General features: G+C 39.4%; 1 protein-coding gene and 3 long non-coding RNA genes across 13 annotated transcripts; 2 read left to right on the plus strand and 2 right to left on the minus strand.

Moving 5' to 3' along the window:
• The first annotated feature begins 2,115 nt into the window (after positions 1-2,115).
• LOC121665566 lies at positions 2,116-30,747 on the plus strand. 2 transcript variants are annotated; one of them, XR_006016400.1, is made up of 9 exons: positions 2,116-2,189; positions 4,414-4,721; positions 5,262-5,402; positions 11,613-11,707; positions 15,916-15,973; positions 16,518-16,572; positions 18,257-18,490; positions 25,846-25,933; positions 28,338-30,747. It is a non-coding gene; the product is annotated as an uncharacterized LOC121665566 (long non-coding RNA). The 2 variants fall into 2 exon arrangements; XR_006016399.1 differs by lacking the exon at positions 28,338-30,747 and having other exon boundaries at positions 25,846-28,084.
• A 4,123-nt stretch (positions 30,748-34,870) lies between these two features.
• LOC121665568 lies at positions 34,871-120,911 on the minus strand. Of its 6 annotated transcripts, none has more exons than XR_006016401.1 (10): positions 120,786-120,911; positions 80,902-80,985; positions 64,490-64,616; positions 62,969-63,278; positions 57,672-57,803; positions 50,331-50,425; positions 45,900-45,971; positions 45,330-45,403; positions 44,116-44,204; positions 34,871-37,764 (listed from the first exon to the last, which is right to left on the minus strand). It is a non-coding gene; the product is annotated as an uncharacterized LOC121665568 (long non-coding RNA). The 6 variants fall into 6 exon arrangements; XR_006016402.1 differs by lacking the exon at positions 120,786-120,911 and adding an exon at positions 82,202-82,288; XR_006016404.1 differs by lacking the exon at positions 50,331-50,425.
• A 12,381-nt stretch (positions 120,912-133,292) lies between these two features.
• NR5A2 (nuclear receptor subfamily 5 group A member 2) lies at positions 133,293-220,830 on the plus strand. Of its 4 annotated transcripts, none has more exons than XM_042029932.1 (8): positions 133,293-133,573; positions 143,242-143,379; positions 145,785-145,903; positions 147,150-147,291; positions 150,017-150,663; positions 182,217-182,336; positions 193,279-193,426; positions 217,610-220,830. In XM_042029932.1, the coding sequence occupies exons 1-8, from the start codon at positions 133,510-133,512 to the stop codon at positions 217,855-217,857; spliced, it is 1,626 nt and encodes a 541-aa protein (XP_041885866.1). In that variant the 5' UTR covers positions 133,293-133,509; the 3' UTR covers positions 217,858-220,830. The 4 variants fall into 4 exon arrangements, with proteins under 4 accessions (XP_041885866.1, XP_041885869.1, XP_041885868.1 ...); XM_042029934.1 differs by lacking the exon at positions 133,293-133,573 and adding an exon at positions 142,749-142,767; XM_042029935.1 differs by lacking the exon at positions 143,242-143,379.
• Positions 174,140-175,176, minus strand: LOC121665571. Its single transcript, XR_006016407.1, has 3 exons — positions 175,026-175,176; positions 174,471-174,615; positions 174,140-174,210 (listed from the first exon to the last, which is right to left on the minus strand). It is a non-coding gene; the product is annotated as an uncharacterized LOC121665571 (long non-coding RNA).
• Positions 220,831-288,358: the final 67,528 nt, after the last annotated feature.

The following is a 288,358-nucleotide window of genomic DNA, read 5'->3' on the forward strand; positions in this document are numbered from 1 at the left end:
ACCCCCAAAATTTTAAAGACAAATCTGGCTGCTAAATTTTTATATTCTTTGAAATGTTACTTAATTTTCTGAGGTTCATTCTCTTTATTTTCACAGATTTTTCATATTATATTTCTAGGCATGGGCCCACTACTCCACCTGTATTCCTTAGTGGCAGAGAAAAGATCTGTTTTAGAATTAGTACCACAAGTATGTAGTAAAAAGAGGGAAGGTTGAATTTTTACATAATGCATAGAAGGTATTATTCTTCCAATTAATGAAAGACATTACATCAATGGAAATGGAGTCAAATAGAATCCTTACTGTTGATCTTCTACCTAAATTTGCTACAGATTTCTTAAGCTCTGTTCCTGCACTGTGTCCCTTTTGTAAAGGTTCTGTTTTAGCAGTTTTACTGCAGGAAGGACAGATTTTGCAGAAGTGGATTCTTTCCATTTTAAGTTTAAAAGTAATTCTTGGAAATCTCTTAGAAGCCTCCATTGCTTTAGAGACTGTTTATACAAAAGTCTGAATTCTTGACTTTCTTTGAGGTGAGAATTGTACCTATAATGTGAGAACATAAAAGTAATGCAATTTTTTTTAATGTTTGCAAACATTTTTTTCCCTTATTTCCTACGAGAAAGTTTGAAACAAGTTATAATTTGTTGGTTACATTTTGTAATGAGGTATCCCTATCTAATTTCTCTGTTATTAATTAAACAAGTAGGCATATCTTTCAGCTGGGCATTAGAAAGCTGGGCATTATTTTGATATATTCAAAATTTGCTCATAATTATTGGGATGTTAGGAGTTGCTGCAGAAAAGATCCAAACAACTTGGCTCATAACACCAATCCTTTTACTATCATGAAGAGTCTTAAGAGATGTTATATTAAATAATTGGGACAATTAACAAATTTCTACAGATAATACCTTTCTTTTGACATCTTATGGTCAAAGTTGTATCCAAAATAAATTATTGATGAAGGACTACTCCTTCACTTTTCATTTTCAAGGGTACATTTTTTGATATATTTAATTATTTAGAGATTGGAACACCTCAGTTGTAGACCTAAGTATTTTAGATCTCTGACTATATCTCTGTAATAAGAGATGACATTACAAGGAATGGAATATGTACTGAGTTAAAAATATATTAAATGTGAACAGAGACTTTTTTCTTTCTGACTGAGGCGATTTTCTGTTGACAGCAAAATGACCTTTGCTTCATATGTTTATTTGCCTCATTTTCCCTTCTCTCAATACGCAAAGATTTCAACATGGAACCAATGTAATTTTCTGTAATTTAATTTTAAATAATATATAAATAGATTTATGTTTACGTTGTAAATTAGACTTATAATATTGGCAGCAAAAATTAAGGAGCTGACTGATGGAAAGAAAAAAACAACGTCTTCCTTTCCTTGTTTTGTCCTAGTTCCTTCCTTCCTCTGCCAACAATCACAACTCTTTCTTCAAAGGGAACACACAGCCAAAGCCTGACTTTTCAGTTTTTCTTTTGCACTGAGCAAGCTGAAGCATAAGTCCAGACCCTTGTTTGCTAGACTCCAATGACACGTGCCAATAGGGTTCCTTAAATTACATCTCCACTGGTCTAAGTAAAAGAGAAAACATTAAACAAAAAAGTCTCTTTCCTGACAGTTTAAAACACAAATACCAAAATATTTAGCTTCCCTTTTGCAAAACCCAAGGACAGTGTGGCCCAAATGAACAGGAATCACGGCCTGGGAAGTGTCAGACTTCTGGCCCTCAGGTCTGTTTTGGAATATGGAGTGGATCTACCTTTTGGTGGGCTGCCAAACACTGAAATGACCAGAAATTGACAGGTAATAGGGTGATGACGCTAAAATATGGCAGGACTGAGATGTCTGTCTAATTTGCAATCAAAGGCAATGTTTCAAATTTTCTATTTGCAATCAAAGGCAATGTTTCAAATTTTCTTCTTCCCATTAGAGATGGGTTCCCATGACATGGGTTTGGTCCTCATGGACACCTCCCACAGGCATAAAGCACCAAAGGGTTTTTAGGATTGGGGCAATGGAATGTTTTCTCTAGGGCACTGTGCCACATCATAGCGCTTTGCTGTTGATTAAAATCAGTCTTATTCCCTATTCCCAGAGCTGTTGGGCTCTTAACTCCAGACATCACCTTTGACTCCGTGTTGCCAACTAAATTAAGAAGACAAGAAAGGTGAGAAGTGTCTGTAGTATTTGCAAATGTGAATAAGTGATTGTAACGATATTTTTCTCCCTGTACGTGGCTTTTATTTGTTACGTTTTATTGATTTCTGCTTTTTGAGTATCTGAATGCAGGCAATATTCAGTACTACAGATTCATAAGGCAGCCAAATAATCACTGGTTAAAATATGCCCACAAAATTCCTCTTCAGTCCAAATAATTTTCTCTCCAAACATTTATCCCTTTCATTTGACAGAGCAAATCTTTTATTCTGCTGCATTTGGTCACGAGGAGCGTAAGAAGAAAACAATTAAATTGTGAGTTGCGTTAGCTAGCAAATGTCTTCCTTTTCTGTTTTTCATATAAACACAAACTTGTGACTGTCAATTTGGATCATAAGGGAAATGGAAATTGGAACTCTACTGGAAGTATGGAATGGCACATCCTAAAAATAGAAGTGCAACAGGTATTCCCATCAGCTGATCATGGTCTTACCCATTCCCTTACCTGAGTGAAATGATCTGGCAATGTTACTTTGCAAGAGATATTTAGAGAAAGACAAAGCAGAGAAGGAAAAAACACAGTAGAAATGTATGGGATGAGCAGGAGGAAGTAAATGGAAATGCTGATTTTTAGATTTTCTAGTTCTCTGACTCTGTTTGCACCCAAAAGTGGACAACTTGCCAGGAAAATATGATTGCTAGCTCTAATTATTCAAATATTTGTGAGGAATGCTGATTATATAACCACCCTAAGAGTCTGAAAGAGCACATTTCTTTGAACTGTGCAGCTGAGATGCACTGGTTAAACAATAATAGTAATTAATATAATTTGCTAAAAAAAAAAGACATTCATCCCCAGTGTATTTTACATTAGCAAAGGAAAATTTGCAATATCCTACAATCACAGGATACTAAATAAACAGTAAACAACTGTATTCCAGTTTTCACAAGCTGGAAAGTCAAAGCACAAAAATGTGAAGCTGGCCACACTTTGAAGGCAGTTCCAGGAAAAAAAAAATAAATCAGGATCACTTTGTTATTTTTGTCTTGTGGTAACACTCAGAAGTTCTTTTTCTGAGACAGCACCCCCATCAAGAATACATTAGAAATATGCATAACTTCACATGATGCACAGGATAAGTAAATAGTTCTCAGCACACCTAAATAAACATCTTTGAAAATTTCAGTCTGAGAGGTCAACTAATGGTAGGAAGCTATTTTTCTTCTCAATCTTTCTTTATTTTATTCCCACCTAACAGGATACTATAGCTTATGACATATGGTCCCTTAAATTAGGCACTCCAAACCTTGTTCGTTCATCTCTGTGTGTGGAGCCAAGTTGTCTATTAATAGGAAAATCCTTGCCCTGGAAAAATGTGTATGCACCAGTCTCTGCATGGGGGAAATGAAGGATATGCTACAATAGGGAATAAAATTAATTTATTATGTATTACGGAAAGAACCACTCTAATGTAACACTGCCAAACAAAGTGGAGAAGTGCTGTTAAACCTTTATGTTTCAGAGGTATGGCACATTTAGCAACTTGATGTCTGTGTTATCCCACATGCTGACTTTCCAGAGTCATCTCCAAGTTGTAACGGATAACCTCTCTTTGGCTACCAGAGCCCAGAGAGGCATAAACTGAGACCACCAGCTAAGACATTATGTAATTGCTGTGCATATGAGCACTGAATGACCTCAGGTGCTGTGTTTCAATGAAAAGATTTAGCCAAAACCAAGAAGAGTTACATGTAAAAAGGATTTGCTAGTATGTCATTTTTTCTTTTATAAAACTAGAAATTTTAAAGGAACACTACAATGAAAGTGCTGACACAAAACACTATTATTAGAAATATCCAATAAAATTCCCACCTTCCCATGCAACATGCTTAGTGTAAGTTTAAAAAAAAATCATTAAAAATAATTGTCTTGTGGAAGTGAGTTATAGAACTTACTGTGGAAATGAGTTATAGAACTTAGTGATTATTACTGTGCAAGAATTAATAGATATGTACGTAATCACCAAGCTCTCTTGATTATTTCAATAGCCATTCCTCTGCTTTTGAAAAATGCAATTTTGCAGCATGATTCTATACATCATAGCACTGCAGAGATCATTTGCCTAGCCCATCACTTTGGCTGTCAAATGTAACACTCTTTTTCTATCAGATATAAGCAGCTTGTCTTCACCTTCAAAGCCTGCACCTCATCCTACCTATCATCTCTCATGCAGGATGAAGAAATCACTTCTTTCACTGATTAGCCCATGATGCCAGCCTCCTTCATTGACTTCTTAGATTTTCAGTCACTCAGTTTGAAGCTTTATCCCACGCCATTCCTTACATTTGGAAAGTGCTTCTTCAGACATCTGTAAAGCTACCTCTTTATCTTCCTTCTAATCCTGTCTGTGAGGTTCCCCTGCTATTATGCCTTCAAAAGAAGTTTCAGAGTTTGGACTGAATTTTCCTAGTTATAATGAGCTGTTCCCAAAAAAAGGATTTCTGGATCAGCTTCAAATGGAGCACTCCCAAAGATCTGAAGGTTGGTATTTCCTACTCAGATGCTGCACTGTCAATTCTGTATGGTTACCAGTGCCACATTTTTCAGAGGATGTTGCTTTGCTGTTTTTGGGCACCAATACATTTCCATTTGAAAACACAGGATGAATATAAGGGTGATCTGTCTGGATTGTAGGAGTGACATGTCTGAAACAAGGGATAACCTAGAGGGCGTCTTGGTCTTTTCCTTCATATGGCAAGTATAAGATACTATTTATATTGATTAAATGAAATAGTCTTCCTGCTGCTGGACACAGGCATAGGAAATTGTGCTGTAGAATTATGTGGAAGGACTGATGGACATTTTTAGTTTTGGTGACCAGTTTGGGGGCAGTTGGGGGCAGGATATTGCCTATGGCTTGTTCAAATTTCTGTTGTGGGAAGAACAAGTAGTCATGGGAAGCAGTGTATTGCACTGGGTCACCATCTCAGAAGAGAACATTTTGCTTTGAAGCAATAACATTTGCAGCCTGTGGCCTTGAACATGTTTGCTGTTGTGTTGTGTTTGTATTCCCATCTCCAGTAGCAGTGACTCAGGACCAAGTCATCCCTTTATGGGAATTATCTATGAAGGAAACTGGAAACTCCATGGCATCTCTCTGTCATCTTTCCCTCCAGATGGTGCCTCCAAATCCCTTCTGAAGGCAATTGTGTAAACCAGCATGTAAGTAAGTTCTGTTGGTTTTGATCTAAGTATCTCTAGTTATGGTGAAGATTTTGTTTCAGGATGCTGGAAAGGTGCCTTCCTCCTCCTCTCCCTCACCTGTGGCTCCTAGCACTCAGCCCCAGCCACCAGAGCACTCCCATGTCTCCTGAAAAGGCAGGAGGTGACAGTCTACCCAAACTCCCCAATTCAGGTTTTCTTGAGCCTCCTTTCTACAAGGTTTTCATCCCCCAGTCCATCAGCATTTCCCACTGCTGCAGGACCAGCAGGCTCCTCCATTACTCTGCATGCAGACACTCAGAGAAACCTTGAGAGCCCTCCATCACTGCAGAGCAGTTGGACTCACGTCTCAGGCTGGCTAAAATCTTCTGAAAAGTACTGTAGTGCTCAGGTGATTAAACTATCTTCCAAAGAAGCACGGACTAGATCCAATTTGAAAATCTTTAACATATGAGATAATCATTTTTAAAACACCCTTTTAGATTGTCTTTCTAAAATTTGTCAGGAGTGGATCTGCGCTTTTAGAAAGTCAGGCACCAATGGGATGTAGATAGCAAGGCATAGTCTTGGTCAGAATTTCAGACTGAAAACACCCACAGAGTTGTGCAGATTTTTCAGAAACTGAAATCGCTTCCAGACTGAGCTTTTTAAAATAAGTTTCAGCATAAAACTATTTTTGTAGCCAAACTATAAACCTCTGAAAATAAGAGTTTATGTGGAAAGGCTGAAGCTTTACTTACAGCACTGGTAATGTCTATAGCACTTGATGATTTGATGTTGAAGGCTATTAATTCCAAAAACAACTTTCATGGAAGAAGCTGAACTTTGGAGGTCAATGAGATCTCAGAGGAAGCTGGACTGAAAACTGAGAAAAGCTGATTTTGTCCATGTAAATCAATTGTTACTGTTTCCTGTCTGAGAAAAAATTTAATGCAAATACTAAGGATTTATGAACAGGAAAAGGGAGAACCTCTAAAGGTCTTGTAAGAAGTGATTAATAACAATGTTATTTTTTTAGATAATGCTATTTTAAAACTATGTTCAAAAGCCGTGCTGATGGTTTAAGCAAAGAATAAACTATGTTCACTTATGTGCCCTGGTTTAAAGTTTGTGGTCAATGTTAAGTTGTGATACTGTAATTGCAAAACACTGTTCTTCTTTCAGCAGAAATTAGGACAATTAACAGAGAATACACAAAAATTTTCAGTAAGACAGCCCAGAAGACTTGAAAAAAAATTTTTGAATTGTATTTTGAGGCAAAAATATGTCTGGCAGATCTATTTTGAGGGGAGCTGCAAGATCATGAGGCTGCATTAGGCAGAAGTCTTCCAGTGTAGCGTGAGAAGCTCGCTCCTTAGTTTCTACCAGGGATAACCAGAACCCCTAATGCTATTAAGCCCATGTGACTTAATTCCCTAGGAAGTCATCACATTATAGTTCCCCAAATGGTCAAGACTCTGACATAGGGCTTGAATGGCTTCCTCTCATTGGAACTGAAGAATGCTTGAAAACAAAGCAATAAATCCTCTCCCTTGCTACAGACAAGTAAATGAGAGCAACTCTTTTGGGAGGCTGAAAGCAAAATGTAGGCAAGGAAGGCTATTTTGTGCATTGACTAAAGGTTTTTGGTTAGGCTTCAGGTTCCTTACCAATCTAAGTAACAGGATCCTACTTTGTCTCTTATCAGTTTAAGAAATGTTTTTTGGAGCAATTACAACAGACAAATTCATCTGTCAATTAAAATAATAGTGATTGAGGTATTTTGAAATTTGTCTGCTTCTACTGAATTCATGCAAGTAAATTACTAGCAATTGAAGCTATGTGTGTGGGTGATCCTACTAATTAATCACAGCCAGCAACTAGTGTGTCTCATTTAATGCATTTTCTTAATCTTGTATTGTTATTTTGATTATTCCAGAAAAACTGAGAATTAAAAAAAAATACAAAATGTTTCTATGCAGAAAAAACCAAATCCTATTTAAATGGCAGCATGAACAAACTAGTACTTATGCAAGGTTGTACAGGGGCACTATCCAGCCAGTCTCATGGGATGTTCTACACAGCATTCCCAATGTCATGTGTTCCAAAGCCCGTCCCATACAAAATGGTGCACATGGCAGAGGAAGCACAGTACATCTATTCTTTCCCTCCTTCATGAAATGTGGATGGGACAATAACTGAGTAAAATGAACTGTGAATATTGAGCACAAGGAGGAAGATATTAATCCAAGATATTAATCCTGAAAGTGATTGGTAAATATTTTGGAGATGTCTCAGTAACCTATGAAGAGAACACAGGTGATTCTGCTCCTGTAGACGTTCTCTCTGAGCTGCTAAAAGTGCCACTTGTACAATGTGGTCAGTGGTACCACTTGTCTTAGTGCCACTAGTACAAAGTCAAGCCTTACTTTCCCATGTTACTGCTTTTTAAAAAATAACAGCATTAAAGTAAAGAAATGTTTATGCGAATCCAAAAGGAAAGTTAATTTTGTGAGACTGTTAGAGCTACAAATTATATCAGGGCACCACAAATTATGCACTTTCACAAAGCATAACACTGTTTGAACAATGGAATTAATCCTTTTGGTTACTTTAACTCAAATGTTTAGGATACACTTTTGTTATTTTAAATTTTGAAGTTTAAGACTTTTTCTTCAGTGAAAGAAAAGAGATTTCAGTGTGTCAGAAGAAATCCCCTCTGAATGAAAACATAGCTTCCAAACCAGTTCCCCTCTTGGACAATATTCCTGCTCTCCTAATCCTCTGAATGGCAGACTGAAAGTAGAGTAACATGAATCTTGGCAAACCAGTATTTCCCCAGATGGATTCTGAGCCATTATGGACAGATATATAATTTTTACATTCCACTAAAGCCAATAAACAAAACTGTCAGGATGGCTTATCTTCTAGCAGTCTTACAAGCAAAGAAAAATTTTCCATCATCAAAATCATTGTAGCAGTGCAAACTTTCCAGATTGTGCTACAGCAGCTGTGGCAGTGCAAAGATCTGCCTCGCACCTTGAACTTCTTCAGCCACCTGTGAGCAAAGCTTCCTTTCAATAAAACGGGGATAATCTGTCTGTCTCTTTCAAAAGGGCTATGGCATTGGGCCCTGGTGCTGCACAGAGTATTTTGAGAAGTACAGGTCTGTATTGATGATCCCTTTTTAGTTTCTGAAATCTGGAATCTCAGTCAACCAGGTTGCAGTGATGGAGAGAGCATAAGTACCATGCACACTGGTGACCACAAAATGGATGTATCTATTCTTGATGTATATTTGACACATAAGTTTGGAACTGTATTTTTTAGTAACTAGTAATAGGGAAAACAATAGAAGAGCGAATATCAGAATGCTTAATCATGTATAGTAAATTTAAATAACTGATTATACCCAAATTAGGACTAAAATGGTGTGCAAATAGCATCTATCTCAATGCTGATACTGGCACACATCTAAGTACACCATTTGGGATTCTATCACCACTACTTTTCCTAACATACCTGATACCTAACAAGACAAAACAATTAAACATTTGGAATAAGAATGGAAGCACAATAGAGAAGAGTTATTTATAAGCAAGTGAGATTGGGGCAGTATTCTGTGGCATCTGTTGTACTTTTGGTTAATGTAAAGGAAATGAGGGTATGTTCAAATTATATGCTCACTGCTATAGAACTTTTCAAAGACCTTTTTTGTTTTGTTAACTCTGTTGTACACCCATGGTTAGTATGAATTTAGTGTTTGGATACCATAGTGTGCTCAGTGTCTCAGACTGGCTTCTGTACGAATTCCTGCCAAGCAACAATTTCATAGCTTTTTTTTTTTTCCTATGCCACAAAACTGTTCATTTTGTGCCATTCCTTTGTTTTTAGTACATAACATCACTCAGAGTACATATCTTTCAGCACTTTATGATGACAGTGCTCAGGCAACTCATGGAAAAACAAAAGAAAAATCAGAAAACATTTCAGGACTTGAAAACATAGCTGGAGATACCCAGAGACGGATGTATCTAAGAACCAGAAAATAAATGTGACATATGCAAATGAAAAAGTTTAAGCTGTTCCTCTGCAACTGTTTGACTTGCACTTTGTTACTTGTTATTATTTTCTACAAAACATTCACTTGAAAGAATTTTAGAAAAAGTATTGATGCTTAATAAGCTAGTTCACAATAATCACACGACTAAGGTTGCATATAGAAGGTGCAGGAAACACCCATCCTGTAAAGACAGATGTAATTTACTCATCCAAATTAGTGCTTCACTAGTAATGTCATGAAGAGATGAAAATTTCTGAGACTACATTTAATCTTTTATTCATCAGGAATGTTTTGGGTCAGCTTAAACAGGAAAGACTTTCTGGAAAGATAATAAATGAATTTGAATTAAAATTTTATAAATAAAACCTTGTTTTACAGAACAAATACAAGAGATTCTGTCAGAAGCCTTCTCTACAGAAAGATGGACTTCTGTCTCATGGCTGTTAAATAAGAGAAAAATTATTGTTAATGCCATAGGTTCTCAGCGCTAAAATAATGCCTAATACTCTTTTCTAGTGATAATTTTTTTAAATCAGAAGAAGCACCTTTTTGGCATTTTCTGTTTGCAATCAAATTCTCTGTGGTAGTCTTTATGGTGACCTTTGCACTAGAGAAGAGATGCTAAAATCATTAAAACTGATATTGCCACATAAGAGAATACAACTGTTCAATAGGAACCCATTTGAATATGTTTCTTGTGATTTTTTTCTCCCCTCAGAGTAAAGCAATAGCATAATACCCAGCTGCATGATAATATTGGCAAGCAAGGCCATGAATTTCAACTGCAAACCCTAAACACTGAATGTGCTGTGCTTTTTAAAGAAATCCCCTTTTGTATGAGATATGTAATACCCTTTTGTCCTGGAGCAGTTGGCATAATAATAGTTTTCTTTACTTATTCATTGTCATGTGATGGAGCTGCAAAGTGAGCTACACAGTAACAGCATAAAAGACAATTTTCCATTTTTCTCTAATTTTTCAGAAATTTTCTTGTCTTTTAAATGTAAATACTTCTAACTATCTTCAGAAAAGATATCTAGTTATTAACATTTCAGACCTAATTGTTACTTTTCTTAAATCCTACCTAACTATTTGTGCTTTTCTTTTTCATAAGAAACAGGAACATTATTTCCTTTGCATTCACTCCTGAAGAGCCTCAAGCATACTGGGAAAATTGGGCATATGATCAACTGGTGTAAATCAGAATAACTCTATTCAAAATATCTCTCAAGAGTTTAACAGTAGAACTACTTGATCAGAGAAGCCAAGCAAAATTTATGTTATTAACTGTATAATTTATATCAGAGTTGTGCATGTGTTATACTGTGCCACTGAGATAAAAGGTAATCTCAGAGTGAAGAGCCACCTTAAAAACTAGATATCTAGGATACATCTGACACTAAATATAAAATGAGATTTTAGAAATTTTCTGATGAGATTGCCCATGTAAAATTTTTTTAAGATTCCTTTTGGGCTCTTTGATGTGTTCTAGTCTGGGTAGTAAGTAAGGAGTATTTCCCAAAGGAGATACAATTACATTGAAGTGGAGCTCAATCTTATCCACAATGAAATTTAAGAGGAAGACTAAAGCCAGAGGAAGTTCCTCAACTAATGTACAATAGACTAGCCATTATTCTAACTGCTGCTATCAAAGGATTTTTCCTTTGAAATCAGCAGAATTATGCCAAATTACTCTAGTTGTGACTTTGGCCATAAAATTACACATAGTTTTGAACCTCTGGCCTGTAACCACGGCAAAGGGACCATTTCCACGCAACTCCTGACAAGTAACGAAGGAAAGCAATGCTATTACCCATTATCTCAAATTCAGAGTGCAGAGAGGGTTCACAATCTTACTCAAAAACATTTAGAGGCTCGTAAATTGAAAAAAGGTCAAAACCTACTGGGTTAGATTATTTTGGAGAAGTTCACAAGGTGGATAAACATATAACAATACATGATCAGATCTGAGCAATGCAAAGAATAGCCAGGTAGAAAATAAAGGCTCCAGAGCCCCAGTAAATCTTTTTATAGCTCCACATGTTAAAATAGAAACTATTAGACACAGACACCCTTCAAAAGTTAGATTAATAAATCAGCATATCACTTATGAAGCAACCATATATTACTGTTTTCTAAAATATCTAAGATCTGTCTTTGCCAAACAGCGCAACAAGAAATGTCCACAGCTCCAACCGGTAGAAATTAATACCATAGACAGAAATACTATCACTGAAGCCATGGAGGAAGATGCAGACTCCAGGTAAGACAGTACTATAATGGTTATGTGTACTGTAAAGCTTTTAATCTGGACTCTCACAATTGAGCCATGGGGTTCTATCCTCTGAGAAATAAGAGTTGCTTTTTTATCAGTTGGATACCAGATACCCTTAATGCACTGCAGGCTGAGCAACATGTTACACTCTATCTCAGTGGTAGTGAAATATATTAGCTTAGACCATTCTCTTTGCCTAAGGAAACTGAAAAAAAAGTATTTCAGGAGCAAAAAGTTCAGTGGAGCTTTCTGAAATATTTTACTAGAAAGGTATAGCCTATCCTTATTATGTCATTCATTATAAGGCACTCTGAGTTTATTCGGGAGTAAGTTCTTGTGACTCATAGTCATCATACACCTGTCCTTGGGATACAGCCCTTTCATCCAATTTTCTTGTTCCACTCCCCACATTTCTGGGGTTCTGTGATTTTTTTTCTGCTTCCTAACAGATGTATCAAGAACCTTATGTGCTCACCACTTTCTTTTTTAATTTCTTAGAAGTGTTGAAGTTTTTGTTCACAGAATACTGCATGAGAATTACATTTTTCTGTTAAAAAAACCCCCACAACTTTGCAAAGATGTCATTTTTATGTGACTATTTTAAAGAGATGCAGATGGCAAAAAATTGGAGGAATCAGCTATGGGGTTTGTTTGATTCTCTGAAACAACTGTTGCTTAGTTTGTGAGGTAATGAAGTCTCTACTAAAAGCAATACATTCATTTTTTTTCTATTAATAATCCTCCTTCAGATGATTTGCTAAATCCATCCAGGTATTACAGGTACAAACTTTTTCTGATACTTTGATACAAGTAATTTTTATTACGTGGGAAGTGTAAGTCCATTCCTGATAAGCATCATTCGGTTAGATCCTGATACTGTGCACTTGGACTTGGAAAAACAAATCTTCCCTTGTGCTAGCTGCAGTGGATAGTGTTGCAAGGAAATGACAGATTAGGACAAACTTACTTCTATTCTCTTTCTGTGACAACTCAGTAAGAATAAGATGCACTTTCAAGTAAACTAGGCTTTTGCAATATTTTGTGGCATCTGTACATGAAAATGCAGAATTCACCCCAAATAATCTTCTGGTGATTTAGTCACTGAGAAAGAGTCCCAAACAGTCAAGACCTGAGTCTTAATGAAATTAAAAGTTTGTAAAATGTTCTTTGATTAAATGTGCTTTAAAACAAAAGATTTATTCTCACGTGTTGGCATGTCTTTATTGGCACCATTTATTTACTTTTTATAGGAGTGAGAGCATGACTACTTTTATGCCAGCACATTTGATTGTGTACGACTTACTTACACTTACAGGGATCTATTGTTACTTTTAAGGAAAAATAAAATTTCTGTAGAGTGTTTAGTTAACTCTCTGTTGAAGTTAAACAAGACATATCTTTGGAAGTCTCTTAAAGGATTATTTCTAATGGCACCATTGGGACCCTTGCTTTGCTTATAAAAATATATGTGAATTTATAAAGGATAATGATACAATTATCCCAGAATAGCTTCAGGAAAAGCCATCATACCTCTTTCAGAGGAGGTGCGCAGCTATGGATAGCAGCAAATGTTACTGTTCCATGGGCAGACTGGCTTTTATTTTCAATGTGAGACATATTCTCCTATGACTTTCAAGGGTCAAAATTAATTCCCTTTAAATCAAGATTTTGTATTTCCTAAGTGGAATTAGTCCTTATTCATATGGGTACAAGACAAAGAATATTCTTAGCCAGGATTTTAATATTGCCAGTGATGAATATATGAATGCTTGAGGTCTCTCAGAATTCTTAGATCTTTGAGAGACAGACTCTCAAAGTCTGTCCCAGTTTAATCCAAGAAATTGCAAACTCGGTCTCATTGTAACAAAAGAAAATATATTCATGGGCCTTTTTTTCTTTTCTAGATCAGGAGTTCTGTCCTCTACATTCCCACTAAAGCTTTTCTGCAAAGTCCTTATAGAGATAAATAAACCTTGTTAAAACTTAATTACATGTTGTATTAAAAACACATCTGGAAATTACATTTCTCACAAGTTGGTGTTCAATTGTTAACAGTTATTTCTGTTGACTCCCCAATGAGCTGCTTATGAAGATGGAGGGACTCTCAGATGGGCAGAACTGAAGCTTGAGCTGAAGAGGGTCTTTAAAAGATCCTCAGTTCTCCCAGCATCTTTGTGTATATAAACCTGGAGTCTGGTTGTCCTTCTTTACACCTGGTCCCAAGCATGAATTACTGTAACAGCATCTCCCCTGACAGTGAAGTGCTCCCTCAATAGATGTGAGCTTATTGTCTGGGTACTGTTGCTAGGAAAAGCAGCTGATCAGGGGGCCAGCACAGCAGCCAGTTGATGTAATACATGCTTGATAAATCTCTTATCAGAGTCTTGCACGCTTCCAGGAACGCTCACAATTCAGCTGGATTTATCAATATGAAAAAAGCCTCATTCTTTCTTCATTGCACTCACCTGTTGGAAGCTGGCCCCACAGAGCTGGGTTTTAAAGCTTGAAATCATCACTGTCATCTCCTGCTATTCCTGCCCATCACACAGTGGCCGAGGATGCAGCAAAGGAAATGCCATGTCAGGGAGTGTTTTCCCTCTGAAGCTGTTCGTTGACGTGAGCAAGGCAGAGTGCTTTGAGCTGCTGTTCTCCAGCCCTGCACTCCTTTGAAGGCCTCTCAGGTGCTCCCTGCAGTGAACCATCTCACTCAGGGCAGAAACAGAGGAAAACAGGCCATCAGAATTGAAGTGGGGACAAGTCTTTGGCATAACGTTGAACTGCAATTTTCTCTTCCCAAGCTTTCAATAGGGGACAACATTCAAAGAAGAGGAGAAGGAGGAGTATTTTATTTAGCCACCAGATAATTTTGATTAATGCTATTTAAGAATATGAAAACAAATTAAATTCCTTAATTTTTATAAAAAACTCCCATGTTAATTATTATTAAGCAAATCATTTCCTTCAATTCCTTATGCAGCAAAGAGCTTACATCAGTCAAAAGGGAGTATTTCTTAAATAAAAGACATTCTTTAACAAAAATTACATTCTTTTCTCTATATTGCCAAGAAAGATGACCAAAGGAAAGCCTTTAATCTTGGAGAAAAATCTAAGAAAAGTGTTTGCTAGATATATTAGTGGCCTGCTGATCCATGATTAAGCATCACTGCTCCTTTTTGCAGCTGTTGTGTAAACTGCAGATTAGCTCTCAGATACCTTTCAGGAAGGATTTGACGGATGGCACTGGGTTGTCCTATCAGCCCCTACACCCTTAAATTGAGTGATTACTGAAGCAAAGGGGTGGCACCCCCCTCAGCTAACACCCTGGCACACTCTATACACCTTGGCACTTTTTGGCCTTTCAAATGTTTTTTCAAAGCCTTGGCCATCGGGGTGCAATTCAAAATACCCCATTACGTGCACCCTTCTGAGATGGAGGGATCATCGAGGGGATACTGCTGTACTGAAGATCTGAGCAATTGCACACTTTTAAAATTTGACTGGAGTGATACTGGGATAAGTCATTTTGTAAGGATGTGAACGATGTGAAAAGGACGAGGTGATGTGCTGATTACCCTCAAATAAGTGAAGCTTTCCTGTGTGCAAGAAGTTCTACAAAGCCTTCCAAAATCTAGTTATATAGATTTTAACAACTGCCAGTGCAAACTTTATAAATTGAAAGACTCTGGGCATATTTGCCCATGCACATGTTTGTATCTTCATGTCTTTGATTTATTGAACCACCAGTCTGCTGCTAATAGAATAATTATTGGCCTGATTCTTTTTTTTGGGGGGTGGGGACGGAGAGGAGGGTTGTTTGGTTTTTTGTTTTATCAAATACATCTATCTCAGTTGTGAAAAGTTGACTGGAACAAGCAAGAACTGTGGAATATTTGGGCTTACAAATAGCTTCATCAAAAAGTATCACTATTGTATCGATTTTATCAGGACAATTTTGTAACTTGGAAGATCCTTTGTAACCTTAAGAAGGTTCACAGAGTACAGCAGGGGACAGGGCAGAGGAGATCAAGTAGAAAGTGAGATGCACACTACACTTGGGGAGGCTATAGCAGCTGGGCATTGCATTCTGCTGATTTGCAAAGAAACCAGTTTATACATCAGCTTAAAGATAACTTGGTCATCTGTCACAGCGCATCATCTTCCTGCAAATTTACTTTGTCCTTTCTTTTCACTTACAGTCCCTGACCATTGAACTGCTGTGGTTTAATTGTGCAAAACTGGGGTTCAAGATTCAAGGTATTGCTCAGATTGTTCTGCAGTAAACTCTTCTGATTCAGCAGTCTCAGCAGGAGGGAGCCCATGGATGCCAAACTAACCCCATCTCTGCAGCCAGTTGGGCCATCACATGAAAACAGGATTCTTGCTTCTGGATCACTCAGACAGCTCTGTTGTTCACGTGATTTTTTGGATGTGTGACTGCTCTACTTGTCTTTGATTTCCCATTTATACTTCTTGCTAATTTTTTCATGGCTTGCAGAAGACATTAGTTTTATGTCTTCTCTGCCCTTGCTGTCCCCACTCACATAAAAGCTTCACCACAATATGCCCTTTTATACCTTAGTCATTCTTGCTTACTGCTCTACAAAGGGCATAGCTGATCCTGGGAAGTCTTTTTCTGTGGCATGCTGATGTATTGTGCTTAATGTATTATCAACAATGACAGAGCTGCCTCAGGCAACTCCAGCAACACAGAAAGCATAGGGGGTTTTATACAACAGTTCTTTTGAAAACAAGTGTATATAGCCCACGCAGAAAACTTTCTCCCTTTGGTTTCCTGCAGGTCGAAGCAGCAGTTGATGCTACACGGAAAGACAAGCCAAGGAGACCTTGCTCAGGTAAATCAAACCTGAAAGCAGAGGTAACTATGCTGGAGTTTATTTGTGCTGTCCATTTGTGTAACACTGCAGGAGCTTCATGCAGCACATACAGAAAGCAAGTTCTAGAAGGGACCCAAAAGGGCAACCCTGCTCTCATTTCCAGGGCTGTGCTGTAAGGTCCACTCCTGCTACTGCATTTGCATGAGAAAGCAAAAAATCCTTGTTGTAAGGCTGCACGTGCTAATTAGTTCAGGGAAATAGGCATTTAGAAAAACTTCACATTCCTTGCACACAGTGCAGGTCATCTTGCATTTACATTTGTGCTCTTACAGTTGCAAGATGTCTCAAGTCTGAGACAGGGATGCTGTCCCAAACAGATTTTTGATTTTTTTTTATTTTTAAAAAGTCCAGAGTGAGTGTTTTTCTTGACAAAGTGTTGGTAGTTCTGTAATTCTGGACATTAGGAGTGCTAGCATAAATCCCATACATATGTTTCTAAATGAAGAGTCCAAAATAACCTTATACTCTGATCACAGTATAAAGAATTATTCACGATTCAGAAAGAAACCAATCTTTCAGTGAGTTTCACTTAATTTAGAAGCTTGTAATGAATAGGAATTTTTAATCTGTTTGAAATCGCCTTTCAAACTGAGCTCTAGCTATAACCAATCCTTCTGACTAGCTGGGTATAGTTGAAATGCCAACAGCTAGAAATACAAGTGCACAGTGCTCTTCTGTCCTCACAATAAACTTGAAATCTCTGTATTTTGGAACTCAGCCAGAAATGTTCATGCATGCCTTCTCCTCTCCTGACTTCAGCTGTCATAGTGAGCCCCAGCAGCACACAGGAAAGCATCTTGGTTTTCCATCAGACTCCATTTTGATCTATCAGGGAGACGAAGAATAGGGTTTTTTGAAACATATGCAGTGCTGCATGTGTTTTTTGTCTGTATTTCTACTATGCCATGTGTACATATCACCATCTAGGAAACTGGTACAGACATTTTTGGAGCTAAGGGAAAGGGGGAGGTTTATGAATTACATCTTTTTCAGAAAAGAGACCATGCAGAATGCTGCTCAAATTGCTCACAGGGCTGAGAGAGGTATTTGGTAGGCCACTGCTGCATGGCAGAAGCATTCCTCCCAAATTGTGGACAAAGCTTATACTTAGAAAATTACACAGTAAGAATAAATCTGCAGCTGACCATTTAATCCATTTGAATATTTTTTACAATGCCTGTCCTACTACCATGGTGAAGAGAGGCAAACTCAGGCACTGCAGTGGGAGAGAGCAGTGTTTAACAGGACAGAAAAGAACTGCATGCCACCAGCCACGTATTTTCTCTCTACTTGTTTGGTGGGTGGGGAGTGTCCCTCTTGTTTCTGTTTCTTTTACCCCTGAGCTCAGAAGTCAGCATGAGCAGCAACAGGCCTTCACAAATGTGCTAAGGAGGAACCTCTTGGGTTGGCTTCTCAACATGCCTAATCTTTTGCTGACAAATTGGTGTCAGGGCCAGAACTTAATGAAGTCTTCAGAGAAAATTTTTCAGCAAATCAGGGGATCTCAAAGGTGTGGACTTGCAGTAAAACCAGTGCAATACAATTTATCTACTTTTACTTGTCTTTTGAAAGGCTGAAAGTTCAGCTTTGCAGCAAACTGTAAAATCAACTTTCAAGCTGCGTCCACTTTATTATTTTTCAGGTTTCCTTACATTCCAAAAAAAGAGGCCAGAACAGTAGCTTGGAGTAATTTGAAGTTTATCTCCCACTTATACCTTCAGTCTTGTAAACTTCTTGAGCATCTCTGTTACACCGCTCAAGAAAATTACCTGCACAAAGCTGTCCGAACACATGTATGGAATGTATGCAGACAGACAAACAGTATGTCTGTGATTCCATTTCCCTCTGCACTGTGGAGCTGGATTCATGTCACCAGGTAGGTGCCACCCTTTTTCCAGAAGAGCAGTAACAAAATTTGCTTCCCTGTCTGTTGAAGAAACTCAGGAGACACCATGTCTTCCCAAAGCACTTAGTTTCCAGTGCTGGACTGATGTTTCTGTCACCACAGAGGGCTTCCGATGCTTGGGTAGGACCATTTATGGGATTGGCTTGTGTACTGCAGAACTGTTTTGCTTCCTTCAGTCAGATGTAGGCAGGACAAGAAAATGGGCAGCACCTTACTGTGCTGTTCAAGATCAGGACAATAGTTGTAGAAATAGGGCTGTCTAAGTAAGTTGTTTTCCTGAGCATTATCAATTTAGAGGGAAAATATAAACAGTGTCTTGATTCTGGAGAAATTAGCGTAAACTTGCCACCTTTGGTTTTTTCTACTGAATAATATGTGGGCAGAAATGTTTTCCTTAATTCTAGGAGCCAAGGGGTTTTTCTCCATTTGAAAACAATAAGGTTTCAAATGAATTGGTAGCACTAATCTCTTGGTAGAAAAACACCTTTACTAAAAACCACAGGCCCATTGGCCATCTCAGTCTATAGACCAGGAACTGAATGCACAACTAAAATCAGTAACTTCTTGTCTGATAGAATAATATATATATAAGGAAACAGAAGTTCCATATGCTGCTGCTGAGCCAAGAGCTGGGGGGAGCATTGCCCTCACAGCACCCCAGAAATCAGGCTGGTTGCTCTGGCTCTGAAAGACGGACCTCAGCTGGCCAGAATCAGTAGGAAGTGCAGATTCGCTTGTATAAATGCAGGCACTAATCTTTGAAAGTTGCTGCTCTGAACTGCCTCATTTGCACCAGCAGTAAAACAAGGCAATAGAGTTAGTCCTGGCTGGTGAGGAGACATGAGTCCTACATGTGAGTCCAGCTCTGTTACTGAAAGTGTTACTTGCTCAGATGTGAAGGGAGAAGGGCTTAATTCCTGCTCATACCTCTTGTTTAACTTACATAAATGCACAGTGGGTGTTTGGAAATCACCTTTACTAGATGTATTTTCTGTCTTGCCAAATTTCACGTTGTAATGAACAGTCAAGAAATCCAGACATGCTCTGTTACACTGAGACTATTTTAAAGTGGCAGATGTTCTGGTACACTCTCAGGACAGGACATTTCTGTATCTTTGGTATTGCTTCATTGTTTAATGTCAAGGAATTTGATTTTCTCAACATCATTGGGCAAATTTTATGAAACAGGTAGTTGGATACAAGTAAATATTAATGCACAGCACCAATTCCTTTCTTCTGATTCCTCTTCTGGTTTTATACATAGGACCTGTGCAAGTAGATTTTTACATTAAACAGATTCCTTCTTTGAAAGCTTACTTAGCTTTCAAATTTAGATTTGAAAAAACATAGAAGGAATGAAATTAAATGTTTCTTTTGGATAGCACACTGACAAAGGAAAGGAAATCCCTTGCTGCAGGATATTGCAGTCACAGGTCATGACTGTTTAAGCAGGAGTTACTGCCATCCAGAGGAGAAAAGCCATAAGCTGTCCTATTTCATTATTTTTTTAAGCATAGATAGGTAAACCTAAATTGTTGATTCCGTTTATTTCACATTAAGGAATCAAAGAATAGAGAAATATTATAAATGTACCCAGAGGTATCTGTGGGGTTTTTTGATGTAGGTATTTATGAAACGAAGTTCAGAGCAACACTGGGAAAGCACTGTGAAAAACACATCCACGGATGAAAAAATACCAGGTCAAAGCCAAATTTATTTTCCTCTCTTCATTTAAGATATTTAAGGAATAGATTTCAGAAATACCTGTGCTAGGTTTCAAGCTTTGTACACAGTCCAAAAAGTGGAAAGGAGACGTCTATCCTGCGCCACTCGCATCCCAGGCCTCTGGTGACACACAGGCAGAGGGTGTCCCTTGTCACAGGGAGCTCGGTGAGACACGAGTGGGGATGCTGGCAGGGCTGGGCATCCTCCCTGCAGGGCACAGGGCAGTGCCGGCCTGGGAGGCGGCGAAGGCACCCAGGACCCCCAGGGTCTGCTAAATCAGGAGACTGGGAGATGTTGTGGGCTGAAGGGATTTTTCACAACTCTTAATAACCGAACTAGGAGAAAAAGTCTGTGTGTCCAGCTCCAAAGAAAAGGTCCCTCCCTCTTCAATCCCCCTTTCCCCCAAAGCCAACAAAAACACTGTAGAAAACAAGGAATAAGGGATTTGGGCGGAAAGGGGGGAATGGGAAGTTCAGCATGTCCCTGAAGGCAAAAAAAATAAAAGTTCTGAGCTGAAGGAGAAAAGAAAATCTGAGGGGAAAAAAAATTTGAATTTAGTGCTTTTTTTGGACAGTGCATGTCCAATCACGAACTGTAAAAAATCCAAGAATGGCAGTTCATTTTGCGCAAAGACCAATAATGAAAATCCTCCCAGGACAGGTCTTTTTAAATATCTTATAGAAATTGTAGTTCAGGATCCTTCTAAACTTTATTGCTTCAATATCTTTTTTCTTCATCGGGAATTAACCTCCAGGTGCTCGTGTCTCTCCTTAGTCCATGCAGGATGCGAGAGGCGGATGCAGCCATTCCCCATTCCCGGCTGTTCGCGGGCGCGGGCAGCGACCGCTTCCTGAGGGGGCCGAGCCGGGCAGGCAGCGCCCCCTACCGGCCGCGCCGCTCCTGGCTCCGCTCTCGCGGCGGGACGGGACCCGCGCTGTGCCTCAGGTGCCGGGCCAGTGCGGGCCTCAGGTGCCGGGCCAGTGCGGGCCGCAGGTGCCGGGCCAGTGCGGGCCTCAGGTGCCGGGCCAGTGCGGGCCTCAGGTGCCGGGACAGTGCGGGCCGCAGGTGCCGGGCCAGTGCGGGCCGCAGCTACCGGGCCAGTGCGGGCCTCAGGTACCGGGCCAGTGCGGGCCGCAGCTACCGGGCCAGTGCGGGCCTCAGGTGCCGGGCCAGTGCGGGCCGCAGGTGCCGGGCCAGTGCGGGCCGCAGGTGCCGGGCCAGTGCGGGCCGCAGCTACCGGGCCAGTGCGGGCCTCAGGTACCGGGCCAGTGCGGGCCGCAGCTACCGGGCCAGTGCGGGCCGCAGGTGCCGGACCAGTGCGGGCCGCAGGTGCCGGGCCAGTGCGGGCCGCAGGTTTGTGTCCGAAGTGAAGCAAAAGCTCGGCCAAGGCGTGTGGGCGTGTGCTCGCCCGTACCGGCGCAGAGCTGGGGAAGCGCGGCTTTGGCCGAAGCCGTGGCGTCACAGCGGAGGCGGGAGACGGCTGAATTCCCGGACTAAAGCTGCAGCATATTTGCCATTGTGCTGCTGGGCAGCGGCGTCTCCTCCAAATGATCATCAGAAGGAAGGGGTACTCCAGGAGGGAAGATTTCCCCATCGGAGGTTAATTCTCTTGAGTTTGAGACCATCTCTTAAGACACCTACTTCTCTTTCCCGGTCAGATTTTACCCACAGGGGTAGCAAACATCTACCCCAGGGAGCAGAGCAGAGCCCAAATCCTCTGGGAATGCAACCATCTATTATCAGAGGTATCCTCATGCTTCATATGCGAACACGGTGCCCAACCTTGTTAAACAAATTAATTCTTCCCTCAAGGGGCTCTGCTTAATGGAGGGATTTCCAGAAGGCCCCAAGCCTAAGACCAGTGATATGCTTGCCCTAGCCCCAGATTTATTTGTTGAGGTAGGAGGGAGGTCAAAAGCACTGAGCCTTCCATTTCAGTAAGTTATGTGCCTGATGGCCTGCTGTAGGAAGAACTATTGATCTCTTCTTATAACTCCTGTTAAGAGTCCTGTACATATTGACAATCCTGGAACACCTCACATTTAAACACTAGGAGTGCCAAAGACAACCAAGCAAGCAAACTTTCCTTCTGACAAGGTATTTCTGGTTCTATTCTTTCCAACAACATGTAAGAAAGCTGAAGTTTTACTAGTTTACACCCATTCAAAGTTATAAAATATTCCAAGATAATGGTTTAGGATTTTTAAACAAGTTATGTTTCCTTCTCCTTCTGTATAATGCTGAAACTTGAGGGGAAGGGGGAGCCTCTCCATTACTAAATAGTTTTTTGTCAATAACATTCATAGTCCATTAAAAAGTCCATCAGAATACCCTATTGATTTCACTCAACTACCCAGCCCACAGAAATTTAATGAAGTTGGTAGTGAGACAGGACAAGCCCCCGGGTTTTTGCTGCTTTACCAGTTACCTTCACTATAGCATCATGTCCTCTCCAGCTTCATCACAAGATGATTTATTTCAATGGCATGTGAGGAGCAATTGCCCTTAGAGGCAACAGATAACCTTAGAACAGCATCATCCAAGAAAAGCAGAGCACAAATCACTAACTATTGTTTCCAATTAGAAAAAAAAAAAAAAAAGCATCAGGAAGAGCCATGTTTTACAGAGCTAAAATTATGTATTATTTCATGTGGTCTATTTTTTAAACATTATAATCCAAATAAAACAAAACTGAATTTAGAAATCTGTTTTAAAACCTGAAAGAAGCACTGCTGAGATGTAAGGAGGTGTATGGGCCAGTACCCAAAATATTGGATATAAGTTTCCACCACATTCATCAAACCAAATCCATGTAAACTTTGAATAAGTTTGGCAAGAGCCATAGTGGTTTTGTTTTTACTGCCATATAAAGGAAGAAGTCCCTTGTGAATTGGATATCCCTTTGTAATAGGCAATATCACTGTGGTAAAATGTGTTTATATGTCTTAAGACAATCAGGAATTGAGACAATTCTTTGAAGACAGTTTATGGTAATAATTTCGTGACTGTTTGTTAAGCTGCCTGGTCTGCATAGCTGCCTACATGGGTGGGTGCCAATGAAAGCAGCAGTATTAGGTGCTGCCAAATGAAATCATCACCCGTTTTCGTGCCCCTTCCCAAAGCCTGCTCCTCACAGGCAGCCTTCGGCACATAAACAAACGGATGAATCATCTTGCCAGCTGAGAGGGTGACAGTGAAATTAGAGTCCTTCTCTGCTCAATGCAGCAGTTTAGTCATTTGAGACAGGAAATCACTTTGTGTTGGGAAGCAGTACTGGGTCAATCTCAACCAGTTTCTAGAGCAGTGGAGGGCTCAGGTTGCAGCAGGAACAATGTGATTATGACAGGCAGGAGGCAGAATAGGAGAAGTTCCAGCAAAAACTCCATAGAACGTAATAGCAAATGTTGCTGTTGGTGTAGATCTTTAATGTGTAGGTAATTCAAAAAAATATACCAAGATTCATTCTACAAATCCAATAAGCTCCTAGAGCTGTTTCTATAGAATTCTATTCAATGTGGTAGGATTTTCCTATACAAATACTTGTCTGTGCCCTGCATCAATCACCCTGAGCACAGTTCTACAGAAGTATCTGCACAAATAATGATGTAAAGGAGGAGATACAGAGAAGCAGAAGTTCTTTTTCTCTCCCACCTTCATCAGCTGCAATATCTCACTATCAGTGAAAGCTGGCAGAGGGACAAGTGACAAGTTGCCAAAAGATAAGGAAGGCACAGACTGCTGAGGAGCACTTTGGGAAGTATCTCCTGTGAAGGATCTGCACCAGAGCTGACTTTGATTCCTCTTTGTCAAGGCAGAGGCTAAACTTTGGAGTGGTGTCAAGTCTATTTTTATGATACTAAGATCTCCCTGGAAATTTATGAGACTCTCTCTTTGGATTTAAATTATCTCTTCAGGAAGTGTGGGTTATAGATCAGTCATTTTAAGCCAGCTGACCTCAGTCACCTTCAGTGACAGGTAACCTCAACTTAAAGTGAAAGGATCCCTAGGGTCAGTGGTTTCTGCTGAAGGACGTCTGTGTGTGTATGTGTGCACTATCAGAATACTCAAATAAGAGAAATATGATGCAAAGTGAGGGCATTTCCTTGCAGACACAAACCACTAAACTGATGTAAGAACCCTTGACATTTAATTCCAGAACCATTAATGCTTCCCAAATGGTCCAGAATTAAGTGGAATTAAATTCAATAGTGAATCCCACTTTATATGATGATACAAGGCACAATAGAAGTTACCTGTTGAGTGATAAAGGAGCTAACCAGTATTTGAGACATTTGGGTTACTCATAGCAGACTTTAAAAATGGCCTGAAAAGGTGCTGCCTTTTGTACAGCTCATTATAATTCACCTGTAGAGCTTCATCATTTTCATATCCATTTCACATGCAAGAACTTCCATGTCAAGCTGTAACGCTTGCCTCAAATATTCAGGGTGGGTTCATTAAATTCCCAACAGCAGTCAAGGGTGAAAAAGCCACTTGTCAAGCTCAGCCTGCTCATCGATTCACCTGCAGCTGTCCTGTGTGTCTGACGGGCAAGGAAGTGTTCCAGTGTTTCCAGTGTCTTTGCAAGGCTATTGCCAAGCAGCAAAGTCCCAGGAATGTTAGAGAGATTGTGGAAGGCAGTAAACCACACAGTGCATTTCTGGAGTGAGTTTTCTAAGTAGTTCATGATTTTAAAAACTCAAATCTCCATCCACGTTGCAATTTAAGCATTTGTAGCTGTTCTGAACAAGGGAGAAATTAGGCAATGCTGGATTCTATTACAGGAGAGTTCTTTGATGCCCTTTTCAAACACTATCCAGATACTCCATCTGAAGCTTTCATTTAGAGTAAATACTACAAAAATCAGCTATCTGAAAGAAATTAAAAGGATGGAACATATTGCTGGCTGTTAGACATCTGAGAAATCCAGAAGTGGATGATGCCAAACTATCTGTCATATGTGTCCTTTAGCCTTATTCTCCTGAATGAAATGTGGTTACCACAAAGGATATTTGCAATTGAGAAGGAGAGATCAACTAGATTTGGCTTTCCTGAATGTGGCCTGTCTCTTAGCAAGTGTTTTGCAGTTTCTATTACAAATTTGAAGGAAAGGTTTTCTCATTAACAATTGTCAGGTTACATTTTCAGCACAGAAAAATTAAGGATATTGGGGTAAGTTTCAAGCCACCATTTTAGAGTTTTTAGGCAAGCACTCTTGTCAACTGATTGGAATTACACCACAGGCACCCAATATACTTACGGGACCATTTACGGATGTGCTTCTATTTAACCAATCCTTGAAGTAAAAATTAAATAATCAAAGTACATTTACATACCAAATTACAAGAATATATGTTTTAGAAGCTATTATAAATACATAATTAATATAAATATATAGATATAATTTTACTATATTTAAATATATAATCCAAATCTTGTAAAAAATAAGACAAAAAATTGGATTTCAGTAAAATTTAGTAACAGTAAGGGAAACTATTCTGATTTCTTTAGGTCCATTTTCAAATCATAGATAATTTAGGCTGAAAGAAACTTCTGTAGATCATCCAATCCCCTTCTCAATGCAGGTCTTATTACTTCAGGTTGCTTGTGCTGTGTCCAGTCCACTGGAACACTCCAGAGACAGAGATTCTGCAAGTTCTGCTGAATGCTGATTGCTGCAATGCATTGGTAAGAAAGCAATCCACATGCAAAAATATTCTCCACTTTTCTGAACACAATAGGAAATGTTCCACTTTCTATCAGAGGACATTCTCACTGCACTTTATGGGTTGCATATAGTACCTTACAAGAATCAGATGACAGAACTTTGTTTATCAGGGGGGATCTAACAGGTGCCAAGAGGTGCCTCCTCCATTTAGGTTTGCATGAGCCCACTGTGGAAGGGATTAAAGTAGCTCAGGATTCAAAAGTTAGCACAGTAAGTAAAATCTTTCAGTTACTCTGAGATTTACAACTGGTTTGTTCCCTTGTTTACAAAATTACTTGGTTTTTTACCAGTTAAATCCCTCATAGGCTTATTGGGGGGAGGATAAGAATCTGAGAATTGTCACTATCACCAATATTTTAAAGGAGTCCCTTAAAAAGTGTGCAGTGATTTGAGTCATATCTTTTAACAAATTCTGGAAGCATCACTGCTAGAGCCACTGGCAGCCCTTCCCAGTGTGCCAATCCCCTGTGAGTTCACAGCCCCTGTGCAGACCTCTGCAAAACTGGGGAGCAGAGGTTTTTCCTCATCTCTCCTGACCTGTTCTACCTCCTTCAACCTCCATCCCTCTTCTGTGCAGAGCTCAGGCCAGGAGAGCCAAGAAAGCACTTGTGAGTATTTTTGTGGTAAAGTTCTGCTTTCAGAAACATGCATCAAAGACACAGTTGATGCCTTCTGTTTTGGTCCAAGTTACTTGCAAAGGAGAGGTCTGGATCCAGACGAGTGCTGGGAGCCTCTTCTTCCATCTTCCTGGGAGACCTGGGCTGCACCAGATCAGATCCCCTGCCAGAAATGAACGTGGGGTGTTTTGTTTAAAGTGGGAAGCTGATAGTGTTGAACCCATCTATTTGAATAAACCAGCTGGCTGTCCTCTTGCCATCTCTGATGTAAATCTATACGGTATTGTGAAACTTTATTTATTTTAAGCTTGCAATATTTACTAAAGCAAACAAAAAGGGTTGTTTCTAACTTCCATAGCATTTTTTCTACTGAGCTATTCGTTGGAAAGACATGTTCATGTATAATTAAATGTGGCTTGCTTAAACCTTTGCAGTTGGTAGCTTAATATGTATTTTGTTGTGCTTTGAGTACAAAGGCTATATTATGCTTTTGTTGGCATCCTTGCTGGTTAGAATGCCAACTGCATAATTTTGTTCTCTGCTATATGTCAGAATTCAAGTGCCGAGGGCTCAACAGGTGGTGCTGGGATAAAGTTCTGGCAAATCAAATAGGTAACGCGGTTATTTCTTTTGTCAAATTATAATTGAAAACAGAGACAAGTAAAATGAAACTCACATTTTCCTGGTGCAAAAGAGAGACTAGAATTAAACTCAAATCAGTTTCCATGACAAATACACATTACTACTAGAGCTTGATCTGTAAATAAACATGCAACACCTTAGTTTTGATGTAGAATGATTTGTTCCCTGTAAATTTAAACCTTAAGCATCAGTGCTTAAACAGTAACAGAAGGCCAGAGTCCTCCATGAATCTTCTGTCTTTCTTGTATGTATTTTGGAGAAAATGTGCCAAAAGCTTCAGAAAATCTTTGACAAGATTTAAATCTGGAAATTCACAGAATTTGAGACAATCTGTAATATATAACTCAAATGTTTAACATCAAGAGTTTCCTGTCATATTGTTTTCTAATCATTGCTATACCCATGTTCCCAGAAGAAAATGATAAATACAGTGGAAATTCCACTGAATGTGCTGAATGAGGTGCTGCTCATTTTATACTTGACTTGGATAATGTTTATTAATCCTAAAATCATAAAATTGGGATAAAACCTTCTAGAAAAAAAATGCAACAAATCATATATGCATAGCTTGGTTTTCCAAAATTGCACATAAAAAGGCCCGTGCACTTCCAGGACTATCCACTTTGCTATTGTAGCTGATCTTTTTTACACCAAAATGTTTTTATTTTCCTCTGAGGACCTATTCAAATCTAATCTAAATAATCTTATCTACAGTTCCAATGATCATTGTGGTTTTATTTAGTTTTCTGTTCCTCCTCATTTAAAGACCTTTCTCCTAAACTATACATTTCTCAACTCAAAGTTTTGTTTTATCAGATCTGAACCCATCGTCCACTGGGGCAGCTTCCTGCAGTGGCCTCCAGTTCCTTAGGCTGTCACAAACATCTTTCTATCCCTTTCGAGCTCTTAGTTTATTCAAGGCACTGCCTTTGTCTGGGACCAGATGGTGCATCCTCTTCTTTCAGTAACTCATTCCATAAGTGATGAGGAACTAAGCAGCATAGAAAAGTGGTAACACATCAATCCAGAAATGTTTTTATTTGCACCTTTTGCATACCATGGTTGCTCTATTTTAGACCTGGCAGAATGCATGTTTCTCTCCCAGGCTGTGGCTGTGCTGCTGAGTGCCGGGGCTGCGGGCAGGGGATGGGACACACCTCATAGGACATGGCCTGAGAAGCTCCTGAATATGGCATCAGAAATTGCTGGACGTGACAGATCACAAGGTGACACAAATGTATATATGGTGCTGTGAGGAATTCCCAGGTGGTTAAGGAGTAGTTATGTGAGGAACAGTGGAATTTCAGAGAAAGATGGGGCTCTGTGCTGAGGTTGTTTTGGGGTTTGGGATAGTGCAAGGCCAACAGTACTCGGTAGCCATATCAGCTTACCCACACAAGGCTGAGGTCACCTTGAAATGGTATCAACAATACCAAAATTCAAATTCAACATCTACAGATGTTGAAAATGGAAAAGAGATTAACTGGATTTGTGGAGAGATAATAAGTCCTTTAACCTTTTATCTGTTGCCTTTTGGCTAGTCATCAGTTTAATTTCTTCACACTTTTCAGTATGAAGATACCTGGGAACAAGAAGATATTGACTGAGAATAAAGTTCCCAGTTCAACATAACACTCTTCATAATACCACACTTAGACTGACCCTGTTACAGCTTGGTTAATGCAGGAAAGCTGCAGCCAGTTGTCTCAGGAGTTTCACTGCAAGGGACTGGCTCAGAAGGTACAAATTATATTACAGCCAAAGTGTTATTAAATTCTTTACCCCTTTAAAAATCCTTTCCCTGCACTACTGCATTTCTAGACTGACCTGACATAGGCTATGAGGACTGGTCCCTAGTCTCTATGATTTCTCATAAATGTTCAATACATAAGAAAACGTGTTCTGGCTTTACTTTTTCTTTCTTTTGAATAACCATATTGAATATTTCTCTCATACATCAGGTAGCTGTTTAGGAAAGAAACAGCTGAGAAGCAGATAATGTGCCCCTTTCATTGACAAAAGATTTATGTCTTGCCTGGCAGGACTTGGTACTTGGAGTGCTCACAGCTGACATAGTCAAACACAAAGCACGTAGTCCAGTGTTTATCCAGGGGAACCAAGACTGCTGCTCCCACACTTTTTTGTGTGAAGTTAAATTAGCCACATTGAAATTGGCAAAGATTTAAAAACATGATAAAAATTTTATTAAGAAGGGGAGAGAGAGGCTCAGCAGCAGTTTGGATCAATTAATACAGTGCAGAAATAAGTAGGGTATGCATGAACATTTCTGGTGACCTTCTGTAGGAGCCATCTGTGTGCTTGCAAGGCACCCTTTCCCCATGGGAACATGTGAGGAATTCAACCACAGCGCCGAGCACCCTTCCCCCACAGCTGTCACAACCACTGCAATTTGGCTCTAGCATTTGTATCATTGAATTCCATGCTGTGCCAGAATGAGAAGGGAAAGAGAATGAAACGTGTTCTTGGGTACCTCTTTGCCATGGACTGCGTGTAGCTCGGGGTCAACTGTCTGCTCAGAAAAAAGGCTTATCTGCATTTCAGTACAACTCTTTTGTCAATGTATTAAAAAAAAAAAAAAACATTACTTTTTTCTTTTTAGGCGGGGGTTGAGAAAGGTAGACTAGAATAAGAAAATTCTGCATTTCCCTGGAGATCCTTAATTTTTCCCAAGGATAATATGACAGTTTCCTCCAGCTTTGCCACAGCTCAAATGAAGCAGAAGGAATAAATGTCTTTTAGTGCGGTGGTTATACTCAGATGAGCTTTCAAGGCTGGCCAGAAGAAGGGGCAAAGGATTGGGTGTACCTTCATTTCCTGAAGTGAGCAGGTAAACCTGTGGGTTTTCCCATTCCCTGGCCCTCATCACTCTGCCAGTCCAGACAGGTCTACCCATGGAAGTGCTACTGATGGCAGCATAAACTGAGTATTGGAAAACAGGCAGAATTTGCCCCAGAGGAAATTAACCATGAATTGGCTTAAAATACCGCCTCCCATCTAATATAAATAATGCTAATATCTTCAGAAGTATTACTGTTATCCTGGGACTGAATAACGAAAAGAATTGAATAGCCAGGAAATTAATTTTTGTATGTGCTGGAAAGCCTAGAGGTTAATGTATGCAACTAGATGGCCACAGACCTGAGGGCCATTTCTTCCTTAGACAATATTCTGCATTGCACAAGGCAAGTCACCATGTTTCTTCTTCAATAATGTCATCCATAAAATGAGAATGAACCTACACGGCTCCCATTCCAGTGAGGATGGTAGAGCTCATCTGCCTTGGTTGTGAAACGAGACTGCTCAGATAGAAACAAGCTCCTGAAATTCAAATTATTCATATTACTCCATGCTGTTCCATTACAGAAAAATGGCAGATTCTTCTGTGATACTTAGGAATAGAAAAACAGCAAAATTTTCAGGGTTTTCTTTTACATTGCTACAAATCTGAATAGAATCTACCACATACAGCATTTGATTATTCAAGAGTTATGCAATATCTGTTTTATATTGATCTCTTAGAAAGAGACTGTTGGGGTTTTAGTTTAGTCTTAGTTTTTTTTCCTGTTAAAGGAATTTTCTCCCATATGCATGTTGCTAGGGGACAAATAGCTGTACTTAAGAAAGACAAAAAGGGGAGTGGGGCGGGCCTGGCTACTCCTTTGTCTACACCTGGGTGTGGGGTCAGTTCGCTCTGAGCGTCCGGAGAGAGAAGCTGCACAGAAAGGAGCTGCTGCTTCTTTCTTTTTGGCCGTTCTTTCTTCCTGCTGGAAACAACGCCGGGACCCCAAAAGCCGCTTTCCCTGCCCTGCTGGAGACCGGGCTGTAGCTGCCCTGCCCCGCTGCTGCTTCGAGCTTTCGCTACGCTGTAGCCCTGCTCGCCCTGCCTGCCTGGGCCTCCGTGGGGTTCTCCCATCTGGATACATCTCGCCTGCCACCCGGGATTTGCGTCCGTCCCTGCCGTTCCAGCCGCCGTTCTAGCCTGCTGTTTCAGCCTGCTGTTCCTGAGAGCCCGGGATCAGCTGCCCCAGGGGTTTGTGAAGCCTTTGTTCCATCCCTTCCCCGGGATCCCAGGGCACCAGAGCCGCGGGTTTCCCGAGCTCGCCCCGGAGCGCCCCCTGCAGCCGCGGGGGAACCATCGCACCTGCCCTGCTCACCGGGAGCCGCCAGCGCCCCTGCCGGCTGCGAGCGGAACTGCACCCGAGGGGAAATAGCCTGACAGCCGAGAAGGCTGGCACTGGGTTTGTGACTGCTGTTACTGCCATAGTTGTTGTTGTTTTGTTTGACTGGTTATATACATATATATATATAGTAAAGAACTGTTATTCCTATTTCCCACATCTTCGCCTAAAGGCTCTTGATTTCAAAATATAATAACTTGGAGGGAAAAGGGGTTATATCTGCCACTTCAAGGGGGGCCTCTGCCTTCCTTAGCAGACACCTGTCTTTCAAAACCGAGACAGAGACTATATTTAATTTTTTTTGAAAATAACAAGTTTTTTTTCTCTGTAGCTGTTTGCTGTTGTTTTCTGTGAGGGCACACAATGAAACAGGTATCTGGAGATATATGGGAGCAAGGGCTTAGTATGTGTATGTATGTGTGAAAAGTGTTTGAACCTGCAACCAGATTTCAAATTTTTCTTGAGTTTACATACAAAAAAATGTAAATATTTAGACTTAAAACAACATCTCTTCTGTGTTATTAAAAAATAGAAGGGTAAAAAACAAATCCTCCAGAACAGGAGTATGGTAGGTATTATTTCTCCTCTCTCCCAGCACTCTTACAGCCCAGAAATACATACTTAGAGTTATATTTTCATCTTAGTTCGATGTAGCAGATTTTAGTGACTCAAATCCGTTTTTCCATTAGTGTGAGTTAAGCTGCTCAGGCTTTGCCCATGGATGCTGCCCTACTTTTGTCACTGTCTCTATGAGCCTTCAGTTCAGTTTCCCTGCTCTGGCTGGCTGGAGCATCACTCCCAAGCTAAAGCAACACCTGCTGTGCCTCTCCAACCTGTGGCACTTTTAACACTTCCTTTTCCCCTTCGGTTGAGGACAGCACCCAGGATCACAGCCCTGGCAAGGACTGCTGAGTGCAGCCAGCCCAGGCAAGCAGCGCCCCACTGCCAGCGCTGCAAGGCCTCCCAGCACATCTGTCCCTGTTAGGTCCAGAGATTAGCTGGGGAAGAGGCTGGGAACCAGTCTGGGCTTAGACCTGTCTGTGTGCATTCTGCCAGTCCTGCCCTGCATACAGCTTCCCATTTCCTTCTTGTTGTTCTTGGATACGTGCACATGGCACTTTTTGAATTTTCACTCATCCCTCTGAACCATCCTCTCTATTGTACTTTCAATTATTTTATCTTTGTTTATTTTTACTTCAAGTAGTCGAAGGACAGAGAACTTGATCCTTGTCTTATCATTGTGCAACCTAAAATGGTAATATCTACCCTGAAGCGTCTGGTTTCCAGCCACACAGTGACAGGCATTGCCTTGTAGTACATGCCTAAATTTCAAAACATTGCAAGAGAAGAGCTTGATACCTTACTGAAATCTATTTCAGCCTTTTTTATGTTTTTATTATGATTAATGGATGAAACAAAACCATTTGTAGTGCCTTTATTATCACAAACAATATTGAAAGTAATTTGACCCCTACAGTACTTTTTTTTTTTAATAATACTATACAATGGCAAAAAGGCTATGAAGTCCTGTGCAGAGATCTTTATCTTAGTTGAACTGGTTGAAATATAGACAATGGAAATTCTCTGGGTTGACACTGGTATAATAGGAAGCAGCATATGACCTGCTCTTCTGAACAATGTGCTGTCACCACAAACTACATTCCCATACCTACCCAACATTAAAAGTTTATTTGTCAGCCTGCTCCTGTGAGCTCTTTATTTATGGCTACTTTATCATCTGAAATAAGCCATGTTTTTCATTATTAGAAATATAACAGTCTAGCAAAATCTGACGTTGTATAGGAGAATGTGAATGCTTTTATTATGATGTCATTTTGCTGTAAGCACTGGAGAAATCAGATAATGTCATACTGTGTTACTCAACTAATAGGTCAAGTGTGATATAAAAGCATGAAGTTCAGAAAACCTCTCCTGGCACAGTGTGTTTTACTAAAGGACTAAATTACTCTGTTTCTCCCAGGACTTGAAAAGTTGGGAACTCAAGGTAATTTTTTTGTCTGCATCTTCTTCAGCCAGAGACTGTTCATATGTGCACAGCACCTGCCTGACCATGGGCTGTCCCTCAGAGGATTCTGTCACAGCTGCCAGAGGATAGGATAGCATTGTGTGCCATTTACTGCCTTGTGTACCAACCATTTAGCTTTGCAGAGATGCTCCAAGAGCTCACCCGAGGAGTGAGAGCTAAGACACTGACTGACATACCTGAATGCCAGTACCAGTACTGGTCACATACATTCAGCAGAACTAAGCTGCCAACTTTCTAAGTGTAAGGAAAAAAACTATGATGTCCTGACGTTGTTCTCAAATTCAACTCCTCACAGAAGGATAAATCAGGCTTTGCAGCAATTTACCTTAAAATGGGAAAGTGTAGTGGTTTGGTCCAAAATACTCATTACTATTTACCTTCTGTGAGATAAGAATTAGGAGAAATGCAAAGCAGGCACCAAACTTGAAAGAATATAAAGAAGTTTATTAACAGAACTAAAAGAAGAAAAAAAAATCATACCACACCTTCAGAACTCTTCTCCTCCCCCCACCTTTCTCCCTTCTCCCACTGACAGTGTAAAAAGACAACCATTGAGATGTTCAGTCTGTTTATCACTTCCATAATAACCTTGTTCAGTCCACGTAGGAAGAGGAGTCTCTCTTGCCCATGCTATGAAAACATTATCACAACGAGACAGCCGCCCAGGTTGGTTCTCTGGTCACATGTGAGTCCCTTCCCATGACTTGCAGCTTTTCCCACAACTGCTTTCGAGGGTCCACTCTTGAAATTACCGGGGTACAATTTTAAGGTTGAGCCATTCAGAAACAAAAGTTCTCTTCACCCATCTCTGGGAGCATTTCACCTCTAAGAACAGAGGCCCTCCTCTTTCCCTGGGACCAAAGGGTCCTCCTCATCTTCATCTCTAGGAACTGAGGTCTTCTCCTTTTCCATTTGGAGCAAAAGTCCTCATCGCTTCCATCTCTCCCTGTTCAAACTTCTCATTAAATTACAGCTGCTTCAGCATCTGCCTATCTCAGCGCAGGTGCTTTTGCTCTCAAGTACAAGTTAAACACTCCACCCCCCATGCCTTCATGAAATTACAACGGGTACTCTGATACATCATAGCTTCACAACTGAATTTCAGCTTTAAGCATCTCCTCTTTCTCTTCCCTCAGGTTTTCAGCTCTCCACAGCACTAAAAGGGTTAATCTCACCTAGGCCTTGCAGCTGGAATTTCGCTTATCACTGTCGGTCACATGACCTCTGCCGGACAGCGGTGCAGCTTCAGCTGAATCTTGGCCGCCCTGGAGAGGGGGAGCCGAGCTGCTCCAGCTCCTCCCAGCAGGGCTGGGGGGTTCCGCAGGTGGAACAGGGCCCATCGGCTCCAGGATGGCCTGGCCCGAGCAGGGCCTGGGCCGGGCCCACTGGCCCCCACACGGGGTCTGCAGCCACCTGTCCCAGCACTGGAAACGAGACAGAGCTCTGCCTGGGGTGTGTCTATTCTTACGTGTGGATCACAGAGACAGTCACAATTTTAAGTGGCTCAAAGAATTGTCCAAACTGGCCAGCTGATAGGTTCTGCTAGGTCACAGAGAAAGCTGTAAGCATCCCTTTGCAAGAACATCACTTCCAGGACTATGCTTGCTAACCCATAACATAAATAAAAAAAAAGGTGCAGCTAGCACAATCCATGTGGAGTCTGCTTAAAGGTCGAGTGTAAATGTATACCATTAAGTAGTCTCTTCAAATATCAAAAGTAGTTACCATGTTTAAAGGGCAGAGGATACAGTTATCAGGAGAAAAAAAGCCGTCCTTCAAAAGGTAAGTCCTGTTCTATGGAGAAAAGTAGACTTGACTGAAACCACTGTAAATAGGCCCACAACATTTCTGAAGAGTGACTTGCTAAACACACAAACCTAATAACTGCATTCACTTAGCCTAGAGGGTAATTGGTGAACTGATGGTGCCAACACATGACAGAGGTGTAAAAGGAGCAGCTCTGGATGAGAAAGCCATTGCAGGAAACCTGAATATGTTATTTGCCTCAATAATCAGTAAGGGAGAACAGCAAGGTTCCTATATGAGACCAAAAGTGTCTCCAGGACTGCATCAGGTCACAGTGTCAAAAAAATATTACACTTGGAACAGAGGGGATTCCCTCAAATATGAAATTCCCAGTAATGGCTCAGTGGAATCAATTATTTGCACTGACCTCAGTACCACAGGCAAGGAAAAACAAGATGAAAATATGTGAGAAAGGCTCAGACCTTTACCTACGGACCAGTAAACCAGAAGTGCTGCAGCGAACAAACTGGTAGAAGCTATGAAAAGAACCAAATTACTTAATGTGGGGAAAAATATGTCCCTCAGAGAGGGGTTGACCTGATTGTTGTAGAAGACACTCATGCCCCCAAACCTGCTAGAGCCCCATGGAGGGATCAGCATGTTCATTTTTATGAGGAAACCCCAACAGCCCAGTTCAGTGTGCACCCTCCAAGGCATGACTGTGTCCTGCCTACCTTATTGAGAGACCCAGCTGTGTTAGAGTCACCAAGATCTACTGCACCCATAACTAATATTACAGAGCTTTGCTTTTCTTGTTGGATGGAACAGAATTCTCTGTACTTCTGACTTATTTTGAAAGCTGCAAGCCAAACCTCATATGTATCAATTAGACTGTGAAAATGTACTGCTGGAGTTGCCTATGGATTATAACTTAATGATAGATTGCTTGCATGCTGTAGAGAGACATAACAGAATGTTATTGCCATTGTTCATCCTTTGGAATTCAGTCTGAGAGTCTGAGCTTGTTAATCAGCAGTTCGTCCTGCTTGTACTCGCGAGTGCTCAGCGCCAAGAGTGAATTTCCTCTCTATGCTTTTGCACTGGAAGCTTTGCCAAAGGTCTTTTGTTCACTATGTCAGTCAGCTGTGCTCTTGCCTTAATTGTGCCAGTAACTCATGTCTGGAGATTATTCATTCTGCTCTGGTGCAATGAGCAGCATGTCAGCCTGAAGCCGGTGGAGACACTGGATCTTGTGTACACCCAGGTCAGGTCTGGGGACACCAAATGTGATTCTGGACCTTTTTTCAAGTGCAGCCCTGAGCAAGGGGATTTTGAAGGTGTGCTGAGTCTGTAAAAATGCTTATTTCTGGATACAAAGTACAAGGTATACAATAACTCATGTTGTCTGAGTGCTCCTGCTGTGCAAGATTTGATCTCATGATGAGATTTTTTCCAAGAGGTTTGTTTAAGATCATTACCAAGAAACTATAAAATTACTGTCAAGGAAATTATTTTTAATAATATCTACTACGAAACAGTAGCTACACCAAAACTAATGCAACTTTTAACACAAGTATTTTTTTGTGTGTCTAGGGGTGTTTGTTAGATTATGGCTGTACATAACTTTGCAAAACCAATTGCATATCATGGGCTAATTCTTTTAAAGAAAAGATCAGATGATCAGCTACTCTTGGCCAGATTGACTATCTTGCTTTACTTCTTTCTCAGAAAAATAGTAGAAAGAGCGTGAAAGAAAACTCAGTTAAGGCAAAATTCCCAGAATTTAAAAGAAAAAAAAAATTAAATCATAAAATGACAGAATGGTTGTGTTGGAAGGTACCCTAAAGGGACATTTTCAATTATGTCAGGCTGCTCAGAGCCCTGTCCAGCCTGCCCTTGAATGGATCCAGATCTCCCACTATGTTACTGTTTGAAACACCTCTCACCCTTCCCATGTCTGCCCAGCTCAGTACAAAGTCCTGCAAATGAAAAAAAAACTCAAAAGAGATCCCCCAAAAAATAGACACTGGCTGATGCCTTTCTCTCCTAAAGGAATTGATGTCCTGTCCCAAGAAAGGTTTAAAGCAAGATAATGTTTTCATTAGCTATTAAAAGTTTGCATGAAAACAATATGGTACTTCTTTTTTCTTGTTTTTTTTTCCCCTTTCCTTTTTTTTTCTGGGTTTGTTTCTTGGTTTGCTTTTTTTTTTCCACAAAACTACTTTTGAAATAGTGTTTTGTTGGCATACATGCTGTTCAAACTTATATACTTGATAAAAACTGCAATAACTAAGGGGCAAACCTTACAAAGTAGCTCATGAGTAAATGGAATTTAATGGGGTCAATTATCCCCACATGCTTGTGTGCAGGTTTCATTAATATTAATAAGTGGTAGACATGCTGTTGAGCTGAAGAATAGGTTGTCACCGGCCTCTACATGCTGTTTTGTGTGTGCTGATTTAGGATTATTCAAGAGAACACATTCATTTCCAAATGTCTAACATGTCAGTGGCAGAAAAACCCACATTTGCCCATTATACCTGCAAGATACAGAAAGATTGAAAAAAATAGGTTAAACAACTGAAACAGCACAGATTCAGTTTGTGTGTTCTCCATAATGTAGACTCACATTACATGCATGTCTCTCTATAAATATTTAATGACATGGAAATGAGTATGTAGCAGGGTGGGTTCTTCCCTCTAAGGGTTAAGTTCCATTTCTGCAAATTGGTTTGTGCCCTATTTCTGTTCCTATGTCTCTGTGCATCTAGACATTTTCTTGGCATCTCTAACTCTTCTGAGGTTTCAGGAGATCTTTGGAGATTTGCTAGTAATTGACCTGTTTGGATTGCCCATGACTGGCATTTGCTAAAAGATAATAATACAGTCCTGCATTTTGTTGTTAAGTGCTGGTCGTGTTATTAACTTGTGGCCAAACCAGAAGAAAGGCTCAGGAGACATCATTTTCCCTCAGACAACTTCATTTGGTTCTTACTGTAATCTCCATTATAAATGAAGCACTTTGGTCTCAGCTGAAGGGAGTCACATATTCCTTAACTTGTCAGCCGTGTTTGGCCAGTAATGAATACAGCCACTTTGCTTCATTTTTTTAAGCTATTACTGTACACGAAGGGTAAACAATCAACATCACATCAAAGTCAGATGATTTAACCTTCTGCCACTTCCCTAACCACTAAAGAGTTCCTGCCAGGGCTAGCTGAGTATTGGAACATGTGTAAATGTTTTCTGAGAAAACAGAATTATCAAATGAAGGAAACCTGATGTTTTCTCCTCAGAAAACAGGAATAATTAATAAGATTAGATCTACCAGATCCCAAAGGAGTCTGAATGAAGCCCATTTGGTTTAGTTTTATCATGTAGCAGGAACAAATCTTGCCCCCAGTTACAATAGCATAGTTCTGGAGGAACCTTCAAGTTTAGTTCTGCTATAATTTAAACTGCTACCGTCTCAGTGTAACACATCTGATTTCAGCATAGTTCCTCATCTTTAGCACCATCTTTAATAGCCAAGAAAATTAAAAATGAAAATAGAGTCTGGAAACAATGAATTAACACTAGCCAGATAAGCATAGGGAATCTACTTTGTGTAATACAAGAATTAAATACTGCTGATCTTTGCAAGTAGCAATGACAACTCAAATACAATGCCTTGGGGCCTGCAATAACCTGGAGGCTAATTAACTGCAGAGAGGGCTTTTTATATTACACTTTGTATTAAATAAATTCAGCACAAATCCATGGAGACCAATAAGCATTTTTTAGGCAGTCTAGCTAAATTTTACCCTAAAAGTGATCAAGCTACATAGAATTCTGGCTTGTGAGATGTCTGATTAATATATTGTCCTCCAATAATTTGGGTGCTTAGGATGAAAATAAGAGCAAATAAGAGATGGAGATAGAGGAACTCTTCTGTTCATGACTTTGTATCTCTTTAAACATAGTAGTAGTAGAACTATATAGGAATTTTACTTCAGGGGTTTTAAATACTGCCCTAAAATGTGTCATCATATCACCAGAAGCTGATATCATCAAGTGAGGAAAAAAGGAAAAGAGAGGAGGCATAGCTTAATTTTAAGGCTCATCCTAGTCCCCCACTCTCTCACCATCTCCCAGTGACCCCCAGAGAAACATTCCAGCAGGATACAACCACAGTGCTGGAAGGCAAAGTGCTGGGCACAGTAGGGGTATCAGCAGAGAACCTCTGGGGGGAAAATAAAGTCCTGCTTTTTTCATAAAACATCTGATCACAGTCAGCCACTGGGGTGCATCCAGATTTGTGTGCAGTAAATATGGCATCAACTAAGCCACTGAAAAATGCATACTAGAAATGAATGATTTCTATTTTGGTCTCAAGGAAATGTTCAATTTCTCTTTGTAGATGTCTTTGTCTTCTTGTCATCCTCTCCCACACGTACTCAAGAAGACTAGAAGCAGAGACAAGGCACCTTATCTAATTTGCATACTTGGCTTAAAAATAAGATATTGTTCATTTTTTTATTTCCAAACCAGCAGGTCTGTGAATCAGAACTGGTGAGCTAAGTTTTATGTTATTATGGTGAACTAGGCACTCTTTCTGAACACTTCTCATGCAGTTATAATACATTCAACACAGCAAGCTGGGGAAGCAAATAGAATCTGGCTTGAATCTCTTTAGAGCCTTCAGGTTAAAAAAGTTTCCCAGTAATTCTCTCCATTAAAATAGTAAAACTCCTTAAAAGAAAATCTGTCTCCTTCCAGAGGAGGTGTCAGGTATGTTCACCACCACTATGTGGTGCAGTCAGTGATGTATTGAGAGATCTGAAATATCAACAGGAGCACCTCAAGCACATCAGCATAATCTTTGCAAGACAAAGCAGGATAAGGCAAAAAGGACTACCAGATTATCTGATATCCTGATCCCAAATTTGAAAGAAAAGGAGTAGACACTGGTGGGGTTCACAAAATTATAAAAAATAAGCCTGTCCCTCATATAGAATCTTTCACACAGACACTGGCACTCTCTTTTGGAAAAATGAAAATTAGCCACCAATACAAGTTTGTGTTTAGGACCTTCACAGAATAACTGCAGAAATTTATGCAGGGAGTAGATCAGAGAAACCTTATCTCTTCTCAAGTTACAACCCCACTAATAACTTGTCAACCTGCATCAGGAGGGCTTTATTCACGAATTAACACACAAGCTGTTTGCCATCAGCCAGCCTCAGCTGTTCGCAAATGGAGGCAGGCTGGTTTCACCCCTCATTCTCCTAGGTTTTCTTACATATTATGGCTGAGGCAAACTTGTCACGTTTTAATTTCCGTACAGTCAGAATGGAAAAACAAAGTACCAGAAAAGTAACAAGGATTTATATGCAGCTTCCATTTTTAACCATTGGTGCTTGGGGTGTTTTTTAAGATTTCTAGAAGTTTCTCAGAGTCAGGGTTAAGATAAATGCACTGATCCCTGGAATTCCTGTGTTATGCATTGTTTGCACTGTTGCTCTGTCTTGACAGAGAGGTCATCATGGCATCTCCCTGCTGACAGCATCCTGCATGTCACCACTGGCAAGGTTTTGGCTGAGGCCACTGGACAAAAACCAACAGATAAAACCATGATTCCAAAGTTTGGTTGTATTTCGGGGTTTTTTTTAAATGAAGAGCTGAATCTCATTAATAAATGTATGGCTTTCAAAAAAAAAAAAAAAAAGAAAAAAGACGAGAGTTTCTCCTGTAGTCAAGAAGCTTCCTTAATGAGATCCAGACAGATTTACATTTTTTAAAAGCACAAGACTTTGGGGTTTTTCCATTTAAATCATCAACTCCTGCATAAATTACATTTGTAAGACCCACTGGCTCCAATCAAAGGGTATTTAAGAGCCTGTCTGACTGAGTTATGAAAGGACCAGGTAAGAGGAAGTGGAAAAAAAGGATAAGCTATAGAATATCCATTAATAAGCTGACTAATATTACTACAAACCTGATTTCTTACTTCTTTGGCTTCTTTCATGGAGATTTAAAGATAATTGTAGCAAAGGCTCAGGAAGAAAAACTAAAAGAGACAAATCCTGCAAAGAGAAGTCTTATTTACAAATGTTTAATATTTCTTCTGGCTTATTGTAAATAATTTATGAGGTGCTTTTCAATATTAAAGTTCTTCGTTAGTTCATTGGAGACATGGTCAAGATTAGTAATGAACTAATTGTCATAGAAAAGAATTTATTGCTAACAGTCTCCAAAAAATCAGCAGTTTGGCTTCTGTGGGTTAAAATGAGGTAATGTAGCAAAGTCCTGACTTATGAGGAAATAGTATTTTAGATCACAGACAAATAAGATTAATGCTATATCCCATGCTGTGCTGAAAGGGATATCTTGCATGGTTAAAAAATATATTTAAAAACCATCTAATTTCCTTGGGTTTTCCTATGTTTTACCTTTTTCTTTTTTTTTTACATAAATGTTTCCTGTTCCAATAATGTAACTTTTCCTTGTCACATAGCTTGCATTTTCCTCAGCTTCAGTAATGAAAATTAATTAGCTAAATTTGCTTTTCTAAAAGCCAACTTCTCATGCAGATTTTCACTCAGGACTGGAAATTAGGACTTTGAGGACAATATCATGTAGGGTTTTGCTTCTAATAGATGGAAATATTTCTACCACTTTTTTGTTTTCCAAAATCTTGGTAAATATTGTCCTTGAATTGATCTGGCAAATTGGTTCAAACTGAACTTGTAGAAAAACAGGAGCTCTTTCAGGGTAATGTTTCATTTCAATACATTTTCACATAGTTTTTTTGGTTTGGACAAATAATCATCACTTAAGGCAGTTAATAACAGATCTGTAGGCAAGGCAGATGGATCTGAGTAAAGCAAGAACTTCCCTCACTGGCTGCTGTACCTTCCCCTCAGTCTTTGAAAAACTTTTACAACAAATTTCAGCCCAAAATCAATTCCAAAACAAATACCAAAAGGCTTAATTAATCACTTTGGTTTGATTTGTATGTGTGATTCTGTTTTAAGCTGGTTGTTTTCCATCTGGTCGCAAACACCGTGGCCTTTTTCAAGTTGTGAACATCAAGAAATCTGCAGAAATTAAAACTATGTATCCAATTTGAATTTTTCATATTTTTCATCTGTTATTTCAGGCTCAGAAGTATTAAATAGCCTCATGAAAGCATGAGGGCCCCAACTTTCTTCTGTGATTCGCCCAGCTTGGACATAAGAGAGCACCTAAGTCAAGAGATTCAAATAGAAAATACTGCTGGATAAACTGTGATAAATGAGACTTCACAGTGATGTATTGGAGAATAATATATTGTAAACTGGAAAAAGTAGGAGGAGATTCAGCACATGGCAAAAATCAATCACTAAAAATGCATATTTATGTGAAGAGAAACCCCAAAGCTTTTCAAGTTAGTTTTGCTTTATCTGTGGATGCCAAGAAACACCAGGCAATCTACAGTTACTGATCTTCACTCTATTAAAAAAAAGGGGCCATACAGTCTTCTCTGGTGGCCTATAGCACGGTAGGAAACATTTTTATACAGATGTAAGATGCTACTCATGAATAAATATTTCAATTTTAACAGAAGGGGTTACTTCCCAAAAGAAAATATTGTATTACTAACCTTCTACTAGAGTTTTTGTGTTTCATCTTGGCTACAAAGCAGTCATGCTGTGCCACAGCCAGGCTCCACCCTGGTGACACTGGCTCACAAATACACTCCTGTTTTGCTTGCTTCCTGCTGCTCCCAGAGCAGTTCTGCCTAATGTCACCTTTTTTTTTTTTTTTTTTTTTATTCAGAACCACCTTTTTTCGTTACTTAAAGGAGAATTCCATCCCCAAAGCCCCACACTGATGTTCTCTGTACCTCCACAGCTGTCATGCCACTAGCTCCACTTCCAGGGCACTGACTACTGATGCAACAAGCAGGCAATTCCTCCACTCCCACAGAGTGACCAGGAGAACCAGAAAGGTCTCTTGACTATATTACCTTATGGCAAATTCAGAGACTTGGACCCTCTCTCATGTTCACAAGACCTAACCACTTCCCCATAACTGTCACAATCTCTTTAGCATTTGGAGAAAATTAAACTACATGCAACATGGCAAGATCAAATACTAAAAGGGCAATTTTTAATTTAATTACTGTAGACATAGAAAAAGGAGTTCTTTAAGGAAGTCTGTCAACTAAGAGCTATATATAACTCTTGAGGGATTCCTTAGTGATTTTCCTAGTAAAACAGATTTCCTTTAAAATACACTTGTTTGCTACACGGGGTGGAATTATTGTAAAATCAAACAGTTACTTTTCAAAAGTCTGATCTGACGTGTGATGATAACAGAGCGGATAGTAAATACACAGCCCTTAGTTTGTCGTATTGATCTGAGAAACATGACTGGGCATTGCAGAGCCAGTGTTTGTATCTACTGAGAAAAGGGCCAGGATGAAGTGTTAACTGCTAGAGTTAAAGCTCTTTCTTTCATTGATTTCAGTAAGCATTTTTCCAGATCCAAAGCCTTTCTATTAAGTTCAGTGCTCTTTCAGTCAGGGCTGTGTTATCCATTGAAGCCAAAGAACAGCAAAGCCTGTCTGATCTTTTTGAGATCTGGCTTCAGTTAAATAATCCAGTGGACCCTTCTCTGAATTAGCATTGCAGAATATGTGCCAGCAGAGAGGGGACTACTCAGCTGAGAGTTACCTGGGAGCGCTCCAGAACAAGGAAGCCAACAGATCATGCAAGCGGCATGCAGCCCTAATTTTGAGCTATTACAAAGTAAAGCAAATTTCCTATCTTTCATTTCTTTCCAGACTTAGATCAATTTATTTCTTCTTATATTTACATTCCCATTATTTATTTCTGAATTTCTATATTAAAAGGAAAAAACGTTACCTGATTTAGTGCTTAATTTTTTTAAGAGCGGCATTACTTCTATTGAGCGACAACTCCAATCTGCACTGCTGTGAGCATTAGCAGAGGATCTGGGAAGAGACATTCAGAGGGATGAATTCAGAGGTGATAGTGTAACATAAACTCAGGAATAAGACCCACACACACTTTGTGTTAAGGTAAACCATAAAAGAAAGGAGCAGAAGAGGAAAAGCAGTTAAGTGAATGGTATGTAACACCTAATCTAAAGCACATTTATCTTTCCTTCAGCACACACAAAACTTTTGCTTAGTTTCTTTTTATAGTTACTGAATACTGTTACCCACATTATTTGAAGTTGGAATTTACTGTGTGGGGACTTAAAACCTTATTAAAATCTTAAAAATAGGCTTTGTAATAAAAATATTTAATAATTTGCAATATACACCAACTCTTACTCTCCTACTATGTTCATCACATTTTCTCCCGTGAAGAATATTATGAATGTATGCCAGCCACAGAAATACATTTAATGTACTTATACCAGAATAACAGTGCTTAAGCACCTTCTTACTACTTCAGCTCTATTTCATATACATGGGTATGTTTGCTCAGCAACTCAGCTTCTGAAAGACAAAAATAAATTTACTCATTTCTACAGCTGTGAAAAGATTTCTGAAATATGGAAAATTTTAAGAGCTCCTTCACTGAAAAAAAAAAAAAAACCCGCAGGATTAAAGAAATCCAGGGAAAGAGAAAAGATTAACCTAGAAAAGGCAAACAGGCAAGAGAATAAATCTGAGCTTCATTGTGGCTTTCCACTTCAACAGAGGATTCTTATAAGGCCCTGGCCACGGTGCTCCAGCTCTCACAGGTAGGAGGACAGGGGTGGGCATACGTCTCCAATGTGCACAGCAGCCTCTGTGACATTAGTCAGGGCCACGGTGCAATTGTTCCAAGGAGGAGGAACACGTGGTCTGGCACAGAACCGCATTTTTCTCTCCGCTTTCCTGCAGTTACCGCACGGAGCACAGGAGTCAGAGATGCCATGGCACCGTAATGGAAATAAATGTCTCCGCAGAGCCAGCAGTGGGAGGTGGGAGCAGGAAGCATCCTCATCCCAGCCTCAGCGGCCACGTAAATCTGTCCCCGTCAGGAGGGCTCCGGGAGGCGCTGGCACCCGCCGCTCCCCGGGAGTCAGTGAGAGTTCAGGTGCTTACTGTGTCATCAAGCCTGACCTTCAGATGCGACACGGCCAGCACGTTTGTTTTCCCACAGCAGTGATTGCTTCAGTCAATTATTATTGCCCATCCTGGAGTGCAAACACATAAGGATTTGATTTACAGTGCAAAATATACATCCTGAATTTACTTCCTCTTTTGTTTTTGGTCTGCCGTACCGTCTCCAGCTTAAAGGGGTGACAGCAAATTATTTCAAAGGTAAATATATCTACATATGAGGAAGGCTAAATATCAGTCATTCAGGGCATCCTGAGATGAACACTCCATATACCGTTGGATGTGTTGTGTCAGATGTGACAATATATTTAAAGGGTTTTGCATTTTGTTTTAAAGTGCTCTTTTGTCTGCTCCTACCTAAAAAAAATCATTAACAAATTTGTTGATTTGGCAATCTAACCATTAAATCCAGTTTAGCACAGATTTAAGATTGTACATTCAGTTCTTTAAGCAATGTTTAGGTATTACCAATATACTGAAAGATAGATGAGACAGCCTCATGGTAATACAGCTTTTAACCTTTCCTCTCCTCTACCATGACGGGGGAGAATTACAGTAAATGATGGTTACCTTGTCTGCAGTATGGACAATTGATTTGACCTCACTGCATCTGATGCTCTAATGGACTTCGTGGCTGAATCCCTGGAGATATAAAATATGTCCAAGTGAATTGGGGCAGGTTAAAGAACGGACCTGCTTTTCATGGCTGGCTCAAGCTGTAATAGATCTCCTGGTTGTTCTGAGAAGAAGATTAAAAATGATCAATATCCAAATCATTAAAAGGAAAGTGGTGGCTTCTGTAAATCTACCTTAGCTATATTTTTCTCCCTGCTGAATGCTGAGGGGGAGCCTAGGTTGGTGACATGAGTTTCTATAACAAATGTTTGCTTCTGTTCACTTTCTTGTGGCATGGTCCCTGTTATAGTAAGAATCAGACACTCGGGTGGCCTGAATCAGCATTGCTTTCCTGAAGTCATGCTTGTTTGCACCACGAGGAATCTAATGTTTAGTTAATATGGATAAAATGCCAATACTATTATATTTCTTGGACTAGCAAATAAAGGCAAGGACAGATTTCAGAGAATGATGGCAGCTATGATAACTGAATGTCCTTACAACTCTGCTAGCCCCAAATAAAAGGCCAAAACCAAAGGTCTAGTTTAGGGAGGGGAAAACAAAAAGATTTCCCTTGGCTCCTCTGAGCCCTTCATTTGGCAAAGTGTAATTCAACATCTTTTTTATCCCTGCCTACCCTCTCATAGGGGTATGTTTGTGCTCTTTTCCCAGCAGCCTCTCTTACATGAGCTTGTAACATCCCACAGGTCAGAGACCTTCCTCTCTGCACACAATGTGCCAGGCAACTTCAGTGGGATTACATACACCTACATTTCCTCCACTTCCTGGAAAAAGCCCAAGCCTTAAGAAGACAGCTGTACCACTGTTCCATGGCTGGCACACATACATTAAATAATTATTTAGTACACTTGAAATCCAAGAGAGCCCCAATCTTTAACCAGCCAAGTCTGACACTGTTGGGATCTGATATTTCCATTTATTTATGACAGAAATAAGAGGTAATCCCAAAGTCTGTATTTGAAGATGCAGTCTATTTTCCTACTTTTGAGAAATTTAAGGACACTGGAATTGGACTGACCTAGCTCCATTCCATTAAATTGAGTGAATGTGAAAAATATTCTATTATGAAGGAATAGGTTTTCAACAAATTGAAAAAATTTCCCTTTTTTTTTTCCCCACTTGTTTGTTGAACAATATTTTCCTTTTGTTTTTCACATGTTGCTTGTTTAAAAATATGGATGTGTAACAGTAGCCTCTGTAAGGAATGTCTATTTACCTACATGTATTATCTATCTTATATGAAGAAAAGTAAAGGCACTTTACAAGCTCTTTGCTTTTCTCTGGGGTTGCCTATGCCCTGTGGCTTGGGCTGAGCTGAATGCCTCACATCCATGAGGAGAAGAGACAACAACTGCTGACCCTCAGATCCAGCTATTCTTGTAGCTGGAAACATTGTCAGGGGCTGCAAGCATCAAGCTGTCTGAAAGGCCAAAGTTGAGCACTACATTATTGGAGTAGATGACACTTTATTCTTATTCTTCAACAATTCTAACAACTTCGAGTCCCTCGCTGTCCCTTTATGAACACAGATGTCATTTTGATGGGGGGACAGGCAAAATGACAAGAAGGTGACCTGTCAGTGAACTCAGGAGCAGGTGAGGCCTGTCAGCTTCTAATTTCAAACTGGTGTCAGTCCTGAGGAATGGCTGGTATAATCACATTTGTAACTGATCCCCTATAAACTCTGCAAACATTCCCAGTGTGCCTGTTATGAGTAATATGAAATTAACAATTCGTGTTTATGACACCAGACACCAAGAGAATCAAGGAAATTTCAGTAACAGGATCAGCTCCGTCTGTCTTCCAGAGCAGAACACCAAAGTCCCCCAGTCGTAGCCAAATTACTTTGTGCTTATGTTACAATAGGCATTGTTATTTATTTTAAAGACAAACTTCTGTAACTGGGTGTAAAGTGAGGACCTAAGAACTAACCCTTAGTTGAAATTACTCTTTTTAAATTTCTCTCAGTCAACCTCTGCCTTTACGATGTTTATGATTTTTAAGTTGAAATTTGGAACCTGACAAACCACACACATACTTCTATCTCGAATTTTTTTAATAACTGAAGGGAAGGCTCTGTGTAAATCTCTCTCAGACACATAAATTACCAGCTGCATGAATACTGCCATTAAGACATGCAGACAAGTGTAAGGGGTGGGGACAGGGCAGGATGCCCGAAAGAGGTGGAGTCACAGAGAAAACAAGACATTTGTTCACTGAGTAACTTATCCTTTAATTAATATTAATTAATTAATATTAACCTGTCTTCACTGTAGCTGAGCAAGAATGAACACCACAAGTTAGCTTGTCAGACTCCCTTGCTTCTCTGGCATCAGGAAACTTTGTTTCTACAAACTAGACCTTTTCTTCCTGGTTCTGTGTTACATTATCTGTAATTTTTTTATTAGAAAAAGTCAAAATTGCAGTATGTGAGGCTAGATTTGAATTAAAATCAAATACAATCTTGAACCCAACCTAATTAACAAAAGACAGGTACAACTGCAAATGGTCCTTTTGGGGACAATGACAGCCCCAAACCCAAGAGGAAGACTAGGGTGCAAAACTCACATTCATTTTGAGCGTATGAGAAAACATAGGAGCATTTTGTATTGCTGCTACCTGAATCTCAAGAGCTTATCCTGTGCAGCTTTAAAATGCACCAGAAATAGCCCATCACACTTCTGAATCTTGAAACCTTCCAACTGTTCTCCACCACTCAAAACCTCATGTCAGCATCAGCCTTGAATCCTGAGGCAGGGGCTACAAGCTGTGCACACTACCATTGATGAGGTCACCTCTGGACCCGTAATACAATGGCTCACTTTAAATCTGATGCACAGAACAATTTTTTGGTGTTTGGACAGGGCATATAGAACCTTGATAAAAATGCCATCCATTCAGAGCTTTCCTAGAACCCAGTGAAATATGTTTTTGTTTTCCTCCTACTTACATGGTTATAGTTCAACATATGGTTTAAATAGAGAAAATTAGGACAGTTTGGGCTTTTTGGTGTTTGGGGTTTTTTTAAACAAGTCAGAATTTCTGTAGACTAACTTCAGAGGGTTTTCTACCAGGAAACCAAGTGGGGAGAGGAACAAAAACAACCCCAACTAGGTTCCCTTCTGAAAGGAAAGGTAGGAAGTGGAAGAACAGGACAAAAACCTTTGTTGAGCTGTTCAGAGTAGACCCTGATCTTGAGGCTGTTCCCCACACACAGAAAGGAGCTGCAGAGCACATCTCTTTTCATGACGTAGCTGATGGTATTTTGAGCACTCAGGTCCTGCACTTTCCCCCACAGCACCACTTTCTGTGAATACAATTACTTTCAGGGCACCTTCGGTTCTCACCAGCTTCAGTTTTGAAATTAAACAAAATTAGTCCTTTCAAGGCAACTGTGGCACGCACAAGAGTATTTAAAAGCAAGAAAGATGGAGGTGGGGAAAATGAGACTATAAAGAGGTATCCCCATTTTTAAGACTATTAATCTGTGTTACATTGGGGGGGACCGGAACAAGGAAGGCTGCATCACAACAAAGAGTTGAGGCATTTGAGTTTGCCTCCACGTCATGCTGAACAGAGAGTAGCATCATTGCATTGGCTCATTGCATGGGAGATACCTGTGCATAGGTCATTCCACTGGCTGGCTTGGATGTGTGACTGGTCCTATCTCACCCAGCTGCTCTAAACGTTGGCTTAGAATGTTTTCTTCCTGACCCATTGAACTTATAATTAGCTCTACAAAATGGATTAGCAGAGCATACTGAGACCACAACCGAAAGACTTAGAAACTAGTCTGCAAAGTAGGTTCAAATCCTTGCCCTGCTTGATTCCCTCTCAGGCTCAGTGACTGCTATTTCACAACTCATTGCACTTTGCTGGCTACAGGGCACCCACACGCAAATGCCCCTATCATGGAATAATTCCTTTTTTTGCTATATACAGAAAGATCACCACATCTGGGAAACTTTCCCCTCAAAAACAATCCATTTAAAAAGTAAGTTTAAGTTCTCGTGACTCAGTGTTTTCTTTAAAAATAAGAAAAAGCATGTTTCAGTCAAAAAACCTGTAATCAACTCAAACTGAAATGGCAAGGTTTCCCCTGCCCTTGGCTGCATGGCAACGTGTGTGCAGCCCCAGGGAATGCATCAGCACCAGTGCAGTGACCCAGTGAAAATCCTGGAAGCAGGCAGACAGCATTAAAGTCATGCATTAAGGAATGTTTGTGTATACTTCTGAGGCAAATTACAGAACTCCCCAGAAATATCTGCAATGTGATGGCTTAGGAAAACCATGTGGGAATTGTACCTCGGACAAGAAATATGCCAGTAACAGAACTAGTGGCTGTATCTTCCCCCTGGAGCTCACCTTCTCTTCTTAAATCCCCAGGAGCCAGAGCTGCAGAGGCAGAGGGGGATACCCGTGGCACACAGCCTTTCCCATTTCCTCTCATAGGCACAAGTCTGCAGAATAACGATACAGATTTATTCGAAGGAGGCACTGTGGAAGCAGATCTGGATGCATGTGGCAGAGCTGGAGGCATCTCACTGTGATTAGTCAGTAGTGGAACAAGTAGTCATTTATGTTGCACACATCTAATGAACGAGAATTAGTCATGGCTCTGATTCTTGCGCAGCTTATCTAATATTGGAAAGGAAACTGCACTGTTTTTTCTAATTCAAAGAGGCTGGGTGAAATAAGAACTGCCTTCTGCCTTTGACTAAATATTAGAAAACTGGTTTCCATGTTCAGAAGCATCTGGGTGTGTTTTTTCATATTCTTTCCTTCTCTAAGTTTTCCTGACTTCAGTCAGGAGGTGAAATGCCAGAAATATCCAGAGATACCCTACCAAAACAGACGGCTCCCCTGCGGGCATTGCAGCCCCAGCGGGTGTTTTTCCAAACCACCCCTGAACTCTGAACCTCCAAATCATTTACAGATCCCTTCCATGCAGAGATGAAACCACATCACTGCCTGCCTTTTGCAAGCAGAAGTGTGATGGAGAGCCTGGATCAGCAGAGCTCCTCTGCACAGTCCAGCTGCTTTGCAAATGCAGCTCAAGTGACTCAAGGCTTCTGTGGTTGCAGTTGCAGTCACTGGAGCTGGGAACGGAGGAGTTGTCAGACTCTGTTTGTGCTGGATGCTGTTAAGGTCTGTGGAGCTAGGCACAAGCTGGGCACCCATTAGCTCTGTAATTACCCAAAGAAAACCTTCTCCTTTTTTTCTCAGGGTACAGCCTGAACAAAGCTTAACTAGCCAAAAAACTAGGAGACACTAAATTTCCAACTACAAGCACTGTCTGGTCCAATGGTATTTTGTAAGAAACTAAAGCCTCCTGTCGCTGGTGATAAGCTAGTTTTTATTATGAAATATAACAGTTGTATTGTACATGACTGTTCTGTACAATGCAATTTACAGAGCTGCTCTGGTGACTGCTGTCCCTGACAGGGTGCCCTTTATAACAGGACTTGTATCACGTCAACATTTTCATGATTCTAGGAGAGTAGAGAAAGAAATGTTTCCATAATAGAAAATTCGTGTTAGGTAACTATCATTGAAGTGTGTATGAGATCGGATGTCAAAACATTTTTATTGTTAGCTGGTGGGAATTATACTGACTGACAGCAGCAGTTTAATAACTGAGAAGCAGCATAGTTCGTTATTTGAATTGTTTTTCCATTTGCATTTTGAAGTGATAAAGCCTTAGAAATGCACACAGGGTCCCTGCTCTCACTTTCTCAGGTTGGTACAAGAGGAATGACTGATAAAAGAGATTAATAAATAATGCTTTAACTTTGTCTTGTTACACGGTGCCAAAGTATCCTGGCCTATTAACAGCATAAGCAATGATCCTACATTGTTAAAATGAAGTTAAAACGAGATTGAGCTCACTGTTAAAATGAAGATGAGCCGCAGTACGGGGTGTTTTCCGGACCCTCGTGCCCAGCTGTGGTTCTGTTGCCACGGGCCGTCATTGCCGCTGCCGGCCGCAGTTCCGGCGCTGGCCGCGAGGTGGCGGCCGAGGCGGTGCCATGGCCCGCAGGCCCCGCGGTTCGCTGCTGCCGGGAGCGCTTCGGGAAAAATAATCAACCCTCTGCTTCCCGCTTCGCGATGTCCTCCTGCTGCGCGGCTTCCAGAGGCTGCCAACAGTCGTACTGCTCCTTGTACCCTCTGCTCTACAGGCAGGGGAGAACCATTCCCTCAGAATTTACTGTGCTGTCGTTATCTTCACTTGAAAACATTACCTGCTATCACACAACCACCCTGAAACATCCCCAAACCTTTTGACTTGAACCTTTGCCACCCACGTGTATGGCCACTTACCAAAGTCTCTCATATGCCCTACTCAGAAGAGGGAGGCTGTGACACCCTCTGCCTCGGGCTGTGATGACATCCCCATCCACGTTTAGGTTTTCCACATTTATTTTACTTCTGTTCTTTATTTTAATCCCGCTAAACTATTTCTTCAATGTTTTTGCACCTTGCTTCAGCTTAGAGACTGCAACTGTAAACCAGCATATCTGAAAGCTACAGAAGCATTTAGGACAGGAGCCTTCCCCTGAGCTGGATGTGTTTGTCAGATTGTCAGCGTGCACAGGACTTTGCCAAGGAAGTGATGGGAACTACACTGTTGACACAGCATTAATGTTTCTTGCTTCCTGTCTGTTCACATCATTAACCCACTTAGCTGTATAATACCCTTGTGCCAAAGTCACAAAAAACTGGCTTAAATACCTCTCAGAGGTGCTGAGGTGGTTGAGCCCATCCGAATTTGTGTTTCCACAGCAGCCTGCTCTGGTGAGATCCCCAGTTTTCAGAACAAAAGCATGCTTTTTACTCCATCTCCAATATCCAGTATGTTCTTAATGGTCTTTTAGATTAGGTCTCAGTTGCCAATAGGCTTCAATAGCAGCCTAAACTTGGAGCTATTTGGGTCAGAATGGTTTAAGGGTAACATCATGGAGGTCACAGGCTTCTGCCTGTGGCTCCGGCACCATAAAAAGCAGTGACAGTGCTCAGTGTCAAGATGCCCTGGCAATGAGAGCAGCTGAGGACTGCAGCTAACCCTGGATTCAGAATATCAAGGCATTGAACAGCATTATAAAATACTAGACGAGAAGGTGGGCAGATAAAAAGGAAGGGAAAGAGAAAAGATAAGACATGGAGAAAGAAAAATAGTTGAGAATATATAGGAGAGTTAAAAGGTCCCGATCTGTATTTTTTGAGCCTATTCATGTGTGTGCACAAGAGCATGCATGTGCATGTCACCCCAGCACATGACCATAGGAACTGCTGCTGGACAACAAATAAGAAAAGAAAATGTGGGAGGAGATGATGAATAGAAGAGGAAAGTGGTCTAGAATAAGGAAGCTTAGTATTTTTTGTCTTTAAAGACTGGACTTGCATGAAGTCTTACACATGGAAGAATTGATTGTTTTGAAAATAAATACAAAGATTCACTCCTGGGTAGAGCTATTTCAAAGTAGTAAACCAGCTGGCTCTAAAAATGTTTTTGAACAGTAGCAGTGAAAAACTCTTAATGGTAGCACAAATAGGCAGCCTTAATGAATTCAGTCCTTGCTGGTAAAATACTGCCGTGCTTTTCAAGTCAAAATTTCAAACTGTTTTTGTTTGTTTGCTAGGAGTTCATCTCCCTTTTTTACTTGCATTTAATCGAATGGGATTTTGGTTCTGCCTGTCATTTTGAAGTAGACTGGAAAAGAGGGATAGGCCCCTGTGAGAAATGAATTTAACAACCAAATGCTGTCCCTGAGAAACCAGAGCAGTGCCTCTGTGCCAGGGGGGGACCAGAACAGAAAGAGAGGAGTGAGAAGGGAGGGTCTGTATGCTGCTCACAGGCTCAGCTCTTGCCCAGCTCCCTTTTGGTCTTTATAGGCCACTGGCAAATTTTTTTAAAATGTTCTGAAATCTTAGAGCTTTGAAAGAAGCTTGTCCACAAGTGTCATGTGGAGCTCTGGGTGGTAGATGCTAGCTGTCCCTTATTTCATTTATGTGCCTAAGGAAAAGCTATCACCTTGTAAATATGGCATCAGTGCCAAGTGGTCAAGTTCTGGTTTATCTCCTCAGTTCTGTCCAGGTTTCCCCTTAGAAAAACTAAACAAAATCCTGTACTTTGAGTGCTGTTCACACACATGAAGTTTCAGTTTGAAGTGAATTAAAATCACCAGTGGATCTGTTCAACACGTGTTAGGCTCTGCCTCAGTTGCCAGGAAGCCTTATTTTATGTCAAGGGGAAATTTGGGGCATCTTTTACTGGTTTCTCTAGTAAGAAGGTTGTGTCCTAGTCCCACTGTCCAGGAGTACAAAAGCCACCCTGCTTGCTCCCAAGGACAAACCCTAGAGAAACAGGCCACTCATTCAGATATCAGTTATATCCACATCCAGCAGATTGTTTCCTTACCAGGAGGTACCAGTTTTAGAAGAATTTGATTTCAGAGTTTGAAGCAGTTCCACAGACCACTTGGGCTTAACCTTCAAATGCCTTAGATAGATATGAGCCTTGAAAATGACCCTCTGCACCCTGGGAACTTTTGTGGGGAAAAAAAAACCACCCAGGGGGTATAGCCTTGACTATGTTGCTGAGTCAGTGAATTGCAGTGCTCCAAATTGCCTGAAGATTTAGTTAACCATGAGTAAGTTTCCTTCAGGTAGGAAAATATAACAGTAATAAGGATTATAGTTTGTGAAAGTTTATGTGAAATACATACATGTGCATATATTTTTAATAGAAAAGGAAAAAGAGTCTAGAGATGGAAGAGATTTGTAATCCAGTGTCTGCTGTCTGGGAAGAGCAAGGAGCTGAGGAGACATATCCAGGAGCAGAGCCATGCTTCTGCAGTGTTGCTCAGAGTCCCAGCACTACCATGCACTCTGTGCCACAGGAACATCCCAGTGCACCCCATGAGGCTGCCGGGAACCTGACAGGGAAAACAGCTGGAGCAGCTAGAAAGCCCATCCAGTTCTCATTGGCAGCATTTTCAGCACTGCAAACAATTGTTACCTGAAATTGCACCATTGATGCTTCAAGGTAAAATGCCCAGAAACAAGGAGAGACTTTGTCAGACCTTCCCAGCAGCACTAGGGTAGAATATGGATCTGGGATAAGTGTGATTTTTGTCTTAGCTACGGCTGATCCCAATATTATGCAGGCAACCACCCTTAATGAGAGATAGGGACAATAAATTTTGTGACTTTGTTTAGGCAGTGACATTTCGGTATTGGGGGCAAAATGCTTCACAAAAGCCAAGGGACTCATTTATCTTTTCATACATCTTCACATGTTCATTTCAAAATACAGCTTTTTTGTGAGCTGTGATACCCATTCCAAACCTGAACAGTTCCTGTGGCTCATCTATCATGTATATGTTTGCAGATCACACTGTGTTCTGAGATCTGCTTTCACAGCATTCAGAATGTGCAGCTGCAAATGGAAATGTAGGAGGGATCAGCATTGAGGGGTTTGCATTTAGCATCGACTACTAGAATCCCAAAACTAGAAATGAGCCAGAGGAAACCAGCAGTGCTTTGCTTTGCATATGCTTATGGCCCAGGAGCAAATCCAAGGACCCAGGTCTGATTTCCCAATTCTGCACATGCAGTCCTGCAATTTTTTCAATATCTGCACCAAGAAATATGTAGGCGTCTGAGGGTTGGATTCAGATCTGAGATGAATATTTACTTCTATCATTTAGGAAAAGGTTTAGACAAGTGCTCTGTGATCATTACCTTAACAAAACCAGAGCTTTATCTCTAGAGTTGAAAAACTGTGTTTGAACAGAACAATCTGCAAGTCTATTCAAGTTCCTCCAACTCCTGCTGTTTTTAGTACAGGTACCTAAATTGAAGTTAAACATGTGAATTGCATTGCTGTTGTTTTATGTCAGTGACAGAATTTTGTTCCTGTTAAGATTATTTCTACTGTGACATGAAACTGTGTGACAAAGTAAATTAATACAGCAAGAAAGTCAAACTGTCCATACAAAATATGTTGACATAGCTGCTCTATCTTCCTAGCCTTTTCTTTCTATATTTACTTATTTGTTGTGTTCCTTCCTGTAACATGTTTTGGTCACTCTCAACAAAAATCCTCATTACAATAGGGTTTTATCAAATTTATGCCAGCTAATTTAATTTCAGGCAGAAATTGAGCCTTGCCATCACTGGCTAATTCTTGCAGCTTGTCTTATTTGAGACACTAATACAAGGAAAATATTTAACAGTACTTAGAAAATTGTTTTAGTAGTAGATGCATGAATTTGAGACCAACACAGTGAAGTTCTGTAAAGCCTACAGCAACTTCATGATCACGAGTATTTACACAAGCTGACTAATCCAAGAGCTTTCACCAGCCAGCCAGTCAGACACAGAACACCCAGCTGCTGTGGCTGGTTTGTGTGGGGTTTGTCTTGTGAACTTGGAATCCTTGCCACAACACTCTTGTAATCACTCTAGCAGTAATTTCAGACAAACTGGTCATGAGATGATAGCCTCAAAGTACAAAAGAAGCTTCAATCTTTTAGTCAAAAAGCATTTTCTCTTTTCTCTGAGGGCTAATTGCTCTGTGCAAGTTCTTGACTATGAATAGCTCACCCTGCCTTCTAACCCAGACTCCACGGTGCTATGAGCTGGCCCCATAAAGCCATTCCCACACAGCTCTGCACTCACCCACTGACCCAGACACTCATTGCTACTCTCAGTGGGGTACTGTTAGCCCAGCCCTACCAGCGTATTGGACAAATCTCTTTTTTTGTGTGTGTGTAAACATATTCACAGATATATTCTCTGTTATTTTGTCAGAGAACAGCAGACACATGTTTATGTAACTGTCTGTGTGATATCTGAATACCTCAGTGTTCTTTGGGATCATACTTAGGCCAGTTTGTCAAAATCTGGGGGAAATACCTCCCTTTGCATCATTTCACCAATTAAATGCCTCACCCTTGCATTTGTTTTCTTTTGGGAGTGCAACATAAACTTGGGTGCAATTGAGCCTCTGTAAGGTCCTGCTTTACTCATGGAAACCAAATTAAATGCATATATTAGCCAGCATCGATCCACTTAGGACAGGTTAGACTGAAGGGTAGATGTGGTGCCAGTTTCTGTATAGTCCATATAATGTGTCCATCTGCACAGAAGTCACCCAAATTGTTTAGAGCTGCTGCACAATCCATATTTTGAGATCCAGCTGAGAAGCCTCGATTTAGTACCTATCAGGAACTGAATCTAAACGTGCATTTCATATCAAAGCATGTCACCCTGTAACACTGCTGTAATTCATGCAAGTCTTGTGAATTTATATTTCCCCAGATAAAAATAAATATAATATTCTTGGTATTTGTAAAACTACACCAATACAAAAAACCCACAAAAATCCCCTAAACTCCTACTATACCTTCATTGGAAAAACTGATCTTATGACTGGGCTTGTAAATGTTCTTGATCTTTTTGCAAGGTTGCATGGCAGCATACGGGGCTTAGAATTCCAGCCTCAGGGTCCATCAGGGCTTTAACATTTAACAAGAAACTGACATTTGTCAGTCACATCTATTGTAAGTTTATGCAGCGTATGTCCCCAGCTATCAAAGTGGACAGACACTGTATTAACAGCTCTACATGTCTCCAGGTACTTTTAATCCCTTTCCTCCCACTCCATTCTTCATTCAGGCAATGAGCTTCAGTCAGACTCACCTCAGTGGCCCAGCACAGCAGTCTGCATTTAGAGGCAGAAAACCTGAATCTTCGCACTGCTGACCTTATTGTTTCACAGACAATCACTTGATTGCAAGTCATCAGGTTTCAGCAGTTCAAAGAGATCAACCTCTGGAAAAGAAAAGCAGAAAGAAGGAATGAACCCATGCACAGGACCAGGGCTCAATTACAACTGAACAGACAAACATGAGACTGATGTAATATAATGTGGATAAATAGTAGTGAAAAGAGCTTCTCTAATCTCTCGTGTGCAGTGTCAGAACACAGCCAGCCAGAAGTTTGCAGCACACCAGTGTGCCTACATGGCCTGCAGGGAAGGCAGTGCTGGCAAGGACCACAGCAAAGGCTGGGCAGGACAGCTGTCCATCACCAAGGTCTCCAAATGGAGCAGTTCTGTGTTTCACCCTGTGAGCCCATGTCTACCTTATGCTTTGGTGTAGAGAGAACAAGAGGCTCTCCCTGAAGAAGAGCCAGGGTGGAAAACCATTTGAGAGTGTGTGAACACATCCTCCGCATCCTCATCCAGAGCCATCGCTTTTCTTGTCCCACAATCAGGTGAGTCCAATTAAAAGACATCCAGCAAAGAACTTGCTCCACCCCACCAGCATCCTGCAGCTCTCCCTAGAAAATTTGTCATTTCCACAACAGAGTCAATGAAGATAAATATCTAAAGTTACATAGAATTTACAAAGGTTTAGACTAACAGGGGCAGTTTGGAGAAGGATACCTTTGTGGGTTTATAAACAACTGCTTTTCTTCTACTATTCTTTATAGTTTGTGGTATTGCATGCAGTAAGAAGAACTTGGAGACATCAGTGTTATATGGCACTTGGACTCAAATCTAATATAATTTGATATTAGACTCACCAGGGCTTTAGAACTCAAGTGAGGCTGTGAATTTCAAGTGTATTTTTTGATAAACTATTTGCAAAAAAGATGTATTCCAAATGTTTGCTCATTTAATTAGAACATAAAAGATTTTTCTCTTTGACTGGAGCTTGCTTCTGACCCTTCTTGCCTGTGTGTGGTTTGTATTGTTCTTGGCTAATGAGATATAGGATATGTACTAAACATTTACACATTAAAGGCATCCTTCATTCAGCATGAAGGTGTTGATACATCAAGGATACCTCAAACATGCTGAGATTCCAACAACTTGTCAGACAAATTAGCACCTTTCCAATCGGGGGTAAAATTGAGTTTCACATTTCTCCCTGGTGGGAAGAAAAAAAATCAAAAATCACTGTAGCTTAATGGTTTCTTTGCAAATAGGAACACAAAAGGCTTTATCACCTCTGTAGTGTAAATTATAGCCCTCACCGACCATCTGATTTTTAATTCATTGGTTTTAAATGATCCCAGGCAGTTCAGAGCAAATCCATTGTGTCTTTCCTCTCTTAGAGCAGACATCTTCCCTCTTTAAGTTCATATCTTTCACAATTATTCAAAATTTACACTTCTGTATTAAAATGGAAGAAAATGAATCTCAAATCTGTGTGCTTCACTAGCATATAACTGCCAGAGGGGTTTAACCCAAACTCTAAGGAATGTGTGGAATTATGGGACTGAATTATGGCAATTAAACTAAAAAGATTACATTTTTTTAATGTTTGTTTTTCAGCTGACTAGCCCTTAAAAGAAGCGCTCAGTGCTTCAGATTGCTGACACTCTGCCTGAGACAGTCAGGACACCAGAAAAACCCACAGTCAGATAATCCAGCCTAACCAGGTATCCCAAAGCAATAACTGGGCTGGGAGCAAGGCTCAACCTCAGGTGCTGTAGACACTACAGCAGGAACCAATGACCATTCTTTACCCATAAGATGCAAACCATTTATATCCTGGGGCGATCGTGACAAATTCCTGCCTGCATAAGATTTGGGAGAGGGGGTTACTATCATAAACCTCTAAAATAAGAATTATTTATGCATCAAAAGGGCTTGCTTTAACTTACATACCTGACCTAATCACAAACATGTATTTTCTAAGATCATGAGATCAGCCAAAGAACATCTAATCAAAGCAAGACGGAGCTTAAGGTTTCATAGAGATCAGTTATAAAACAAAGTTTCCCTTCAGCAACTTCTTCGTTCTCAATAATCTCAAATTTAGCAGGTTTTTTATATGTATACAGGATAGATATTTGAGGAGGATTTGCCTGGTTAAAGTTGCTTTTAACTCCTTTCATAAGGCATTTTCAACATAAGAATTTCATTATCAGCCCTTCTAATTTGTCATTAAACCCTAAAACCTAAACGGCACATACATACATCTTTGTTCCACACCTGGGTATCTGCTCAACGGGACTCTTATCCTATGGCCACAGCTTCTCCTTTACTGAGACAGAACACATAAGACTCAAAATCATACTAAACTCATTATGGAATAGCTGCCTGGGAGAAGAATGTTACCAGAAGCATGTATTTAATTCCGAGTGCCACCTCCCCCTCTGCAGGTGTGTTTTTCAGAGTTCTCAGCACAAAAAATGAGTAGAGCTGTTAGTGCTCACCATCCATAACCAGGCAGACGAGGGCTGCTGAAGCACAGAGATGGGATCGAATGATGACATTTTGGGCATCGCACAGCTATGTCAGATTTGTAAACCAGATTCTTATACAAAGAACTTCATATAAATATCTGGAGAAAATTAGAGAGTTCTATTTTTCATAGTACACGTTTATGGAGCACTTAGAGCAGTGCCCCTGCTCAATAACACATATTAGATACATTAAATAACTTGCACAGGTTTTTGCTTTGAGGGAAAAAAAAATCCCAAAGAAAAAGATGCAGAATGTTCAAATCCTTAAAAGAGACATTTTTATTCCCCATACATATAGTGACATGATTTATAAATATGTAATTAAAAGGAGCATAAATCTGTAGATAAGTGTTGGTATTTGACTGAAACACTAATGGCAAGCACTAACTGCATGTGGTCTGTTGTGTGGCTACTGGAATCAAGTAGTGAAGAGGATCACAGTTCCTTATTAGTTAGGACCACCTAGAGTGATGGAAAGCTTGAATGATCAAAGAGAAGACAGTTTTATGCTGTAAATGTTGATATACTCCTGAGCTTTCTAACTCATTTTAAGGTCCAGTGTGAACACTTGACATGCTAACTACTAAGCAGGGAAACGAGTGTAGTATTACACTACAAAAGTTCTGTTTGCTTCAAAGATAAGTGAATGGTATTCAGTGTTCTAGTCCAGTCCCTTATTGGATCACAAAATAGTTTTTTATTAGTACCAGAACTCAACAACTTGGTTTTGCCTACCTTAAGCAAGAATAATTAGCCTTTCTTGCTAATAACAGCATATGAAAGAACCTATCCTGCTTCGTCTGAATAGTCACAGTGATCACTGGTGAATTAGGGTGAAAAAAATTTGTTACTTAATTTCTTTGTAGAAGCCAGAGTAATCCAGAGGGAGTGTTTGCTTTTCATAACTTAGTCTTGCAGTCCCATGGAATTGTTTCTGCCTTGTCCAAACAGCTGAAATGTTTCAGAGAGGATGAATGTGTCTCTGCAGTATTGTTGGTCATGAGAAGCTGCACCTCATGAAAGGTACAGTTCTTCCTTTGTGAAAGAAACCTGTTCCCATGAGTGTAAATGCTAACAAAAACATGACTGAAACAAGCTCTGCTTTGGAATGGATGTAAAACTGAAGAGTGATAATTGTCTTGCAGAATTCAAGTCTAAATTCTCTAAGCAAGGCTTCAATTTATTCTCATATATCTGAAATTATTTTGTTTGTTGCTGTTCAGACTCCAGCCCTCAGGCTGTTCAGTAGGTTATGGCTTTTGATTCTGGGATTCATCAAATAAAATCTACTCCGGATATAGAAAAGCCTTCTCGTTCAAGTGACAGGTGCTGGAAAGTAGTCTGTATTAAGAAACCTGAACATTGATTTTAAATTCTGTCTCTGTCTCAGGAAAAAACCTTAACTTCTAATTGAATAAGATTAGTGATCTCCTCTGAGAGAGCTTTCATTTAACATAACTGAGGGACATAAGCAGGAAACACATGCAGTAAAATAACAACCTGATGCTCCCAGTGAGGGTGAGTTTTAATAAGAAGTTTTACCCTCCTCACATATCAGTTTAGAACTTCTCTTTAAAAGCTCTTCACAACTCTTAACCTGATAACCTTTAAATTCTCTAAAATCACCAGAGTTTTAAGGTGTTAAGCACCTTGGTATAGCCATTACAATTTTTTTATATTTAATATATTTATATTTGTTTTGATACTACATAGAAATGCATATTATTAATTAACCATGAAATATATTTAATGCTTAATCTCACTAAATAAAAAACATACACCAGCTGGAAATATATTCCCAGATATTATATATGGGTTCTTTGAAGCCTGCAATCAAGTAGATAGTTCTCAATATAAAATGGACCACTGCCTAATCAGAAAAGTGGCCCCTCCCTCCTTGCCAGCATCTAAAATCCATTTTCTCCCTCCTAAAATATCAGGACATCTTTGTTGCAACATCTTGACAGAGGCTGAAGAGAAAAGAGCTGTATGTATGGTCATATGCTCCACTACAAAGTCAGCATCACTTCACAGAGTCCTTGAGCTTGGTGTAAAGATGCCTCAATCTCATTGGAGTTTGCTTTTTCAGACCACTTAATCCTGTACAACACTAGTACAGAATCAGGAATGAGCTCAACATCCAAATTCTGCATTTTTGAAGTCACAATGATAATCCTGGTTTGGGGTTCAACTAGAAAAAAAATATCCATGTTCAGATTTAAGGAATTAATTTAACCTTTTTGAAGAAATTAGAGGCTGGGGCTGTCAACTTTGAACCATCCCCATGTTTAAGGTTCAGACCTCATTAGTTTTGGCTAGGAATACTCTCTAATTACTAAGAGAGTTTCCTCAAGTTGCACTTTAGAAATTCATCTTTTTTGTAAGCTGTAAAGTATTCATAAAAAGCTAAAAAGTGTGGGAAAATTAGCATTGATGGATGTTTTCTTACCCTCCATCAGGAAATGATGTACTTGAAACTCATTACAGATCTTCACAGCAACTCTGCTGAATGTGCCTTGGGCTTTGTGCTGATCAGCACACACAGAATTTACTGCATAATTCATCTCTCTTGTGTCACATTTAATGTATAACATGTATTTCCTGTTAATTATGAAAATAAGAAGGCGTCCTTTCTTTTGGAAACATAATCATGAAATTACTACAGAAATTAAGAAACATGGAGTCCTATATTACCTCTTGCACAGAAATAAGAAGAAAGCACTGCAGTAAGTACTCACCAAACAGGATTTTGTTCTTGATGCACCAAGCACAGCCTCTCCCTGTGACCACACCAGGAGAGGTGCATGGATGGGATCCTTGTTGTCCTGCCAGGGTCACCGTTCCCACTAGAGCTGTGGTACGGCATGTGGTCCCCTTAACTTTCCTCTGCTGAGAGAGCTTTGGATGTTTTCATGTCTCTTTTCATGGATGTCAATGAAACATTAGGCATACTGTATCTCATTTTCCTCATTCAAGGTTGAAGATTATTCAGTAATATTCTACTTCACTTCACCCATCCATCTATATGTGTCTGTTCAGCTTCCCTTACTAAAAGAATGAAGAAACAAAAATCCCATCTCAGCATCATACCCACACCAATACATCTTATGGGTTATATATTATCTGCCATCAGGGGAGGAGAGGGGAAGAGTAAAGTGATGGAGCAGAAGAAGAAAAGGAGCAACACCATAAATCTGAAAACATACCATTATTATTTGGAATAAGAAGGGGGCTCATCTGTACTCAATGGTACATTTGGCCGGCACATTTTCATTGTCACACCAATTATTTCCCTTTGGAGAAACAATCCGGTGCTGGGATTATTTGGTCTGTGGCTGTTCCTCAGGAAAGTTTGATGGGGCCCTTGGAGACCACATATTACCTCTCACTTGTGGGGTAGTCCCATAATTCTCCCTTTTCAGAAACTTTCAGGTGATATTCCCTTTTGTCTCCTGCCCACATAAAAACCTTCATTCATAATTGTTAAGATCAAAAAGCTGACAAGCTGCCTAAAGCAATATAAAGTTGTGTTATCAGTAATAGTGCTGGTGATCTCTAGAGAGACAAATGAGTGTAGATAAAAAGACATATTATCAGTAGTGGCTTTCAGGACACAGGATAAATTTCCATTTCCCCACCTGAAGAAACACCTGTGGCAGAACCCCACTGAAACAATCCCGAAGGACAAGAGCATGATTTTGGCAGCTTCTTCTCCAGGAGGCTTTAACTTCATTGTTTCTTATGCAGATATGAAAAATTTTACTGCCAGAAGTAGCAGTTAAAGTGATCTGGCTGTTAATAAAAAAAATGGCCTGAGGGAAGATTTCATTCTGACACAGCTGATCTCTCTAAGAAACAAAAGCAGCCTTGGCAAGAAGAATTTAGGTGTTTTTAACCTTCTTCTTCAGGGTGGCATTTAAAATCATGTGAGCAAACAGTACACTTAGAACTAGTTACCATAGTATCTGAATTTCTTGTGGCATACTTAAGCATCAGTTCCTAGAGTCACATGGCTGTAAAATCATCCACTTTTTAAAAAATACTCTATTCATGATTGTGAGTAAAATCTAGGAAGTCACTTCTAAACCGACAAAGCCAGGAAGGCCAGGCATACCAAATGTGCTCACTGAGCTGCAAACTCATAGCTTTGAAGTCATTCTCATGATTTCTAGATACTTTCGATATATTTTATTGAAGTGTGGGATGGCAATGCTGCAATTTTTGGGGCAAAACTTTTACCGTTCCAAAACCAAACATACCTCTTACAAATCAGTGGTATAAGCAGTCAGTCCTGCCTTTACAGATGGCTGGACAATGCCTCTTTAGCCAATTTAGGAAGAGAAGATGCAAAATGTTTCTGAATAATGCAAGCAAACATGAAACAACCTGTAAAGAGAAAATATCATGGAATATTCTTTTATGAAATGCCGGGGAATAATATAGTCATCTTACAATGGAAGCTTTTCCCATCACCTTCGTATTTCACCTCAGGGCAAATTCATAGATTTTTTTTTTTTTTTCCCCCAAGATATTGATTCTTTTGTATATCCTAAATGAGATTTAAGTAATAATTCTTTTTTTTTTTTTTTTCCACTTTTAGCTCTCAGGTTAGGAGCCTTACTTTAGAACAGCCCATTTCATTGTTATATGCCGCACTTATTTTACGTTTCTTGCATTCTTGAGGATATTTTTCCATGAAAGTTTATTTTGTCACTTTTTATCTGTTGGAAGTTGGTTTAAAACATTAGCAAAAAAGAAAGCAATAGAATTATTAAGACACATTCCATGCTATAGGTCCACTGCTCCAAATGTTCATAATTTTTCCTTCCAAGTCCACATATTTCACTAAACCTTGTCTTGTTCTATTTCTCACCCTCAGGTTTCTTTCACTCTTCGTTGGCATAAACAGAGAGACTGATATTCTTTGAAAATATATCCACAAAATCATTTGCTCTTGACATTCAATATCTTATTTGGAAGAATATTTTATGTAAGAGCTGAATTATTGATAGACAGCCTTAACATAACGTTTAGGGCAAAATATTGTTGCTGTATTAAACTTTATTGTATTACTTTCAGTTCAAGTGATGGAATAGCTTGATCTTTGTAGCTTTGATCACAAAGATTCAGAAAATTTGACAAATCAAATTGAATCTGCCAGACCAAAATGTGCACCTTCTTAGTTTTGCTGAAGAAAGACTCCACCAAGTTCTAAACTTAAGAGGGGAAAAAAAGAGCCTGTTCTCTCTGTAGAAATAAGGCAGCTCTTCATGGCCCAGTCTTTTAAAGCTGGGAATTCCTGGCCAATAGAATTATATTGCTCTAGAAGAAAACATATAACAAAGTTCCTACATAATGAATACACAAGGGAATTTTAAATACAATTTGTATGAAGGCTTCTCAAAAATAAAATTTTTCAGCATTCTCTGAAATTTCTGTCAATACACTTAACAGTCTTATTGTAGACAGACAGGCTCAGAAGATACTCAATTGACCTCAAAGAATACCAAACAGCATTTCCCAGATGTGTTATCTCAGGTCTCCTGAGCCCCATGCTCTCTCCTGGCTCTAATTTAAATTTTCCATTGATAACAATTATTGAGAAGAAAAAAACATGTGGCCTGATTCTGATGCCATACAAGGTTTAACTCCAGCCTTTTATCTGGAAGAAATGTCCATAGGTGTAATGGCACTGGGTCAGACCTCAGATCCGTGTCCTGGATCCAACAGTGATCAACAGCTGATCACCATGGAAATACCTATGGAAGGGCCCTTTTTTAGGTCAGTTGAGAATAAGAGTCAAAACTATCCCTAGCACCAAGTGTTACAATTTGTCTTAGCCCCCCATAAAGCATTGCTATGATTATTCACACAGCTTTGTTCTCCTCAAATTATCTGACAGACTATTAAAAAATAATAAACCACTATAATGAATAGAATTTTGCCAGATTTTCTCAACTCAAAGGGAACTTCTCCTGAACATGCAACTAGGCTTTTATATGATGGAGTTTTGGCACAACTGCTTTATAGAACTTAGAGTAAAGCAAATCTTCTCCCAGATCCTCCACAACTCACCTTAAATCTAGAGACTCCTCAAACCAAAGCCCCTCCTAAGTCAATTTAGTTGTTTTCACTCCATATCACACTTTATTGCCTCTATGCTTCTCTCTCAAGAACGACAAAATGATGTGGAGGAAGCCAATTGCTGATACCTGAAAGGGCTGCCTCGCTAGGGCTGGGATTTATTTCACAGCGAACAGTCACAGGACCATTAAGAAACTATTTCAGCATCCTTTACTCAAAGGAGGAATATTACCAGAGAATCAGATAAGAGGGAATCCCAATTTCAGTATCAAAATATTTAACCATAAACTAATGTCTCCTCTTCCAGACTTGTTCCTCCTCTCAGAGCTGCACATCATTGTGCATCATGGAAATGAAACAGCAGATGTTTCCAAATATAGAGCCAGAGTCATTGTGCTTTCAGCTGTCTTCCTGGACTGCAGACATACATTGTAATTGTAGCGAGAAAGCCGCCTAAAACACCTGACAAAATTAGGGAGGAGGTCTAAAATTTTAAATAATGAGCATATTAAAAATATTTATAGCTGATATTTGAAAGATGCAGAGTGGGGAAGGTGGAACTGCTTAGTAACATCATTCCTGCAGCAAGCCCTTTCAGCTAAATCCCTGTACAACATCCAGCTGGACGTCTGCAGAGGAATTTGACACTGACATCCCTGGTAGTCATTCAGTGGGTGCTGGCTGATGAAAGATACTGAGTGCTTAGAGTAAGAATCCTGTTGAAAACCTGTGGCAGCTTCAAAAACAAAACCAGGTAGTGGTTTCCAAAAAGGAACAAAGTATATTGCGAACTTGATACTCATCTCAATTTATAGTTGATCTTTAATCTGCAAACCCACCCACAAAACAATTGCTAGCTGATTTTCATTGTATGTCTTGCTGAAAGAGAAAAGGCAATTGGTGGTATGATGCACTTTCACTGTTAGAAATAGCTGTGCCATTTGGAAGTAGTGGAGGAAAGGTATAAGCTTGTTGTTTAGGACCATCTGTCTTCAACATACACTACATAAGATTAACTTTTAGTTAGAAGAATTTGTTTCAAAAGATAGATATAAGTCGTGTTTATCCATTTTTTTGGAATGGACAAAGGATAAGTTCTCTAAGATCCATGATGACAGTAACTAAAAAGAAAAATATTAGAATTAAAAATGGACCCAACCTCAGAATTTGCACAGATACAAAACTCAATATCCCTGGGATTTCCAAAATATATGTCTCTGTGTCTCCCTGAGCTACTATTTTCACCAGGTTTTGAAGTCAGGTGAAAATGTCATTATTCCAATCCAACGAGTATAATCTCCTCACTTTCCAGTAGGACACGAGCCACAAGGGGATACCGTTTACTGTATCCCCGAGCATATTGAGAAATAGTCAATGCTGGGAATAAACTCCAAGGTGGTCTTGTACAGGGACTGAAAAGAGAAGTTCAGAGTAATTGCAACTGCAAAATATGAATATCATATTGATGTTAGGTAATTTTGCATAGTATACTGACAAAAAAAATCTGTGGAATGCTCAGGATGAGAAGACAACACCACTGCGGTGTGAAGGACCATAATCTCTAGCCATTTATGCATACATCTGCTTATTTATCAAAAATAGACCTATTTCCTCTCCTTTGTAACTGTATTTGTTGATTTTATTTGAAATTTCAGAAACAGGAAAGCCTTTTGCACTTCTTGGATTTGTTGTGTTCATTTCACAATGAAGATTTAGTTTTTATTTAAACTGGATGGCCCAATATATTCAGTTCAGCTACTAGATTGACTGCCACTGAGTTGTCAAATGCCTGTTACGAATAGTATACAAAAGAAGAACAACAAGTTGACCTTGAACTTGTTAAATGTTTTATGAATACTACCCATTTCCAGAAAAATATGAATCTGTTTTCCAGATTTGCTCTTTTTGCTTTCCCTAAGGCCGTTCTCAGTAACAACTGCCTTTCATCTTACTGATCTTCTTGTTAAATGAAAGGTTTGGGAAGGAGAAAACAACATTCTAACTATGAATTTAATACTTGTGGATTGTAGAGGATTGATTATATTGAAGACTAAATTCCTGGACTTAGCCAAAGGCTATCAAGAATATTGGGGCTATAATGCTAGCCTTCCTTCCTAAAACCTGTCAAATTCTGTTTTATAGTTTGCTGTTGCTGGGCTGATTTGGTCTTGGTGACTTTTCTCTTAATAGCCATTTTCACAGCTAAGCAAAGTCAGAGCCAATGATGCTATTCAAACAGAATAAATAAAAACAATCATGGTTTTGATCTGTCCAGCTCCCACAAACCCATGCTTTGTTTCCAAAGATAAGAACGTGACCTTAGCACCTCCAGCTGGCATTGGAAACACGGAATCCTCGTGCATACACCAAAGAACACAACAAGAGAGGGAGGAAGTTAGTGCTATAGGATCCAGGTTGTAACCAGCAGAGAAGCACTCTAAACAGAATTAATTTAAGACACTATATTCAGTACTGGATTTTGATCAAATACTTCAAAAGTAAAAAATAGCATTTAATTTCTTCTGCCATGAAATACATTGGCTCCTTTTCAAAAGCTACTTTCAGCTCTTTCAGAATTTGTGGGCAAAGTGGTTTCTAGCTAATACATAGTTTTAAAATGCTGTTTTGAAAGCCTCTTGTATGATAGAGTTCATAGCAACAGCTTCTGCTACTGCTTTAAGAGCACAATAAGGTTTAATAAGAGGAGGATGCACTTCAGTTCATAGATTGCTTGTTTTCTGCTTTACTTTATTCATCATAATCTTTACCTATGCTTAGTTTAAAAAAAAAATCAGAAATAAAAATGCCAGTGACCAGTATTGACCTTCTCTACTCCACAGCAGGTTCCCTTGATCTGGATCGAACCTGTCTCTGTCAGTAACTGCTTTTTCAGGAGACAGTTCTATTTAAAATGTTTCACAGGGCATCTAGTTATTTGTTCATTTGTCAGGAATGGTGGAAGAGACTATAATAGACAAGCAGCCTCAGCTGGCTGCTGGATGTAAGACTAGATCCAGTCATTTCACAAAGACAGGATGAGTATATATTTTCTGTGCTCTGTGGAAAATAGATTTATGATGCATCTTGACCCAAGACTTATTAAAAAACCCATTCTCAATATTAATTGAAATTTAAAATGTCCTTAGGAATTTCATTGCAAACATTTTTACTCTACTATTGGTTTTGATGTTAAGAATGAGAGGTGCGTGGCATGGGCTGCAGTACGGTGCACATGGCAGCTATCAATTCCACACTACAAGATCTGTTTGTCAGTTGAATGTAAACGGAAATGTTTTCATGCAGATCATGTCCCCCCTCATCTGTACGACACACTCATGCAAAGCTGGGAAAAGAACAGTCTCTTATGACAATCTTGTTCGTATAGTGAAAGGTACCTTGGTCTTTGTGGTTTTCAAAGAAGAGCTGAAGAAGAGCTTCAATGAACACTGATATATGTAATATGTATTCAATGTCATTGAATGTGAGGTACAAGTGTAGTCCAGTGTCATTTGCAACATCAAAGACCACTGATGTCAGTTAGAGAGGCAGTTGGAGTGCCCATCCTACGTTAGACATGGTGAGAAGAAACCCGAGACCTGTTCCTTTTCTTCTGACACACTTACAAGACAAACACATGCTCCATTAAAAATAACACAGCTCTGCTCTGATATGTTTCTCTCCCATGTGTCTGACTTAAAAATATGCCTCAGTTCACAGCGTTATGCTTATTAAGATATAACATTACTGCTCTGCAATGAGCCACTTCAGAGAACACATCAGGAAGCTGGGTCCCATTGTGTTAAGAGGGCAACCCCTTCAAACTCAGCACTGGAGCTAAACATTCTCTGCTTGCAACACTCTCTCATCTTGCATCCAGAGTTTACTTTTGCTTTTTTTTTTTTTTCCCCTCTTTTTCTTGTTTTGTTATTTTCTTGAGTCATATTGGTTCCACCTCTGAAAAGCTATAGTGACATAATTGACACTACAGCGGCTGAGGCTGAGAGCACTAGGAAGCAGCATATTACATTTTCTTTGCACAGGTCACTGAGCATCCAGTATGATTTTAGCACATCTTGTTGTGGAGAGCTTTTAATGCTAATTTGTTACTATTATTTAAGAATAGTCTGCTGACAGGGAGACTACCAGCATGCTGTCTAAACATTAGGTATTATTTCGACCTTGCTTTATTCCTGCAGTAAAACCTGATCGCAGGTGGGAAATGCAGGTTCTTATTCACACATTAACCAACAATAAGGGCAACCCAGATCATAACTGCACATGGAGGGTGAGTGTATAGAAATGATGGAGGGCTTTCTTCTTCTTTTGGCCCAAAAAAAGGGTTTTACTTGCATGGCACTGATTTTTTGCCTTAAAAATAAGACATCAAACATTAGGCATAAATAATGCAGAATGCCACTGCACCTGTGGAGCACATACAATGCTCCCAGTTGAAACAATGAAAATGTTGAAGCAATTAGAAATATGAAAAGAAGCAGATTATAAAATTATTCTGCTCTGTATCTTATCAGTAAAGACAGTTTAGGTGGATTTGTTGCACAGATTTTTGAATGAACATGTATAGGAGGACAGTATATCCTGGCTTAGGAGTGGCAGGTCACCAGTTTTCCCCCAGCAGGTTCACTGTCCCAGAGATTCCTCACTGAAATTACCAGTGAAAATCCTGACCCCAGGGACAGGATTGTTGTCATGTGGCAGTAGCTGGGAATGTTTCACATACTTAGCACTTATGCATACAACAGCTCTTCTTAATTGTTTTTGCTTCAAAATTTCTGCAGAAAAGCAATTCAATGAGGCTGGTTAAAGTGTTACAGGTTTTAGTGATTTTTTGGGTTTTTTAAAGACTTTATGCTTCTGCAAATTTAAGTATCAGTATAAACTTTTTTTTCAGAGCTGAAAGTTCATCATAAATTGATAATCTTTATAAACATCCTCCTTTAGTATAGTTTGATCAACATAATTGTTATTGCTCCCAGCCTAAATTACTATTGCCACTGAGAGCCTGTTTGGGGTAACGATCATTTATGAACGATCTTCCATTATGGGAATGAACTTCCATTATGAACTAGAGCAGCTGAAGATTTGTCATGGGTATTTATTCACTTCTTCCTAAATACAATTTCCCATCTCATCTGATGAGGGGCTTCAGTTTAAACCTCTGCTTGAGCCACATTCTTGAGCTGAAGGTTTTTCAAAAGTGCTGTCCATGTTACCACTGGTAACGTGATGCACATCTCACACATCTGTTTCTCTCAAAAAAAGCCTGCAGCCCTCTAGCCTAACACCAACATATTGATGCTTCGTATCAGATATTGCAAAACTTACTGCAAATTTGCATTTGTCCATCTAGCCCTTTAGTCTTGGTCATACAAATAAGGGGTTCTTTGGGCTGCTGCTGTAAGAATTCACACAAGGAACCTTCACATGAACTCATTCATGTGCTGGGGCAAAGCACTTCATACCTGGCCTGGGTCACCTCATGTATATCAAACTACTTCATTCTCAGAAAAAAATTAACAATTAGATGAAGAGATGTTGAGAATAGTTTAACTCTGCTAAGGCAACATCCATTCTGGAGACTAGACCAAGATAAACAAGAAAAAAGGGAAGTCTTTCCCCAAGATCAGAAGAGAGTCCGAAACAAGAGACATCCTTCATCTGCACACAGCTGGGACCTACAGAACTACCTCTTCATACTGTGCTCTGGGCCCTGTCAGCATGTCACTGTACCTACAAAACAAAGTGGTAGTGTCTGGTAGTCCATCTGATAGAATATCCCAAAATAGTGCCTGGTAAGCCAAGAGGGAAAGGAAAGTTTCCAGGCAAGTTTTGACACAAATTACAAGGACAAAGTGTCTACTTGGAATACCAAGAAAAGAGAACAGGCTGTGACTTGGACATCACAGACTGTGCAAGCAGATGGGAGATCTGGAAAACTGTGATGAATGTGAAAAGGTGTTTCAGTGCACTTAAAAAAAAAATGTTGAAATTTTTAATAAAAAAATACAGCAAAAGAGAGAGAATGCATAATAATGTCAGACTGAGAAAATAGCGAAACCTCTGCAGGTTGACATGTAGAAGACACACATTTCGGAAGTCCAAAGAGGTGTAATTTTGTCTGCCATGAAAGGAAGAAGTAAGAATATGAGTGAAAATTTGAAGAAAGGCAATGGTTAGGCGTAAGCACAAGGCTCAGTAATACCTGGGAGATACTCGTCTGCAGGTGTCTGACAAGCCCATTTTAGATCATCTTTATGAAGTTCCCAATGGCTAAAGGAGACCCGAAAGATAAGGAGTACCTAAGTATTGCCTCTTTTATCACAAGGACCACAATGCTTTATAACCACTTTAAAATTCAGTATTTCAAATTAATTTACTAAGGGAAAGGTTAAATCTTTTCTACTAAATCTTTGTACAATTAGGCAACCTTTTTCCTCAGAAAGGCTGAAAGTGCCACACAAGGCCTTAAACGTTTTTGGCTGTAAATCATCTCAGATATTCACTCAGTAGGCTTGATCAGTAAGTAACTTTTCCAAAGCCCTCAAAATCCTGGCAGTCTTTGCTCTGAGCTCTAATTCCTCTTGCCTGGAAAAATATGTAGAAGACTGGTCCAGAATAAATCTGATTATTTATATCACAAATAGATATCTGATTTTTGTTTTGAAATATAAATAATCAGTTTTTAAAAGTCTTTTTTTATAAAGAATAAAAACATCCCCAAGATGTATGCAGATACATTAGCATGTGCACATTATTTTATTTCAGAGTGAAAAAGCAGCTACATACCAGATACCCATTACATGAGCGTGTACAGACCTGAGAGTGTCGAACCACTCTTCCTGATTAAAAGAATCATTCCAAGAATTTTTAATTGTACTTCATTTGCCTGTGCCAAGAGAAGATGAAAATTAGAAACCACAAAAAGATTGAGCTAAGTCTGGTGAACTGGAGGGATAATGGAGGCCAGAGGGTAGGAAAAAAATGTTATTTTCTATTTCTCAGTGGTAAAAGTCCTGATAAGGTGGATGTTTGTTTACATTCCTCAGACATGCCCTCTAACATTGTGAGTCTTCAGCAAACACAAGCACTGATACAACAGGCATCTATTCAGCTTTCTAATTATGCAAGTACAAATATCTGCCATTTGGATTTTAGCAATTTCAAACAGTAGAAATGAATCTGATAAAGGGAAAAGGTGAATTTTTATGCTGCAATTGTCTCAGTAGGCAGGGAAGGAGGATTAAGCAAAAGTGTTTGTGATCTTAAAGGCAAATTGGATGACATTTTGAAAGATATCTATAAAACCAAGTTAGTGATTGATAGAGATGGCAGTGAATTTTTCCTCAGAGCAATTAAAATTTCAGGGATTTTGCTTTTCTTTATCATTTGCTTACCTATCATTCAAATATTTAACAGACAGTAAGAAAAACTTCATATGAAAGATTCTTCTTTCTTATCACTGAAAGGAGTGCCCTGAGACAGCTTCTAGATCAGATTCAGTGGCACATAAAGAGAATTTTCCAGTCAAAATTAAGTCAAAAGGAAATCAGGATCATAGTGTGTCCTCTTCCCTGTCATGCTGATGCTTACTTGGCACACTGATATACGTTTACCCATTGCTGCCTACCCCAGTTTGCCCACAATGGCTGCCTTGACACAAAGATTCACTTGGCAGATGTTTACTTGCATCACCTTCAGGACCCCAGTGAGTTACCTTGACTGAAAGTCAAGCCAAAAAGATTCAGTGTTTGCCCCTTTCAGGTCCCATTCTGTCTCCTCAGCAGCAAACTACTCCACTCAGTTCAAAAATCAATTTAGTTGCAAGGTCATATGGAAATACCTCACAGCGTGAAAAGCTTGCCTCTGTCTTAGGAGAGGTCTTTGGATTAAGCAGGAAATTGACCACCTAAAAGCTTTGGCCATACTTCACATGCAAAGAACTTTGTGTCCATCTCCTGCACAGCCAGAGCATAAAACTTCGAAAACTCCATGTCGTAATCAATCAAGCTCAGAGGACATGGCCACTCTTGGCACTCCAGCTGGTTTTGCTCCCACTGCGTTTGCTGCAGTTCACTAGCAAAGTATGACAACTCACATGGGAAAAGTGCTGAGTAAAAAATTGTCTTTGCATAGGCACAGAACAGTTCAGATGATGCTATGAATAAGGGAAAGAGAGTTCAGGTTTTTGGAGGTTTTTATAATTTCCATTTCTTAAATTGGTTGGAAGCTTGGTTTGGAGGTCAGGTGTCCTCCCCTAAATTGGCCAGTTGTTTTACTTCTTGTTTATTCCTTGTATTTTCCAAATAACTTATGAATAATTGTGAAGCTGATCTATTGTGATGATTTGTCAAAACATAATCACATAACACAACACAGGCCAGGTTTTAATTGTGCTTTAACTGAAGCCCTTGCAGCCTTAAAAAAATAAAGCAGAGACTTTTTCACTTGCAACCATGAGCTACGGACATATGTGGCCCTATGATGAGCTATTGGTGGGGAGGGCCCACCAGATGGGAGGAATGAAACAGAAATTTTGTTTATTTCTGCAATCAAGCCAAAGTGAGCTGAAAATCCTGAATGAAAAACTTTCCACAGAACTTTTACACAAAGATCAGAGACTTTTTCTTGGGATGTACCACTTGGGAATTTGTGTTCCTTGTTCCTACCACAGTTGTATAATTTTAACATCCCACAGAGCTGACAGACTTTGACACTAACAACTGTGCAGGGAGTAAAACAGATTTACAAGTGGCAGTGACCTTTTCATCAAGGGAAGTAAAGTAGACCACCGTACCCCCGACTCAGTCCTGACAACATCATTCAACATACAGTAGGAAAAGCACTTCAGCAAAAGTTTATGAAAGTGACATTGACACAGCACAGGACATTAAATTGATCCCACCAACATGCCGGGAGTTTTAAGTAGCATCTCTTTCCTTTTTTTCATTGAGATTTGAAGTATTTTCTGCTTTAATAGTTTAGTGTCATCTGTTACTCAGACAATTAAAACATACCAGCACCATTTTAATTACAAATGCATACAGATTTTGACCATCCTTGTAGTAAAAAGACGGATAAATAAAAATTAAACTAACCCATAATTGAATGTTCCTACCAGCATTTCTTTGCATTCATCTGAGACACCCATAACACTGTGCTGCCTGGACAGGGCTTATTCACTATCTTGGATCTTGTTACCCTAGCAACTAATAGCCAAGCAGGCTTCGAAAAAAGAAATAGAGTGGCCTCTCTGATTTTTAAAGGAAATTGGCTACTTTAAACCCAGTGAATGCATGTTTTAATTGCACTCTTCATGGTTGAGAATCTCTCCCTCAGCATTTCTTCACAGTTAGTAACAATTTTATTCATCTATGTGGTTTGATGTGTAGATACAGTAAAGCAAAACTCTTCCTAACAGACACTTGAAGCATACTTGATTCATTTTAGGACCTACAAGCCAAAAATTACATCTGCATTTGTTTATGCAGAATCTCCACAACTTCATTTAAATTTGATTTAAAATATGGCTATTATTTTAAACTTCTGTAAGAGTAAGAATAGTTTACTAAGAAGCATTATGCAAGTACAGTTAAGAAAGATACTCCATCTTCAGAAGAAAGAAAATTGTTGGACAAATTTATGGTAAAGCAAATTTTTCCTATCGATCAAGCCCTCAAGGGGCATTAACAACACTTAAGGGACCAAAGCGCAGAAGATGGCATAGCTGACACAGAGAGGAGTCGACAAGAGAACTGAGCAGGGCTGGAAGGAAATGGAACACTTTAACATTACATCCCAGTCATACCAAGGTCCATTGACCCTCTACGCATTCCAGATAATTAATTTACAACACATTAAACCTCTGTGTGAAGAAGGATGTTATGCATCAATTGCATAAGAATAAGAAGCATTATTGATTTAAGTTTTCTATTGTATCATGCACTGACAGAAAGAAACAATCTAGTGGTTTTTTAAAGACAAAAAAACTCTTTTCTGAAGGACAAGTTTGCTAAATAAGTGCACTTTACACTACATTTAACTGAAGTATTGTTGACACCCGAAAATAAATGCTGTTAGGAAAGAAACCCTCAGCATAATTAGGAGAATATGGTGTGACTGGATAGTATTGGCATTCACTCTAGGAAACAAATACTTTGAGGTGATAATGCTCTCTTTTACAGTAAGAGCTTAAAATAGAAAAAAATATTGACAAATATAATTTAATGAATAAAATATGAGTGAACCTGTTCCATTAATACAGGACGATGTCTAATGAGATTCAAGCCCATTTTCCTCATGGAATCACTGTGCGCTTAAACAAGTAAAAGAAGGAGACTCACAGGCTGGCAAACTTAGATTCATGAACATCAGAATGAGTTTCATTTACAGGGGTTTGTTTTCTTCAAATTACAATTTTCAGACAACAGTTAAGACAATTCAGAAGTTCTGGTGAAAGTTCTGTACTGTTTAGCATTTCTTACTGTAGTTTAGCTTCCCAGGAACACAGGATGCTTAGAAAACCTGGCCTGTATCACTCACAACTTTCAACAACTATTTGAAGTTCATTTAAGACTAGGAGTTTAGGAGGTTTGAATCAGCTTACAGGTAAAATACTTCCATGTAAAAGGATCCAATAAATTCAATTTCAAGCAAGCAGTAAAAAAAGAGAGAGAAAACACAGAGAAGCCTTTAACTGATCTGAACTACAATGAACCTCACAATCTGAAGGGAAGGGTTAGTTTCCTGATAGAAAGCTGGATGGTGTTCTGGATTTTGTATAAAACACTGGGAAAGAGTGTATCAAAGATCTAAAATAAAGCCTGGGATTTTGCAAGCCAGCGAAGCTACTGCAGCCAAATTGAAAACAATATGGGAGCATCCCAAACATAGCAGAGAAGTCAAAGCATTACAAGACTCAAATAGAAAAGTGTGAAGAATCTGAGCTATAAAAGCAGGAGAGCGCCCAAATAACTCAGAACTCAGGCACAGTGGCCAATAGTATGAACTATGAAAATCTGTGTGTTTAGGTTTAAGAACAGCAATTTACATTTTTCTGCAAGAGTTTCTGGACACCTGCAAGTATACACATATATTGGCAAAGTGGATGGCAGTGGCAATATTAGATCCAGGATCCCTTTGTGAAACCAAACCACACAGAGACACAAAGAAATGATAGCTTGAAAGCCAGCCATGAACACACAAACAACATGATGGCAGCAACACAGAGACCACTGATGCAAGAAAGGCTGCAGCCATCAGGAGGTAACTTAAACTGATCAAAGAATTCATTTAAAACAAAGATAAACTTTTCTTCAGCATTAAAGTTGGCTATTTAGGTACTTCTGAAAGAAATGTGTCACAGTTTCTCACAATAGTACTGTCAAAACTGAAGTCAAGTGCATTATTTATCATGGGTACTAATAAAAAATTTAGTATCAGTGCTTTCAAAGAGTGAAGAGAACCTTTGGCCTTAGTCTACACATGTAAAAAGTTATGCATCTGATTCAGAGAAAGTTTATGTTAACTGAAACTAGCTATAAAATACTTACTGCCATTCCCAGAAGGAATCTGATAAGCACCATTATCTCACCCTCTCTTGAAACTGCATAGATTATTTCTCAATTGCAAATAGTTAATTAAAAAAACAAAGCTAAGTAAAATTTGTTACCAAAAGATACATATACTGGACCCTTTGATACAAACCCAGTGGCACAATGTACTATCCCTTAAATGACACTTGTATCATCCATCTGATATTTATTCCCTCTTCAACCATTTCTAGTCCAAAACAAGGGTCTCAAATGTCAGAGAAAAATCAGGGTATGACCTTAGTTTGCTGTGCTCCTCACTTTCTCAAGGTGCCTGATATGAACACCCTTCAGCTGGGCTGCAGGCACCTGTCAGTCCCTTTTCATTAGTGCCAGTGAGCAGTTCTGCAATACCTCCCATGTGAGTGTTTGCCAGAGACTTTCCGCAACAAACTGTGCTCTTGCCCAGGCTTAGGATCACACCATCAGCTAAAACAACAGCAACCAAAACCCAGCCCTGGCAGTGCCCTGATGAAAAGAATTATTTCCTAATACCCATGCCAAGATCAGATGTGCACATACTAATAAAATGCAAACTGCCAGTCACAGGAATGAAGGGGATATTATAGGCGTGGCTCCTCTATAATCTACCTGAATTTTCTAAAAACGTGTGTGTTTCTAGGAGTAGTACAGGATAAAGGGGAGAAAGCTCCAGTAGGTCCAGTCTTGACTCTAACTCAGCAACCTCCTCTCCCAAAAGACTTCTTGACCCATCATAGAAATTTCTCAAGTAGGTGTATCACATTTTCCTTTCTGCACACATTGAGACATCCCCAGGATTTATATGATATAAAAACCAAACTATTATTCATCCAGAGCAACTAAACATTCACAGTGCAGAAGATAAAAACTGATTTTAAAAATTAATTATTTTGGCTAGATATTTTAGATATTCTTTGACATTAGAATTTGAAACACAACATTCAGTGATAATTATTATCTAGAAAAGTAATTCAAACAAAATTTAAAATATCTCAAACCTATCCTTAAAACTGTAATGAAATGAAGAAATGAAGGGCAGGTCTATTGCTATTATAGAATCAGAAGGAAAACAAAAGTCTCTTATCATTTGAGATTCCACCAGGTCATATAAATATGCTACAATATTACAAATTTCAGTATCTAAAATAATAATTCAGTATTTCCCCAGAGCAAATTATAGCCTAAATTTTTTTTCAGGGGGGAACAGGGAGGAACAAAAACAAAATAAAGCACAAAACAAACCAAAAAAAACCCCAGCATTTTTCCTTTAAGTTTTACAGTGAAAAATACAAAAAAAAAAAAAAAAGCATTCAGCTTGAATGTGCCAGCCTTAACTGTCTGCAGCTCAAATGGACAAAATGATGAAGGATTGTAAGGAAAACCAAAATAAATTGATTTCTTGGTGGTGATGCACTCTCTGATGAGTAACAGCAAGAGAAGAGTACAGATTCCCTTACAGTTGATGACATTGTTTCCCCAGTCTGTATCAGAGCAATTATGTTACTTAGTAGCCTTTTCAATGATGAGATGATGTTAATAAACAACCTGGGTGTGTTCGCCCCTCACTAAATTACAATCAACATTGATTCCAATTTTTCATTTGTTTTTCCCTCCCTCTATGGCAAAGATGAAGCTCTCACATTTCATACACTTGCACGAGTAATCACGCTACTGTTAACTTCTACTGCCCCAGTCAGGGAAATGTTCTTTTTCTCCTTGACCTACAAGGCATGACCCAGTCTCGTGAAACATTATTTCACTATTCTAAAAAACTTTTTTTTAAATAAGCTGATTCTGCCAGTCTGATGAGAATTTTGAGATTTCCCCTGGTAATCATGATGGTGTATTGAAGAGGGCTGCTACACCAAGGCACAGACTGCCTGCCCACTGCTACCTCCTGCTCGTGCTCCTTTGCCCACCATGTGCCATGGTAACCATGGCATTCCCACAATTTACACTTCCACCACATCCAGCTGCCACACACTTACATGGCTGCACATGCCTTGTAGGAAAAGGAGGTCAGCCAAGGAAACTGGTCCAGAGGAGCAAACAGAAAGAGAGGCCCAAGCTCTTAATCAGGTGAGACAAGGCAACCATGGGAGAATGTGCATATGACATTTAATGATGGCCAAATATACTCTGAAAAAAAGTTGTAAGTTCAGTTGAATATAAATGTATGTTTGCTTATTTCCCGAGTTATTCTTTTGTCACTCAGAAGAAAAAAAAATTCTATATTACAATATTAACATTTTAATGGGATTAATTTTCTGCTTTACTATCCTTTATTGAGTGTTTCACACCATGCACATTGCCATGGATCCTGAGCACCTGACTGATCAGACTTGCACCCTGCATGTCAGTGGTGTACAGCTGATGCACAGATGGCCACATTCGTTATAATGGACTCAAATGAACACCCACTTGTGAATCCATCATACACTACTCACTGACTCCTTGAGATCTAGCTGGTGGCAAAATTCCATTTAAAGTGTAGCAGCACAGTGTTTATCCTGGAATTGCTGAGATAGCTCAGAGGTTTGGGCTGGTTTTTGGTTCCAGTGATTATTATGAGCAAATGATTTACTGCACAGAGGGTTTCTCTACTCAGATTTTATTAAATAATTGCAAAGTGATTATTTGCAATTGCAAAGAGATGAGCCAGATTCCCATTAGGGGTATATTGCTAGAGTTCTATGATGTTTATTTATCCTGTGGATATTTATTTTATATGTGAACTGTGTATATTTGAAAGACTAGATGCTACATGAATCAGGGTATCACGCACACACATCTAAGGGTGGGGTTATTTTTAAATACTGTTAATTTCATGGAAATCCATATCTTGCAGTCCCTTCTGAACATGCTTTCCTAATGGAGTATTATGTATGTAATAACTGCAGCATCAGGCTCAAATAGTAACTCAGACTTTCAAACCAGTTGAAAGAATGCAAAATGCAGGTAGATAATAGGGGTTTTTTAAAATATTCACCCATACTTACTGTGTTCCTCTCCAGAAGTCATGGGTCATTATTCTTTGTAGCTCTTTTTTCTTCAGAGTAAGACTATGGAATGAAGTCCACATTCTGAAATTACATACAAATATGTTAGAAAAATGGAGTGTTTGAAATCAACTCTAATGTTAAATGCAAAGGACATTCTGGGCTCATTAAGTAAAAATATCTCATTTAATGAGCAGGAAAGCACTGGAGCACACTGAACCCTGACACAAAGCAAATTATTTAAGTGATAAATTATATTTTATGGGGAATGTAAAAGTTAATAATACTCAGGGGTAGGGTAATAAATGCAGAGGTGTAACTAACTTCATTGACTGCTTTACTTACAAACATGCCATATGTACCTGGTTACTTGAAATAGTAATAAAAGGAATTGGCAGAAACTCCAGGAACCAAAGATTCACACAGAGACCTTTGTAGCATTCTTTTCCACTAACAAATCTGTGTTTTATTCTTCTCAAACTCATTATTCTCCTCCCTCTTTCACTCTAGAATATATACCTCCGGTCTTTGCTTTTCACTTTTTGTCAAATATTTGATCTTGCAATCATTAAAACTGAAACCTTCTTATCTACCAGAGACTAGTAAACACAGTGCACATTTACCTGCAATGATGCCCCAGAAGTGACCTGAAACTTTACTTGAAGACAACCAACCTATGCTGAAGGAAAACTTTAAATCTACTGCCCTTCTAGTGCATACAAGTTCAGTGGCACTGAATCAATCTCCTGACATTTTTGTCCTCAGAGATCAGTGCAACAGACCAGCCCACAAGGATACAGATCCCAAGTACACCACAAGGGTTGTCACCATGAATTTAACTGTCTGCATTAAAAGCCTTTCTCTATATTTCAACAGTGTAAAGGAAACAATTCATACACTTCTAATAGAAAACAGAGGAGTCTGCTCAACAGCAACTATTTCCAGTGACTATTTCCTTAATCCTAAAATGTAATTTGCATCACCAACATGGTCCTTTTTTCTTTCCATTTTCTTTTCTGTTTACATTTACAGGTCAGCAGGTAGTGCTTTATTCCCACTGGTTGTTACCTTGAATTGGTACAGTTTGTACATATATGAGACATTCACACAGCATGAGTATCACATTTGTCAGAGTCCACCAGCAAAGCTGTTGTACAAAAACAATCAAATGAATTATGAAAGGAATCAAATGAATTATGAAAGTTTATCCACTGCATTGAAAATTACCCACATACGTGCAACTGGTTTTTTAGGAACAAGAGTTTACATTCAATTCTGAATTAAATCAACTTAATTTTACCGTGCTTTTTAGTTTGCAAACTTGTGATGGTGATCAGTGATCTTATGGCACCAATAAGTGAGCTCGAGCTATCATTTTGAATCTGGAAAATAAAAAAATATTAATAAATAAAACCAGAAAAGCAAAGTTTTCCTTCAAAAAAACCCACCACACTCATCCAAATTCTTCAATTATGGTTGAACCCAATGATCTAAAAGGTCTTTTCTAATCTAAATGATTCTATGATTCTAGTAAATAACAATAAAGATGACATACAATATATCATTTTCCAGCAGAAGAAACATGTCTTTCACAGATAGCATGACTAGAAACAGAGGCTTTGGGGACCCACAATGATTACATTGCATGATTTGTAAAATGGCAAGTGTGTAAGCCTGCAAAAGAAACAGCAGCAGAAGATTTGTTTGGATGGATTATAAACTTTAAAATAAGTGTTTATCAAAATTATTCTCTCCTTCTAAACAGACGGATAGCTTACTACTGTTACGTTTTAGCTTTTTAAGTCAGTCCTGAAAGGTCCAGATTTACTAGGTGGTTTGAGGTTCCAGAAAGCCTGCATTTTGAACAGAAGCTGAAATTTTGAACTAATCCAGTGACATTAGGAACAGGTATTTTCAGGAAAAGCTTTGATTATTGTACTCATTGTGAGTTGAAAGTACCAAGAATTTCAGCAAACTTTTGTAGATCGGCATTGGGGGCATTATATGTATGTGTCTGTATATTCTGTATATATCAGAGACAAAAAATTACAGATTCATGGCATGAGAACAGTAATAAAAGCAATGTGTTTTTAGGAGAGAGGAGAGAGTCAAAGTTTTAGGTAGCTAAAGCATGAAAAATCCTCACAACGATTTGTATATCTATCTTCTGATTTGTGTCTATCCAGAAGACGGAATCAGAATTCTGATTCAGAACTGAGTCCTTAATAACTTGCATGAGCAGCAAGTACTTTTATAAAGAGATAAAGAGTGATTTCCCTTTTCAAAGCATGACTGTGCTGCCTACAGAAGTATTTTTGTGGGGTTTCTAGACTAGATTCTGTTAGGAGACAGATGAACGTTTAGTCTCCCTTACAAAGTTAATAATACAATTTTCTCTGAAACTTCTTTTTATAAAAGAAAGAAGCATTGCACTTCTTTTTGGAGAACTTCAAAATGGTGCAGGGAGTAAGAGGCTACATAAAGTTGGGAAGCTGAGGGACAGAAGGGCTCAGCATGTTCTCCATGGAACTTCCCTGTGAACTTGCAGCACACTTGATAACCAAAAACATGTCATCTGAGTCTTCTAAACCAGTAGATGCTGCTATCTCTACTTCTCCAAATATTGAATTTATGTTTTCAGCTACATGTAGAATAGCTAATGCACTGGTGCCAGTCAGATGCTTTATATCACCAAACCCCCACAAGCAAATTTGTTTTACACAGCAGTTGAATGAAAAACATCCTGTAGAGAGTGCGAACGCAAGGGAATGAAAACAGAAAACAGCGCTAGCAACATGATTTAAATTAAGTGAACATTTATACCTCCAAGACATTGCATTATTGCTTCTTACACTTAGTGGGAAAAGCTGTAATTTACATGTACAATATTTTTAACATCATCTATTAATAAGATGTGTATAGTTTAAATTGATACTGGAAAGAAAAGACTTATTTGAGAACATATGCTGCAATAATTAAAATGCTATTATGCTGACAGTGCCGTTCTTTGAGGAACTTGTAACGTCTGTATTGGCTGTGATAAGCATTGATTATCTAGAGTGATATAAATATTTGGGGAGCTAATAACAATCAGGTAGAATTTCAGTGCATGCTATAGGCAGCCGAGATAAATCACAGGAAGCCTAGATCAAAGCTGGTTTGTGAATAAGCTTGTTTTTACTTAATGTACTTAATGACTCAATATAAAGCACACACACAGAAAATTCTTCAGAGATTTAAAGCACACGGAAATGCCATAAAAAAAACATCCCATCCTGTGCAGCATTTCTCTACATCTGTAGAATCTCCCTATGCAGCGAGAAGGATGTCAGCACACAAAGAAGGGAATTAATTCAATCCATCAAGTACTTACCATGTAAATTTACCAACATTAGGCATTTCTTTGAATTATTAAAACTTTTTTTAAAGCAGGAAAAAAAAAAACCAAACCCATGGAACTTTTATCCCTTCCCCTTGAGGAGGGTAATTTAGTGATGCAATACGTCAACTGACTGCGTCAGCTGCCTCTTGGTTCTACCTCAAGTATTTATTTATTCTGACTTACTTTCATTAAATTGCTATAGACTGTAATAAGGGTTTATATGACCCATTGTGGTCCTTTCTAGGTGCATTTTCTCTTCCCCACTCTGATGTCCCACTATATAAACCTCTGGTTTCTTGGTCCTGGTCCTTAACATCCCAAAAGCTCTCTGGATTTCTGGAGGTGATGCAGGCTTGAAAGAGTCCTGATGAGTCAAGATGGCCTCGACTTCAGTGAGGTTGAAAGGGCATGACTGAAAGCAGGATCTGCTCTCTATATTCATTAAGGAGGACTTTTATTGCTCACATTTCCTCCTTTGCACATAAGACAAAAGCTCATTCCTGTCAGTGAGTGAAAGAGAGCCCCAGAAGCAGCTTGGGAAGCCCCACAGCAACGTGTGCTGCCATACGGGAGCAGGGCTAGGATCCAGCCATGGATCCTGGCTGCCAGCACTCCACTGCTCCTTTAGAAACCAGTGCTGGCAACAAAGCTGGAGCCTGCTGCATTAGTGAGATTTTGGCCCCAGTGATAAAATAGGAGCTTTTTGCTGACAATTATGCAACCAAGTTTTTACCCTGAGTGACTGAATCCAAACATTTGTCTGATTTCAAGTGAGAGAGAAGCCCTCTATTGACTACCCATCCCCGTAGGACTTCCCACATACTTGTGATCAGGAGAGAAGCCCAGTTTATGTAAACCTTTGCCCATGAGTCAGGGTTGAGTAAACAAAGACTTTTCCATATTTTCTGCAAGCATTCCACTGTTAATACACAGCATGCAACATTTGTTTCTTATTAAGCAGTATTTTCATTTCTTTGCTCTTGTAATTTAGGTCTAACACTCTTTGTTCCCTTTTTTTAAGCATTGCATTAACTTGCCTCCCTGTAACCTCTGTACAGCTTTCTCTGTGATTGTTGTAACAATTTGTCCTATTCCAAAGCACAGGGATTAATTGCATCTCTAGTTATTATCTTGTCCTTGTTTCTTTCAGACTAGTGGCCTCTGAATTTTATTTTTTTTTCAAAACAGATAGAAGACTAAAAAGACATCATCTTCACAGTAGCATAAAGTAATGTTCTGTAGACACAACAATGGCTGTTTATTGCACCTTGCATAAACTGCTTTCATTACCTTCAGATTACTGGTGTTATTCAAAAACATTCATTTACAGCAAAGACTGTCCATGGACAGTTATTGAAACTCTTATACACGGCATTTTGTCCTAGACTACAGCAAAATGTATTATGCTCTTTGTCTATTCAAAAATAGATTTATTTATTCAAAAGAAGCTTCTGTTATTTACACAGTTTTGATTATCTTAATACTATGATGGGTTTTGTTAATCTAAATTAAATAAACTTATAGCAATGTAACTGAAGTGAATCTTGTAACTTAGTGCAATAGCAGTGTCACCATAAACATATTGCATTTTTGCTCAAAATATAGGAAAATTCACACTCTGTTGGCCACACAGTGTAGTTTGCATGAAAGCCAAAAGGATTCACGTTATTTTCCACAGGGAAAATAACTGCAGTCGGGCCATGGCAGCATGGTAGTAACAATACATGGGAAGATAGGTAGCCTCGAAGACTATTTTAAATGGCTGGTTTCTGTTGTTTTGGGGGTTTTTTTATCCTCCCTATGTATTTTTCAAGTGCTTCTGCAACAATAATGTTACTAGTCTTGCAAAGGACCCAAGACAAATTAAAGAGCTGATTACTGGCTATTTATTGCAGAGTATCACACAGAGGTACAGCTAAGCTGGGGCCTTACTGAGGTGATGCTGGGAGGGGGAAAGGGTCCCAGTAACTACTGTCTCTCTGTCACTTAAAAGACACCAGCTGAGAAGGTAGAAAACAGCAGTAAAATGTAGAAACCCCATATGTCCTGATTTTTTGTACACTTCACAACAGAACTATAAAATATATTTCTAGAATGATACTAGTGCCACTTCTGTCTGTTAGTTTCTAAATTAGTTTCTTTGCACATTGTATTTTTCAGGAAGTTTACATTTATTGTTCCATTATCATAAATGGTATAAGATTGGTTAATTCTATGTTTCAATTCTGATAATCATATTTTAAACACGTAAGTGTTGCTACATTTCATACAGCTTCCCACTACAAGACAAGATTCTTCAGATTCTACATATGCTTAATGAATTTTCTCAACAATGTGGAAAGTAATTCTGTTTGCATGTTATAGGGGCATGGAAATTCACAATTGGGTAGATATCTCTAATTTCCCTCTCATACAGTTACAGAGTGCATTGAAGGCTTCATAGGTTTTTTTCCACATGCTGGATAACTCCTATGTATTCCTGTTATGCTAATGATTGCTATAATTTGAGACTGCTTTTCTAAGTACCAAAGATGTCTGAATGCATTTGTTTCTAAACAAGAGAGAGTCTGTGACAAACACATACTGAATAGCAAAAGGAGGCAGAGAGACCAGGGGATTGGAAACTAAAAAAGAAAAAAAAGAAAAAGAAACAATACATAGCACAGCAGCCTATCTGAATGACCTTGATACACAATCTGCTATTTAGCTATATACAGGGCTTCAGCTATTCATTTTCTCTTACTTCTTTCCGATGATGCCACCTCTGTTAAAGAAAGAAATTCAGGGAGAAATAATTAGATTTTGTCTGAAAGAGTGACTTAACAGTGGCAGTACAAAATCTCATGTGTTTCCTCTGCTAAAGAAAGAATTTGTATACAACTATAAATTTTTTATGTTTCTATCAAACATTGATAATAAAAGTTTTAATATTTATAGTTACCCTTGGCCAAACTCAGAGTTCCCTCTCCAATAGGGTACATGCACAGAGGTACACATTGCCTTTGGGTACCACTGATTGGGACAGTAAGTACATGGTGGATTTCCCTTTGGAATATAGCACTGATATCCAGCTCTCCTTAATCTTCTTAATATTCAGTTTTACGCATTCCTCTGTAATCAGCTCTATCCTGAATTCTAATGAGTTCTGGTTTTACACTGGGAGCTGTGTCTTTTAACAATCAATGTTATTAAAATGACCCTTGATAGAGCATGATTCCACAGTAGGGATTTTCAAAGCTATGTACAAAAATACATTTCATTACCACTTTAATATAGAAGTTTCAAATCAGAACTTCTCTCTGCCTTGTTCAAAGCAATTTCTCTAGCTTTGAACAGCTGCTTGGCACACCACAGTGACTACAGCAAGATTTCAGATTTCTCCTTCCATGGTGGCCCAGGATCTCAGAGCAAAAGAGGAAACGCAGTGCTGGAGATTGGATAGCTGGTAGATTTATGGTCACTTGTCTGAACCCAGCCCAGGAAAAAAACTGATTAAAGGGCTCCATGATGCAAGGTGCTCTGTGTTGGTTAGATTTTTTATTGCATTGTTATAACTTCATGGGAGTTATTTAATGATCTTTTAACTAGTTTTATTGCTTACTGTATATAAGAACTACCAAACTGCTGGCATAGATAAAATATGTTAGGAAATGAGTTTCATCTCACTTTCCTTTTTACTGAGCAAGTGAATCTCCCTCAAGTTTCCATCACGCAGCAAATAAACCCAATACAGAAGCAAGGAGATTACACATCCCCTTGTCACAAGCATCTGAACCAAGTACTGGTTTCTAGATGGAGCCTTGCTAGGACTCTGGGAAGGCACCAATTTGCAGTGCCAGCACTGTATGAGCCCCACTGAACAAAACTGCAACATGCAGGTCTCTAATTCAACGGCTTCTTACTAAGGAAAGGAAAACACACTGCTTTAAGGTTTTGCTTTTCTTAAAGCTGAAAGCAAGCTACAAAAAACTGTGCTTTGAGATAGGCAGAGAGAATAAACAAAAATGAAACAGCGCGTATGGGAAATTTTCATCTGTCTGTCAAAGCACATAGCAGAAGAAATCTGCTATTTTTATTAGGGTTTTGTTGTTTGGTTGGATTTCTTATGACATAGCAGTAGAGAAGGTTGGCAGCTGCTGTGCAGGTAACTGAGTTTAGAAGCCTGCTACAAATAAAAAGACTGTTTAATAGGAGCAGAAAGGGTACTTCACAGGATAAAATGGAGTAGGGTAAATATAGACCCCTGAAAATCAAATAAGGAAACCTTGAAACTCCTTACCCACCCTGCAGCTTCAGCTCTAATTTGTTCCGTCACAAAGCAGAGTTCAAATATTTAAAAAAGTCTAATGTAAAACAGAAATCCCAGGCATCCCGTATTCAACAGCAGTTTCCTTTTCCCCTAAACATCATGAAAGGAAAACCAAAGAAATCAAAAGATTGTTTCAAAAACAAAGGAAAAGAACGCTCATTCCAGGAGAACATGGTGCCTGCGCAGTGTGAAAAGCATTTCCCCTTTGACTTATTTCCATTATTAAGAGTAAATAACCAAACTAATCCCAACGGTGGATTTAAAGTAAACAAGACAAAAACAGCAACACTTCTCTTGAAAAGAGAAAAGAGTTACTAAACAGAACTAAACAAATCCTAAGTGGAAATCGTGAGCTTGCAGTAGCATTTAGGTAGGAACACATTTATCTGGATGACAGTAGAATATCCTTAACATGGAGTTGTATCACAAGGGCACGCTTTGGAAAAAGAATGAGCACTACTAATAAAACTTGCGGCACAAAGTAGTAGGAGAACTTTGCCCATGTGATTTTATTATAGTTCTACTTCTGGGCTTATGTCATTTTATTCTACCCCACCTCTTAAGCAGGTTGCCACTCTGGAAGGAGGCAGCTCCTTTACCCAAACGCACAGGTTTGATTGGCATGTGCTCCCACCTTTGCCCGTGCCTGTGTTTCTGAATGCTCCAGGGTCTGGATTGAAAAGTGCCACAACGTGCACTCCCACATGTGAGCTAAAAGCACTCTGGACATGAACTGAAAGCTGGGGGCCTAGAGCCAGCCTAGAACAGCTACAGCCCCAAGCTTCTCGGCTTCTCCCAGCCCCTGTATTGAGGACTCAAAAGTTGGAGGAATTTTTAGGACATTCTCTTTCATCAGATGTTCAGCACACCACGGAACAGAACCTCTTGGCCTTGTCCCTTAATAGCCTACATCCTAAAAGATAGATTTGACTTCAGGTCCTGAATAAGGAGGAAGGTCTGTAAGCCATTTGAAACTTAAATTCACCAGGTGGGCTTAGCCACCTGTAAAACAAGCCCGGAGGACACTAATGCATTCCCCCTAACACTCAAATCAGCGTAACCTTGTGGACTTAGACCTCCTTTATACCAATGTTAGAGACATGAACTGAACTCTGTGTCCTTGCCTGAACCAAACGGGCATTTCTCAATCACTCAGCCCTTCAGCCAAGAATATTAGTATTTTAAGTATTCCCTAGCAATTTTCTCTCTCATAAATACATCTAAACATGTATGATGAGTCTTCCTTCAGATATGTGTTCTACAAAAAAATACGACAAGCTAAAATGCCATTGTTGAAGAAAACCCTATATTACCGATTTTTTGGAACTCTCTGTAGAGAAAGAAAATTACACATTCTAGAAGACAGCATTCTGTAGGCTTATCTATAACAATCCCTCTTTTTTCCCTTTGCAATTCCTCTCTGAAAAGGAAAAAATGACTGGCAAGTATCTTAAATACTGTGATGCTCACCAGTCCAGCACTTTATTTCTGAAATTCAAGCTTTAATATATCCTCTTGACATTAACTTCCTAATTGAAGAAATAGATATAATTTTTATGTTCAGGAAATTATAAAGAGGTGGTATTTACTACTACTTCAGATGACTGCAGAATGGTTGATTTACAGCCAATATAAAAATTGAAAAATATCTGTCACTGCTTCATTGATAAGTATTGAAATCCATGGAAACAAGAGTGTAGACATCAGCATTTATTATCTTATAAAATACCAGGTTACTTCATCTTTCTAAATGTCTGTAAAATAATAATGGTTAGTTCTTTTGTTTATTCTTAGGGAACAAATCAGGCCACAGGAGATTTTGCTTTAGTAGTGGCTACTCCAGAAATATATTCAATAATCTGTAATGACTTGTGAAAAACCCCTGAGTGAACTTCACATCTGTAAAGCTGTAAAAAAGGAAATGGTCATATACATTGATTGACCTTTTAAAATCCTAACCTGTTTTATTCAGTTTAATGTAGGAGATATATGGAAAATACATCTAAAAATGAAAAAACTATGGTCTTGGAAGTCTAGATGCAAACCCACTGGATTAAGCAGTTAATAGCATTGGTGAAATTACTTATTTTGTATAAAGACTGCTATAAAGATCACGATAAAAACCCTAAATTTAATCTATGATTCCTTAAAGGTTTACTTGAGGCCATATTGTATTTCTTGTTTTCCTGATTAACAAATCATCACTGCACAAAGCAACACAGGTGGTCAGTCCCCTTGGGTTCACATCAAAGGGGCCACCACGAAGCTTTAGATGTTATTCAACAGCAATCTGAAAAGTGTCTCTCACTGTTTGTCCCATCTATTGTACTCCACAGGGTCATCTTTAAAGGACTGTCAAGTTTGGGAAAAAAAAAAAAACAAAAAAATAACCAACAAAACCAAAAAAAAAAAAAAAAAAACAAACAAAAAACCCCACCTTGTAAATGATGTTTCTAAAAACTGTTTCATAACACTTGACTGGTTCACAAATGCTCTATTTTCAGAATACTTGCATCATAAATTATGTCATTTTAAAACTGTTTTTACATGAAGCACTGTTTGCCATCCTTAGACCCAAGAAGAAATGGGACTTTGCTAAAGGATAATTATATTACCATGTATATAACCATTTCTATCACTGATGTTAGGCAGTGTGTATTTAGGATATTTTTTAAAATAGCAGAAGAAAACAAAGAAAAATAATTAAAAAGTCAGGATTACAGAATAGCCCACCCTTCTCACAGCTCTTGAAACAAATTCCTGTATATATTCTTATAAAACAGCAGAAAGAAATCAAATCAGTTGTTGTATTCCTTGGATCAAAATATGTTAGGGAGTTTAAGATATATTCTTAGAAACACTACACGTTTCAGTGTACATCCTACACTCATGGAAGGGTTTTTTTCCTGTATGAGGAATTTTTGTTTTTTTTTTTTTTTCATGTTAACACTTTGAAGAATACCGACATTGTGCCTTATATGTGAGTTACTTGAAAAGATCAAAGTCTCATTAAGTCCCCAGTTATTCGACCAATACCAACAGGATGTTTATAAACCATGATTCATGTTGGGTATACCAAGAAGAAAACACAGACCACAGTTCTCTGTAATAAACAAAGCCAGCAACACTTTTCAGCTATGGAAAACTGATTAAAGAGTTATGGGCAAGCTGTCATAGGAAGGAAAACCCAACAGGGCTTCCCACTTTTAACATACGTACAGGAAGCTGACTGCAGAACATTTTCTGGGTTTCTAACTTTATGTACTCTAAAATGATCTGGTACACTCTCTAGAGAGAATTTACTTAAATCCATAATTATTCACACAGAGTTGATGGATTTTTCAGCAAATAAAACATTCATCAAATGTGGTTTTCAGCAAAAACCTATTCAGTTATTTCCAAAGTTACAGTTTCACCTCAAAATTACTGAGGACTAAAACAAAAAGTGAAAAGAAAGCAGTCCCTCTGTGAGAGCACCTCCCCACAGAAAATGGTGTGTTTGAATTCCTCTTCTGCTCAAGGGGCCCTTGATCCATGTCTCCTATCTGCTCACTATGTGCCCAAAACAGTAAGCTAAAGGACAATCTCACTGGCTCCTGAGACACACAAAATATTGAAATATTTGCTGAAACAAAGAGTTCAGTGGTCCTACAGTTCACATTATCTCTTAGGAAGTAAACTTTAACTGAGCTAGGATGTTTTAGATAAGGGGAGAATTTAACTACTAGTTTAATTTCCTGATGACATGCTAACATTATAAACTGGAGACCTTAAGACCAATGGTTAAAAGCCAGTGCAAGGCAGCCCAAAAAAACATCCTTTCATTTTCAGGCCACTTAAGCTTGCTGGGATTTTTGTTTGTGGGGTTTCCTAGGTATTTCTTAGGAAAATGTTCAGTGATAGAAAATGGAAAACAAAATAAATAAAATAAAACCATTTCATTAGGAAATACCAAAATGAAATTTTCCAGTTTCCAAAATTTTTACTTGAGAACAAGGGGTGGGAGGTCTGAAGCTCTGGGAGCACTGCAACACTTATCCAAAGTCTACAATGAAGTCATCAATTTCTCATAAAAATCTGCACCATGTAAGCATAAACAGCTCAAATATACTTTTCATGTAGTTTTAAAAATGGATATCTCTAAGTTACATGGGGAAGGCAGCACATTCCTGCAGAAATACCTTATGTAAAAATGTGAAGGGCAGCTCTGATTCCATGACAAATATTGCATCACTCCTACACTGGAAGATACTATAAACATATAAGTACTGTTGTGGAAATATATGCAAATTATATTAATGAGCTTGTGTTTTGTTGGAAAAATTATTTTCTAATGCACTTTGTAGGATTTCATAATTTCAGTATTTACATGTCTTATTTAATTCTACAGCTTCCTTTTGATAAGGTCTGTCTGCTTCCCTTGAAATAAATAAAGATTTATATATATATACACACCGCTGTTAGGGAAGCGACCATCCCTAAACAGAAAATTACTAATTTAAGAATCATATTAGAATCAAGGATAGGTATTCATAAAAATGGGTAGTGAAACAATAGCCTGAAACAATTTTACTCAACCAAGAGTCTGTGTGTGGTCAATGCCTCCAAACCAAACAGCAGAAAAGTGCGTTCTTACATTTACTGTATTGCCTGGAGCAGTTAAATTGACCTCTTAGGAGGGTAAACATTGTGTCTATCCAGTTGACTGTGTAGTCAATACCAACAGGAGCAAAGGGGGCTTTTTCCAAACTAGGAAAGTAACTCCTCAGTGAGACTAATTAATTTCTCTGGAAACATCCAGGATATTGATTTGAGATTTGAAAACACTGCTGATGTACAGTAGTCAGCTACACATGAATGAGAGCAATCTTTGATGGAACTTTAAAGAAATGGAGCAAACAGTATTTTACAGTCTGACTTCCACTGTTACACAGCAGACAGCGCAGCTAAGCAGTAGAGAATCTGAAAATTTTTACAAACTTCATTACTGCTCAGAAAGCCCCATGATTTTCTGCAACCTTAATCAAACAGATTTTTGAGCCATTCAATGAAGATTTTGATATAGTTAGAAAACAAAAGCATCTAAACTATCTTGTTTCCCACCCTGACAAGCCCAGCTCACCAGTGATCAGTGCAGAACCTGGGTTTGTCTGACATCCTAGAGGTGTGATGCCCCTACACTGTGCTTAAAGCATGAAGGTGTGGTAGTTTCAACAGTCAAAGTTTACTTTGCTAACAAACTCTGTCTGAACACTCCTGAGTTATATTCTTTCTTAGGCACATGTACAACAAACATCTGTTTAAGTCATTGGCAGTAACACATATCTTGCCATATCAAGATGCACTGATCTTAAGACACAAATTTCAGCTTTTTGCAGAGGATGTGGTTATTCACATTCAAACTGCTTGAGGAAGGGACTGGGAAGAGACCCCTCCGCACCAGAGCAGTTGCTGAGTTTAGTGTAGGGTTTAAGATGGGTTCAGCCCCAGGACCCCTGAAATGGGGACATCAGGCTGGGCCAGCCCAGCACCACTTTGGGCTTTAAGCTCAGCAATCTGTGCATCACTCTCAGCTCCCTGACCTGGGGCAGAACTGGGTCCTCATCCACAGACAGTGCAGCTGCCCTAGAAGCCTTCATCAGAATCTCAGTCCAGACAACACAGGATCTTTGCATATAGAATGTGTCCCATGCCCTGGACAGTGTCAAAGCTCCATGGAAGAATTTTCAAGACAAAAATCACACAGCCCAACAAACGTAAATAATGCAGAGAAGTCAAACCTGGCACAGTAACTGGAAGCAAGACAGAAGGTATGGGCTTCCTTGTGCAACAGCAGATGGACAGTGGGGGTCAGCCAGGGAAGAGGGAGATAAAGAGCACTGGTTCAGCAGCTGCTGACATTGGTGGTACTTTGCAGAAGGTATGAGACTATGTACCTCTAAGAACATGACTCACTTCTTTTCAAGCTATCATCTAAATAGAACTAATTTTGAGAATCTGGTTAGAGTACCCCTTTTGTCAAATGCATCCTGAACGTATTTTTATGTGAGTTGAAGTTTCCTGTTAAATTATAGGGGTTTTTAATGGAAATGCTGACAAGACCTTAACCATTGCAGTGTGAACAAATGAATAACAATATACATATTCTTCTTGCTAATAAAGTTTTATAGCCTTGAAATTCAGTGTAGAATTAGTCAATCGATTCTAGAGAGAATTTTTGAAAGAAGGGCTTCATGGTGCTTTCCTCCTTCCATGATGCGAAAAACAAATCATTCCAGTGCTTTAATTTATTATCAGGCTTTTACAGAAACCTTTAGGTTTTTTTCCCTAATGTTTTTTGCGGTCTGTTTATGACAGTATTAAAGACATAAGCACCATTTCAAAAGGATGTAATGTCTTTCTCTGACTTGAGGAACAAAATATCCAATTTTTTATTCATTTAACTAGAATCATTTCTTACATCTCAAGTTCATCTTTTCCTTTGATTTTACACTACATTTCCCTAAAGGTTTCTCCATTAATATTAACATATTGATGAATCTCATTATTCTGATTTATGTATTTTCAATATATTTAAGGCTATGTCAATATTAAGCTATTTGTCCCTTGTGAGCACCTTCTACAGAGTTAGGACTGGAAATATTTTTAAACTTAACATACTGAGGATGACCACTTTGGGCTCAGAGGTAATATACTTATATAACCAAACTGTTTCTTCGTTTGTTCAGTTTAGTTACTGAGTCTGCTTTAAAAAAGGAATGACTCCAGCAATGGGACTAACCACTTTTAATCAAAGATAGACTATCAAAACAATTATATTTAATTAAAACAATTATATTCAAGGACATAAATGATGCTATAAAGGTATCATACTACAGGATATACTGTGTACGTTACCCCTACCTAGAGTCTGAAGCTCCTTTACAGCTTTCAGAGGCCACAATGGCCTTGCCTGGACCCTGACACTGGGCTGATTAGCTTGATTCCACCTGCCAACACAGCTACAGCCAGCTTAATTCCCAGTCTTGAAGTGACAGTAACCTGAATGGGATGAAGGATGCAGCTCCACTACTGCCAGGAGCAGATCAGCCTATAAGGGCACTTGCCATAACACATTACTTACATATGAAATCCAAACCTGCAGCACAATGCTCCCCTCTCTCTGGGTAGGCATGAGAGCGCAATTTCTTAATTATTTTTTAAATGAGGCTCACTGTCATCATGAATTTCAGATACAGATTCCAGTAGAGAAAGCTAGAACTTGGTCTATCCCTATCAATATGGTCATAGCTTGCTTACATATAACAAATGTTGTTTATTGACATATTATTGATTTCAGACAGTCATATTGTAAATTCAGTATGAATTCCCAGACTTCCTTACATGGGTCATAATGACTAGACTACATGAAGAAAAAAAGAAGCAAAAATCTTATTTTTCAAGCAAAGAATCAGTCCATGGTGTGTGAACAGAACTGTCTCTTTTTCTTTGCAGAAAATCTGCATAACACTGGAATTGATTGATCGGTTAATTACTGTGCTTGCCTCTCTTCTATTACTGTGTTAATAATAAAGATAGAGCTGGTATTGAAACATTTTGCTATAATAGTAATTTTTATTAAAATCTCATTTGCAATATTCCTCTTGCAACCCTTTCTGTGTGCATATTGAATACGATCAGAAAATATGTTGAAAGTAACTCACATGCACAATGGCAATCAATGCTTGGGAAAGAACATCCCTCCATGGACACACACTAGCGAGGCTACCAGAAAGCGATTAATGCAAATTGCTTATTAGAGAAACACATGGACATAATTTCATCTCTTGTTAGAGGAGTCGCAGCTTTGCGCCTCTGCTTTCCACTCTGACCTCCCACTGACTGGCCTCTAATTCCTAGGGAGTAGCCCTGTTGAGTTTTTAAAACAAACAAAAATCATCACGAAGACAATTTCTTCCAGGAGTACCTGTTTGTTATGGATGATGAAACAAAGACAGTACAAAGATTTGGCCCAGTGGTGATTTTTCCTAACAGTTTTCTTTAGCTTTTTATCATACAAAATACAAACTTCATCTGTTCCTCTGACTCCATCATTATATTGCTATGAGGCAGAGCTAAAAAAGACCTTCCCCATCCCATGAGTGACAGAATTTCTTTTAAAAGGTACTAAACGTATCTCAAATACAACTAAAAAAACCCATGCCAACACTCAGGAAAAGTACCTGCTAAATCTAAAGTTCAAATAGGAATGAATTGCATCATGTTCCTAGGGAAGATTGCAAGCAAACTTTTTAACTCCATGAAACCCAGACTTCTATTGCTTTAAAAGAACTGAAGATGTGTTAGTCTGTGCTGGTTTTTCTGTGTCTTTCTTGCATATTTCTAAGAGACATCAACAGGGAACAGAGCTCCTTTTTAAAGATAAATTTACCAAGTCATAATCCAATGCATGTATTCTCCATATCTCCTCATTAGCAATAACGCCTTGAGAATATATTTTTCTCATACATTACTCTAAATTATATACTGGGAAGCAATAAGCATTGAGTTCATTTAAGAGGAAATACCATTTTCATAATAAAAACCTTCTTGTGAAATAACTTGGCCACAGCTAGCATTTCCTATCATTCTGTGGTTATGGTGACATTTGCTTTATTATAAGGAAATCCACCAGCACCACAGCAAGATCTACAAAAAGAATAAGTTGTGCTGTGATTTATACATACCCCATGCCAGCAAAAGTAAGCCCTTAGTCCAGAAATCTTAATATGGACTTTAAGCAACAGTGCACATTATAATGCATGTGGATAAAATAAGCAACACCAGTTATAGCACATCTGCCGCTGCCTGTGTTTGCCATATATTGAATGTGGGGCATAAGCTTTCAAATGACCCCACGTGCACACATCCTGGGACATGAGAGATGTTTGGCTGTGGGGGTACTAATAAGAATGAAGGAACAAAGCATAGGTTAGCATTGCCTTTTTTTCTTCCTAAATTTTGTGGGCTATAATCCAAATTCCAGTTCACAACCTGTCTCATTAAGAGACACCATGTGTCCAGAGGGATCCTTCCATCAGCTCTCAGAGAAAAACTCATCTTACCCTTTGCTGTGAAAGCTCCTACTGGGTAGAATTCCCTCACCCCTCCTGAATTTAACTCCCCTCCTTTCTCATGATATTAGAAAATGCTCATATTACTTAAAAGGATGATCCCTGCCAGCCTCTCTATAACCACCCTCCTTCATCGCTTATACTTTGAATGCACAGCTTCCAAGACGTTAAAGCTAGAGCAAAGCATGAACACCCAAGGCTCCCTTTCCACACACAGAGCCCTTCAGATAACATCCAACAGCTCCCATACCTTGCTGAACTACAGCACCCATTCTCTTTCTGCATGAATGTAAAAGTTTTCTGAAGATCCAATGCGGAAAAAATTCCTCTGTGTATTAATTTCATTGTATTAATAATGTCATTTTGAAACTGGTACTGTAAAAATAAATATATTATTTATTACCTGCTGTTATTTCAGTAGCAAATGGAAATCCATCTATTTTCTCTCAGAATGAGCAGAACTAAAACATGGTGGCCAGAATCAGTTGTGTTGTTCCTGAGCAGAGTGGGAGCCTCTAAACCAAGATGCTGGTGCAGGGTAGAGGGCGAGCAGCAAAAGTGGGAATCCTCAACTTCACAGCATATTGGGGAGGTGGAGGAAAAGGAGAAGCCCTGAGACCGGGCTCTGACAGGGATAAACCCATGCACAGGCTGCCACCACACAGAATAAGGAAGTGGCATGGGGGTTTGAGCTTCCTGAAGGAAAAGCTGCTCCCAAGAGATCCTCTGCCAGTACTCAGGTTTTATTGGGCTCTACAGAGCAAGAAAGAGAGTGAGCAGAGGATGCCCAGTCCCAAGAAATGCTGTACTGCAAATGCTGTATCTCCACCTGAAATGCTTTGGGTCTCTGCTTCATGCTCCTGGTGCCAGCCAAGAAGGCGCCAAGGAGAGAGGCAGCGCAGAGTCAGCCCTCACAGGCTGAGTAAATCTGCCTTTCTGCACTGGCCTGACCCTGCCAAAGCCTCTTCTGGGCTGTGGGAGAGAAGATGAAAGCCAAGAACCATTGCCAGAGGGCTGGGAGAGGCACTGGCAGTGAGGACAGCAGAAGCCCAGCAGGCCCAGAAGGACAAGCCTTGTCCTGCACCTCCAGCTCCTGGAGGAGGGTCATGCCAGTGAGTCAAAACCAGAATGACTGATGGATGGCTCTAGGAAAAATAAATAAAATAAAAAGTCAGTAACCATGCAGGAAGCATAGACTTCCAAAGTCCACCTGATCTGTAGAAAAGTAATGGTATCTAATACCATTACTAATAAAAGAACTTGTCAGATTCCTTCAGAAAGGTAATGGTGGTTGAAAGTCTGCTTTCCAGCAATGTAGAAAATTGTCCTGCATAATTTAAAACAGCGCTCTGGATCAGCATCATCTAACTCTGCCTTGAATAATGTCTCATCAAAAGCTTTATTTCAACTGCAAGCTGGAAAGAGCCAGGCGCTGAAACTTAACCTAGTCCTTATCTGAGCATGGGCACTGCTATTGGCAACAAGAAGTTTTTAGGCTTCAGAAATGTTAAGACTGGATTTTGTGTTACATAGGCTGAGCTCAGGCTACAAAAAAGCCCAGATACTTAATTACATACATTACCTCTGAAGAACAATTATAAAAAACCAAACTAGCTGAGTGGTCACTCATATTTGTAGTTTTATTACTCATTTTTCCTCTTCTCTCCAAAACATGGATCAAATTATTTATACCAGGAAATGATGGCATTGGATACCAACAAATGGAAATTATTTTTGAGAAACAGAAAAATACTTTGTAATTATGCAAAAACAGACTGCTAACATCCAGATTCACTTAAGCAATCTGAGAATCAGGCATTTTACCCAAGCTATCAGCCAAATTCTTTTGGCAGTTGCTAAAGAGACAAAAATCCTGTGTCTCAATGATTCATCCCACCTATCTTAGTGAATGACTGAATTACTGTAATTCATTTACTGAAGGTGCCTCTTTCTCCATTGACTAGGGAGGGAGTGTAGCTGTTGAGGACAGACCACATGCCCAACTTTAGACTGCTCAAGTTACGCAAAAGAAGCCTCTGTGTCCTTTAACCTACTGTATTATCTACAGAGCAAGCAACAAAAAGCTTACATTCCCTGCTATGGAGAAAGCCAAGGTATGATCAAAATGGGAATTAATTTCATCTATAAAGAATTAGGAACACAAAGTAATTGTTCTTGCCTAATGAGCATTAAAAAGTAGTGTAGAAGGTTTAGAACTTAGCATTAGCAGCAGTGAAAACTAAACAAGTACCTCATAACACTTGCAATTGCACCCATAGTGGTCAATATCCAGTAACACAAAATGAACCACATCAAAAAGTTTGCCTCGTTATCAGCCAGGGAAAACCATGCTACTGTTTCTGTCACATCTTCTCCCTTGCTGTGCTGGAGATTAATATTTTCCTTTTCACCAGTCCAGCAGGAAAAAAAAAAAAGTAAGAAAAAGTTTGTTTTCAACTTTCTGGTATCAGTAGGGAAACAAAGCCACGATAAAAAGGACAAACAGGAACCCCACACCTGACAACAATGAAGAATCTTGCTTTCAAACACCACACAATTGGCTGACACTATTTTTTTTATGGGCTAGCAGCTGCATGACTCATTTATGTATGTTTTGCCTGCCTTAGCACTAAGTGGACTGATGTAAATAGGAAGTGATGAGGAAAATCAATTCAGGGCAAACACATTTTTTTCAAGGCTGTAACAGGAAGAGATAGGAAGCCCAGGAAGATACTTGATAGATATTCAACTCCGCAGAAAAGAGGAAGCAGCATGTTGAAGCACTAAGCTGGTTATTTTGAGTTGTTGAACGGAAACGGGATACAGTGCAGAAAGGATGCAGATAGGATGCATTTTGTTGCATAGCAACCCAGGGAATAGAAGCTCCTGCATATAACTGGAGACCATCTGCTAGTATGAGAGGGAGAGAAAAACACGTGTTTAAAAGGGAAAAGGAAAAAAAAAAAAAGTGCAATACCAAAGAAGGAAGTTTAACTACGCTACATGAAACCTGGCCAAATCACCCCTGGTAAAAGTTTAAGGGATAAAAGAACTTAAGGAGAAGTCATTGTTTGCAGTTTCCTACTACAGTATCTTTGTGTCAAGATTGTTCTTATAGAACCAGATTAGACTTTGGTGTAAAATTGACAAACTGACAGTGAAGATGCTGCCAGTTAATTCACTTCCACTAAAGCCAGATTGCAGCTTCTTTTATTTTCTCAACAATATTTACAGTAAAACTGCACCAACTTTTAACATCAGTATTTTCCACAGTGTTGTAGTATACTGTCTATCGCCAGAGCACTACTCAGTCATCAGGTTGCATGGGAATATTATTCAGTAAAACAACTCCAGCTCTTGGCACACCACAAATATAGTTTCGTTGATGCTAGTAAATGTGATCTATAAATAAAATGCTTATATATTCAAATTAAAAACATTCTTAACTGATTCCCCTAGATTCCCAAGTCAAAATTGATTCAGGATTTTTTCTGATGCATTGAATTAATGAAAAATACAGATTAAACAATTTACTAAGAATAGGAAAGAAAAAGGAAAAATGCATTCTGAAGAAGAGGTTCCCATTAATAAGTGACGTCAGGAGAGAACAAGGGAAAGAACAGAAACCTGAATCCTGACAGATGCTGCTAAAGCTACTGGCTTTACCTAGGAGAGACTCTTCTGATCCTGGAGCAGCTGGTACCCAGAACCTTGGAATGCTGAAGGAGAGCCTGAAGGGGAGACCCTGAAGGGTAGGGGACAGGAAGCAGAAAAGTGACAGTCCACATCAGAAACATGCCAGCTATTGAAATGCCCCTGCACAGACTGTGCAGGAAGAATGGCATTCCAGAATACCCAGGTAAGGGAGAGTCTCAGTCTCCAGATTTTGGTGCTGTATTCTGCTTCTCTTGGCACAGAGCTTAGACAGAAGTGCCAGTCTCTGCCTTTGTGCGTGTGGCCATGAGAAATACAATTCTCACTTCTCCCCCTCATTGTCCCCCATATGACTTTATAGAGCACCCTTGCATATAGCTCTCTGACACTCCAGGAGAAGGCAAAAATACAAATATTGTCCTTATTTTTCTCATTCCAATTTTCTCCTTTTTTAAAATATTTTATTATGAAGACATGTCAGATGGGCCCACTGTCATTTTCAGAGTCATTCAGTGTGTAATTGTTGAGGATAAAACTGTTATAACCTTCATATGAAATTTATGGCCATGTACTGTGCTGCACTGCATAGCTTCTAGCAACATTATGGTGTTCCCTGGACTGTGTTTTTCCTTATCTAGCAATCATTCACACAGGACCCGCAGTGGTCTTTCATTAAACATAGGTTCTCTCCTGCTTCTCATACACACCACCCTGAAGCCTTAATATGTTACCTGACCTGCTGGAAGCTGCTTATTCTGCAGCTGAGGCAGAATTCTCTGTCCTAAAGGAAAACATTCCCTTTTTGCTGCCAGGTGACTGTAAAGTGCAAGGGATCTAGGCCAGCACCCAGCCCAGCTCGAGGAGGCAGCAGAAGACCTAAGTGGCACTAGACTGGTGTCAGGCAGCCTGTGTTGCTCTTCTGCTGCATCAGAAATTCAAAGCGTTTGACTCTATTTCCCACCTCACTCTTGGCCTTTCTAATTCATGAGTTCTCCCAAGCAGGGGTGATTTCCAATCAAATTTTGGCCCATGCTTTATGTGTCTCTCAGTGCCTATGATGCCTTAGATATACTTCTATCAAGGCATAGGAGATTATGTGTCAGCACATGTCCTGGTTGAAGTACTGCTGCTTATGCCACCAGCAGAGCTCATCCCTGAGGTTGCACAAGCTGATTATTGTATGCAGGTGGCAGCATAAGCATCTACTTTTGAACACATCAGCAAGTATAAATATAAAACAAAATTATCAGGTAATAGCAATTACAAGAGGTTGGAATGAAAGCAAGTATTCATTAAATTTAGAGCCAAAGCTCACGTTGATTTTCCTTTTAAAATTCTCTCTCCAATACAAACGCCTCAGAAAACAAAGTGATGTAAAATGGGTTCAGTGGTTTATTTCGGGAAAAAAAAATAGCTGCTTAAAAGGAAGTACTTACAAGATTTCATTAGTTGATTGAATTCCCCTCAGGTCTGTAACTTGAGTTGTTTTACCTTACAAAGGGTTTCACCAGTACAGATAAAACAGCAGAAGTTATATGCTGCTTACAGAGGCAGGACAACTTTTCATCTCCTACCATGCTCTGAAATGCCCTGTGCCTCCCAAGTAAATTCAACCAAGGCTGCAGTAAGGCTCCCCACAGCTGTACAGCCTGCATGTGTGCAAGCTGATCCCCAAACATGTAGCTTCCAGCAGAGAAAAGTACAAAAGTACATGTTTCTGTACTAATCTCACATTTGAGCTCGTGTTTCCAGGAAAAAAGCTCTCCCATTCTCATTCTTTCAATCGTTTTTATTATTGCTTCTGCCTTATTGGTCAATTTATAAAATGCCTCCGACACTGCACAGCTTGGCTGCCAAGTTCAGGCACACAGGCATGAAGCTGAGCTAGCGAAGAACAAAATTAGAGCAAAACTCTTGAACTGAATAAACCAGAGTAATAGATACATTTATTAACTTATCCAAAGACATGCAGAAAAGAGCTGGCAATACTTTGAGGTTTAAAACAACTGGGACTTGTCCATGTAAAAGTGGTTTTGTCCAGCAGTGTTACATGAGAGCACTTGCAGAAACCAGCTGGCAGGCCTGCAAGAAACACCTACACCCAGCAAGCCTGAGTTCTGTTTCACCATGTGCTTTCCCCTCTCCTCTCCCCCCAAAAAAGTATTGTATAACTTTAGAAAATCATTATAATCCTGATGATGCTCCCAGGGTTCTTATTCAGTTGAGAAAATATTGGTATGGCTCAGTAATGACTCTTTGCAATGCTCAGCTGCCCTTGGGCAGTAAAATAATTCCTAGCTTCTCCTGCTGCACACTAGTGCTGTAATGTCAGTATATATTTTTCATCTCTAGCACACCAGAGTACAGATATTCTTATGTGATTGATGGTAGGAGTCACCCTCTTGGCCAGCAGCATATGCAAATCTCCTGTGGCCCTCAGGAAAAATCTTTACCTTAAGGGGAAGAAACCAGTACCTAGCCAAGGTAGAGTTTCCTGCACTCCTTTGGGGAGCAGCAGGTGTTGACTGCAGCCTGTGAGAGAGGACTGGTCCAGACTGAATACTGATCCAATAGCCAACAACTCCTGTATCAGCTGCTCATTCTCATGAAGAGAGGGAGGTCACAACCCCCCAGCAATAGTGAAGGAAAGCATGCTGTTGTGCTTGGCATCTGAAAACTGCAGGAGGTAGAACAGAGACCTGACCAAGCAATGACACACATCAGTCTGTGATGTGCAGTCTCTCCTGACACTGGCCTGATGAGAGGTAAAAAGGAAGCTGATCTGAAACAGAAGTAAAGAAAGCCATCAGTCCTGTGGCGATTTACTGGCCCTACAGGAAAAATAACCAGTCTGTCTTGTAAAGAAAATGGCTTTTTCTCCTTCAGAGCTCACATGGGATAGACAGAATATGCAGACAAGGTTTTTCAGCATGTACCACTGTCAGGTAGTTCCATGCTACCAACACCTTTGCATTTTTACTCATCAGTGGAGGCATTCAGCTCTTTCATGGAGGACTGGAAAACCCTGCCCCTATGAGCTGTCAGACAAAATTAGTCTTTCATCCAAATAAAGACCACAGGGCAAGAAAACATGCTGAAGCTGGAGTCGTGCCAAAACAATAGTGCCAAGGCATTACACTGGCACAGTGTTTGATTGATTTTAATTGTTTTGAATTTAAAACATGGGCTCCCTGTACTTAGGACTTCTTGTGACTTTTAATGTTCAGCACAAACTTAGGTATTTTGCATTATCAGTCACTACAAAGACATTGATACAGGTAACATTTCCTATTAGAAACCATATCACATGACTAAAGTAGCCACAGGAAAAAGTATAAAAAAGCTAAAGCTAGACTTCTTTGTTAAGTAAGTATTACCCCCAAACTGATGCCAGGACAGCCCAATTAGGACACATTTCTGAATAAAGAGATGGTATTTAAGGGATGAAAAGCCATGGGTTTTAGTGAAGTTGAACTGAGAAAACATTCTCCAAGAATCATACTAAAATGAGATATAGCATGCTCATGTAGACAGTATGTAAGCACATTTTGAAGAGCCATCAGAGTTTAAGGCTGAATTCTCATCTTCAGTAACCTCAAGGCAAATCAGGGAAACCATGTGTAACTGCTTTTTGTAGTATAAACACACTAAATACATATGTTTCCAAAATGGGAATGACTTGGAAATTTTGTGATCATTAACAAACTCTTTTACAGTACCAACAAAACAGAGCCTTAGCAGAATCCAAGTTATGCCATCAAATCTTGTCTCTCTTGTGTCAGGTCTAGTTAAACCCTAATAATTTCTGACACAGACAGTTCAATTTTGTAAGAGCACCCATAGTTCATTTTGCCCCTAATGGGCAATGATTTGACATTTAACCTCATTAGGGCAAGCGTCCTAATCCTCCAAAACATTTATCTACTTCAAGAATATGCCTTTGTATGCCACAGATGTGCATTACACTTTTCAAAACATGGTAGAATATTCCATAGGTTGAGGGACTACAGCTGCAAAATTATTGCTACTTTTGGCTTAATGAGCAAATGCATTAAACACTATTATCTGCCTTAAGTGCAGTTGCATGGAAAAATCTAAGAGAAGTAGCATTCTCTGAAGAAGCAGGGTCTATTGAATGATTGATGTTCCACAGATTATATTACTTTTCAGTGCGTATAGAATACATAGGAAAAAATGTAACCAGCAATAGGATAGTTTGAAATATTTTCTTGCAAGTAGAAATCAATCTTAACTGCACTCAAAGTATTTGAATTTCCCGTCAGTTTTTGCTAAGAGTTCTCTTGCAAGGAATTGCTGTGAAGAGTTGTATCAGTTGCTCCATGAAGGAGCACCGAATCACATCGTAGAGAATAAAGTACATAGTGCAAGTTTAGGTTGTTTTTAACTGAAAACTGAAGCTCTGCTAATAAAAAAGAATTTATTGCATCATAGGATAGGAACTTTGGCATCCTGTTCCGTGCTTGTCTAGGGCAAAGCCTGAGCTAATTGTCATGTACATCCATTTGATATTTGAGAACCACATTGGTGGATGCCAGTGGGAACGTTCCAGGATTATTTTTTTTCTTTAGTTTAATATATTTCCATAATATTGCACTTCATCTGAGAAGGAAAAATCGACATTGCACATTTCTCCAACATAATTAAAAATGTAACAGGGGAGAACACTTAAAGTGTATGAATATTAATCAAAATGAATAAAAACCCTAAAAAATATTCTCTCACATTTTTGTATGTATCTTAATGAATGAAAACAAATTGGTTCTGTGTTCCACACCAAACTGCAGTTTTCTGATACTGTTTTCTGTTGTCAGGTGTGTGTTCTTTCCTATTTCTTGCAAAAATCTCTACCCAACTAAATGAAGTCATTCAATTTTATTGGATGGATCCTTTAATCAATTCCAAGCCTCTTTTCTCTGAAAAAATAACTACCAAGAGCAAGAAGCTGCAGGATTTTTACATGTATTTCATACATATATTTTCATATACTTATACATACGTGTATGTTTACACATATCAGTACTGAACTTTATACATATTAAATGCCTTTCCATTCCTATACAAACATGTACAGAGCAATTACTGTTAGGCATTTGGATTTAGTGTCTGTATTTAGCACAAAATTTTGTTAATAAAATTCTTTTTGCGAAGTTCTACGGCTATAAGACAATTAGGAAAAGTGAAACAAGTAAACAACTTAATAATAAGTAAAAAAAAATTCCTGAATGCTAAGACTTTACCTAAAGCAAAAACTTTCAAAAACTTACTGAATGGGTTAAAGAGGAATTAGGAACAGATCCTAAGCTTCTTTATATAGACTGTTTTTTGTATAGCTAAAGTTATTGCATATTTACCAACTATAGTAAGCCTTATTAAAATGTATGGGAAGAGATCTACTGTTTTTCTATCAGTTTGGGGAGCTAAATCACATACCTTCATTTTATTGTAACTTATCGAACATCTAAGAACAAGTTCAGCTCCTTCATTAAAACTGCCAACACTGGCCACATCCCTTTAAGACAACAGGTGACAGAGTTTGTTTGCTGCAATCATTTCTCTTATATAAGTTTACTTGCATGGCTGGGTTTTGGATTTGGTCTTGAAAATAAGTTTGCATGAATGGTTCTCTTTGGGATTGTCCAGCTTCCTTCCACTTCCTTCTCAATGCCCCTCCTGCAGCAGGACATCCTGCATTTTAGGAATTTCAGTTTCTTATCTCAGCAGCTTTAAAAGCATTGTCTGAGTCAGGAGTTTTCTTTTATGTCTTAAGTGTCTGGTATGCAGCTGGCATCTAACCTCACACATATGTGTACTCTCAGATCTGTCTTTTTCAAGTTGGTATTCAACAAGGAAGGAGTATGCACGGAAAAGCCAAGCAGGACAATGCTCCATGACAAGCAGACTGCCTAGGATACTCTGACTTCTTTTTCCTAGCAGATCCTCTAGAGTGTCTTTTCTCTCCCTTGCCAAATTCTCTAATCCTCATATTGCCAAAAAATCCCACAAACAAAAACAACCACCACCAACCCCCAACAAGCTGTTTCAAATATTCTGTGCATTAATACACACAAATACATATGAATAAATATATTTACACAGATTAATTTAATTTCACACTCTTCTTATGTGGCAGTTTGTTACAGTTATCTTTGTAAGCCAACACTAAAGACTTCATTACCTCGATATGGTCTGTTATCTTAAGTGCTAGAGATCTATCTTAAATGTTATCTTAAAGGCTGGCTCCAGATCTGTGACAGAGCTCAGACACCACACCAGGGTTAGTCAATCCCATATTATTATGTTCAGTTTGGTCCAGAAGTTTGCACCACAGATTGTGTGCTGGGGGATCACATCACTTTTGTGTCAGTCACCATTCCCTCTCCATAAATTGCTCTGGATTGTCCAGTCTGGATAGAAGGCTGTCCCTGTCTAAAAACTTTTCCACAAATATCCAAAGTGAGCTAACTGCTATCAGCATCAGCTAACAGACTTGTGCCAAAATGAACTTGGAACTGAGGCTAAAAATGGATATAGGAGAGACACTGCCTGGCAATGACAGTTTTTTTGTCTTTACATATGTTGTCAAAAGACTGTACATCTTCCATGTTTCATAAAGGCATTTTATTTCCTTATTGAGACTACAGCAGCAATGTTTCTGGGAATAGGTCACAGGATCAGGGACCAGTACTTGAGGGGTTTTTTGCCTGTGCCATAGGGTCACTTTACCATCCTAGACAAATCATTGGAGCACTTCACACCCTATTACACCAGAGAATGTGACATGACAGTAACGTGGGGACTCAGTATGATAACGGCTCCTGTTATACTCAGCTTAGCATAAACAACAATGAAGCAGTTATTTTTCTTACTTAGTTCAGCCATAACTGATATTTCCTCCACATTTTGAATAAATGGTAATTCCCAACAGTGTAGTTTACAAATTAAAATCTTCATTTATTCATTAATGAGTCTTAAGCCTACCTTAAAGCTTACCTGATATATTTATATTATTTGATATGAAAATTTTTTAATTTCCTAAGGCTGAAAGTTGCAGGGCGACAGGTTTTTATTGATAAAGTTTCTCTTTTAGTCGCACCCAGAGTAGCAAGCAAGCATTCAAGTGCAATGTGGTCTTTACAGATGCTAGAAGAGTTGAAAGTATTTCCTTAAAAAAAAAAATCATTATAGCAAATGCCTTAAATTAACACCGCTTTCATATTACATTTATTACTGTCTGTATCACTGCTTTCCTCTACAACAGTCAGAGAGTTCTCACAGACAGAAGCAATGCCTAGTTCATTTTTACATGCCTGTTTAGAGCTCATTCTTAACTTTTTATTGGTACAAATCCAGGCTTCTGCTTTGTGCATTTACATAGGTTGTAACTCTACAGTGCATAGAAACCCAGTCAACAGTTCTATGAATCAAAAGTTTTGTGCAACAGACTATGGCTCCTAAAGATGCTCAACATCATGTCACTCCAATAATGAGATATTTAGCATGTAAGTGCCACAAAAAAAAAAAAAAAAAACCAAAAAAAAACCAACAACAACAACAACCAGAACATTCAGCAGCATTTGTACCCCACTGCAATGCTTTTTCGAGATAAACTCGATGCCATCACATTTATACCAGTATCATGGCACCAGCAACAATGACATTGGAAGTTTTGTAGTAAGGTTTAATATCCTTTCCTCTGAGGAATACTTGCTCCTTAGTATAGGGAATGGTGTTAAGCTGTAAATTATTTTATGTAGGTAATTTAGTTAATAGTTCTTTAAGATGAGTTAGCATGAAAAAGCTGGTTCTGATCTACTGAAAAGTGTTTTCTGCGAAGTAGAATAACAGTACAGCAAACTATCTGTGATGGAAACCTGTCTTCTTTTTGTTTATAAAGCTCTAGGATGGCTTAAGAACAATTACAGCTTCAATTGCAAACATACGCTATATTGCACACCTGTCACAACTTCTGAATAGCTACTTCTGTCTAAGTTGAGACCTGACTGCTCATAAACCTCTGTTAAAACAAAACCCTTAAAAATGTTATAGGGACGCTATTTGCACACACACCTCAATAAAGAGGGAGATTATTTAAACACAAAAATCACACACTTGATAGTGGACCATATAAAGTGTATTTCACTAATAATTTGCCAGGTCATTGACATTATATGGCTCACTATAGTACTAACCAAGCCATAAAGGCAGGGTGACACAAAAATACCTGACTCAGAGTTCACGGTAACAACTACATAAAAAGTGTATTTTCAAAAGTGTATTGTCACAAGAAATTCCTGTTAATACTGTTTTTGAAATAGTGAGCCCTGCTTGGGCTCAGTGGGTGCTCATGTGTTGAGATACATTTTCTGTTCATTTGCTTTGCCCCAGCCCACCACAGTCACCTGTATACGCTCTGCAACATGGTCCAAAATCAATGTGCAGCTGAAAAACACTAGATTATCACCAAGCCACTTCTGCTTGTGTCCTCTCAAACCAGAGATGCTACAAGCTGTGACAGCAAAAGTAATCCATAAACTACAGACTTCCATTGAAGGAAAATAAACCGCATTAATTAGCAGCAGTCACAGCTAAAGAGATGCAAGAAGGAACGAGTGATCTGAATGGTGAAATCCAAGCCTTCAGCAAGAATAACATGTGCTAGGAAGCAAGGTTGGAAACACATCTGTTCTTGAAAGACTTATCCCTTTAGCTAGATACCTGAGGTTTGCCATACTATTCTGGTTAAAATTTTGCTGCCATTCTGAATAGGCACATCCCCATCATACCAATGACCCACACAGCAAATCTCTCCACATCCTTTTGGTGATCGTTGTATTTGTGTCACATCCAAGTGCAGAGTTATTGAAATTCAAATAATAGAGGTAGTACTGCCAGCATTGTTCCTTGCTGTCCTTTATTTTGGAATAATTATTACATTTATTTACATAGCCCAAAAATAAGACACCTCTAGTTACTTTCTGCCTAACCTTCCAACCATGTAGCATAACAAAAAAATGAGGGGAAGATGGAAAATTAGAACAAGAATTTTCACAACACAGGACTACCTTATTTAGAAAGCCCTATCCCAATATAGCTCTTGTACTTTGGAGTCCTAAGCCCAGGGATACACAGGCTGAGACAGCAGGAGGAAATGCTAGTTCATGTGTTAGAAGGCAAATGTTTTGAAGAGGAAGCATGTGGCATTTCTGATAGACTCGTCTTTGGGGAATGAGGATGCTCTTCCTCTCTTCTACCCTGGTTAGCCATACTCTGCTGCAAATGTGTTTGACCAGAGCCAGGCATTGTAAAACTGCAACCTATTTTGCTGAATATTATCAGTCTTTCTTAACAAGATATCAGAAATATGTTGGCTTCTAATAAGAATGTCTCGGTTAAGAAGGATGCTTTGGAGCTGTATCAAGCTGAGTACATGAGGATCAGAGCAACCATAGGGAACAAGAGGAGGGCATCAGAATAGTTTGTCTGCTGGTAGATTAAAGACAAAACACTAGTTTACAAACAGGGAGATAAGATTGGTTCATTGTGATGCCTCCTCTGCATAGCATTGAGGAACATGCAGTTCTCATTCTTTTACATTGTAATTTCCCTCAAGGATACAGTTAAAACAGTATTTAATTTTGACTGTAAGATTCAGCCTAAGTCTCCACTGCTTCACTTGTAATGTCTTAGTTTTATCTTATCAGCGTAGCCAGTCTGAGTGTATTTAGAGAACTTGACCACATCTCCCTAGTTCCCAAATACATTTTTCCCTAATCACCTAACCAGCAGATTTTGATAGCTTTCACTGCAATTGCCTCACTGCTGACTTAATGTTCTACACTGCCATCACATGGCGGAGTACTTGCTCTGTGTATATTTCAATTAATTCAGAAAAATTCACTAAAACCTTTCAGATAAAGGAAGATAGAGATAAGAACAGATTCCCAAGGGCGCATACCCATTCACCTCTGGAAAGACAGCCCAGTTAGGCTTCAAACCCTTTTACATACATCTGAAAAGTCCTCTGGAGGATCCAGATCCCCTGGACCACTCCAAAAGTCTCAACACTTAATCCTGTGAGGAAAAAATAAAAACACTAAATCATTCCAACTAGAAGGAATCTCAGAGCATCTCTGTCCAGCCTCCCACTCAAAGCAGCTTCAGCACTGAATCCAGAGCAGGTTTCTCAGGGCTTTTCCAGTTCCAGAAAACCTCCATGACTGATTGCACTTGTTCCACTGCTTCATTATGCTCATAGTGACTTCTTTTTCCCCATACCAAACCTTCAGATTCAGTTTATGACCAGTCTTTTGTTTTCTTGCCATGTACTTCAGTGAAAACCTGGGTCCACCTTCTGCTGTTGGGTTTCTCCCTGCTCCCATCCTCCCTTCTCTCCAGGCTGAGCAAGTCCTGGATGTTAAGCCTTTCTTCACAGGGCCACTGCTTCTGCCCATGGGGAGCTTGGTGGCCTCCACTGAACTCACCCCAGTTCAATCCATTCTTTCCTGTACTGGGCAGGACCCAAAACAAGATGAAATAAAAGGTGCTCATAAACATAGTAATAGCTGCTATTTCTTTGTATTGAGTTACAGTAAAGATTTTAAACCCTTCAGAATCAATGAAACAGGTCAGAGTTTTAGCTGAATATTTCTTGATGCATAATGGACAATGGCTCAGGACTCCATTGTGCTTGTTACTGCAGAGCTTTAGAGCAACAAAAGGGGAGCACAGGCTGCCTGTTAAGTGCTGTCATTTTGACTTAGTTGTATTTTCACATCCTGATGTTGTAAATGACTCTACAAGGTGATGGTCAATAGCAATTCGGGCCAAGCACCACTATTGCTTTAGAAGCATCTTCTGTTCATCGCACTTGATGGCATTCAGTCTGAATGCTCTCAAAATATGAACAAATTTAATCAAACTCGTGATCAACAGCTTTAAAAGAAATATTGGCTTTGTGTTTGTGGCTTGGTTGTGAAAACATTATTCAGTGACAAATATTCTAAAAGTCCCATAAAAAACAATCTCCCAGTATAAATCAAAGAAGGTAAACCTTGCAAAGCAATATCACTGATGTCTACTATCCAGATATGATTGATTAGCTGCTTGCCCCAGCCTCATCTAAGTGCCAATATATTGTACCCAGTACAAGCACATTTGTTCCTAAAAATAGCAAGAAAATTTGGCCAGACAAAACCTGCCACCTTTGTCCTAATAACACTTCACATTTGAACCAGGAAGTTCTTCAAAAGTAATAGGATAAAAAGGAACTCACTAGCAACAGCTATGACTCCTATCAGGGACAAAAAAAAAGATGCAAGGAAAATGCATCACAATTTAGAATTTGATTAATAAAGAGGAGCAAAATAACAGGGGTGTTACAGACATCATTAGATGGTTTCTGTACTAACAGGACATTAGGAAATCAGAATGTTTGATGCATCCTCATTTTATCTGCTTAAGTAAAAGTCTCTGACTGAAAGTTTCACAGATAGCTAATAGTGTCAACCTCTATATAATGGAAAGAAAGGATTATCCACACACTTCATAATAATTTAAGGTCCAAATAGTTCTGAACCTGGATTGTACATCAAAGTTGTGCATGCTCTCATTCACCCTTGTCCTATCACTACATGACCTTGTAAATATAGGCTTAATGGAAGCAAAAACACCAAACCAGAATATATAATATAGTAAACAAAAATAATAGGTAAAGGCTTTTCTGGATATTTTACCTCAGTCAATAACATATATACATGTGTGTATATATATATAAATAACAATAAAAAGCATGTCTGAGCACACATTCACAAAATATTGTACTAAATTTTCAGGCCAAATTTGAATAAAATATATTTGAAATACGCTGGCAACAGAGATTTTTCAGTTTCTTTTAAAATTATAAGTAGGGGGGGAAAAAAAATCATATCATCAGCATAAAAATCACTTCCAACGTTCTTGGTAAAAACTGAGATGAAAATGTTGCTACCTCACTACAAGTTTAGGAAACCTTTCTTCCAGGGTAATTTTGTTCACTTCGTGAAGTGGAAGTTGAAAAAAAGAACTTAATCTTTGTAGAGCATGAAAACTTCAGTTAAGTGCTTCTAGTCCAGACTGGTCCTCCACAGTGGTAAGACCTGACAAGGCACTTTGGTGCAGAATTACACCAGAGTTTGGCACTGCCATGTAGTCAACTCTGAATCAATCAGTGGAATTTGTATTTAAAAAATAATTATGCTAAAGTAATTTCCTTAGCAAAGTCACAGTAAAAGCAGTATTACCAATGTGCATTTAAAAAAAGTTCATATTTTAAATTCCTATTTTACCTTCTACGTGATTTTTATCTTAATGCCTTCATAATGCGTGTAAAGTGTACTTCACCAGCCTTGATACACTAAAATGTCCTCATAAATTGTATTAAAATAGGTTTGTTAAGCATTCCTAATACAGTATAATGCTGGTAATGCCAAACGATAGGTGATAGCCTGAATCATGAATGCTTTTCTAAACATGTTAGAATTGGTTTTTAGCATTGGATGTTCTGGTCTGATAAGACACTCCTGCACTAAGGCAATCAGTGGAAATTAGCAATTGGCAGGAAAATTACTGTACAAGAAATTGCATTGGGTTTTTCTCCCTGCACTCTCATTATGCCTTTGTGAACTCTATAAAAACAGATTAAAGTGAAAATTCACAACTAGGAAAGATGGAACAGTAGGAAAATATTTTCCAAAGTTAACCAGAAGTATTTTAAATTTTGAGATAGGTTTGATACCGAAGAAAAATCGCAAAAAGAATTCTTCTTGTCATTCCTGTATTTCAAAACATGTTCAGCTGTTATTCCATGCAATTTCACTTGAACTCATTGAACATATCCTTTGCAATGGATCCAGTCTCTACCAACCTCAGTTGTGGCACTAAGCTTGCCTTTTTTTTTTAATAATAATGATACATGCAAATCTATTTACATATAGGATAATGCAGAATAAATGAGGGTGAGCCAAGAATGAAAGACTGGGGATTGTTTCTTTCTTTAACCAAAACCACTTTGGTCCTGTTAACATTCAAACAACGAAACCACATATCCCAAGTGAGTTCTGAGACACTTAGTGCTGCTAACCCCACCCTAAATTTACATTTTTTATTGCTTTCAACCTTCTTGGGAGTAAAGTTTCATACATATTTTCTGTATCACTGTACAAGACGTACAGGCTGCTAAGGGCTTCTTTGCTAAGATACAGTTGTGAATTGAACTATTGGTGCCAAATCTAAAATGTATTTAATTTTTAATGGCCAAAAAAAAGTCTTTCTCCCTTGTTTTCTTTCTTAGAACAGACACACAGTGAACTTACTCTGCATGCTGACAGGTTTTTGGCTGCTTGTAAATCCTGAAAATATTGATCAGTTAAAAATATTCGGATGCTTGCATCCCTCAATTCTGCTTACCACAGCCTTTCTTCCTGGTCAGCTAAGAGAGCACCAGCAATTTTGTTATAATGATAAATGACCCTCATAGACAGGTCACTCTTTTTTACCTAAAGCCACAATTTTCTCCTTCCTTTAGGTCACAGCCTGATTTTTCAGGGTGACAGATTTATTACTTTCTTTGTGTGCTAAAAAACAAATCACCAACAATTGCTCAAAATACAGTCCTGTCACAATAACTTTGAGCACTTCCCAGCCAGAATGATGCAACACAAGGTTTTTTCCTGTTTTCAAAGCAGCAAAATCACTGCTACATTTACCACAGCTGTTGTGAAGAGCCATTTGGCTCATTTCATTATACACCACATGTCCAGGCTACTCCCCAAAGAATAAAATATTTAAAACATTATTAAAAGTAAGTCTTCCATAATAAGAGATACCACCTTTTTTTTTTTTTGAAGTAAGGGTCATGAAAGAGTAGCTAGCCTGACTGAATGAGAGACTTTTGGGTGGATGTAGTGAAACAATATTTGCCAAAAAACAAGTGAGCTTAAAAGGCATTTCTATCACATCCCAAATATCTGGACCACTGTGGAAACTCTGGATTATTATCAGTAAAATTTGTCTTTCTAGTTCTCCTGTGTCACCAGGAAGACTTCTTTCCAATGGGTTTGGATAACACAAGGGTCTCAGAATGCTAGTTCCATGCAATGTCAAAGAAACTAAGACCTCTTTTGAATATGAGAAAATCCCAAATCCTCAGTCCCCAAAACCTTGGCCCAGCTGCAGTTACCTGAATGAAAAACTCAATTTTACTAGAATAAGGAAAGAAAAGAGTACTAAAGCAGAACTGCACGAAGTTTGATGCCTGCTTCCCACACTACATGCTAAGGAACACTGCACTGGAAGACAGTTACCATAGCTGGCAACTCAAGGACAGAGCCACGAGCAGCCCTGGACCAGAGACACCTGACCAGAGCCTACCAACAAATTTATATTTGCCAATATATAAGAGACATTGAGGATCCACACTACTCTAATGCAAAACCCACCAAAGTCCTCCGTGTAGAGTGTATCCAACACACTTTTATATAAATAAGCATTTAATTCCTTACCTTTACTCTCAAAGTCTTTCAACTTGAATATTATGGGGGCATATATTTTACAGGGATACAGGAACAGCCAGGAAGCAAGCCAGTGTATGGCCAAAACTAGGAGGTTTGAATCATGTGTTCCTGGTACCAGGTAGACAAGCTGTGACAAAAACCAATGCTTGTGACAAAAATTATGCTGTCTTGCAAGAATCTTATTTAAAAGGCAAAGAAAGAGCTCAGCTACAAAGCAGTGTGTCCTTTGTTATGAAGATGAAAACACAGGACTATAATCAAAAGAACTGACAGCTTCCCATCTCACATGGTCTTGGTAAATTACTTAATCACTTTGTACCTAGACTATCCAAAATCTACAGCAATATAGCCCTTGCTTTTACCTGTGTGTCCTAGGATAACAAAAACCTCAGAGAAAATACTAATATCCACCTTAAATACTAACAGCTACCAGAACTGGGAGGGATTGGTTTGGATGCCAGTTCTGTGCAACCAAAACCAACAAGGAGGACACCAAAGGCAGACTTACATTTCTATTTCCTGATGCAGCTTGCAAATAAATGCATCATTCTTGTATGAACCTCCTCATGAATCTGCTATCAAGAACAGTTTAACAATATTTCTCAGAGGTTTGTAATATTCAATCATGTAAGAGTCATCATCTGCTTTCAGCACCCCTTTATTTTGATGTTGGTAGAGGTGCTTGCTCCAACACCAAAACATTCTTCAAATATCAACAGTTATAAAGAGGTTCAGATCATTCCAAAATACATCATTTGGCACAGGTAAAATTCTATAGGGCTGCAACTGAGCTTCAGCCCTACAGTCCTCACGCTGGTAAAGCTCCCACTGAGCTCAAGGTGTTTTCCCACATAGAGACAGGGGGAAACACTCCGCACAGGGTACATTTCATAGTCTGTAAACTCCCAAAGCTGGTCTATCTAAATGTCTCATTTTGCACAGTTTCAAACCCTGATTAGTTCTGGTTTTCACCTCATAACAATATACTCTACTAAGCTGCTGTCCTTATACTGTGTAAAGTTTGTAATAATGTGCCATTAAACATGCACAGTGTAAACATATCGTGCTGGTTAATGCATAAATTAATAGAACAGCTTTTGATAACCTGTGTGTAGTACTGCCGAGTTCATAAGGTAACAGATACGAGCACAAGGAAAGAAATGAAGCAGAACTATTTCATTTAGAAACAAGTGCATCCTTTGGAATAACTCCAAATAAGGTCACTGGAATGAATGGCATAGCTGAAACTTATATAAAAAGATACTCTGACAGAGCAAGTGATAAAAGGAGGAAAGCAAGCACGGAGAAGTCCAGAGATAAAGCAATTTGGTGAGACTGAGAAATAAAAGCTTTTTGGGCTAAAAGACCTCTCCTCCTTCTGTGTGTCAATCCAAATGTCATTAGAAGTCCAAATACACAGAGCTAGAGAAAGCCCCAACTTTCACTGGATAACTAACATTATACCTCAGTCTTTTGGGTACAAATTGAGACACTGTGGTCCTGTATGGCTTCTTCTATCTAACTGTGCTTAACATGCACATGGGGATCCCAAGCTGTCCCATGAGATTCCAATATAATTCTCACTTTGTACTACTACTTACTTTAAACGAAGACATTTGCAAACAGGATCCTTTTTTGCCATTCCACAGCATATTTTCCTGCTCCTGAGCTCTACCTTACACAATTTGCAATAAATGCAAGCACCATCTAGTTGCTTTTAAGGAATTTTGATTGCCCTCCCAGCTGCAGTCTTGTACATACATATGGCTGCCTCCAGCTGGCAACCCTCCATTTCAGAAGAGCCACATAATCAAACAAGTTATTTCCATTTCCCTCTGATGGTTCTAATGAGTTAATCTCTGAGATGTCTTCAATTAAAAAACAAATATATATATATATATATAAAATATAAAATCACACAGTCCTAAGATATGCAAACCTTCCACTGACTTCCAGCGTAAGTTCTGTGTGAGAGTATGGCTGGAGATACAAATTCTCAAAACCAGATGTAGCCATCAAGCGAGCTACATAAACCATACCTGTACTCTTTACAGGAAAACATAGCCTGAAAAAGGCTGCTTATCTTTACTGATATTTTCTCTACGAAGCTTTTTGCGTTGTCAAAAGAAATTACTACCTTTTCAAGCCTATCCCCTGAAAGAGTTGGTGATCATTAGCCAGCTTTATTCTATTTACTGAGATAAGGTTTATAGCTCCAAGACAAAATTCTCTCAAGCATCTCACACTAAACTTTTAGCACAGAAATATCATGATATTAAAAGATGCACTCTTACCATGACAGCTGCTGAAGGACAGAGGGACTGACTTACTACAAGGTAGAGAGACTGACTAAATGAGCAAAAAGTAACTGAACTATGTGACACTGTTGTGTCGGTTTATTGTCACTAGGTCACAGAATACTCTTCTTGGCAGACAATTGCTTTGCAAGCTATAACAAGACAAGGTTAAAACTGCTGCTTTAATTTAAGATGTCTTGCCTGTATTTGTACGGGTCACATTCTGTGACTAAATTGCTCTTTTTTCCACTCATACCTGAGAACTGGCAAAAAACAACCAGTTTATTAAACTTTAGGTTTTTCCCCTTCCTTCCCATCAAGGTAACATGTGAATCTATACAAGGTGCTTTAAACTGGTAAGTAAACAAACCTTCCCACCTGGAGTCATCAGGAGAAAAAGCTCAAGACTTGCAAGCTAGTTTAAACACACAAAACTGGAGGGAGCTTCTCACCAGAGTTGTTCACAAGCATCTCAAAAGCTCATCTGCCAGGCCCTCTCATGATTACAAGCCGGAACATGCCCATTAGACTCAGAGCAAAATAAAAATCATACTGTTGTACCAATACAGTGGGAAATGCTAAATTTCCTTGCATGGGTGCCAGCCAGCACAGCTGCTAGAACAAAAGTTAATGTTCAGAACAAAATCACCGTGCTGTGACCTCATTCTGAATATGGCCCTTTCTGTGCTGAAGGGATAGATAGACCAAAAAAAAAAAAAGTCAAGAGTAGCCATAGGGGCCTGCCCTGCTCCTACCTTTGCTCTGGGTGAAGCAAAACTGTGTCTGCTAATCCAGATTAAAGAAATTAATGCCACTAAACATATGGAAAAACGTGAAAACAGGTTTTCCCTCAGCTAAATTTATTCCTGCAGGAATTTTAGGAATAATTATTGCAAGCAGAAATAACCCTCAGAAACCACATATACACATGCTTTTACCAGTTTATACAGAAACCTTGGGAAATACTGGCTTCAGAGAAAAGTGCAACTGCAGAAACCTAGAGGCAAGAAAAATTCTTCCGGCACAGTTGCATTTTTGTTTGCTCATAGTAAATTTTCCCCAATATTTCTGGTATTTTTCCCTTTGACTTTGAGATCACTTCCTTGTAAGGGTGACTTTGTGCCTCTTTGTCTTCAGGAATCCAAAAAAGACAAGGAAGACCCTGGTTAGAGAAGTCTGGCAGTTAAAATCATGGGCTTCCTTCCCTAACTTGTCTTACACATCACAAAACGTTTGACAGTCTTGTTCACTCCTTCCCTTCCTATTATGAAGTTATTAGTGATTGAATTACACATTTACCAAGCTGTTTGCAATCTTCAAATCAAGGCCAAACAATGTCAGTTAACAACTCTTAGTGGTCAGGGTTGACAAGGATTTGTCTCAGTTTACCTGTTTCAATCAAAAAACTACATCAGTGGCAAGGCAGGTACATTTCCACTCACCTTGCTTGGACTAAATTGAAGTAAGGACCATATACACAAATACCATGCATTTCCAGAGCATGTTTCTAACTACCTGTTTTGGTGCACCTTAAGTAAAACAAGCAATTCTGCATTTCTACAACAGCCTCAAATCAATGTGAGGGATTTTTCACTCAGATTCTGTTTTGCCTGTTAGCACAGGGTTACCTAATGCTTGTTCCACAGCTGTAACAATGCCTAACAGCAGCTCAGGTGCAGACAACAAGCCACAGACATTTGCACCTATGAATATCAGCTGCTACTTTTAGCTAAAGCACATATTTCTGCCACTGTCAATCACCAGGATTGCACAAGACACCTGCGCATGCCCTGTGGAGCAGGATGGTGAAATCCCAGCAGAGAGAGACATAACCACCCAATGGAAACAGTAGCACATTTAAATGCCTGCCTGCATATGATGAGGCATCTTTATCAGGGAAAACTGAGCTTTTGGCAGGACATCCCAGAGCACAGTGCTTCCCACCCCCTCATTCCCCCAATTTAACTTCTGCATGCCTACCCTTTAAAGACTTCAGTCAAAGATCACTGATGTCAGTAAACTTAGAAACACAATCACTTTTGCATGAAGGATCAAATCACACCAGATATTGAACCACCACAGGTCTGCTGTTGGCTTTGTGCACACACAAGGCACTTACATAGATCAGCTGTTACAGTTGCTTATTCCTGAGTTGATGCAGTCATACATATCTGAAATCAAAGTTTTGGCTTTCATTTAATGGTCTAAAATTCAAGTTCTGCACAGAGAACTTAAGCTCCTGAGATGCAGTCCACATATATCAAGCAAAATTGCTCAGTTCTTTCTATACCTAAAGCATTATTCTGACACTGGCTCCTTTCACTTGGACTCTTTCTAGCTTTCACTGTCTCCTCACACATTACACGAGAGCCAGTTCTCCTTTTCCCAGGCAGCACAAGCAGGCAATACTTACCCCTCTTCAGTGTAACCGTCTCAGCCTCTTCTTGCTCCAGTGCATATAGACAGAAAATACAGCAAGCAAACCTCATTGGAATAACCACACAGATAAATTCACAAATTATTTAATAAATAAAACATCTAAGAAAGGCTTTTCCATACCTTGAATGGCACTAGTCATTCAGACCATAATAATATTTTAGCCTTTATTCCTTTGATCTCCTTCCCATCCTGAATATCAGATCAGTAAGCACTAAAAAAACACCACATTGCATAGCCCTTTTTTTGATTTTTACCTCCTTAAATCTTCAGTTCTCATCTCTTGGCAAAATCCATTTAAACAGGGCCCACAAGTTAATGGTTAAACTTGTTGTTTGTAGTACCATTAATATAGGTCAAGCAGCACAATAGTTACAACTGCTGAGGGGGAAGGTACATAAAGACACAGTAAGCAGTTCAGGACCTTATTACAACATGTCTATCAAATGCAGGGTTACAAACAATGTGCCTGATTCATCAAAAAGATAACTTCTGCTGACAGTACACACTGTTCCCTGGAGTCTCTCACACGGCTCAAAAATTAAAATTGGAAATGTAAAATACACAGACACATTCTTGCAAATGTGAGTATGTTTCAACACTTCTATGCAAAATAACAGATATAGGCAGTGGAATGAATTCAGCCCCCATTTGCATCACCGAGTACTGGAGCAAGCAGCAATAGCTACGACTTTACTCTGCTTTTTCTCTCAGGTAACCAAGGGAAGAATTTGTCCCACCAGACCCAAGGACACACATTTTTCACCATGGGATGCACATGCATAATGCCTGCAAGAGGGATTACCTTATGCTTTATTCAAGAATATTCAAAAGGACAGAGCTCTATGCCTCAAAAAGTCAGCATTTCAGCAATACTGACACTAAGTACTTTTTCAAAACTAGTGGCACCTTAAAGTTTCACAACATGGAGTACTTATGCTCAGCATCAGTCATTCACTCTCTGCCAGTTTAAATAGACACCATTCCTGATTTGGGTCCCAAGACCCCTAGCCAAGGTTCCCAAATTAAATACCCAGGTACTTTCCTGGAACAAAAGCAAAGAGAATAGCCAAGTTTCAAGACAGACAGAACTCCCCACATCTGTCACTGAGATGCCTCCCTCTTGTCAATGATTAGAGCATGTAGAGGGATCAATCCAATCTACAGAATGATGTTTATTACACCCAGAAAAACCAAGCATGAAAAAGCCAGCTTTTTCAACCAAGTATTTGGAAAGCACAAATAGCATTTCAAACATTTTCTCACTTTTCAACTGAAATACTTCTAATGATTATACTGAGGCAAAAGGATTTTTAAAACCTCTGTTCATGTCCAAAATCTAGCAACTGTAACTCCAAGAGGACCAGTTTGTCCATTGTTAATCTGGGGTGGAAGAATCAGATTAAATTTAGGCAGGATAATTTACTGCATATAACAAATTATAGAACTGATACCAGACAAACAGAAGCCATTGCATATTGAAGTGATAGTGTACACAGTATTTTCTTTCAGACTTCTGTGTTTTCCATTGTTAAAAATTGAAGACAATTTTCTTCCATTTATCTCACTGATAGAATACCTTGCATTCTCGTGATACCTGCTATCCCTTATTTCAATGTACTTTATGAACCTTGGACTAGATCTTCAGCAAGTGTGACTCACCATAGCTCAATACTGCCTTTAATAAAACTGTTTTGAATCATGCTACCTGTGGAGTGATTAACTGATGTTGCACTGTCCTGTAGACAGAGAAGGGACATGTCACAATAGTATGACATTAAAGTGGCACGTCTCAGGCATAATGTTACAAATATTTTATGAGATAAAAGCATCCTGTTGAATTTGAATTTTAAAACACTGCTTAAAGTTCACCAGAAGTATTTAACAATCTTGTGGCTTTTATAGACTATTATGTATGTCTCATCTGGGGTGTTTTCCATTAAATCAAATCATGTCACACAATTAAAAACGCCCTTTTGGCACTTTTTAAATTAACGCCACAGCATTTTATATATACACTACATAATAAAGACAGATCAACAAACTACTCTGTCTTCTCATTGTGTTAATGCTGGTAGGGCAGCCCAGGTTATAAAATAGTTTGCTTCAACACAAATTCCAGCATGATAAAGGGATTTTTATGCATTCATCCAGACGTCTTTTCTATTCCATATTATAGGTTCTCTCTAATAGCTTCGTATGTTGCACTTCCCTCAGTGGGATGAGATGTGCTCCACTTTAGCACAGATGCACAGGAAACCCTGCTACAGAATAGTTCCTCCCTATTAACAGGGCTGAATCCTTTTTGTATAGAAATTGTTTATATTAATGAAAACACCATTGCCTCACACTATTGTCTTTCCTGAACATCAATAAAGACTTGATTGAATTCATTTGGTAATTATAATAAAGGAGAAATAAAGTAATGCAAGGTGAAAAAAAGTCCACAGAAAGCTGAGACTAAGAAATGTAAGAGTCCAGAGAATGTGATGCAATTGCCTGTAAAAACACATGTGACATGGTAGGACTACAACTGCTTCCTTAGGTACTCAAGGGATCTCTGCCCAGTCATCCAGGAAGCACGAGGCACTTGTGCCTTGCTGATGTTCAGATTTCTAAGGGAAGAAGGAAAGGGCTTTGTCTTCTCCCACCCACCACCACTTCACCCTAAGTAGATATCTGCTGGATTTCAGCTAACATTCTATTCCATTTAAAATAGGGAAATAAGACACTTATAAATCCAGCAGAAACTAAGTTAGCTAGACCAATTCTATTCGCCTCTAAAATGTTGGTCCGATTATGAAGAACTGTGTTATATGTCAGTGAATTTCCCCTTCTGTTATAACAACTGTCCTGTTTAAATGCAGTCTGAGGATGGATATAACTAAAGCTGATGATGTTGCTAAAACATTTGGTAAATGTTGATAAATCAGTACAATTCCACAGTAATACTTCCAATTAGGATAGCTGGGATGACAACAATTCACTACAGCCCTAATTTAACACCACACTTTTGTAAAACTGGTGTTAAATTCCAAAGACCATTAAGCCCTAATAAAACCATTTAACAAAACAGAGTTCCTTATTAGTGAATACATGTACCCACTTATGAAGCAGGTGGACAGCCCTGGAAAGGAGACACTTGGCTGTGAAGACATGCAGAGTGTACTAGTGGTGCCTTTTCCAAAGGCATGTGCACACTGTGTGGGGAGGGTACCGAGGAGGTTTCATCTCTAAGTTATATACTTTAGTAAGGATCCTTGTCTTGGGTGGCATGCTTGAAACATGATAAACCATTCCAAAACTACCAGGAGCAAGCTCTCCTTTACAACACTTCAGTAACATGGTAGGACAATAGGGTCTTTGTGGAATGACTCTAGGACTGAATCATATCACCACAGTGATTCAAAATTCTCTAATGGCTTCTCAGAACAATGGTACAAAAGCACTTGAGGCTTAAGGAGAAGCACAAAGTACCATACACTGCAGACAGCTTTCAACATTGTGAGCAATGAAATCTAAGAAGATAAAAAGTGAGGATCACCTCCTTCACTACCAGCCACTTGGGTCTGTTTGCTTTAAGGATGGCTGTTTTTACCTTCCACAAGCAGAAAGCTGCAGGCCTTAAGGTCCAACCTGTGAAACTCCACCAGGTCTCAGAGTTTCCCTGTGTATGCTGAGGTCTTGTATGGAAGACTTCATTTTCTTGGAGGTTTCATTTTAACATGTGTAACTTGCATTTTCTAATCAGCTTACCTCCAAGATGGTTTGGCACAATCAAAAAACATAGCTGTAGTAATTCTAGGATGCTTAGATTTTACACAGGTTGCTCAAACTGCAGCATACTTAAGTGGGATCATAGTTGTTTTCATAGCTCTCAGGCCAATGCACCACTTTCAGGTATGGTGTGCGTTCAATTTGAAGTTCTCAACAGTTACCTCCCATGTATGAGACCATTAGACATACTGACATGATTGTCTGAGCTGAAGCCTTTCTCAACAACCTTTTGCAATAGGATCAGTATTAGTTTCAAATCCTGCAAGACTCTATTATAAAGCTCCAGAGCTAAAGCTTTCTAGCATTGTTGTGGAGTTTGGGGTTTTTACCAACCAAAAGTTGTTGTTTCTTATTGTTGATGTTTTTCTAAAACAGAACAGGACCTTTCTACATTGCAAAACCACTCAGGCTGTAGCTTCACAAACTGTTCTGCTCGAACAGCCCAGACCAGGAATGGGGTCCCAATACCCCCAAGCATCCACAGTAGTCAGAGGGACTTGGAAACTGAAACATTGTGGGTTTCAGCTTTCCAGCAGAATAAAACACTACAGAACTAAATGCCATACTGCAATTAAGGAAAACACTATCACAGAAGGTGAAGGAATATACTTTAAATTCAAAGGTTAAAAGCAATCCTTACTTTTCCAGACTACAGTGCAAGAGTACAGCCTTAGACTGCTAGTCCTGCCTGCTATTTCAGTGTTGCATGTGCAGACTATTTACTGCACCCTTTTCTATATAATCATTTCCAGCAACAGCAGCAGTGCTGTTACTGCAAGCAGCAAAAAAGCCTAACCTAGAAACATCCTCAGCATTTGTATATAAGAAGGTACCAAGATAAGATTTCAGACATATATGGGAAGCAGCAGCCAGAGCAAAGCTGTCCACAGGCATAGACAGTGACAGGCCAGGCAAAGAAAGAAAAATGACATCTACAGCCAAAAGGGAGGGGGAATAAAATCAAACAGCAACAGAACAAAAACCAAAAGATTAAAATGTTTGTGCTTGAAGTAACAACATGTGCTTTTATTCATGCTGTGGAAACATTGTTAGCTAAAACTATATAACTTGAATTCTGCTAGTTTCTTAAATCTGCTGATACTATAGGAGAAATGATATAAGCATTCCACTTAACTTGTTGCCAAAATCCTAGGCTCTGTTGCAAAATCACAAAAATTTTGCAAACTTTTGAAATTTCAAAACAATATCTTATCTCTTCTCAACATTTTATACAACTATAGTGCCAGTGACTTGACTAAAACAGTTCTTACCAGGATAAGTTAGAAAAGGATTCTAGGTCATTATTCCTTTTTATAAAGAAAACCACACATCTTGTTGAACTCTCCACCAAATGAAGACAGTGTGTCTCTGTACTTGCCTAAGCACTAATCTTGAATCAGAAAAAACTTCCACTCCATTCCATCCCTCTTCTGTTATTCAGTTTGCCATCTGCCTCAGTGTGCTTTGGTTAAAAAAAATTGATAAAAATTTATTTATTTTAAGCTTAACGGATGCTTGCTCCAAGCCAAAAGACCATCAGAAACATATACATATTGTACAGTTTGATACCTTAATGAGAGAATTCTCTACAGTTTGTTGATATACAAGGTAAGGGTCCAGGGAAGGCAAGGAGACTTCTTTCACAGCCAAACAGGAATGTCTACACTAGCATCCTACCCTCACTATCAGACTCAGAGCTTGCCATGCCGTTAATATGAAATGAAAAATCAATAGCTATTGTTCGGCCACTATCTCCCATCAATTGATGCCCGAGTGTCAGACATGGCAGTGGGTTAATGGTAAAACAAGGCACAGAGGTTGCTTTTCAAAACCAAGATCGAACTGCACTATGTCCTGGCCCTAGCTGCTCACCTCATCAAGTGCTCTGTCCCCTCTTGGGACACTAGTGAGCAGCTAGGAAAAGCTATGCATCCACACAGCAACCATCTGGCTTGGAGTTAGTGCAAGCTTTTCATAGGCAACATCTTGTGTAGGTCAGTAAGTGTCCTGTCCAGGCCTCACCAAAGGGAAAGAGCATGGTCTTCTTAACTGCCCCTCATTGTTAGCTATATGAGCAAAATCCTTCCCACTTATAAATTAAAAAAAAAAAAAAAAAAAAAAAAAACAAACATGTACAGCTATAGGAAGAAGCCTAAGACAATCAGACTGCTCCCTGGAAAACCTCCACGTTCTAACTGAAAAGCAGTGCAAGTCCCCAAAAAGTGCCTGTTCTTCATTACAGAAGTAGCCAAGTAGTTATTGCCAGTTCATAGGAAGAGATGAGGAGAGCACTGACAAAAGCCTTCAGGGGAAAGCAAGAGCTAGTTGCACCCTAAGAGGAGGCAAAATGGAAGCTAAATGTAGCAAGAACAAAGACTGGGTAGGGCACTCACCAACCGAGCACAGTCCCACAGCAAACGAGCCAGCCAAGCAGAGTAGCACCAAGTCCTATTGACGCTCCTGTGGTCATCGTACAGAAGCAATAAAAGCAGCTGAGGTCTGAAGTCAAGCCAGAAACTCCAAAGAAAAATCTTGAGAATATGTCCCCATCTAGTACAGCTCAGGGAAGAGGGTGTGCTCCCAGCTAGAGTTTAAGTGAGCAGGTGGCCCAGTGGGTGGGAGCTGTGAGTGGGGACCCAGGTGAACGTGACCAAGGCCATTAAGGCCCACTATGGACCCAGGTGAAAGTGATCAGGGCCATTAAAGCCTGCTAGTGGCCTGGGTTCCAGACAAAAACTTCCCTTTTTTATCACCCTACCATTGTTTTAGTGAAGATCTCTTATGTGCATGCACATCTTTGTAAGACAGTATTTTCCAGAGGTCATGAGCAGTTCTCCATTTTAGCTGTACATACTGGTGTCTGGGCCACTGAAAAGCATGTCAGTCTAACTGGATTGTGGGCAGGGGTGACCATAGGAAAGAGTAACAATTTTAGGATGAGGATAACGTGAGTTTGCGGTTAGTAAGGGTACCTGAACATCCCTTCATATTTCCTTGTGAGGTAGAAGTGCCCAGAAGCCCTACTCTGAGACAAAAAACTTAGTTTAGGCATTATATAAACAAGATTTGCATGCCATTGCAAATGCATTAGCAGTCTAATGAAAAGCTGGTTCCTGAAAGTCAGGACTTCTCAGGAGTCCCAGGTGCTACTGCTTTCCCCAGAATTATAGGTACTCTAACTCCAAGGCCATCTGCATTTTTTTTACTGCAATCTAAGCACATGAAATAAGTATACTAACAAACTGTGGGCACATTGTATAAAAGACACAAAAATATTAATTAATTCTACTAATCTATTATTCATATAACTGCACTAGAGAGACTATGTTCTTGAAGAAATTAGTATTTCTCAGATCTTAAGTCTACTTGGTCTGTTTTTTAAGAACTGAAGTATTTACCAAGAGTGGTGTCTAGATGACTTGGAAGACAATGAAAAAAGTGTGTTATTTCAGTGCTATATATGCTCCTGAAATACATCCACTGGACAGAATATATACAGTCTTTTATTATGGAGTTTACATGTAAAGTCGTTTTTGTTCAGATTTCAGCACATGCCTCCAGAAACCATCCACCTTAAGTTTTAAATTGCCAAGAGACAGACTAGTGTTCTGTTTAATTATTAGTGCTATAAAGCAGAACAATATTTACCTGCCTATAACAGAGCTTAGGAAAATCCACTTATCTTTCCTGCCAGGTGCTACATTTCTCACAGTTATTAATAAAATGATCAGAAATCCTTATTTCCAAGTGCCCTTTACCCTACTTTTCTCTCCTGCCCAGTGTCCTTCCTGATGAAAGTCAGCTTGGAAATTGGAACAAATTCTGCATGTGCTCACTGGGAAGATAGAAGGAAGTGGGAGTGCTCCTCTACACCAGAGCTGACCAGCCACTTGAGCACTAAGCCTTGATTTCTCCTCCCTCTGGATGGAATGTGGCCCATCAAGAGTGTGTTCCATGTAGTTCTGCAGTTCATCAGCCTCCCGACATCCTTCTATTCCTGGTGCAATAAATGAGTTTCAGCAAGGAGACCCCCTCTGCTTAGACATGAAATACCACTCTGAACTGCTTTCTTCTGCCAGTCTTTCACCTTTCATTAGCATTCAGCTTGCACTTACTCCATGGTCTTGAGCAGAGCCAGTCTGTGTGGTGTAGCACACATGCAGCTTCCTTCAGGAGTAGAAATTAATCAGAAACTCGTCAGAGCACTCAGGATCTTTCAAAAATTAGTTCCCTGAGGAAAGACTCAGTATTTCCATCCTGCCTCAAGCTAAGATTTTGGAAGGTTTTTTGATGGGGGGACAGTGATGGAAACAGAGTCATCCCTGCATCCTATGTATGTATCTTAAAAAAATGTATAATGTAGATACCAAGTCCAGAAGGTTTTAAGCTCCACTTAAGATTCACTTTAAGACTCCCGCACCTCTTTCTCCTCTCCTCCTTTCAAAGTAATAAATGATTTTTTTTAACAGTGTTCTACAAAAAAATTGTTGCCTGTTCCTGAATGCTGTGTGAGATGATGGATGAGTTCACAACACCTGTTACTGCTACATATGCGCAAGTAATTTCCCCCTGCCTGTTTCACTGAAATCTGTTCTTTTCTCACAAAGTCAAACACTCTGCTCCTATTACCAGTAAATATCTCCTAGATAAGCTTTGGAAAGGTCCATAACTATTTAATAACATTCTCTTTGTACACCAATAAGATAGATCAGTGGAAAAAAAGAAGAGGTGTACAAGAAATTTAAATTGAAGCTACTTACACAGATAGACCAGCAGATGAAACTCCTTACACCATGAAAAAGTTTTATCTCTTCAGTGCAGAGAGCTAGCACTAAATCTGGGTCCCACCAAAGCTCATGCTATTCCTTTAGTTAAGGCTAAAAGAGAATTTTGTGATCCACAACTATATGCTTCCATATGCACAGAACTGAGTTTTCCTTCTAAGCAGTCCTGAAGGTTACCTGGTTGCTCATTTAACCTGAAAAAAAAGTGTTTAAAAATTTCTGCACTTACCTCCTCCTCTAGACATTAATATATCAGCAGAAATATTTACTGAAATAATTTTTGTAAGTAATTATTAAGGAAAAATCTCAGGAAGCAATTTCATAAATCCTACAGTTCATTATTCATCTCCAAATATGGTTTATATTAAATTGTATTCATCTAAACAGACAACAAAAACATGAGGGACTACTATATTCTGATAAATGTAATCAAGGAAAACAGTTCATATTTTGACACCCATAAAGAAGGAACTACACTTCTGCTCTCCAGAGTTCCTTTCCAATATGCTGAAAATCCTGTGTGAAGGAGTAGCATACACTGAAATGTATTTTAGTGCCATTGCATTCTACTGAGATGATAAACATAATGTGTAAAATAAAAACAAGTAAAAAACCAAAACTAGAAAGAAAATTTAATAGTGCAGTCATACCATAAGACAAAAAAGGATTTAAGGATCAACTGATGGAAAATGCTTAATAAAACAAATCTTCAATTTCAGTACTGTAATCACTAAAAAATCCAAAAGGTAAAGATCATCAGATATATCAGATTCTTCCAATTTCTTTTACAGAATCACTGGGGAAAAGGCAAAAAAGTGTATTTTAATCACTTGGTTTTGCACATGTGAAATAAAATTCATGAAGGTGGAGAAAATACATTGAAGCACCCAAAAAGAATTTTAAATGTCTGTAATAGATCAGGAGGAACATTGGAATGACTAAAATAGAGAAAAGTTTTAAAAGAGTGATGCCTAGATCAAAGAACAGAGCTTGCAAATCTCTTTCCACCTAAGCAAAGCTCTAGCTGAAACCAACTGGACTACTCTCAGGACCAGAGAGCTCATGCCTGAAGGGCATTGTGCCAGGTTCAGTGCCATGTTTGCCCTGAACTTTCCACAAAATGAGGATCATGTGCCTCATTTGATGTGCACTGTGCCAAGCACACACCTTTTCTGAGTTGTATGGATAATAAAAACAACAATACATCGAGATGGCATAGAAAAATTACAAGGAACATACTGAATTCAGATAAAAATATCTAAAATGTTACAGGAAAATTACAAAATCATGACTGGACTTACTAAATTTACACCAATATATACAAGTCAGGGATTAAAACTCTTTGAAAATGTCATTTTTTATTTCAGTCCATTTCTGGGGCTTATTTCTTAATATTCTTATATACTCAAATGAAATGCCACCTGTGGAAATGCCACGAGAGGAGAAACTCCTTTTGACTCCATTTTTGTGGTAAATGGTTGCAAAATAATTTGATGTGCAAGAGTCAAAGGAGGGATTGTTGCCAAGCTTTTGAAATCAGGAACAGTTTCTTTGAGGGACATTTGTCAGAGGGACAAACAAGGGACAATTTCATCACACAAGAATTGGCTAAACAAAAAATAAACTACCAGTTTATCAATGAATTATCTTCCTGAAAGACCTGAGACAGAAAATCATGTTTGAAACAACAAAATTAACTTGTCTCCCTTTCTAAGGATGAAAACAGGGGAAGGAAAGAAAGGCGGGGGGGAATAGTGAAAAACAGAGAAATACAAGATGAGTCTATGATGCTTCAACCACAATTAGAAAAAGCTGTTCTGAGTGAGGTCAGTGGCTGCCTTACCAGGGACTTACACGTGAAAAGCTACAGTTCCAAATTCCTGATCAAGCAAAGTAATCAGCCATGAACTCAAGTACTTCAGTGGCACAACTTGTATGCCTCATTCTGCACACCCTTATGGATTTGTTTCACTTGGACTCCAAATGGATCACTGCTAAACACATTGAGCTGCTGGACTGCAGGCTGATATAGGTTGTCCTGGAGTTTCCCTAGGAGTTTCTTTTCCCCTACTGGACTAGGTATAAAAAAAGGCAAAGAAAGTCTGTCTGCTTATGCACCTGGCATACATTCCTCTGTCCATGGAGACAAAGTATCAGAAAGGGAAAAATAGAACATTTTTCAGTGACCCTGACATTTGATACTGATGCAAAAAGGAAAGGAATTACGGTGTTTGAAGCCAAAAGCATGAAGTTTCTTTATATTTCCTATGATTTAATATCTCTCTCCTCCACACACGGCAGATTCCTTTGTAGAAGCTCTTGAAGATGGGCCAACAGTGCTCCAGCAATGCCTCTGATGATACAATGGAAAGTTTCTAACCACAGTATCATTTGCAGCATTTCTCATTTATTTTATCCCCAGTCCCCAAAGACATGCCTTTTCTGATGGAATGAATGTTTCTTTCCACTTTTTATGAATAGAATTGAAAATCTGTTTGATGGCCAAATGAATTAAAAGAGACACTGAGTCCAATTATTTAGGTTTATATGAAATCTGTCATAAAAGCTGGCTTCCAGCTTTCACTTTGTCTAAACAGATAAAAAATATCAGTGACCCTTAAAAAATACTCACAGTACCTGATTAACCATATTTGTAATAATTTTTTTGCAGTGATAAATATGAAGATAAGAATTTGGGAAATCAGACCTTCCCTCCTACAGCCTGTCATCCTTGCTTTGGAAAATTGGACCTTCCCTCTATGGACTGTCCTCCTTACTAACAGGGGCTCTAGAGGAGGGCAGTACTGCGCAGGCCAAGTGATAATTCAGGGTTCCTGGCTGTAAGGCCCAGTTGATGCTTGGTTTGCCACACCAGCTCCATTTTCATACCAGCTCTTAAGCTCTCATCCTAGCCAAGAGAAGCAGTTCAGTTTGTGCAGGAACTAATCTGTTTGCCACTGTATTACCAAAATCTAACCATCGTGACAAAGTTTATAAAAAGACATGTGCTGCTTTACAGCCCTCTGCAAGTTTAAAGAGAAAAAAACTCCCGCTGACTTCAAGAGGCTTCAGATCTAGCCCACAGTGGAATAGCTTCACTCTATTTTTCAAGAGACTTGAAATATAAAATATCATCTGATTATTCAGGCCTGAGTCTGATCTCACAAAGTGTATGCAGACTTAATCTATTGGGCTAGAGCTGCAGAGGCTGTCGGTGGCACTGCAGTGCAAGAGGCACACTGTGCTCAGGCTGGGAGCTGGTGCGCCCCTGACTTTCCTCTGGACGGGGTGAAAGCAGAACGTGACCCCCTCACAGCTGAGCTGAAACATCACCCAGCACAGCTGCCCACTTTTGTAAAAATTATTTAGAGCCAAACACTTGACAGCCTTTTGACATGTTGTGAGTAGGTTTTGTGCCTCACAGATGAGTGCAATACTCTCTACGTATCATAATCCTGGGATATCAATGTTTAACCATGTTGTAAAGCTCTTTAGTGAGAAAGTAGTATATGCTTTCAACTAAATGGCTACAACCCAGAGCAACTCTCCAGCCTGAGGACTGGGGCAATAAAATGGTTTTGTCTGACAAACTATCAGCAGAGATTTGCTGGTGCTGTTAGTCAGAGTGTAGAATCTCCAGCGCATTCAGAAGCCTCCCTTAAGGAATTAATGCTTGATTGTTTTGCCATCCAAAAAGTGTTTACAGAAGCCAAAACAACCATACTTGCTGTCCACTGTGCAAAGAGGTGATGACATCAAGAAGACAGGTCACAAGTCTGAGTTTATAGACACTATGCTCATGTTGGTATGGCTTTTCATCCACTCAGAATGATCTTATGACCCCACAACTTTACAACCTTCCCCTCTCTGGGCTTCATAGCACCTCTCCACTCTAGGTTAATCATTTCTCTGCCATTATCTGCCAACAGTTCTTATCTCTTTTGCTGTCACTTTATAACAGGGTCTCTTATCAAGCTGTACTAAATCACGTGATGGTGCCAAACCTATCACAAGTTCCAATTCTTCTGATTAGAGACTATCATGAAATGGGATACATGGTTTACAGCAGGTCACTAATGCTGGAAAAAGTACAGAGTCCACTCAAAGACATGCTTGTTACTTTCTGAATTCTTGGATAATTTTTTTGTTGTTGTTCATCACACCGACTTTCACTGAAGCCTATTATAGCCTGAGTCTCAAGGCCAGAAAAGTTTACAGGCTGCACCTCTCCTGTACTCAATGCTGTACCCCTTGTACCCAAGGGTACGATATATTTACACCTAATAATGTCTTCTGGTTCTCACACAGCCATCATACAGGAATCCGTTAAACATGGACTTACATCAGGTGGTAAGTAACAGTTTTCTAATTGTTTTGAAGATTCTGCATAAATATATTAGATTTGTGGGTGCCCAAACTGAAAAAAGAACTACAATTGGGCAAGCCCATGATTAATTTGCACATATATTTAGATGAGAGAGAATTTTATGATACCGTGTAAAAATATAAGAAAACAGACGATGATCCATAGAATAACATTTTTCTCTAGAGATAATGCAATTATCAAATCTCTATAATTGGATAATTAACAGTATCTTTATCTATTACAATTGATAATAACTGTGAAATTGTGCATGTGCATGTGCATGTAGAAACGTTTTCAAAAACTAGATTTAAATTCCTTCTGGCCTGGTCATTCATATTGAAGAAAACCTCAGGAATGGTTTTGTGTCTTTTCAGTAATACTGTAGTTTCTGTCAAATGCAGATTCTTTCTTAGAGCTAAAAATTAAGATATGTCATTCAGTAGGGGTGGGCTGGATCATAAAAGTCAGTTAAGACTTCAAAGCAGCAAAGAAGTGAATACATTCAGTAGCATATGGAAACAGCACCCGCTCCCTGTCAGAAAGCCATCAGGCACAGGTTGCTCTGGCTTACAGGCACGAGGGGCATTGCACAGCCAGCTCTCCCAGGCTGTGGTGGCTGTGGCCCTGCCCCAGGGGCTGCATGTCCTCACCACCTCCCTGCCCTTCTCCACACATTTCCTGTCTCAGGCCATTCTGTCTCTCACCACACTCCTGGAGCAAGGTGTCTTTCCTTTGCCAGGACAAGAGCATCCCCTATCCCGTCAGAGTGTGCCCAGGCTGAGACTGGGGCCAAGCAGGGCTGGAGAAGGCTTACTGAGGGAAACCTCTTCTTCATGGAGCAGAAGGTGCTTCACAAGCCAGCCCAGCAGCACTGCAGGTTCCACAGACCAGGGTTTTGCAAGGTTGTGCCTCAGCACAGCAGTTCCTGGCAGGGACGAAAGAACAGATCTTTGGCCCACATGCAGAATCAGGGCACGCTTTCCTCCACTTGCCCCAAAGTGCGTCATCACATGGCAGGCGAGGAGTTCACCCTGATGCTGGGTGTGATGTGGGCACCTTGCCATCAAGGGAAGCTTTGGGACCGTGGGGATGGAGGGTGCAGCAACAGCTGCAGGAAATAACCTCAAGCATAGATGATCTTTATCTTCTGGGTGGAGCTGCTGCTTCTCCCAGGGAAGGGCTCCCACCTTGGACCCAACTGTGTTTCAATCAGATGTCCCCTCAGAGCCCCTGTGATTCCCTACAGGTGTGGGGTGCTCCTCTGCACAGCTCTGCCCCCTGAAATACGTGGAAAAGGTGGCAAGTCGAGCTTCCCTGCCAGGCCTTGGTTTAACTGTTGCTCTTTCTGGTTGCTAGGGAGGGACCCTCTGGTTCCCTTTCCTGCAGGATAGTAAAATAATTATACATCTCAGTTATCTGAAGAGTGGTCACTCAGATAAGGTTTCTTAAGGTGAAAGGATACAACCCTAGGAGAAGGGGAAATAAGACACTCACCTGTGATATTTAGACCAATTACGTGCCATTTTCATGGTTTCCAGAAGACTGACAGGTCTTGGTTCCCAAAATCATGTGGATATGAGAAAACAGATTGGTGGGAGTAGTAGAGACTCTTGTCACCATACCACTTATACATGTGCTGTGTCACAAATATACCAGGACAGATTCACAAAGCATGGTCCAGAAAAAAATAGGTCTAAATCTTGTGAAACTTTCCAAAATCCTGTGTGGTCTGAGTCAGGGGGAGGATTCTGTCTTTGCATGACACTGCTCAGCCAGAACCCATGGTAGCATCCCTGAAAAGCTCACCTAACCCAGCCTTGTAAACTAATCACCATGTACCTGTAAGGGTTAAATGTAACCAGCACCAATCTGAGGGCCTCTGCTTGGAGCTGGGGGAACCAAATATGAAGGAGCCAGATTCTGTTTTTATTTGCACTGGAGAGTAATTCTCTAGGAGAAAAAGCTAAAGCTGTCCTCCCAGGGTATAAGTACAATCAGCAGTAGGGTCATGTGCTCATAAGAGTAAATCCTATCCCTAGCCTTTCGCTTTTGTCCAGTCCCTCCTGGCATCTCCTTCTCTTTTTCCTTTCTAACCACGGCAGAGCAGGTGGGTTTGTGAGAGGCTGTCACAGCCTCTGCACCCACAGCCCACCAGCCCCTCAGGCCAGGGACACTTGCTGCTTCCCACCACAAAGGCTGAGAGTTGCGCTTGTCAGGGAACTTCGCAGGATGCACCCTGTGCATTCATTCACCCCTCTGGCCATAAGTTAGTTTTTGTTATAAACATGTCACAGCTTCCTCCCAGCAAGGAGGGCATCTTCCAGCTCCCATGAATGCAAATCAGACTCCACTGATATAAATGGCAGTGGATCCCTCCCTTGGAGAGCAAACACAACCAGGCTGGAGCTGGAGTGTGAGTGGGCACTACCGGTTGTTGACACCTGCTTTTGTTTTATAGTCATATGATCAAAGAGGCAGCTAGAATTCACAAAATCTTAGTAGTACATCCTACCTTCCAGATGACAAACAACATATGGACTTATAAATGTTTTTATGGAAGTGCCATGATTTTTTTCTTCTACCAGATTCTGAAGCAATACAAAGATACTTGACTAGTTTTATTTTTCCTGTAATCAGCCTCTTGTCTTAGTGTAATCAGGGACACTATGCAATTTTCATAAGTATTAGTTATGATTATTTAACAGAAATAACTGTTTCATTAATTTTAAAAAATGGTTATATAAGAGGAAAAATAATCTACTTGTAGTTTCCAACTGTGAAATTTATCAGCTTGTAGAATACCTACTGCCATCTTAATTTTAATGTATGTCCTCAGGCAGTTAACAGTACTATAATTAGGGCTCATGAGTTTAGCAAAGTTGGTTTTTATGTTTAGTAGTAATAGGAGTAGTGGCATTTTCATATGACTAACAAAGACAGCACATACTACCTTTAAAAGTCTGGATTAGGATTTTGGCCAGCAATTCTGCAGGCAAAGCTTCCACAGAAGTGAACAGTTAGAGCTGTGTGAGGACTGTAAGACATGCCATAGGTTATTTTTTTACATCAGTGGACTTTGCTGTTACTCTTTACTTTTATCAATTTTCTTCCCATTTTCCCTGTGCTTATACTGCAAATGAGCTATCCACAAAAGGGGCAGTATTTACATTTGCATCCAATTTTTTCTGTTAGTCTGGCTTTAAATACCAAAATACATGAGGCAAAATAACAATGATGCCTGGGGTCTTCTGAGGGAGATCTCCACTAGTGACAAAACGCCTCAAGCTACTTGTCCATGCTCAAACTTGTCTTAGATATATAGAGTGAAAAGGAAGACTTGTCTGCAGGAGGGGTTGTGTGCTTGTCTGTCTTGTAGGCAAACCCATTAAAACTTCTCATGACAGATCATTATTAATGTCTAGAGTTTACTCACATATTACATGAGTACATTACATATATTACATAGATATGCAACCTTAATATATATTAATACCTTCTTATGTACAATGAACAGACATGCATGTGTACACAATCCTTATCAAGATTTCTCAGTATAAACTATGCCTATTTTATCTTCTCATAGTTTATGATTTTACATTATGTGTGGATAAATCTTGAGACAGATAGATATGAATGAACTTAAACTTTTTTCATTATAAAGATCAGCTGTAAAATTATTTTAAAATAAAGTTTTCCAAGCTTTGAAACATGGGGGGAGGGGGAGGGAAGAAGCAGACCTAAACCATCTTTTTTTCCCACCAGCAGATCAAGGTCAGTTGCCTCAGCAAAAGAAATTTCATTTTTAAGCCTGTCTGTGCAGGATAGAAATCAATTATCTCTTATGATACAGAGACCAGTGCTCAGCCCTGACAGGAGCCTTGCTGTATATACAAATATATTTGGAGTTCTATTTCCAGACTAAGGTCTAGCTTTTTAACTAGAGGTTCCACACTCGGCTCCAAAAGGGCAGCACAGATAGAAAAAAAAAGAGCTTCATCAGAAAAGTAATTATTATTGCTGGGAAGAGGCGATGGGATGGCAGCGGGAGGGAGCGTCGGGATGGTCCGGGGAGTCCCTCAGCCGCCGCGGGGCAGCGGCTCTGCTCCCGGGCGGGCGGCCGCGGAAAGGAGCCCCGCTGCTGGATTCTCCTCCCCGCCTCCGGTTGCGGGGAAGCCGCCGCCCCCGCGGCAGACAGCAACGATCACAGCGAGCGCGTTTCCCCGTCGCACCGTGAGCGGCAACAGGTCCAGGCTGTGCGGGACTAGAAGGCGTTTTCCCTACAGAATTCATGTAATTTGGCGGAGGGAGGGGGTGGGTGTGGAATTTCTAGCAGAGTGCCTGCTTGCAAAACTGGATCTTTAAGTGTCGCGTGGAATAGAGTGCAGTTCGCTGCTGATCGGATCGATCCAGGGAAGCCCTGCCGCCAGCTCTGGGCACGGCTCACCGCGTCCCCAAGGGCGCCCGGGGATGCCTCAGCCCTTCCACGCCTTCCCATTAGTTCAGCAGAATGCCGGTCGGAAAGCTGCCTCGCAGCAAGAACTGCCCGGCCGTCCCTGCCCACACAAGTGCGGGCGGCCCGCGGGAGGGAACGCGCCCCGAGCAGGCGATGCTCATGGGGGCACGGCGGGGCCCTGCGCCCCGACCCGGGCGGGACGGGGCAGACGGCGGCGGGACGCGATGAAGTGTTACGACACCTCACTGATGACTCACTTAGCAATAAAAGAAAGGCAATCAGAGCGATGCTTTACCACTCACTCGGCCCCGCTCACTCCTCTCTCCGGAGTCTCCTGTCATTCTGCATCGCGCTGCTGCCAGGTGTTCATAACGCAGCAGTGCATTCCGGCGGGCAGCAGGAGCTTGGCCAGGCTTGGAAAATAGCTTCTCGGTCAATAATTGACCGTTTGGAAATGGCTCTCTATGCCGGACCAGAGCGGAACGACGTCTCCGTAAAATAACAGTGAATGATTAGCTGCATAAAAAAAAGGCAACAGGCACAGTCGTAATCCTCTGTGGCGTGCGTTTTACTACAACAGTATTTCAGTCTGAGGCATCCACTCTGTTTTGCTGACAGTGGATCAAAAACAAAACAAAACAAACAAACAAACAAAAAAAGAAGAAGAAGAAAAAGTGGGTGGAAGTGTATTTTTGTGTTTGGGGTGGGTTAATTTTGTAAGTTAGGGATTTTTGTTCTGGGTTGTTTGTTTGTTTTTGGTTTGTTGTTTTTTTTTTTTCCTAGAGGGGACAGTTTGTTTCCTAAAGCCTGATTTGGAGGCACTAGCAACCTCCATTTAATGAATCCCTAGGAGCTAAATACAATATTGCCTCAGCAAAATGATGAGAGGAGACTGGCTACAGGGTTTGGAAGGTTCCGAGGTACTCTGCCCTTCATACTATAGGGGTGATCTGATTATGACAAGGACCAAGGGGAAGGCATGAGATGAAAGGGAGAGGAGAGGAGAGGAGAGGAGAGGAGAGGAGAGGAGAGGAGAGGAGCTATCTTGGCCGTGGTTTTCCTGGTGTAAACGGTCTCGTAAAGTTGGGCGTGAGAGGTGTGTGAGGCGGAGCAGCAAACTCGCGTTCTGAACTTTCCCAGCTGCTCAGGGATCCCGTGCCTGCCGCACTGCCGCACACTGCCTTCTCCGGGGAACTTGCCGGGGCCGCGCCCCTCTGTGCCCGCTGCTGCGCCACTGCGTGCCAGTGGCAGTGACAGCCCGTGCCCGAGGCTGCGTCGCTGTGCCGGGGACAGGATGCGTGGTGCTGACTTCTTCCCCGAGCCTGGCTGAAGTCACTGTTTTCACTGAGTGACGGCTCAGAGCGGCTCTGAGCTGGCGGCAAACGGGAATGTTCAGCGGGAGAGAAAGGAAGACAGGATGCGGATTTCTCTCCTTAAATACTTCCCTTTAAGTCTTTTTGATCGGTTTCGAATTTAGACTTCCAAGCAGAAGAGTTTCAGTCCTCCACTTATTTATTTATTTCATTTGCTCCTGGGACGTTTTTCTTGAACATCTACCCCCCTCCCCCCTCAACCCACCCCACGAGCGTTCACTTTCGCTACTTTGCACAGAAGGTAAATCAAATATTCTCGAGGACACCTCCCGACACAAAGCTCGAGGAGAGCATGTTATTTGTCTCTCATCGAGCAGACCCCTCCAAGCTGGAAATGTCTCTGCTTAGGGAAAAAGACTTTGAAATTTGCTCAGGTTCTGTGGCCTCTTGGAAGCTGTAAGCAATCGGAGCTTGCCTTGAAATATCACACTGAAGCCTCTACCTTGGAAACAAAGAGGTGGAAAAGCTTCAGATTATTTAACATTAGAGAGTGGGGTTTTTTTAATGTAAATGTACATACATTTAAATAGGGAAGTATAAAGTATTCCAGGTCTTGTTCCTTGTACTAATCAAGGCTGCTGGAGGCTCCCCGAGCCATCATCTTTTATAATTATAATTACACGCGTCAATCAAGACCTTCAGGCAAAGTCAGAACAAGGCAGGGAAACTCAGGAGAGAAATCGCATTAAAAAAAAAAAAAAAAAAGTTTGGAGAACTTGGTAAGGAATGGAGAAGAGATTAGAAGAAAGGGTAATTAAGGTTGCTCAAGGCAATCGTGAGAGCTAGAACTCCATGTTAAATTAAATGTAGCCACAAGGGACCAGGTATCATTTATAATATGTACTGCCCTAAACTGTTACTTCGGAGAAATGTGGACGTGCAATAACCACTCCAAAGTATTTTCATCCACAGCAATAGCTCGCAGAGTGACTTTGCCATGTACGGTTGGAGCTCACTCCAGACACTTCCCAGGCAGAATGACATTAAGCCCCCGAGTAGGAGGGAAGAGCCCAGGGAGCGGTGCTAGGGCCGTACCCGCGGGGGAGTGTTGTCCAGGGAGAGCCGGCCCTGCGCGGGCCACCAGCGTGCGGGGACACTTGGCCGCCGTGCCCGTGGGGGCCGCAGCCCGCCTGACCCCGGCAGCACTCAAGCTGGTTTCGCCTGCCCTGTCCGGATGCGGCGTTTCCTTTCCCGGCTTTTTCCCAAACGCGGCTGCCCTCCCGGAGCAGCAGTAACGAGAGTGGCAGCACGGAGCGCCCCGTCGGGGCGTCGCCAAGCGGCGTGACCCACCCGGCGGCGAGCGGGAGGGAGGGGACCGGCTGTCCCCAGCGGGCTGCAGGACCCAGGTCCGCAGGTGTCCCGATGTTCTGCTGTAAATGCACCTGGGGCTGTGCTCTGACAACTCCTCTCCTGCGGGGAAGGGCTGCGAGGAGGCGCCGCTCCTCTGCGAGCCGCCCCCGGCGTGCTCTGGCCGCCCGTCGGGCCCAGGCGGCCCGGCTGCAGGCTCGGAAGGCCGGAGGGCCCCGGCCCGGAGACCCCCGACCCGCAGCCCTCACGGCGGGCGCCCGGGGGAGCGAGCGGAGCCGGCGCTGCTCCGTTGTCGCCGCCAGCGTTGAACCGCCCGGGCTCAGCGCAGGGCGATGCTACACGGTGACACCTGACAGGGACTGTTTGTAACTAATGCTCCTGGGAATAACTTCCCAAGGGCCGAGACAGGGTCTCAGCCCAACTTGTTTCTGGCTAGAAACGGAGTCATTCTCTCTAGATGGTTTTCAGCCACCTCGTCTTAGCCATCGAGCTGTTCGCTCCTGCAGCTCACCATATTGCTGTCCTAAAACTTATTCGCAGACGTCCTGTTAAATTGTGAAATTATAACTTGAGAAATAACGCGTTGGTATCGTTCGCCCGCTCGCGCTCCTGTCCGAGGGGGAATGGCGAAAGGTGAGAATGGAAGGCGACAGAGAGGTCCGAGCCTCTCTGAACGTTGGATCCATCCCCTAATTATCAAACGCTGCACAGGGAAGGGAGAAAAGACTTTTTCTAGTCCGGTGGTGCGGGTCTTGGGTTGGCTCAGAATCTGCGTTGAATTAGCAAAGGTCTCCCAGCTACTGGATGCAAAAAGTTAAGAGCACAGCCGAGTCCGCTCTCTGCGTGCGGAATGCTTGTCCCAGCGCGGGTTCACCCTGCGATCATCAACACTACTGAATAAGTTACAACCGCCAGTTTTTACTATCTCTCTCCCAGACGATGGGAAATGCCATACTCCGCGCTGGAGACACCCGCGCCCCACTTTCCATCGGAAGCAATTTTCATCGCCAAACATTTTCAGCTCTTAATATATACAGCACTGTATACAGATTAAAGAGTCAGACGAGTACGGGCAACAGAGCGCTTGGATGAGGGGCTCGGATGCTTTCCAAGGTGCAAATATCGTTCATCCCACACCATCAAACCTATGCGGCGCAGTTAGGAACGGGGCGGAACGCCCCGGACCGTCCCGGCGAGAGAGGGGCGGAAAGGTCAACGAGGGCAAGCAGACCTCTGGCCCGGCTCGCCGGGCGGTCGGCACTCAGTCTCCCCCGGAGCCCCCGCAACGCTCTCGCCGCTGAGGCACCCGCTTGCGAGAAACGAGTTCTTTGGGACAACTTGCAAACGAGTGCCGATTGCTGCACTATGAATCGGGGAAAAGGGCTCAAGGGATGCCTCTGCCAGGGCTTTGGCTTTTGTGCAAACGATGCGGCTGACACTGGCCGACTTCGCAAGAAGCTTAGAGAAGGGACACCCGAAAAGCCTGAATAGGTACAGCGAGCTCCAACGCGGTTCCCGCTTGCTTGTATCAGACCCCAGGGCTGGGCGGCGGCAACGTGGCCGCAAGGGCTGGGGTTTCCGCTGTTCACCCCACCCGCTCAAGAAGGAAGGCGAGGGCCGGGGTCTCCGCAGCCGCCGCTGGCCGGGCGAAGGCATTGCCCCTCCGGCCCCAAGAGAGATTGAGTGTGGCTGCCCACTGGCAAAGAGGCACGGCCGCTGAAGGCAGAGCAGGCGTAGCCCAGCTCGGCGAGGCTGGTGGCCCGTCGGGCTCCGCTGGGGAAGGGAGGGGAAGCAGCAGCCCAGACCCTCACACCGCAGCCCCGTTTAAGAACCGGGTAGGGGGTGACTTCACTGGGCCACGGTGTGTGCTCTGTGTGTGTGTGTGCGCGGGGGGTGTTGCTCATCCCGCCTCTGCCTTATTGGCTGCAGTCGCGGTGTCGGGGCCCCCCTTCGCCGGAGACCTCGCTCCCTGCACCCCCCGGGCTCCGGGAGCGCCTCCCCGCGGGCCCGGGGCTAGAGGTCCCGACTTGGCACCTCCGCACTTGTACCGAGGGGAAAAGGGGGAGGAGGAGAGGGAGGGGGAGGAGGAGGAGGGAGGAAGGGAGGAGGGGGACGGGGGTGGGAACCCTGTCCAGCAGCACCAGCGGCGGCAGAGTGCTCCTGTGCACTGTGCTGCTCCGCATGGATCGGGGCGCCGGGCTGCCGCCGTACTGAGCCCCGGGCGGAGCTGCTGCGGGCTCCCGGGGTTCCTCCTTCCTCCCCGGCACCCCCGGTCTTCCTCCTCCTCCTCCTTCTCTCTCGTCCGCCGCCCGCCGCCTGCAGCCCGACTACCGCTCCGCGGCTCCCCTAGCCGCGGGCACCCGGCGGTGCTTCCCGGCGGCCGGGGCCGCTCGGTGCTCCCGCCGCAGCTGGGCAAGGGCTGGCGTGGAGCAGAGGGAGGGAAGAACAGGAAGAGGGGGAAGAGGCAGCAGCCGACGAGCGTCCCTTGCTCCAGCTAAATCTGTGCTGCCGTGTCCAGGTGCTGGTGTCGCGGACGGACACGGAGCCCCCAGCCCGGCCCGCAGCCGCCTTGTCATGCTACCCAAAGTGGAAACGGAGGCCCTGGGACTCGCCCGGTCGAATGGGGAACAGGGGCAGATGCCGGAAAACATGCAAGGTAAGGGGGGAGGCGCACGGCGCTCCCCCTCCGCGCACGCTCGGGTTTCCCTCGGCAAAGCGCCCTTTCGTCCTGCCAAAAAAGTTTGCGGCAGTTGTTCGTGAGCTGCCCCGTCACCGCCCGCTCCGCGCCCCGCCGAGCCCCTGCCTTCGCGGGCCAGCTTTCAGGGTGACTCGAGCGGGCACCGGGGGGCCGAGGCGCCAGGGCCGACGACAAGGCCCTGCTCAGAAGGTGCAAACGGGGCCGAGGAGCCGTCAAGCATCTAGCCGGCGGGAGCCTTCCCTGAGGTGCAGACGTCCCGTCGGACACTGCCCGGCCCCGCTGCAGATCCAGGGGATCTCGGTCTAATTTCCGTTCCGCGCAAAACTGCCTCGAAGTTTATGGCACGCGTGAAAGTTCTGGCGAGCACCCCGTGTGTCACACACCGTCCCGGAACGGGACCCGAGGGCTCTGTCCCGCGGGTGCGGCGCCCACAGGTACCGTGCAGGTGGCAGCGGCGGTGTCGCGAAACTTCGCAGGAGAGAGCTCCGGAGTCCGTGGCGGATTTGCGCCCTTGCGGGGTACCCAGGAAGGCAGAGGGATGCCCGAGCTGGGATGGCGCTGGAAATGTCTATGTGGGGTGGCGGAACCGGACTATCCCCGGTGCCCTGCTCGGGGCCGGAGTGGTGCGCCGAGGGAGCCGGCGCAGACCCCGCCGAGGGTTGGCTCCCTGCTTTGGAGCCGGCAGCCCGGTATGCGGGCACTGCCCGCCCCGTCCTGCACGACTCTCCCGGGGCAGAAACTCCCGTCCCGGCTGCTCTTGAGAAATGATCCCCTCTCCTCTCGGGAGCCTGCTGGGAAGTAGGGGCAGAGTGGGCTGGGGACCTCGGAGGTAGTGGGGGCGACCCGACCGCCCCTTTCCTCTCCCGCGGAGGAGGCTCCCGTGCTACCGCACGGCGCTTGGAAAAGCCCTGATTTCCCACTTGGTTTTTCCTACGGGGAGGGGAACTTCGTCGCAGCGTCGGACCCTGGAGCCGCGACCGCGGGAGCAGAGGGGAGGGCCGGACCCTCCTCCTCCTCCGCCTGCGGCCGCCCCGTGTCCGCCCCACGCCGCTGACAGGCGGAGATCCCCAGGCGTGCCGAGGTGGCTCAGGAAACGTTTGCCGGCAGTGTGACGGTGGGACAGTGTCCCCGAGCTCCCTCGAACGCCGGGGCGCAGCCCCTTGCCTTGGCAAGCCGGACAGCCGGGCCGGGGGCTTCGGGCGGAGTCTGACCGCCCCGGTGCCCCCGAACTGTGGCAGCCGCGGAGTTAAAGACAAAGAGGCGACATCCTAAGCAGTCCAAGGGCGATGCCCAGAGCCTCTTGCTGTGTTCAAGAGTCCTCCGCTGCCACGGTGCTCGCCGAGCAGGTCGGAGGTTTAGCCGCAGGGAAGGGGAAGGAAACCGGCCCTGGATTGAGCAGCTGAGTTTCCTCTTAGGAATAATCGGAGCGGCTGACTGGGCTCCTTGCGAGGGGACCCCGGCTCGAGTAACCGTGCTCCGTGCTTTCATTCCGCATATTTTAGCCCCCCGTTCCCTCTTGACGGCCGGCTCCTCCCTGCGTTTCCCCCAGCAGCGGAAACTTCAGGCGGCCCCTGCGTGCAGGTTTCACGCCAGCCCCCGGCAGCGGGGACGCGGGGTCTGCCGGCCGGGCAGACCCTGGCCGCATCCCCCGAGCACGGCGGTCCCGGCTCGCTGTCCCTCTGCCGACACGTGGACAGCTAAAAAGCGTCTCCCCCGTGGCCGCGGACCCGCTGGCTGCGGCAGCCGGGGGTGCCGGCACGCAGCGCTCGCCCCGGCCCGCAGGGGTGGTGGTCACCCCGAGACGACGGGCTTGGGAGGCGCGGGGGAGGCCGTTTTAAACTGGTTTTGTGAGCAACTACCTTGGATTTCATGCAGTGCAAAAGTGCACTGTGAGATACAGGTTTAGTCGAGGTAAAAATTTACGGGCTGATGTTGAAAGAAAACTTTAAGGGAAAATAATTACTTTCAATATACAAGTGAAATATACAAGTTTACAATATACAAGTTTCGTTCTGCTTCTTTAAAGCTTGCTCCTGATCCTTTTCGGATTTAAATGAATTTTTTCAGTTTGTGATTCCATAAAGTAAGGACTAGGCTAAAGGCACTCTTTAAGTATAAATATTTAGAGCATAAAACTTAGAAGCTGATGTGTTTTGTTACACTTGTTAAGTACCATGCAGACTTGCTGATGATGGAAAGTTGCATGTCTCCATGCAATTTGTTTTTAAAATAAAACTTTTTTCTCTCTCTTTTCAGTGGTGTCCTTGTTTAAGTAAGCTTTTTCTCTAGATGAGAAAAGTTGCAGAATATTTGAATTAGTAATGTAAATTCTAATTGAATGTGCTATTTCTCCTTTCCCCCAGTGTCTCAGTTTAAAATGGTGAATTACTCTTATGATGAAGACCTTGAAGAGCTGTGTCCAGTCTGTGGAGACAAAGTGTCTGGGTACCATTATGGACTTCTCACCTGTGAAAGCTGCAAGGTTCTGTACTAATTACTCCATAAAAACACATGCACAGCAAAAATGTTTCAAATATAGACAGAAAAAAAAAGGATAATTAAATAAACCAGATGTATAATAATTTGGGTAATTTCTGATATGTTTCTTAATACATTCACATAAAATAATTAACCACCAAAAAGCTTTAGGACTTAAAAGTCTCTTTGAGAGAGACATCTGCACAAATGGAAACAACTTGGACTGGTTTGCATTGTAGTTTTGTCATTGCTTTTAAGTATTTTGCTGTTGTGATGTAGTTCTAGAACAACTTTCACTCCTAACTGTCCTAAATACTGGTTTTAGTTGATTTGTATATTTTCAGAGTATTTCTTTTTCTGGAGGATAAAGTAGGAAGATTATCCTCAATGCAGATCAGCTTTCCAAAATCTAATGCAGCTTTCTTAAGATTTTTATTTTCATCCTTCAATATTGCAATGTAAATTTCTGTGATTATAATGACCATGCACTTTTTTCATGCAAACTGTAACTGTCAGAGCTCACTTGACACACAAAGTCCAGTAACCATTTAACATATAGAAAAGTGAACATACCTGTGTTGGTCTATTTTTCTATAAGGTTTAAATAATGGTGAATTTATGACAGGTCAGATTTTTCATGTAAAAATTTTTAAAGGTTTTTTACAGTTATTTAAGCAGTGCACTGTAAGCGAAACTCCTTTGCTAGAACAATGCAATTTAAAACATTTAGTTGCATGGAAAAATTAACTTAGCCCACTATATTTTCACTAAAAAAATAATCAATGAGAAGTGAATGACAAGCACTTACTGTGCCTCCAACATGCCCCACTGGGATGTAGAATAGCCAGAGGTACTCTGTACTTCTCTTATCTTTGCAACAGTGTTCCTACTTATTTCATGTAAAACTACTTTAAAAGGAAGACTTTAATAATTCTGCAATGATTAAAGGATACGATAGGAACCGGTCAGTGTCACTATTTTGCCAGCAGTGTTAGAAGCACAGAAGGCTACAGCCTTCTTAAAGTCTTACCAAGCTTTGGCATTTAAGTCTATAAAACACAGCACTAACACAAGAAAACTTCCTCTGGATTCTGGTGGCTTTCTCCTGGGCTCAGCTGACTAATTTAAAATAAACTATGTAACTTTGTAAGTGCTCAAATGACATCTGAAAATTGTATTACAGTGATTTCCATAAAATGCTGAAACACACGTTCAAGCAAAACAGGCTAATTTTTGTGTCTGTCATACAGGGATTCTTTAAGAGAACAGTCCAGAATAACAAAAGGTACACATGTATAGAAAATCAGAATTGCCAGATTGACAAAACACAGCGAAAACGATGTCCTTACTGTCGATTTCAAAAATGTCTAAGTGTTGGAATGAAATTGGAAGGTAAGAGCCATAGTCTTGCTGGTATCTTCAACTATATTATAAAATAATAGGATAAGATGTTACTGCATTGTATTTTATATTTATATACAAGTTATATATTTATGGCTTTGAAATTATAATAAAAGGTTACTTTGTATGCTCAGTGAATTTGTTGCTTTATAAAAAAAAATCTAATAAGTAAATGGTAGATCACTACCATTTAGCAACCAGTCAAAACCATAATCCATTTTGTCATACAAGTATATAGTTTGATATTTCAGGCTTTTAATTTGTGACTTCATGGATGTAGATTGAATAACTTTGCATCTTTTTAAAAAGACTTAATTTAGATCAAACATAAAATATGTAACAAGTGTCCAGATTAGAAAAAATAATTATTACATTTGGTATGAAGAGAGATCTGATTTTATTTGTATTTTATCTAGGGTTGGGTTGTTTGGGGGTTTTTACATATATTCTTCTGACAAGAAGGCAGAACAAAAGAAACAGATGAAATAAGGGTTTTTCTCACACTGACTTGCCTTTGAGATTAAGGAACCAAATAATCTCTAAAGTTGTGTCCTATATTTTTGTGATGATACACCTGCAAGGCTATTGCAACTGAAAGAGAATAAGGCATTTTGAAGTACACTTTTTGACTTCATTTCACTTTCTCATCTACAGAGAACAATGAAAAGTGTACAATGCCCTTTGAGATAACCGAATGCAAAAATACCATCAACTTGAATTAGTGAATCATACATAGTTCATTCTAACTTTGATATATAAAATATTAAAATTCAGATTTCACAGCAGATGACATTTTCCCTTGACCAAGGACAAGCTCCTAAATTCCTTCTTGTTACAATTGTACTGAAATGACATTCACCCTAGATGCTTAACCGGGAAAAATCAGGCCAAGGAGGAAAACCATAAGCCATGAAGGGAACCAGAAAGGATAAGACTCAGACACCAGGCTCTGGCAAAGGAAAGCTGTTGATATAACTGAAACAAACAGAAAAATCAGCCTCCTGCAGTTTGATTGATTCCATACTGTTGTATTTGCCCACAAGACAGAGCTAGCACTGACACACGGCACCAAACATCCTGAATCACCGCATGTGCTTCTAAATTCAAATAGTACAATTACAGGACATGTGGAATCCTTTTGTCATTGTTGGCATTAAGAAGAAGCATAAAATACATTTGTCTACTCCTACTTTTAACTCCTCTCACTTGCTGACGATACAAGACCAAATTTTGTCTTCCGTGATTACATAAAGTTCACCTTAAATTTAAGTAGGAGTTATACAAAAGCACTTGGTAATCCAATTTGGCTCATAGTTTTTAATTGCAAAGTACCTGTGAGGATACTGTGTATAGAGATTTAAAATTAATTACATTTACTAGTGATGTAATTAATTTTGTGCATTTTGTTTAAAGTCAACATTCAGCAGCAATACTGGCAGCTCATTTTTCCTACAAATTCAAGCAAAGCACCTGGAGTTTTAAAGGTACTGCAGAAAATGTACTTTAGCTTCCTTATATACACATCCATACAACTTCTTTTCCCTTGTTTAGAAAATTTGGAGAACATGTGCTCTCCTAATTGTAAATACTTGTGACATTATATGTGTATTTCCCTGATAGTGATATATATAGCCTTAAAAGTCTGCTTCATAAATTACCATGGACCAAAAAAAATCATTAAACGTTAAAGTCCTTACAATAAGGTACAATATGATGCGTATCTAGCATTCATAATAAATTTTTAATGTCCTACTAATCCCTAAGATAAAAAGCTCAAGAACTTAACCTCCAGCTATCTCAGCAGTCTCAACATGTCACCAGGCTGTCAAAGGTTCCTCTTTCAATCAAATTGCCATTGGGCAAGGTGGGCTTGGTGAAAGCTCCTCACTAGTCCATTACATATATCCCATGGTGACAGACACTGCTGTGACAGAGACCACCAGTATGACTCCCAAGGCAGCTGTTGAGTAGGATTTGTTTTAATTATTTCTAATTCCAGAGATATTATAAGCCAGAACAGTGTCAATAGTTTCTGTTTCACTTCTATCTTCCATGTGGAAGGCAGCAAGCTGACAGCTTTCTCTCTGCACATTCCAACTGCAGCTAAACATTTCCATAGAGCTGTTCAGCTTACTAGAAATCTCAAAGTTTTACACCAACCTGAACAGAATCATCAAAAGGAAATGCTCCCTTTTTGCCAAGAGAAATGTATTCTCCTTTGTGACTACTGAACATTTCACAATTTACATTTCAGATGTTTTGCTGCGGTGGAAGGCAGTAATGGAATGATTATAATGAGACAATGTGGTCTGCTGGATACGTCTCAGACAAATTGTGGACTTCAGCCCTTGTTTCTTAATGACATAGTAGCTTGATATAAACCCAAATGTACATTGAGATTTCCACATGATCCCATAGCAGGTGTGAAATTCCTGTAGCCATCCATTGTGTTTGTCCCTGTGTCCTAATCAATGTACAGAGAAGTCCTTCTTTGTTAGTAATATATGCATGTGACATTTAAATCACCAGAAAAAAGTGACATTTGTTAAGTCAAAATAAATCCTTTTCTTTAGGAATAAAAGTGCAACTCTGAATTTGGAAAAAAAAAAAAGAAGAGTTACGTTTTTACATTTCTGCTCTTTCCTAATACATGTTTGATTAAAGAATGTTGATTCCAAGTGTTAATAATGATTTACGACCTCCTCTCCCCTGACAGCTGTGCGAGCTGACCGAATGCGTGGTGGTCGAAACAAGTTTGGACCAATGTACAAGAGAGACAGGGCATTGAAGCAGCAGAAGAAAGCCCTTATCCGAGCAAATGGACTGAAACTGGAAGCCATGACTCAGGTGATCCAAGCAATGCCAACTGACCTGACAATATCCTCTGCAATTCAGAACATCCATTCAGCTTCTAAAGGCCTACCTCTGAACCATACTGCCTTGCCTCCTACAGACTATGACAGGAGTCCCTTTGTGACCTCTCCGATCAGCATGACAATGCCTCCCCATGGCAGTTTGCAAGGCTACCAAACCTATGGCCATTTTCCAAGCCGTGCTATCAAGTCCGAGTACCCTGACCCTTACACTAGCTCACCAGAGTCAATAATGGGCTACTCATACATGGATAGCTATCAAACAAGCTCACCAGCAAGTATCCCACATCTGATATTGGAACTCCTGAAATGTGAGCCAGATGAGCCGCAAGTCCAAGCTAAAATCATGGCATATCTGCAGCAAGAGCAAGCCAACAGAAGCAAACACGAGAAGCTCAACACATTCGGGCTTATGTGTAAAATGGCTGACCAAACGCTCTTCTCCATTGTTGAGTGGGCTAGGAGTAGCATCTTCTTTAGAGAACTTAAGGTAGGTAACGATCTTACATTACATTATCATTCAGTCAAGAAAAAAAACCTTTTTCTTACAATCTTGTACTTCAAGCAGGAAAGCACGGGTTTTGTTTTCTCCCCCCCAAGCATCTCATTCCTTATTTATTTGGCTTGAAGTAGGCGGACTATTACAAGGAGAAACTTGCTGCTGACTTCCACCTGAGCCTGTAATTAGCTGTAGCAAAGAGATCCAGTATTCAGTTCATCTTTTCTGTACTTCAGTATTTATCACAACTGTTGTTAACATCCATAGGGCCTCACATAAATTCTACTCCTTCCCTGTCAGCATCGCTCACTGTCTGGCTTGTATTTAGGGCTGTAAGCACACCTGTTACACCATTCCACATTCATTTATGTAATTATTTCATTACCTTACTTAACATATGGGGGAATGCTATTTCTGTCCATCTCCATTCACACTTTATATAAGCCCATATTTGGAATATTCCGTTTCTCAATGCGATATTGTTTTATTCATTCCCGTGTGTCTAATTAACTGTGCAGGCTGAAACCTAAGCAGGATATGGACGGAACAGAAAGCAAGGAGGAAGTAGATACCTAATGGACTCCTTTTGGTTCTCATCACTACTGATACATGGGGGATTCCTTTAGTCTAGGCTGCTACAATGACCTCTAGGCTGTTAATTTTGTTGGCACACCCAGGAAATCCTCATGCACAGCTTTCTGTGCGTAATTCCCCCATTTGCATTTCTCAGACTTGTTGTTAAAGCAGCTTTGTGGTCTGTTATGATCAGGTCTGAAATTTCAAGTCAGAAATTTTAAGCCACAAATTTGAGATCAGACAATAGTTATGAACTACAGTTTTTAACCACTGTCTTGATACAGAAATTAGCTCTGGAAAGAATAATCTTTAGTCTCAAAAAACCCCTCAGGATGATGAACTCAACTCACATCTGAATTTCCCTGCTACATTGCTAGTTACTGTGTCTGTTTACTACAGAAAGCTGTTTTTGCCATAAGTATTTGCTACTGAAATCTGTAAAGTTTTGTGACCTCCCGTAATTTCTGACTACTTTCAAACAACGGGAAAATAACTCAGCTTCCAAATGTAACAATTACTGTAGGATTTCACTGAGAATTGAATCTACAGGAATTAAGAGCACAAAAGGGAGATCCATTGAAAAGCTGCACTCAGAAAGCTTGCCACAACAGTATGTCTGTCATGACCATAAGGACATGGACACATGAAATAAAGCCTGATTATAAGAAAAGCAAGCTGTATATGCTGCATATACAATTTCAGCTTCTCTCCAGTTTTTCGTGAGAATGATTGCAGGAATCATTGAAAACTCAGTCTATTCAAAGAGAAAGAAGAGACGAAGTTTACTCAGAGAGGAAAATCAAAATGCATTAAAGTAAGGAAAAGACTGCCATATGTTTGCTATCTCAGTTGTATACAATTTTGTAGTCAGCTATAAGCCATGGTATAGCTTTAAATAATTTAAATAATTTAACAATTGAAACTGTGAACATGTTATATTTCCAATAGACTCTATTGTAAATATGTGAGACCAGATCTTTCTACCCATACACTGGGGAGTACTTTAGTCTAGAGTAACAGTGTTAAAAATGACTGTCTTTCATATACCTTTCAGTGCTAAAATTTTTAAGTTCCGATTTGCCCTAAAATTCCATTTATTATTAAAGTGAGAAATTTTATAAGCATTCAACATGCTACACTGGGAACAGTTTAAGAGATGGTCTTCACCTCCAACCTCAGCCTGGATTATATTCTTCAACCAAGCTATGTTTACTAGTATGGACACAAAAGATGCAGAACTTTTTTATGAAAATTCTGACCAACTTCTCCTGGTGCTGGATGTATTACTATGTACACACAGCCTTCTGGAAATACATATATGCTAAAAATTTACTACGTAGAGCCTTTGGCTCATGAACTGATTTTCACACATTTGTAGAAAGCATTGCTTTCACCTTAATGTTTGTACCCTTTGCATCTTGGAAGCTTTGAGGTCAGACAGTTTCATACCTTCTGGCATATCCAGATTATTTTTTTTAACTGGACAAGATAAACAAAATTGCACAGCATTCCAAAACAATAACAACTCACTTCGAAATCCATCCACATCCAAAGTTTAGGGACCAGATTATACACAATGCTAAGAATTTTAAGCTTTTCAATTTCAAAAGCTTGTTTAGATCAGACCCTACTTTTTTAACAGAACTGGGTAACAACATCTCTCTTTTCAGTTGAGAGGACAGTAACAATATTAAACAAAAGATTTCCAAACCTTTCCTGAATACAGCTCTCTTCTATCCATCCATGATTTCAGGTTCTTCTGATCAAGGTAGCAAAGGCAGGTATTTCAGATTGCTCCACAGGACATGAATACCTGTGGGAGAGGGTAAAAAAAAAAGCCACCTAAGGATATGACAGATTGTAAATGCAGAAGGAAGGGGAGGCAATTGTGATAAAGATGCAATTAGATTTTCAGAACAGTTAACTTTGTTCCCTATCTATTCACAGCTGAGAAGTATGTATTTGCTCAAAAAGATATTTTACTATTATTCCTACTTGTCTAAACAAGTGAATATTGAGCTGTCTTTCAAATAAGACAGGTGCATTAGCAGACCTCCGGGACTAAAATTTTAAATTACTCAAATAATTAAACAGTAATAAGTAAACAGTAAAAAAGTATAAATGTGGTTTGTATGAAATTCATTTTGACTTTGTCATGATGAGCAATGCCTTGCACAACTGGGTATGAGTTACCAGGCAGCATGTTTGCAATTATTTACTGTATCTTTTCACTCCATTCTAAATTTTTCCTTAAACTCTTGTCTCTTCAGTTAATATAAAGGAGCAATCATTTTCCTTTCTGCCAAATGTAGAGATTTGCAGTTAGCAGAATTCAGGAGGAGGATATGATAAAAAATACTGTCCCAGTCTGTCAGTGGTTTAGGCCACATTTACCCTAGAGATAATAACAAAAACCCACCACCAAGCTACAGCTTTTAAGTTTTCCTTTTTTCTTTCCTTTTGGCTGCAGATTTGTTTTTTTTTAAAGAGATATCAAATGAAAACAAATCTGTTTTAAAACTTTATTTTCTGAAGCTTTTACCAGCTTAAACTTATCACAATCTTCTCACTTGTTGCTCTACCAATTTTCATTCATTCTCTTTTGGAATATGTTACACATTTAACAATGTAAAAGTGAAAAATACTGACTGGGTAGAACTACCCACAGCATGCACTGCATTTGAATATGACCTGTTTATGGATTTGAGTATGTAATGTTCACACTTGCTGAGGAGCAGATACTCTCACCTTCATGTAGGATATCAGAAACTAATGGAAAAGTTAAAGAAGCCAACTAGTCAGGATTAATAATAATGTCAGAGTAAGATTCAAAACAGTCAATTGCAATCGAGTAAATTTGAATTTAACACCTGCTAAAATCTCAAACATCCCTATATGTCTTGTGAAGTCAGAATACTTTGTAAGTAGTAATTAAGTCATAAATTCTGGGGATTGACATTATGTATTACTTTTTTATTCACAATGAGATATGTTTCTGTTTGGTTCTTTATACACAGATGAAATAAAATAGAGGTAGGGTCCCAATAGACTCAGGATGGTAGTAATAAGTAATAGTAATAGTAATAGTAATAGTAATAGTAATAGTAATAGTAAAGTAGGCCTTTGTTTGCTATTCTGGAGTTGTTGAAAGCCCAGTAAATATAAAAGTAAGATATATCTATCTTATCCTCAGCTAAGAAAACTCAGGAATGCCCTGGGGATGCTAGATTTGTCGCCAGCTGTCTTAGTCAGGTGAAAGGTCTTTGTACAAAGCTAAAAAGAAAATATTGCAAGAGTTTCTAGAGTCCAAAGGCTGCCTGACCCCAAGGAAGGATTCAGACAGCTTTTCTGGACTGGTCTTTCCTCATCAGCCCACATCAGGAAAAATTCAAAGACTGCTTCCAGAGCTAAGTATTCCTGAATCCTTAAAAGAAAGCAGTCTCTGCCTGGGGCAGGAGAAGCACAGGACCTGCATTTTAGAACAGTCATCAGGATACTTTCTCCTGGGTGAGGATCAGAAAATCAACTAAATGTTAATAGTTTAAAAAAAGGCACTGAAAGAATGGTGACTCACAAAAAATACTAGCCTGCCTTATTTGCCTATTTCAGTGAGGATGTCATAGGTCAAAGTACTATGTGAGCACAAACCATGTAGTGAATGATTGCAGGAAGAGCCAGTGTACTTCATGGTAAAGAAGCTCATCCTACAGTTATTCACTGAGTTTGCAAATTTGGGCCATTGGTTGATGTCACACTGTATCAGTTCCAAGCCAGATTTCTTGCTGTAAGTATAAATTGCTCATGCTTACATTAGCCATGGCCTTCAAAGAAATGGTGGTTTAATCACATAACTCAAAAGGACCCTGTCTGTAGAACTTGCACTGTACGTGGCATCACAGATATTTTGGCAGTTCATAAACAAGCAAAAGCCTAGCTTTGTGTTACATATTCCCCAGAAGTGCAACTATATTTATCAGAGTTTCAACTTATTTCTGTAAGTGCAAACTTAATGTGAATAGGATTAACAGAACTCCTGGAGGCTCTTAATTCCTTCTGTGAAATCTATTTAGATAGATGTAGTAATGTAATACTCTATATATCAGCTTTCATTTGAAATTTCAGTCTACATGTAGTTGACTATCAAGAAATGCATAGAAAATAAAGAATAACAGTACAGAAATCCAATTATTAAATGGAATTAGCACTGAATGGCAAAAAATAGTTTTGGGTTTTGCTGGGGTTTTGTTTTTTGAGAAAAAAAATCAGCAGTGAAATGCCTTAAAATTTTTCTTAGGATGATGAAAGGTTGATATATTATTTAGGCTTAAGTAATCAAGTGCAATTTGATAACTTAAAGTGCTTTTGGACTTTGTAGTGTGTGTTTATCAGGACAGGAAACGAAACTCACATAGCTGATGAAATAAAATTTCTGCAGTGTCCTTTCAATCAGGGAAGCTGCCAGAAACTGAGGTGCAGGACTACCCCTGAGATCAGTACTCAGGTTAGTTAATATGTTGTCATGTGTAACTGCTGATTTTTAGTCTGGCCTCAGTGTATCTGGATCTAAGAAAATTACATCTCAATCATTTAAAAATGTAGAGGAACACATTGCTAGAATAAGCTTCATGATGATCTTCTGTCTCTTCTCTGAACAAAGGCTGTGATTAAACACTGTATTTCAGCATGTGGGCATGGGATTTTGCAGCCTTTCTAAATAGTTTGTTCGGTGCTGGCATGTTTATTAAGCATAAAGGGAAAGATTACATTCTCTTATACCCTTCCATGTCAGAACTGGTACTTCAGTTTCACTCTGCTGTAGAATGTTATCACCCCTGATAGCAGGAGACTGAGTTTAGTCTCCCTGGATTTAGTAATTTGCTATCTAATACCCCATTAAGCATCATGCTGTGACTAAGAACCATGTTCCAGGTAGGTGGGTTTGGAAGAACTACAGCTTCTGCACTTGAGGGCACCTATCCCCCAGCAGTTCACCAGCAAAGCTACCCAGGTTGCCATGAATAGCCATGGTGCAGTAAGAAAGTTTTGTTACTTACTAGAGAAAATTTGAGCAAGCAACAATTGCAAAAGCTGCCAGCCCCTAAGCAGAGATATGACAGCCTGATGTATGGACACAAGGAATTACATAGCTACAGCCACTTCTGCTACAAGTCCTGAAGCAGACACTGAGTTTATCTGAGTTTGAGGTATTGGTTACACGAAACCGAAGTTTGACATTACAGTTTCATTGTTTTCCTTCAAAGTGTAAGGTTCCAATTTAAGTTTGACAATTGCCAGCAGTGACATAGAAAGATTATCTGGGTGTGTTAGCAAATGTGTATCACGGTGCTGTAGGGCAAGATGAAAAACCAGTGCTCCTTAGAACTTGCATGCTGTGTGTAGTCCAAAGTGATGTTAAAGTTAAGTCCAACAATAACTGCTGTACTAAGAAACTGAACAGGGAATGCTCAGCCATGTTGACAGTCTATTGTATTTTCAGACAATTTTTAGCTGTTATTTTCTGCTGTGAAGGCCCGACCTTTTTGCCAAATGATGGAGAGGTTTACACATTAAAAATTAAACTATTCCAGTCTCTTGGAAGAATCAGATCTATTGCCTGATTTCACTTAATAAAGTCACATTTTTATTGTTAGAATGACAGCTCTTCACTTGCAAATATCTCCATTTTTTGCAAGCTTTTGCTCAAAAAACCCCAAAAAGAGCCATTTTTCCATCTGCAAATTATGACATTTCGTATAACCAGGCTGTAGTTCTTACTGCAGGAAGAGAACTTGTTTCATTCCAATGCAGAGGTTTTGTACAGTACCTGTATCATTCAGATCTAGCACTACCTGTATCATATTTCTGTTCTATGGGACGGCTCCCAGTTACAGTGGAAGTTTGCCTCTATAAATTTATCAATTCTGGTCAGATTTAAGGATGTTCTTCGTTTAACCTGTAGCCTTTAGGATCATCTACAGTAAAGATGAAATCCCAGCCATACATAAGTCGCTTACAGACTTCCTGTTAAGCCCTGCTGAAGCTGTATCATGTAAAAGGATGTTCTTCTATACAGCCATATGAAAGAACCTTGTAGAAGCACAGCATCTGAACAAAACATACCTAGGAGAGTGAGAAACTGTGTAGTTCCTCACCATGAGTGTTATTGGTGCTGCCTCTCGTAGCACCACAAATATGTTTTCCACAACACTCAGTCATCAGACACATTATTGGAGAGAAGGCCTAAATCTGAGAGTTTTCAAACTGGGCTGCATATCGCAAGATCACTCAGAACAGGCTAGGCACCTTATACAGCTATCTGAGCACAGGAACATACTGAAGGACTTAAGTATTTCCCATTCCAGCACAGTTTTATTCAGAGCTAATGTTGGCTAAATCACAACACATCATCTTGGCCCACTATAAAACGGATTTGAAACATTTGCTATCCACGTGCCACAGAAACTGCTGGGCACGGCAGCCCCATTGCCTCAGTCTGACTGTGGGGCAGGGGCTGCCATCCCCCCCACAGGACTATCCCACTCCACCTGTCCCTTACAGAGAGCCTTGGGAGCCCCAAGGACACGGCAGGATCGGAAGGGACGAGACGAGGGCACGTACCGGCAGCGCGGGAGCCCAGGGAGGGCTGGTCCTTGGCTGGAGCTTGAATGGCGCCGTGGGTGAGGCCCAGGTGGGGCCATGAGGGGTGTTGGGGCTGACAAGTGAGGCGAGGGGCTGTGTCCCGCGCAGGCATCCGCAAATAACACGGGAGAAAAGCCGAAAAAAAGCGGCTAACTCGGGCCACGGCTCTGCTGCTCTCGCACGTTCCTGCTCTTGACCTGAGGCTGACTCTGGGCCGTGTGAAGGGGTCGGGGCTGGCAGCCCGAGGCGCCGCTGCAGCGCGGGCAGGGCAGGGCAGGGCAGGGCGTGTGGCGCGGGCCGTGCCCAGCTCCGGCCTCCAGACTCGAGGGGCTGAGGGGCTCCAGCGGCGCTCCCCGGGAAGGGGCCGATCGCTTCCGTCCCTTCGAGTGGCTGAGTGCCCTTCGCCAGCCCAGCCAGGGCTCCTGTGTGTCACAGGGACAGGGAACGGGCGCCGATCGGGAGCCGCGGGTGCCAGGGGCTCTCCGCAGAGCTGCCGCCCTTACCTCCGCCTGACCGCGTCCGACTGCGGGGCAGCATCCAGGGAAGGAGAAGCCTTTCTGCTGAAAGCTAAACCACCGGTTTTGCTCTAACATTTCCCCAAATCCAGCTGCTTTCAATACAGTTGAAAGGCATGCATCAAAGTTTTCCTTCAAATGTTCTTTATTTGCTATTTTGAAATAGGGACTGGAATTTGTTGCTACTGGCATTACTACAGGCACATTTTCAGTGCCACTGCAAGAACCAAAAGGGCAGATTTAAGAAGGAATGAAGGAAAACTAAGAAAGTGACAAAACATGGTGCAGGTGGGAAAGTGAAGATGTAATTTTATGTAGACATTCTCAGTGTCTTTTCTCCATTTCTGTAACCTGTGGAAGCTGAGTTATAGCTGGTTAGGAAAACATCAAGGTAGTCTGGGGAAAAAAATATTTAACACTGTGTCTTGGAAACATCCCACTCATTAAAGCAACCATTACTGACAAAAAAAAAAGGATAAATTAGTAAAATAAAATACCAAGTAACCATACTGCAGTGAAAAAAGAAATTTCATTTTGTTTGATTCTGGAGTTTTCTGTCATACTCATCACTTGGAGAAGGAAAGAAACTAAAATCTGTTTTCAGAAATTCAGAAATAGAAAAACACTTTTTACATCTAAATACAGCTCTTGCATTTGTTGAAAGAAAAGTTACTTTGATATTTGTTGCTAAATAAAATCTTGGATCAAGTAAAATTAATTTTAAAAATTAGTTAAGGCAACAATAAACACAGGAAATATACATGAATAAAGTGTTCTAAAAGTCATGCAACTCTTTTAAGACTATAAATATCACCTAAGCAAGGCCACTATAATTAGCAAAGGGTGAACAAAAGAAGACATCCAGAAATAGATGGGGAGGGGGGAGGCTGGGAGGGTGAAATGTCTTGGTTAACCTTATTTGAGTGTTCTTTCCATAGCATAGGAAATGGTTCCAGCTAGCTCATGAGTTCTGTTGGTATTAACTGATTTTAAAAGGACATTTCCATGTTGTCTCTATGCCAAGGAAATTCTTTTACTGGCGTGTTCGCTGAGTACAGGAAACATCACCCTGACTAAGTGACACTGAATGTGACAAAGAATTGTATCTTTATTCTGGTGTTACAGTTAACAGCATCTCTTTTTTTTCATCTGGATACCTTCTGGTATTTATTGGGGAATACTTACTGCGGTCTCTCGGTTTGTCCTGAGTAATGTGCAGACTGGTGGTGCTGAGTCATAATCCCTCTCCACTCAAGAAGCAGCTTTCTGCATCCCTTAGGCAACTGATTAGTCTCAGGGATGATCCAGCACTTCAGGAGAGGCAGAGACAGGGCTGTCTAGTCATGCTAATCTGCTTCTTCCCTCTTCAAGGTATGGGCAGAAAAGACTAACAGTGATGGGAACCTTCCTCAGCCCCACACTATGGCCAGAATTCGCTGCACAAGGAAATAAATATGTACCTATAACAGTTTGCTCTCCTAAATAGAGAGCTGAACAAATCAGTCTTGTATATAGTATTTTTCAGGGTAAGTTAGGCTGTGCTTACGGACCCAGTCTTGTACTGCGTATCAGGAAAAGCTTTACTGTAACCAGTGAGAATTTTGTCCAAATAAGAAGTTAAGATCTTGAATACTGTATTTCTATTTTCACTCATAGCATTTGCCATTTTTCTGTTTTCTTCTGTAAAGCGGCCTGTCAAGCATTTAAGTTTCATTTGCTACATATTACTTCTAAATGCCCTGTTTGTTATCTATTTTCTCTTCTTTTCCTTTCTTGTTCTTGGGAATTGTGCTAGTACCACAGCCACTACATAAGCAGCAGTAACTGCAATTATTTGTGACCTTTTCCTTCAATCGGTCGGTGGTTTCAGTGACAAGCCCTCGAAATCTTCGTGCATGTTTTTTGGAAAAGTTGGAGATATTTTAGAAAAAGGTTCATGGTGTGGGTCATACAGGCCAGCAGTCATCATATCAGTATTTTTGGAGCTCAGTAAAAACCCCAATAAAACCACAAAGATATTTAATCCTAAGTATTATCTTTCCTTCAGGTAACAGCAAAAACACGTAGAAAGAATAACAGGTGACAGTTGCCCGAAGTTTCTGTTTCTGCTCCCATTTGCCTGTGCAGTGGTTTTAGGGCATAACAACCCTGTCCCTAGAATTGTGGGAGATGGCAGGGATGTAGTAGACTGGCTGCTGGGAGACATGAGACTAAATTAGGTGGTGGTGTGAACCATCTGGTGTGCAACTGGAAGCCAACAGTAATGTGTAGCTCATACCCAGGTCACTATAGCATCAAATAGTTTCAGTTTCTTTTTCAACAACTCCACAGTCACTGATGTACCTTCTATCTACATATGGAGAGAAGAAAGAGCAGGAGATCGAAAGCAAGCCGCTCACAAACAAATACTACTGGAGTATTGTTTGGATTAGTACATATCACACTCATGAAAAACAAGAACAGGTAATTTTCTGCATCTGCGGCCGAGACCTAGATTGTCCTAACACGATTTGGAATATTTACCATATTGCTAAGATTCTACCTAGACTTTCAAGTCTTTGAGAAATCCAAAATTGCTGTAAGGAATAGCACTGCCTTTCTGATGCAGGACTTGGAAAATAATGGTCCTTGTTTATATTACAGTGAATAAACAACAAGAATATTAACAACAGCAACAATAGTAGTAACTTTAAGTAGACAGAAACACATGGCAATTGGTTTACACTGGTTTGGACCCATCATTCACAACATAGGTTCTCATTTGGCAAGTGTGGTCAAGGACAATGCTATCTCCTGACTAGGAATGAACTTTCAGGGAGAGTGTTCCCAGTAGGAAGGGTTAGACCTCAAAGCAAGTATTTACATGAGTAGCTCATTTGGTAACGTTGAACCACATTTATTTTTAATTTGCATGTCTCTCCTTTAAGTCATACCCTTCTCTTCTTGACTTCAATGGGAGCTCCACATGTTTTGCCTTTGATTCTGCTGCATGCTGGCAACTGTAATTAGTGTTAACAGGAGTTCAGTGGAGTTTCTTGCTCTCCTTCTTTCTCTGTAAAAGAGTTTACAGACCAGGAGTTGGAGCTTTATCAAACTGGTACATGGTGCCTATCAAAAATGTATCTTCATTTCTTCTTTTTCCCAGCCAAAGTGAAACTTAACATTTTTCTAACAATGGTGGCATAACTATGAGGGAAAAAAAAAGACATTTATCATTCTAACAAGCTCCCCTTAGTTTTGAAAAAATTGCTTAGTATTGTCTTTGATTTTTTTAACAGTAGTAATTTCAGCTAGTTAACACAGCCTTACTGTCTAAGTGGCTATCATAGTAACTTGGTGCAGTAAATATGAGTTAGCTCAATTCTCTAGGGCTAGAGCCTGCAACTCAAACTGAACCTCAGTCTGCTCTGCCTTATAGACACTGCTTTGATTTTCAGAGATATTTTCTATATGGACACAATGCTACATTTTGAGCAAGACTGGGAGAATCCGGTCATTTTTTGCAATGCTGCTGGTTTTGTTAAGAATAAACACTCCCCACCACCCCCTCATCATCAAACATCACATCTTGAAAACAGAAATGCTGTTCCATTTTGAGATTTTAATCTCAGACTTTCATACCCATGTGTATGGACAGACACTTTTCTCCTTCATAAGAACTGTCGCATGTGGCTTTCTGTGCTCACGTAATCCTCCTTCCAATATTTCAAAAGACACAGAACTTCCCAGCATGATGATAAAGTTTTCCTGTGTTCCAATAATAAAAGTTGAATGTACCAGTAATTTCCAGTTCCTCTGTGGTTGGGCAGCCTGTGAAGACTAAATCAGAAGTAGCCAACCTGCAGTATCAGTGTGGGAGTCGGAAACAGATGTTCACTGGACAATACAATTTGTTGTCACTGTCGATACTATATGGCACTTTTCCCAACAGAAATTGTCTGTAGCTGGAAAGGAATGTAAGGAATGATTCATGCCCCAGATTATTATTATTTGTTAAATTACTGTTAATGTTACATACTCCTTGCTTTATTTTGTTTTAAATGCCAGGGAGGCACATGCACTCAAAAATACTATTAACTGGGCTTGTTGCATCTGCGTATTATGTCAACCAATTAATTTAAGGCTTTTTTCCTCATGACAAGACATTCTGCTATATTATAACCTAGAGTCAAATTCTCTTCTTTAGGATCAGGGTAATTTTACCTTCAATTTTATAAAATATTTGCTCAGTAGCTACTTACACAAAAATCACATGGCAGGAGGTAACTGAGACAAATTATTTCATGCGCATCGGAGTGTGTATCCATGAAAATTAAAATTTATTATATACATATAATAGTATTTTTATACATATAATAACATTTTAAAGTAGTTTATGTCTTGGAAATTCTAATAGGCCATTCGGGCATTCAAAACTGATCAAACACTCAAATGAGCAAAACCCTCTATTAGCATATGATGGTAGCATATGATGCCTAGCCTTGATTTCCAGATTTCATTAATATTACAAAAGGAGATACACTAGATCATGCTTACTATAAAAGGCAATGGATTGGGTTAGGTGCTTTTTAAATTAAATACTAATTTTTTCAGGGATACATCAAATATATTTAAAAAAATGCAGAAAGCCTAAGTGAAACCCAGCCTAAATACAAATTAGTGTATGCAGTAGGAGTGTAAAAGAGCTAAAGATCTGACTGCCAGAAAACTTGGTTATAACACCTATATTTTACATGAAGAAGTAACACCAGGTCTCTTCAAAAATGAAGACATCTGGGATTTGACTTGGAGTTCAGTGAAACTGGTGACAAAAATGACCCATAATTGCTGACTCTTGTATCTCTGACAGACTTTCTTTCGAGATATTAAAAAGAGGAAAAATGTGTGTTTAATCATATGGCCCAAACAAGAGCAAAATATTTTAGCACTATAAAATCAAACAGCTTTCTTACTTTTACAAATGCATGTGGTAACACTTCACAGTAATCTTTTTGTAATACTAATTTTGCATTTACTGTGTTTACTGTTGCAGCATTCTGCAACAGAGTGGTTTACTGCTGCACGTCAGGTTTTAGTCAATGGGAAACATGAAATGATTTTCAGCTGTGCATTTCTTTGTAACTGCTACATGATTTAGCCTCAAGACCCATCCATTGTCCAACTTTTTTTATGCTTCTAGATTTAGTGAATTTAGATATATTTCAATAGTGGAACACAAGGTGATTTTGAGTAAGAGCCTGAATGCTGCAAAATTTTCCAAGTCGGCATGAGATGAAGCAGGATGAAATAGCTGATAAGGTAACATTTAGCACACTTGTAATCAATGTGCTGAATTTCTCTGTGTGTGTCTGTGTAAGTGTATTTTTATATACATTCATGGGTCAAACTGAGTTTTTCATCAACTAGATGTTGGAAGTGACAAAGTGATTTAGGATTAGAATGGGATTTAGGCTGATCTAGCTACAGTTGTATTTCTCATTTCATCATCATGCCAGGGATACTGTGACAGTTGAGGGTTTTCTTTAATTTATGAAATAGACAAAATTAAATGTCCATACCAGACATACCATTAGGTTACAGGGAGTGAAAGAGAAACACACAGGCATTAGGCCTTATTCTTTTGTCTGCACCCAGCAGAGAGTCCTGAATGTACAAAACAGCTGGGAAACTTCCTATGTGGCACACAGCTTGAAAAATGAATTCAAGATTTTTTTTAAAAAATCAATCTGCTTTGGTTTATTTCAAATGACTGTTATTCTGTTTCTGATTCTCTACTCTCATTTTTACTATTGTGGCAGTTGAATCCCAATAAATGTTTTAGACTTTGAAGACTTCTCACTGCAATGCTAGAGACGTCATGTGCTCATACAAAGTTTTAGTACTACCTATAATTTCAAAAATTACTTGATTAAAATAGACCCAATTTGCAAAAGTGACTAATCCACCATTTTCAATCATGCTGCTTTTTATGTGTTAATTTTTACCTACTGAATGACACTTTGCTGTCTCTCCTTGTCAATTTAATTATCCTTTTTGAAAAAGAGGGGCTTCAGAAGGAGAAAAGTATTGATGTTCAGGTTACAGGAAAGATTTCCAAAGAGACAAGAGAAAAAGAGTTTACTGAAATTAGCAGGAGTACGTCTCGCCTGCTAGCGAGCGGAGCGAGCAGCATTGGGAAGAGAGGAATCCCTTGGCCGCCGCATAGTGCGGCTGTGTACACCAGAGTTACTTAGAGTGCTCTGAATCTCATCTTTTGATCTCGGGCGATATTTTTCTCTGTTATGTCACAGAGGTCACCTGGCTCATGTGTGACAAACTGCCTGCATAAGTCACAGTGCCAGTGGCAGAGATTTGTAACCATGTCCCTGGTCCATTGCCTTTGAATTATTTCGCAGGCCCTCTGCTTTACATTTACACTCTGTCGGAAGATGAACAGGGGAAGGGAGTAAAATCAAGGGCAGGGTCTCATCCTGAAGGACAAGGGGAAACAGGTGGAAGGTTAATGGCCCTGGAGCGTATCCACAAGCCTCTCAGGCTTGATATATGGGCCTCAGGCCTAAAACGGGCATTGGCTTTCAAAGATATATTATTTCATTTGAGGAGAGACATTCTGGAGTTCCTGCATTTGTCTGCTGATAGATGATCCTCTGTCCACAATTGGTTATGGCGTGTGAGTTTTCCTTGGGCCTGCTCCCGTACATAAAAATTTTGCTGAGCTCTCCAACCTTTCGCATGCCTGTGAGAATGGGACGTGTGCGGGCCTTTTGGCAGGCGGCTGGATTTTTGTTGCTGCTATTTTCGTAGTTCCTTTTGAAGCACCAGGCAAGTGGGGGATGAAAGGCACTTCTGTTCATTCATACACGGCTGGGCAGGGGCAGCCTTGCGGGGGCAAAAATGGGGCAGAAGAAGATGTCGGGGACCCATTATGCACTCATGTGTCTGCAGCCCAGGCAGAAGTCACTCCTGCTGACCCCATATTTTATACTGGCACATGCCCTCAGAAAGATAAAAATGGGAAAATAATTTGCATAATTTTAATGACCTCCATTGGTTTATTGTATTACAGTTCTGTTAGGGTTTTTGCATGTGCGTCAGCTTATGGGGAAAAAAATTAAGATAGTAACTCCATATCTTGAAATTTGTGTGTCCTTCTCTGGAACATTTACCTCAGGCACCTCATGAAAATGTGACGCTACTGCCCACATCTCAGCAAAGCACCAGAGGCCCCAGAGGCAGTTCTGCTCAGTGCAACAGGACTGCGCTGCGGGCAGGGCACGGTGCTGGCAGGACCTGGCCCTGCCCCATCTCTTGTGACCAGCTCAAAGGGACACCTTGGCATGCACGGAGGAGCCTGGTGGCAAAGGCCTTGGTTCAGAGAGGGAGCAAGTTCCAGATTCATTGCCACGATGCATTCCCATGGCATCTTCTGTCATTGCACAACTGTCATAAATTGTGGGAAAATCTGTTTAAAAGCCAAAGTGTTTAACAAAAAACCCCAAAATCTTAACATATATTTTTGTTTAATGTAGCCTACATAACAGCTTGTCAAATTCTCTTGATTTTTACCTGATTGTAGTTACTGTTACAGGATTGTGTTTCTAAGACATATTACTCCAGGACAGCATGATTTAAGGAAAGTGGGATGTATATTTTTACTATATAAAATTTATTAATTTAGATTTGTTTTTATAACAAATAACTTCTGTTTCGGTGGATAGATTTTGCTTGAAAGAATTTGCATTAATTATACTTTAATATCTCCTAGTTCTACCTTTTTTATGTTTCCTATGCTACTAAAAAAGCAAAGTAAGTGCAGGATATATGTCATAAGTTTCAGTGCAGTTTGTTTGCTTTGGTTTTGCAACAGTAACACAGTACTGATATAAGCTGTAAAAGCATTATATTGGTACCATGTTGTTGAGTAATTAGGTTCTTCTTTTGCTGTCACTGAACTCAGTTGCCAAACTCTCAGCACTCCAGTATGAGCAAGATTGGGCTCATTCTGCATTTCAGTCAGTTCCTGTAAGAAAATGTGCTGGTACAGTGCAATTATTCTTTCTTCCTTCAGTGTTCTGCAGAGTTTAAGTTAGACAAGTGAGCTAAAAACTTGAGAGATATTTAGTGTCTCCTGCAGCCATAGGAAGGAAATCTGAGGACTTGTTAAAAGGAAAGATTTAGAAGCAGAAATTCTACAGAGAGAACTGAACAGAGTGTTAGCAGGCAGGAGGATCTGCTTTTCCACTTGTTGCTTTGATAACGGATAAAAGGCTGTCATGAACTGCAGGCTACCAGCTGGGAGTAGATAGAGTAATCCCAGCAGAGGGCTGGCCCCAAACTACACAGGCATTCTTTTAAATCTTCAACACTTGTAGGAAAGTTGTTTTTCCCCTACCATTGTCGTCATTATTCATGATGATGTTTTCCGCCCCATTTGAAAATGTTGGTCTAGTAAATCTACCTTACAATACTTTTCTGTTGAAATATAAGCAAATATAAGCAAATATTATGTAGTCAAAGATATTTCAGCTATTTCATTCGACTGCCTGAAGATTACCAAAATAAATTCCAGAGAACTGGATCCAGATCTGCTGTAAGAAATCTCTGTCATTTGATTGTAAAGTTATATTGTGCCCAACGTGCAGATAATCATAGGAACAATGTGTAAGCTATGTCTTCCTTGTAATCAAGACTCGTGATAAATTAAATCCAGAGGCTGTGATACTTGTAAGAGAATAGCAACAGAATGTCATTTGTTAGAAGAGGAGTCCAAGTGACCCCTGCACAGTACAAACACAGGCAAACACAGTGACAGACAGAGCCTGGCAGACCCGTGAGTGCGTAGCCGTAGTGATGTGCATTGTGCCACCAAGGTCATGTTACCAACATGCTTAGACACGTGCAGGGCTGGGCCAGGAGCATTTGTTAGCATGTTACAGATGTTTGACAAGATGGGGTGTTTCAACCTGCGTTATTGCAGAGAAAAACCAAAAATATTTAAGCCCTGGTTGTCATTCTATACTCCTCATTTTAATGATATATGTAGGGGTCTAGCTTACTTTGTATTCTTATGTGTAATTACCCATATAAAAAAACACCACCACTCATTAGTGTTCTGTTCCACTGACTTAATTATACTCCTTAATTAAATCTTGACTAACTGGGGGTCACTGCAGTGTCAGTGGGATTTGTCACTGTTTGTCAGCAGGTGTCTGGTCACATCTATTTCTGGTTTCCCTGTTGCTGTATGCTGTTTAAGTGCATGGTCTTTTCTAATGCAAAGGACAATTATGCATTACTTTGTTGTGGTTTTTGCCTTAAAGAAACCTAAGTGAATCCGTTCTATAATGCAAGCACTCTCCCAGTCTTTACATACAGGAAGTGGGCAATGTAGCAAGTATAAACGTTTTCAAAACACAGTTCATTACCTCACTTGTGCTCATTTTCAAAGGCTTATTCTTCCTGCACTCAAAAGACACGGTCTTATTAATTTATCAGATAATCTTGTGTTCAACAGGCATAAAAATATATTGCAAATATCAATCCAGAGATACTACTCCTTTTCCCTATCTCCTAAACATGAAATGAATTTGAAACATGACCAGCAAGAACGAGCTAAATCAATATTACATGCATGGCAAATACTACATGGCATGTGCTGGTATTGCTGTGCTGTGCTGCTCAGAGTAAGAAGACCTAGGCTCCCGATTCATTGTTCCCTGAATAATTCAGTGGGAGTTCTGCATGTGCAATAAGGGCATAATAGTGCCATTTCTGTCTGTTTCAAATTTGCATGTTTTGGGTTTGTTATTTTAGAAAGTTACTTAGGGGAAATATAATTCCCATGTTTACGCATATAATAGGCACCTAATGTTCATCTGAATAATTGATTAGTCAAGTCAGGCTTTCATAATTAGCTATTGGCTTTCCAGTATAAGCCCACAAAACACTTGTCAATCGACAGACATTTTTAATTTATTTATATATATGTTACCAAAAGAGCTGCAGTAGTTACCTAGAAAGCATTTATTATTTATTCTGTCAAGGCTGAGGAAGCATTCAGATTCTAGACATGTATTTTGAATCTATTGTAACTTTCCCAGAAGATTATTTTTTTGTTCTGAAAGTTTTCAGCAATGTTCTCTGCCTATAAGCTCTTGCTTACAGTAGAAATTTGAGTGCTTTTTTTTTAAATCCATCCCTGTGTTACAAAGAAGTTAGTGACGTGTCTCACTGACTATAAAATAATGTGCATTACTTATTTGCACTCAGATACGTAACAAGCATCTAAATAGATGCCACTAGCAGATATCCCTAATGCAGCTACAGATTCTGTGACCAGACAGATGCATCTGTTGATAGCACATGTGTGAGAGTGATACTGCAATTATGAGTTGTGGAGCTGTAGAGTAAATTGCAGAATCATAAGATTAATTATATTTCTCATGAACTTCATGACCTTGTTTGAACTCTACCACTATTCCAGTTCTGCTTCCTCGTATTTCTAAGCAGTTTTCAAGTGGTTGTTTTTAAAGAGAAAAGACATCCACCTTACTCCAGAAGTACATTTTGAGCCCACTGGTATGACATTCATAAACCAAAACATTTGATTGTGAAATCCAGACTGAAAATTGTTATTTTCTTACCAGAAGTATGTTTAAAAAAATGGACTAGAAATTCTGTGGTTTATTTTATTGGGAAACAAACTTTACATTTCCATTGGGAGGCAGCATTTACTTTTAGCGCTTGTTGAGTATGAGGCACTGAATTTTAAAAAGGTAGTATTACTATTATTTATGGAAAAGGTATTTTAGTTCTGTATATGCTCTAAGTTTACCCTTGTCCCTGTTCAGGAGAATCACCCTCATTTTAGTGAAAATATATAAGCATCAGCTTCCCATCAGTGAGGTCAAGACAAGTGCTTTCCTGAATCAAAGTCCTTCTGAGACCTGTACTGTTGGATGTGTATTAAGTTCCTGGCTTTATAAGTGGAAAGATACAAATATACTATCAGGATTTTTAACCCATTTTAGATCTAAAGCACTTCTATTATAGAATGGCTTTTTAGTTTGTTTGGAAAGGGCATGATGTAAAAACCACAATATAGTGGTAGAAAAAAAGTATGCCCATTTTGGTGGTGAGATTTATTTAACTGTGGTTCACCACTATGAATTACGTGGTCTCATAGAATTCACAGAAGTTCTTGAGCAATACTGCAGCATCTTGTGTGCCACACATGTTCTGCATACTCTCAGTTTCTATTGGAAGGTAGGAAAAACACTAGAATCATTCTCTTGAAGTTTGGTAACATACATCCAATTGAAAATACGCAAACATATTTCCAAGGGTGTCATTATAAAGTCCCTTCTCCCCAGTATATCTTGTGCTAGTATAACCTTCTGTTATCTGTTTTTATATCCTTGCAAAGTAATCAAAAATTAAATGCTAGGCTACAAAGATCACAATATCTCTGTAGGATTCAGAACCAAGTTTGCAACTGCTGTTACAGTTTTCTATACGACATTTGTACAGTGCTAACATTTCAGTCAGTGTTATACCAATACAAGGATTTTTTACTGGGTTATCTTTCAGCATAGTAGCTTCTACCTGAAAAGTATTGATAATTTAGGCTGGTGTGCTAATTAAGGTTTTGAGCTGTGCAAGCATTGAAATGTTCCCGCTCTCACTATTAACATGCAGAGTTCTCACTGGTTTCCCTATTACCCTGAGTTCAGAAACATTTCCCAGTGGTATTGCATTGCTTGGTTCTTCCATTTAGGCTTTGAAAGAGCATTGTTTTCAGTAAGTGTTTTACAACTGGAAATAGATGTGTCTGCTAAAGAGATTCATATTTGCATCATTAGAGAGGTGATCCGATCACAAGGCGGAAGAGAGATCGTATACATAAACAATGAATTAAAATCCTGAATAGGATTGCTAGGGCTGTTTTTCTAGGTTACAGCTAAAAGAGGGACATTATGTGGGCTTTCAGATAAACTCACAGAGCTCTTATCTGTATAAACCTGATAGATCTGCCATTATTCTCAGTGACTAACAGAGGTTATATCATTCAGTTTCATTAAAAATGCATTAATCCTTTTTTAGTAACCTCTTCCTAATTCATTGATTCAATTATACAATGAACAATAAAAATGTTCAGTATAATAAAAATACAGTATTAAAAGTGTGTTGTATACATAAATGTTTCATTGCAGAGAAATTATTCAGAGTTTAAAAATATTAACAATATTAATATCATGCTCTGAGACAACAAAGTGTACTTTTTTCAGCATCTCTGAAATTATATATGAAAAGAATGAGTCTTTAAAATTAGATGCCTGAAATGGTTGCTTATAGTATTACATGTGGCCACTTCATGTACAGACTTCCTGTACAGCTGGGGACATTTACCAGCACAGGTTGATTGAGGGACAGCAGAGGATTATAAAATGTACACACGCATTGCTCGTAAATTCTGTGAACCAGGCTCCTCTGATCAGATCAATTCTCCCCAAAGTCACTGGCCTCTGGCCTAACTGAAAACAGACTGACTCCCAGGGTTGGACCTTGAGTTATTGCAAGTATTGGGAACATTTTGCTTGGTGAAGGAACACTCTTGGCAGTGCATGGCAGCACTCTGAGCAACTTCCACAGCAGTGGCAGCTCCTGCCATCCCTCTTACACCAGCTAAATAATTCAGACCACCAGAACTGCAGTACAGCTCTCAGTCTGGCAGTTCAGCCAAGACTTTAAGTGATTTTGACACAGCTAGTACTTCTTATCATTTTGTATTTGGTTTCATTTATTAATTTCTGTGGCAGGAGAGCACACTCTCAATGGCTGCATTAAACTGTTCTCTCAAATGCCAACAGCCCGGCACGGCTGAGCAGGTGCCTGTGTGAGACAGTCGATGCTGTCGGCTGCTGTGAAAAGCTGGCGTGATTTCTGCAAGCATTCCAAGACTAGAGGAGCAGAAAGCACTTCATATTTTCATTAGTCATCTCTTTACAGATTTACTTTTAATTCTTTCAGCAAAGCAGATTATTAAAAGCAATGACCTGAGGTCTTCATTCGGATCTCAGACTTGCAATCCTGTATAATGTGTGCCGCAGGGCAGAGGTCACACTGACGAGTCTGTTAATGTAGTCACTCTGGGATAAGATCAATCTCCATACTTCACCATATTGATCTAATAGCTCATTGGCACTTCCCTCTTTGAATTGATTAGCTCATGTGTGAAAAGAGATTGATGGGTTTGTGACCCTGAGGAGTCTGTCAGGGGCACATCCATGGTAGGGGAAGTGCATGTTTTCACTGCTTCATTTGGGTGGCTCATTATCTGGGCGCCTCACGGGGAATAAGGGTCATAACATTGTTTTATGAATTATTTACAACAAAATATCATGTTTTTCCTTCATTTGATGCTCTGCCTGTACTGAATCCATTCTCAACAGAGCTGAAAAAAATACACATAAATGGCCAAATGTACCAAATATTTGTGTAAAGGGAACCATGACATATAAGTGACCTTAAAAAGCAATTTTACTAATATAAGGTAATCATAATAGATATGAGGGTAGGAATAGACTTCATGGGTCACCTAGTCCATTCCCCTTATGCAATGACAGAATATTGATGGTATCTAGAAATGAATTACATTTTAATTGCATATTCTGGATAAGTACTTACAGAGTGAATCTAGTTCAGACATCTCAGAGAACTTCATATGCACATTGCACTGTAGAAAGAGGCAATTTGCATGCAACATGTGAGCTAAAAACTAAACTATGCACATTCTTCATTTGCTAAAAGTAACCAAAAAAACCCCCACATTCGACTCCATTTATCAAATAGTCATATATTTGCAAAATGCATATATTTGATACAGTATATTAGATTTTGGTGTAGTGCATGTTCATGCAAGAGGAAATACAAAAGGAGCTGTTGGACGAGGCTGAATTTAGAAGTTGGCTTATGTTAGGATGTACTTAAAAAACGTATGCAGTATCACAGCCTTTACAGATACAAAGCCATAAAAGTAAGGACCGGCTCCTTGAAGCCTTTTGTCGAAACCCAGGCATTTTTGTATTTCTGTCTGCATATGAGTTGTAGAATCAGTCTCGAAGACATTCATAATGTAAGAATTTCTTGTACACCATCCAAGCTCAGGATACTGTATAATGCCTTAACTATTGCTATTGGTATTTCATGGTTACATAGGATGTCAGGTTATATGATTATGCCACAGTGCAAAAATTACTGAGCAAAATATTCTTGTGCTATTGTTAAGCTGATGGTTATATTTATGTAAGGAGACAGTAAGTTTCACTAAAAATATCTTGTTGTATTATTTAACTGAACATTCTGGGTTTATTTTGCAGGCTGGCAGTTTAGATTGAAAGACTGATAATTTTATTTACAGAGAAGTGTCCATGTATGCTCCATGCAGTCAAGCAACCCTTTTCTGCTGTTTGATTTATGGTAACATAAACAGATACTGCCTAAAGACAGTAACAGTCAGTCCCTTCCCTAAAGACCTTACACTCTAAAAGAAACAGACCCTCAGGCAGATTAGCCAAAGAGAGAATTCAATCCATTACCTGTCAGTGACATGATGCTGAATATTTGTATAATCTTGCATCCATTTATACTTTTAAATCGTTCAAGCTCTTCTATGTACCAGGAAAATTGCCCTGATAGAGACTTAAGTAGCCATACTTTAAAAAGTTCTAATACAAATCAGAAAAACTTATTAGAGGCAGAGACATCATGCACTTTACTTTGGTAAAACTGGGATAAATCTGGGATTAAACAACAAAACTTCTTACATTTGGGTGTTACAGTAATCTTTTAGTCATGTCAAATCTTCAATAATAAAATTCATATTAAACCTAATTACAAATCAAAGTAACTGGTACTTAGACCTAGATTAATAGTAGATTGCCAGACACCTGAACATAAGCAATGCAAAAAATTATTTTTGAAGAAAATGTTGCCATTTTATTGCAAGCTCTTGCCCATTGACCAAGCCTCTCCCAGTCTGATTGAAACTTAGCTCCTGCAGTTGTGGTGTGTGGTGCACTCATGGGTGAACGGGAAGTAATTAGAGAAGCCTGATTTTGTTGCTCATCATCCCTGCTGTCATTCACAAATGAGCTAAGAAAAACCCAATAAATTAGATGCACATACTCTCTCCATTTTTCCTAAACACACAGCTAATCTTCTATTGCATGCAGACATGTAGGAACCCAGTTTAGAGACTCACAATTTGGATACCTGTGCCCAGCTGTGACAGAAGAGAAAATCAGAGGCTGACTGATTTGTGTCACAGTCCACGGTCATTTTTGCCTGTAAGGTTCCTACTGATTCTGTGTTCAGTACTGCAAAAGTTCCTCTCATCAACATACCAAACAACCCAAATAAAACCGGTATCTTCAAAGATTTTTTAAAAAATTAATATTAATCCTAACTGCAGCGCTAATGACAATATGGGACCTGGGCAGAGTTGTGACAATCTTATTTTAGTGATACTTCAGAGATTTCCAAATTAGACTACAGGAAACAGGAAGGAGGAATAAATGAAACAAAGCCAAATGAAAGGATGAATGGAAAAAACCATTTTAATACACACTTGCCTGTTCCTTAAACATTCATTCAATCAGGACTTCCTGTGATTTTTAATAGCATGGCTCTTCTGCTCTTTCACACTTGGCTCTGTCGGGAAAGGAGGTAATTTTTTTGAAGACGATGTTCCTAGTTGAAAGGATTTAGCTAGATGGTAGTAGCTGCATGCTGAGAGCCTCCTGCAATGCTTTTAAGATAAAAAGAGAAGTAGTAAGTGTTTGGGATCATTCCCATGTACCTTGTTGGATCATGCATCACTACACCTCCACAACCTTCTTGTACGACTTCAGCTTCCTTTGGTGGTGTTTTTAAGCAATTTTTTCTATCAAGTCAGATGGATACTGGTTTAATACATGACAACCCCCATTCATAAGGCTGATTTTTCTTTCATTTTCTCTGTTAGCATTGGGTCTTCTTTCTCATTTAATCTCTGCCCCAGTGACTTACTATTACTGCTGCAGCCCTTAGGATGTAAGACAACATTTCTGTATTTTTTCTTCATCAGTATACCGTCTCCTTTCACGTCTTGACTGAAGATACTGTTTCTCATGATTTCTTACTGCTTTAGCTGTGGCTTTTTCTGGCTGTTCTACTACAAATCAAAGGAAAACACAGTGGAATACATTTGTATGACAAGTGCAGTGTTCCACAGTATCTCCAGCCTCTATTGCCAAAGGTGTATTACAGGTGACTCTGTGTCCAGCTCTCAGTCTGAAGACTTTAGATCCTTATGTTTCCCTGATTCAAATATGGGAAGAAAGATATACTTGCCTTTACATATTTGGACATCTGTCAAAAGTTTGAAGAGGACTATGAAAAGTAAAATATAAACCAATATATTTTAATTCATGAAAAAGATTGCAGTGCCGTGCAATCAAAAGATAAAGAAAATTTAAAATAAAAAACTACTGATATGCTGATAACTACAAATGGTATGAAACATTTAATGTATTAGACTCTTTGTGTTGTTAGTCAGTGTCCAACCCTGTCACTAATACTCACCTGCAAAATTGTTCTGCCCTCATTTACACTGCTCTAACGTTGAAGCAACTTTTTTTTAGTCATGACTTCAGAAGATTATTTGCATATTCCCATCAGTGTAATTGTGAATACAGTCCCACACTGTGTACAAAAACCAACATTTGTAGGTGTCACCTGTTAAAAGAGAGTAAGATTATACTTCTCTTATGGCTTGCCCTTTTCCCATACTCCACACCCACTTAACAGCTCGATTGGAAATAAACACTAACCCTGTTAAACAGAAGAGTAACCACACAGTGTAATTTAAACGAGAGCTGATTAAATAACTCTTGTTAAAAACTCATGCAAAAAACAGTGTTCTGGGGCATGCAGCACTTGAAAGAATGGGACCCTAAGTGTGTTGAGCAATTACTCTGCTTGCCTGTTACCATATTAAAGGTTGCTTTCTGAAATCAGTATGTGTCTTGTGTCACAAGGTAAAAATATTTTCCATATGATGCCTACTTGATTGAGTTTTAATAGAGTATTTATTTTGTCAAAAATAACTTTAGTTCATACTAGAACTTCATCTTTAATATAAAAAATCTACCCCATATGTTGTATTGATCTCTGTTGAGATTTGATGTTGCTGATATCAAAGAAATTTTACAAATGAGAACTAATATAGGAGGTAAAGTTTACCTGTAGACTCTTACAATAAGTTTCAGCTAGAACAATACAGTAACTGTAAGAAAAATGAAATCATAATTTATCCAATTAATCACCAAAGAGGAAAGGAATATTATATATTAGAAATCCTTTCAGATAATGCTAAAATATGTGTGACTTGGAAAAGACCACAGAGACTTTAATCACAGGCTGCTCTACAATAGACTGAGACTGCTGACTGAATATATTAAGAATAAATTCACCATCAGTACCATAAAGTTTACTGGACTCAGTCTTCGTTTCTGATTCTCCAAGGGACATCATCGTGCAGACTAAAAAGCAGATCAGACCCACAAGGCTAACAATGAATCAGGTGGGCCTAATTCTGATTTTATTGCAAGTCAAAGGACTTGTATTCACACAAGTTAACAGTTAAAAATATGGCCCAACACAATTTTGCTGTTAGTTTGTTGACATCAGAAAAAACAGGTGTATTTCCAGAGAAATTCAAGGGATCAACACAGCTCTAGTACCAACATTGCTACATAAACTACATAGCGATATCTAATCCTTTTAAAATTCTACACCCAACTATGCATAAGCTTAGGCTGTACTAACATCTGTAGAAATACTCACAGGAGTAGGATTTTGAAGGTAAATTCTATGGGTCCAGTGCTAAAGAAGGCGCCTCCTTCACTCTGTGAAACAGATGCCAAGAATAATTAATTTTCCCCTTTCCTTATCTTTCTATTCACTTTGAGAGGCAAGAAACACTGCATTGTAAGCAAAATTGGGACTATAAAGAAATACTTCTCTTATTTTCAGTTAAATAAAATAAAAAACACAAACCACAACTACCCAAAAAAGAACCTAAGAAAAACACATTTATAATTCATCAGAAATAATGCTGACTGTGAAATACGAGGTCATTTTCATGCAGTTTGTACAGAGATAAATGTGAGGATAAGGAGAAGAAATAGGAGTGCTATGTGTCACATTTGGTGCACTATATAATAGATATATAGACACAGAAAGTTTATTGTAACAGCCCTTTCATCTGATGTTTGTAGAAATGAGATTGGTCATTTACCTTCTCCTTAATAGATGGGAATACTTTCTAAATGGAGTCCAAAGATCCATAAGAAAGATCTAGTTCTTTACTAGGATCACCATGTGCTGCCTGCCCTTACTCCTTCAGGAATCTGAGGCCCCCAGACTCACAGGCACTTTGTGTTCTGCTCCTGCAAGAAAACAGGATGAGTGTGAACTGATGCTCAAGGCTGCTTTTTATTAAAGTATTTTGACTCTCTGGAAGATCAGGACTGAACCTGGGAAATGGCTGGTCAGTGCTGCTTTGATCCCCTGTTTCCCACTGATCGCACACGGAGCTGTCCAGGGGCATGCGAGTGGAGAAGCTGTGGCAAAGCCACTGCTCTCCCTGCCTGCATTTCCTAAGCAGGAACCACTGCACACCTTTCAGAGCACGGGCACCACACATTCACCCCTCCACATTTTGGAAGAGTAAAAAAAGTGTGGGACTTTTCAAATGCTGCTTTGTGCTATGAATTCCTTGTCTATGTCCTTTAAAAAATTCCAAAGTGGTTTGATATTGCAAATACTAATGGTTTCAGAAGCAAGGAGTTAATGAAGCATTTCAGTCCTTCTCTCCTCCTCTTTCTCAGTTCCCTGCTGTTGAATAAAGGGTGAGCACGTGAACCTTTCTTTCAGCATGGCATTCAGCAGTTACCTTCCTCTATCTGGGCACTGATTCACACAAAGCATATAGGAACTTAATATCTTGGATAGAAAAACTTTCTGTTGAAATATTCTGGCTCTGACTGGTAGATTCAGAAGTTACTGAAGAAAGAGTTATGCACACATACAGAGGCACATTCCAAGTACAACTGCACTTGTGTAACAGCCTCTGTACACGCTGTAACAGAGCAGGAAAAGGCACACACTGAAGTATTTTTGTATTTCTTTTCATTTTTAAATCAAGACAAATGTAAAGAGCTACCAAACTTGGACAGATTTATACTTCCTTCACGCTAGAGCTAGATGGTAACAGGACAGTCATTTAAGCAAACACAGACTTGTAAAGATCGCTCCCTGCCTTCACCTAGAAATTTTTATAACACACAGGTTTCTAGTAAAGAGCTGGAACAATCATAGTTAATATTAAATCATTTCTTCTTGAACTTTGTAGCATTTTATTACTGAGGTTATAGGTAGTAATCACATTTTATTAGGGCATTCACTGATTCTGAAAGTTATGTGCATTCACTTCTAAAACCACATTGGCTGTTATGTGCTGCTTTTTGACAGCAACCTTGCACAGGAGGTTTCCCACTGTTAGCAGCAACCCATCTGGAGAGTCCAAATCCTTCGCTACCTATATAATGATTTGGAAACCATGCATGCATTCAGGAGTAAAAAAATAGCCTCTGGAGTGCACTTGCCTTATAAAACTTTGATTTGGGGTGATTTGCATCACGATAGCATAAGAAAATGGAGTAACAACTCAAACTATATGTCTGCAATGACTTGTGAGTGATCTCCTAACTGCATTTGAAAGAAAGTTCAACCATCCCTTGAACGTGTATGCTTCAGGCTGAACAGTTCAGACAGATGTTTAATCACTTCATATTCACTAGGAAATGGCTATTCAATGGCCGTAGAATTTAAAAGTGGCACTACAAGATGAATGCTTCATGTTATTCCATATTTGCATTCCCTCTTAGAAGCATAAGTAAAAATAATTGAGCTGAATCCAGCACAGTTTTATCACATAAATTTCAATTATCGTGTTTTTTAAAAATCATTAGATACCCTTTTAAATTTTTAGTAGCAGAAAAGCCCAAAGCTACAGTGGCAAGTGGATGTAAAAGAACAGGGATGAAAAAGGATTCTCCAGCTTCTGAGAAAAGGAGGTGTAAACTGGGTAAAAGGTGAGTGCATTGTTTAACTGAATGTGCAGCAATAATTATAAGGAAAATATTTAACTTAGAGCAACACAAAAAACCCATGACCCTGAAATTTTTAACAGGTAATTAATCAAGTGTCAGACTGAAAATACCTTTTCAGAAGAAAAATTGTAATAAATCTGCAGTTGTTTGTTACAGTATGCGAAATATTTTGAAACACTTTCCTAAAAGAAAGACACAGTGTTGTTTTGATAAGATTGAGGTGAATTTCAGCAAAGCATACACATTATTCTTCATTTTACTGTTTGGCAATTTCAGTGTTGTTCTTCAGAGAAAACAAAAGTTTATAATGATTAACGTTCTGTGCTGTGGGAAGCATACACTCTACAACAATACTACTCTTGTGTCACACTAGCTTTCCTCATCTATAACATCAGCACAAATAGTTTTTCAGATGAGTAACCAGCATTTCTGAGATAAGTCCTCCCTTTAACTACAATTGATAAGGTGTGATTGTGTATTTCAGTGTCAATAGAGGCCTCAGTGAGCCTTACAAACTCCCACTGAATCCCATATCAAAAGCTGAGAGCCCAGCTGAGGGGAGGCCAGGGTTTAGCAGGCAGATGTGACACTCCCATTCCCATCTTTTTCTCCTGCCAAGAGATAGTGTGTCACCACAGTGCTCAGGGTTAGACCTTTACTCTTCAAATTGAGAATTCATTTCCTCTATTCCTGGAAATACTCTATCTGGCTTGCATTATACTGGCAAGATAAATTATGCAAACTAATAGATGCATCTAAATGTATTCTCACACATGCCTGTTTTCCAATCCTTGTTAGAGGAAAACTCAGAAAAAAATTCTTTAAAGTCACCTTATAATTCCAGCTGGCAGTGTAGGAAGTCAGACACACCATCACAGAATTCTGTGTTCAAACCTGTATTCAGCCACCTAACAGAATCGAGTTCATTGAGCAGATGAATACCACACCTGTGCTGTTGTCAACCGCCATCCTCTGCTTCTCTAACACAAAGTACTTGCTCCTTCTCTGCCCCAGCAGCATCGCTTGCAGTCACACAAACCCTTTAAGCCTGCATCTCATCCTCCTCACCTTCTTCTCCCATCACACTGCCTCCCCATTCCCTTCCTTGAAAGCCACCTCCTAAGAACTCCATTTGCTTCCCTTGTCACTTAAGAGCAGTTTTACATGTGTGATGTTTTACTCATTTCATACTTGTAACATTATTCCTCTTTCATGCCACCCTGCCTGCTGGAAATGATCTCCTATTTCTTTTGAGTCACACACCTTTCATTACCTCCTTCCACATCTTTATTTAAAAGCCATTTCTTCAGCAACAATTTCCAGTTATGCTGTCCCCACTGGTGAGTCTTCATCTCAATGCCACTGGCCAGAGAGGACCTAAATTTAACCATCTGGGCACAGTATTCACTCACGCTTTTGCTTGAGGCTTGATAGCTGTCAAATGGGCATCTCATTTGACATCTTGGTTAGGTAAGACCTAGGTTATATTATCCTTGTGTCAGTGTTCTGTTATGGCAGGGAGCAGCTGCAGATTTGGGGAGTGTTCTTGCAGCAGGCAGGTGTTTGCCATATGATGCTTAACTTTTATTTATAAGCATTCCTAGTAGTTCAGACAATGGGAACTTTTTTCTTATTGGTGTTAAAACATTGACAGTACTCCTAAAGATCTCCACAAACAGAAAAAAACCTCAAAATTTAGCCATTAGCACAAGCTTGTGAGCTTGTTTTAATTCATTGTGTACCACAATTGAAAGTGTTGTTGATTATGACTAGTCCCAGACTGGACTTAAATATCTTGGTGACAGAATGCTACCTTTTCTCCTGCTTATGCTGTTAATGGCAGAGAAGCCTGCTCTGGCTTTGGAGTCAGAAGACTGAAGTCCACAAGAGGATTTTCCTGCAAAGGACCTTCCTCTTCAGAACCAAACTTCAGTCTCTTTGCCTTCAGGATCAGTTTCAGGCACATTCAGTTTAAGGCACATAATCGTTTTGGTCAAAAGCTGATTTTCTCATTTTGACAGATAATATGCTTCTGCAACTCATTTACCAACATGCCAGGGAACCACAAAGGTGTTTGTGTTCTGGCTGCACTTACACACATCATAAACTTTACCAGCACATTCTAACATAAGAAGTGGTGCACTACTGTTTTTGTTCAATGTTTTTTTCAATCTAAGTGCTTTTCCTCATCTACATGTCTTTCAGAAGAAGGCTGGAACTGGTCATTTGTCCTACCTTTTAGTAATACACAATCCTCATTAAAGTCATGTGTCTTTCTTCCTAGTGCAAACTGGGAGGCATCTACTGCCCCACCATCTTTCTTAAAATGGCAAAAGCAGCTGGATCTAATAGTCTTCTGCAGGCAACATGGTGTTTGGGATGTGCACAGAGCTGTTTATGCTATCCATTTTATGGGCTTTCACTGGTTAAATTACAGTGAATACAGAGCAGTAGATTCTGTGAACCACTAGCAGATGTTCGCTGTGCTAGTTTTGTGAGTCTTGTAAAACAGCAGGAACAGACTATGTGCAAAACAATTTTTTGTGATTTTGCCATCTCACACTGTTCTCACAGCACTGGCTCACTAATGATAGGGTAATGCTTGGGAGGTAAGCTTTGATTGTGGAGTAGCTGCTGTTGGGATCTTCAGAAAGCCAGACCTGTAAAGTGTAGTTTGTTTTCAAAAGCCTGTGGCTGAGACAGCTGGCTTACACTGGAAATATGTAGTCATTTATAGTACATTCAAATGCTTGACCTCTTGTTCAGGTATTAGGTGTTATTACAAGGATGCTGAAGGTTTAAACTCTCTCAAAATTTGTTTTCTTCAGATGTAAGCTGTGATAGCTTTGTGTGAAACGGTAATTTGGATGACATTATAATGTTAGCATGATTTCTTTGATTTTTGTGATTTTTTCAGCATTTCTTGTTCAGAGAAGAAAATTATCAAAGAACAGTTTCACGTAAAAAGCAAGAGTAATAGAAATTGTACATTTCAAATATCTTTTTCAAATAATTAATTTGAACCTGGCCCAAGTGCATCAATGTGGTAATTTACTGTCCACTCCTGAGCCAACAAATCACTTGGTCGAAATGTCAAATACATGTGGGCAGAGGAAGAGATCTTTAATACCGAATCAGCCTTGCTCTGTATCTTGCACTTTTTAATTTGCTCTGACTTGGGCCTGTTGCAGCAATAACACTTGTGAATCTGCAGATTCCTTATTATTTCCAGAAGCTGAGGTTCAAAGGTGGGGAGTATGAGAAAGTTCACATCAGCATTATTTCCTGCTCTTCTTGTTTTGGGCAAAAATGAAATCCCATTGCCATAAATACACAATTATTACTACTTTGCATAACAATGACATAGTTATGTTTTCCTGGAATCTAATCAGGAGTAAATATTCTAGACATTTTACAGATAAAGGCTACAGCAGCGTTCTGTTTATTCAACTGCAGACAGCAATTCTGGGGATGAAAAATTCTAGACAGCATCTCTGTCCTCCTGATGTCAGCCAGCTGTGTGAAGGAGAACTGTCTCCATAGTGAGATGTCAGACTTACCCCCAGAGTGGTCACCAATATTTGTGTTTTCTTTACAGGTTGATGACCAAATGAAGCTGCTTCAGAACTGCTGGAGCGAACTCTTAATTCTAGATCACATTTACCGGCAAGTGGTACATGGGAAAGAAGGCTCCATCCTTCTGGTTACCGGGCAACAGGTGAGTATGTGGTCTGAGAGAAACAGTCATGTCTTGTTTCTAGAATAGTTTTCAAAATAGCAGAGTTTAACTAGGTCAGAAGCACTCCTGTGTTCTCAGAGGTCTGCCACAAATGCTGTAGGTAAAATCACTTGTGCACTCTGTTTCTAGTCTGCTGATTACAGATAAACCTAAAAAAGCAGATATAATCATAAGCACTTTGCTTTTCAAATACTTCAGTAATTGAAAAATAGCAGATGAGAAGTGTTTCTCAAGAAGTAATATTTCCTTAGGGCTAAAATGGTTTCTGACAACAACACTCTCAAACCTAATGCTTTAGGTTTAAGCAAGTATAGCTTTTCTTCCTTTCAGAATTGTGATTTACTGAAAAAAAGCCCAAGCTGGGCCAGAAATCTATAGAAGCTGCTGCTTACTACCTCAGAAATACCCTGCTTTTAGGGACATATGCACATGTATGAGAAACTGGGCAGCTGAGACATCTAATCCCAGGAAAATGATTCTGTCCATAGGCTATAAAAGCAGGTATTGTCTCAGAAACTGTCTCAGGGTATGCACCCTGCAGTTTCTGCACAGCTATCCAGGGGTTAATTTTCTTCATGTGTCACATACAAGGATCTCCCAAAATGCAAGAGCTCTAATGTAGCAAATACTAAGAAAACTGTGAGAAAACACAAAAGAAATAGAAAGTTTTTTCTTCATGCTTTCCAAAGCACAACAAACTTGACAGTAAAACAAGAACCTTATTCCTCAGATTGATATTCTGCTTTAACAGAAAAAAAAAAAAGAGAGTATCAAAGAAAAGCAAAGTGTGCCTGTACATTATGTTTCTGACTTGATGTGAAAACAAATGATGGCTCTTTGGTATTTAAGTCGCTGCAAACTGAAGTGCCTCAATTTATACACGCATGGGAAAGAGCTCCTTTTCCTGTGCTACACCGTTTGTGTCTGCATGTTGTGGAATCTGCTTACAGCTTTAGCTATAATTTTAAAGCTGCAGCCATTTCTTAAGACTAAGAACAATTGTTCATAAGAATTAGAAGGACTCTGATTCTTCTGTTGGCATTTAGAATTAAGGGGTCTACAGTAGAAAAGAGAAATTATTGACTTGTTCAAGAAAGAATTTGGAAAACTCAAATTCTAGCTATGGAACTAACTCCTGCACTTCATGGAAAGTCACTAACCTACCTCAGATCTTGCTGTATTCCCTAATTATATTAGCAAAAGTTAGTTTAGTTGCATTACTCTTGATTTATATTGGTGCTATTGAGAAAATGACTGATTCCCTTTCCATTTCATCCTCTGCAAAAGACAAACAATTTTACTGGCTATTATTTAATTTACCACACAGGATGCTTGCTTGCTCCTGTGTTTATAAAGGTATAAGTATATTGACAGGTTTCTGTTCCTGAGAGAACTGATAAATTAGTGTCTCCTTTGTTATGTGATTAGCACTGTTTTAAAGGCACTGAGTGCCTAAGTCCCGCTGAAATCATTAGAGACATCTAACTACCCTTAAATTCTAGCCATTGTCCCCATTTTGCCATAGTAATAATTTTTACCTCATTAGCCACTTTTATCTTTTCTTGAAAATAAAAACCCCAGCTGCACATGATCTCAAGGCAAAACAGAGCGTTTCTTCACTGTTGGACAACAGGTAGCAGGATGCTTATTAAAAGTACTGCTTGCAAATCAGCAGCTGGATTGGGAAGCTGTGTATTTCCAGGCAGTCTCCAACTAGGTTAAAACCTGGCTATGTTGGAATGACTGCATCCATTTTTGTCCATGCTTGTAAACTAGTTTTAACACATCCTTCTTTAAACCAAATTTTTCCTTTCCTATGCTGAAGTTCGTAACTGAAGTTGGTGCAATCACCCCCAGAGTCTCCCATCACCCTCTTTACCTTCCTCTTTGCACTTAGGCTGAGAGGAGGAGCCATATCACTACAACAGCAACAAAAACTCTACAGTCAGTCCTTTTTCCCATTTCACAATCGCTAACAGCTGCAGAACCTACATGCAGAAACAGGGAGACACTAAACCTGAATTACAGAGTCTCTGGCTGCTGTTTCTGAAATCTGCCCATAATGGCCCTGTTTTGTCCCGATTTCACTCAGCCCTGGCCACTGGATCCCCAGAGAAAAGCCCGATTGGCTTCCAGGAGCGGGCGCTTGCCCCCGCCATGCTGTGCATGGCACACGTCTCACAGAAAGGCTGCTGGTAGTCAAGGTGTTGCAGTGGTGCCAGTACATGACTTGTATGCAATTTCTCCATCAAAAGCATTTACTTTAAAACAGCATCTATTTAAATGATTTTCATCGATAAAAATCATTCCTTGAAGAACATTTTTTACTTAGATGGACAAGGCTGGGTGAGCTAAGCAGAAGTTTTAAAATATCTAGAATTGCCAGAGCCACAAATCTTAAAATCACAGCATAATCCAAGCTGGAAGGAATTTTAAGGAGTCACCAGTCCAACCCTCTGCTCAAAGCAGGTTTCTCAGGGCTTTGTCCAGTTGGGCTTTGAAAAAATCCAAGGATGGAAACTGCTAAACATCTGTGTACAGCCAGTACCACTGCCTGACAAGTTCTATGGGGAGAAAGTTCTTCCTTAGTTCTCCTATGAACCCTTTATATTTTTTTCCAACTTGCAGCCCATGCTCATCACTCTCCTCCTCCTTGAGCCCTGATGCAACGCACAGAGCCCAGGAGATCTTTTTAGGAAAGACTGAGGCAAAGGTGGCACTGAGAACCTCAGCCTGGTCTGTGCTTGCTGCCACAAAATCACCATCTGAACCCAGCAGCATTCCCATTCCCACATTTTCCTGGTTTATTCCAGACTAGCAATTCGACATCCCTTGCAAGTTTCAACCACAGCTGAAAGCTTTTTTAACATTATCACTCCATGCCAGTGGACATGGACATGGATGTTACTTCCACATTACTTGTCCTGAGCCATTCCTGGCTTCAGCTGCTGTACGCTGCCTTTTCACATCCTTGCTCAGCAGTGATTTACTTTTTCAGATGAGTTGATCCAATACAACTGTCTCTTTCCCTAAGTGTCAAGATGGACCTACTTGGAAGCATTGACTCAGACTGTTGCATTCTTAGACACAACATCTGTTCAAATGTATTTATGAAAGGACTGTGTCTGTATCCTCTGTAAAAACTCTAAAATAATTCTGGGAAGCCACACTTCTAGACCTGAGCATTATGAGTCTTTGCTACTGCAGCATTCCTGCATACTTTCTCATTGCTGTCCTGATCCTTTCAGTTCCCACAGAAGAGACAGGGAAAAACCATGCCACCATTTCATAAAAATTAGTTGATTAAGGTGTGAAAAGCACTCTGACACTTCTGATGAAAAGTGCTGTAGACATTTTTATTTCTGCTACCAACAAAGCACTATGAGTGAAATTACAGTCAATCATCTGGCTTTCAAAGATAATAACTTTAAATTGAGGGCCTGAGCTAGACTGCCAACTTTATTACCTGAGAGATCAAGATTATTGTCACAAGTTAGCATATTTAAGACCTGAGAAGCTTCACTCCTCACTTTCCTTAATATATCCCTCCATAAAAGCTACTCCTAAACACAGTCCTTTTTACAATCACCATCAAGGTGGAAGCTGTAAGGGGGGAATTTACCACCACTTAATTAGAACATACCTGCTGTTTCCACTTAGACTGCGCAGCCTCTGTTCCTCAGACACAAAAGCCAAACTTTATCCAGGTCCCCAGGGCCATACCACTGTCAGTTCTGTACTAGGTATATAAAATGGGCTAGCAGTTAGAACACTTGGTAATTTTCAAACACACTGGTTCAAAACCCATTACTTTAGGGCACTCCTATCACATTTCCATATATCTGCATTTCCCTCAAGCCACTGGTTCATGAGTTTTACCCAGAGTCAATCCACTGTTTCCACTTTGATGGGGAAAAAGTGCAGTCAGCAACAAAGCAGTAAGCTTTGGCCCTTGTACAAAAAGAGACTGTGTTTTATTTTGTTACTTATTTGGGGTTTCATAAATTAAGCTCTTTTGTGTCTGTGTGTTTCAAGAAAGCACTTTTTTCACATCATTACAATTCCTCAGCAGTTCCTCAGAAACAAGTTCCTCCCTGTGCTGCACACTTCATTTTCTGCACTAAGTACTGCCCCTCAGCAGTTGCAATTACCATTTCAAAAGGAAATAAAGTAGCACAAACGCATTTTACAACTCTCAAAATTTCATAATAGAAAACAGCTAAGGAGTGATTTGCAATGTGGTGGTTAATTGTAAATCATTGCCAATACGCTCTCCACATGCTGAGTTTTGTAGGCTTGCCATGTGGCATGTAATTTTAACAGACCGTTTCTAATTATAGAATTTTAATTCCTCCAACTTGAGCACTTTCCTCTTGTATCTTCTACAACAGCAATACACTGCCAGCTTCCAAGAGCCAGTACACATAAGGTAGATACTAAAGCTCTGCACAGAATATCGTTGTTAGTGTATTTTCCTGCAACATTCAATGCACAATATGTGAATTGTAGCCTCATCTGCCCAGACAAAATCTGCTCCTTTTGTTCATACCTACATGGTACTCACTGTTGCCAAATATTCCCTCTGCTGACCTTGGCCAAAGCCTTTCCAGTTAAAAAGGCCATCCAAAAATGTGTCTAAATCTCAGATTTTTTTTGAGATTATTGAAACTATTGATTTAGTTCAAGTCATCATGCAAATGCATCTTTACACCCAGATTTGTATTCTAAAGCATAGCACCAGAGAAAGAGCACGAGATCTTGATGGTGTTGCCAAGAAAGATCACCCTTGCAGAAGTACCACTGATGTACAGAAAGAACAAGAGTGTTAGAGGACTGACTGCAAAGGACATACACAGGTCATAGGTATAGAAAGCTCATGGATATCTAGTGGAAACCTATTACTTCTTATGTTTTTGGAAATTAGTAAATATCTTTTTCCCATTAGATGTGTGTCATAGTCAGTGAGATTTCATAGTTGTAGTGGGCACAAAAGAGGTATTTGCATTTTAGGGCCAAATCTAGAAGTCCTTACATCAGCAAAAAAACACAGGATTTGATTCAAGGTGGATACAAATGAGGTCAAGCAATCATTATTTTGCTGTTTAGTACAGTATTTGCTTTCTTGCACAGTTCCTTACTCTAGTGGTTTCTGCCTAAAGGAAAGTAAGGTGCTAGTTGTTCAAAGTGCCTCATGCCTTATGAAGATATTATGCTGGCTGCTCCTTGGGGATGAACTAGACGTGCTCAGTTAAACTGGGTAAAACACATCAAAATTCAGTTATAACCATGAAGTGCCCTGAATTCAGGTTTGTCCAAATATTTGTTACATATTTTGAGCTTTTCAAGTAGCTATGAACATACCTGTGAACAACCTGATCCCAATTTACATGTGCTTTGCTGTGTTGCCATGAAACAATCATAGCACTATGCTTTAAAGTCTAAAATTCCAATTCCAGTAAAAATTTATGGAAAGAGCACCCAACATGAATCCTTGCACACCAGAATTCTTCCATTTCCCACACGCTAACTCTGTTGTGTTCATGGGAAACACATTTCTTTTGTATTTCCTACACATGGCTCCCATAAAGAAAACAAAAGTTATTTGCCTGGAGTCTGGCAGCATTTCTTCAAGCCTGTTAGTCCTCCAAACCAGTCCCATGCTAGTGAACTAACTTGTCAACATAAACTCACGTAAAATCCCATAGCTGATTTTAAGCTTGCCCAGCATGAAAGACAAGTTATTCAGAGACTCAAGCTGAAGAAAGAACATCAGTCTGTCCCACCTGCCTGTTGGAGTAGTGATAGTGATGGGATCCAAAGTCCAGTCTTGACTCCTCTGCAGTCATTGGTGGGAAAGGATTTAAACAGTACAGCAGAAATTTGTGTAAGGTAAGAGGGTAATAAGGGAGAATGAACTTAAATGGTTCAAAGCTCCTCATGAAGCAGTTTGAGTTAGCACAGCCTAGTGAGATGTTACCCAGATACTCACAAAAAAATATTTCCAGTGATGCTCTGTCTTCTGATGAAGTTACTGAATATCAAACTCAGCAGTGATTTCATATCACCTCATCTCTATATAAAAAACCCACAAAAGTACATAATAACACTTCGGTAAAGAAATGGATTCTATCATACTCTGAAGTACTTTGGAGTGTTACTATTTGCATATTATAGTTAATTATCAAGCACCATAACATCATCCTAGGGGAAAGGGCCACTGGCAACCTAATTCATTATCTTCTATTATTGTGTCTCACATTAAAATGACAAGCATCTTATGCTGCATAAGTCAATACAATTTTAATTAATATATCCAAACCTGATAACCAGCAGATACAAGCATATCTGTGGGTTTTGTCCATGCTGAAACCTCCTCAATTTTTGTACATAGGCACCTCTTCAAAATGTTTTCCATGTTTATTTGCTTAGAAACGTAACAGAAATACTGTTATTAATGCAAGAATTATATGAAAAGCTCAAAAAGAATTTAATAACCACTGCAGTTTCCACTGAAATATATATTATATATTTCCACTGAAATATATATTTCAGGAAACAAAGGAAAGGTTGCAATGGTAAATTAACTTGTTTGCTACATACTGAATGCATGCCTCTGAGATGAGACTCATCCACTCACAGAGCATCCACTCAAGCAGGGTCAGGACTCAAAGACCCAGGGCAGGTCCCTGTGGGCCACCCCGAGCTTTCAGTGCTGTTTGTAGCCAAGGAGGGAGTGTTGGCAAGCAACTCCCCAGCAGCCAGAGATGCTATACCCCGGAGAGCAGGAAGAGCAGGATGCTCCCTTTGCTGCAGCTGGGCATCCACTGCCCCTGCCTTCATACCCCAAATACACCGTAGTCTAATTTACTAAATTCAATATGAAATCAGTCTTTTATTAACTTGAACTGCCTTTTTCTGCTAGATTATACAGGTACTGAATAGAGCCACAGCAGAGACTTTATTCCTTACTTGTGCAATTCCTGTCTGGCTGAAAGGAATAGCATTCAGGGATAGTCAGTACCTGGCAACAGCCATCAACAAGTAAAATCACTCTAATCATATTATGGAGACTATTTCAAGCCTGCTGAAGCATTGAAAGGATTGGTGCAGTTCCGCACAATATTTCCCCATGATACCACAGTCATAGTCTAGAAATCAAACACTGCTTAATTTTAGAAGAAAAAAAGGAACTTAATTCCATGATTAAGTGTTAGACTGTTTTGTGAGCATAGAGAAGAGTTGATACCAGAAGCCATCACCTGATTTCACCAGAAAAATTACTATCTGAGCCCAGTAAAATCAGGGATTTGTCTTCAAAAATCATTAACTACCATGAAACACCATTTGCAAAACAAAAAAGCACAGGTGGTCCCTTTATTTTTGGCCATCAGCCACAGCATTTATTTAGCCCAGGGTACAGGAGGAATTCACACTTCTGCAGCCGTAACTTTAGCCCATCGTTTTACTTCCAAATTAGGTTATGTGGAATCTTTGACAAAGCTGCTGTTTTAAAAAATGCCAGACAACATCTTCACCATCAAAATCAATGTGAAATATAGTAGTATCAATTGGGATGCAAGAATAATTTTAGTTGTGGATTTGATTTTACCAAACGAAATCAATATACAATATGAAGTAAAATGTACAATAGAAAGTAAATGCTAAGACTTCAGTATGCAATTAAGCATTTTGCACAAAAACCAAGCTGGTTTAATCTTTGTCTTTTAGAAGCGCTTTTAATCATGAATTGGAAGGTAAAAGAATTAATACACATTTTAGTATGAACTTCTGCATAAAGGACCAAGCAAGCAGAACAGAGTAGTCTTTAATGTGACCACTTTTTCAGAATAGACATTAACTGAGGCTTTTTCATGCACAGTTGCTTTTGTGTAAACTGATTGACACCTTTGGGGGTCGTCTTTCCACTGACTCATAATTTTGCTCACTCTTGAAAAAAGCCTTCTGCACACCTACTATTCTCTAGTTAAAGCTGAAAATTCAACTCATCATATTTACACAATTAAAAAAAAAATCCATTCTGCGTTGTTTTTAATTGCAAATCCTACTCAAGGGACCAATTCTCCTGCTTAGGAGGCAGCCCTGTGCCTTCTACTAGAGAACCAACTGCAGTCAATTATGGTAATGAAATGTCAATAAATATAAAAATTTAATACAGCCTGTTCCTGGTGAGTGGCAGATGAGGACTTGCCTCCCAGACAAATTTGCTGGTGCTGCAAATATTAAATGCACCTGAAAGAGGAGCAGGTTGCCTGAGAGCTCTCCAGTAGAGGGATGCTGGGAGATCCAGGCATCTACTGGGTTTTTCCATTATGGCATAATCACTGCACTAAGGCCACTGATATTCTTGACATTCAGACATCTTAACTTCTTATTATGAAGTCAGTAGCATATTTTCCCCACAAATTGGAAGCTCAGTAAGGGATTTTGAGCTTTTTTCTCCCGTCTTAACAATTACAAAAGGGAAATTAAGTTATAAAATTTCATATTTATATGTGACCAGTTTCTCAACACAAAGTAGTTGAATCATGTCACTACATTAAACTGATCTTTGAGTAAAAATTATTTGAGCTATGTTACTTTATTTTCTCTTATTATTTATATAAGTATATATACATAAAGAAATATGCATAAATGCATCTATAGAAAGAGTAAATAAGAGATTAACTAGAAAGTAGTTTTTGAAAGATGGATTGGCTGGGGTTTCCAAAGATCAGATCCTAGTTTTGTCACAGATTTCTTCAGCCCTGAGTAAGCAACTTAATGTCACTACTTCAAGTTTCCCCAGGTGTGAGAGAGAGCAATAAAACCTGCCTCACAGGATGCTTCAGCATAATCCATTGATTTAATTGAAACATGAGCTCAACTCTAACTGCTCCAATGCTGCAAAGTGTTGTTATTCTCAACCTCCATGCAAAAAGTGTAACTTCATGTTTTTTGTGCAGCTGTGTCCAGACAGTTTCTTGGGAGCAACAAGAGTATGTATAAATGAAATCTCGTAATAAGAGTCAGTAACTTATTGATTATATTAAAATCATTACCAGAAAAGTGCATTTTAGTTTCTTTTAGTCATCTTTCTATCTTTCCTTGCTGAAATTTTGTCAGGTTAAAAGTATTTCAAGGGGTTTTTTTCTTGTTTTACTGCTGTTTATACTTGAGCAAAATCAATTCAATAGTTTTAAAATAAAAAAAAATCAAAATACATGTTCCTTAGCATTTTTTTTTTTTTCTTTAAATCCCAGATTTCGAGGAATAAGGGCCTGGAAAAACAAAATTTTGCAGTATTGGTGTGTTTCCTGTGGTGATACCTGTCCATTCTTTATTAACTACTTTATTATGGGAAACCTTAGAGATGAGCTAAGAGCACTGATACCATTAAACAAATCACCTGCCCAAAGTAAGCACTTACCATTGTGCTTAGTCTTGATTTACAGCCAGACTTCACTTAGATGAAGCATGATTAGCAATTTTCCTGTCGTTCTGGAACTCCTAAAAGAGAAAGGTCTTGGCAATATTAGAGTACCCAGGCTAGAAAAGGCATTTTAAAAATGTGTCACTGACCCATTTAGGTCTCAGCCAGTTGGCCAGGAGTGGTCCTTGAGGGGAGCAAGCAGCACACCAGGCCATTTCCATGGGACAGTGGCACTTGCAGGGGATGTGGGGCACTCTGGTGAAAAGTGGGCTGAGCATTTCAGCTGAGGCTGTTGCTCAGGTCACCGCAGTTCTGATACAGCAGTTCCACCCTGCTCCATGCCAAGCCATTGCCCTGCCCTGGAGCCAGCCCACCCCAGCCCCTCCCTTCACCTTCCCATCACGGCATTCCCGCAGGCTGTGGTACCCTTCTCCGCTGGTCACCATCCCGTGACAAAGCGGGCACACCTTCAGAGGGGCAGGGGCTGGCACAGCCACCTGCATGGAAACAACCCCGCAATGGGACTGGCATCAGCCAGAACAGCTTCAGCATGCTGGGCTTGGGGAGGGTACCTGAGGTTCAAGGACTGCCCAAGGATGAGTCAGAAGTAACAGGCTTTAAGTATCCTGTGCTTGTGGCTATTCCCTTTTTAATAAGTCTGTTAAGTGCAGCTCTCCGTTGGATCTCTGTATGCAAGGAAAGGTCCGAGGCAGGTCAGCCTGCCCCGAGAACAAGGGGCAGCATGACAAGGGCAGCAGGCCGCAGAGCAGCCCCGCTGGTTTCCCTCCCCAGGGGAAGGAGCTCTGTGTGCTGCAGTCACTGCTGGGGACAATGCGAGGGCAGCTGGGCTGCCACACACCTGCCACCCCTCCTTCCCCTGCAGGGCAGCCCTTGCCAGAACAAGTGAGTTCCAAGCAGCTCCAACAAATACAGGGATTTTGTGTAGCCGAGGAGAACAGAAACCACCCAAACAATACCTCTGTTTCCTGTGGGAATACACCGACATTTCTGGGCTTGAATAGATGTTTCTGGCCAAGTTATGGACACAGGACTGTTTCCCATGAATATTGTGGTGTGCCTCTGGAGCAATACAGTCAGGGTAGGCACGAAAGTCATTCCATCAGTCGTTCTTTGCAGGATCATATGATTACAATGAGAACAGGAGACACCAAATGAATAAAACAGACTGAGATGTGGACAGCTACCAGTGTCATAAGCAGCTCTCATATTTAAAGCTTCTTTAAAAAGCTAATACAGACAAACCAGCACTCACAGTGATGTCACGTACCATTAAGATATATGGTTTAATGTTATTTTCAATATATACCATTGGGTTAAAATTGGTTTATATATAAAATCATCTTGACTTGGTAACATCATTAAATTGAGAATCATTTCTATATCCAGGAGTATCCTGGTTGTATATTATTGTTTGAAACATCCTAAAGTGTGGGGGTGACAACCAGATAGGAATACAATTCTCTTTTACAGGTGGATTATTCCGTAATAGCATCCCAAGCTGGAGCCACCCTCAACAATCTTATGAGCCATGCACAAGACCTGGTAGCAAAGCTTCGTTCCCTGCAGTTTGACCTACGAGAATTTGTCTGTCTCAAATTCCTGGTGCTGTTTAGTTTAGGTAGGTACATGCTAATCTTCATAATTATTGTTTTTTCTAAAACCACTGAAAATATTATGCTTTTATTCAATTTTCTTGAAACACATGATTTTGAAATATGTTTAAAGAGATTCACAGTAATCTGAGAATAATTTTTAATTATCAGTTGCGGGGAAATTATGTATAAGGATTAAAAGTGCATTTCAATGGAAATGACTCCTAAAACCTATGGAATTTAATGCAGTATTATAAACCTTCTGTATTTTGGTATGTGATTACTGAATTTTCCAGAACGGGAATAAAATTCTATTAGACATCCTAGAGAACAGTGGAAAGTACAGATTGCCATGTTCTTCTATGATATTGAATACAGTTATGTAAAGCAGATGGAGAGGGGATATGGTTGAAATTTCCCTCTTATTGAAAGGCATCTGTGGTAAGTATAAACAATCTTCTTTGCATATGATGGCTGTCACATTGTAACTCATAAATCAGGAATGCATCTCATAGTTTTTAAAAAGTGAAAGGAACTCCTAAAGTGCAAATTAATGATAATAGCTTTAGGACAGATCTGGCTAGGAAATAACCTTTAAAGGGAAGATTGTGTAGTACTAGTGGAGAGGACAGAATGGGAAAGATACCTATGCAAGACAAATTAGTTAAACCAGTGCCCTCCAATAAGTCAGTCAAGAAAAATCACTGGTGCCAAGAATAAAAAAGATCTTAGGGAGATGGATTCCTATTGACTTCATGGGAAGAGATTTTTTCTGCCTGTCCTCTGTTTCAGGTTTGCACTTTGTTGTAAAGCTGGTCTAAATGAACTTTGCCCAAGTGAATTTTTTTTTTGGCAGACAGTTGAAAGGAGAGACTTAGAAACATAAATAAGGTCAGACCCAGCCATACCCCCATAGCAAAACCTCCTGTTTTACTGAAAAGGTGTTTTTGTCTATAAAGAGGGTGAACAGATGAGCCAAGGACAACAATGAAATAGGTATCAGCAGTGGTGACATTTAGTATTGCTTTCCTTTAATTTTCAGTTTTTAAAAAAATCTGTAGAGCAATAAAATTCTAAAAATAAATTATTGTAATACAGTTGCAAGTATACTAAAAGTGACAGTTTTGATCACACTGTAGACCTCAATTACTTAAATATGTCCCTCCTAGGTGTTATGGAATTTGAACCTGCTTGAGAAAATTTTAGATAAAGGTCCCTTTAAATGCAGGGAACATAAAAGACCAATACTTCAGAGGTACAGGACACAGAACATGCAGAAGATATAAAAGAATTATTTTACAAATTAGAATGATGCTAACAGAATTGATCGTTCTGAGGTATGTCCGTTTTGAACCCCAGGAAGAGATGATGGATTTCCTTGGTACCTATTAACACTGTTTTCAGGGCTTCATTGCTTGAACATCTTAGATTCAGAGGAGCAAAAGCAAACCATCTGTTGCAGAAATTATGTTTTATGAATTAATCTGACGGATAACAAGAATTCATATTTCCTAATTCCTAATAAGTAGGTTTTTCAGTCATTATACAGTGGCACAAATAGAGCCTGTAGCTTTCTTCTGATAAAATATTTAGAGAATTCAGGTCAGTTCAGAAACATTTTAAATTAGCTGAATAAGTGAAGTACATTCAGAAAATTCTCCCATTTAGGTGGCTTTTTATTTAATGATTTTCATCAGCTGTTCTAGTACTTTGCACTGATTTAGGAATCATTCTCTAGCTCTTCTAACTCTGCCAGGTACTGTGCTCACCTTCTTGGCAGGAATAACCTGCCAATATGTACCAAGCCAGGTTACCCAGTTTTTCTCTCATTTATGCTACTATAAAAAGAGCTAATTTTGTTGCTAATAGGAACATCACTTGCATATAAAAGTGATGTAGCTAAGACAGGTTCGACACCTTTGAAATCGATTAGTTCATTATTTAGCCTACTGCAGAACTCCATTTGCTAATAGTCAGATCTAGATGTTATTCTGCAAAGAGTAAAATGTAAACATGTTACCACTTGACCCACAGGACAGAGGCAAATACTTAACAAGAATGATGACAAGATTGAAATGAAAAACACAGACACCCTTTCCAGCTAAGCACTTAAGTTTGTGCCCAAAAGAATGAATGAATCATGTAGCTGAAATTAATAAGACACCTCACAGCCTAAGAGCACGTCAGGTTTAGAAGACGTTGAAGTGTCTAACGATGCTGGTAGGCATTGAGCAGGGCTGTCAGAAATAGCTAAGCATCAAATTCTACATAAATAACTGGGAGCAATATTGTACCTAAGTATCTAGGTGCATTTTGCACATATCTACATCTCAGGCATCTCAGCAGAAAACTGGTCTTAATGCCAATAATACATTGCTTAATAAAAAAAAAATATTTCAAAAATCTCAGCTGTTGACAACCTGGCCCTGTAATGTTTAATGGAATAAAAAGTGCTTCAAGGTACACCCTTTTTACATTTCTGAGGATATTCGTATGAGTGTTAACCAAACCAACAAAACCTTTTACTATTGTTCTTTAGTCCAGTGCTTGATTAAAAAACAGATGTCTAATATAAAGCCTCTCAAAGGTAATATGAAGTCAATAATCCACAGAATTAATTTATTGAGAAGAAGCTGTTTGTTTTTTTATAGCTGTATAGATATGAGACTGCCTTGAAAAGCCGTTTGTTATTCATGGCTGTATTGTCCTGTCTGTCTCTCCACAAGACATCCATCTCCTTTAGGGCAAAGAACTTGGTCTCTGCCTTTTTTCCTAACATTTCAGAAGTGATTATCTTAGTAAACTAACAGTAAAACCATAATCAAAACCCAAAGCACTTAGGATAATTTTTCAAAATAGAATTAAATCACACCAGTTTTGCTTGCTAGATCTTAAATGAAAGAGGTAATTGTTTGTTATCTACTCATGAGGAGTTCCTTAGGGTTTATACAGGAAAATTCTTTTGATTTTTGGCAGCATTAAAGATGCTGCTGAGGCTTAGCCAGATGCATATTAACTGTGGCTGTTGTGGCTGGCAGTGCACAACTCCTCCTGCAGTCAAACTGCACAGCCCCAGCTCAGTGAGTGGGACCCCAGGCACAGCAGCTCGGCTCCTTTCTCCAGGGGCCACCTGCTCCGTCTGGTACCCTCTGAGCAGCACTGCCAACTACATTATGGTACAGTTGACTCAGCAATTATTCAATAAGTCAGAATAGTTTGGTAAATACTCTCTTGAGTGTGATGTCTCGTTAGCTATAGAATAGTTATATATGGAGAGTTACATAATTTTTCAATTCCCTCTCTCAGTTGTAAAAAGCAAATGTTTTTACAGGTAGGTAGTTCTTACCTCTCTGTAAACAAAAGTCTTTCATTGCAGTTATCCTTGCCAACCCTTCTTTGACTGATATTTACAATATATTTGCAAACCCCAAAACATGTCTGTTTTCTGGGGCATCATTTCTCTGATTTCACATATAGAGATATTCTCCTCTTAATACCACCTAAGGGAGGGAAGATAATCAATATGTCAAACCACAATTTAACTCAGGTATGTCAGCCAATTTTTTTTCCAATCTAAAGATAGGTAGATAAAAAAAACCCCAGTAGCTCAAGAGATATGTGAGTATGGATTTCTTGGCTTCTCAGTTGCATTTGACAGGTTTCCTCCAACGAAGAACCAACACGGATACAATAACGCAGCAACTGTAATCACACAGTTGATGGAAAGTTAGTGGCCAGGCACAAATTGCAAAATGGGAAAGAATAAAGAAATCTTTGACTGACTTGAGTGTTAAACCTACTTTTAACACTGCTCGATGAACTCATGTCCAACACATGGAATGAGAACATCTGAGAAAGATGCTGATCACACAGTTCTGTAACTGTTTATCAGATTTACCACCAAATATAATAAACATCTCTAGCTTTCTAAAAGTTGGCTAGATTGAGGGTAATGTGAATTCTTTACCGTAATCCCAGAGTAAAAATACACCTAATTTTTCTATAGCATGTAACCAGTACAGCCCACAGTACACATCATCAAAAAGGAGGCCAAAAACTAAATACAAATTATTTTTCTTTAATAACTGCTGGCTTGAATCAAGATACATTACATATAGAAAAAGCAAATGTGTCAGTTTATCAACCTCTGAATTTTCAATACCACATTTGACATTAGTTTGGAAACTCCCTTCTCTTGTTGTCATAGATCAGAATTAGAAATAAAACAAAACCGAACAACAAACTCCTCCACAATGGCTGTTGAATTCTCTAATTCTGGGGCTGAAATAGGCTCAGATTATCCACTGGGAGATGCAATTTTGACCTCATTAAAGCCAGGAAAAATTTTCCATTGTTTTTACTGAAGTCAAAATTTGCTTCCTATCACAGAACAGAGTTCAGATCATATTTGCAGCAATTACATTTGATAAATGACTAAATTTAAATTATGCTTGAAGAACTAAATGAGTGCCTTAAATGGGATATTTACTGTCATCTTCATTTTACCATCCAGTAGCTTTACAAAACAGTCACTTAACCTGAAATCAGCCTTTGTTTTCTCTTTATGAAAACTTCCCATTTGTCCTGCTAGTTTTTATTATGTGAACTCAGCAAGGATGATTTTTCAAACTCCCATCAGAGCAGTTTGTAAAGTGAAATGCCAATAGGAAAAAGTTAGATATCATTTGAGCCATGTCCAGGCACTTGTCGAGCTCTGGAGTTAAATGCTGGACTAGGCAGCAGCTGACTGGTTCTGCTCCCTTATCACTGTCAGGACACAGATAAATGTACTTCATTTGAGAAATGAAGGTTTTATCAATGGACAAATAATTGCAGAGCCACTATTGATCTCACATCCCACTTAACATGAAACAAGAGGGTCCAGTAAAAATAATAAACATTTAATTGTGGTGGACATCAAACAATGGGCTCTTGTTTAAGCGACAGAAAAAAACCCTAACAAAAAGAACTCAGTTTTTGAACAAACCACTGTCTTATTTAAGCAGAAAATTCAGCATAAATCCATCTAGATCTGCAACACTGTTCTCATTTCTGTTAAAATGAGAGGAATATTTGCAAGTTAAGAGGAATATTAGAAAATTAATCTTTCCTTGCTTTTAGTCTTGCTTTAGCTGAAATGGGAGGAGGTATTTGAAGTCCTAGGCCCCACCATTTGCACATATGGAAAAGAAATGAGCCTCTTAAGATCCTAATGCAGACGAAACAGGCTGAAATTCAGCATATTCAAGGCAGACTCTACCCCCAGCACTCACAAGACTGGAAGGAGTTTCCTTCAAACATGCACTTGGAGCAGAGCACAAAGCCTGCCTGTGCTCCACTTCACCTGGTGCCAGTAACTCACATCACTGCACTTACACAACAATCTGCAGCTGAAAAAAAAAAGCTATTGCACTTTTTAGTGTACTTCATGGAACATCATAGTTCTAGTCATTATTCTATTAGATTTACAGACCAGCAGAATCTCTGCCTCAGGGAACTTGCAACCTAAATACACAGAAAAGATTTAAAAATGCAGCAGCAAACTATGGTGAAACACAAGGCTGTAAATACTTTCACTTCTATAGCTTTTGCTGAGGGTTTAATGAGGGATATCATGTATGCAGATAGAAAAATAAGACTATAAGCATCAACTGGAGGTAATATAACAGGGAATGTTGACTAAACTTTTGTAGTAATTATAATACTTAAGAGCACACAAACAAATATAATATCAGAATGAAATGAAGGAATTAGTGAGGCAGGAGGTTTTATCATACCAAAAGGAAAATGGGAAAGAAGACCAGAAAATTAGACAAGAGCCAATTTATGCAGGATTATAGATAACTAAGTGTACTACAAAGACATTACCTAGGAAATTTTGCATGTAGATTTTGATTGCAGATAAAGATGAAGTAGGTGCTGTGGGTTTGAAGTGAGAAGTATTACATGACACTCTTCCTTGGCAAGTCAACGCAAGCCACTAATGGAGAACTTATCCAGGCATGGACTTGTCATTACAAATGTGTCCACTTCTCACTCACAGGAACAAACAGTAGTTAGGGTTTAATGCCATCTTCAAAGTGGTCACTCTCACTGTTTTTACTTTGGTGACTTTGTAAATATACAACTATTTTTATAGGTGGTTTAATATATGCTTTATTTATAACACACGTGTATAGTTGGGCTGTTATTATGAGGTGGTGTTATTAAACCCATTGGCAGTTTTCTTAGATTGATCCATTCTGTTACCCAAGGATACCTGTACAATTGCACCAGATAAACACCAGTAAAGCAGCAGTTGAGGGGTTCTGTACAGCATTCTGGCATGGCTTTCAGGCTTCCCCACCTTACATCTGAATTTAGAAAAATACTTACTGCAAACTTGTCAGATTCAGGCTGTCTCAACCCTAATGTCCAACTAGAGAATGCACTGGAGGCTAACACTGCCAAAGAAACACCTCCTAAACTTTATGTAATCAGTTGGAATTCAGGAAGGATCGATTAGTATTCAAGAGATGTGACTGCTCAATATTTATACCAGAGAGACTTGGCAGAAGCAAATAAAGGTACATAAAGCTGATGCTTGTCTTAATTAAGTGCAGTATAATAGGTGTTGGGAATATTTTTCTTAGTGACGAGAGCAGTTTAGCAATGACCAGATATAACTCATTCTGAAGTTCAGAGTTTAAAACTAATCAATATGTATTTATAACAAGGAAGGAACTAAATATAATTTATTATTAGCTGACAGCTGACTAATAGATAAAATCAAGATTTATTTAAGTACCTTTTTTCACATACTAATTTCTGACAAAAAAAAAAATGCTCCCTTGGATCCTTGATTGGTTTTTTGCAGTATTTCAAATAGACTTTTTGAAATTACTTTCTCATCTGCAGAGTGCCTGGGAGTGCACCCAAAGAATGGAGAATGAGACATCTAGCTAGGATGATCCTTTCACTGTGACAAACTTATCAATAGGAAATTTCTTAATTTTCTGATGAGGAATCCTTAACAGCAGGTGACATTTTTAAATGCTCATTTAAAGTATACAATCCCCATATGTGCTGATGAACAGGTGTTGACTGGCAGATAACGTGGAGGGATCACAGGCACGGTCCCAGCGCACCCAGTCCAGGCTTCCCTCAGATGTCACAACAAAAAGTTTTGCAAGGGAATATGAAGAAGGTGGATAAATAGATCTGGCACATTAAGAGTGAGAGGCAGAAAGGAGAAAGTGGAAAAGGACTTGGTCTGGAAAGGTGGTGGATGGGAAATGGAGATGGCATTCTGGGAAAGTCCAGGGCAGGAGACAACCTTGTGACACTGAATGACTGATGATAGGTAAGGCAAGGACTGGCACAAGGCTTGGAAGTGAATGTAGCAGGGCAAAGGAAAACTGCCAAGACAGGGAAGCAATGAGATAGGAAGAGTACCTTGGCAGCGCCATTTGCTGAGGCCAAAGCATGAAATGCTGTGGCCCCTGAGATGTGATATGCTGAAGCAACGTGGTATTTGTTAAAAATTTAATCAACTAAACACCGTCCCCTGTGCACATCCCATGGAAGTCAGGGGGAACACATTTGCAGAATTAGCTCTATAATATCAGTTTGGGATAAACTACATTAGAAATAACACTAATTTAAAGGTGAGGATCACTGTCTTTTGGAAGATCTCATCTCTGAATATAATGAAAGCTCTGCTTCTTTAAATCTGAAGTCAAGACGATGTTTCTCTAAATTATTATGATAGAGCTCAGTCAAAAGTTACAGACTTGATGCCCAAGTGCTGGATGGAAACTTAGGGCTTGCATTCAGCAGAAGACTGAAAGAGGCAACAATAATTATAGGGGTCCTTTCTTGTCCCTAAATTGTCAAGAAGTTGAAATTTATCATGCCTTCTAATTTCAAATTTTACAAGTATTTCTGCATTTGAAAAATCCAAATTTGATAACTTTTAATGTGAACAGTTACCAGCAGTTTTTTATAGCCCCTCACTGCTCTGTGTTCCATATTGCCTTGGGAACTAGGGATCCATTTCTTACTAGAGATGATGAGGGCCAGCAGAACAGTTAAACAGCCAGTCTGCTCCTGGAACATTTAACTCTTCTCAGGATCTCAAGCGAGGCAGCCAGGCTACTCTGCCACTAGAAGAGCTATTCCACATTTCTACTCTAACCCTCTGGGAAAATAAAGCAAATGAATATGAACAAAACCTCATTTCAGAATAATCTCCTGAGGGATGTTCTCCTTTCATGGATGCAGCATTGCTCAACAGAGAAATCAACCCTTTTGTCTCCAATTCTGCTTCTCATTCCATTACTTTGAAGTCTCTAAAATGATATCTCAACTATGCAATCTGGTAAACAAAAACAATAGTTATCTATCTTTGTAAATAGTGGTGAAATCCAGAGTATTAAAGATACTATGTAGAGGCAGATAGGAACAACACTGTTTGAAATCCCTACAGATTTCATAACAAACACAGTTTTTAAAGGAATCTGATTTAAAATATCTTGATTGAATTTTGAGAAAATTTGATCCTTTCCTTTATAAATCACTTAGCACGAAAGTAGTTCCTTGCTGTATTCTCAGGGCCTAAAACTTTGCAAAAAAATTTGACAATTCATCATTTGAAGGACTATTTTAGAAGTGCATTTAGCACATGCAGGAAAAAGTGGATTTTCTTTTGCCCTGGCTTTTATTTCATTATGGAGAAACAAAACAAAAAACATATTCATTTCGCTTAGCTGTCAAAACCCATAGCAAAGCCAAACAATTAAAAGTCAGCCCTTAAATGTCTTATAGATGCTAAATGATATATGGAGTGATGACTTTGATAAACAATGTTTTGCTCCTGAGAACACTTTTTCAGTGAGCTGACAGGTTTTGTGTCCATCCTCCTATGCAGGTTGCACACACGTGCAGGCAGCATGAAAGAACGTAGGACAGTGTCTATCTTACAGGTATCTGTCTTAATGAAATCTACAATCAGTTGGGTTTGGGGGAAAAAGCACGTAATGTAAAAGGAATAAAATACAAATGCTGAGGTTATGAGGAACAATTCAGAATTAAACCAATATTTTTTAACAAATAAAATTTTAATCATTCATCTCAGCCCTTTGTGTAGGACTAGTGAATGATAAAATTCTTTCAGGAATCCCAGAGAAAGCCTTCTGTTTCAAGGCTGATTGAGTTTTTTGAATAAACTACACTAAATTATAGAGGAAAGTTAATAATTGCTGTTGATTTGTCCTGATTTTATTTCATTAAATGCAATGAATGCTGCAAATTCATACCTCATGTAACTGTTGAGTACAATGGCATTATTTGAGGCATGAATTTGATTCAATCTGATCATTACTTGGTTATGTTGTCTGACAGCTGCAAGCCATGGAAATAAGATTAACCATCTTCAGCAAGTACTTCTTCTTTTCATGTCATTTTATTCTAAAATGCATATTTAACGAGGTTTTGAAATAACAACAGGATTAGATGCTTGAGAGAAAATTAGGTCATATATTTGTTAGACACAAATCTTGCAAGTAATTAGAAACATGGGTATCAAGCAATATTTGTATTCTGTACTGTTGCCTTTGTGTGGAGACTGGGGATTTCAGAATAACCCAATCAGTGTGCTCTGCACTTTTCCCATAATATGTTTGTAAGCTACTAGGAAGGCTGGCTTTTAAACACCTCATGTAAGGGGGAAAAATTACCTGCACATAACCCACATTTATAGGTGTCTCTACTTTTGGAATACTTTCACAATTTCTTAACATTTTTACATGTGTAAGTTGCAAGTTGAATGTATTATATAGGTAACAAAGGAAATACAGTATTATATAGAATCTTTTTAGCTGCTGTTGGCAGAAATCTTTAACATCAGTGACTACTTTTGTTAGTCAAGTACCCAGCATAACTTAGGAATACATGGTTATATATTAAAACACAGTGAAGTGAATGAATATCCTAAATCTCGGAGCCACTAATACTACCCTATAGTCTTAATTTTAACATATTCTTAAATGTTTCACTGAATGAAGAACTTGATAAAGGAGTATAATGACTAAATTAACTTTGCAGTAACAGATAACTTACTAAATACTTTAAAAACCAGAATATATAGACTGAAAACTGCCTCATGTATTTCTAATGAAAAAAACACATTGCAGATGCTCTTACCTGAAAGTTTATATATGGGTAAGTGTTGGCCATTTACTGGAGATGCACTGTAGACTATGGCAATTTTCCTTCTCTCTCTTACCCCTTTGCTGCTTGTGCAAGATTCAACATTGAAAGAGAAACAAAAGCAATGGCTGTCTCTGAGGGAATTAAAATAGAGAGGTGAAATTCTGTAAAGGAACAATGAAAAGAAATCACAGGTGATAAAAAGGATCCGCAAGAGTAATGAGAGAAGAGTGGCATAGAAGAGGATATCTGCACAGATCAGAAACCAGGAGTGATTGATGAAAACAAGGGACAGCAGTGGTGTGGATCAGAGGAACAGAGAGAGACTGGAGGGCTTGAGATAGGAGTCAAGAAAATAGGGGGGAAAGGCCAGGAAGGAAAGAGAAACCATGGAACTGTGATCAAAGCCAAGCCAGAGGTGGAAAGGGAGGAAACAAAAGCAAACAGGCATGAAACAATGAAGGAAAATCGAGAAACAAACTTTATGGCCCAGCCTTGAACACGGCTGGAATCTTGAACTGAGAGACAGAAGGGGACTGTGCAGAAACACTCCTTCCCAAGCTCACGGCTTGGAGTGTGTCCCAAATGACTTCTGCTGGCAGGAAAGGGGTTGGGGGTGAAAAGTAAAATTCCTTAGGTTCTGGCAAAGCTGCTACCAAGATTGGATTAATCTCTCAGAGCAGGAGTTCCTAGTATTGCTCTGGTCCTGTGCAGAGCCATTTAGCATGGGACAAACTGAAACAGCCCATGTGGCTTGCAAAAATTTGATTCACACATGGCCATCATCCTAAGGGCAGTTTAAGAGTCTTCTTTATAAGGTTATTGAAAGATTAATAAGGAAAATCCTACATTTAATATCAACTTCAATATTGGGAGGGTTTGATGTGTATTATATTACATAATACCTCTGCTTGTTAAGTGAAGGAAAGTCTCATCTCAGTAAAGAGAAAGATTTCAACATCAGAATGGGGAAGGACACTACAACAGCATCTTTCCTCCCCAACACCAAAAACTGTAAGAGAGATCAGCAGACTGCTTGGAACAAGACAGATGACACTATCCAGTCTTTCACTGTGGGAAAAACCTACAGCCTAAACCGGACAAATGTCCTTCAAGCCTGGTTGAAAGTTCTTTCCTCTTGTCTAGGACTCTCCTGTTTGGGACACATTTGTCTTTAGAGAATGGAGTCACCAGCAAGGTTGAAAAGGGCAGGTATCAAATTCACATGCCCGAAAGAAGTGCTGGAAAACAATGCTACACAATGAAAATATCCTCCAGAGAGGATCATTGCTGAGAGGTTACTGTGGGAGCAGTGTCATCGACACTGGTGCTCCAGCTGGCCACTTCTTACTAGCAGTACTTCCTCCCTTTCTGTTTTGAGACAGGAAAAAAAGACCCTCACAATTAATTAAAATCATAGCTTAAGCTACCAGAGATGAGCCAGGGAGTAAAGAGGGAACAAAGCAATTAAGAACTTTCCTGTTAAAAAATCACGAGGCATGCTGTAAAATTCAGAGATTATTGTGCCCCTCAAAAATGCAGCAGAGAGAAGCAGACACTTAAAAGAGTTTTCATTACTTACGTGCCTTTGGCTCCCTTTCAGGATGCCAGGGAACTGGAAACAGCTACAGTAAACGTATTTTCTCTGCGTTTGCCTTTCTTGACAAAACACCTCCAATATTTTGATCTCAAGAATAATCAGCTCTTTTGCATTTCCTTTTCAACTAACTGCAGACTTTTGCAAGTTAAAAATTAATAACAACTTCTCTTCCTCTTTTATTTTTTAAACAAAACCCTTCTGTGCTCTTTTCTGAAAAAAAATGTCTTTTTCCTACAACCTGTGACTATTAGTCTAAATGGCATTCCCACCACTCTTTCTCCTTTCTTTGCAGTAACACAAAACAAATTCCACCACAACAACCTGGTTTGTGGAAACCATTATTCTGGAGATGAAACATTGTGTTGTGTCCTTTACCACTATTATGGGCAGTCAGTCTGTTAGAACATATTGGACGATTATAGGTTAGTCTTTTCAGAGAAAGCCATGGGTTTCAAGTTAGCAGTAGCCATCTATCAATTCTTGAGATTATGCCATGATTTACTGTCACAGCATCATGTAATCTCTGATTTTCTGCCTCCTGTGAAACATTGTGCTTTCCTTTTCTATTGATGTATCAACTATAATAGTTACAAGCAGCTACAGAAAAATCAATAGTGAACTTTCATTACTGTGCACATAAAGAGTACCATGCTGTGAGAGCACCTAGCTCTTAAATAGTCACCAGCAGTAAGGTACACTACGGATGTCTGTTATTTTGGTCTAAATGAAGAATGTCTGAATTGGAAACAACAAATATCTAGGATTTTTGACACCACCGGATTCTATGTCAAGTTTTCCAGTATGTGATTTTTTTCCGGTGTCAGGTTTGATTTATACTTGCTGTACTGTTATCTATGTATTTTTTTTAATCTAAGGCTGACAGAGGAAATTAATACCAATACAAATTGCTGGGCTGTGTTTAACTGTGAGCTTATTAGGCTTGGTTGGACAGAAGTGGTAAGAACAGTGTTAATCTTTGTTGAACTAGTCTACCTTATCAGTCAAAGCAAGCTGACTGGTGAACAGACCAATAATCTCTGTGTTAAACACAAATGGGATAGAGTTGAAAGAGGCAGCATGGTGTTACCACACACTCAGAGGTGCTCCTAGGACTGTGCACTAGGAAAAGCACTGAGTCGCTTTTCAACACAAGGTTTGGAAAAAATAGCGTAATTTTTGGTTTAAAAATATTTATTTGCCTCTGGGAGTAAATTAACTTCCAATTAGTGAATGTAAATGAAGAAAGGCAAGAACAGTAAGCACGTGAGTGCATTGCCTTGAACAAGCTCAGGCCATTTAGTGTTTCAGGTCATTTCCCCAGCAATTGGGCAGGAGTCCCTGCAGGGCGGGTGGGCAGCTCTGCTGCAGGAGTTAGTGTTACTTGGGTGTTTTGGGAATGTGGTGATTTACAGCTGTAAATGCAGTGGTTGATGCTTAATACCTTAGATTTGAAAGCCTGTGGATTTCCATGAAACTAAAGCATGAGGATGCACATGTGTACATGCACATGTGTACATGTACATGAATTGTATCCTGCCAAATGCATATCCCACTGTCTGCTGTGGCTCCAAGGCTACAGGAAAGAACAATTTCTTGGCTAGTGGGGATCTGGAGCCCTGTAATTCATGCTCCTCCTGTTAAGCCTATGAACTGTGTTGTCTATGGACGCACCTTACCCATACCTGACCAAAACATTTCAGTCTGAGCTGAGCAGTAAGCACAAATCTGGAGTTTTCCTGCTGCTGTTTCTTACTGAGCAATTGAAATGTTTAAAATGTGCTGAGGCAGTACCTTACTGAGAGTGTCCAATCCTTTCTGACCAGGACTTCCCATCAAGAAATCAGAGATAGCTGAAAAATAAAACTCTCTCCTACAAGCTGCACGTTTGAAATGCAGGTGTAAGAGTATTTCCTCTATTCCTCACTTCCCTACCCTATCTGTTTGATTGATGAGTAACCATGTTGCCAGAGGGACTTTCAGGTGGGCTTTTCTTTAGCTTTTGTATCTATATGTTTAAAAGTTTAAGGAATAAGGATGAAGAACACATTCAGGTCTTTGGAAAAACAGTCCAAAGGCTCTTTTGACACACACTGGGTTCCTCTCCAGTGTTTCCTACAGGCACCACTGACACTTGCAGGCTTGTGTCATTCCATATGCCAAACCATTTCCACAACTAAGCTCAGACATCTGGGACAGTGAAAAGTGAAATTTGCGACTTCCTCTCAGATCAATACACAAAGTCAGAAACAATATGCTCTGAAATAATGCAGCAGAACATTATCTGCCTTAGTTGTGTTTATGGTCCATGAAGGTAATACTGGGAATACTCCTTTGCAAATTTAAGCAAATTCATGGCCTCCTACAGTCAGGTGTGGTAGTGATCAGGTGACTGCTACACGCCTGTGCATAATGGGATCAGACTTGTTGGCTCTTTTCATCTAAGCCAGCATGTGTCTTTGTCAGTGCTAATTTGATAGGGTGTTGAAACAGCAGCAGCTTCAGTGTACCATCGTGAGGTGTCTGCAGGTATATTTACATAGAAAATAACTGTAACTGCCCAAAGTAGAGTCCACCTCTTAATAATAGTAAAATTCAAACCTTTCCATAGCAGGCATCATGTATTTGTTTCTACTGCAGTGCTTTCAGGACTAAGCAATTAAATGAAAGCACTTCATTTTATGCTATTTCAGCACAATTATGTCAGAAAATAGTTCTGTTACTGATTTTCACTTCTCATACAGAAGTGCTTACCTTTTTCATGTTCTTTCTAAACTAGAATCAGCTTCTACTGATACACCGTGGTTCAGTGAAAAAGAACTCCAAACTTTGTTAGTGCAAATATTGGCAGGCAGAACTGGTAAAACCATGTCTTGAAAAGTCTCAGAAAAGGGGAAAAACAGGTTTTTGAAATCAATGACTAAAAGACAATTAGTTCTCACACTAAGCCTTGTCTGAAAATAGTGCAAAAGGCTTAAAACTGAATTATTTGTCAATTATGTTGACAGAAAATCATAGTAAAGTGCTGTACCTCTTAGATTAGCACATCACTGAAACACCTTTGCTTAACTATCTCTCCTTCTCTCAATGAGAATATATTATAATAATTTTTTTCTCCTGTGGGACTTTGGATCTAAACAAAAGAATAAAACCAAACAGCATTCACCCAGAAATAAAAAAGTGGTATGAAGTTCTACCATTATCTGGAAAGCACTATAACGATATAAGCCTAACTGGCTGGTCTAATATTTTTAACCAAGTTCAAAAAAGTTTGAAGTATAATAATTAAATGCAAATACAGTTCTGATCCCAAAGACCAGAAGAATGCCTTTAAGCTAGTATTTATAACAAGAGCTATTCGACTGAGCTCTCTTGTAAATTTTATCATACCTGAGGCAGTTTTCCTCAGTCGATTAGCTGGAAAGCTGAATATATCCTGAGGCAAACCAGACATCTAGTACAGGCTAAATTCAACTACTGGAGCTTAAATTTGGCTTAATATATCCCCACTTGGATCTGCCTGTTTAATTCTCTTTCATATGATAACATTGGTTTATTCATAGTCTGGACTTGCCACCTGAACAAACTGTACCTCATATCTAATTCTAATGGAATAAGAAAACTTTGCAAAAACCACAAAAGTTCCTGACTGAAAATCAAATGCAAATTTGGGATTAAAAACTGTTTTGTGAAGTGACTACAAGATTAGTACAGAGAGATTTTTCCCCTAAGGAGTACTGCTTTTTATGATCATGCATTTTTTATACTCTGCAGAGACAGATGGGCTTTATAAAAGGATAGAGCCTGCTACTCAAAAGGGTTTCAGTGGCAGCTGCATTTCTGTGTTTTAACCTCAGTAGAAATTTATATTCTATATTTTTCCAGAAAATATTTCTATTTCTTCTTTTTGGACTATATCACCCCTTGTTCTAGTTCCAGTGGCAGCGGTAGAAATACCGCTGAGATTAATCTGTTCTGTTATTCCTACTTTAAACAGTACTTGAGTATCAAGAGAGTGATAGAAAGGGAAAGGATAGATAATGTGCAGGCTTCTCCTGAGAGCAATAAAGCCAAATATTCAGAAAAGTTACAAATGTCTAGGCAAAAGCAAAGAAAAATTTTTCTAGGTAAAAGCAAATCTCTCAAAAATTTTCATTCCTTATTTTCCAAATATTCAGCTTCTTCTCTTCTAAATAATAGATTTTTTTTTTTGCTCCTCTTAAAACTATACCACACTATTTTTGCAATTTGCATATAACACCCTTTCTGCCTCAGTTCGTAACTTCAAGGACTTTGTATGATGTCCCTATCACCATTCCCAGGAACTTCATAAATATTTATGACATCTTAAACTATTCACACCCTACAAATTGTAGGCATTGACAGACAATTCCCTTAAAACACCAACAACCCTGTGTGCTATTGAAGATTAAAATGATGTTGCAGAAATTAACTGGAGAAACTCTTTGGTTCAATAAATTTACATTAAGCCTCATTTTTTATGAAATGTGATACTGTGATACTACTGCTCTGGCTGTAGATTTGCCTGCATGTAAGCATATAAATGTATATATATATATATATATAAAATCTTGCTGATAGCATGATAATTAGCACAATAGTGTTGTTATCTACACTCATTCTAACTGAATATTCAAAGACAAACATTTCTAGGCCAAACATATAATATGACCCTGGGATGAGGTGAGGAGTTCAGAAAAAAATTAGTTTTGACTCTCTTTCTCAGTTTATCTGTGAGACCTTCACTAAATCATTTCTGCCCTAGTTTACCATCGTGTGCTGGCATACAAACATGAATATTCCTTCAGAAGACAGTGGTTACATTTTTTTTTTCCTGGAAAAGAGAGACTTAGATGGAGACATTTTATCTAGGATTGATCTGTCATTTACCTTAAGCAGTCACTGGGTCAAATACACAAACAAGCCTGGAAGCAGGCACCAGAAAGCCTTGTTAGCCCAGGCAGGTTCCCTTTCCACTAGTCTACAAAGGCAGGCAGTAAATTTGGGCTAAATCACATAGGGTTAATTTTTTCAGTGCACCAGCAGAGCTTCAACCTGAAGGACACTTTCACTGAGAACAGCCTGTAGCAAGCAATAGCAGAGACCACCCATTGGCATGGTGAGAGATCCCAGTTGTTTGGGGATTTTCCTTGAAGACACAACAGAGCAACTGCTCTCCAAACTCCTGTTCCTCTGTCATGTCTTCAAAGAAAGAAGCAGCTACTCTTTTGTGTGCAACATAATCCCATCAGTGAATGCTTAAGCATGGATTAAATTACCTACAGAATGAACCTTTGGGCAATAGACGGGCTGCCCTCAGTCCCAGATGAGCAAGAGACAAGCAACACGTTTCACTGCTGACCCACAAGGCAGGAGCCAGGCTGGGACAGAACTGCAGGCAGGGAGGGAGCTTTAGAAAGTGAAAGAAAGTGAGGTGGTAGTGGACTTTAAGCATGGCCAAGATGAAGTGCCAGCAGTGGAACCACTGCTTGGGACTGTGGTCTGTCCATGGGACTGTCCCAGCATCTTCTGGGCTGGGCCATAGTTTCATCCCCACTGGCTCTCCACACCCCTGGCTGTGGGGCTGGGCGCATTTTTCCCTCGCGAGTTTCAGTGAGAAATGCTGGACTTTGTATTTAAGGGTTTACCTGGCTGTGGACTTTGGGACAGGACCTGTGAGCAACTCTTCCATCAGAGGCCTGGCAGGATCTCATTTTACTGTGTTTCAATGACCACCATATCACATATGCCTCATTTGCATGTAATAAGGATGTTGGTTCCTGCGGTGTTGGGACAAGAAGTGAGTGGAGATTTTGTTTGTTTGTTTAACTTCCAAGAGAGTAAATTCAGCCTGAGCTGCTGAAAGTCAAGCAGTTTTATTTTCCTGAGTGATGGCTCCGTAATTACACCAGTCATAAAGATTCAAGAAATCAAATTAAGCTTTGCCATTTGTCTTTACTGGGAGTGTAAGAAAAGAAACAATTGAAAAGTAGTAACCTACTTCCACAGTCGCACAGGGAGAGGAATTCCCCTTATTTCCCCATGTCTCTCTTCCCATTGCAGAGCTAACAGTGGCAAAAGAAATTATAAAATTACTCACAACATCAATAAGCATGGTTCTTAATGGACACCAGGAACTTCTCAGTAAGAATCCATCATTTTACAATCTTTTTAGAACAGAAAACAGGCTTCAATATTTTAAATAGTATCAGAAAGAAGTCTACCACTATAAAGCAATATGAAAACGTTTTAGTTGAGTCTAAGTTGTTCTGAAAGAAACCAAAAGTCCATCAAGATTGAAAACTGAGGGAGTGGAATAGGATCCAGACTAAGAATTACAGCTTGTTCTCGTAAGCATCTTATTCTCACTTTAAAAAGATACACAGTTTTGCCCAACACTTGGGCATGAACGAAATGCTCTGCTATAGAAGAATTTAATAAAGATTTTCAAAATAATGTGCCCTTTATCAGATGTTACATTCAACTGAAAATGAAAATTACTTTATGACTCTAATAAATAGCAATCAACTGTTGCACTGTTACAGATAGCTTAGCCACTGCCAAAAAAGAATCCTAAAGACAGGAAAAGTTTTCTACACATTCGGTTTGGACTTGGGAGTCTTAAAAAAAGTGTTTTTGTTCTCATAGTCTTGAGGTTTTTCAAGGCTTGGAAAGTGCTAAATATATGCAGCTTATCACTGATTAACAAACATCTATCAAGAATTGTTTCCCATGACTTCCAAGTGAGTAATACTCAGCAGAGTCCTGCTGTAATAAAATTGAGGGGAATTTTGCAGTAAGGAGCTTATCTTTACCATAAATCCTCCTTCATTATAGCATTTTGTCTGTCAAGACGGCTTAACTATAGAATGACATGCATCTGCCTTCATAACAGATGTGCTATATGGAACTGCTGCTGTTGCCCTTAGTTTCAATGAAGGAGAATTGTGGGTAATTTTCAGAGACTGGCATTTTATCAACCATTACTATACTTGCCTTTAAAAAAAATTTTAGCACATGTCAAAAATCTACGTGTGTTTTCAGTCCTGTAACACACAGATTTTGCAAGGCTAGCAGAAAGTAGGAAAAATATAGTAAAAATGTTTAAATAGAGGAAGGTTCGGTAACATCACCTCAGTCCTGGTTAATTCCCCTTCTTTGAACTACTCTGGGGTAAAAACCTTCATCAGAAGTAACATATTCCATCTTCAAGCTCAAATGGGAATTGGCCTCACACTAAAGCCCCTGATGAGAACCCCAGCCATGTGAGGAGGCACACTGTCGCTTTCCCCGATAAAAGAGAATGTTTCTAGGCAGAGGCAATGCTGCTTCTTAAGCCATGCAGCATGGCTTGAAAGAACAGGCAAACCTCTCAGAGGGCAAGTCTGAAGGCCATCCTGGCCAAAATCACCCTCAGCAGAGTTTGGAAGATATCACCGTTTATCCACGAGCTAATCAGTTGTTCCAAAGAGCTACAAAGGGTTAGAGCCACTGGGTTTCAATAAAGTCCTTAAATGATGAGGCTCATCAGCACCTTCAGGGTGAGGAAGCTCAGGCCTAGGTGGGTAACAAGCCCTAGTGCCTGGAGTATCCATAAGACTGGAAGCAGGCTTGTGAAAGGGAGAAATCCTCTTTCCCATGGAGAGTCCCAAAATCTTATTTCATCCTTGCAATGGTGCAAAACAGAGGCACCTGAGCTGTGTTCACACCTCTTCATTGCTTCATGTAGAAACAGTATCAAATAGATTATATGAGCAGTAACATTTAACCAGCTTTCTCCAGGAAATATTTTGTGCTCCTAAGGAATTACTGTTTTTCAAAGTTAAATCTCTCATTCTGTTTCATTTTTCTTTTCAAAATTCCCAGACGAAAGGAAACTCTCAATAGATTAGTACACCCCCAAATTTTCTGTATTTCATGTTTGGAATATGAGAGGGAGAAAATCTCTCTGAAACCTAAATATTTTTCCCCTCTAAAGACCAGACCCATTTTGGGGGAAAATATGCAAAAGTGTTCTCCTTGGGCTGAACGTTGTATGCAGTTTCAGCTTAATGCACAGACTTATGGCAGATGTAGAAAATAATCAAAATGGGGAGATATCTGGGAATACTGGCAGATTTTTACTGTGACTGCAGAGCAGATCCTGACACACTATAATACTGTTTTTGTCTTAATCGTCAAAAGTAAGCTACAGAGAACAAAAATTCTTTGTTTGACAGAAAAGCAATTGCTATTTCTTGTAAAACATATAATATATTCCAGAAGACCTAAGGGTTTACTTTTCAATAAGGATAGAAAAAGATGCGCGCCCCACTGTGAGCTCACAGTAAGGCTGTTTCATGTAAAAAGTTGGTAATTAGTCCCTGAGTGAATAAAGTAGAAGAGCTAAGAGACTGATACTTACTGTAGCAACACAAAACACTTTTTCTAGCTGCTAGGATTTAAAGGGTGTGTGGGTGGGAGGGGGGACCTACTCCTACTCATTTAATTTACAAGCATCTAAACTTCAGAAAATGATTTCTTGCATTAAGCTCAAACATGTGTACTTTAAATTGTTACTAACCGATGTAAAGATTGGTAAGAGACATTCCAGTTTAAAAAAAAATAACAGGAATGTGGAATTATGTGGAAGCATAAGGGACGTGCTGTACACATCAGTAGCAGATTTCACGCTCATTGTACACAACTGCCTTCAGCAGTTACACCAACATGGCTTGATGTCTCATCAAGTTAACTCCTTAGCAGTCAAAGGAAACACTTGTAAAAACTAAATCTGTTTAGCCAGAGTTACATAATAAATAGTGAGCACAAAACCAAACTCAAACCACAGGAAAACCATCAACTTAAACCCCAAAGTTACTGTTTAATCTCATTTGGATCACTACCAGCTAACACTAAGTACCACCAGCAAAAACTGTGTACCATTTCTTGTTCTACCTGCATAACTTGAAGTTACTGGAAATAACTTAATATTCACATGGTTTCCTTTGTTATTACTCATTTTTATCAGAGCTAGAGTTCATGATTTTCTCTCAAAAAGAACAACATAATTTTTATTGCAACTGTGGGTTCAGCAAACCTATTTCTGATGATGTACAAAATACCATAGGAGAGCTTGAGAGATGACAGTGGAGCTTTACACAGTGCTCTCAGCACATATTCTTTGGCTTCTCTCTGTTCAGACTGTCTCATTTGCTTTACTGCAACATTCACTGCTAATGTATACGAGATAAAGTCATATCCAGAGATCTTGGTCACTTCATGGAGACTGACCCCAAATCAGGTTGCCTCTATGTCCTTACGATTGCAGTTGCAGTCCTGGAGGGATCTACACACAAAAGAATTGTGTAGTGGTGTCCTAAACTGTAATTACTTGGACTGTCTCTATTTCAGTATAGAAAGTCAGGAAAAATCTACACATTTTCACTGGTTAACTAGTAACATCTTGTTTACAAGCACTGAGCCTCACCACAAATAGCAAGAATTTGTTTAGAAGAAAGACATTAAAAGTATTTCCTCAGGCTGAATGTGGCATAGGAGCCCAGAACTACTTTTTATTTACTGCTAGTATCAGTTAGACTTGTTTGTACGTCTTGACTTCAGTGCTTATGTTGCCACATGTGAGTATTGAAGGAACTGTCCACTGAGATGAGAAAACAGCACAGACCTTCCCCTGTAGTTCTGCAACTCCCATGGGACTCCTTGAGGCCATATAGCTGACGGGTATATAGGAACACCTCACACTGTGCTGGTACACCCACTGCCAGAAGCCACTGATCCTGTGTTTGGGAGTAATACAGATAAAATATTATGCCTCCTCTTGACTTGGAGTATGGTATCAATACAGCTAAAAACAGAAGGTATCTCTAAAAAATATATTAAATTTGCCACTTTTGTAAAAAAATATTAAAGATTTGCAATTCTTAGATTTTGTTTCTTAATCTCTGTAAAATTTTATCTTGTGATTTTTCAATAAATATATAATCCATGCAACAACATTTGAACAGAGGGTAAAAATAACAATGACCCTGATTTTCCAGAAAGCCAGCACAATTTCATACACAGTACGGCTCAAACAGACAGCAACAGAAAGATGCCCTTTGAATTTAAAGGGGGTTGAATCAGTGAACAGTTTCTAAAACTTCCTGACTTTTAAAGTTATTTTTACAGAGGAAAAAAAGTTCCAAATACTGATTCTGTATTCATCATACATTTTACCTTGCTGTTTAACAGTTTAATCTCCAGCACAGTCCCTGTTTTCTGCAGGAGTTTTTATGTTCTAGCAGTTCATTCATGATTATGTTTTGCATCTGAAACAACCTATTTAAATTAATTGTGATAGTTGACTGTTTCTTTCTTAACTTTATAAAAAGATGCTTAGAACACCCAATTTCTAAACCAGGTTACACTAGCTACAAAATACCTTGGGAGTTTTCTGTAGGTACATAAAATAATAAACAGCTATATTTTGTGTGAGAAAATGTCCAGTGTAATACATGAAAACATGATTATCCAAAGATCTCCAGAGACACTGGCAAAAAGACTTTGGATAAATGAGTTTGAATAGCTAAGGGACCAGGCATAGCAGCTTTGAAGTTTCCTGTCTTCTTCACTCGGGATAATGTAAAGTTCAGATGATTCTTGCTGGACAGACACCATAATTTAAGTATTACTGGCGAGTTCCTTAAATCAGCTACCAAAATCCTGGTGCATGTTATGTCCCCAGTTCCCAAACAAGCAGCACAAATTCAGGAGTCGCTTGCTTCATTTCCACAGTGAAACTGGGACAGGAAAGAGGCAGGCAATAACAACCACAGCAGGAAACACTTGCCCCGGCTCATGCAGGAGGGAACCCGGCATGCAGCTGGCAGCCAGCACATTCCAGAGGGACTCTTGCTCAAAGCCTTGGGTTCTGGAGGCTGTGCGTGCTGCCACCGGCTGCCACCAGGACCCTTGGCATCTTTCCTATCCTCTTGTTCTAAAGACAATGTTTGCCTCCTCCAGCCACTTCCCTCATGTTCCAGCACGAAGTTATGTGCAGGAACCAGTATTTGCTCTGTTTAAAGCACTTACAGGAGAAGGTGCAGTGAGACCCAATTTACACAGCCTCCCAAGCTCCTGATGGATCGGGTGACCAATGTGTGTTCCTGTTTTGCAAAGGAAAACACTCATTTCCCCACAATCAAAGGCTGGCATTTACAATGAACCAAATTCTGCCAAATTCTCCATCTCCTGTGCTCCGAGAATATCCATAGATGAACAGATCTGTCTATACAAAGTGAATTAGCAGTATAGTTATGCCCAATAGCACCATGCTTTAGCCTTACAAGAAAGTCCTACAGTACTCTACTGATGGTAAAAATGATCAAACACCAACCAAAATAAGATCTCCCAGCAAGTGCACTTTGATCAGTTCCCTCTTCCTGCATTAGAGCAGCACTCTAATTTGCAAGCTTTAGAATAACTTCTACATTCACCAGACATGTTAAAAGACAATTCTATCTGAGTGACTTTTACACAGGGGAGCAAACAATGAGGAGATAATATACTGGCATTTATCTCTGACCAGCATTTCCAGAGCTTGAACTTGCTGTATAGGAACAGAAGATAATCAAACAGAGGCAGAGTGAACAAACTGTACCTGCTGTGCTGATGTAAATGCCCTGTTGTCCAATACCAGAAAAAAAAAAAATCAGTGTTGGATTTCAGAAACCATATGCAGGTTAAAGGGCACCATTCTTATCTAGTATTCCACCCAAAGGACAATGATTTCATTTTATAAAGATCATTAGTCAGTGAAATATATATTTTAGAGAGTTTCTAGTAGGGAATATTATTTTGGCAGTCACTGGAGTGTACCAGATGGTTCATTAACATAGGCTAGACAAGTCAAAGGCTTTCAGAATCATTTAGAAAATGTCAAACAGAAACAAGAACGCTGTCACTTTTTATTAGAATTAACTACATCATACCCTGGACACAGATTTCACCTTGGGTCAGAAAAATTAATACAGAATTATATGAATTGTGTAACATAGTAGGTTAAAGATAGGGCTTCCTCTTGGGACTCATTTGCTAGCAATATATTATGGTCTTCTACTTTAGGAATCCTCAACCTTTCCTTTTGTTAGCTATGAAAAGAGCTGACCTTGCTCAGACTCCATTGGTGTCTAATTGATTTGAGGTATATGCAGAATTTCAACAAGACACTCTACTAAAGCTCTTTTGTGATCGTTTTCCCAGGAAAGTTGGCAAAAGGGTTCACTGAATATTCAGCAGCTTGTAAAGTATGCTTTTGTCAGGAGGCAAAAAAAATACATCCATTTAGTGAAACACTGCCTTCATAAACAGGAATTAAAATGCAACTGAATTATTACCTTTTTTTTTTTTTGTTATCATTCAGATGTCAAAAATCTCGAGAACTTCCAGCTTGTGGAAGGTGTTCAGGAACAAGTGAATGCTGCTCTGCTGGACTACACAATGTGTAATTACCCCCAGCAAACAGACAAATTTGGGCAGCTCCTCCTGCGACTACCAGAAATCCGGGCCATCAGTATGCAGGCCGAAGAATACCTCTATTACAAACACCTGAACGGGGATGTGCCGTGTAATAACCTTCTCATTGAGATGCTGCATGCAAAGAGAGCATAAATTATACCCATTAGAGCTTCTGCTTTCAAGGAAAAAAATTATTCTGAACTGCTCCAAGCAACACTAATTAAAATGTGGTTTTAAGACTTTGCAAAATGGTATAATAATCAAATACTAATAGTAAATAAGTGATGTATCAGGGTATTTGTATTGCAAACTGTGAATCATATGCTACACATCCCCAAAGGAATCTATATAGGACTTTATACTGGAGTGAACTTACCAAGTGGATACCATCACCAATGTCAACATGAAAAAGGACAGAATGATCCTTGTATATTTAACTCTGCTGATTGCCAATATGAAGAAACCTAGGTGAAAAAAACCTGATCTGTGCTATTGAGCTAAGATGGTGGGGAATTTGAGTGCACTAAATTCCTTCACTGCATAGAGGACTCGTAAAACAGTTACAACAGATGCAAAACTGCATCTCTAGCATCTTCTGTCATCCTTACAAGGACCCAACACTTACTTCTGTGCTAAATGATGTGGCATCCATTCAACAAGCTGTAAGAGAGAGCTGGCCTAGGCCACGTGCTGTGTGCTGTGGCCACCAAACCCTCAGAGACTGGCTCTGACTGTCGGTCTCTGGGGCCTGCAAACCGCTCCTAGGAAGAGTCTGTTATCCAGTTAGCTTGGCATTCTTAACTGTGTTCTGAAGTTTGTTTTGTCATGTGTTCATGTTGTTCTACCAGGCAGTATTCCTCTTCTACTGCTCTTATCAGATAGCTGTTAAGTAGCTACGGAAATATTCCAAAGTAAATTAGCCAATTCAACTGCAAACTCAACCAGGACAGCACTAAAAGATGGCTCCACTATATCTTCGTGGCTGCTTCCAAATAAAGGAAATGGAGATATTTTAGCCATCCCAAACAACACATCTTTGACAAGAAAACAGAAATTAGGGCACCAAATACTTATGTTAAAAAAACAAAAATAATTTTTTTTAAGGAATTTTGTGATAAAAGAAGTGACAAGTGAATTGTACGACCTGATGATGCCATGGAGCGATTAAGAAATCGTCTTTAAAATTGCCAGTAATTTGGAAACTAAATTTCAACTCAAACATCCGAGATCTAATGAAACTTTCTGGTCTTAAAGTTAGGTAATACGCATATTTTACACAAAGAAAGAAGAGTGATACTGCTGTGTCTATGTAGGCCAAAGTCTGCTGCAGAACAAATATTAGAAAAGAACAAACACTTCTCTCTCTGTCCAAATGAGATATCAGTATTAACATGTAGTGCCACAGTTATAAGTCTTGCCTTATTTCATTACCCTTAAAGGTAACTGTGCAGGTGTAGATCAACATACATTTCAAAATAAAGTATTAATCTCTAACATTAACAAAAACATAGTGTTTACATTATTTAGGTCCTGTGGGGAAAAAACTGTGATAAAATTGCAGAGCAGTGATTTCCTTATTATTTCTTTTAAATTGGTAATTATTTTACCAGTACTTAATTACTGTATGTCGTGAGACACTAAAATCAATAGGGGTATTTCATTTTGACTTTAATTTTTGAGATTATTGGCTGCACAATCACTTGTAGAAACTGTATAAAATCCTAATACTTTAATTTTTTTCATGAAGATTGCTGGCTTTTGAATAGTTTATTTATATTGTATATGATAGTTTTCACTGTAGACAATTATGATGCTAATTTATTGTTCTTTGGTTTCATCTTTATATAAGATATAGCCAGAATGAAGAAGCCAAATATATGTGTTTACTGTAGCATGTCTTCAAGTTAGTGGAACATAGTTCAGGGACACAGAAGGGTCTTTACAAATTAAAATCATTCACTTGATTAAATGTCTGTAAATCTTCATAATCCTAAATGTAGTTTATTTAAATCTACTGTAAATTATGTGAGTTATAACTTTTTCTGTTTCATTTGAACTTGAAAAGGTGCATTTCTCTCACTTTTGTCCAATCATTCATACATTGTATACCAAAGACATCAGCTATTACATCTGCATTAGTACAAAGCACACTGTTTTAATTGCCTGTATTAATCAGCTCTAATATTCTGTCCATGCATAGGGTACCAACACAGCAAAGCCAAGCGTCTGCAACTGCTACATGCCTGCCTTGTACCACAGCACACACGTACTGTCCTACAGCCCACCAGCACAGCCCCCTCAGCATGCAGGGCAGATGGAAGCATTATTTAAATACCAGTGTTCTCCCTCAAACAAACAAAATTAACAGTAAAGTTTGGGTGCTGACTGACGGTGGCTGTGAAATACACGAACAAGATAAGTGTGGTCATTCTTTCCTTTCTGAAAGAAAAGCAAAGCATTAATTCAAGTGTTTGCATTCTGTATTTTCTTTTTTTTTTTTTCCTGTTGAAATGCTACAGTGAATCTCACTGAATATTGAGAAAAAAAGATGAAAAACATTTTGCTAACTATTCAGAGCACCATTATCCACATACAGGACAGAAGGATAAAAATAAGAATGTAGAAGAAAGGAACAATTTACGTTAATGGAAATGGCTTCAGATAATGTAACATATATTTGCCCGGGGTTCCAAGAATCTCATCATATTGCCCAAAGTACACGAACAAAAAAAACCAAATCACAAAACACCACCGCTCATGTTAATTGTTAACTACTTTGTAACCAAGCATTTTCTTCTGACTGCCTTATTGATTACAGGATATATTAGTAAAAGCAGACTAAAATTCAAAAGGTTTGGCTTTGGCTGGTTTATTATAGTTGTTCTGTGTTTGTAAACAGATAATCTGTAAAGTCTGATTATTTGTATTACAGATGTTCTGCAGCTGCCTTGGATTTAAATCCATGCAACTCTTAGAATGTGCAGTGAGTTACTTGTTGAAGTTGAAGTTCTCTTACTGTATCAGTGAAATACATATTGTCATGTCAGTTCTTGCCAAGAGTTTCTCATCACCAGTGGAATTATTTTTTTTCAGTATTTCAATAAATATTGATATGCCCGTGCTGAATACTTTATAATTGTCTTTATAATATCATCATTCCACTGAAATGAAGCATCAGTCAAAAATCAGTTACTCAGAAGAGGAGGGGAGAGTAAAATGCAGGAGAAATATGAGCACCAAAAAGAATTTGATATGAGCAGAAGACAGAAGTGTAGAGAACAGCACCTTCAAAAGCTCAGACAGCAATGATGAAATTGCCTAGGCTGAAGCCAAATAAATACAGCTAAAACAGATCAGAAAAGCTGACTCTCTAAATTAGAAAGAGATTTACCACTTAATACTTTCAAATTAATACCTCTGATCTCATACTGCACATGTAATTTTCACTTTACATGTACATAAAGAGTTAAACAGCCAAAGCATCAGGGAGGAAAAATGACAGAACAAAAGAAAATCAGGTAACAGGATCCAGCAGAGCTCAGGATAACCTCTCAGCAATGTAAATACATGGCAGGGCCAGGGGCAAACCCACAGCTTCCAACACAACTGCCAGTGCAGGCTGCCAAGGAGACAGATGTTACTGCTACTAGAGAAAAATATTTTCCTAAAGTTGCCCTCTGGCTCATCTGATTGCTGTTCTGAGAGCAGGGGGTGAAGTGGTCCAAGAGAGCTCGTCAGCTGTACCCTACTGTTTTGAGACCAAGTCCAGTGCTTCCCCTGAACTGTCTGCTAGTTGAAACAGGCTTGTTCTCTCAGGTGCCAAATGTGAATGCTTCAAGGGAAAAAAACAGGGCTATAATTAGTTATTTACAAATCCTGCACTTCAATGAAACAAAGCTGGTTTAGTGTTGCAAAGAAGCAGAGTAAAACACAGAGGATTAGGTGGCTTACAAATGAGGAAGGATTATTTTAACCTTCAGGAATCATAACTGAAACCCATGGTTTTGCAGAAGACCCAGGGGAGATTTCAGGGTTGATATATGTTAGATAGTTTTCCTTACAAGAGATATATTTTGGTGAGATATATTTAGTATACAAATTACATGCCTAAAGTATGAGGGGATTTATTTTTAACTGAGTTTGACACTGCTTCTGGAACAATCTGCTGTATGTTTTTATTGGAAACATGGAAAGAGTGAGTTCAGTGTAACACAGGTCAAGTCAGTAAGATACTTGGTGATCTTGACAATTTCCTGGAATACTGAATAACACTCTATTAACCCCTACATTGAAGCCCATAGTCTAAATACATCACAAGAGTTTTAATAATATTTCTACCTTCTCTGACAGAGTTGTTTTTTTCCAGGGAAAATCTATATAGTTGCATCTGCTGGAATTTGGGATGGCAGGCAAACAGCATTAAACTAACAGCAAACCAAGAAGGTTGCAGATAAATTTTTAGGGGCAGATTCTAGAGCTGTGTTACCCGATGATGCTGGCATGAGCCCAAATACTTCTGTGACAGTCAAGTAAATTCAGTTGCACTTGAGTGTAGAAAAAAGATTCATTTACTAAGGGCAACTTGTCAACAGAAAAACCTTTCCTAAACGATAAAGGTAAAAGGGGACCTGATGCTCAGACGGAGTATAGAGCCGATGTCTACTCTGATGCCAGTGCGTCTCAGCGGAAGGCAGCTATAGAAGCTACTTAATAGATACAGTCTGGTCTGGCACACACTGGTGGGACAAGATGCAGACTCTCTGCATCAAACATTCTTTGCAAACATTTGGGTTTACCCCAGTATGTAACAAAATGCCCTCCATTTTACTGACAGTTTTGAAGTCTGGCATGCAAGCTTGGACTTGCAATACTAGGTCAGTTCTCACCATTGCCCCAGGAAGGTCCTGAACAATTTCCTATTCACTGTGACTTCTCTAAGACCTACATTAAGTGCTGTGAATGTCCTGTGCACGCCCCAGGGGATAATTCATATGTGAGGTAAAGCAAGGTGGTGGAGGAGCACAGGCTCCTGATGCTGTCTGTATTCATGGAGGCGTAGATCACTGCTGCCCTGCCTCAGTAAGGACTGCAGGGTTTACCATTAGTTGCTAATAAAACAAAGGCTGAAACAAACGGCACTGGAGTCACAATTGTGTCCATTCACATCTTGCCCTCCCTGTGTTCAGGGTCAGGGTGTAAATGGGTGAAATGCCTCTCAGACTGAGATAGAGCATGTCAGAATGCCTCCAGTAACACTGACTGCTTATCAGGCTGCTGCAGACCAAAACCTTCACAGAGCAAGAGCCTCCCTGTCCAGTGTTCACATCAATCACCCTGCAACTGATGCTGCTGCACATTTGCTGGATACCACCAATCCAGGCTGTCAGTTGCAATTATAGAGCAAAACAGGGCTCTGAAGCAGAGGGAATAAAGCGTGTTTGTGGGAAGGACCCCAAACAAGCTACTGTTTGTACAACAGAAAACGCTGACGGCCATTCAGTAGCTGCTGGCGTGCCTACAGACGTGTGCACACACCCCACATGCCACCTCTGGGAATTCCTAAAGCATGCTCAAACATCCAGTACTTCTGTTCCTATATCAAATATTATACGAGGCACAGCTCCCTGGGGGACACCAAGCTTAGTCATACGCGCAGCTCGATTCCTGTTTCACAGTGGTATCCCCCCACTCACATAAGCAGAAGAGTGTTGGTGCAGAGTAGCAGAGAAGTGAGGCAGGCATGTCAAATCAATAGCCTGGTGTTTACACCTTGCACTGCATCACGACAGCTCTCCTGCTCTTTACAACTTCATCTTGATCAAAGAAGGGAAGGTCTGCAGAGAGCTCTGCTTCCCATACCAAGGCAGCACACTACAACTGTACATTAACAGGTCTGTCGGAATGCTTGTGTTTGAACTCAACAGTAAGAAATACAGAGTATTGTAAATGTCTATTATGATCAGTCCAAAAACTACAGTAGAAAGCAAAAGAGACAATGGGAGAGGAATAGCTCCAAAAGTAAAATAAAAAGAAAGCACATGGACATGGAGGAGACGCAAGGATATTTATGGTTCATAAATATTTAATCTTAATTCACTTTTAATCGAAAAGAAAAAAAGCAAATAAAATATGCTGTATTATTATCATTGCTTTGAAGTATTAACAAGGCCTGAATAAATTACCATGTATGTATTTTAGGGACCTGCCACAGTAAGCAATATTGGTTTTAATTTTCATTTAATAAACTTTGTTTTATTTTTCATTGTATATAAATTTCAGATAAAATCATGAATGGAATAATTGATTGAATATATTTAATCAATTTATTTAACTCATGCTGTGAAAAGAGAAGCTTATTATTGGAGTATGCTTTTATTTAAAATCAAACACTACAGCTCTGTCAAAAAACACAATCAAACACTACAAACTGTGTCAAATTGTTTTTTCACTTCACAAATTCAGTTGAAGTATTCCACAGCAATGTCCTACTCTTCCTAAGACCACTTTCCTATGAGTCCCACAATACCTGGATTTGCAGTTGCAACCTCCCCCCAAGTCCTGCATGCTTTTGTGTGCAGAACCTCAGACACTGAAGTGCAGTGGTGCTGAACCTGAGAAGGTGGGGCTGGGACACATCTCACAATTTTTGTTTTCTTTCTGTCACTGTCCCTCCTCTGGTCACTTATGTTACTGAAAAACCAGCTGATGTTCCCCATGCCCTCCCAGTGAGAGCCCTCACTCTTCACAGGACCCTTCTGTTGCCTTTCCACTCCTTTTGTACCACTTAGGTTCCCTCCACCCCATTTCTACTATAATTTTCCTTTGTATCAAAACCAAAACTTGTAAGCCAACTTTACCAACACATCAGGATTTTCAGGAGAGTTTTTTATATGTTGGGGAGTGGGAAAAATCAAGGACATAATATTGTCTACATGCCTGAAGCAGCAAAGTGACCACAAATGTCAAAACAGGAAAGTGACTGCTGGACCTGGTCACACCAAGCTGAAGAAACCCCAGCCAAAAGCAAGACAAGGTCACCAGTCAGCCCTCTGTGTCTTGGCTTACAATGACCAGTTCCACAGACCTAAATAATCAACAGTTCTCACCAAACATTGTTTTCAGAGAGAAAAGAGGAAACATCCCAGAATTTTTGTTAAAGAACTGCATAGAAATATTAATAGATGAATCTAAACAAAGCAGTAGCATCTGGGCTAGGATTAAATTATTTGAAGACAGCCTTTTTCTCACCAACAACACACTTAGCAATACTCAACATAACCAAGAAAACAGCCATTGGCAAAAAGAGGAAAGAAAACAAAATTTTGCTTTTTTGCTGTGGATTTTTGGTTTTGTTTGGGTTTTTGGTTTTGGGGGCTTTTAATTATTATTTATCAAACTTTGACACAACTTTGCCCCTTGGGCATCTGGCGGAGAAAAAAAATAAATAAAAAAGAAAACCCACTGTACTTTCTGTAGTGACACACTTAAGACACCTTTCCTTGTTTTCAGAAAAACTGGCTGGTACCTCACCTGGTGTGCCAGAATCCTGACAACATCCAGAGAGCAGCATCAATGGTGTCTTGGTAATGTTTTGTTCAGGATGGAGCAGCAACTCCAAGGAGACAACGGGGCCACTCGCTGGAAGCAAACACTGCACAGCCCGACTGCTCCCCGTGTGACAGCACAACACATCAGTGTCAGCAGCTGCCAGCCTGGAAACACAGAGAGCAGGGAGATTTAGGGAGATTATCTGTTGCTCTAGAACTATGTTTCCCCATCTATATACTTGGAAGTAATTAATAACACAGAAACATTGTTTGTTTATTGCCTGTGGGAGTTGTGAAGAGAATAACAGAATTTTAATAAAAGGTATTTTCAGATATTTAGACTATAATTCATTTATTAAAGGATCGTTTTACTGATGCTGTTAGCTTTACTCCTCACCAAATTTTTTTAATTTACATTTTGGCACTGTTAGGAGCTTGATTTCATGCAACCAACTACACACAGAAATAATATATGCAAAACAAGAAAAAAGCTCCAGAAAGGAAATGATCACTTTAGGGTGATAAAATCAAGGCCAGAACACAAGAAAAACCCTGTTTTCTTCCTGGTAGTAACTTTGTAGTTGTTCTGCTTTGTTTTAATGCTTTCTCATGAAAGCTGTAATATAATAAAACCCAGTGTAGCCAAGAAGAAAATGATAATGTGTTTATAGTTTAAAGAACTATTTTAGAAAAAAGTGTATATACAGACATAATTGACATGTTACAGAAGATGGATAAATTAGCAAAAATCCTCTCCCTTTTAAAAGTTATATATAATAATAAATATTTTTATAATTTAATAAGTTCTGTTTCAATAGGTCTGTCAATCATGAGGTATTTGAGGCTCAGGTCTGTAGCTCAGCTTGTATGAGAGTTGTTTTCTGGAGATCCAGAGCACACAAGCCAGGAATTCATAATTCTCTTCAGCCACAAACTTGCCTGTAATCCCTGAAAATCCCCAGGATGCGTTGCCTTGATCCTCCCACCTGTACAACCCAGCCAAGGCTGACCAACATCCTGCATTCTTCCAGAAACACGACTGTCACAGTAACATTTAAAACCTGCAGCAAACACAAAAAATAGCTGCTAAGTAGTGGTGTCAGAAGGTGATATGTTCTGGTGTGTCCACCCTGAAGGGACACTGGCTGGCTTGAGAGCACCCGAGCTACTCTGGAAAAGCAGCCTTGGGAAACTGGATTTACCTGACAGTTTTTGTATGCATCTCCTGGCATTCACAAATAAAGTGTGGCTTTGGAGAGGGTGTTTTATTGACAGACTCCCTCTGTCCCAAGGTACTCAGAAAGAAAAGAGAAAGAACCAAAAAACGAGGCAAGCTCTCCTGGGAGAAAACACAAATGAGGACAAAATCCCTCTTTCCGTTTGAAAGGATTTTTCTTCAAGTTATTTGATATAATTTCTATGAAATGTAAACAGAGATTTCATCATATTTCTTCTGAGAGTATTAGTCTCTGACAACTCTCTTGCTCTCTCTCTCCCCTCGGATTTCCCCAAACACACGATGTGCAGTTGTCAGCGTGCTAAGTTAAGTGTTCCTCCCATAGGTCATTATTTCCACTCTTTAATTGTTCTTTCAACCTTCTGTAGTATCATTGTTATCCAGACTGTGTTGGTGCTGCTTTCCAAACACAGATGAGTAACAGTTCCTGCCCTTAAGAGTGTATATTCTCGAAATAAACCTTTCAAATTCTCCACCCAAGACAAAACACACCAATTACAGCTGTAACAGTCTTCAAAGATTTTTCAAAGTCTCTGAATTCCTGTTTCTGACATCAAGCCAAATACACATCTTTTATTAACGTAAAACTAAGCAGGGCCTTTTCCAAGAAACTGAGGTTGTGTTCCAAAATTGATCTTAAGGATGTGAACTTCCCCAGAAATAAAAACATTGCGTTTCAGACCATTGCCATGCCTCATTCCTTAGTCACTATCCACCTCAGGAACTACAAAAGGATCTCTGTGCCCCAGCCCAGGCTGTTTACAAGCAGCACCTACATGGCTTGTGTAGAATGGGTATAACCACCAAGACACTGCTGATGGAAATCTTTCTCTTTTTACAGCCAAGACACTAAAAGGTAGTTAGCACACCTGCTGCACATATCAGTAAGAGTGGAAAAGATAAAAGGCAAGGCTTTATGAGAAGCCATGCAAAACCACCACAGAAGTGCAAACAATGTAATTAATTAGAGCAAACCAATTAGAGCAAACAAAGAAGCTGAGAATGACTCAGGGCAGTGAATTCACTTTTTTATACAGAAGTTTATTTCCAGAGCCCATTCACGTAACAGAGTTTATTTGGTTTCTGCTCCCTGACACACTGCAAACTGTAAATTCCACAAGCTAATCCACACGAGTGCACTTTTCTCCAAGAAAGAGCTAGGAGGGAGGATTGCATGGGGTTGTTAAAAAAAAAAGTAAAAACAAAAAAAAATTGGGTTAGGAATGGGTCTCGTTCTGTATTTGTTGTTGAAGTTCTGGCTGCAGAGACATCCTTGGTGGTATCAACACACTGTAAAACCTCTCTCAACCACCCTGATTTTTGACCATTACTTGTAGGTTGATGGCTACTGATTCTCCTGATTTGTTTTGCCACTGGGCTCGATGTTACACAAAAAGTAACACCTCGCTACACAGAGCTGGCACAGCACCACTGTGTAATTTCTTCTAATCCACACTAAAAAATGCCTACTCAAGCCATGGGAGAACATGTTCGCAGCACCTGATGTGCAAAAAGTTTTACTGCTGAGCTGCTCATCATGCAGCTACTCACTCAACTGGGCTGCTGAACTGTAATAAAAGACATCATTAAGTGAAACAGTTGATGGGGGGACTTGGCTCATTGGGTCAGTGGTTATAGTTACAAGAAACTTCTTGTGAAGCTAGTAGATAGAAAATCTATTTTGATTTCCAAAACCAGCCTCTCTTTTCAAAAAGATACACATGGCAGTTTCTAGTAATGCACACAATAAGTCAAGACATTTTCAGGAAGATCATACTCGCATGCACAACCAGCACTGACATCAATAAATTATGCTACAACACTTCCTGGGACCCCACATCATACTACTATGATAAAAGTTCTAAGAGTTTCACTGATTGTTAAGAATTCACTCTCAAAATCCATCGCAACCTTGCAGTGCAGCTAGACAAATGCATTGAAATGTTCCATTTCCAAAAGCAAGACAATATCCTCTAAAAGTTCCTAGAAGTTTGTGCTTCATTACTACAGGTACATCTCCAAGGCAGCAGTCCCAGAGGCCATCTGACTCTTCTCCCTGCCCCTCCTCCTCTGCTTTGAAATGTCCCTTCAGGAGACTGCCTGACTGTCCCTTGCCAGAGCTGGTCAGGACAGCAAGCAGAGCAGGACAGTGCCCAGCTGGGAGGAAGTTACCACACAGTAAACATTTTAGAAGCATTAAGCCTGTGAAACCAGAGTGAAAAGTAATGGATTATTTTACAATATTGAAGCAAATGTGTCAACAATGTAGTAACTAAATCCATCTGTAGAAGAGGAGACAGGGTCCTGGAACACAAATTCCAAGTTTCCCTGAAGAAAGGAGACAAATCTGGAAACATATCCCTAAAAAAATTCTACTTTGGACATCCTAGTAACAGCAATGGGTAAGAATAAGTCTCCCCTCTTCTTTGACTCTGCCAAGGGCTCAAACTACAGAACTCCTGGGGAGGGTCCCTACGTGCTTCACGTTCACAGCTTCCTCAGATAGGAACCTCTGTTCCAGAGGGTCACTTAGCATTTCAAACACACCTGTAAGGACTGGATGGACCATAGGACCATGTGACTGGTGGCATAGGACTTACTAAAAGGTAAAGCCACAGAGCACAGCTATTACAGCCCTTCCAAACTGTGTATTTCAAGTGCTGAGAACAGTGTGTTCACACTCCAGCTCTGGCTGATGCAACACATAGGAAGTATGTTAAGAATGAGTGAGTTTTTCTATTACCTTGCCTTAGCAGTGGGTATTTTGGTTTCAACTTCAGACAGGTTGAAATACAGCATGTCTGCATCTGAAAGGTACTGCTCTCTAATAATATCAATTATATCTATGATAGTTAAAAAACTCCCAACCCTAATTAATAAAAACCCAAAACCTTAATTTCATCCATTGCACAGGAAGCTGTATGTTAATCACTAACATGACAAAGCCCTGACCTGGGGCTGAGTCCCTAGCTACTATTGCAACATGCTGAAAAGGCTTTATGCTTAATAAAGGAATGGCAGGGAAGAGACAGCACTGCTTTCATACTTCTCTCTACTACTACCCTTATGAAACAGTTCCGTGGCTTTCTTGCCTCTGTTTTTCAGGCTCTACTATTTTCATTATTTTGCTACCTCCTGTCTTAATTTTAGTCAGCAAAAACTAGATAATGATCACAGAACAAAAAAGCTTTCTGGGAATACATTTACCCATCTGCTCCAAGTCTGGTAACATGTCACTAAGCTGTCATTAAAATAATTGCCTCTAATACTAGGTTATACATGACTCCCCAATCAGAGATTACAGCAACCTGTATAAAATACGCTGCTATATTGCAGGAACGAAGCATTGCTTTTCAAACAATTCCTTTAATACTTATGATATATAAATTCCACAAATAATGCAAATTTAAGAGATGGAACTTACCCAGGGTATTTTAAACAGCACATTTCTGAAAGAAGAGAACTGTGGGTCCTGTTGTATTGCCAAGCACAAATGGCTTTCACAGCCCTTTTCTACACAGCCATCCCTAAAGAGTCAGGTTCAGTTGACAGAATTAAACTTCTATCATCATAGAATGGTTTGGGCCAGAATAGACCTTTAAAGGTGGTCTTGAGCATCACTGAGGGATGCCAAGTTCCCATATCACGCAGGGATGCCATCTAATCCCAGAGTTAGTCACTTGGGATCAGTTCACACCAAGCTTTGAAGCAGAAACAACAAAGAGAAATTACTTCTCACAACCCATTTCCCAAGATTTTCTTCAAGCTATCCATCTAGGCTTTCATAAATAAGCCTATAACAAAATGTAACACAAAGCCAACATCATATCAGCACTGTTAAAGGACAGCAACACGACTTTCTATTAACAGCTTTTATGCTGAAAAACAGTGCTTTGCTGGCCTGAAAAAGATACAAATCTATATATGCAGATCATTTTTAACATCCCTAGTTAACTGCTGCTTCTAATGAGAGATGCCTAGAATACTCACTAACACAATCATTTCCTGTACTTATAGGCAAGAGTGGTGACAGGATCAGAAGACATTAACCATTGCAGTAATTATCGCAGAGATTATCAGAATACAAAAAAACCCAAAACAAACAAAACAAGACCCCACCCAAAACAAAATACAGTCTGCTAATCACTGTGAATGCATCATAACACAGTAGCTGGCAAGTCCATGACAGTGTCTTCCACAGGTTATGTCTGGGGTTGCTGCAGGTGCAGTCTCAGCTCCGCACAGTCAGTTCAAAACCACCCAGTAGCAGGAATCTGCTGTGTAGGTTGGGTCATTTCTGCACTGACTGTGCAGCAATCCATGAAGATTACCTGAAAATGCAGCACTTGGTATGGTCCTAACTCTGGGAACTTGAGGGTTTTCTTGTCTGATTGGGCTTCTCGAATGGCAGGAAGGAAGATGGGGGCCATTGAAGGGAGGATGTTTGCTCCATCTCCTCCCCACTCACACTAACAATGCCAATGCCATCTAGTGGTTCAAGATACTGTGATGTAAAAAGTGGGCAGTTATGCAAATACTGTGGGGAGTGAAACCTGAGAAGTGAAACTTTTTCACTGGATATTTTATGTCTCTCATCATAAAGAATAAAAGAGCAATTTATACTGGAAAGGTTGATTTTCAGTCCCTGGAAATGTTCCCACTCTTCCCTTTCTATAGATTCAGCAAAAAGTGGTATTTTACATCTGCCTCTGCATCCTTCTCTTTCTAAACATGGCAGAGGGGAAAAAAAAATCAATAATGGGCAAATCTTGCACCCAGCTCTATGAATGGCAAAAAAATCCCCAAGAGATTAATTAGATTAAACAGCAATATTGAAATTTAATAAATATGTATCATTGTAAGGCCGGAGCAATTGCGAGCTGGATTTTCAACAAAACCAGGCAATAAATAGAGTCTATTCAAGGACATACATGCAGTCAATAACATCCACAACCTGACAATACAAGGCATTTAAAGAAGGAAAGAGATAGAAAGTTTGTAAGTACAAACACACACAACACATAAAGTCTTTTTGTTAGGAAACAAGGAGGTGAGTATCATCATCAGTATTTAATGTGCTTTATAATTACCTTTCGTTCAAGTCTGATATCATGTTCAGGGTGAGGGGGATTTATCAGTTTGCATCAGAAAGCTTCTCCAAAGCTTGTCCAAAAGTGGCTATGTCTGGAAATGTGGTAAAACAAACTTTGTTGAAAGACTGCTTACCAGAACTTACCCTGCTTTCTTTTCTGAAACCAGAAATAGCTGACATCTACAACAAAAAACAGATGAATAACAGCTAAGACTGAAGAGTTTTTATGTCTGAATAAAACCTATTCAACCAAATTTTCACAGAAAATATGATAACGAATTGAAAAAAATACCCTGAAAAAACTTGTCAAGACATTCTTGAAAAATGCTGAACTTTTTCATGTAATACAGCACATATCACTGTACTCAAGGGAGTGAAAATTTGTCATTGCTTCAGTAAAGACAGTTTCTTCTTCCTTCCCTGTGTTTTCTGTACATTCAGATAGAGATTTTGCACGCACACAGCTCCAGCCTCAGTTTTGGTCCCACCCAGCTCAACCCCTCTCTTCAGAAGCCCCTGACTTTCAAGTCTTCCTAACTTTCTTGCACATGAACTTTTAGGTAGAGAAACACTACTTCATACACACACATGCTTGCATGCTAACACAACCAGTTGGTCATGTTTGGAGTAATGCATCAGAAGAGCTATGGCACCTTAACGATGTATTCCATTAATACATCATCAAAGCTATGTCACTCTTATGATATATTCATCTAATACATCACAGCAGTGCTGTATCCTGGACAATGGATTACTCCAAAAACATAGCAACAGCCAGAAAGCCTCAACAGAAGTTTTGTGGGGTTTTCAACTTACTTGTATGAGTTTGGGTGTGGTTTTTCCTTGTTTTGGTGGGGGGGGAGGTGTTTCTTCCTTTCTTTTTAACTTATCAGAAATAAGTGTGCGCTAGGGACAGAATGTCATAACTGATAAATATTGATATAGCTAAGAATCTATTTCACAGTCCACTACCTAATACATCCTAATCCACAGTGTGGATCATTGTGCCAGGATACACATAGCTGGGGAGGAGGGGAGTGCTGGTCACACCTGCATTCTGTCCTGAGCCCCCACACACAGTGCTGGGGTACCATTCCTCTGCAGTCACACCCAAATGATGTAAACAACCAGCTCCTCCTTAAAGCCATCAGCAAAGGCTCTGTAAAATGAAAGGTTTCTTACAGACAACCTTACTCAAAAAAGTATTGCCAGAAAAGAGGTGGAAAAAATTTTAAAAGACCTCACTAATTTAAATCCGTGCTCCCAATTGCAGTGATATATTCAAAAGTCCACCAAAACGGTGAGGTGTGCACTCACCATGTCACTTATGCTCCTAGCACTACCCACCAATCTCTCTCCTCTGCTGGCAACCTATGGAGAAACTTAACAGAATGAAAATTTAATCTTTTTAGTTACTCATTTCATGACATAGAACATAGACCATACTAGTGACCCATGTGTTAAAATGCTAATAGAGAATATTTACAGAAAGACAGGGGAGAAAACCTCTTAGAAAGAGAGGACTTCCACCCCTTTTGAAATCCTTTAAAAAAAATTTAGCTGATCATCTGTATCATCTATTTCCATGAGATTATGAGGCTTTAGTCAGTGCAGACAGTAACACCAATCACCAGGAAATACAGGCAGTGTTGGTGCAGATAAATCACTCTTTAATTTCTCTGATATAATCGAGTTGCATTTCACTGTTCACATAGAATATGTAGGTCTGCTCTTGCTCTTTATTTACACGATTGCCAAAACCACACCAAAACCCGTCTGATCAATGAGTCTATATATCTACAAACTAAGGCAGGTTATGAAGGCATGCATGTTTTGGGAAGGGAGATTTGGCAAAAGTTCAAAGGTCAAAACCAGCCTACACACTGGAACATAACAGAAGAGAAAGTACAAAAATTTAAAACAAATTACCTGCAGCAAAATAAAGACAGAAAGGAGAACACAGAATTATAATCTGAGAAGCAAGCAGAAAAGGTAAAAAAAAAAACAAGAGAGAAAAGAAATAAAGTCCTCACAAATAAAATAAACTGAAGAAAAGAGAGAAGGAAGTGCCTTCCTCAAAAACCTTCCAGAAAAACTGTGCCCGAGCAACATCCACAAAGGAAAACTTCAGCCCACATGACTCTGTTGTTGTCACTCCTCTAGCATAAACAAAAGCAGAACCCAGAGTGTGGATAGGTGGATAGGCTCTTAGAAACATCAGTAACACTGAATGGTGTATCTGAACCTCCCTCTTTCAGAGAAATTCTTACAAGCTTTCAGGTATTTTGATATTTACTTGCCTCTGTTTTGAGGGACAAACAAAGTTTTTCTCCCTGTCTCTTAACAGACCTTGCAAGACATCGAGACTGTCACAGGAGAGCAGAGCAGAGCAGAACCAAGAGCACCTGTCACCCAGGCTCAAAGCCTGGTGGTAGAAGGGAATTCTGCACAGGGGTTGCATGAGGAAAGGCACCCATCACTTCACAGACCACTGCCCCAAACCCTGAAAAACCCTGACAATTACATGGTAAAAGGGAAATAAAAATTAATGATAGCTCAGCTACGTAGCTGTTCTTTGGGACTACAGAGCCTAATATACTAAGGTGAAAGCTTAAAAGCTTAGTCCAAAAATGTTTATGGCCAAAATGTAGATCTTTCCTCCTATTATTTATTCATACATTTTTCATTGATTTCACTTAAAGTACTTCAAAGACAATTATTACCGAAAACAATACTAAGATATACAAATCATTCAGCTGCATTCCCTTTCCTCAGCCACATGCTCCTCCTTTTCTGGCACCAGAAAAGTTAGCTTAGACACCAGCCCTCTACATTCAAAGCACTGCCCATTTCCTAAGGGCACAGCTCTTCCCATACAGGAAACAAGCATACATTTAATTTTAAAGCACTTGGCTGAAGTTCCCATGAGCATCCCCATGGCTGAGGCAAAGCCCATCCTCAGGGACCTTCTCCCCATCTGCTCAACACCATGGCATGTCCAAGGCAGCACATTTCTCCCCCTAGAGAAGTCATGGCCTATTCCTACACACCTACTGCTTTCCACAAACTCCAGGCTCTCCATCCTCCTGTAGCTCCTGCTGTGAGAGGTGGCTGCTTTGGGCACATGGGTCATTGCTCCTTGACAGCTCTCCCTGGTTATTCCCACAGCCTGTGTGGTGTGTGCTCATATGCTGGGATCTCTTGCAGCCTCTCTGGGTGTCCTTTGTCCCTGCTTTGGGCAGCGGACGTTACATGTGGCCAAAAAGGTGCTGGGAGAATGGCAAGAGCCCAACATTGCTGGTGTTGGCAGTCCTCAACTTAGTAGCTCCCAGAATGCCTCCACCTTCAGCCAGCCTTGTGGAAGTCAGCACCACGTGCTGGTATTAGCACCCACCTTCATGGGCAGCTGAGCAGACCTGAGACAATGCAAGGGGAGCAGGAACTGCCAAGGAGGGAGGTGGAAAACAAGCAGAACATGGCAGGGAGGGCAGAGAAGACAAAAAGGAGACAAGAAGATAATTCAGAGGCCTCTGACAAAAATCCATGTTTACAGTTTCCTGAATGTTTGGAGTTAACTGTAGCTCTGGTACCATTTATACATAAATAAACTAAAATTATGAATGCCAACTTGTTTTTTCTGGATTTATCACTAAGATTCCCTACATTACAGTTTTCCAATGGTCTAATGCAAACTGTAAGTAACACTGTTTTCCCTGCACACCACATTTCTTACTATTCACACACAGGATAAAGTACAGCATTACTAATCTACAGTTAAGTTACTTTCTATTAAATTATACTTGTACTCACTCTAATAATTTACAGGCAAATGAGAGTCTGGATTCAATTTTCATTTCCCTTCATTTGAATGCATTAATATTCTTTGATTTCTTTTCTACATAGCATTCATACACTGTGTTTTCCCACAGCGCTGAATCCCTCAGAAGCATAAAACACAAGTAGTCATAACATTACTGAAGGGAGGGGGGTAAATGCTACTCACATGCATTTGAAAAGTCACAAGTCTTTGCAGAGAAGGAAAAAAATAACACACATTAGCAGAGTAAGAGATTCATAAGAAAATGTAACCAAGAAAACAGTAAAAAGGTGCTTAATTTTCAAAGAGTAGAAAAAGCCTCATAAAAATAACTTTTTTCATGTCTAAAATCAAATGCCATATAACAGAAACAAACAAACAAACAAACAGTTTCACATCTATGCAGTCTCTTTTCCCAGTAAGTCCCAAAAAATATTTCACCTGGGGAAATGCCCTCTACTGCTAAGGCAGGAGGACAACACACAACACACAAAACTTATCCAGCTTGAGTGACTTTCAGGAAAATTTCAGAGTAATTTGGGCATTGCAGAACAGAAATGGAAAATAAACTGCTTCTATATCCTACCTTGTCCAGCATTCAGCATAAATCACAAGACTAGGTGGTCTACAGGACCCCACCCTTCCAGCTACACCTGAGAGCAGAGCTGGAGCAAAGGCAGGTGGCTGCAGTTGCCTGTGCCATCAACCCATCAGTGGGCAAACAAGTCCTGTCCTCCACACCCCTTTCCTGGGTCCATCCCCAGCTCAGATGATCTTTTTCCCTTGGTGAGCCACCTTGGCTAAAACATCACTTCTCCACTGACTTTTGAAACCTGTTAACCATCTACAGGTCCCATCTTGATATAAATACTTTCTATCAGAATAAATACTAATGGCAACATACTCAAGACACATTTGTGTGAAGGAAATGTGGAACAGATCAGATGCTGAGCTACTAACAAATTACTGTGTCTTACGAGCAACAGACACTGTGCAGAGATCTAGAGCCTGACATACACACTGGATAAATTAAAATTATACGAAAACAGATTTTAATTATAGGATACTAACTATAAAATATAAACACCTAAGTGATTGCTGGACTGCCTTTCTGAAGGCACTGACAGGAAAGGTTATAGAGAAAAAAACCAATTCACTTGAAGAACCATAATTCACAAAAGAATATCTCCCCTCCCTTAAACATATTGTACAGTACACAGAACCCACAAATTTAATAGATGAACAGAAGAATTTCTATTTAGTTTTTAGAATAAAAGATGACCTATAAAGAAAACCTAAACATTAACCCAAGCACAGAAATAAGTTCTGCACACCAAGGGTGAGTGCAGAAATCACCTCTGGAAAAGAGGGAATTTATAGCTCCTGCAGAATCCTCCCCCCAGTTTCGGGTTCATACTTGACACTTTGAGTGCATCACACTGGAACACGGCCATTGCACTGAGGCAGCGCATAAAGCAAAGAGGAAATTGCCTGGTTTTTCATCTGTAGGACAGCAATTAAGATGATAATAGAGAGGAACCTTTAAAAACTGTGTGCCATACCAGAAAATGCACAATTCTTACTAGTGACCCTCTGGGACATTTCAGTACATTAAGGAATATTCAGGTGTCTTTGGTGTCAATAGCAAACACTGAACTAGCTAGAGGACTTTATTGGAGCTATAAAAAATGCTTTCCAGAGGGTTTTGGATTCACACACTGCATTCTCCCCACTTATACTGCCCAGCTAGCAAGGGAGCACATGGCTCATTTTTCAGTGTGTTAGATCTATATGGAAGTTGGCATTCTTGGTTATCTTAAAAGGATACTTGCACCGTGTCACAAAACCTGTGGCCTAAGCTTACTAATGTTCTCAACAAACTATATTTTGTGAATTTGATTTTGAAATTGAACGCCTTTTCATGAATCCATCTGTATGGTACATATGACACAAAAACATCAGCTAGATGATAAGAAGATGATTTTGAGAAGAATTTTACCATATCCTGTGAGACTTCATCTGATCATGCTAACCTGAGGACTACATTAAACGTGGTGCCTTACTTGCAATAAATTCTATTCTTAGTGCATTTGGGAGGAACACAGCACACACTAGAGGTCCTCAGGACCCACACCTACACCACTGTTCCAAGGTATGGGAGGTACTTTCACCCAAAAGAGCTGTGCCATTCTAAAGGCAGCCCCTCTTCAGTGGGAACGGTCACTGTACATACAATAAACATCCTGTTCCTCTGCAGTCTGCACAATCAAGGAACAAAGTTAAGCCATAAAAAGGGTTTGCTGCTCATGAAAGATTCATGTCCTGAGGGATGACACACCAGACTGATGTGGCCAGTGGTCAGATCACAACTCTGGCCTGTGGCCACTAGCTCAGCAGCAGCCATGGGCCACACAAGGCTTCCCCCACCGCGGTCACAGGTCCCGACCAGCACAGAGAAGGGGATGGGGCCTGGGGGCAATCTCCAAGCTCCTGGAGAAGCTACTGAGGTTTTCTGCATGGGTGTTTTCTGTACTATAAGCCCAAAAGACCTCTATAACTGATGTACCACTGGCTCTGCATTTTGTCCAGGCAATTTTCAAACATGACCTAACTCATACTGCAACCAGCTCAGGGGACTTATCAGACAGTTCTGCCCAGACTTGATTAAAAATTGTAGCACAACTGGAACCTCACCTTATTTGAATGGATCCATGCAATGCTAGTCAACTATTACAGTGAAAAGTGGGCTCACATGTAAATTTGAGTTTTCCTTTTTTTGGGAGGCAATTAAAGTATTTTTCTGAGATCTGTTTCCTACTAAAGCAGTTATGAGCAAATCACCTGCAAACAAATACAAAAGATAAACAAGGAGAGCCATGCAATGTTATAAATCCCATAATCTGAAGCACAATATTAAAAATGATGAACCAAAAAGTTTCAAGTCCTTGTTATCCTTCATGTAATTCAACATGTATTTAAATTCCTCTGGTGCCAGCTCTCCCCACTGTCTTGTTCAGATTACCACAGGAATTTATAACAAATTTTGCAATGCTTTTGACCTGTATCAGCATATTAAACATTTATGAAAAATCAATGGATTTCAATCATGTTATGAGCTGTTCTTCACACACGTCAGTGGCAAATGGAGAAGTCTATTTATCCAAAGTCTAGAGAGAAGGTGTTGAATTGGATACAAGTCTCCAATTATATGAAATTACAAATGAAAATTTAAGAGAATAAAAGATAGGCAACTTTGGAGAAAAACAGGAGACTGAGAATTTGGAATCAATGTTTTTGAAGGAGAGATGAGATACAAGTTACATAAATGAAATTAAGTAATTACATTAGAAGATGTTTCAAATAGCCTCCCTAATGAGGTATATTTTGATTCAAGGGGAAATAGTCAACTTGGTCATATCACCACATCATTGAAAGAAAGGGAAAAGAAGATGGCAGCATACTTTCCCCTCTTCTTTCTCCCTGAGGCAATCTTAACCAGCACAAGCAGGTTAAGGGGACATGTTTGTGCCTTTGTTTGGGCTGGTTCAGTCAAAGAACAGTGCTCTCCTGGCACACACTGCAATTCTGCTTGGGAAAAGGAGTCCAAGCACCTCAGGAAAGACTTGCCAAGAGTGAGACACGTCACACATTGAGGGTAGATGAACACACATGTCCAGACAGCCTGCCATCACCTATGCCTGCCTGGGGAGCCCCATAAACACCGGCATCTGCAGGGGTATGACAAAAATAAACTAATAAACAGAATGTCTCTCCAAAAAATATCACCCTTAAACTTGGACTCTGGGCTGCAAGGCTACCATTGCTGACTTACTGCCTTTTTTCCCTGGATTTTGGGTACACAGACAGACTAGTAGTTCAACTCCACATTTCAGTTGCAGACAGTGAAATAACTTAGAGCCAAATTCTGCAGAAACTCTCCTGTGAAAGTTTCAATACTTTAAGCTCCAGTATATTGAACAACCAGTGCACAACACATTAAGCTTTAAAGATAGTGTCTCTTGTTTGTTCTATTTCTTTATTTTTCTTACCTATTGTTTTGTTTTTAATTTCCGTGAGTAAGCAGTATTGGTATCCTGCTGGCTTCCTGCTTAGCCACAGGAGAAGGAAGGGGAATTTTTGCAATAATAAAAATACACTGAAAGTATGAAAAGGTTAAGAATTCTGAACAGAAAAAATAAACTAAACAAAAGCAAAGCAACCTGGAAAAATTAGCCTTTATCAAATGATCAGAGTAGATGCGAATTCTACAAAGAAAAGGCTGTCAAAACTGTGTCCTTAGTAAAAATATGCCTATGATATTTTAAAACAAAGCTGTGAACATACCTTGTTTTTTGTTTACCTTGGTTTTATTTGGTTGGTTTTTGAAGTAAAATTGAGTGGTCTCCAGCAAGCCATCCCAAGGTGCATGAAAGTGAGATTACTATTCATGTTTCTCATAATGCAATATTCTGCTGCAAATCGAAGAGAAATCTTTGTGTTTATCCTCTTGCCAAATCCACAGGCTCCTTGCTTTTATGCCAGCCAATTCCTTTTTCCAGAAAAAAGGGAGCCAAAATGCTTCTTGGAGGCAAAATGAATTTTTTCATAAGCAAAAGGAAAAAAAAAATAGTGCAAAACAAAGGAGAAAAACAAATACCATGTTTTAATACCATTTTCAAAGATTCAAGTATTTCACAACACTTCTTTCACCTCCAAAATAAAGGAAGGCATTAGGCTCAGATTTATATTAATTAGATTAACTAAAACATCTGGAAAGCCTATTTGCATGCCTTCTGCATTTAATTAGAGCCCAAGACCTTTCCTGCTGCAAACATACCTTAGCAAAGACCTGCAGGTTTACTCAGCTAGAGTGGACAGGGGTCAATAGGCCAGCTTTGACCAGCAGCAAGTCTGAAACTCAGGAGCTTTATGCAGAGCAGCACATTTTTGTTACATTATTCTGCCATCTTGTACTTTTTGCCTTGGCTGCCTTCACTGTAGGAAACTGAAGCCACACTACAATACACTGCAAAAAGGAACTGGTAGCAGAGCTTAGTCTTTAACAAAGGTTGAGTTCATGTTGTTGCTGCATCCTCTGAAGGGAATGCTGTTTTGCTGTCTTCAGCCTTGATTACTATGGGGAAAAGCCCTAAATGGGGTATTCTTTTGGATTGATAGACAAAACACGTGTGTTGATGCATCTCACAATGTGAACATGGTCACCATGGGAATTGCTGCTTAACCCTTCTAAAGTTAACTTGGATGCTGCAGGGTATTTTCATGATCTTACAGGTAGTTAGACAATTGAGGAAAAACATTTAAAATGCTATTTTCTGCAATATGTATCAGGTACATCTAAAATGCAAGAAGCAAACAATAAATGATGATAAAAATAGAAAAAGCCAAACAATACTGACATTATTCAATATATAAATATTCTCATCAGCTGTTATTTAAGAAAATTTATTAAGACAACAGGGAATGTCTGCAAAGAGCCTCTGACTACCCTTTTGACTTCAACAACATAGGATACAAACCTGATTGCATTTAATGATTAGTTTAACATCTATTAAAACCAAATTTCTAAACCTCAGCTCCACTCTATCATTAAATATAATCGACCTTTGGGAGAAAAGGAATTCATTCAGTTGTGTATATGAAAGATTTTTTTGTGTAATGACTTTTCCAAATCTGGCTTGTGGATTGGGATGGTTTGTATGGGGTTTTTTGTTTGCCTTGGGTTTTCTTTTTGTGGGGAGAGGGGGAGTTTTGAATGGGCACAAAGTTCAGAACAAAGATTTCAAGTGTGAATCTTTGGTGCTTAAGTTTCTAGGAGGAGTGGCTGAGCCCACCTCAGAGATGGGAGTGGGAAAACCAAGGAATTAAGATGTCTCAAAGAGGCTTACACTAAGTTATACAAATCAATGCATAAAGTTGCTCAGTTTCAGTCTCCTAAAACGGGAACAATGAGACTTTTGTGCCTCATAGTGGTATCACTAAATTAAAACCCATTAATTCTTGGGAAGTACTTAGATACCATACCAATAGAAACCATATTAATAAACAGAGGTAGTCCTACTAAGTTTAATGGAGTTATTCACAAACTAGGAATAAGTGATCAAAGGAAGAAATTCTTCATTTTCATTACAGCTGCTATTTTTGCCAGTCTTCATCAGTATCTCAAAGGTTATATTACTTGATAGTGTAAAGGCCAAAAGGACCATTAACTTTGAAACTAGGCCAACTGACTCCAGCTGAAGATCATGTACAGTTCTGCTCCTACTGAGTACAGCGAAAATATGGCTCCTCCTAATTCTGTCAGATTTCCAGAAAAGCTGCAAAATGCTCTCTTTTTCCTTGCAATTATTCTGGTTCAATGTACTATGACTTTTTATTACACACTCACTCTGCTCATGCCATAGATCAATTATTTTATGGGAAAGTCCACTGTTAAAGTAATAAAATCCCTCCCAACTTCAATATGGTCTTTTTATATCAATCAGTGTAGCATGTGTTAAAGATCTAATTTCTAATTAGAGTAAAGCAACAAAAGAGGTGAAGGGAGGAATACGTAGTTCATTGTCAGTCATTTTATCAAATAGCATCCAAATTTGCTTGGAAGTAAGGCCTAATTAGCAATCTCCTTCCTCAGTAACTACCCTTCTTTAGCTTTTAAGCCAGGCATACAGGCCATTAACAAAAGCTCTTTGGTACCTATTAAGAAAGGCCATTAAATTTAGTAAAACTTTAAAGAAAAGTATGACTTAGCCAATGCAGAACAACTGATAGCCCTAACCTGGCAATAATCAGAATTATTTCTCATTGTGCTACAATTTAGAAAGAAAGGACAAAGCACCAAGAACTGTCAGATATCTTTAGTTTTCAGTCCATTTTATTGGATGGGGGAATTAAAAAAAAAAAAAAAAAAAAAAAAGATGGCTACTTAGGAACTATACTGCTGAACAATAAAAAATTCTTACAATCTCTGTCGATGGAGGACCCTTATAAACATACAAAGCAAACTGCTCTTCTAAGAATATCCCTTTATGCTGAAACATGTTTAATTAATCTTATGACAGATGGAAAAATGGAAATGTGTAATATACAAAAAGCTTATTTTTAAATTACTAGACCAGGTTTCAATTGCTGATAACCTCAGGTCAGATATACAATAGGCCAGGCCTCTGTGAAGCAGTAAACTTGGCATCAGTTCTCTACATTCAGGCATAGACTCATCAGATTTTGTTTTGCAAAGGTCATTTAATTAGTAGTATCAGTAACTCTTACTACCTTAACATCATCTTCCTTTGGCTAATGACACCATTTTGCATGTGTTAAATAAAACAGGAATTAACAAAATTCCAATGGCTTACTTAAATGATAAATAACAAACCATTTTAAGGAAGAAATCTCCTAGGGAGTGCGGAAAAACCTGCAGCTGAAGGCAAGCGAGTCAGGATGTGTAACTCTGCACAGGCATAAACAGGAAACAGAGCAGCTTGCGCTTGGATTGACAATCTGGCTCCAAAAGGCTCATCTACAACACCGGGCACAAAGCTTGACCCCTGTCAAACATGAAAACCATGGCTTTGTAGGAGTGTTCTGTCCTGATACCTCTCGGGGTTCCTTTATTTTAGTAAAATATTTCTTTCTCTATCATTCTGCATGGTCAAGAAAGGTTTTGCTTAGAGAAATACTGAAGATTAATGATGTCATCTTTATTGTAAAACATTTCCTTATGCATCCACTTCCTACAGTTTTGGCAAAAAGCTCCCTGGGATGGAAACATCAGAGATTAATCATTTTGTAATGCAGAACAATATTCAGTTCTTTTATTGTCATGTTCCAACATAACATAGGAACTAGCCTCACTTTCCAGAAAAGAAATCTCAAATGCTATGCCTTCAGTACCACCAGGGTTTAACCCTACTTCTTCTATGTATTTCACATTTCTGATGCACTGACCCATAAGAATTGAACATTGTGCAACCTCATTATGCAAAACCTTTACCCTGATGTTTCCAGAGCATGTGTCCTCCACACAAAGCTCACCATAATGCCAGTAGCTGATCTCCATGCAGAGCAGTGCTGTTTACCTACCAGGACAGGAAAATAACCAAAAATACTCAGGGCAATGAGGTGAATTACAGACCTTTCATAGAAGAGACATGTATCAGGCCCCTTCCATGTCATTCCAGATAATGGTGTCTGTAAAGGAGTCCCTTCATCTCTGAAAACAACATGAGCGTTGCGGAACTTGAAGGAAATTCAGGAACAGCAGTAAATTTATTCCTAAGGATGTTAGCCAAGCCAAGGATTTGGTCTTTGTACAACAGATTATGGAAAGGAGATCTAGCTATGCAACAAAAAAATAATGAGAAGAACATGAAAAACAGGGAAGTTTGTTCTGGTTCTCTGCAACACTTTGGGGAATGTAGGGGGAAATTCTACGAACAAGATTTTCAAATACATAGCCTAACGTTAAATATTTAATAAAGCTCAGAATGAAATGGAACTGACTTGAAAAAGTTTTGCAAATCAAATTTGAATCCGGAAACCTCATGTTCAAAGCTGCTGAGAACAGGAATTGGTCTTGTATCAGCTAGAACACACCAGGAAAATGCACTGTTTGCCATATCTCCTTTGCAACTAATAGTGAAAACAACTAGTAAAATTTAGTATTTTTTACTTACACTATGGTCATATGCTGTTGTCAGAAAGGAAAATAGTTCTGTAAAACACTACATTTTATTAGAAGTACCTCTGTTTTGTAAGATTTTAAAAACACCAAGCAAGATTCAGACAGTTTCAATTGTTCATTCATACATTTACATCTTCAAGAATCTTCTCCACAATATAAATATCTTAGAAAGAATATTGCTAGCATACTCCATATAGACCTTCAGAACATGTTTGCAGTAGCCCTGTTATGGTGCTGCAGAGCTCTATTTAAAAACTATCAAGTGTCATGAGATTTCTCTCTCACAAGCAATAAGCACATTTTTGTCCATTTTGTGAAAGTTAGAGCTAAAACTAACATGCAGATGAGTGATATATGCTGGGATAAACACAACTGGTATTATAAAGAGACAGTCAATGCCAATATTAGATTCTTGTGGTCTAAAAATGTTTTCCAGGTTTCTTTTTTTTCCTATTTTATTATTTTACCATGGTGACCAGTAATAGTTAGATGTACAGGGTGCAAACCAAAGAAAAAGTTCTTACCTGGAAAGGCTAGGGATTGAATTTGATCTCTTCTAATGCCTCAATCTGGTACTTGTGGGGAGGAGGGAAAGCTAGTTAAAGTTTCATTTTAAAATTAATTGAAAAAACAGTTGTTTTTTATTTTGCAAACAAATACTCCACAGATGGGTAACAGCTTGCATGTGATCTTTCACTCATATATTTGAAAGAATACTATATCTCTCAATCCTTTAAATCACTGCAGTTAAAGGATATTTTTAGTGCTTTAATCACTTTTTGGTCATTTTTTCAAGAATGGTATACAATTAACCAGAAATTACACTTGCAAAATACAGCACTGTTTTGAAATTATTTCCTCATTAACAGTCTTCCTAAGAATTTTATTGCAGCCTCATGAAAAACAATAGACTGAGCTAAGCTTGTGTCCCACCAATTAATTTATTTCTGCAAGTAGAAGGCAGGGATGTGGACTTCCAGTAAAGCAGACACCAAGAACAAGGGTCAGAGGAAGGAGGTGTAAGATGTCCATTTGTCACCTACATGTGTTCATCACTAACAGGACAGCAGGAGATGTCTCAGAGTATCTCAGGGACGAAAGCAAACCACAGCATGCACCAACACCTCCATCAGTTGGCCAGTGAGCAGTGGGGGCACCGTGTGCTGAGGAAGTGACACAGCCCAGCCCGGCATCACACCAGCTGTGTGCCCGAGAGGAGCAGCATGGAGTGGGACATGCATGTGCTGGGGGGAGGTGCTGGAAAGAGGCTACTGGGGGAAAAGCAAGGGGAAATTAGATGGGACAATCAATTACAGTATTTGAAAACATGTGATTTGCATACAATGACCAATTTCCTATTTAAAAGAAAAAAAAAAGTTCAGTGGCATGTATTTGAGGCATATTCAGAATGTTATTTTAACATATAAGCAACAATAGTTTAGAAATCCCTGATCCGAACTGAGGATGGAGCTAAGCACCCCAGTAGTGACACAATATAAACTTCAGCACATGAAATACTGGAAGTTGATGTAAACAGCTTTTAATAGCAGTGAACATTTGCTGGCTTTGTTTAGACCATCTGGATGTTCCATTGTGTTCAGTGCAGCACCGACTGCCGTCGGGTGACAGTTGATATATGTTAAGTACAAGCAAAGTGCCTCAGCCACTCCAGGGACCCCGAGGAGAACTTTGCAGGGTTTTGTGGAATACACCGTCAGACTGCAGAGCAGTCGCCTGCATCCTTAATGGCTCGGGGCCAAAGGCCTCTGGCTTTTTTTTGCCTTTTATTTTTTTTTTTTTTTAAATCAAAGCAGGGTTTTGCTTTTACTGTTTGAAAGGTTAGGAAAACTATGCCAAAGTTCTTCCAGGCAGCTTGGAGAACACCAGCTGACAGGAACGATTTTCAATATGGAGCAAAGAAGAAAGAGAACCACTAATCCTGAGAGATTCCAGGTTTCACTCGTTTTACATGTAATGTGGCTAACAGCCATGGGAATGCCACAAAAGAAAAAAAATACTTATAAATGCACTGATGTAATTGTTCTGAAGAAAAGATAGGAAATCAACAGTTAGAAGCATGGAGATTTTCCCATGCCTATCCAATAATACAGTACATTATATGCTGCCTACATTTTGGATAGTTGGCAATCAAAGCTGTATTTCAGGTACTCTGCCCATTTCACATTTAATCACTGATTGTAATGAAATTGTGATGGTGAAATGCTTTAACTCCTGAAAGTAAAGGAACTATGTAAAGCAGAAATTATTATTATTTATTATTATTATTACTACTCTTCTGTATCTTTACATAAATACCCCTTCAGTTCAGTTTTGTACAACTAATACTTTTGGAGAGCAAAAAAGGGAAAATTCTGAAAGCTTATTTGGACGTGCTCACATAAAAAAAAAAGTATTTTCAAATTTGGGGTAAAAAAACTGAAATTGTTGCACTCAGCCTTTTCTTAGGGTGCTGATCATATAGTGCAGAACTGGTTTTCCACCTGTGGAAGTATTACTATTTACTAAATCACGTGATACATTTGGAACACCAGTTAAAATATTATTTACTTTTTAAATCTCAAATCAACAGGCACAAACATATTGAAAAACATGGGAAAAAAACCCACCCCAAATGCTCATAGGATGTGATCTTCTTTCCCTTTCAGTTATACTGTTTCATTATGTCATCTTTTTTGTCACTGGCTTTTTCCTGCAAAGTTTAGCTCTTATATGTTTGACTCTTACAAGCTGCTGCAGCATCCTATTTATCCACCAAAAAGGTAGCACAGAGGCAGCAACACTCCAAGGTTTCCACAATATACCTCAGCTTCGACAGGGGCTGAGAGCACATACTAGTTTCCATTCTGCTTTAACAGCCTCCTGAAGGCTATTCCAAAGAGTACCAAGTAACACTGGCTGTTAGAGGTATCCATGTTAAACCATCCTGCAAGGATGAATCTTGTTTTAGCCACTCTGAAGCTACCAAGCAAACACTATGTGCATGGCAATTTCTGTCACTCTGGAAATAACATCCTTTTCTTTCAGTCTAATCCAAAAGAAATCAGTAATAGGAATAGAAATACCTTCTTCTAAAAAGATTACTGAGAGAACTTCCAAATTATATTTGAAATCTACAGAAAATTGTCCTGCAAATTATATGCACTTGAATTAATGTCATCCTTTTCAAATGTAACTAAAAGAAAAAATGGCTGTGAATAAAGTCATCATAGTAAATTCATTAAAGAATGCTTTACATAACTTCAAAAATACCCACAACTTAGAGAATCAGGTCAAAAATATAAGTGAGCAACACATTCTGCATTGAAGCTCAAAAACATGATCGAATTACAACATTCAAATATAGACCTCTACTACTGCAAAGGAGTCACTATGGCTGGAGTTAGTAATATCCAGCTCATTCATATTGCTCACCTAAATCAATGGGACAACTCAACTCATCCAGCTGGATTTCTGCTAGAAGGCAACAATACACCCACATTTCCAATGTGTAGGTGACTTCTGAACCTTCTCTTCCATTGTTGCAATGTGCCAGCTTTTATAATTCTGCAATAGGAACAGTTAACACAGGATTGCCTGTTATCAGTATTATTCCCATTTTGGACAGATTTTCTAAAGCATAATGCACAGCTAATTAATCATTAAGAAATGCCAATCTCGTTTGTGATTTGAATTTACAGTTATGCTAAGACTTCAAATAATTTTATTAACATTAAATAACTGCTGCAGTACTAAGAACTGCAACTGCAAACAGTAAGTTTTATCTCATTTCCAGAAAGATAGGCACAGAGAAGGCAATTTAGTCAAAGGGCATATGATGTCTACCTGGCTCCCTTCCAGAGAACACCTATCCCAAACACTGCTCGTGCTCAAGCACTGCCTTTTTCCAAGTATTATTCGAAGTATTTCTTTTCTTTAATATCCCCCTTTTTTTTTTCAGCTTAAAGCCTCTAAGTCCCAAACTGACAGTTCAGTAAGACTTGGCCTGAGCTACAAGCATACTACATAAATTTCCAGTTAGCTGATGACTGGGACTCACCTGTGATGTTAATGGAAACTATTTATTTACAGGCCAAGAAGTTTATGATCACATATTCTGCCCATTTCCCTCTGTTGTTCCAAATGAATATCCCATCCTTAATTATATTACATCCTTTTCTGAGTTCTTTTTGCTCCTATTTTTTTCCCTTACATTGCCTAGTCAAAAGAACAGCCCTGCACAGGCTTCATAATCAGTAGCAAAGGCCATCCTTGTACTGTACAGCACAACTACAACACACTTATTTTCTTAGCACAATATTAAGGTTTAAAAAAATTATCAAACAATTACTATTATATCAGACAAGAAATCTATGGTAAATTAATAAATCATGAAATAATTTGCTCTTTGAAAACAATATAATCAATAGTTCTCATGCTATTTTATACAATCATGTAGTTAAGCAAAAGAAAAATGCAGACATTATTAAAATGTCTTATCTCAGAAAATGTCAAAGTTTCCGGTTTGTTTTTGAAAGAATGCAGTGGGTATTGAAAGTTTATGAGCAGTCACACAAAAACTACTTGAGTGTTTAATTTTTTGCATTTTTGTACCAATGTAATATTTCAAAAGAAATTTAATTTAATCAGATTCAGAAGAAGTTGTTCAATAAATGATAAATGGATGTACTGTAAAATGTAATGTCACCTAGTTAAAAAAGAAAAGAGAGAGAAGATGCTAATTCTGCTGATGAAGATATTGTTTTTCCCCTCTTGTGCCCTATTCATTATGCAAGGCTGCAGAATATGAAGTACAGTGTGTGATCCGGGCGATCTAATGATCTCCCACACCTGCTCATCTGGTACAATTTTAATTAACACTCCAAGGAGGTTTGTCAAGAGTAATCAAAAACATTGTCGCTTATAAAGCTGTGGCAAGAAATCAATAGTTTTCATCAGAAAAGGTAAGGTCTGGCATAACTGAACCATTTAATTGCTTCATTCCAATAAACAAAAACTGCACATTTTAATGACTTGATTTTGGAGATCAATATCTAACCACATATTGCATTAAACAGCAACATGTGGTGGGATATTCACAGCCATTTTAATTCAGAATGAAGCATTCCTCTCTTTTTATTTCATCTGAAATGGCAATAGGTTGCTGAGCCTATGCAGTGCTATGATTTATATCAAATGAGTGACCTCTAGGGCCGTAAGACTAGAACGGGTGACTAGTTCTCAATGGTAAGCTACTGGCACTTGACAAAGTGCATGAAGCAGAATGAATTTACTTCTCTTTTCCTCAATCATCAACAGGCTCTGCCCTGACCCCCATACTGACTCCTATAACAAGATCTCCTGTCTCTGACTGAAAAATTTACTGTCATGTCTACTTTTCATTGAGCTCAAGTGAGTACTTCTGTCACCTTCAGTGAACTGAGTCTGTAAAAGATTTAACTAAACACCAGTCACACTTTAAAAACTAAGCAAGAACAACTCATATAAAAAATACCACTTTAAAGCACTTCTATTTCTTTAAAGTGCAGGAGCTGTGCCTTTTTATTATGGTTCTGCTTCTTTAAGTGTTTGTAATCAACCTGTTAAAAGCTACTGCTCCACAAAGAAATTAATTAAAGACTCATAATATAATGCAGGTATCATAACATTAGTAAAATCCATCAGGACTGGAACACTCCTCCTGGACACAAAGGTAGCCAAAGTTTAAATGCTAGTGAACTATGAAAGATTCAACAACATGGAATTTTATACATGGAGATAGCACCTATAAATCACACAGTCATTTAAATTAATGATCAGATTTTTATACAGTGTACAGCATCACCATGCTCAAAAAATGTCTATGTATGTAATATTAACAGAGCCTTTTTATTTCATTTTAAAGCAATATTTGCAAAACATTTTTTCCACATATTTTCAATAATAACGGCATAGAATACACAATGCCTAGCTACACATAAAAGCATGAATGGTATATCTTAATCATTTTACGTCTATTTTAACTTTATAAACTAATAAAATGCAACAATGCAAAAACTCTGTCAACAATATGGCAATTAAAAGAATGACACTTGATGGTTTATTCCAACATCTCACTAAAGCCTTACACAAAATTTTCACTCCCTCTTTAATTTTCAATTCTTCTACCCTCCCTGCTTCACAGCTTCTGGCTATTGGCTTTTACAATCTGTCCCTAGGGAGCCAGGAGTTATTACCCCTGTCGATGGAAGAGAAAGGGATGTTATTCCCCTGTCACCCTCTCCAGCTCCAGCAGATTCCTAGCTCTGATCTATAGCCTTCATTGGAGAAAAGCGTCTGACATGCTGTTAGTTTTCAGCCCTGTCAGATCCATCTACCCATGCTACTGGCATTACTTACTGGAGTCAGAGTCACAGGAGTCAGACCAAAAATTTGAGAAGAAAACACTATATCCACTTCTATTTGAGTAAATATAAAGAGAAATGTATACTGCAGAGTGTGTAGCAGGTTTCAGGAGGCACTGTGTGCCAAATCCACTTTGACTCTGAGCTTAGAAACAGCTAAAGTAGTATCTGAAATTATTTATGACTGCAATAGAAATATTGTATAAACTAGATGAGAACAGATAAACCCGAAGGATATAGAACATATATAGTTATATATTAACTGTACTATATATATTTTTAACTATACTATATATATATTAACTATATATATATAGAAAATATATTAGTGAGATAGACTTAAGCAAGTTTAACAATTCCTTCAACATTGTTTTAACTACTACTCAATTTTTTACTGCTTCCTTTTAATCCACGTTCATGACTGCTACATAAAATGGGCATGGGAGAGGCAGCATGAGATGGCTGTGACTCACTTTGTGTGTTGCCTGTCATCCCACAATGCAAATCTATACATCAGCATTTTGCATGCATCATTTTACAGGACTTCAACAGTAAATTAACTTTTAATTGTAAACTATCTATAAGATGACTGTATAGATGGATGCTTTAGCTCCTGTTATACTCTACATGCTCAGCAATATGAACTGATCTCTCTGCCTCAACAGCTGCCCAATAGTAGAGGGCTTGGCTCTGATCCACACTACCTGCTCTAGTCAGACACTTCTCTCATTAGGCTACAGCCAAAAACATTGTGCTTGGTGTGACTGTCAAGCAAGAGGTGGTGCTTGATCCCAATACACACAGCTATTGCTCACACCATCAGCATTAGTGATACAGGCAAGACTGGGAAGAAGTGGAAGTCCGGCTACAGCAGCACTCAATGCCTCTTTGGGCAGATAGGTGCCATCACACCCTTCTCCTCACCAAGCTCCTCTGGGCAGAGCTTCTCAAGTACTTGTTGCTGTCTCCCTGCCTTTCTTCCCACCCCCTTTTCCTTTCTTTTTTTCAACAAGGCTGTGGGAAGAACAGATTTGCTTCCCCTTTACATTTTTTAGAGCACAAGCTCCTACTTTCCATATTTCACCATATGCAAGGAAGCCAAACAGGGAAAGTGCTGCAGTTTTCACTTTCTTCTCTCCCCTGTACTCCATGAGAAGCTGAAGCAAGTGAGCTGTTACTAGAGCAGATAAGGGATTGGAGGCAAGGCCATGACTGTAGATGGCTTGGGATGAGAGCTACTGGACATGGTCCAGGTGGCCAAGAAGGCCAAGGGCATTCTGGCCTGTATCAGCAATAGTGTGGCCAACAGGACCAGAACAGTAATTGTCCCTCTGTTCTCAGCACTGGTGAGTCCATGCCTCAAATCCTGATGTGGGCCCCTCATGACAAGAAAGACATAGAGGGGCTGGAGCATGTCCAGAGAATGGAAACACAGCTGGGGAAGTTAAAAGTGACTGGGACTGAGCTGGAGGTAACCAGAACAAGGAAAGAAAAGGCAAGAGAAACACAAAAAGATTTCAAAGAAAATTTAGATGTCATCAACACAAAAATACAGTTCAAAGCAACAAATGCGGAAGGCGGTCACAGAGGAAACACAGGAAGAAAGGATGAGAATTTGGAAGAATTATTGCAGAGAAGACTGAACAGGAACAAGCAACAGTGAAAATTAAGGAAAATGTGCGAAGAACAATAAAAAAACATTGACTGAAACCTGGAAGCCCAAGGATGAAAGTTTAAAAAGAGAGAGAATACTGCTTGTATTCAAAAAACAAAAAAAAGAGAAAAGAAAAAAAACCTCAAAAGAACAAGGAGATTTTGCCTTGAGGAACCTGTTATTGATTTTATTCAAGAAAAATGTGATGGTGGTGAAGAGAGAATCTTACTATTCACCATGCAAAAATTACCAAGAGGAGAAGCAAAGTCAAGTACAGAAGAGGCTTGTTTATGTTTGAAATGTATAGGAAGGAAATACGAAAAGTATCTGAAAGCATTCATGAGGTCAAGAGATTTAATTCTTTTGGAAAACACCAAGCATTCTTGAAAGAGCATGGAAGTTCCCATCCATGAATTTTATTCTCTTTGTCAATCCCCTCCTCTATTACTTCAGCATAACACTGGAAATAACAAAATCTTACAAAACAGCAAAATCTCCCTCTGAACACTTAGTCTTCAGTCACTTCCTGGCAGGATGCAAGGCAAACTCAAACTACAGTTTTGAAAAGGTTGTAGAGGTCTCTATTTCTCCCATCTAGACAGTTTTCTTCCATCTGAGCTTAATTATCACCGCCTCCAGGGTCTCCCTCCTCATTTCAGTTCTTAATCATGAACTAAAATATCTTTCAGACATTCTATGTTATAAATACATTACATCTCAAAATTACAATTTCAGGCCTAATTGATTAATTTCAACTACTCTAAACACCTAAAAAAATACATTTCTCTCTGTTCTGCAGTCACACGGTGGAGTCTCCTCAAGATGATCCTAACCAACACCAGCTGTGCCCAGCTGCCCTTAATATTACAGCTCCAGCACACCCACATCTATAAAGAAGCGACAATTTAAAGCTCCCTTTTAAGAGAATATCAACGTAATAAAATTCAAATCCCATATTCTAAATCCATTTCTCATCAGCCTTTGTAAGTCACAAAAAAAGCAGATGATTACTGTCGGAATTAAAATTGGGCCTCTTCTTTTAGCCAGCAATAACCACCATATGCTGCATTATTCTAGAAGCAACAAAGAATGGATGCATCTCAAACTCAGCAACACATCCCAAGTGTTTGTTTTCACTTTTTTTTAATTTAAAAGGTGACAAAAATGTCATTAATAGATGGCAAATATTTTTTCTTTTAGGTATGCTTGTTGGGAACCTTACTTGTACCTCAGGGAGCACCAAATAAAATTATTTCTATCCTTTCCACGTGCATCAAAGCAAAGAAGGTGGTAACAAAAACTCTCAGCTTATTTTGTAAGCATCACAAGAGGCAGTGATTTCAAATATATCCTCCTTGTTCAAAACCACAGGAAGAGTTTCACCTTAATGCAGAACCCCATACCACTGCAGAACCAGCTGAAGTAATTGTAACTGTGGTGGGTGGATGACAGAGAGAAGTGACACAGATCAAAGGGGTCAGAAGGCAGAAAATCTGGCTTAATATGTTATTTGATATGCAACAGTGTACACAGTGAAACTCAGGATAGATGACTCTCTGAAAAACTGAGAGAAGGAAAACCCTTTTTGGGGAAAGCAATCTGCCTAACATCAACAGGGCTGTAATGTCTCAAAATGAAGCGTGGCAGGCAGTGCAACAAATCCCCAGGACTGCCCCTCTTGTTACAATCACCAATATGCTTATGGTGAATGTAAATTTTACTGGGGTGTGAACCACCCCTGCATCCTCTGTGCCTTCACACAACTCCATCCCTGGAGCACCATTCTGCAACCCCTAGGCGAAAAAAACTACTAGTGGTTTCACTGTGTTTCAGCTCTTCAATAACTTTCAGAACAAGCTGGGAGATTTCACATGAAACATGCATGCTTTTAAAAGCAACATTCTTGAGAAATGTTGTTACCCGCAGATTACAAGGTCTCTGCAATATTACTCCATAAAAGCATAAAATCTGCTTGATAGCTACACTAATTACCATAAACCTCTGCCTAATGCTGCAACTTCTGTAGACAATATTGCTTTGGAAATACTCTTTCTATTTGATGTTTTGGTGGACAGATGAGAGAAGTTAATCTATTCCTTACAGTATGGTTATTTTGAACAAATTCTATAATGGCCTATCATTTTTATTACTCTTTGACTAAGAAAATAATATTTAGCACTTTACTTGTACTTTTCCAGTAAAAAAAAAATTTGTATAGGGTGAAGGTTAAATTCAACTTGTATGCCCATGTGAAGAGATATTACTGTTGTCTCATAAAGAAGATACATAATTAAGCCTGTGAACTGCATGATCAGTTCCATCGTTAGCAGAAGGGATTTCTGAAATCTATATTGATTTTTGCCTGTGAATCTGCATTAGCCTAATCCCCATATACAAGCACTATGAATCCACAAGGGATTGATTTTTTTTCTCTGGTGCACAAAAATCTCACAGCTGAATTTTCTTCCTGAAAATTGATGACAGACCAAGGTGTTTCCAAACACCATATGTAAAAAGTACAAGTTGTAGGGGAGTTTTCTGCTGCAGAACCTGATTTGAATGTATGGTCACTGCTTCCACAGTGCTTTGCACAGGCAAATCTTGCTGTGTTTACACTACTTTAAAAGAGATTCAAAATCAGTTCCTCAGAAATTAGATTCATTCTTGAAAAATGCTGACAACCTCAAAATGACAGTGAAAACTCTCTGACTAAAAAAGGGACCATAAAGGATCACAATGCTGACTTCCTAAGTGCAACCTTCATACCACACTCAAGAATTTGAAATTGGTGTTAGATCTAGAAGTCATCATTTTTTACTTGAAAAAAATTGCTTTGGACCCAACATTTTCAATTTTGCATCTGAATACTCAGGATAGATGACTGATATATGGTATATGTACACTCCTTTTCTATCTCCCCACTCCATTGTTTTTTGGTTTTTTTTCTTTTGGTTTGTTTTGATTTAGTTTTTAATAACAGAAGCTGACCTGTAACTACAGGGAATCCAACACATCTGTGAGAAGTTTGACAAAGAAGGGAAGTCAGATGCTGTGATAGAAATTCATTTTACAGTTCCTTTAGAAATCTAACTCCAAGAGGCAGCATGTGTTATTAAAAACAAACTACTTGCGGTAAAAATCTATTTCTGGGGATTGTTTACTGAAATGAATTGTTTATTCGCTCAGGCAGTATTTAAAACTCCACTGATAAGTGCAAACTGTTCCTGAAAAGATACAAGGTGTAATAAAATGCAAAAGGGAAGTGGTGGCAATATTAGCTTTGCACCAATTCATTTACAGTAATTTCAGATTTCATATATGTAAATTAAAGGAAATTTCCAATAACAGGCTTCTTACACAGGGAAAGGAGGCTTGCTGTGTTTGCTGTAGTATAATTTTCAACACTTTCAATTTACTTCCTCACAGAAGGTTCAAGATTATTTTCAGGATTATTTTATAACTGAAGGATAGAGCAAAGCATGACATTGAAAAATAGACTTAATTATTCGTACAAAAAAATTCTTGGCATAGGTCCACTTTGTATCAGCTTAAAATACCCCGTGCAGTTCTATTGGCAGGATCATATGTTTACAAGCACTGGATTACAGGAGTAACCACACCTCCAGGCTAATTTAAAACAATTTCTGCTAAATGGAAACAGTAGGCCCCGGTTTCTTCAGTTTGGAAGGGGAGGAGGGGAGGAAAACAGCACAGGATACAAGAGGAGATGTTCCTATTATAACTCCCAGTTCAACAGAATATCGCACAATAAAGGGCAAAAGATCCATTTTAATCTGAGGTGATGCAACAAGACTTAATTAGACTAACAAAGCTTTTTTTAGGTTGACAAAAGTGCATAAAAATAGACTCTGGTTTGTTAGGGAAAATCACCTCAGCACATATCCTCCTCCCAAAGTATTCACAGCAACTATTATTAATAAATTATTAATTTGTCACAGGATATTTTCTCTCCCTAACTAGGTACACTCCAGCAGTATTCTCAGAATGTCTGCAAGTCCTGTTCCAGAATAAACATGTACTTACGCAACTTACTAGTTTATAGCTAATTTTGAATTTTTTATTAGAAATACTCATTTGGATGCATTTATACAGTATAGCAGTAAGAAGGAACAATTTAAAAGAATCAGGAAGAATTCATGGGGTTTATTCCCTCAAAATAAACATGGTCCCAGCAAATATTCATCAGTATTCATCAATGTTCCCATTTTGAATCCACGTCTGGATTCTCATCATTTGGCCCATAGACACACAGGTTTTCAAACCAACCCAAACATCAGAAGCAGCACAGCCACCCACCCACAGCACTGTACCTGACTCCCAGCAGGCTGAGATGATGAAACCACTGCTGCTATCTAGGGCAGTGGGACTGTTCTCAACACTCAAATGACTCCAGACATCTCCACATCACTGCTAAGGACACAATAGAGCCTTAAAAGCACAAATTCCCAGTATAATCATCTCTAGTGGCTGAGGTGGCTATCCCTCCTTCCCTATTTTGCCCTGAATTACAGGACGCTCTACCAAAGATACAAATTTTAAAACACTGAGTAGTTATTCCTACTGTGAAAGTCTAACATAAAGATTTCCCTTTGTCTAGTGGCTTTTTTCCCTTCTCTCTCTGGCCCTTTTTTTTTTGTTTTGTTTTGGTTTTGGTTTTTTTGTTGTTGTTGTTTTTTTTGTTTTTTTTTTTTTCTTTCTTTTTTTAATAACCCCTGTTGACCATTGCACTACTGACTAATATCTTCTGCATCAGAAGGAAATAAGTTGAGGGTGTTTGTCAGCCCTACTGTCATGAAAGTCAAAAGCAGATATGTAAGAGAAGAAAGATTATCACATTAGACATAGAAAAAGAAAGATTAACCTATGAGAACTGTAGAAGCAGAAAGATGAGCAAAAAGTGGGGGACTCAATGGCTCCAGGGGATTGGTAATGGGTTAGACTGCCTTTCCCCTCTAGATCACTGGCTCGCATCCAGCCCACATCAGTAGTGACTGAGTGTCATTACCACCTGATGGATTTTGGGTGACCTCTGCAAAAATGAATTGATGGTTTCAGTTCAGCTGAACAAATGTTCCCATCACAGCAGGTGCACTACTGTCTCAGCAGAAGGAAGGGAGCAAACATGAAGCAGAAAACATACCTCTATTCCTACAAACCAGTTTAATACACAAGAAAGTCCACTTACAAGAAATACCACAGAGATTTATTTAATACTTTCATAGCTAGAGGACTGTGCTTCATTTTTGCAGCCTTAGTGTTCACCATCCCTCTGTGTTCCCCATGCATTTTTCCTGAATTCTCATAGGCAAAAGGCTGCCCACAACCAAGTCAGTGCAGTACAGCTGAAAGCCTCTTAAGGGACAATCTGAAGGTGATGTTATATTACATGTAATAGAACTGTTGCTGAAGTTCCTCCCATATTAAAGCCCACTAAAATAATACAGCTTTATGCATGCCTCTTAAAGAGTTCTGTTTAAAGGTTGTAAAATATTAACTTGCCTGAGCTAAGAATTAAAACCATGTTTTCTCCGCAGTTGGAAAAGACAACCCAAGTGAACACTCTCTCCAGTCTGTCTTGAGATGCATTGTGCCAGAGAATTGCACATGCATGCAGAATTAAGAGATATTTAGATAATGTGGTTGGAATGACCGGAAAACACCTAAAATTGCCTGGTCCCTTCAGGCAAGAGTTCATCAGGTTCCTTCTCTCAAGCAAGCAGGAACCCAAATGGTTACTAGCAGGGTATCCAGAATGCTGTGAGCTGCTCCATGCTTCTTTCTTCAGGGGTGCTCCCAGAGCGTCCAGGGAGAAAGCTCTGTCCTTGAGGAGCCCAAAGCACAAGCTCTAAATGGCACCTTTCTCCCCAATCCTAACAACAGGTAACCTCAAGACTGGTATGGGGGATGCAAGTCCAACATGAGCATTGTCACATTTGCCTGCATTTGAAGAGCAAGGCACACAGGGGAACTGTCAGTATCTCAACTGCTGTGGTCTCAGGGGACCTAACACCTCTCAGCAGCACTGCATTTTCACATAGGTGACCAGATTACAATGATGTCACAAGTACAGCATTGTATTCCAATCTCTCCAAATGCTCTAACACTTGCAAAATTATCTAACTTGAGGAAAAAAAAAAAAGAAATTATATAAAATTAAAATAATACTAATCAAAAGAGGTTGTTGTCCAGCTTGCTAAGTTACAGGAAGAGACTGGAGGAAACTCAGTGATAAAGGACAGCTGATATGGCAAGCACAATGTCGAATAAAACATTTTTCAGAAACAGGCCTACATATACCTTGCTGTAACACTACTTTACACATCTCCTTAAAAAAATAAACTTAGGGGTGATATTTAACAGATGTTACAATAGAACAAGGGGCATTGATTGTTACTTTTGTATTTTACATTTTTTCTTTCACAACGGAAAAACTATTTGAAGTTGACTTACTCTACAAAATAAGTATGCAGAATTTGTGGGAGAAAGGACCTTTTTGTTGTGACAGCAGAGGATTTCCAAACGTCGGGTCCTTTCTTTCATGGGTGGCTTTCACTGACCCAGACTAGAAAGGGACTGCGCCACCGAAACAAAGCATTTTCACTCAGAACCGCATTTCACTAGAAGAAAAATGACAGAAATTCCCTCCCTTTCTCAAAAAAAACCCCACAAAAAACCACACAAACAAAAAAAACCCAAACAAAACTAAAAAAGACCAAGTGGTTTTAAGTAGAACTCAACATCTTTAGTTACATATCATTAGGTGTCTCTGTCCTGAGCACCCAACAGCAAGAACCCCAAAGTTCAATGTGTTGTTCTCTCACTAGTGCCTACTCTTTCATCAACAAAAATACAAAACCAGGAATTGAGAATAAGGATTTCTGGTCTACTAAAAAAGAAAAGCCTCCATCACTCATCATGAGACTAAAAGGTTTGACACTTCATTTTCTTTGTCATTAATTCAAATGTTAATAGGAATTCTTGCAGCCTTGGTGACCCTGTTCCTTGAATTTATTCTGGTTTTACCCAAGGTAAATAAGCCCCTACATTCTCCTATCTCATTACTTCAGAGGCAGAAGCTTCTTCTTAGAGGCAATGGAAAAAATTGTGTAAGCTGGCAGAGGAAAGTGAAACTCTTGTGAAATAATTAATTTTTGTTTGCTTTGTGGTTTGGGTTTTTTGGGGGGAGGGGGAGTGTTGTTTGGAGGGGGTTTTTTTCTTTATACTGTTACCTGATATTGTCAGGAAAGATGGAGAGGAAGAAGTGACTGGTTTTGCACTGACCTGAATACATTGAACAGCTACAGCTGAGAGGCATGATAAAGCAGTAGGATTACATCACAGCGTGTATGCTCAAGTATAGTTATTGCAAAATCACCATGAAAAGCCTTGACTTCACTATTTCTTTCTAAGCTTCTATCAACATTTTTTGTTTTACATCTGTACTTGGTTCTTCCCATTTCTTTTTCCCAAGATGAGAAGCAGTTTTAAGTGTCAGAACTTTTCAGACATCGATGTTTTGCTTCTTTAAAGGAGGAGGAAGCAAGAAATATATTCCTGTTTTAACAAGTCTAGACAAACATTCTCGTACAATGAAAAAACGCTGTCTTAAGATTTTTCCTTTAATACCACAGAAGCAAACAGAAAATACCAACATGGAAAAGCCGTAAACTATATACTTCTGTGCTGACTCTTTGTTTATATGCAGCAAAGAGAAAATCACTAGCACATGTCTTAGCTGTTGCAAATTAAAGCTCAACTTTGTCACCCTTACTAAACCAAAGAGCAATTATTTCTGCAAATTAGTACAATGGTACTATTCATTCAGGTAAATACTGTTCCACACAAGGATTGAAGAATCAGGACCTGCAAGAAAGTAACACATTTTAAATTGCCTAGCTGATCTCCATTTTCAAAGAGAAAATGAAGATCAGTCACTCAACCTGAGGGATGAAGTCATTATCTGAAATCTGAAACATATATAGAGACTATTGCAACTGCAAACTTTAAAATAGCTCCCCACCAGAAAAAGAATATATATAAAAAATTATATATAAATAGATATGATATATAATTGTATATTTTATATACATAGATAAAATCTATAAAATATTTGAACTTTCTTATTTAAAGCATAAGCACCTGATAAATTTGTAAGTGATATACCTTCAGACACAGCAAAATAAGCAATTCTCTTGGGGTCTATAAGCAGCTAAGTAGCCTGGCTCAATTGTCTTGTCATACCTTACACTCTCCTCAACTCCTTTGTTCTGGTATCCACAAAGCTTTATTAGAGTTCAGTCATTTGCTCGCTGCAATTCCAACAAACTGAGCCAAATGAACCATGTTCAGCCATCTGGAACCCCTTCCTCCAAAGTTTGCTCCCTTTGGGCTGCAGAATCAGTCTATTACCCCTGCATGACACAATCCAGAAACTTGCTACCACTACAGGACCTCAATTACAATTCCCAGCCCGGGTATTGCTGTCAGGGATTCTGCAATGCAACAGACACTGCATTTGTACCTCACATTACTGCAAAGCTATTAAAGCCTTTGCACTTGGAATTCCTGGACAGCATTATGGGGGCTATGGACCAGAGGAGGAGTCTGCACTGCCTCAACAGGACTTAAAGGTGGCACAGCTCTACAATCGGATGAAAGTAAACAGGCACTCCTACCCCATCGACTCCCTTATAGCCACTTACTGCAACAGGGACACACAGCACTCGTCTGGTCAAGGCAATTCCTCCTGGCAGCACTGAGAAAGGGATAGATTAGCTAGACTACAAGAAAGAGGGGAAAAAAAAAAGAACTTATGCTGGTAACCTATCCCCTGCTCTTCCCCAAAACACACAAGGGATTTCAGGTGCTGGCAAACCATTACCTCTTAAGCACTTCTGAGACTTGATTCAGAGGAAGACACACAGCCCTCATGGCTCTTCTGCTTGTCAGCCAGCACACTCAGAAGTACACTGAACAAAGGAGGAAGGACATTTCCAGACTGAGAAGCTGGTCTCCTGGAAAGAGGCACTGGCTGTACTGCTCTGTCCTCTGTCTCAAAGAGTCACTTCTGCATCTGCACGCAGGTCAGGGAACAAAAGGAGGGTACAATACTGTGGCCAGCCAGCATGACCACAGCAAAGATGAACCAAAAGGAGGCAAACTAAATATTGAGCACACTCTCCTGTTACAATGGCAAATACTTACTGACATCACTGCTAACCAAAGGGTATTATCCTGGCAAAATCTTTTCAGATGTAGGTAGATAAAAGAGAGGACCTTTCAAACATGGCCACTAAGGTGTCAAATCAATTTTTTTTTGCCCTGTGAATATCAGTATCCCAAATCCAAAGCTAATGGCATTTATGTGTGCCGTTAATGCTTTATTGCAAAAATAAGGGGTTTTTTCCTTCCACTGAAGCTAGTCACATCACTTGTGTTCAAGGAGAGGCCTGTTTATCCCCATCACTTCAAAGCTATCACTACTAACCAAAGTTCTGGCCTCACCAAAAACTTCAAAGCTTGCTCTAATAAAACATACAAAATAAATGACATGGTCAACAGCAGGAAACCCAAACCCAAATCCCCAAAATCCATACCCATTCCTGCCTCCAGGGGCTTCCTTTCTTCTCACTCAGAAAAGCAAGGCAGCTGCCTTGAGATCTTTGTCTCAAAAGCTTCTCCCCTTCTATATTAAACAGACATTAAATAGTTGCATATTTTTCTGTAACATCTTTTCATGGCATTTATAATCCTACAGAATATAATTCCATCCTTCACCTACAATTTCAAGCATTACCTTAAGTATTTTTATAGGTATGAGAGCTTTACCACACTGGTAACAAACTTAATATGAATATTCTGCAGAACAAGACATGTTACTTCTTGAGCCATTCAACACATTCATTCAATATATAAACATTACAGGATTTCCAATGACATTACACCATGTCATAGGAAATTTGAAAAACCATCCCACCAAAAATCTTATTTCACATACAAATACAGAAGTTTACTTCAAATAAAATACTTCTAATAAAGTGTTTGTACAGGTATCCACTGGCCCAGTTTTTTTCTACTAAGTCAAATGTTATGCCAGCTTTAAATCCTTACAATTTCCTTGTGCCAGGAAAAAGCAAGCATGAATTAAAGGCTATTTTGTATTCAATTTTCTACAGGATAAATAGGGTTGTGGGTTCAAGTTTGTGCGGGCTGGGACCCAGAGTGAGCCTGTAAACAATTCAGATAGAAGACATCAAAAATATCAGCTAATTCTTATTTAGCATCGCATAGGGTGCTTGCTTTCTACAGCAGACTACAGAGCATTACTGCAAGCTGCAGAATATTTCATGTTTCACTTTAACATCAAGCTCATGGAGAGAAAAGACTACAGAAGATTCCAATTTGAAAAATAAAGTACATGATAGAAAAAAAATCTAAGTCTACCATGCAGGTTCTAAACCCTGACAAAGAGTCCAAAGAATCTGAATACTATTTTATAGCTTAAAAATAACATAGTCTTATTTCTGAGCCAACTCCATAATTATTTTTGTTGTATTTTTGGAAGAAATACAAAGGGCCACCTCAATATTACATTCGCTCAGTCCAGGATGAAGAACAGACCTTGTATATTTATAAATTTAATTTCAATGGTATTACATACATATTATTATAGATGTTCCATTTTATTATAAACATTTAATATATATAAAATAAATTATTGCTCAGCAGAGAAACAGAGGTTTTGAAGGAAGGGCTTGTGGCTCTGCCCTATTCCAAGGCAGCTGTCAATGTGTCCAGAGCATCAGCAAGGAGAGGCAAAGTGTCTCTGCAGAGAAGACCTCAGCCTTGTTTTGGGGACATGAGGAGAGCAGCAGTTTGTGTGAACCCTGCAGGACAGACCAGCTGACAAAGACATATACTTGTTTTCCAAAAGAATCCTAAAACTGGACATGAAGCCCCTCAGAAAGAGTTAAGACAGTCTGTAATTTAACCAAATCAACACTTCCCTATCAGCGTCACATAATTAAGGATTTGAGAAATGGCATAGTCCTCTGGGAAAGTTTCACTACCACACATGAAAGGACAGTTTCTTCAGTGATTCCTCTTCACCAAAGATACAAGCCTTTGCTACTCTCCTGGAAACTTGAATTACAGCAATACAGCATTGTCAGCACCACACTGAATCTTGGCACAAATCAGTACCACATCTCCAACCTCACCAAATACCCCCACGACGGGGCTATCCTGAAAAAGGAAGGAAAAGCAGGAATTACAGCTGCACTGACATAGCTTGTCCCTCAAAACCCACACCACTTTACTCCCTGTCCCTGATGCAGGGACTAGCAGGTCTCAGGTATGAAGGGAATCAGGATACTCAGCAGCCGCTTACTTCAGCTGTACTGCAAAAAAGCTGTTCTTTAACAACGTGGTGAAGCAGACTTTATGCAGAGAAGTAAATACATTTCAATAATGACACTAGGTAAATATGTTTCAGTAGTGACACTCTTCCTACTTTTGCCCTTAGCTACATTTTGGAAGATACTGTCCTTGCCATCCCCATTCTGCAGGTGCTGAGGCCCAGAAGGACTTTTGGCTTATAGAAATCATCTGCAGTTAAAACCAAGTATGAAACATGTCCAAAATCTTAGAGCACTGCTTTCACCCCAAGGACTATTATTTCCTTCTGCAGATCAAGTTTTCACTGCACCTTCACCTATTAAATAAACAGCAAAATAGGATTCTACAAGTCCCTTAAAGTATTCCATACTACATTTTGCTAATTTCATTTACCTCAGACCCAAGCCTAGAAGAACCAAGAAACGTGAGTAACATAAATTCTAAGTTCAACAAGAGAAATGCGCAAGGAAGAGTTTTGGAGCAGAATCTTACCTAGCTAAATTAAGGAAAGAAAAACATCCACTAAAGGAGTTTTATTTAACTGAGGACAACAGAATTTGATCCACAGTGATAATTAAATGGCAAAAAATCAGCCACGTGACATTTGAGGCACTGAAGTGGACATTGGCTCTCTCTCAGCACAGCACATAGCAGTGGTCTCAATGACGGAATGAGGTCATTGCTTACTGTGACCTGCTACCAGCAACAATCATCCAAGAAACACCATCTCTACTGATTCCTAAAGAAGGTCAGCCAGTACCCTATGGCACCTACAGAAAGCTGGCAGTGCAAAACAGCCCCCACTCATCCCACCTTCCCTCTAAAACCTCTGAACTACAGGTAAGAACAAATGAATGGCTGATAAACATTTTACCACACACCCCAAAACAAGCCAAGGATATGCCACCTGCAGCAGCACAATGCCCATGGGAGAATGTTTGCCTGATAATCCAAAAGAAATCTGAGCAACAAAATATCTGAAGCTGAACTAGTGCTACCATGACACAGTGTTAATTTAAAAAAAAAAAAAGTATATATATGAAACACAGAATTTTGTGTCAGAAACTACAAAAAAGGTGTTTACAACTTCCATAGATAGAAAAAGACAAGGGAGAATGCTGCATCCAACTGCCCTGCACGGAAATAGCTGGAACAAGTCTAGCAACACATACCTGCATTTCTTCTCAATACAGACAATTAATGGCACACTGGTCAAGTCTTTTCTTCTTATGAAAGCGCTATACCAAAATATCACAAAGGAATATCTGAAGGCTGTTACAGTTCCATATAAAAACATGTTCACGCGAAGAACAGCTCTTTGTTACATGCACAGACTGCTGTGCACGTTATCTTGTTTGTGTGTTATTTATTCAAATTGCAAATGTCCAGAGCTTTTTTGCAGCACTCAAGATGCACATCTGGGGTTTCTTTCTTTTGGTTTTGTTTTAGTCCTCTACCTCTATTATATATTAGAGAAGTAAGATGGTTTATGGAACATGGGTCTTGCAGTCAGAAACTCCAGGGCCAACCATCCTATATGATGCCACAGAAGTCCCCAAAGACCCTGTACTTTAGGTGCCATTCTATAGTATTCCCTACCTACACAAAGGACTGTAGATAAGCCTATGCATGATTGATAGTGCCCACATATTATGGGGTTGCCATATGAGGAAGAAAGAAAAATAACATATTCAGGGAGAGGATTACAACATGTTCCTCAGGGGTTTTTTCAGCAGCTGGGATAATGCAGAAGTAACACACAGAGTCAGCATTACTCAAAAAAAAAAAAAAAAATTCAAAATACAAACAAGAAAAAAACCTTGCTGGCATACATCACAAGGCTTCATAATATTGGTATTTTGGCCTGTTTTTTTAATTCATCCAACAAAAGTCCCTTTCAGAATTAGGGAGATACGAGTCCCAGGTAAATAGATGTGGCAAGGAAACCACTATTATTCCTGCTGCATTTGTATCTTACTCAGCTCCCCTGGCTGCTAACTGGTGGCACGAAACAGCAGTTCCACGGGAAGCTTGACCATAGTGGCAGTGACAAAGCCATGCAATAGCCCATCTCTTTAATCACTTGAATATCTGACTCACTCCTTTTTGATTTCCACTCTGCAGTATGCCACCATTTCTGGGTTACAGTCCTGTTGGCAAGCACCACCAGATCCATAAACTAACTTCGCAGAGTAGTGAATTGCTGTGGCTGTTTCTAGGTTAACATTGGCAGAAACTAACAGAGTCTTCAAAAACATCATAAACTTTGTTTTAGAGCTGACACACAATTGCTACACAGTGCACTGCAGGAACACAGAGCTGTACAGGCAGATCCAGTGCTGGTCAGATAGATGGGGTTTGTCATCATCAAAACTCTTCCTCCAACAGAAGGAGGAGGGGAGAAGAGGAGGAAAGAAGAGTGTGAGGAGATGAAAGGGCAAAAAAAAAAAAGAACTACCAGAAACACCTTAGACTAGAGTATTTCTTGTACAGATCTGACCTGTGTTATGTACAGCAATGTAACCTTGGGGGGGGGGGGGGGGGGGGGAAATCAGTAAATAACTTAGAGTAGTTTATAAGTGAACAACACTGTCATCTGGGATACTCAGCTTCATTCATCATTACGGTCTCCCGTCTCTCTTCCCAAGTCGATTGGGACTCAAACTGCAGTGGAGAACAGCTCATTCATCCACAGGGGAAAGCAGCATGGCTCCCATTGCTAAGGAGCTTCCTGTGATTCTCAATACCCAAGTCTATTACCATTTTCTTGTGTCGGAGAAAATAGGAGGCATTTTATAAGCCCCTTCAACATTTGTTCATATTAGGAACACAAAGAAAGAGCAATACAGGCTGCTAACACACCTCCACCAGCTCAAGCATGTGCTTTCTATTTGCAAGCTTAACTCTGAAACAAACCCTGGAGCCTGAGAGAATGGAATTACACACAAAATGAGGCGCAGTCCACCTATCACAGGTTACCAATGGAAAGGCGAAAACCAGTTGGTGAAGCCTTTGAAGGGAATAACATCAGGTCCTCTTCCTCCAAAAACACCAGGCAATGTCAAGAAACAGCGAATGGAAAAGCACTTGGCAGAAGCAGAAAGAAGGAAAAAACGTGCAGCCTTTAAGCAGTACCATTGACTTTAACTCAATATGGCAAACAAAAAAATAAACAACATATATCTTCAAAAAGAAGAAAACCTCAGTACAACACAAATAACCTGTATTTCAGATTATTTCACTGGGATCATAAAAGTGACATGCAGCAGTAATAGCTGCTAAAAAAAGGTTGCTCTCCAAAGCAATCTGGCCTGGTCAAAATGCAGAGCATTTCTTTAGCACGTCCTACTCATAAAAATAATTATGAGAATAACTGAAGACAAACCACCATTGCAAATTCTTTCAGTTTTCATCCCTTGGAAGTTATTAATCAAAACCTTCAGTGAACAGCAGACGGCCAGCAAGGGATTGTGCGGATTCTGCTGCAGCCCTGGCTAACAGGAGCAGCAGCTCACAGACTCAGTGTGTGGGGCCTCACGCAGCTGATTGAGACTTGTGTTATCAACTGCCACTCCCTGCCCTGGGGAAGAGAATATTTGGGTTTACACAATCAGACATTTGCTCAGTCACTGAAATATCATGCATAGAGCCCACATGCGACACTCAAAATCATTAGCATGACTTTCTGTGTCTCCATTAGCGCGGAGCAGGCAGCAAAGCACAGCTCCCATAATAGATTTTTTGCGCTAACAAAGTAGTTCTATGTTAACAAAACGCAGCCTCCATTTTAACAGGCTTCCCCCCGTTTGTGCCCCGCACCGCGAGCCCGCGCACGGACAGCGCAGGTGGTGCTGCCACCTCTTGGCCGCTCGGAGCGGTGCGGGAGCAAAACCATCGGGCGCCTACGCCACGAGCCTTGAAATCCTGATCCTGAGCGCGACACCGGCAGGGACCGCTCCTGGCACGATGTCTTGGGACCTCAGTGACTGTGGATATCATGGAATAAAAAAAAAAAATTTACAAAAGTCCTTTGTTTAGTCCCGAGTTAGTCCTATTTGTGCAATTTAAATCTTTTGAGGAATTTTGAACAAAGGTTATAAGTTCGAGAACGAGCAATTAGTAGTAAATTCATCTATTATGCCTTTTGTAAAAAACAATAAGAATAATCACTGATGGGGTGGGAAGGGAAAGAAAAGAAAGGCCGATCAATTGCTAAAAGACTGTACTTTATAGTAAAATTGGGAGAGTGTCCAAAGAAATTACTGGTAATTTATATATATTTTACACTATGCATTTATACGTATTTTATGCTGTGTTCACCACTTCTAATCTGCACTCTTCTGCTTGTCTGTTCAAAAGAGCAAATCTAAGCTAAATTTCTAGTGCCAGTGTGCAGCAACTTTGAACTTACAAGAAAAGATTTTGCACGATGCTAGTCAAAACACTCTTGAGCCAAGTAATCCATGTCAGAGCCCACTACATGATCTGTGGAATAACTTCTTTTTCAAGTGTTGATTTGCAGGCAACTTAGCATTCTGAAAAGGCAAGGTTTCTTTTCAGAAAGGATATAATGGGCTAATTGACAGCTTCCCTGTAATACAGTGTTCACAGGTCCATTCTCAAAAATTTGCATCTACCCATACTTCATTCAGTCTCAGGCTCTCTTCCAGGACCACGCAAAACAGTGACAGACAGCTGTTTTCCACAAGTCTGTCTGGACTATACTGACACTTATTTCAAAATCACCCAGAACGGTCCATGTAAGATGCAGCACTGTGAGTGACCTAGATCTGTGAGACAGTGCATGGTACACCATTGTCTCTTGTGCTACCCCATTCCTCCTTTCGTACTACTTCCCAATCCTCGCCTCTACCTTTGGTTTAATATCTCCTTTTAGATGTTACTTTTTACACCTTCATTTTTAAGCCAATTATTCAGGTCAATTATGGAGAATCTGGAGCTTCTGCTTAAATCTTTATGAATTTTGATGCAAAGCAATTAAATTAAAAGATACATGGTTAAGCAGCTTTTAAACAAGTCAGAGGTTTTAAGAAACACGTACCATGTCAAATAGGCATAAAACTTCAAATTTCCTGTTTAAAGGTAAGAAAACCTGCTCTATTGTTTCAATGTTCTCAGTCTCCATTTAATCCATTGGGGTAAAGGTTTCTAGAAATTTGTTACTTTAAACTCAGATTTTTGATATCTTTGTAACAACAGTTCTCAGCACTGACAAATACTGATTCATAAAAAGCCATTTAGGATTAGTCTATTTGTAATTCCACATGGTTCGTCTCATGGAGTTAGCAACGTAATGACTAAAAAACTGTCTGGCATAGATAGACAAGGAGTGCAAATCCAAAAGAACTGCTGGCAAATCATGGGCAGCTAGACACCACTTTCTCTTGCCCATTTTCTGTGCAACTCTATCACTGTAATTTGGGCAAGGAATGATTAGGGGAGGATAAAGAAGACACATGGTGAGGTGAAACAGCAAATGAATAGCTACAGACAAAACCACGTGCTTCATCACTGCTGTTCACCGACTTACAGCCCACTTCCAACACAACAGGCTTCTGCAGAAGCACCAGAAAGCAGGAAAAACAGCATTATAACCTACATTTAAAAATATGCATATAAGTCTGAAAGGAAAAAAGAAGTACTCCTGCCACAAGAAACACTATTGATGCAAAATCTGGGGAAGCAGGAGAGCGTTTTCCTTTGGCCTAAATCAATCCACAACATAGCCATATCCTACTGCCTACCCCAGCCAGGCACACAAGGAAACAGAACCTCACTGTGCCATGAGGAGTTCACTCTCTCCAGGAGCTTTTCACCACTGAAAAAGGGGCACAGGAAACTCCTCCTCAGTGTTTGCCAGTGACCGATACTCCATGCTCTCCACCCCTGCCCTGCTTTCTAGGACCATGCTGGCCATTGGCATTAAAATGATCCTGAAGCGCTGAGACCTCAAAACAGCAAAGGCAAAGATGCTGCTACAGGGGATACAACTTACAGTCACAGAAACCAACAGTAATGGGGATCAGCCTCACTCAAAGAGAGAAAGAACAGTTTCCACCAAAGATCTCAGCAAAAGAGCACCTCAACCATCTAAGGAGCCAGAGGATAATCCAATTATGTTGCTTTCACACCATCTGAAAGGGCAATACCACAAAGTCATAACACAGTAAAATGCATTTGTCCTTTAGTACAGTCCAACGCAGAGTAGGTAGATTTTCCTGCAAGCTTTTCTCCTCTTCATTTCAAACAACTTGAGGCACAGTTTGAGGATGGACAACATTCCTTTGTGATGGGTTTACATTATTTTACTAAACTTCAGAGTTATATCATGCTCCAAGGAAGATAAACCTCTGCTAAAAGCACATCATTGCAGCCCTCTTAGAGGCACCGGCTAAGACAGAAATTCTGTATGAATTTTCTACATGATTTTATGTTAATATTTTTGTTTATGAGTTAGCATTAAAAAATCTTGTCTTTCCTAGAGAATACCGAAATTTGCTGAGAGTAGTTTCTTTGCAGAAATCCTGTGACTTCATTCAGGAAAGGTATTTTATTCCTATGGCTTCAAAAATAAATGTTAGCCATGGAAAAAAAAACAAAAAAACCCACTTCATTAGCTTAAAAGTATTTTTAAAAAAAATAAAAATAAGAAACTTTTATTTGTATTAGACTAACAATTAAGCACTTAGAAGAATTGAAGAGACAAATGCAAATACCCAAACTATAAGGCATTTTCAAAAAAAAAAAGTATCAAAAAAATGAACAATGAGATAGAGCTAATGATGCTAACCCTAGATTAAGAAGTTTAAATTAATTTTTTTTCTATTTCTATGCACAGAAACGAAGACAGAGAGACTATGTTCACTGTTTAATATATCTTCCCTTCCATTTCCCACACTACGTAGCTATAGTACAAAGTGGATTTTGGTGATGGGATTTTCCCACTCCCTCTTTAAAAGTTTCTTCATTTGGTTTGTTTTTTTCTTCTTCAGAAAAGATTGAAAGCAAGTTGCCTAAATTCTAGCATTCACAGTCACATCCTCATTGCCCCCCGCAAGCTCGTCATTTGATTTGATTAATAACTGCAACTAAAAGTACTAATTTCTTTTCTAATCATACAAAGTTTACAATAAGCACAGAAGAGGCAATCTGATAATTTTCATTTACACTATTCCTTTAGACCTTAAGTATTTCAAAAAGAGAGAAGAAAATATGGCAAAACCTGCCTTCTTGTCTGGAGTATTTACATGCTTTACATAGTTTAAAAATATGTGGCTTATTAATGACTGATTTTTCAACCTCTTCAATAAGCTTTTTATTAACATGACAGTCCTTTACTTGCAAGTGTCAAGCAATTTCATACTGTGCATGTATCCTTTATGATGTTTAATATAAAAGATAGTACAGTATTTATATCCCTCACAATAAGAGAATGGATTGTTTTAAGGTTACACAGCCCTGCTGTGATAAAGAAAGAAGGAACCTTACAAAATGATAAATATTTTCATTAAAAAACTTTAAAACTAAAAGTTCAAAGATATGTTCTCCTCTCTTATATCTTGTCAAAACATGACTTAGGACCCAAAACTAATCTACTTTCAATTTTATTCCATATTTCAGTGCTGTCATAGTACTGAGCAGAGAGTATTGGAATACGATCATTTTTTATTTTGTTGATGTTACCGACAGCTTTATTTCACAAAGCAATCTTATACTATGTCTACCACTGGCAGGTCACAAAGGTCAAATAGTCTATCCTTACAGGTAGAGAGCTTATTAAATGGCACGTCTATTAAACCCAATGGACAACATAAAGAAACAGTTCAGCAAAATACTTCTAATATTGTTCAGTAAAGACACAGTCAAAAAGGTATTAAACAATTTCAACCCAGACCAATAAGAATTTTTTTATAAGCATCCTCAAAATAATGCTTCATACAAAGCATTTTGAACAGACAGTAGAAAAAAGACCTGCAGAGAGATGAACTTTGTCTCTGCAAACATTTACTTTGTATTATGCATTTATAACTACACACTCATAGCACATTTAATGCTAGGTGGCTTATCAAAGATTAGTTTATGCTTTCTAGGACTGCTATTTAATTAAACATTCAATTTTAAATTATAATGAAATTTATATGATACATACTTCAGCAATATTTGTACTTGTGTTTTACATACTATCCTGGATCATTGTGGGATAATTCAGCAGAAGCAATATATTTTAGATATTTATTTTCAAATTATGTAATTAATCACATAATAGTTTGGGAAAAATCCAATTACATAAATCAGAAAAAGGCACTCAAAATCTCCATTTAGCGTCTTATAAAGTCCACATAATTCTTTTTAACTAAGAGGGTGTATGCTTTGCAAAAACAGAATATTTATAGACACATAATTTTTATTTTCTCTCTCTCTGGCATCCTTTCATTATTTCAATATTTGCCAGTTATCTATCATATGTTGGATCTTGGTATTTCAATATTTGTATTTGCATGACTGCATTTACAGAAGAATAACAAAATGAAGACATCTTTGGATTAGGAAACCTATATATCCAGATGTTCATCTTCAGACTTAACCCTTGCAGCTCAAAAAAAGCATTCCAGTTGCATTTCTAAATCACATACATTTATTTCTGCATAACTAAAATACTGACTACTGGTATGCAGAGGCTGTGGACTCATACACAGCTTATTAGATACAGTACTTGGTCTCCTGTTATCAGAAGATTCACCTACTCAGATAATTAATAAGATACAGAAACATAAAACACGAGTTGTTAAAGTTTACAATTACCTTCCCTCACAGCTCCATTTTAAATGCACTGTCCTTGCTTTAACACATAGTAAATCATCTACCTAAATGTATTTGCACCCAATCATTTTTTAAAGTCACAATCTTTGTAGTGTCAACTTGTCAAGGGTCAAAGGGAAGAACAGGCAAGATTCCCAAATCAATCTGCTTGTAGAAACTGTCTCATTTCATTTCAAATTACCTGCTGTGGCTGAAGCAGGCTATGGACAAACTGCCTTCCTCCATAAACCATGACAGCACAGGTCGAACTTATGTGATCATTCATAAGGGGCAAGTCATGCTGGGTCTGTCATTAACTACTTTTAAACTGCTCTGCAGGGTTAAGTGATCTTGCAGGGCAGCAGCAGATATAAATACTATTTGGACAGTTTAATGTCAGACAACAACTCCTCTGGGATTAAAACCGTGTAACCCAATAGTGGTGCTATCGATAGAAGGATTAAGGTACTTTGGGACTGTTTCTTGCACTCACAACTTTTCGTATGTTTTGCACCTAAATGATTTTATGTTATTAAGATATCAGATGGATAACACAAAACTCCTTAAGAGTCTCTCTAGAATATCAGCAGCAAGAGTCACCAGCACCATCTTCTGTGGAGGCATTCCCAGTTGGTTTAGCTTTGCCCATGTGTGACTGCCCAGTCCAGGAGAGGCTGCTGCTAATCTCAGAACATAAATACATTGCAGCACTAAAAATACACTGGGCTGCATCATTCACAGGCAAGGAAAACAGTCCTGAACCGAGTCTCCCCAAAGTCAGGCTGGGCACGCACCATGAGAGTCTGTACTAAGCAAGGCACTTTCAAACATGGGACTGGATCTATTAACTGAACCTGTTACATCGCTGGCAGGAATAGAAAAAGACCACTGCATGGCTTAAGTAATTACTGCATAACAACATAATCTGTGCTTCAGTCAGTTTTCCTCTAGTCACCACTAGACTGCTAATCATGGGAAAGATAGTATTTAATAATGAAAAACAGCCATCATCTTTTTCAAAGTCTGTGGACAAGAAAAGCCAGAGGAGATCTGTTAGACTAGTGAATTAAGCTGGTGTCAGTATCAAAAAAAAAAAAAGTTCTTAAAGCAGTACCTAATTTTCCCGATTCTTTCTTCATCATCACATCCCTATTTAATGATTACAGACACAGGTCACAGTATCCTTAATGCATTTGTCTTCAGTCATTAAGCAAATGAGTATTTTAAGAAGAACATGCAGGAAGAGACCAGTACTCCAATTTACTGAAGCAGATAAACTCTTGCTCATACTAAGATTCACTACTCACTAGTTTGATACAAATGCAAAACCATACCTGAAGCAGCATGGGAACACAACAGGGGGCTGATTTATCGATATCTCATAAAACACAACTGCCAGTGACACTAAGAAGGAAAGAAATAAACCTTAATCTAACAAAATACCAAACTTCAGAGCCAGTGTAACTTAATGCAGGAGCACATACACTTTTGAAAAAGAAAGTGCCAATACAACTTGTTCAGAATGGAGAGACTTTCTGAGGCACACAACATGACACCAAGCTTTTGGAGGCCAGCCTTCCAGGAGGAAAGGCGAGGTGCAATGGCTCTGTGACAGGTTGCCAGATCATCTCTGCATTTACACTTAACTAATTAAAAATATATTACAGCAAAAGGAAAGGATGAGAAAAAAACCCCTGAGACCCTGATCTTTGTGTGTGTGAATCATAAATATCCACAGCAATAACATGCTGTAATAATAGGCATGCAAGATAACATGTTTGCAGCTGTTTTGTGAACCTCCCATCTGACTATCCAAAAGGGAGAAAAACCACTGTTAAGGATGATTCTTGAATACTACTCTAAACAATGTTTAATGTTAAAAAAGAAAATTATGTCAACACTCATTAAGCACAAAGAATGTGTTTCAGTACTCCAACTAGGCTTCACACAAAATGCTTCTAGGCCACTTCTATTTTCTGCTCTAGAATCTTTGGACCCAAACATACATATATTATACCTCTTCTTCAGTGATGCTCATGACAACAGCCACCATTCTTCTGGCTGTAAAAGTGAAACAGTGCTTGGTTCAAATTGTTTTAACCACAGGTTTACTTAGAGAATCATCTGCTCAGAAGCTGCAAGGATCCAATACCCTCTGTTTCCAGTTTTGCTTTCCAGAACACTAGTAGAATACATAATGTGTGTTAAGTACTACAATCAGCAAAAGGAAGACAGCTCCCTAAATCAGTAATCAAACAAACTAGACAAACAGGTTACTCAATCACTACTTTTTCCATCTGTCCAAGATTAAACATCTAGTAATAAAACTTCATAGTAAATAATATGATTTAACTTATGGTCTTTTAAAATGAATCCTTTCAGTGCTATTATTTACACCTTTTAAATTAACACTACAACAGTCTGTAAAGCTGAATGAAACTTCCAAATTCCACCAGATTTAAAAAAACCCCAAACCTTCCTGTTGCAACCAATGGCAGTTTTGACCCAAAGGATTCCAACAGTTTTCAGGCATGGCAATACATATTCAATATTAAACACCTTTGCAGGATGCATTATTTTCAAATGATAATACATTTACTTTAAGCTACTGTAAATTAAATTCTACAGAAATAAGTAGAAATTATAAACTAATTAATACAAGAATAAAATTGTTCTCAACCTGTGGCACACAGCTTACATATATTACACAGCTACACCACCACTGTAAATTGTTTAGAAGGACAAAATAATGGATAGCTGGCCCAAATCTTCAAAGGAAGAAAAACCAAAAATGAAAGAAAAAGTACAGGAAAGTTCCTTGCTTGAAGATCATATTTCTCAGAGAAAGAAAAGAAAAATAATTTTTGAACCATTTGTGAGTTACATCTGTAACTACTAGAAACAAGTTCAAATGCCATTATTAAAGATTAAAAAAATAAACACAAAAACAAATCCTGGGTTACTTCCTACCTATCTGCAACAGCTCATTTGTTGGAAAATTAATGAGCAGCAACATCACACCTCCCTTGCTACAGTTTCCTAGCCTCAGTAGCAGAGGGACGTCAAGGACAATTTGGGCTTATCAGGGTATTTCACTCAGCAGGGCGGAAAGCACACTTAGATGCACCCTGCTAAATGAGCTTCCTCTTCTTAATTTTCCTTCACCTTTACATATAGTGGTACCAAGAAAATAATTTACAAGGTCCGTTGCACTTCTTCAAACACTCCAGTTCATTTTACAACTTCTTCATGATCCTGAGCACATTTCCTTCTCCCTTACCTAGGGCAGAACACAGTAACATTTAGAGCAGTTCAGCTTCTCCCCAGTCACCTGAGCAAAAATTTCGAATATTCTCAACAAGTAATCGAGGGTTGGAAGTAGATGATGTTTAAGGTCTCTTCAAACCCTAACCATTATGTAATTATTAATTTAAAAAATCAAACATTATCTGTAAAATTCCTTTCAGTTAAGGAGGAAGAAAAACAGGGTTGAAATTACAACTAAGTAACCATTTCTACAAAACATATAATTAAATTGAATTATTTAAATACATCTGAGTCACCACAAACTCAATTCTAAAGCAATACCTGGAAGCTATCATTTCTGCAATAAAATTCTCCCCTTGAACTGTAAGCCCTGGAGTGAAAGAATAACATCCAGAATCATCATGATATGGGAAATAACTCTGTTGTCGTTGGGATACAATGATCAGCTTAACCTACAAATAGCTCACAGCACTGTCTAGCTGATGGAAATGATTGAAGTGGTCAGATCAAAATGGAACAAACAAAACAAAACAAAAAAACCCTCTAAAAATCCTTGACTTGATAACAGTATGCTCTAAATTTGAGCAAAACTTGCAAAACTCAGTTTAAGACAATACCCTGAAACCATGGGCTATGACTCCACTGAATAATAAACTATTAAAGGAATTTTGACAACCCCTCCATGAATGCCATCAAGTCTGTAGCTCCTGAGGGCTCATTCCTCACCAAGCCTTTTCTTTGAGGTGGAATGATTACAGGACACAACAAGTTTCAAACCCATCCATATGCAGATGTCAGCAAGCTATGTACCTTGTTAGCGATTGGGAACAAGTACAGTCACTCCGATAACGCAGGATTCAATTACAATGAATATGTGAATCAAAAGCAGATGGTACAAGCGTGATTGAGAAATCATGTTTCTTGGCAGGAAAGTGCAGTATGCGGAATTGCCTAACGTGAATTTTAGGAATAAAAATTATTCCCTTAAAAGAATACTGAAAGATAACTTCATGGAAACTTTCAATTCCCTCCAGGTCAATCTCGGACAATATCCTATTTTACATACTGAAAAAAAACCATACAACAAACCAGAAAAAGGAAAAAAAATAAACCAACAAACATCTTAACCATAACTGATTTCCCATTTGATGTCCAGGAACACACATCTGTTGACTATTTTGTAAATCTGCCTTAAGACGTTCATTCAAATTGCAGAAGGCTAAATTTGATTACTTTCAAGGAATGAGCCAGGCTTTATGCTCGCTCAAAAAAATCCTTGGAAAGAAGACACAATGGAAATATGGTATTCAGAGCCCCAAAGTCAGCAAAGAGGAAGAGAAATAGGAATACTGAACTCTTCAGCTTGTCTTCATCCCTCAGCACTTCACTCGCAGTACAAGGGCCCTGCTATCAATGCAGCTGTTCGGCAGGGCCAGCACAATCCCGCAACATTTACAGCATTCCCAGCGCCTTGCTGGCCGCCGATAGCTCGGCTGCGGGAGCGCGGCCCGCAGAGTGACCGGCCCGCAGCGCAGGGGCCAGGCCGGGCCGGGGGCTCTGAGGGCGGCGGGGGCACCCCCTGGGCTGAGCCCCTGCCTGCAGCCGGCCCTGCCCGCAGCCGGCCCTGCCTGGCAGGGACACGCAGGGACAGAAAGGGCTTCACAGCCAGGGAAGGGCCCTGCACCCCGCGATGAGAGCGGGCCTCACGCCACGGCCCCTCGCCCGCGCTCAAGGGCGTTACTGGTGCCCTTCGGGTTGAACGCAGTGACACTGCGGCTTGAACAAGCTTTAGGAAATAAAATCTGTTGTCATAATGGGAAAAGCAAGTAAACACTACAAAACGGACAAACAGCCCATTTTCCTCTGCTTAGGATTTTCCAAGGCCCTTGTTTATATTTGCATACTAAAGCTTTTCCTATTTAACACACTGATGATGTTAACCCAACGCAGACTCCTGTGGAGGCCTTGCTATTTCTGTTTCATGGGCTGGGCAAAACAGTGAGTCACAGATATGAATCACGCAATTATTTTTAATAAAACTGACCTTAACTTCACAAAAGGAGGAGGACACACATAAAAAATTAATTTTGAGGCAACCAAAAAAAAATTCTTCTACTGAACATCTCCACGGAGTATGTTCCTCTACAACACAGCAGAGGTTAGCCATTCCAAGGAGACAGATCCTAAAAATATTAGGCTATGTAAATTAATGTAAATTAAAGCTACAGGCAGCAATGCAAAAGAAAATTTCAAATACTGATGCAATTAGGGGCAAGAAGTCAACCTGCATACATTTTTTTAGTGAATCACTTAAACATGAGAAATTTTTTCCCATCTGTGTTTAGAGCCATGCAGAAGTCATCTAATTTGGTTTTTTGTCTATTTAAAAAATTTGAACTTTCTCTAAAGAGGAAAGCAGTTGGGCTGCTTTCATGACACATCTATCAAACATCTATTTCAGTCATTCAGTGATGTTGCAGAAATACCACAGATAAAATATTTCTCCCAGACAATTTATTTTCAGCTCACTGTTGATTTTTGCTTTTAGCTTCTACAACACAGCTGACTTGGCTTTAAAGCCAGAGCTACCCTGCTCCTCAGTGCTTCCTTCCACCATGCACTGCAAAGTCATTTCCCACAGTGAGAAAGTTAAAGGGTATAAAATCCCTACAACACAGTGAAAGAGAAACAACAGTGGCAGCATCCTGCAAGCAAGCATTTTCTTCACATGGGAGGTGCACTATTTTGAGAAAAAAGTTACATGCACAGAAGTGTTAAATAAGAATTTAAAAACAGAGCTTCTAGTTGGTTGAAGCCAACAACAGAAGAGGTAGTTTCTCTGCAAAGACTATCACAGTTCTGTACATAAGCCAATAATAGTGGAAAAGAAGAAAATGTCCTTCTTTGTGTGTTAAAGGTCACAGTTATAGTTGGACCAGAAGAGAAACAAAGACAAGAACAATTAACAGACAATGGTTCAGGGTAAGAAAAAGGTACCTGGAGGGAAGCAGAAAGCAAGAAGGCAAGAAACTAGGCAGAAAAAGGCTGAGGAAATCCATATTCCACATTTGAAAACCTACAAATTTCATACTACTGCAATAAATCTGATGGGGAAAAAGAAGGGTAGTGTTTAAGACAAACATGGAAACAATTTCTAAGGGGTTCTTCTAGATGCGAAAGATGACAAATAATAACCTCTAATCATGCTCTTATTCACATTAATAATTAATGCTAATGTCCAGTTAATAAATGCTCCATATTTTTATTGTTCTAAGTAAAAAGCCATACAGTTTGCTAAATATTTAGGCTCTAATTTGCCCCTTGCAAATCTCAGTCTTCTCTGCAAGGAGATCAAAGCCTTGAGAGCCATAGTAAGAAAAATGTCAAACTAAATATTTTGACTGCCACCAAGTACTTAATGAGCTAAGTATTCTCCTCTCCCAGTTTGAGATGATGTTGCTTCTGTGTTACATTGAATTCAGTCCACGCTAGTTTCAACTATAGGTACTTACTTCAAAGACTTGTTTTTCCCCTTCCTTTTCAGAACAATGGTGAAAGGAAATATCAATTTTAAAAGAAAAATCTTTATGATGAAAGGCCTGTAACTTTGGATATGTAAATTAACACTAAATATACTTTGTATATTCAGAAACACTGTGAAATATCAGTTATTCCTTTATTACATTTTCCCTGCACAGAAGGACTTGTCAAAGATAGGTTTCGTGCAACTGACCTGCAGCTACCTGAGAACCGTAAACTCATCCTGCAGTGCAACCCATTCTCACTCGTATTTCACTGTTTAATTGAAAGAACCGTAAAAAGATCTGATACTTCTAAAAGCACTTCCAGCTAACATGGAAATATGTCCTGTGTTTTATCTACATGTATTCAAATTAGAATCAAGGAATATAAAAATAAAAATATAAAATCAAATTAAGTGCAAACCAGCACTGCAGTCCCACCATAAAGAAAACATTTTCAGGTTGGAAGGAAATGGGAGACACTAGCTCAACCAGAACTTCACCAATTAGTATGCAGAGTATGTGAATATACATTTATCTTCAATTGCAGCTAATACCTTATGCTGTCACATGAAGCTTTATATGTTCAGCATACTGTGCCCAACAATTACCTAATCGTTTTTTCATGTTTCATACAACTGCAGATGCTGTGTAAATCTTTCCATTTCAAGGAGGGAAAAGAAAGACTAGAAATATGAAGCAGCTAGGCAAGTGTCATTAAATACGTTTCCAAAGGGAAAAAAAAGTGTTGAGTTTTCTCACTCAGTAAAATCTAATTTTGTGTGTACCTGAAGCTGAAGATGAGTAGAAAGGGAAGCAAGGTCTTGAGTGACTTTTCTATGGCTACTTTGCATCCTTAAAGATGTTTATTACACAAAACATACACCACACTTGCTTTTACTTTTCAGCTTCTATTTAGGATTCAATATTCAATACTTACAATTTATGGTTCCTTATACTCCACCATATAGCTACTTGCTATATCCATAAATGCTTGACTCCTTTGGGCAGTCCTGTAAAGCCAGTAAGGAATTTCTTTTTTAAGCAAATTCTTTTAATGCAGCTGAATCTTTCATGAGTAGCTTTGCTAGTCCACCCTATAATGCACTGACATAAAAGAGCATAGTAATAGTTGATTAACAGGCAGCTTGAACGAAGTGAGAATGAGAAAATATATATACAATACTTTACCAACTGTGGAGTAATAACAGTTTTTCCCTTGGTATCCTCAGCCAGAAAATGCTGCTGGACTGTCATTACCCATCCTTATTATTGCTGACATTATTGTTCACATTACTAAATAACAACTTTACATTTATTATGCATACTGCTAAAATATCTATTGTAAGAAGCACAAATTGAAATACCTAAGTTTATTCCCCAGGAAAACTCATTTTCCATCCATTCTCTTCAGTTTCAAACAATTTACTTTTAAATGCTCAGGACTAAATGAGTCTGTGTTTTATTTTCAGCACTCACGCACAGCATTTCCAGTAGGTAAGATCTTGGTATATTGTGATTATTGAGTGTTTCATTTCAGATGCCTTTGTGTCAGACATTTTTTCCATTTCCTTTAAAAAGGAAGAAGTGTGACGGTATTTGATAAACAGTCACTGAAGTTGCTGCTTGAATTAAACCCAATAAAATTCATTTAAAGGTAAATGCCATCTATCTTTTACAGTCTATTTTTTGAGATGAGGAAACAATAAAAATAGGAAAAGGCTTTTCCAAACAATAGCTCATCTCTTTGAGAGATGCAAGACTACTCTTGCAAAAGGCAGGAACAGCATGAAGCAGACAGAGACCTTGTCCCATGCTCTTTCTACGCTGGCAAATACAGCTGGACAATTCAGTGTTAGAAAAACAATTGGAGAATCACCAGGTAGCACCAAGGCAAGAGCATCCTTCTTTTTACTCCCACATAAACACTCAATTTTAGAATTGTCTTATGCAGCCACTAAAAACAAGCAGTCAAAAGAATAGCAGAATAATTGCATATACTTTCTCCCTGTTCCTGCAAATGTTCTTCCTCTTTGAAACTTAGAAAGCCTTTCAGATATTCAAGGCCTCTCTGTATTTGTGGAAAAATTTGACACCACAAGCTGGGACAATCAAGGGGCAGAAGTGGCTCTTCACTGCCCAAGGGGTTTGGGAACATCATGGCACAGTACTGGCAACTCAGACTAAAAGCAGCAACACATCTCAAAGGCAGCACATTGAAAGCAGAAATGGCCATAGCCTTAGCTCATGTTAAGTGTAGCTGTCTGTAGTTAACTCCATTATATTCCAACTGGCAATAAAGCTACTGAAGCTTAACCAGCATTGTTAGTTAACAAAATTCCAGAGATTTATCTGCTAAGACTACAAAAATAGTTCGGTGGCTTTGTTTCTCGTAAGTTAATTGCCAGACTGCCCTCAAACAGCAAAATTAAGATAAAACTAGAGCCTTGTTTCCATTAAGCAACATTAAACACTCCTACTTCCTCCCCTTTTAGCCAAATGCCTCATGCTAATAGATCTCATTGCTAAAACCAAGGGCAGAGCAGCTGGCCAAAATAATAACTTGAGAAACATACACCCTTCTTGGATGTCCCTTACACAAGCGTATACATAGCTGTGATCCCAGCCACCCACTCCAGTTTCTATAAATAAGAAAGAAGAATATGTCTATTAATACCTTGTATAAAGCATACTTCATTCAATCAATACTTTTATCAATGGACAATCCCACAAGGTGCAGAAATTTCAAAATTTCTACATGGCACAACTGTTTTACTTGCAAACTCTTCCTTACACTAAGTACCAAATCTACTTTGCTCAGAATAGTTAAGACCTTGGGTCAAGGAGACAGTGGCATTAGCACTCAACAGAAAATGTGCTTCTCTACACTAAAATAGCCACTTAAGCAAGAATGTGGAAATGATTTATCTTGCAATGCTTGAAGTTGGATCTTCACCTCAGCTATGTCATGACTGCACAATCAGTCAGAGGAAGACTGTTACACTTTCATACAAAGAAAAGGATATTCAACTCTTCACTATGAGTATCTTACAAGTAATATTACCTTTCAGAAAATAAGAAAAAGCATAAATATTAGCTACTGGAAACATTCACATTTATAACATTGGACTCAGAGACCTTCAGTGTTCTAGTCCTCACATATAAATCTGTGTTTAGTAGTAGAAAGGTAATGCAATTTCACTGAAAGTTGTTTGTTTTAAATAAAGCTGTATTTGTAATCCTAAATATTGCAGTGCTATATTAGCGTAAGATGATAAAAAAAAATCAAACTGAAAACTTCAAAAAGCTTATTGATATAGTATTGTAAACAAAATCTGATTTTGAGGCAAGAATACAGCCAGGTAAGTTTGATTTGGGATGCAGTGATACTGTTTATGCATTTGTTATACTTTAAGAGCTAAAAAACGTACAGGCACTTTTAAAAGTCAAAACCCACAGAAGGCTTTCCAGCAATGGACACCCAATAATGCTTATGCATTCAACTAATTTCCAGCATCAGACCCCACAGAACAACCAGTCTTCTAGAGATACAAGTCCAACCAGATTATAAAATTATGCAGCTGAGAGATTGATTTATTTTTAATCAATGCATTTTTCAGAGACCTGATTACCTTCAGAAATCCCCCTTTTTCAAGAAATCAATTAAACTGCTAAGTTAGTTGTCCTAACTACGGACATAAATGCTTCTGCTGAAATTCAGAAAGCTGCTGATATGTGGAGAATCCAGCTCCACAATACATTTTGACTCTATAACTTTTACCAGTGTAGTGTCTAAATAAAACTCAATGATTGAAGAATTAGGAAGTTCCTGTTTCTCACACTTAGAGACATTCTCTGAGCAAGAAGACTGGATTCATTCAAAGAAGCAATTGAGGAATTAATGAATTTTAGCCAAAAGTCAGTTGATTTTCTTCTTCTCTTGACCTGTCAAAGCTGTGCATGTCCTCAGAAACAATGAAATTCAGATGGTCTTTGATCGTCCAATAAGTCAAGGTTTCAGTCATTAATCAGAAAAGCAGCAGCACAGTAATTAAGCCAGCAGAATCCTCGCCATATTCCAAACTGTACACACAGAAGGCTGGGTACCATCATTCTGCACTTGAATGGCAGCATTTCTGAGAACTCACACTATTCTTAAATAATATAAATATGGAAAGAGAGGTCTATACATTATAAATGAGGACGACACAGGATTTCTTCTTGTCAGAAGTGAAAAATCTGTGCATACATCAAGCAGCAAACTCAACTTTCAAAAGGTCAACTGCAAAAGCAGCTCTCTGTTGTTTCTTCCCTTTTATATGAATTTAGCAAAGACAGTGTAATCAGTTAGAAATAGCAGGCATTATAACTGAAATAATTCTTTCCTAGCATACTGTACACAATTACATGTGTTTATATCACTTACAGTGATGTCATATATAAATTAAATTATTCATGTTTATGTTTTGGAGGGAGTATCTAAACCCAGAAATAGTGCTTTTAAAGTGAGTACATCAGAGAAAGCACTAACAGCATGACACGCAGGGAGATGAATACATGGGCCAGAGGCAACGCTGTTCTGAAGGCACAGGAAAATATGCCAGCAGACTTGACCTCCTGACCTGAAGTTCTAGATAGAGTATAACAAAAGAACAGGAACAATCAGCAATTAAACTAATGGAAAAACATGTTGATGATCAATTTAAATCAAGTTTGTCACAGAAAAACACCAACTCTGTCCTATTCAGTGCCCCCTGCACACTTGCACAAGGGTAAGTATTTTTGTGAGCTGCAAAAAATTGGATGAAATGTATTATCTACACGAAAAATAAGCTGCCCTTGTGTGTGTGTGTGGTTTTTGGGGGTTTATTTTTGGGTTTTGCGTTTTTTTGCTGGAGAGAGCAAGCAGCTAAGGACTGCAGAAGGCAAACTGACTTCTTTCAGTAACAATGCCACCTTAGAGCATTCAAAATGCAGCCCCAGAACACAAGACCACTAACTGTGCAAAAGCCTAAATCCCTCACACTGTTACTCCTTTCATCACAAAAAAGGTGGAATCAAAAATACCATTTGCTACCAAGTTTACTTACAATACCCTTACACTCTGCACTAGTCGGTAAGACAGTGCTTATGACAGACTGGAAAGTGTACATTCGATTGTATGTGATGTGCTGCTTTAGCTTATGACAAACTTTTAAAATAAAACCATAACATCTTTCTTGTGGTCAATCTGCAATATGTGAAGGCGATTCCCATTTAGCTCAAAATAGATAACTCCTCAACTTAAGCTAATTTGGTTCAACTCAGAATAACTGTGAAAGTTTTATTTAAATGGTTTAAAAAGTACATTTTAAGTGCAATTGATGTCATCTTCTTATTCAGTGAGAAAAGACTGTACAAGCATTTAATTCATTATCTGGGCAGTTACAATTACACTTCCCAAAACTATTGCTCAGTATTCCCTGCAGTTGGAGAGTGGTTCTTTTAAGCAACACTACCAATTTAACATGTAAACCAAAACTAATTTCTGGCTGCAGGTACTACTGGAAGAAGAAGGCATCTTTCCTAAATATACTCAATAAAGCTCCAATTATTTTTTTAAATGATGGAAGATTTGGTATTAATTTACACAGATATGTTTAGAAAAATTAAATGTTTACTACACTGAAATATCCTTCTAAAATTCTCCACTGAAAATTTAAAAAAAGGGGTTTGGAAGGGCAACAGAATGAGTAAGTCACATCCTTCTGGAGCTTTCATATATGTAACCATACAACTTGTTTATACTGCAGTTCATTCAATTAAATAGCCTTCAAAAGGAGTAATGTATTGCATTACAACTGGGTAATTTGCAGGACCAGCTCCTCTCTAGGAATATGGAACCTGCAGCCAGAGATAAACTACCTATTCTATCTGGTAACATTACTTGCCCAAGGCAATGCAATTCCTGATGCTTCACTGGGAGCTGTAAAAAGTTCTGTCCATCTCCATTGCCTTTAATATTATTTCAACTGATCTACTCTAATTAACAGTATATAGTTTGCCTTCTAAAACTTTACTCCAAAACCTTTCAAGATCTTTTTGTCAGTAGCTTGTGATTGCAAAGCTGATCACATTTTCATTAACCACATTTGACACTGTCAGATGCTTTCTGTGCACACATGTACATGAAAATAAATATATACATTAGTTATTCAGAAAGCCCCGCTCAATTGCAAGAAGAATGCTAACAAAAAATACATTGTCTTAATTATCAATAAATAAATAATTTTTTAAAAAATTTTTAAAAATGCAATCTCTGGTACTCCCAAAGATGACTGAGTTTCAATAGGAATGTATCCATTGTGTCACAGGGGTACACTGCTATGTATTTTCAAGAAAATCTACCTAAATTCATCCACATGATATAAATTTCTGAAAAACTGTAGTTGGCCCTATTCTTCCTGCTAGAATACGTGCCTCCTGCCTGCCAAGAGGGGTAAAACCAAACTATTCATGTAAAGGCCAGTTACAACAGCTCTTTATCCCAAGAGCAGCAAGACATTCACATGGCAAGTAAATATCAATCCTCTGCATCTCATGCAAAGAAATAAAATCTAGGCACAGACAAAGGGAAATAACACATAAGGACAAGGAGTCTGGAGAACCTGGAACAGGAGGGAAGAACAGAACATGTAGCAGGATGCAGAAACTGGTCAGGCAAGGAATGCAGGAGCAGAAATAAGATTAGGACTGAAGGAGGGTACACACAGGATGATGGAAATAGCAAAGCAGGAGCTAAGAGAGAGGCAAAGACTTGTAGAACAGGGAGATCTGAATGAGACAACTGCTGTTTGCTTACTGAGTTAAGTGCAGGAAGAAAAGTAGGACTGGAACAAGGTAGAAGGTACAAGGGTCAAGGCCAAGATAATGAGAGTCCATCCTCTTGAGTTACTGCTTCCTAGTCCACCCAGAAGAGCAATATTACCAAACACACCCTTACTGAGATATCAGCATGTGCCCATGAAAACAACTCAAAAGGTGTGTTCTCCCCTGGTCCTGTTCCACGGAGGGTGAAACCAGTTACTATCATCAGCTGCTCTCTAGCTCCAATGTCAGTGGTGCTTCTCATCCAAGGGCTTCATCCACTCACTGAACCAGAGGATAATCACCAACAGAAAGTCCACCTTGGGGCATTTTGGCTGTTTACTCACTGCTATCTTAGAAAAACAAAACACAAAAAGGAAAAATATATACAGAAAAACTGTAGAAGAAAATCAAGATTACGTGAAGCCATAAATCTGTCCTGAGGCTAGTTAAGTATTTTCTGAAAATCCCTCTAAGGTCAGTAATGACCCACATGAATAAAGGGCTATCTTCCCACATTATTAGAGCAAGAAGTTTCATAAAAATCAATAATCACAGCATTCAGCAAAAATATGGCTTTCCATGTCAAAAACGATAATATCCTCTAACACTTTAGAGGAACACTAGTCCAGTACCTACCCTTTAAAAAATATAACATATTTCTTTTGCAGCATCTCAGAGAATCAGGGATTTTCACTGAAGTTTTTACTGCATTTAGATTATGCATATTTGACAAATACACCCAAGTGTACACTGAGCATGCACAGAGGGTTTTAAAAGCATGAAAACACATATCTGTAAGCATAAACCAACGAAGACTTACCGTTTATAGAAGCCAGAAAAGTTGAGGATGGAAATATTGAGTTAGTCCAAACAACACCCTCTGATAAAACCCAAGGTCTGTGATGAAATCAAGTCTAACAAACAAAAGAAGTGTAGAGCAAAGAAAGGCCTACTGCAAGTATGTAAAAAAAATTCTGACCTCTGTTAAAAGCCATTACTTAAAACTAGATCTACAGCAGATGTGTGAAAATTATGAAACTTCTCATTATAACTGACAGCCATCAGCACATGGAAGCTCAGGATTCACTGCAGCACCATTTAGCATTGCTGCCCTGATCCCGAGGAACAGCCAGACTAGACCCACCCAGGACGACCCAAATTACATCGCCATAATATCCAGCTTTGATTAAGCTTCAAAAAACGTCTGGAATATAAAACTTATGTTCCTGCTGTCATCCATTCGCTACATACATTTTAATCCCCATCCTTTTTAATCATTTTTTGCTTTCTGTTTAAAAAGGAGGGGAAAAAAAGCTGTCTCACCCTGTCAAGACAATCTTTTGCAACAACCAAGCCCGTGACCAGAACAACAGCTGACAGCAATGCCTGAAAGAGCCTAATGCTGTTACAACTTATCAACAGACTGATAAGATAATGCTCTGTGCCTGCCTTTCTCCAGAAGAAAGATTTCAAGTCAAAGTCTGAACCAAAACCAGAAGCTGCATTCTCCCTGCTTTGCTCTGCATGAGCTCTGAACAAGAGCAGCTTCAAGTCAGGCCATTTCAGCTAACTTTGGGGAGAAGAGGGAAAAAGCAAATACCATCTCCCAAATCAGGTAAATTAGTGTCAGTTAGATGTTTCCTTTTTGTAACCTTCTACAGCTAACAAGAAATGAAAGGAGAAAGTTAGTAAAACAAAGTAACAAATGAACAAAAAAAATTATCTATTGTATATTTTCTATTATATCTTTTATATTGTATTTAATATAAACAGCAAAAATTTTATTTCACAATGCTTTCACCGTCTTTTCTTCTTAATCTTTAACAAAAGTCTAGGGAAGACTTGTCATGGAAAAGGCTTGCAAGTTAATGCAGACTCAAGTATCCAAGCTAGACATCTGAAACACTGAACCTCTTACCAGGAGTCCCAGCAACATCCTGAATTCCCAAGTCCATTTGTTCCATTAAACAACGCACTTTCAGACACACCATTGTACTACTTCCTAGAGACACACACTGTCCCTTCAGCATGGAACCTGTGGTTCCTATTTGGCACAGACCACCAATCAAACAAAACTATAGAGAATCACATAATTATTGATGTTGGAAACGACCTCTTGAGATCATTTTGCCCAAATCTCCTGCTCAAGCCAGGTGAGGTAGAGCAGGCTGTCCTGAATCACATGCAGTTGGGCTTCAAATATCTCCTCAGGTGGACATTCCATGACATTTCTGGCAACTTACTCCTCTGTTTGACAACCCTCCCAGTAAAAGTGTTTTCTTGTGGAAGTCCATGTGTTTTGTGTCCATTACCTCTTGTCCTGCCAGGGG

The sequence above is a fragment of the Corvus kubaryi genome, unplaced genomic scaffold, assembly GCF_017639235.1.
Source record: "Corvus kubaryi isolate FWS band 111438036 unplaced genomic scaffold, C.kubaryi_AGA036_p1.0 37334, whole genome shotgun sequence".
In the NCBI taxonomy this organism is placed as follows: domain Eukaryota; kingdom Metazoa; phylum Chordata; class Aves; order Passeriformes; family Corvidae; genus Corvus; species Corvus kubaryi.

Bases quoted from the DNA above. Each gene is read 5' to 3' on its own strand.
- NR5A2 (XM_042029932.1), top strand. From the start codon at position 133,510: ATGTCTTCTGGTTCTCACACAGCCATCATACAGGAATCCGTTAAACAT. The intron at 143,380-145,784 runs GTAAGGGGGGAG...CCTTTCCCCCAG, and splicing joins GATGCCGGAAAACATGCAAG to TGTCTCAGTTTAAAATGGTG. The intron at 182,337-193,278 runs GTGAGTATGTGG...TCTCTTTTACAG, and splicing joins TTCTGGTTACCGGGCAACAG to GTGGATTATTCCGTAATAGC.